At 44.3% G+C, this 243,088-nt stretch overlaps 6 protein-coding genes across 12 annotated transcripts; 2 read left to right on the top strand and 4 right to left on the bottom strand.

Moving 5' to 3' along the window:
- The first annotated feature begins 290 nt into the window (after positions 1 to 290).
- LRIT1 (leucine rich repeat, Ig-like and transmembrane domains 1) lies at positions 291 to 53,881 on the top strand. Of its 2 annotated transcripts, XM_086680163.1 has the most exons (5): positions 291 to 389; positions 32,715 to 32,855; positions 43,643 to 44,109; positions 48,667 to 48,972; positions 50,188 to 53,881. In XM_086680163.1, the coding sequence occupies exons 3-5, from the start codon at positions 43,668 to 43,670 to the stop codon at positions 51,150 to 51,152; spliced, it is 1,713 nt and encodes a 570-aa protein (XP_086536289.1). In that variant the 5' UTR covers positions 291 to 389; positions 32,715 to 32,855; positions 43,643 to 43,667; the 3' UTR covers positions 51,153 to 53,881. The 2 variants fall into 2 exon arrangements, with proteins under 2 accessions (XP_086536289.1, XP_025774080.1); XM_025918295.2 differs by lacking the exons at positions 291 to 389; positions 32,715 to 32,855 and adding an exon at positions 39,975 to 40,171.
- RGR (retinal G protein coupled receptor) lies at positions 26,416 to 37,555 on the bottom strand. Of its 2 annotated transcripts, none has more exons than XM_086680167.1 (7): positions 37,449 to 37,555; positions 35,705 to 35,859; positions 34,468 to 34,591; positions 31,609 to 31,762; positions 30,080 to 30,197; positions 28,023 to 28,136; positions 26,416 to 26,616 (listed from the first exon to the last, which is right to left on the bottom strand). In XM_086680167.1, exons 1-7 carry the CDS (start codon positions 37,525 to 37,527, stop codon positions 26,479 to 26,481), a joined length of 882 nt encoding a protein of 293 aa, XP_086536293.1. In that variant the 5' UTR covers positions 37,528 to 37,555; the 3' UTR covers positions 26,416 to 26,478. The 2 variants fall into 2 exon arrangements, with proteins under 2 accessions (XP_086536293.1, XP_086536294.1); XM_086680168.1 differs by lacking the exon at positions 26,416 to 26,616 and adding an exon at positions 26,954 to 27,601.
- On the top strand, positions 52,924 to 60,973 carry LRIT2 (leucine rich repeat, Ig-like and transmembrane domains 2). Of its 4 annotated transcripts, none has more exons than XM_086680164.1 (3): positions 52,924 to 53,028; positions 57,432 to 58,213; positions 59,945 to 60,973. In XM_086680164.1, the coding sequence occupies exons 1-3, from the start codon at positions 53,012 to 53,014 to the stop codon at positions 60,703 to 60,705; spliced, it is 1,560 nt and encodes a 519-aa protein (XP_086536290.1). In that variant the 5' UTR covers positions 52,924 to 53,011; the 3' UTR covers positions 60,706 to 60,973. The 4 variants fall into 4 exon arrangements, with proteins under 4 accessions (XP_086536290.1, XP_086536291.1, XP_025774162.1 ...); XM_086680165.1 differs by lacking the exon at positions 52,924 to 53,028 and adding an exon at positions 53,072 to 53,185; XM_025918377.2 differs by lacking the exon at positions 52,924 to 53,028 and adding an exon at positions 57,007 to 57,154.
- Positions 60,974 to 65,808: 4,835 nt separating this feature from the next.
- Positions 65,809 to 88,225, bottom strand: CDHR1 (cadherin related family member 1). Its single transcript, XM_025918165.2, has 17 exons — positions 87,980 to 88,225; positions 87,283 to 87,378; positions 86,180 to 86,325; positions 85,132 to 85,182; positions 83,853 to 83,942; positions 82,561 to 82,647; positions 81,201 to 81,317; positions 80,036 to 80,179; positions 78,118 to 78,196; positions 76,691 to 76,791; positions 73,907 to 74,110; positions 73,261 to 73,413; positions 71,579 to 71,743; positions 71,018 to 71,085; positions 70,321 to 70,549; positions 68,912 to 69,169; positions 65,809 to 68,226 (listed from the first exon to the last, which is right to left on the bottom strand). The coding sequence occupies exons 1-17, from the start codon at positions 88,032 to 88,034 to the stop codon at positions 67,690 to 67,692; spliced, it is 2,580 nt and encodes an 859-aa protein (XP_025773950.1). The 5' UTR covers positions 88,035 to 88,225; the 3' UTR covers positions 65,809 to 67,689.
- Positions 88,226 to 96,010: 7,785 nt separating this feature from the next.
- Positions 96,011 to 105,349, bottom strand: GPR15LG (G protein-coupled receptor 15 ligand). Its single transcript, XM_025918415.2, has 3 exons — positions 104,140 to 105,349; positions 102,214 to 102,303; positions 96,011 to 96,963 (listed from the first exon to the last, which is right to left on the bottom strand). Exons 1-3 carry the CDS (start codon positions 104,207 to 104,209, stop codon positions 96,878 to 96,880), a joined length of 246 nt encoding a protein of 81 aa, XP_025774200.1. The 5' UTR covers positions 104,210 to 105,349; the 3' UTR covers positions 96,011 to 96,877.
- Positions 105,350 to 113,313: 7,964 nt separating this feature from the next.
- On the bottom strand, positions 113,314 to 132,795 carry GHITM (growth hormone inducible transmembrane protein). Of its 2 annotated transcripts, none has more exons than XM_025918422.2 (9): positions 132,639 to 132,795; positions 131,057 to 131,221; positions 129,711 to 129,810; positions 128,127 to 128,238; positions 127,345 to 127,486; positions 124,073 to 124,181; positions 117,074 to 117,262; positions 116,028 to 116,199; positions 113,314 to 114,754 (listed from the first exon to the last, which is right to left on the bottom strand). In XM_025918422.2, the coding sequence occupies exons 2-9, from the start codon at positions 131,183 to 131,185 to the stop codon at positions 114,670 to 114,672; spliced, it is 1,038 nt and encodes a 345-aa protein (XP_025774207.1). In that variant the 5' UTR covers positions 131,186 to 131,221; positions 132,639 to 132,795; the 3' UTR covers positions 113,314 to 114,669. The 2 variants fall into 2 exon arrangements, with proteins under 2 accessions (XP_025774207.1, XP_025774208.1); XM_025918423.2 differs by lacking the exon at positions 132,639 to 132,795 and adding an exon at positions 131,901 to 132,498.
- Positions 132,796 to 243,088: the final 110,293 nt, after the last annotated feature.

The raw sequence follows: 243,088 nt of genomic DNA, 5'->3' as shown, positions 1-243,088 counted from the left end.
TCTCTCTCTCTCTCTCTCTCTCTCAAAAGTAAATAAACATTAAAAAAAAAAAAAAAAAGAATGAGCACTCCAGGATGGCAGATAGTGTGGTTACTGTAGAACCCCCAGCACCTAACGCAGTGCCTGGTGCATAATGGGAACTCAAAATATGTTTTCAAAATGCACTGGTGAGTGAATGAGAGGGGAGGGATTCCCACAGGTGGAGGCTGATCCAATCAGGAACTTGGTCATCAGGGAGGAGGCCAAACTGGGCATCTCTCAGCTTTGTCTCTCAGCCTAGTTTTTCATGCCCAAGTGCCAGGAGAACAGGATGTTGTAAGTAAAACTAAGAGACTTCTAGAGACAAACACCTTGCCTTAAGACTCCAGCAAGAGAATGCATTACAGAAGGTAGGAAAAGGATATCCCTCCCCTGCTTCTCCAAAGACCACATACAATCTCTGGCAAGAGGGAGTTCCCTGTGAAACCCAGGCAAAGCCCTTGCCAGTGGAGCTGGGTGCTTGGTGAAGCAGCCAGTGGTATGAATGATTCTGAGCTGCATAGCTTTCACTGCATGGGATACTGTTACTCACATTCAGCAGAATAGCAGGATGCTCTCTTAAAATTTCCTATGTGGGGGCAGGATAGTGGCAGTTTTTATCTGTGTTTTCTCCACCTTGCTGAGTCTAATAGTGCATTCTTGAGGGTCAGAAGACACAAACATAATGATAAGTGGAATTTCCCACTTCAGGCATCCCTGATTATTAGGTATGTGGCCTAATTTGTCCTTGTTCTTACCTCCAAATAGCTTCGTGATACCTCTACAGGTATTCCTACCATTTTTGCCAAACATCATTTCTCAATAGTCAGTGTGATGGCTGCAGATGTTCCTGGACCAGTGGGTCTCTGGATATAAGATGTTCATTTGAGGTCAAGAAGAAAATACTTTCTACCTCATTTTTATCTCTAGGTTATAACAAGAGGTGCTATAGAGGGAAGGAGTCCTCTGAATTATTTTCTCTTAAAAATGGGATCAGGAGGGGGCACCTGGGTGGCTCGGTCAGTAAAGTGTCTGACTTCAGCTCAGGTCATGATCTCCCACTTCTTGAGTTCAAGCCCCACGTCGGGCTCTGTGATGACAGCTCAGAACCTGGAGCCTGCTTTGGGTTCTGTGTCTCCCTTTCTCTCTGTCCCTCCCCCGTTCATACTCTGTCTCTCTCTCAAAAATAAACATTAAACATTTTTTTTTAAATAGGATCAGGAGACTGGTGAGCACCCCTCAGAAGTCAAAGTGGACTGAACATGTCAGCTGGGCTTCCACATACTTTCTTGGGGCCCTGTGATGGTTAATTTTATGTCAACATGGCTAAGCAATGGTTCCAGTTGTCTGGTTGAATGTTAGTCTAGATGTGAAGGTATTTGGTCGGTGTGATTGACATTTACAGACAGTTGACTTCAAGTAAAGTAGATTACCCTCCAAAATGTGAGTAGGCCTCATCCCATCCATTGAAGGCCTTAAGATATCAAATATCTGAGGTTTCCAGAGAAGACATTCTGCCTTGGGACTGTAACATAGAAATTCAGCCTGGGTTTCCAGCCAGCTGGTCTGCCCTATGGATTTCTGACTGGCCAGACTTCACAACTAAATGAGTTGATTCCTTAAAATAAATCTTTCTCTCTCTTTCTTTCCTTCTTCCTTCCCACCTTTCCTTTCTCTTCCTACCCCCTCCACACCCATCCTCCTTTCTCTCTCTCCACATACATACATCCTATTGGTCTGTTTCTCTGGAGAGTTCTGATACTGGCAAAGACTCCCTCCTTAACCAACTGTAGTCAGGCTTCTTTAGGTCCTCTCCTTGACTAGCTCTCATCCGTCACCTGCTGAGCCCAGTTTTGCCAAAGAATCCACCCACCACCCCCATATCCAATTACATTCTTCTTCCTCCACCCTTGATATCTGATCAACCTCCTCTTCCTCCACTCTTGATACCTAACCAAGTTTCTCTTAGTAAATTTCTTAGTAAATCCTCACTTGTTCCTGTTTGTATTTGGAATTGAGTTTAGTCTCTCGTATTGCAATGGTCTCTCTCCTGTTCCCATAGTCTTGAATAAACTCTGTCTTTCATTAAAATTTTATTTATTTATTTATTTATTGAGAGAGAGAGAGAGAGACAGAGAGAGACAGAGAGACAGAGAGAACAAGTGGGGAAAAGGCAGAGACAGAAAGGGAGAGAGAGAATCTCAAGCAGGTTCTGTTGTTGCCAGTGCAGAGCTCAAGGCAGGACTTAAACTCACAAACTGTGAGATCATGACCTGAGCCAAAACTAAGAGTCAGGCACTTAACCAGCTGAGCCACCCAGGCTCTCCTCTGCATGGTCATTTTTTTTTTAATTTTTTTTTTTTTAACGTTTATTTACTTTTGAGACACAGAGAGACAGAGCATGAACGGGGGAGGGTCAGAGAGAGGGAGACACAGAATCGGAAGCAGGCTCCAGGCTCCAAGCTGTCAGCACAGAGCCCGACGCGGGGCTCGAACCCACGGACCGTGAGATCGTGACCTGAGCTGAAGTCGGCCGCTTAACCGACTGAGCCACCCAGGCGCCCTGCATGGTCATTTTTAACAAGCATCCACTGAGTAATTTCTCTGTAATAGTACAGACCCCCAAATCTAATGCTGGTTATAGAAATTTTATAATATTGGAAAATCAAACTTAGTTTCTCATATGGCTGCTATTTCCTGTGTTCTACAGCAATCAGAAGTGCTAAAATCAAGAACAGCACATAGGCTTGCCTGAGGTGCAGCAAGCAGGGGGAGGGGAGAGACTACGTTTTACTGCCTCCACTCCGGTGTGGTACAGAATGGAAGGTGGTAGCTCTAACAGATGGGAACACTTCTGAATCCTTCTGGCTTATGTGGGTAAATCAGACAGCTGGCTGTGATCTGGTGTGAGGTAGGGCCCAGGAACTGAAGAGCAGTACTGTCTACTTACAACAAGCTTCTTTTGTGTCTAGATGTCCTTTGTGAGGACATATACAAGACCCACAGGGACTTCAGCAATATCGAATTGTGAGGAAGATTAGGATGCCAGATTAGGTTATCACAAGACTGGAGAGCCTCTCTAGAAAGCAGCTGCTGATCCACAGTGGTGGGTAGCAAGTGCTCATCTGGCTGAGAGAGGCACAGTGACAGCTGACACATTAAACAGATAATGCCATCCTTCTGACAGTCAGTACCCACATAGGAGTGAGCTCAGCTGTCATCTCAGGGTATAAGAGCCTCTTCCCCTAACCGATAGACAAAGACCACAAGATCCAGGTGGGGATCCAGCCCCAGACAAGTGCCAGCAGAAAAAGTGAGTTGGGAACCAGGTCAGATAGACAAGGACAAGAGGAGGGGTGGCCTGGGATTCAGTGGGCACCTGACAAGAGGCTCAACTGTGGCACAGCTGGTGGTTGAGGACATGATGTCCTTCTGTGCTAGCTGGAAATATTTCAGGATGTGGGTGGGGCTGCCTCTGCAGAGGAGTGTCACTGACACTTCAACGGGGAGGATGTGGGGCAGGGAAGCCCAATCCATCCTGTCTTTCCAGCTCTACTTTGGGGAATATGGAGACATGCTAGGGAGTGTCTCCTTTTTATTATCAAAACTTTGCAACTTTGCCTTCAGTGACCTGCATCACTGCACAGTAATGATAATAATAATGCTACTAATAGCCAGATTTTATTGAATACTTTCCATAGGCCAAGCATATAACATTCATGATTGTATACAATCAGCCCTATTATTCCCATTTTACAGATGGGAAAGGTGAGGCTTACAAAATTAAGTAAATGCCCCCAAATTACACAGCTAGTGGAAACAATATGAATGCAAACAATCTAAGCTGACACTTAACCACCATACTATTATCTTATCACAAAAGGATCTTCTCTAAGTCTGTGTATTGCTGAACGACCGTATCTCAGGCTTCAAGGTGAGCTCCTATTCTTAGTTTGTGAAGCCCATTCTATTCACTAGGGACCTAACCACATGCCAGAAGATCGATGGATTGCTGTTAAGCACTGGCACTCTTAAGTCACTGTCCTTGGGGTGCCTACGTCGGTTATGCGTTCAACTTGGCTCAGATCATGATCTCATGGGTCACGGGTTCGAGCCCCGCTTTGGGCTCTGTGCTGACAGCTCAGAGCCTGGAGCCTGCTTCCAATTCTGTGTCTCCCTCTCTCTCTACTCCTCCCCCCCCCTCTATCTCTCTCTCAAAAAATAATAAACATTTAAAAAAAAAGATGTTTAGGTCACTGTCCTAGGACATTGTCAATCCACATCTTCAGGGATGACGTTTCTCCCACTGAATAGGCATGTAGCTACTTGCTGGCTCCCTCTAGCATGAAGAGGAGCTCCCCTGAAGGCTGAGGAAGTGCGTATGGGGGGACCAGCATCCCCTGGCTTCAATCAGAGCACTATAATAATAAATAATCAAAACTATGACCTAATCAAATACTCTTTAGTTCTTCACAGGTAGACCAAGGGTCTGCAGTACTATTGAATTTTTGGAATAGCAGCATCCAGACCATAAGGAGCTGGAGCTTTGGACTGAAAGAGACCTGGAAATAAATTCTTTCTCTACTGCTGGAGCTGACTCACAGGGGCTTGAGAGAGCCAACTGTCTACAACCGTTCCCAACTGTGGTGGTAGCATGAGCTTAACCATGATGGGAATATTTACCCCATAGAACTAGGTAAATACTAAAAATCAGGGCTTTCAAAATTGTTCTAGAAATAAGGCTTATGAGCACACCACCTGCCCAGGCTGTCAGAACAAGACATAGGCAATGTCAAAGGCTCTCATTTCCGTGTCTGGTTTTTAGTCTGTGGTTCTCTGGCTACCTCTATACCATCCAGGGGAAATGGGAATTAACATGATTGGTATGTCAGTGATCTATGACTGCATAACCAATTGCCCTGAAATTTATGGGCTTAATGCAATAGTATCTCTCATAGTTTCTTTGGGCCAACAATTTGGGAGAGGCTTGGCTGCATGGTGCTGGCTTGGGGTCTCTAACAAAAGTGCAGGCAAGACGTCAGCTGGACTTCCAGCTGTCTGCAGCCAGAGCTGGAGGATCTGGGCAAAGTTTATTCACTCACATGGCCAGTAATTTCATTCTGGCTATTGGCGGGAGGACTCAGTTCCTGGTCCCATGGACTTTATCATAGGATTGCTTGAATGTTTTCACTGTATGAGAGCTGGATTCCTTCTGAATGAATCCAAGAAGGCAAGATAAAAGCTACAATGTGTTTTAATAACTTAGTTTTGAAAGATTCAAATTCTGCACTTCCACAATATCCCGTTGGTCACACCGCAGCCTTATTCAGTGCAAAAGAGGACTATGCTCTTTTGGGTGTAAATATCAGTAGGCAAGAATCATTTAAGGATCTTGAAGGCTGCCTCCCAAAATTTGTATAGAGAAATTGCAATTTTCTCATGCAGGAGGACTGATAGCACATAATGTTCTCCTAAATCTCACAGGCACCTGATATCTGCAGCAAATAGGGTTTTATTCTGCACAATAAAAAAGGGCGAGGGCCGTTGGATGGGCAAACAAATGACAGTGTCTGCCACACTATACACTCTCCAGACAAGAAACCCTTCTTGTGCCCACCATACAATTGGCCTCTGCATGTTTTCTCTCAGCTTATTAACCAGAATAAATTGCTCTTCTGTCTTTTACACTTGGTTTGCACAAGCCAACTTTGTGTCTCTCTGATCAAATAGACAGCCTTTTCATGGGGTGGGGCTGGATCTCTGAACAGAGAGCAAAGGAAAAAAAAAAAGGCTGATGTGCAAAACAGAGTTTCTTTGCCTCTGAGGAGACAAGGGTAAATGCTTCTGCCACATTTGGCCTGATCACAGGTGTATAACTCGGTTAATATCCAGGTTGAAGGAAAATGTTCTGTGACTGATCCCTAGACAGTTGTCTTTGGAAGTATTGGAAACATTTTCAGGGCAGTGTACAAGGAAGGCAGGAGAGGTATTTTCTATAGCAAAGTATCTGTGATTATTAACATTTGATTCCTTTATAGTATAAATGGCATAAATGAGTTCCAAGGTAAGAAGGTATTGTACCCTTCACATCACATCTGTGCTTTTCACTCAAAACTTTAATATGAAGAGCTCAAAACAATATGTGTTTAATAAATCTTCACCTTGTAGAAAGATTTGGATAAAGCAGGTGCCACGATTCCTCTCCTTATTCCCTCCAACGCCCAAATTGAAGACTTAGATCCCAAGATTCTCAAATAGAAAATGTGATGTGTTTTCCTCCTAACAGAGATATAGCTGGGTCTGGGACAGAATGCGTTGAAAGTAGCTGTCTTTGTTAATTAGATCATTTGTCCTATCCACCTATAATGAGTGTACTGTGTAGAAAATCACACCATCCACAAGATGTGCCAGACTCCATTGAGCCATTTGTGATGGGATCACTAGATAGGCAGATTAAAGGACTGCTTTGTCTGGACTTCAGCAAGGCATGAGGTGAGTACCTCCTAATTACCACGAAGACAGAAGTGAGGGATGGGGGTCGGATGGCAATGTCATAGAGATAGTCATAATTGGTTGTTTTGAAAGGGTCCCAAATGACAATCTCTATTGACTTGAAAGTGAAGCTCCCTGGGGCGCCTGGGTGGCTCAGTCGGTTAAGCGGCCGACTTCGGCTCAGGTCATGATCTCGCAGTCCGTGAGTTCGAGCCCCGCGTCGGGCTCTGTGCTGACAGCTCAGAGCCTGGAGCCTGTTTCAGATTCTGTGTCTCCCTCTCTCTGACCCTCCCCCGTTCATGCTCTGTCTCTCTCTGTCTCAAAAATAAATAAATGTTAAAAAATAAAAAAAATAAAAAAAAATAAAAAAGAAAGTGAAGCTCCCTTTCTCTTCGTAGAAACTGTTAAATATGTTCTTGTCAAAATCCCTTTTAACAGGGGCTTTTGCAGAGCAAATGCTTTTATTTTGATGTAGTCAAACTTATAAGATTTTCCTTTTATAAATTGCCCTTTTTATGTCGAGTCTAAGAACATTTTGCCTGGCTCTACATCCTATAGACTTTTTCCTAAGTTTTTTTTTTTTTTTTTTTTTCCCTAAGATATTTACAGTTTTACATTTTATCTTCATGTCCATGATCCATTTTAGGCTAATTTTTGTATGAAAGTGACACTTAGGTTAAGCGTTATTTTTATTTATTGTTTGTTTGTGCCTAGGGCGTCTGATTGCACCATTAATTTATGCTTCTGCATCCTCATCAAAAATCAGCTGGGCAGGGGCGCCTGGGTGGCTCAGTGGGTTAGCATCCGACTTTGGCTCAGGTCATGCTCTCACGGTTCTTGAGTTCAAGCTTTCTGCTGTCAGCGCCTAGCCTGCTTCAGATCCTCCGTCCCCCTCTCTGTCTGCCTCTCCGCTTTCTTTCTCACTCTCTCTCAAAAATAAATAAACATTTAAAATAAAAGTCAGTTGGGCATATCAGCGTGGGTATTTTCTTGGGTTCTCTGTTCCGTTCCACTGATCTATGTGACTATACTTCGGCCAATACTACACAGACTTGATTTCCGTAGCTCTATAATAAGCCTTGAAATTGGGTAAATGGATTTCTTCCAGTTTATTCTTTCCTTTCAAAAATGTTAAGGCCTTTCCACATAAAATTTTTAAAAATCTATATCTAGAAGCCATTTTGCTAGGATTTTAATAAGAATTGCATTATACCTATGTATCAGTTTGGGGAGAATGAACATCTTTACTGTGTTGAGTCTTCCAACTCATGAACAAGATGTGTTTTTCCTTTTAGATCTTTTTTTTTTTCCATTTCTTTCATCATCATTGCACAATTTTCAGCATGTAAGTCCTATATATGTTTTGTTAGATTTACACCTAGGTATTTCATTGTCTTTGAGCAATTGTAAATGGTATTGTATTTAATTTCACATGCTAGTTGTTGATGTATAGAAATAAAATTTATTTTTGTATGTTTTCCTTTTATCCTCTAGTCTTGCTTGAACTTACTTGTTAGTTCTAAGAGTATATTCGTACATTTGCTGGAATTTTCTATGTAGAAAATTTATCATCTGCAAATAGAGGCCGTTTTACTTCTTCCTTTCCAAACTGTATGCTGTTTATTTCCTTCTCTTGCCCTTATTATACTGGCTAGAACTTCTTTTTTTTTTCTGGCTAGAACTTCTAGCATTATATTGAATAAGGGTTATGAAAGCAGACATCCTTGCTTTGCTCATGATCTTGAGGAGAAAGCATTTGTGTTTTTGCCTTTAAGTATGTTAGTTGTAAGTTTTTTTCGATGCTCTTTATCAAGTTAAGGAAGATCTCCTTTATTCTTATTTTTCTGAGAGTTTTTATTATGAATGGGGGCTGAATTTTATCAAATGTTTTTTGTCTACATCTGCTGATAAGATTGCATGATATTTATCCTTTAATAGTCTAATCTGGTGGATTACAATGACAGATTTCCCCATATTGAACAAGCCTTGTATCTCTGGATCCCTCTTGGATCATGATGTAAAATTGTTTTCATGTATAGTTGATTTCTATTTGCTGATATTCTAAGGGCTTTCACATCTGTATTAATGAGATACATTGGTCTACAGTTTTCTTGTTTTTTCTTTGTCTGGTTTTGGTATCACGGTAATGATAGTTTCATAAAATGAACAGAGAAGTCTTCCCTTCTCTTCTATTGTCTAAAAGAGATTGCATAGAATTGGTGTTAATTCTTCTTTAAACATTTGGTAGAATTCTCTGGGTCTGAAGATGTTGTTTCTGGGAGATTTTAAATTCTAAATTCAATTCCCTTAATAGTTGTAGGGCTATTATCTGTCTCATATTTGATGAGTTGTGGTAGTTGGTGTGCTTTTTAAGGAATTAGTCCATTCCATCTATGTTGTGAAATTTATGTTTATATAGAGTTGTGTGTAGTGTTCACATATTACTGCTGCTATCTGCAGTCTGTAGTGATATCCTTGTTTCATCCCTGATATTGATAATTTGTGCCTTATTTTTTTTATTCTTGTCACTCTTATTAGAGTTTTGTTAATTTTATTGATATAAAAAATCTGTTTTAGGGGCACCTGGGTGGCACAGTCGGTTAAGCGACTGACTTCGGCTCAGGTCATGATCTCACTGTTCATGAGTTTGAGCCTTGTGTTGGGCTCTGTGCTGACTGCTCAGAGTCTGGAGCCTGCTTCAGATTCTGTGTCTCCCTCTCTCTCTGCCCCTCCCACACTCATGCTCTATCTGTCTCTCTCTCAAAATTAAACATTAAAATTTTTTAAAACTGTTCTATTGATTTTTTATATTATTTTTCTGTTTCAGTTCATTGATTTGGTTCTAATCTTTTTATTTCCTTCCTTCTGCTTATTTGGGGATTATTTTGCTCTTCTATTTGTAGATTCTTGAAGTGAGAGCTTAGATAAGTGAGCTAATACCTTTCCTCTCTCTTTAAATTGAGATATAATTGACATGTAATATTACACTCATTTCAGATATACAACGTAATGACTTGATATATGTATATACAATGAAATGATCACCACAATAAATCTAGTTAACATCCATCACCACACACAATTACAGACCTTTTTCTTCTGCCTAGAACTTTTAAAATCTATTCTCTTAGCAACTTTCAAATATACAATACTTTTAACTATAGTCACCATGCTGTACATTAATTTCCTGTAACTTACTCATTTTATAACTGGAAGTTTGTACCTTTTGACCACCTTCACTCATTTTGCCCACCCCTCTCCCCTGCCTCTGGTACACCCCAGTCTGTTTTCAGTATCTGCAAGCTTGGTTTGTTTTCTTTTAGAATTTGTTTTTTAAGATTCCACATATAAGGGGAGGCATCTGAGTGGCTCAGTTAGTTGAGCATTTGTCTCTTGATTTTGGCTCAGGTCATGATCCCAGGGTTGTGGGATAGAGCCCTGCATGGGACTCTACACTGAGCTTGGAGCCTCTTTAAGATTCTCTATCTCTCCCTCTGCTCCCCTCCTCCAATGGTATGCTCTCTCGCTCACACGCTCTCTCTCTCTCTAAAAAAAAAAAAAAAAAAAAAAAGTTAAGATTCCACATATAAATGAGATTGAGATTGGTACTTGTCTTTATGTCTGACTTGTTTTGCTTAGCATAATACCCTCAAGATTTCTCCATGGAGTTGCAAATGGCGAGATTTCCTTCTTTTTGTGGTTAGGTAATATTCCATTGTACATACACCACATTTTCTTCATGCATCCATGTTGGACACTTAGATTGTTTCCATGCTTTGGTTATTGTAAATAATGCTACAATGAACATAGGGGTGCAGATATGTTTTTGAGTTAGTGTTTTAGTGTCCTTTAAATAAATACCCAGAAGTAGAATTTCTGGATGATATGCTAGTTCTATTTTTAATTTTTTGAGGAATCTCCATACTTCTTCTTTTCTAATAAATGCATTTAATATTCTCAATTCCATTCTCAGCACTGCTTTAGCTGTGTCTCACACATTTTCATATGTTGTATTGGGTTACTTGCCTTTTTAAAATTTCCTGTAAGACTGGGTGTTGTATGGAAACCAATTTGACAATAAATTTCATATTTAAAAAAATAAATAATTAATTAATTAAAAATTAAAAAATTAAAAAAGACTTCCTTTTTGGTTCATGGATCATTTAGAAGTGTTCTGTTTAGTTTCGAAGTGTTTGGAGATTTTCCTGTTATCTTTCTGTTACTGATTTTTAATTTGATTCCATTGTAGTCAGAGGACATACTGTATATGATTTTAATTACTTTAAATTTGTTAAGGCTTCCTTTATGGCCCAAGATATGGTCTACTTTGGTATATGTTCTGTGGACACTTGAATAGAATATGTATTCTGCCATTGGTGGATGGGATATTCTATATGTGTTGACCAGATACGTTGTTTGACGGTGGTGTTGAGTTCTTCTATATCTTGGCTAATACTCTATTTCATTGTTTTCTCAATTATTGACAGGGAGGCATTGATGTTTCCAGCTGTAATTGTGTATTTTTTTAGCTTTCTTGTCAGTTTAATCAGTTTTTGCTTGCCATATTTTATAGCTCTGTTGTTTGGTGCACAAGTGTAGGAATGCTGTGTCTTCTTGGGGAATTTATACTTTTCTTATGAAATAAAATTCTTTTAACTGGTAATTTTCTTTGCTCTGAAATCTATATTATCTGACATTAATGTAGCCACTCCTGAACTCCTTTGATTAATTTTTCCTCTGTTCCCTCCACTCTGCTGTTGAGCCGATCCACTGAACTTTTCATTTTAGTTATTGTATTTTTCAGTTCTAAAATTTCCATTTGGTTTTTCTTTATATCTTCTGTTCCTTTGATGAAGTTTCCTAATTTTTTATTGTTTCAAGCATGTTCGTCATTGCTTCTTGAAACATTTTTATCATTGGTGCTTTAAAATCTTTGTCTAATAATCCCAACTTCCTTCTCATCTTGGTATCAGCATCTATTGATTATCTTTTTAAATTCAATTTGAGATCTTCCCAGTTCTTTGTATGATGAGAAATTTTCAACTGAAACTTGGACGTTTTTATATTATGTTAGGAGTCTCTGGATCTTACTTAAATCTGTTTTATCTGGCTTTCTTTAGCAGAGGATGGTGACACCTCCTCATTATTTATAGGTGGGAGTACAGGTTTTCTTTCTGGCCTCTGTTGATGTCCAAAGTGAGGAGAAGGCTCTACATTGCTGCTGTGTAGAGACCGGCGTTTAGTCTCCTAACATGTTCTCCACTGATACTCTGGGGTTGATTTATTTGAGGAAGAAAGTCCTCGTTCCCTACCCGATCTTCCCTGACACCATCTTGGCGGGGGGTAATAAAGTACATTGTTACAGCCTCACAAGAGTGAAAGTATAGACTCACTTCTCAGTTTTTCCTGGTGTGGGTGGGGAAGGGGCCCATAATTTTTTCCATGGCGTTTGACTGAAGGGGTGCAGTTTGTCTAAAGGTTTTCTGTTTTGCTAGGCTATGCCTTTCCTATAAATTTGGCTAGAAAGTATTGCAATAATTTTGGCAACTAGTCTTATAATGGTGATCATTCATAACGTATGTAAATGTCAAATCACTGTGTTGTACACCTGAAACCAACATAATATTGTATGTCAACTATACTTCAACTAAAAAAAAAGACACTGAAAGGTCAAAAAATAAAAATGACTGTGAAAAAAATGTGTTCACTTGTAGAACAAACTTGCACTGAAAAATGGATGGACGAATGGGGCTTGGATTGTGTGAACATGATGTGAAGCCTTTGTAGAGGAAAGGAAGACACTAGGAAGGAGTATAAGAGTATAAAGTGGCACGTCCCTGCTCTGGAGAGGCATTGCTTTGGGACATGATTGTGAACCAGTTATGTTCAGGGACTGGAGAGCTAGGAAAAGGACAACTTGTGTCCCTTCCCCAGGGAAGCCTTCCTGGATCCCCCCTTTAACTTGTAACTCTCCTCTAAGCTCCCAACCACTTTGAATTCACATACCATAAAACTAGGATGTATGGTAAGATATATATTGAGATACAATTCACACACCATAAAATTCACCCTTTTAAAGTGTAGGAGTCAGTGGGTTTTAGCATATTCACACAGCTGTGCAATCAATAACACTATCTAATTCCAGAGCAGTTACAATATCCCCAGAAGAGCCCTGTATCCATTAGCAGTCACCCACCATTCCATGCTTCCCCCCAGGTCAGGCAACCACTAATCTACTTTCTGTATCTCTGTGTTCGTCTATTCGGGACATTTCCTATATGTGAAGTAATACATAACATGGTCTTTTGTGTCTGGCTTTTTCTACTTAGCATAATATTCTCAAGATTCATCCATGTTGTAGCATATATCAGTACTTCATTCCTTTTTATGGCTGAAGCATATTTCATTGTATGAATACACTACATTATTCATTCATCAATTGATTGACATTTGGGTTGTTTTCACATTTTGGCTATTATGAATAATGTTGCTGTGAACATTAATGTACAAGATTTTATGTAGAAATATGTTTAAATTCTCTTGGGTATATACTTAGGAGTAGAATTGCTGGGTCACATGATAACTATATGTTTAATATTTTAAGGAACTTCTAAACTATTTGTCAACATGCTGCACCATTTAGCATTCTCACCAGGAATGTATGAAAGTTCCAATTTCTGCACATCTCTGTCAACACTTGCTATAGTCAATCTTTTTTATTATAGTCATCCTAGTAGGTGTGGAATGATATTTCATTATGGTTTTGGTTTTAATTTATCTAATAACTAAAGAGGTTGAGCATTTTTCATGGAATAATTTGCCACTTGTATATCTTCTTTGGAGAAATGTCTATAAAAATTCTTTGCTGTTTTAAAAAATTGGGTTTTTCTGTCCTTCTATTGTTGAATTCTGAGAGTTCTTTATATATTCTGGATACCAATCTCTTATAAGATATATGGTTTGCAGATGTTTATCCTAGTCTGCAAGATGACTTTACTTTCTTGAGAGTATACTTTGAAGCACAAAAGTTCTTAATTATGAAGTCCAATTTGTCAATTTTTTGTCGTTTTTGCTTATGCTTTTGGTATCCTATCTAAAAAAACAGTAGTTAATCCAAGGTCACAAAGATTTATGTCTATGTTTTCTTCTAGGATTTTAATAGTTTTAGCTATTACATTAGGTCAATGGCCTCTTTTGAGTTGATTTTTGTACATGGAGTATGGTAGAAGTCCATCTTCATTCTTTTGCACATCCTGTTGTCCCAGCACCATTTATTGACTATTCTTTCCTTTTTGAATTACTCTGACATCATTATTGAAAATTAGTTGATCATAAATGTAGATTCAAATGGCCACTTGACACTGACAGCAGAATTCATGACCTTTGCAGAAGTCATTAGGGGCACCAACCTTTGCCCAAGGGCCCATGACCATGCTCACTTGGCTTCAGACTCAGTGCCCAGGACTACCTGTGGTGGCCGCATGACCAAACGAACACCTTAATCTGCTCAGGTTTTTCAACCTAGAGGTTTTCTAAGCTGAGGTCGACCTATCACTAAACAGGACAGCATACTTCAATCACATGACCTAAGTTCGACACTTCCCAGATGTAAAAATATAAGTAAATAAAAGCTAGTTGATCATACATAAATGTAAAAATCTCTTTCTGGACTTGATCGTATTTATTGATCTATATGTCTGCCCTTATGATAGTAGCACACTGTTTTGATTGCTGTCACTTTAGGGTAAGTTTTTTTTTCAATGTTTTATTTATTTTTGAGAGAGAGAGAGCTTGAGTGGGAGAGGGGCAGAGGGGGGAAGGGGGACAGGGGATCCAAATGGGGACTTAGTGCTCACAGAAGCAAGCCTGATGAGGGGCTCAAATTCATGAGCCATGAGATCATGACCTGAGTCACCTAGGCACCCTAGAGTAAGTTTTGAAGTCAGGTAATGTGAGTCCTCCAACATTGTTTTTTGTTTGTTTGTTTTTTAAGTTTATTTATTTACTTTGAAAGACAGAGAGAGTGGCAGAGGGGCAGAAAGGGGGAAAGAGAGAATCCCAAGCAGGCTCTGTGCTGTCAGAGCAGAGCTTGATGCAGGGCTCAGTCTCACAAACCCTGAGATCATGACCTGAGACCAAAACAAGAGTCAGTCATTTAATCGAATGAGCCACCCCGGTGCTCCGAACATTGTTCTTTTTAAAGATCATTTTGGTTGTTCTGGGTCCTTTGCATTTACATATGAATTTTAGGATCAGATTATAAGTTTCTGCAAAAAAAAGTCAGCCAGGATTTTGATAAGGATTGCAGCAAATCTGTAGACTAATTTGGAAAGTATTGACACTTCAACAATGTTAAGTTTTCTAATCCATGATTATTGCCTGTCTTTCCATCTACTTGGGTCCTCTTTAATTTCTTTCTAAAGTTATTTATTTATTTATTTGTTTGTTTATTTATTTATTTATTTATTTATTTATTTATTTGAGAGAGAATTAGTGGGGAGAGGCAGAGAGAGAAGGGGACCTCTGTAATTTCTTTCAATAATATTTTATAGTTTTCAGTGTATACATTTCATACTTCCTTTAATGAATTTATTCTTAAGCATTTGTTTTAAATTTCTGATACTATTATAACTGGAGTTATTTTCCTAAGTTAATTTTCGTATTATTTTCTGTTAGTATATAGAAAATCAACTGCTAATTTTATTTTCATCTTGTATTCTGCAAACTTTCTGTATTTGTTTATTACCTCTGATAGTTTTTATTTGTGTGTATGTGTGTATGTGTATGTGTGTGACATCCTTAGAACTTTTATATATGAGATCAGGTCATTTGCAAATAGGATAGTTTTACTTTTGCCTTTCTAATCTGGATGCATTTTACTTCTTTTAAACTGCCTAATTGCCTTCCAGTACAATGTTGAAGAGAAGTTGGGAGAGTGAACATCCTTGCTTTTTCCTGATCCTAGGTGGAAAGATTTCATCCTTTCACCACCAACTAAGATGTTAACTGTGGGTTTTCATAGATATACTTTATCAGTTTGAGGAAGTTTCCTTCTATTACTAGTTCATTGAGTGTTTTTATCATAAGAAGATCTTGGCTTTTTGTTAAATGTTTATTCTATGTCTATTAAGATGATGGTATGGGGGCTCCTGGGTGGCTCAGATGGCTGAGTGTCTGACTTTGGTTCAGGTTATGATCTCACTGTTAGTGAGATCGAGCCCCATGTTGGGCTTTGCACTGATAGCATGGAGCCTGGTTTGGATTCTCTGTCTCTCTCTCTGCCTCTCTCCCACTCACACTCTTCTTCTCTGTCTCTCTAAAAATAAACATTAAAAATTTTTTAAAGATTATCATATGTAGATTAATGTTTTTCATCAAAGTTGTGAAAATTTTGGCCATCATTTCTTCAAATATTCTTCCTGCCCCTGCTGTCTCTCTCTCTCTTTCTGGAACTCCCATTATGAACATGTTGATATTCTTGATGGTGTTCCATAGGTCTCTAAAGCTCTGTTCATTTTCTTAATTCTTTTGTCTTTCTATTGTTTACAGTACAAAATCTCCAGTGGTCTATCTTCAAGTTCACTGATTTTTTTTTTTTTTTGCCTGCTCAAATTTGTTGTTGAGCCCCTCTAGTAACATGTCAGTTACTGTATTTTTCAACATTAGAATTTTTTATTTAACTTTTTAAATAATTTTTTCTTTTTTTTTCTTTTTTTTTTTTTTAACGTTTATTTATTTTTGAGACAGAGAGAGACAGAGCATGAACAGGGGAGGGGCAGAGAGAGAGGGAGACACAGAATCTGAAACAGGCTCCAGGCTCTGAGCAGTCAGCACAGAGCCCGACGTGGGGCTCGAACTCATGGACCGTGAGATCATGACCTGAGCCAAAGTCGGACGCTTAACCAACCGAGCCACCCAGGCGCCCCAATAAATTTTTCTTTATTGATATTCTATACATGGCAAGACATTAATCTCATAGTTTCCTTTAGTTCTTTGAACATGTTTGAAATATATGATTTAAAGTTTTTGTCTAATGGGGTGCCTGGGTGGCTCAGTCGGTTGAGCATCTGACTTTGGCTGGGGTCATGATCTCGCAGTTCATGAGTTCAAGCCCGGCGTCAGGCTCTATGCTGACAGCTCAGAGCCTGGAGCCTGCTTCGGATTCTGTGTGTCCCTCTCTCTTTGCCCCTCCCCTGCTCCCCTGCTCCCCTGCTCCCCTGCTCCCCTGCTCGTGCTCTGTTTCTCTCTCTCTCAAAAAAATAAAACTAAAAAAAATTAAAAAAAAATAAAGTCTGTCTAGTAAGTCCAACATGCGAACTTTCTCAGTTTCTATTGATCACTTGCTTGCCTAGGTATGGGACATACTTTCTTGTTTCTTTGCATGCCTTATAATTTCCCATTGAAAATGAGATTCAGGGAAGTTTCCTTAATAAACACTTCGTGGATTGTTGGACGATTTTAATTAATCCAGGGTTATGAAAACACTGATTTTCTAATTTTTTGCCAGTGTTCTCATTGCTTTTGTGGAGGAGAAGATTTTCAGTGGCCCTTAATTCCATCATTCCTGCTGACACACCATGGCATTTTGAATTAACCTCTATTGTAGCACTTGTAACAAGTGGTATGTATGAACTACTTTGTTTCCCTGCTAGGCTGTGAGCATCTAGAGGGAAAGGACTGTGTCTTATTCACCTCCTTATCTTTCCCTTCCAGAGTAAATCTGGATGCTTGATAAATAGCAGGCTATTGTTGAAGGACGAGTGACTGAACCCCCAAAGAAGGTAACCACTGAGAAAAACTTTATGTTGACTTGCGATGCTATGGCTTTATTTCTTAATCCTAGAGTATCCTGGAAAAACCATTTTGCGTTTGTATTTAGACAGTTCTGGGAATTTCTATCCAAATTGTGTCACATTTTAATAGTGCCCTGAAGCAGTTTTCATAATCATTTAGAGCCTTAGTTTTCATATATGCAATGAGGATAATAATACTTAAGATCATAACATTGTGATCCTAGTATGGTTCAGGGGATTAGATGGGATGACACACGTAAAGCCCATAGTATAGTATAGTATCGTATAGTATTAGGCAGTGCTGCTCATGATTATGAGTGTTTATGATTCTTGCCTGTCCAAACTCCAGGAAACTTTAATCATTTCCTGTTTAACTTGAGCAAGGGTTTGGCAAATCCACCTGCTATCAACAACTGATGAACAATGCTTTCTTCAGCTCCCTCATGCCAGAGCTTCCACAAAAGCCTCTTTTGAAACACAGGCAGGCAGAACAACCAGGGCACTTCTTCCATGGAGCTCAAGCACTAACAGAGCTATGAACAGAAAACATCTGCTGCTTATAGTGCTGGCCAGTTGTGGAGACAGACTGTGACGCAGCTTTCTTGGAGGACTGGAGGCTTTAAAGCTGGGGAAGGTAGGAAAACCCAGGACTTACCTAGAAAGGGAGGCAACCCACAGATTCCTGAAAACCAAAACAGAGCGGTCGCTAGAACTTTTAGGATGATGGTCCTGGGGGAAGCGGTTAGGGGACAAGTTATGCTAGGATCTCTCTAATTTACTTACACTTCCTAGTATGGCTTTTCTTTAAAAAGAATAAAAAAGACACTATTTTTAAAGTTTGAAAACAACTAACCTAACTCACACCAGTTATTAGACAGATAAAAATGCAGACCAGTAAAATTCAATGACTCAGCCAAGGTCAGACAAGAGGGAGCAGCAGAGCTCCAAGGTGAATGTTGGTCTGAATGGGAGCCCAGGGTTCTTTCCATCTTATCTGCTGTGACCCTGTTAAGTCACCTTACAGAGAACTCCTTGAAAAAGACACCTAAGCATGTGCTGTCTGAAGTCATGTACATCTCTTATCTCCAAGAATAATTTATCTGATCATAGATACTTGGATCTATAGAGTTTAGAGGCTAAATTTAGAATCAGGAGGGTGGGATTCAAACATAAGATCTGGTGTCATCAGTTAACCTGTGTGAATGTCATTGTTTTCATCTAAAAATTGGGTCCAATCCCCTTCCTATCTCCCTCCTCTGGCTGTTTGAAGTATTACAGAAATAAAAGATGTGAAAAAGATTTTTCATTCTAAATTTTTTCATTCACCTGTTCACTGAGGTCCTCCATCTATCCCCTTAGTAGCAGAATACTGGTGTTCCATGGCTTTATTTGGTTTGGAGAATCACTAGCCCTAAACCTCTCATCAGAATCGTAGGCCACCCATCTCTTCATGCTAATCTTTGGGCTAGGAGTTAGGGAGAGACTATAACACTGACTTGAAGTTTGTCACTCTGTCCACACCTAGGGGATGTCATGTGATGTGAGTGACTCCACCCAGGACAACTCCCTTTAGTTCCTGCTCATGTTTACAAATGTTCACCGGACTCAGATACTTGAGTATCTAAGAGGCATCTGGTTTTTTTTTCCCCTCCAAGTCTGTTGGTTTTCCCCATCTTAGCATGACACCTCCAAAAACTTGGGTGTCATCTGCATGTTCTTCCATGCCTTCAAACCCAATATGGTTTACAATAACAGAAGTTATAAATTGCTCCTCAAAATCCATGTGGTTCTTCCTTACTATGTAGCACCTACGCCATTTGGGTAGGATTGATCACACCCATACCTTCATTGGTCCAAGACAACTAAGATAATTTCATCCCTTATCCATGCTGATTGTTTCCAGTAACTCCCATCTAAGCTAATCAGTCCACTGGCAGTGGAGGTACAGTGGGGGTATTAAGCCGACACTCTGATCTCCCAATCAGTCAATCCCAAGATCAAGATTTTTGTTTTACAGTTGTTGGAAATGATGCCTGCCCCTGCTCCATGCAAATAAAACCATCTTACAACCATGTATGTGTCTTGCTCTTGCAAACATGTATGGAGTCAGCATAAAGATAAATGGACACACAAAGGGTGGGGGACAGATGAAACAGGACTGAGAATCCGAAAAATAAGGCTAGAGGCCTGATCAAAGCTTGCCTTAAGCCCACCTGCATCATAGTTTTCATTTTTATAAGTCTGTAAATTGGTCCTATTTTCTGAAGAAAATTAAGATTGGGTTTGATTGTTACCTAAAATCAAAAGAATTCAAACTAATAGACTTATTCAAGCCACTAGCCAATTGTTATATTTGCTTCCAAAACCATACATCGTATCTGTTCACTTCTTAACATTACCACCATCACTTTCCTACTTTTAAGGATTAAAACCTTTCAAAGACTTTTCTTTTTTTTAAATTTTTTTTTCAACGTTTATTTATTTTTGGGACAGAGAGAGACAGAGCATGAACGGGGGAGGGGCAGAGAGAGAGGGAGACACAGAATCGGAAACAGGCTCCAGACTCCGAGCCATCAGCCCAGAGCCTGACGCGGGGCTCGAACTCCCGGACCGCGAGATCGTGACCTGGCTGAAGTCGGACGCTTAACCGACTGCGCCACCCAGGCGCCCCAAAACCTTTCAAAGACTTTAAATTGTTCTTAAACAAAACCCTAAGCCATCCTTTCTATCAACCACCTTCCACCCATCCTACCTTGGGCCCCTCCCTGCATTCCTATGCATGGTCCCTGCATTCCTATTGCTTCTCCTTGATTCCATCTGCTTTAGCCTCACAAATCTTTCTGTTTCTTGAACAGCCAAGCCCTATCCCACTTGCTGTTCCCTTTGCCTGGAATGCTCCCCCCCCACCCCCTCCACCTGAGTGCCTTATTCTCATCCTTTAAGTCTTTGTTCAAATATCCCTCCTCAGAGGTGTCTTTCCTGATCACTCTCCCAGTACCTTCCTATCTTATCCCTTGTTTATTTCCTACAGAGTGACTATCACAATTTGTAATGATCTTACACACTTAGTTGTTTATTGTTGCTAGAATGTAAGCTGCTCATGAGGACCCTGTCTTGTTTAAACTGTGTCCCGGCTTATAATTAGGCTCAATAAACATTTGTTCAATCAACACCCAAGAGCTGCTCAGCAACCTGAAACCCTTAGGGAGGTATTGCCAGAGCGCCACCCAGTGGTGGGCTGAGGTCTGGCATGGAGGTCAGTGGATCGCCACAGTCACTGGCATGCCTTTCAACATGGGTCTCAATCATCCACCCCAGTCAGCTGCTGGGAAGGGAAGGCCAGGCAGTTGGGATCATGTTATCGTGCTCTGCTCTGGCCGAACACAGCATAGCTTCAGTAGCAACAGCTTGACTTGAGAGCTTGTTAGAAACGCAGAATCTTGGCCCCACCCCAGACCTCCTCAACCAGTCTTCACTTAACAAGATCCCAGGTGGTGGTTTGCACCTTATGGTTTCAGAAACCAGGCTCTCTACCACCTTGACATGCACTGCCAGCACTGAAATCTGAAAGTCTCTGATCCAGGAAGCTTCCTCATGCACTGTATGAATTTAAGCAGTTTGTTTAACCTTTTTATGCCTTAGTTTCTCAATTACTTATAAGACCTGACCCTATTATCGTATAAACGATATCATGGTAATAAAACAAAAAGCCTTGGGCTGAGGATCTCCTGCTGAGGTCTATGATCGTTGGCATTTGGGGAATTAGTAACAGAAAGATGAGAGCAAGCTATAGAACAAGATGGAGGTGAAGGAAAAAAATGTGTGTGAATGTGTGTATATATTAATATACATATGTGCACATATATCAATATGCATGTGTATATATTACATATGCACAAGTGTGGTAATATGCATATGTCATGTACATGTGTGTATATATTATATGCATATTTATATATATTACGTGTGTATATATATTAATATGCCTGTGTGTGTAGTATGTTATATGTGCACATAAAACAGGAGAGAATGGCCTCAGAGATGACTCAGAGTAAATCTCAGCTAAATCACTCTTTGTAAAATGGGATATCCATAACACCCTCCCCCCATCAGTGGTTCTTAATCCTGGTTGCACATTAGGATCACCTGGGAGCTTTTAAAAGTCTCAAGACCAGCCAGTTCTTCAGACCGATTACATCATTGTCTCTGTGGGAGAGACCCAGACATCCGCAGTCTGTAAAGCTCCATCATGCTTCCCAAGCTCTAAGTGCACACCAATTACACTTGGTGGGGGGGTTGTTGAAAAGCATATTTGGATTCAGGAGGTCTGGGGTGGGGCCTGAGAGTCTACATTTCTAACAAGCACTTGGGTAAAACTGATGTCTCTGTTCCAGGGACCACACTTTGATGAATCACCAAGCCCCAGATGATTCAAATGTGCAGACAAGTGTGAGACCTATGTTTCTGAGGATGTGTGGGAAATTAAATGAGGTAGTAGGTTTGATTCATGTTGCATATAATCGTCACACAGTCATCATAATTTTCCTGAGTGTACCCCTTTGTTGAGTGACTAATAAGAAAAATCAGGGGATAGCAGGGAATAGCTGAAAGGTCCCTGACAGAGGGAATCTAATATTTGTTGACCATCCACTGCGTGCCATGTGCTTTAAATTATGCCACCCTGGTGAGTCCATTTTGGTGGAAGTGGAACAATTTAGCGATAAGAACCTTGCTCCAACTTGGTCACACACTGAATAAAAGGCAAATCCTGGATTCATGCCTAGGTCTCTCCAATACTCAAACTTTACTGCTTTTCAAGCTGCCTTGCTGCCTCACACCTAGAAGAGCAAAGGACTTGCATGCGTTTCAACAGCTGCAGAGGGAAGGGCAGCTGGGCTGAGGAGCCCTTGCAGGGAGACAATGGAGGCCATTGTAGGAGCAGCTGGATGGATGGAGGAAAGAACAGGTGGACAGTGTCGGGGCCAGGGAACAGCTTAAGGGGGAAACAGCAAATTACCTCAACCCAGAGGAGAGAGAACATTTAGGGATTGTGGTTTTGGCCTTCACGCAAGGCTTTTCCAGCACTCGTTACCTTAGAAACATTACCATCACCAATTGCCATTTATAGCACATTTGCTGAGGCTTGAGCTGCTTCTCTGGGCATAGAAATTGTGAGTTATTGTGAGAAATTATGATAAGACAGAGGCAAAACCTCGAGCCAGACCTCTTAACCAAATCCTATGTGCAGGAAGACTTTGGAGGTCTACATTTGCTAGACTCCCAGTCACTGCTCTGTAAGCAAAGAAAAGGGGAATTCTGCTAGGGCCATCTGGGCGCGCGCGCTCTGGCCAACGGGCATGAAATTTCTTTTCCTTCAAGGAGAGATGTGGAATCATATCATCATTTGAGGTAGAAAACAGCTACACATTAGGCTTCTGTACCAAGAGCAGAAAAGGAAGCTTGCCTGAGATCCTGCAGGAATCAAGAATTCACCCACGTGGCCTCACCAGGAAACTCCCAGGCTCTTCAGAAAGGCACCTCCAGGGCTGCCGCGCAGGATCAATTTATCATTGAGTTAGCACTGCCACCTTGTGGTAGAACCTAAGCACTGCGCTGTCCTAACCTGCCCAGGATTTATGCATATTAGATCTTTGCTTTTTTCCTGCCCTCCTTTTCCTTTCATTTAGCTTATATGACAGGACAGATAGTAATGATATTTACAGAGATAGGGAAAATAATACTGGAGGCAGTTTGGTGGGAGGGAGAGTAAGCTTGTATTTGAGCAAATTGAACCAGGAGTGTCTCTAACAGGGAAAACAACAGAAATCCTATCGATTCCATGGCAAGGAGAAAGATATACATAAATTAGGCCTGTTACCTTGTTATTGAATTTATTTCTCTTTGTAGAAAATTTGCAAAAATCCCCTTACTTTTGAGCAAAAATATAGACCATAGTTTAGGCTATAGTCATATTTCCTTTTTTGCTAATCAAATCGGGCACACAGTCCCTCTCCTCCCCAGAAAAAAAAAATGGTCCCAGTGGGGACTTTGAGGGAGGAGACCAGAGACTGTACATTCCTATACCTCAGAGATAACTGGCTATTTTGTTTGTGACTTTAATGTAAGTCCATTTGTCAGGAGGCAGAGCCATCTTTCCCAGATGGGGTGGGTTGGGGGATATTATTCTACTGTACTTATATTCCTTTGCAAAAATCAACTCTGAAATAAATGGATCTGAGAATGGTAGATGGTCTTAGAAAACAAATTTTGTGCCTTATAAATTGAGTTTCATACAATTCCAGGTTCTGCAGAAGTGAGACTGGGTGAGTACTCTGGGTGTTGGGGAGCAGTGGCACCAGCCAGGCACTCCATCCCCTCTGCTGTCATCTGTTTCCAACAATGAGCTTTGGTGCAACATTGTATTAGTCTGCTATGGCTGCTGTAACAAAATACCACTGGCCGAGAGGCTTAAGCAACAGCAATTTATTGTCTCATAGTTCTGGAGGTAGAGGTCCAAGGTCAAAGTGTCATCAGGGCTGGTGTCTGGTGAGAGCTCCCCCCTAGCCATGCGGACATCCATCTTCTCACTGTGTCCTCACACGGCCTCTCCTTGATGCATATGCTCAGGGGAGAGAGGAGAGAGAAAAATCTCTGGTATCTCTTCTTACAAAGACACTAGTCCTGTTAGATCAGGGCCCCACCCTTATGACCTCAGTTAATCATGTCTGTGAAGACTATCTCCAGATATAGTCATGTTGGGGGCTAGGGGGGGCTTCAACATATGAATTTTAGGGAGGACCAAAAACATAGGATCCATAACACGATCTTGTTTGAAAAAGAGACTTTGGATAGTGTCTGAAAATCTTCTGCCCTTGTCAGAGCCTGCTCAAATTGAGAAGATTGGAACGGATAGGCCCGAGAGGGCTCGTGATTGACCCAGGGCCACCCAGGGAGGGGATGGCAGGGCTGGAGCCTCGTCACCACACACGAGGGCACGCATGTGGCTCTCCTCCCCTGTAGGTTACATTTTAAAAATAATGGTGGCACGTGGGTTACCAAGTCAAGCCACAGAAACTTGGAAAATACGGAATGGGGCTGAACTGCTCCCCGTTTCAATTCTGTTGAAACACATGATTAAACCACGTGTACAGTGACACTCAGAGGACATGTTTGATTTGTCTAGAATGAGGGAAAAGAGTTTAGTTTTGACATAGAGACTTGCAGAGATTCTGAGAAAAACTTCTGGGTGATGTTGGGAATGCTTATTACTGTGTCTGATTCCACTTACTTGGACACAGCGGGGCCCTAATCTCTGCTTTTGACATCTTAGCCACATTAGCACAGGTTTTACTCACAAAGGCCAGGAAGAGATATGAGGGCTGAGGTGACTGGAAAGGATCTCAGGCCCAAATCAGTCCATCAGCACAGTGACTCAGACACAATGTCTCCTTGCCCTTGGTTCCCTGCCACCATGGGGTCCGGTTCCCCTGGCATGCAGGAACTTGGGGACAGCATGATGGCACCAGTGGTGGATGGTGTGGGTTGGGGGACCAGGCTGGCATGTCCCGCAAAGCCCATGGTGTCTCTGTGGGGGGAGCAGGGCACTGTCCCTACTAGTGGCAACCGGGGCCACATAAGTGAACAGAGGAAAGAGACCTGGGGCCGACACTGCTCAACGGGAGCCTGAGGGGGCAGGAGAGCGAAGGGGTGGGGAAGGACTCTCACCAAAATCAACGACCAGAAGGGGCCAGGAAACAAACACTTCAAGGAGACAAAAGTAACTGCTTTCTTCGTATGTTTTCCTGATAGTAAAAGTGACACATGGTCACCCTAGAAAATCAGCAGACAGTCTGGGGGCTGTGAATGGGCCTGGGTGGGGGCCAGGCAGAGTGAAAGGAGCCTCGGGAGGTTCCAGGGCGTTAGGGACTGTGCTCTAACATTTTTAAGGTGCTGACCACCTTCTGGGCCTGGCTCTGATTCCTCTCCCAGTGACAGTGCCACGGGCTTGCAGGGAAATGGGTGTGAGGCAGGACTCACCTCCCTTGTCCTTCTGGTCCCTGAGGGCAGGATGATGGAGGGTGGTGGCAAGGAGGGCAGAGGACAGGCTCTGCACACAGGGTCCACCAGGACTCGAGACCCTGAAAGTGCTCTGGGACATGGGCAAAAAAGCTCAAAGGTGACAAAGCTTCCTAAACCCATTCCGTGAGTGAGAGGCTGGGGTGTGGGTGGACTTGGGGCTTTGGTCATTCCCCATGGGGTGCTGCTTCAGCCCTGCCATCTCCCACCAGCCCAGTGCAGGGTGGAAAGGCCCTGAGCCCACCTTCCCCCCTCTACACAGGCTCGGGATGCAGGGTTTGAGCTACAGGTGTCCTTGACTGTGCCCATCCAACCTGCATTCCTCCCCTGCTCTTTGACCACAGGTGGGACAGGATCTGTTTGGCGACACTGGCCAGTCTTGCTGGGCACCCTCAGCCTCTTTGTCTTCCTTCTCTCTCTGAGTCTGGGAGTCACCTCCCTTCTCTTCTGTGCTCCCTTGTCCCACCTTACAAGGTTAGAGTCTATAATTGTGGAGTGAAGAGGGGGTCCCCAGTAAAGACAATTTAAGGATCCATGGGCTGTGGGGGCAGGGTCAGAATCTCTGGGCTCTGGACACGATCACTTTTGCGGCCACCCGCTCAGGCTGTGTGTGAGCACAGCTCAGGCCCCAGGATTTCCCGTCAGTCCCCACTCCGGGGCCCATGACAGGGACCCCGACTGGTCGCTGGAATGAGGCTGAGTGGCATCTTGTCTCTACAGCACTGGGCACAGGGCGTGGTCTAGGAAACAGTGCTGTGGGCGGGCTGCTTCCCTCCCCACTCCACCTGGTTTCACAACAGACCGAACTGGCCTCCGTTTGGAGCAGACTTCTTGTGAGTTATGTTTATGTGGTCTGATCTCCTGCATCTGCAGAGCTGAGAGGCACGTCCTGGTGCACAGGGACCCCAGATGTTGTTCTCATGACCACTCTATCTCCCACCCCTCCACCCCCACCCCGGGAACCTGTCCCTTCCCTGCTCAGCATCAGGAGGTGGAGCTTTCGTCCTTCCTGCATCTGAGGCGCCTGGGGCAGCTGGCTCTCCATCATCAGACCTTCTGTAGAGCCCACCGTCTCCCTGCCAACCTTCTCCACTTCCCTCTAAGACAACGGGTTCCACCCGGGTCTGCGCACCTGCCACACCTTGTTCCTGAAATGCTGACTCTGCTGGAGGTGCAGATGTACATCCACAGAGGGGGGCCCCGGCATCACTGTCACAGGCCCAGATGCCTGCAGGCTCTGCAGGGAATATAAAGCTACAGTTGGTGGAAGGGAACGAACCCTGGGCACCGGGACAGAGCTGCCCTGAGCTCTACAAACTGTCACCATGGAGCCTCCTCCAGGTTGGTGGGGCCTCATCTTCGGACATCTGGACTTTTAAATGGATTGTCTTGAATTGTAATGTTGGCAACTAAGTAACCTGCAGCTAGCTGTCTCTGACTGGCAGGTGCTGGTGGCTAACTCTCAGCGAGCCCTGAATGTGCCAGGTAACGTTCCGGTGCTTTCTGCATGGTGAAGTCACCATTTCTGTCATCACATCTTACAAGTTGGGAAGCAGATGCACAGACAGACTCAGTCACTGGCACCAGATCTCAATTTAATAAGCGGCATTTGAACGCGGACAGCCTGGGTTGCCCTCCCACAAGCGACTTGGCGCTCTCACCCCTTTCTATGTAAGACTCTGAGCCCCGACAGCTGTTTCGATGAGCTTCTGTGTGCATGGTGCGTATACATTATCTTGCTTAAGCCTCACAGCAGCCCCATGGAGGCCTAATGTTCTAGGTCAGGAAGCTCGGTTCAGAGTGAGTGACTTTCCCAAGGTCTCTCGGCCTCTGTCTCAAGGGCTGTGACGGAAACTCGGGTCTGGCTGGCTCTGAAGTCCCAGCTCCTCCCACGAGGCCTGGTTGCTCTCTGAATCCCTCGTGTCCGACCTAGGGCCAGGCCCAACAGAGCCGTCGGGGCAGTCAGCGGGCAAGTGTGTGGAGCTTAGCTTCTGAGGCTGCCGGGCAGGATCCCAGGGCAGCCTCGTCACACTGGGCTCGGTCCGGGGTGTCAGGGGTGGGCCTGGGTCTGAGCGGCTCCACGGAGAACCTCACCGGGCTCGGTCCAGCCCGCTTCCCTGAGGTGAGATGCACTGCCAAATCCCCCTGTGGACCATCTCGCCGCCCAGGGCATAGTTGATAGCATTGATCGTGGGCACCGTTTTGGCAACAAGGGCCGGCACCTGCGTGACAGAAAAATTCAGGGAAGAAGCTTCACAGCCTCGGCTCCTCTCCCTGGTCCCACGTGGCGACCCTGGCCCTGCCCAGCCCTTCCCCCCACCCCCACTCCACTGCAGCCACCGGTCCTCTGTCCATGGCTTGATTCTGCAACTCCTAAGGCTTCCTTGACCAGAGGGCGGGTGGTGCATGCAAACGCCCTCCTTCCCGAGCACCAGTCTCAGCCTTGGTACCAGAGTCCTAAGCAATGTCAAGCAGCAGCCCCGTGTGACCCAGGAGACAAACAAATTCCCGATGCGTTATGAGTGTTCAAAGGAAGAGAGAAAGAGACTAGCAGAAGGCCATAAAGTAGGAGGGAGAGATGGAGCATGACAGAGACACAGACATGGAGAGAGTTCTAACTTGGGGTGCGGGAGGTGTCTGTACCATTTGCAGCTTGGGGGAGACGGAGCTCACATCCGCGATGGTGGCATATAGGTACAGGAGGGCATAGGGGCCCCAACCGAACAGCAGTGTCCTGGCCGGCAGAGTGGTGTTCACCTGGGGAGAGAGTGTCATGGGAGGGAGGCATTGACTTGCTTCAGGCGACTGCAGCCCCACACGCCTAGGGACCAGGCGGGCACTCAGCAGGGCGGGGCTGTGTGATCAGGCTGTGGGGCCACAAAGACCTCTCTGGCGTGCAAGCTGTGGGACCCTAAGCCTGTCCTCTAAGCTTACTTGACCTCATTTGCCTTGTCTGTAAAATGGCTTGATCATGCTTGACTTACCTGGAGGCAGGGGACTAGGGGACAGATAATGAGTTTCCTTTCTGGTCTGCACTCCTTCTGAGGAACCCCGGGCTCTGGGAGTGTGGATGTGTGAAGGAGGCTCCCCATATGAGCTGCCCCCATACCTCAGTCCCAGAACCAGCTCCCATCAGCCATCAGCAGCTGCAGCCACCTGGTGTGCCAACCTGTCCTGGGTTCAAAGCGGCTTTCCAAGGTGTGAGACACAACCGGGGAGCAGGGCCTGTGTTGCCACCTCTGGCCACAGGGAGGCTGCACGACTTGCGATCGAACTTCAGGAGGAAAGTTGCCTGCTTCCCACACACACTCAGATGTTAAAAAGCTGAAGCTCAATATCAGTGCCTATTTTCTTTTTGACCGCGTCTCCCTTTAAGAAAGGAGGTGACTTAAGTTGAAAGAGGACACTTTTTTTCATGGAATAAAAATATGTTAGTTGGGAGACATTTTTTCTCTTGAATTGCCCCCCATTAAAAAAAGGGGGGGGGAAGGGAAGGAAAGGAAACGAAAGGAAAGGAAAGGAACGAAAGGAAAGGAAAAAAGAAAAGAGAAACAGTCCTCCTGGGGCGGGGCCGAGGCGGAGACAGTGTCACTTGGAAACTGCTCTGCTCTTGGCTGAAGTCCCTGGGCCCATGCACAGAGACTTCTGCTGATGCTTCCTGAACTGATGGTTTCAAGTCAAGCCAGAAAAAAGAAAATCAGTGTGGCAGCCCTGTCTCTTGGCCCATTGAACCTCGGATAAACGTGGCAACTTTGAGCACCCAGGCAGGGCTTGGGCGGGCAGTGTGAAGGACAGCCTGGAGGAGGTGAGGGCAGGGGAGCAACAGCCCAGAGCCAGAATCCTGGTCCGCCCTCAGTCCTCCTCCTCCTCCTGCTGACTGGGGGCAACTTAGATCTCTGGCTAAAATCGATTTGTACAGTCCTTTTCCAATTCACAGGGGGAAAAAAAAATCAGGGCAGATTGAGTGTCTCAACAAAGATTGAGTGTTTCTTGTGCACTCTATGACCACTTGGGTCATGGAGTCCCAGACCCGGGTTTGATCCAACTCTGTTATTACTAGTTATGGAGCTTGTGGCTACTTACTTAACAGACTCTCACAGCCTCAATTTTCCACCCTGTGACATAGTGATAACAAAACCTTCCTTTGAGAGGAATCAGATTTTTTTTCTGAAATTTCAGTGCTTGTTAAGGCTCATCTCTAGAGGTTGTCCAGGTGACAAAAGAAAATTGTGGAAAGGGAATATTAATGCAGAGATTCAGAAATGGCCAGGAGAGCTTATTTTGAAGAATTATTTTTCTTGGAAAAATGTGCTTGCGGGTGTGATTTTATGTTGTGGGTAAATTAGACATCTTGGGAGCAATTTAAAAGAAGCTTTTGAAAAACATGTAACTTTGTGCCAACCCTCAAATCCTTGGAAAGAACAAAAGGTGACAGCATGGATGGTGTCCAACAGGGTGACCCGGTTCAAGGTTATGGGGTCTGGTGAGTCCAAGCAGTCCTGACCCTTCCTCCCAGGTTTTGACGATGCCCAGCAATGGGGAGGGTGCATTCCTGCTCTAACCCCCGCAAAGCTCTGAGAAAGCTGAATTTTCTCCTGATCACTGAAAACACAGAAAACCCCTCACTACTGTCTCTCACATCACTCATGTTCCCTGAGAGAGACAAAGAGATTTCTTTTGCTCTGGGAATTGGTCCTTACCTGGAGGTGGCCAGTCTTCCTGAGTTTCTGTTCCATGAGCCGATAGGATATGAATGTGATGAAGAGAGGCACGAAGAAGTTGAAAAAGGCCATGGTAAAGAGGAAGCTGGTGAAGTTTCTGCAGGCAGAGTAGGTAGAGGAGTCAGGACCATCTCTCAGGGAAGGCTCATCAGTGGTTGTGCTAGACAGTCACAGGTAGGGAACTGCTCTCATCAGACAAGTGCTCAGAGTATGGTTGTTCCCGGGTCCCAGGTTGAGTCCGCTTAGAGACAGGGAGCCACTGGGCCCTCCTTGAACTTGCCTCTAGGAGCCAGAGAGCTGAAATGAGGGAGAGTCCTCCTTCAACTTGCTGTTGGGCAGTTCAAGTGCTCAGTCTTGTTCACATTATGTGCCCCAAGCATGGAAAATGGAAAATGTGTTTACCAAATGGAAGATACATCAATGGACCAAGAGGAAGGATCATTCAAAGAGTGTTCCTGGCAGAGGGATTTGAAAGGGGTCTACAAATAAGAAAGAGACTGGATGCTGTGTCATTGAAGAAAACATTGAAGGATTTCCAGGAGAGCCTGGTGTCCTAGGTAGGGTCATGGGGAGGTGGGAGGGCTGACCAGGAACAGGTGGGAGTCACAAGGAGGTAGATTCTCATTCTGTGAAGGGGAGAAATGTTACCCATTCTGGGTGCTGCCCACTAAGGAGGGGTAGGAGGAAAGGCTGCCAGAGGACTGGACCCTGGCTGGGGAGATACCTGTAGGGAGCACCCTGGAGAGACACTTGGGCCAGACCTAGGGTCCTCAAGTACATTTCACCTGGAAAGACTGTCATCAGGGGCAGATGCTTCATGAGTAAACATAGTCAACATGGAAAGCAGATGAATGCGACATGACCCTAGTAGAAGCAAGAGGGGGGCTGGAGCCCATTGGACCCTTCCCCAAGGTGTCCCCTAAAGGGTGTAAGCCCTGGTGTCCCCAGAGCCTTGTGGATGGGGCAGTACTAGACATATGCTCCATAATGGTGGAGGCCATCGTGCATCAATTTTGTCGCCCAGGACTAGGTCCAAGGGTTGGTTCACAGTAGATGCTCAGGAAATTCCAAGAACTGAACTCTATGCCAAGGAGGTCCCTCCCAGTGCAAAGACATTTTTGAATCTATTGAACAAAGGACATGGCTCACCCTAGAAACTGATCAGGTCAGAGCTGGGACAACTAACCATGAAGAAGATGGCAAAGGGGTCACGGGCTCAGTTGCTGTTGTAACTGACACAGGTCAACAGCTCACTGGGTAATGCCCCTTCTTGGGACAACTCTACACCCCAGCTTGTATAACATGCCCATCACTTGGTCAGTCTTCAGAATGCACTTTCCCCAGTCCCATTGTCCACTTGCAAGTGGATGTCATAACTAAGGAGTTGAGATTGACTGGCAAATGTTGACATTTCCCCACTTGGATTTTCAGCTGTGACACTGTTGTTGAAAGGACTCACAGAAAGGTTCCCAAGGAAGGGAGATTTGTAGCTGCTCCTCCCACCTCACCTGTCCCCCCTGGAGTAGTCCAGGGTGCAGCACGTCCCCAGCGGCTCATAGTCATAGTGGCCCCAGCCCAGGAGGGGCAGTGCTGCCCAGAAGGCAGAAGACAGCCACACACAGATCACCAAGGAGATGGCCGTATTCCAGGCCAGTTGGCTGCCTGAATGGGAGAGAGGAAGAGGGTTGAGAGGAGGTAATAGCTAGGCAAAATGAAAAACAATGGACTTCATGATCACACAGAATATTCCTAAATCCTGGCTCTGAAGGTCGATAGCTTAGTGCCTCGGGCAAGTTAAAAGTTTCTCTGAGCCTCCATTTGCTCCTCCACAAAATGGGAATGATAATCCCTACCTCAGAGGATTGTTATGGAGAATAAAAGAGATAATGGGTGGTGAAGATCTCCTGGCAGACTCTCTTTTCCATCTTTTTTGGGGACAGAAAAGGAGGGAGTAGCAAAGAAGTAGGTGTGTTTTCCAAAACCAACTTAGTAAAGAAGCATAGGTAGTGGTTCAGATGAGGGTTATGAGGGAGGGAGGCAGAAGGCTGGATGTATCACCGTTCTTAGCTGTTACTCAGAAGCAGACCACTGTCTCTGCTTCCAAGATACCCTAAGAGGGCTCTTGACCTGGGGCTTAGGGTCCTATCTCAGTGCCAATAACTACACTTGGTCCTGGCAGCATATTTTGCCATGACCAGTCCCACTGACCTGACCTCCTCCATGTCCCTTCTCTGTGGCAGCCTGATCCAGCCCTTCCCGTCCAGTGCTTCCTCCTGGACCTAGCTTCAGAATGCCTTCCCCAGGTGCCTCCTTATACGGCTTATTTGTCATGTTTTTTTGTAGACAAGACCCCAGAGCAGAAGGCAGTACTCCAGGTGGGGTTTGATCAGCAGAGAACAGATCTACAACCACCCTCATCTTGACACTTTACTTCCATTGATACAGTCCCAGATGCAATTTGCTTGAGTGTCATCCCCTGCTGTGGACTGAATGTTCCCACCAAACTCATATGGGGAAGCCCTCATCCCCGGGAGATGGTATTTGGAGGTGGAGCCTTTGGAAGGTAATTAGGTCATGAGGGTGGAGCCCCCATGATGGGATTATTTCCCTTAAGAGAGAAGAAAAAGAGAGATGATCTCTCTTCTCCATGTGATGACTCAGCAAGAAGGCAACTGTCTGCAAGCCGGGAAGATGGCTCTCACTGGAACCCAACTGTGCTGGTGCCCTGATCTCCGACTCCCAGCATCCAGAAATGGTGAGAAATATACTTCTGTTGTTTAAGCATCCAGTATATGGTATTTTGTCATGGCAGCCTGAGCTAAGACACCCCTCCCCCTAACTGTGGACATAATAATTAATACCTACCATGTCCCATGTGTCGCTTTTTTGGCTTTGGAAACATGACCAAGGTGACCTGCCCAGGGTCACCCAGTATGGAGTAGGTAAGTTCCAACACCCTCCTTTCGCCTTCCCTGTTTCCATAGTGCTCCAGGGTGCTTTCCAGCACAGGAAAGGCTTTGCTCTAGGGATCCCTGGATAGGGACTAACTGCTCTATGTTGAGGTGGAGAAGCCTGTTGCTGTCTGAGAAGGTATGCATTGTGTATGTGCACATGTGTGAGTGCATGTATGTGTATGCATGTGCACACACGATGGCCCGAGGGAGCTTTGGGGGCTGGGCTGGGATAGGAGTGGCCCAGGAGGAGCTCCATGGTCAGCTGGGGCAGGTGGGGCTAACCTGCCACTAGAAATGATAAGAACAAAGGCAATTTTTTGGCCTGGAGAGAGGTGTGTGACTTTGCCAAGGGCAGGGGGCTATGTGTGTGTGGCAAGAGCAGATCTGCAGATTCCAAAGGGGCCATGCCCGATGCTTCGGGCCATGCTGGCCATGGACACCACAGTAGCCCCCATGCCAGGCAGAGCTACAGCTCAGAACTTGGGGCCCAGGAGACAAAGGGAGTGACCCCCCCCCCCCCCCCCCGGGAGGCATCCAGGCCATACCCAATCCCAGCTCGGCCTCTACTAGCTGTGTGACTTTGGGAAAGCTACTTAACTTCCCTGAGCCTCCGCTTCCCAGTCTGCAAGTTGGGGGTTTACAATGAGGGTTAGCTGAGTCACAGCTCCCCAAAGTATGTTCACATATCCCTGGATGTGAGTGGGATTCTAGATGGACTGTGGGTGAACATGTTTTTTGTGTGCTAAAATTATAAGAACATCAAAGTTGTCATTTCACAGATATTGTTGAGGATGAAACTAAAGCAGGTGTTTAAATTTTTCAAAGTGAATCACTTTTAAGAAAAAAAAATTGAGTAAATAACAGAGCAGGTGGTACATGGATGTGGCCAATTACGAAGGTGATATTTGACAATACAGTTTGGGAAATCCAGAGTCAGACTAGGCTTCATGACGCCCTGGCATGGCAGAGGCCCTAGGGAAGTGTGAGGTGCAGGGACACATGCCCAGCTACACACACACACACACACACACACACACACACACACACACACTGCCTTTCTGCCCCCCAACAGGGCCTGTCTGCAAGAGCATTTTCTGTATCCATGATCTCATCTGATGTCCAAAAACTGGGAGGTTGGTTACAAAAATCTGCTCTTAGTGGAGACTAAGGTTCAGAGAGGACTCCTGACTTGCCTGAGGCTGCATTGAGGGCACAGGCAGCTTTTCAGGCAGGTGCCTCAGCTCCTTTCAAGTCCACTCTCCCAGCCTCCCTCCTTTCCTGAATGCCCACACCACACACTCACAGACAGACACCCACCCACACTCCCCTGGACTGGGTAACACAGTGTAGACCTTTGTCCTGACCACCCTCACTGTGTAGATGTCCCTTCAGTCCAGGAACCCAAAGACGTACGCGAGCAGTAGTGATGATAGCGCCCCCAGGCGATGGCTGCGCTGCTGCAGATGCTGGCCAACGCCGTCACGAAGCCCTGGAAGCCATGAGCCTGGCAGCCGTTGGAGCCATAGGGCCAGCGCCTGTGGGAGACATTGGGACCAGTGACCCATTCCCTCTGTCCCTGCCCTTCTCCCACACCTGCCCCTCCGAAGCTTGGAGGGCACCTTCCTGAATGTTGGCTCAGCTCCCCAGAAGAGGGCTTTATGATCTGTTTTTCCTAGAGGAAACAGCAGCCTCAGAGGTCAAGTCCCCAAGGTGAATGGGTGGAGCCCAGTGCAAATACCCTGGGCTCAGTGTCTTTTTCTGCACCTCGGTAGGACCCAAGGGTCTCTCTGTGTGGCCAGAAGCCTCCAGCATGGGAAATGGAACATCGTAGTCAGGAGGAAAGCCCATGCCTTTATTCTATAGATAGGAAAACTGAGGCTCAGACAGGAAAAGGTACTGAACCAAGGTCAGACAGCAGATGAAGACTAAGCCAGAGGGTAGAGCTGAGGGCTCCAGCTCTTAGCTCCATGGGCCAACCAACCAAAACAGCTTCTGTTGCTCTCCTCCCTAAGCCTGGGAAGGAGCAGGCGGAGATCAGGATAAGGAATTGTCACTGATTCAGACCCCACAGACTGGTCAGCCCTGAGCGTCACACTCGGGTGTGTTCCAGCCTCTATTTGAATGCCTGAAACCAGAGCAGGAATGTTCAGTTCGCTTAAGAAAACAATCTTGGAAACACCTGACACCATACTGAAAGATCATGGTTTGCACATAAGGTTTTAGACACTTGTCAAAATCCTGTTTGCTTTTACGAACACTTAGGTAGGGCTTCCTAGGTGCCATGCATCATTTAAGTTACTTCCACATAATAACAAGTTAATACTTCCAGCTGCTGTACGAGTTAGGCAATAATATTCAACTTCTAGAAGAAGCCAAGAGATAGAAATACCGAAGCCAGGACTCAAATCTGGGCAGCCTGGTTATAGGGTCCATGCTCTTAATCCCTACAGTCATCCAGCTCTGTTGGTGGGGTTTGAGCAACTCTAGAAATCAGCCCTAGTTCTTCAGGGATAGTCTGGAACTCGGATTTAGCCTTATGCTGCCTGCCCACCCTTTCCCCTGCAGTGTTCTATAGGTGGGAAGAATGCCTCTGTCCTGGCTGTCCGACACCCAGCTCAGGCTGGGCCCCCGAGCTCAGGGACTGGGGCAGGAGGAGGCTGGATGTGGCTGCCACGAGAGCATTCAGGCTGATCCCACTGTCCGCCAGAGCCAGGCTCAGCACCAGCAGGTGGGTGGGGGTCCGCAGCTCCGGGGTCTTGCAGAAAGAGAGGATGGTGAGGCTATTGAGGCAGAGGCCGGTGAGAGCTGAAAAGAAGGGATGGCTGACGTCAGGGCTGGAGAGGCTGCCTGGGGTCAGAACAGGGGGCCTGGGGTGGATGGAGCCTCAGCAACCTTACTGGTGCAGCTCGTCAGACATCGCTGGCTCTCGGACCCTAAAGGCCATAAGATGTACATCCTGCCCCACCCCAACTCAAAGATAAGGAAGAAACCAATAAGGTACAGCATGATTCATGCTGGAACAGTCACAGTTACCAACAGCTGCTGACACTTGTAGGCTGGGCATGAGGCCGAGCACTTTCTGTGGATCCTCCCATTCAGTCTTCACCTGGATGCTGTCCTCCCCGTGTACAGCTGGGAAGCAGGCTTAGGGACACTAACTAACCTGCCCTAAGCACACAGCTGGTGAGTGGCAGAGCCGGATTCAGACTCAGGTCTGTTTAATTCCAAAATGCCACTCTGAGGCTGTTCAAACAGCAATGTCAGGGAGAGCCTGGGAGAGGTGGGTTGAGGGGAGATCTGGGAGCTTCCTGGAGGAGCAGGCAATGAGGTGAGTCTGAGAGGGTGACCTCAGGCAGACCAGATCTCTAGTTTTAGCCTGGTCACCCACTTGCTGCTCTCTGAACCCTGCCTCCCCATTGAAAGGGAGGAGTTGGGAGAATCCTGTCTTCAAATTTGCGAGTGTTTACTAGGAGAGCAGGGTGTGGAAGAACATTCTAGAAAAAGGGAACAGCATGTGCAAAGATTTAATGTGGTAAAATTTCCAGGTCCATTTAAGGACTGAGAGGGATGCTAGATTGTAGGGTTCCCAGAAGAGAGGAAAAGGGGCAGGGTCCCCAGCCAATGGTGTCCCAAACTTCCAGGACCAGCCTGGTGGCTGCCCCTCCCTCTCCATCATCAGCTCTCAGAGGAAATGGGCTGATTATTTCTCTGGATCTGCTGTGAAAAGGGCCGCATTCCCTAATAACTTAGTCGTGGACTGACCCAGCACCATGATCTCCAGCCCTAACTCTGGCCTCAGGGAGCATCTCAGGGATTCTGGGCTGAGGCAGGCACCTTGTGGCCCCTGGAATGGAAATGCGTAGGGCTGGGAACAGAGATGGCGGGAGTAATGTGGAGCTGGAGAGGATGGGGGCAAATGAACTTAAATCCTGAGTGTCTATCTAGGCCAGCGCTTCACACCCATGACCCCATCTAACCTTCACCACCACCCACTTGGGGTCAGAGAACCCAGCTGAACTGGGTTATAGTCACACAAAGAGGAGGTGACAGAGCTGTCTGTCTCCAGAGCCTACCAGAGGCCTGAGCTTATATGAGATTCTTAGCAGGATTTCTGGGGAGTGGATTAAAATTTTTCCCGGCCGGTGGGACATGAAAAGGCCTGAATTCTGGTTCTTGGTCATGTTCTGGGCAGATGTCCTTCACTCCCTGGGCCTTGCTCTCTCTCGTCTCCCAGACCGCGGCCTGCATCCTACAGGTGCACCCATCAGAAGCCCCATGGGTGGAGGCACAGAGGAGCAGGGTTTGGGGACCTCTCCTTGTCAGCTCCATGGCTGTGACCTGAGTTCTGGGAGCCCACTGGGTGCCCGCTCCACCCCAGGTCCTTCCTGGCTCACCTTCTACCAGCAGCACCATCCCCACAGCCAGCACCTCCAGCTCCCCGAAGCCGGTGGGCAAGGACCCAGATTCTGCCATGCTCGGCCCTTCTCCCTGCCAGCCTGGCTCTTCTCTGGCGCACCAAAACCAAGCTCCACCTTTTAAAGGGCCATTTCACGTGCTGGCACAAGCAGGTGATTATGCTAGACCTCGGGCTCCTTCTTGCTGCCCCCTGCCCTAAACTGTGCTTTTGGCCCCAAAAGAAGGAACCCATTCACCAGTTGAACAGTGCAGCCTTTGTGAAGCGGGAATGGAAGCCTGTCTCATTCATTTCAGCCCAATCAGGCAGGATTAAAGTCCCGGAATCCAAATGGTGTGTGGCTGAGAGCCAAATTAGAAAAGAGTTGCATAACCAAGGGAAGGGTGGGGAGCAGAAAAAGGGATTTGAGTGCCAGCTGTGCTTGAGACTGGGTCAGGAGCCAGGTCCTTCCATGCGTGTGCTCACAAGCGACTGGGAAAAGGATGATGCTTGGCAGGTCAGCCGTTGTCACAGAAAGAATCCCAACTGGGACTAGAGACTGAGGTCGTGTTTCAGAACCTGACATTAACCAGCTATCAGGACTGGGGTGGGACCATTGGGGTCTTCTCAGTTTCCTTCTTTGCAATGGAAATATCCTTTCTAAGTCTCAGAAAAATACATCATGGATATGGCCTCCAGGCTGCACTGCCCAACTCCCACAGGGCATTTAACCTATAGGAGCATAAAAATCTCCCAAAGGCATTAGCTTGGGACAGAGGGACTGCTGTCTTAGTGGCCCAGGACCCCGCTAAGAGCTTTGGCTTCTACAATGAGGTCCTGTTATCAAGTTACACTGGCCAATGGTGTAACATTTGGAAACACTAGTCTAGAGTGATTTAACTCCTTTTCTGATAAAGAAACCAAGGCCCAGAGCTCTATCAGCAATATAGTTAATGTTGAGACCCCACTAAGAGCCAGGCACTATGCTAACTGACCTTATGATGACTCCTACAGCAATTCCATGAACTAGATACCATCATCCTTTGCATTTCATGTGAGGGAACAGGCTCAAAGCAGTTTAGAATTGACCTGAGGTCATGTAGTAATTTGTGAGTTCAGCTGAAACAGAAGCCTGGTCTCCTGTCCCCTGGGATCCGGGTCAAATGGCTCATCCTATTCCCATGCCTTTCCTCCGTTGGACCCCACCCCCATCTAACCAAGCCTAACCACCTCACAGTGCTTGCCCACATCCTCTTGGAAAACTTTCTTGATAAACGGTTACCCCTTTTCCTAATTACCTTGCATTACTGGTTCATACATGTGTCAAGTTTTTTTTCATGCCTGCAAGACTGCAGAAGACTTCAAGGGAGACGGGAAAGCAGGATCGGGCCAGGAATCAAGACCAGAGCTCGGTTAGGCCAAACAGAGATGAGAAGGCATCTCCAACAGAAGGAGGAAAAGGCAGAGATGTGGGAATGGTCCCCCTTTTTGGCTTGGGGAGGAGGAGGGACAGGTGGCAAGCATTGAGAAAACCAATGGATTGGAAGAGAGGAAGAGATGGGAACCAACATTTCCTAGAAGCCAAGATTGTCAAAACTGGCCTGGCACAGAGCTAGGCATTTCATGTGTGCGCTGGGGTCCTAGGTATCTGCCTTGGTCACACCTCACTGGTCTAGGTCTGCCTACGTCTATAGGCACCAGGCACTAGGGAACCTTCTGGAAAAGCTGAAGGAGCTAGGTAGGGCATGCTGGACCAGAGAGCAGAGCCTGGGGATCAAACGTATCAAGTATCCGAATCTTTCCAATTCCTTTAAGAGCATGTGACTTTAAGTGCCAGTGAAATTGTGGGCTTACTACTTAGGAGGGAGCTTCTATTACCACAGGCCATCAAAATCTGGGAAACTTGGGTGGTTTAATTTTCATAAACACCCTGATTAGAGTAACATTACTTCCCTTTTTCAAATGAGGAGGATACACAGTCCAAGAGAGACCGTGTAATTTATCCAGGGTCACAGCCTATAAATGGAAGAGCTGGGATTTGAACCCAGGCTGGCCTGGTCCTTGAGCTTGGTCTCTTTCTAGTGTCTTTATCACCTTCATCTCATTGCTTTTCCCCTATAAAACAGTGTCACAGGAGACAATTTCCAATGGCCTTCATCAGAGGCCAGGTCTGTCTTCATCCTCTCTGAGCCCAGGCACCCCGGCAGGGTCCATGTAGCCCACAGCCTAGCTGGCATGAGGCGACTTCGAAGGTGGACAGCCAAGCTGGCCAGTGCAGGAGCCACTTGCCCCTGGGTGGCTGCCCACTTGCCTCACCTTGCCACACCCTGGCCTCTCTGGGTCTGGGGCTGTTGCCACGGAAGAGGATCCTCCACCCTCTCCCTTAGGACTGGTGATTCCAGGAGTAATAAGCGGCTGAGTGCTGTGGCCAGGGCTCCCCTCCCTAATCCCCAGTCTGTCTGTGTTTATCCCATGGCCTCAGGCGGGGGCGGGGGCGGGGGGTAGCTGATGAGCCAGTGGGCAGCTGCTGGGCTTCCTGGGCTGGGACGACAGAGCAGTCCAGGGACAGGCCCCTGCCTGGGCTACAGAGGAGCCAGGAGCCATGAGGGTGGCAGTGGGCATGCTCTGGCTCCTGGCCCTCTGGGGGCACCCCCCAGCCCACGGCTCCTGCCCCTCTCAATGCAGCTGCAGCCTCCACATCCTGGGTGATGGCAGCAAGGCCAGGTATGTCACCAGGTGTGTGGGATGGGTAGCCCGCCGCTTCCCTCTAGCAGCTTGGCTGGGTTGGGAGGGCTGTATGCAGGGTCCTCAGAACATGGCTGGGTGAGACCTCTATCTTCCAGGCCCTTGAGGCCCAAGTGTCCTAGGGGGCTGGTCTGCTTTGCATTGTCTTCCAGCCAGCAGGGCATGGAAAGTACCAAGTCCCTTTCTTTACACGTGGGGGCAGGGGTGGGACACAGTGTGCCCACTCCAGGAGATCCATCCTGAGTCCTCCTCCAGGATCCTGGTGGAGGGAAACCCTCCAAAGGGCATGAGAAGTCTCTCTGTTACCTCTTTCTTTTCCTTTCCTTCCTTCCTTCCTTCCTTCCTTCCTTCCTTCCTTCCTTCCTTCCATTCTATTCCACCATTCTCTCTATATCTCCCTAGCCCCTTTTCTCCCAGGCCTCTTCCATTCTCTTGCCTCAGCTTCTGGGGTTACCCAGTACAGCCCAGGTATTTCTTACCACCCCACCCAGAATGTGACCACCTGCCTCCTCATGTTTTTCCCACTTTGGGGCACCTCTGGCCCATCCCCCAGGAGCCTCGGCCTCAACATATTTCTACGGGCTTTCCAAAAGCCCAGGAGTGCCCATTCCATTGCAAGCAAGCACCCCTATATCTTCAGCCTTTTCTTTGACTTTCCCCAAGCCCTACCTGAGCTCTGAGAGCACCTCCATCCTCTCCTCCTCCCTTCCATGGGGTGTTCCAAAGCCACTGTGATTTGTGGACCCTTGCTCTCCCACCATGGCCCCCTCTCCTTTTCTCTTTGGCAGTCTTTAGACTATCTTTTCTCTGACATCTTCAACTTATCCACTAATGACCATTGCATTTCCCAACTTGCTTAGGAATTTCAGTCCTTGGCTCAGGGCCTTTCCTACCATCTTTTTAACATTTTAGAATTCCATTCTCCCTTTCTCCCTTGTCTTAGATGGGTGCTGGGAGCCACTGATGATTTCTGATCAGGGCAGCAGTGTTATCAGTGTGACACTTACAATGATCCTGGCAATGGGTGTTGGGTTGATCAGGTGTGAGGGGATGGAAAGAATGGAGAGTCATCCCCCCACCAAAGGATACCCTGTGTGGTCTGAAAAACAAGAACTCCGTTTTTGACCCAAGTCTCTGATGGTCCAATTCATATGGATCATCAGAGGTAAGGATTCTCTCCTCAAGAAAAGCCAGGGCTAAGCCCTGAGCCAGCCAGGAAATAGCCTCTGGCCAAGGACAGTGTGACTAGGGTGATGAGGAGCCTCTCCTGCTACTTACAGAAAGCACAGGGCTGAGAGTCACACAGCATCAGTGACAGACCTGGTCCTAGAACCCACGGCTTTAGTTCTATTTCCAGATCTCTTCTCAACTGGTAATTCTGTCATGGGCAGGGACCAGGGGAGGGCTTGTGATACCAGGTTAGCCTTAAGATAGAAAATAAAATTCCAAGGTCAGTTTCCAGGGCTCTAATGTCAGCCAGTAGCCATCTTTCCTCTGAAGCCAGGGCTCTTACCATCAGTTCCACCTGCCTGACAGTCCCATGACTGATAGGCACCAGCCCATCTGTATGGAGCGTCCTATGAGGGCAACGATGCCAGGAAAGGCTATAGGAGGCCCTGAGGTCCCCAATGGCCACAAGCACAGATAGCAAAGTCAGACGGAGGCTTCCTCCTCATCCCAGATGACTTCCTCAGCCCACCTCCAACCAGGGACTGTCAGAGGGTTCCATCCTTACATCGGGATAGCCTGGGTGACCTGCCTATGCTCCACGCTCCCACGATCATGAACTTGTGGGTACTTGTGGATACTGGGGTTTCCTTGGGGGGCCCAGTCTGGGCACCTGGACAGAAGTGTTCCCACGTTCTTTATGCCCAGTTTGCCCCACCAGATGTGCTGTTGGCTCCTGCTGGCTTCTTAGTGGTTTCTTTGATCCCTCCCTTGATAAATTTCAGGGCATGTTTCCGGTCAACTGCCGTCCTCCCTCCTACATCCAGACCTTCCTCTTTGCAACAGTCAAACTTCCATTATCATTGAAAATATCACTGCCCCCAGTGATATCTTCCTTAGCTGGATTGTAAGCTATTGTATAGGGACAGGGGCTATGAGTCTGATATTCTTCTGAATCTCCACAGCACCCATCCCTCAGTAGGGGCGTCCATGTATACCTGAAGAATGTGAGTGGGTGGGAGCCCCTGTGCCACTGACAAGGAAAAGCAAGTCAAGTTCAGCCAGTCAACTCCGAATAGAGTATTCAGGCTGAACTGATGGATGCTGGCAGAGTGTGTGTTACATCAGGAAGGCCTGATGTGAGCAGTACAAAAAGAACAAGGTCCCCTAGCAAAGCAAAACGTGACCACTGCCCCCACCTGCTCCAGTGTGAATGGAGAAGCCCTCTAGATGAAATAGGCTGCACAAGGGCTGGGTCCCTCTGGTCTAGCCTCCAAGTTTTATCTCCTTGAGAATCTTTCCCTTTTTACCTTATGTGAGTGTGCTGCTCTCTCCGAGATGGCACGTAACACAGCCTTGAACTGTAGGTTCTTGGACAGCAAGGCCTGCTTCTTTTTATCTCTCTATCCTCTGTTTTAGTGCCAAACTTAATAGAACAAAGTTTAGGAGGTCACTGTCTGGGCAGAGGGATCACTGCAAGGAGCTTTGCAGTGCTGGGATGCAGGAATTTTTGATAGTGGTCAATAAATAGCATTGCACGCCTCCAGATGACAGGTCTGCAGAACTGGTACACAGCAGGACCTCACTTAAGCCCTGAAACCACCCCGGGGAGGTGGAGTCTGTTGTGGGAAACTGAGGAAAATAGAAGTTATATAATATACTCAAGGACACACAGCCAGCAAGCAGAGAGCCCAGATATGAATCCAACTTCAGGGGCCAAGTCCTAGCTCTTAAACACCTTAATCACCTCGTGGTCCCTCCGGATCAGGGGAGGCTTGAGGCACCCAGTGAGTGTATGGCTTCGTTTCTGATGCCCAAGTTATATATATAATTGTATGATATGATATTACATATATTATATGTCATATAAATAATATCACAAAAACTGAGGTATAATTTAACAAAGGAACACTTTTAATACATATATGCAGTGCTGCAGTGCTCAAAATGATCTCAAGATTTATGAATACCATTCATTCTTAATGCACTGTAGGTGGTGTGAGTTGTAAGTGGACACAGAGGTCCTTCAGCCAGGGACAGGACCAAATGGCCCTCTGGGACCCCTGCGAAAGGCTCTCAAAGCAAGAACCCCTCAAAGGGGAATCCGGGGTCTGCTCGTCCGCGGCGCCACTCCAGGACACACCTCAGCCTGGAGCCTGGGTTTGGCGGTCCCGGTTCCCGTGCAGACCCGGAGGCCTCCTGAAGGAAGGTCCGGGAGGGAGCAGGGTAGGATCGCGGACCCGGCAAGACCCTCGCTCAAATGTCCCCCATTTCTGTGACCAGGACTGTGGTGTGCAGCGACCCCGACATGACCCTGCCCCCCGCGTCCGTCCCTCCGGACACCTCCAGACTGCGCCTGGAGCGGACGGCCATTCGCAAGGTGCCCGGAGAGGCCTTCAGGCCGCTGGGCCGCCTGGAGCAGCTGTGGCTGCCCTACAACGCCCTCAGCGAGCTGAGCGGCCTCATGCTGAGGGGCCTGCGCCGCCTTCGCGAGCTGCGCCTGCCCGGGAACCGCTTGGCCGCCTTCCCCTGGGCGGCGCTCAGGGACGCCCCCCAGCTGCGGCTGCTGGACCTGCAGGCCAACCGCCTTTCGGCCGTGCCGCCCGAGGCCGCGCGCTTCCTGGGGAACCTCACCTTCCTCGACCTCTCCAGCAACCAGCTGCTGAGGCTCCCGCAGGAGCTGCTGGCCACCTGGGCTCACCTGCAGAACGGGCCCTTCCTTCCCGGCCACCACACCAGGCTGGTGCTAGGTAAGGGGCGGTATCCTTCACTTGGAGCCAGCTTGGGGAGCCTGGGGGTCTTAGGCAAGTTATTACGCCTCTGTGAGTCTTGATTCTTTACCCGAAAAATAGAAATCACGCCTGCCTTCTGGATCTGAGTGAAGACTGAGTGAGAGGCACACACTGGCTGGTTTGTGCAGCTGCCAGTTCAAATCCCAGCGCTGCTTCTTACTAGCTGTGTGTCCCTGGGGTAAATTGCTTAGCTTCTCTGTGCCTTGGTTCCCCTTCTGTAAAGAGAGAATGGCAATAACATCTATCTCAAAAGGTTGGAGTTGCAAGTAAAAGAGTGTTCTTAGCACACAGTAGGTACATGTGGCAGGCACAGTGGTGTGCCACCTGGGTCCCTGTCAAGGTAGAGCTGGCTGCCCAGGTTTTGAGGGCACTGTCAGCAGTGGCCTTCAGCTGCCAGCCCTGTCAGGGACAGCCTTAGCTGCAGAGCAGCCTTGCCCAAAGCCACCCATCCTTTCCGGACACAGCCCCTATCCAAAGACCTGTCAGGTGGGAGTCTAAGGACCCAGCCGCTTGGCATGACTCTGATGGGTTATTTCAGCTCCCGAGTCCCCCAGGGATTCACCAGGTCCACTTCTCAGCTCCGTGTCTCCCTCTTCCTTCCTTCCTTCCTTCCTTCCTTCCTTCCTTCCTTAATGAACATGCTGCACATGTTCATCTCAGAGTCTGCTTCCAGGAAACCCAACTTCCAACAATCTTCAAAACATGTGAACACCCCCACCCCCTTGACAGTCTCCTCTAAGCACTAGGTACACATACATGGATGGAAGGTGGTCCTAACTCTTTGCTAACTGGTCAGTCCTTACTGACCATCTGCATTAGTGTGGCACTGAAGCTTCCCTAAATTTCTTGCTCCCTCACAGAACTTGACCCTCACCATATCCCAGGGGGTAGATAGTGCAAGTATAATGTCCTTTGTTTTACAGATGAACAAACACAACCTGAGGTTTAGTAAGTAGCGGTTTGGGCCCAAGGCTCATGTCAGATAGACTGATTCTCTTTCCTCTGTCCTGTGAGGGGATGGGGAGTTGTGGCAGAGGGTGGGTGGTGGGGAGTGGGTGGATAGTATCAGAAGAGAGCCCTCCTAGCAGCATGTGCCTGGAACATACCTTGGCTCATATAGGGTCCAGCACCAGGGGCTGGAGCAGTCTCAGAATGGTTTGGGGCAGCTCCTGCCCCAAGGCCCAGGAGAGTCTCTCAACGAGGGAATATTTAGAAGCCTCACTGCCTGCAAACAGGGCAGGGAACAGCAAGCCCCATTCCAGCTCTCTGCAGACTTTCTCATCTGATAAAGGATAATATATAGGATAGTACTCACAGGAAAAAATTGTTTATTTGAAAATAACACTTAACTGAATGCCCTTTTCAATATATGTATGCTATATAAATTTCATATATATATATATATATATATATATATATATATATATATATATGAAATATCTGATAACTTTACTGCAATGACCATGTCAGGCAGCCAGGGCAAGGGGTATTCACCCAGTATTACAAATAAGGAAAATGAAGTACAAGCGATCTTCCAGGTCATGCAGCCAGGAAAAGGCCCCCTGCGACTCAGTTTCCCAAAGCAGAGTTGAATGGTTATACTAGCTGACCCCCTCTCTTTGATTTCTTCTTGTTTGTAATGAACCAATGTCTTAATAGGTGAACCATCTCTTTTCCTGCCTAAAGCTCATACCTAGCCATGAGGGTGACAGGTGGCATAATTCATTACAGAAAATTAATATTAATTTTAATTACATAACTCACACATGGTTATATGTAAACATTTAAAATATTACAGAAAAAGCTGGAGTGCAGTCGGTTAAGCGTCAAACTTCAGCTCAGGTCATGATCTCACAGTCCTGGAGCCTCAGAGCTTGTAGCCTGCATCGGATTCTGTGTCTCCCTCTCTCTCTGCCCCTCCTCTGCTCATGCTCTGTCTCTTTCTGTCTCAAAAATAAATAAAAACATTACAAAAAATTAAAATATTATAGAAAAAGCTAAAGACCCTTTGTTCCCTCTTCTGATCCCGAATCCTTCTCCCCCTTCTAACAGGTAGCCACTGTTACGTTCATTTGCATGTTCTCTTTTTTAATGCATTTGCAGGGGTGCCTGTGTGGCTCAGTCAGTTACGCGTCCAACTCTTGATCTCAACTCAGGTCTTGATCTCAGGGTTGTGAGTTCAAGCCCTGCGCCGGGCTCTGCACTGGGTGTGAAGCCTCCTTAAAAATAATACATTTATGGGGCTCCTGGGTGGCTCAGTCTGTTGAGCATCCGACTTCGGCTCAGGTCATGATCTCGCGGTTCGTGAGTTCAAGCCCCACGTTGGGCCCTGGTGCTGACAGCTCAGAGCCTGGAGCCTGCTTTGGATTCTGTGTCCCCCTTTCTCACCACCCCACCCCTGCTTGTGCTCTGTCTCTCTCTGTCTTTCAAAAATGAATAAACATTAAAAAAATTTTTTAATAAAAAAATTAAAAATAAAATAAAAAAATAATGCATTTAAATACACATACATATATAAACGTACATACACATAGAAATTTTATCTGTGTTTTACATAAAGTTTCAGATTGTATATGTCATATTGTTTATATCAACCAGCACTAACTTCTTCACTCAACAATAGGTCTTGGAAATCTTTGTAAGTTGCTACAAATGGATCAGCTTCATTATTTATAAACTACTGCATAATTTTTAATAGTATAGTTATACTACAGTTAATTTAGCCATTCTCCCTTTATTGGCCCCTTAGATCGTTTCCATTATTTTATTAACAGCTATGATGATACAGAGAACATTCTTGACAATGCATCCTTGTGCACGTAGACAAATGTTTCTCTAGGATAGGAACTGAAAAATGGAATAGGTCATGGAGTGTGCACATTAGACAGTTTAATATCAGTCTAATAGTCTCCAAGTGGCTGGGCCAATTCTCACCCCACCTGTGCTGTGCGAGACCACAAATGCAGGTGTTCACTCTGCAAGTTTACTTGAGTGCCTATCAGTGTGGGAGCTTGGTTCTAGGTGCTGGGGACATAGCAGGGAAGAAGATAGATGAAAATCTATTCCCTCATGAGGCTAATAATTTAAATGGTTGGAAGATTTAACTTCTGCCAGTCTTAGGGGTAAAAGTTTCCCTGTCACTTAACTTTGCTATTTGCATTCATTCTTTGGGGGCTCAATTGTAAGAGGTGAAAGCCAGGTAGCTCACCACCAGAGCTGGGTGCTCATGATTCTTGGGGTGCAGGTGTATCATTAAATGCATTTAACCAGTGACACAGGGTAGCGGTTACGAGAGGGATGGAGTGAGGATGGATGGAAGAAGGAACTGGTATCCTCCCAACTGGTGTTCAGAAGGACCTAAGAGTCATGCGTGTACAAGCAGATGTATATGCAACCTCCTCAAACCTTACATTTCCCCTTCTAAATATATCAAATATATGCATGCAAATAAATAATCAAATATATGCATGCAAATAAATAATATGCCATTGATGGGGCGCCTGGGTGGCGCAGTCGGTTAAGCGTCCGACTTCAGCCAGGTCACGATCTCACGGTCCGTGAGTTCGAGCCCCGTGTCGGGCTCTGGGCTGATGGCTCAGAGCCTGGAGCCTGTTTCCGATTCTGTGTCTCCCTCTCTCTCTGCCCCTCCCCCGTTCATGCTCTGTCTCTCTCTGTCCCAAAAATAAATAAACGTTGAAAAACAAAAATTTAAAAAAAAATAATAATAATAATATGCCATTGATTATTAGACATACTATCAAATTTAATTACAATCTTTGGGGGTAAAAAGACACCACATGAAATGAATTCATTCCATATTTCAGAAATGCAAACATGTAAAAAGGAATCGTGCTTTAGGTATGAGGACACATGATACGCCTGTATCTGTAGAAGGCTCTTGGATGTAGAAGGGTGGGTGCAGTGACCTACTGTCATCTTTATAAATAAGTCCAATTTTAAAGTAAAGAGGGCTGGGGATATGACATAGGATTTGATTTCCTGGCCTCCTCACTCCTCCCCTTTTGAGCTTGTATCAAAGGGACCAATGTCAGAGCCACCCTCCTTACTGGGGTGATGCTGAGAGTTCCACACTGAACTGAGAGGACAGGGATCAAGGGTCAGGGGTCACAAAGAATTTTGAGAAATTTATTTTGGCATATTGCAGGTATTGCTGAAATCCTCGCTGCCTGACCAGTAGCCTGAAAGGGTCAGTCCAGGAATGGCAGCAGTAATTGCCAATTTTGTCAGTATGCTGTATGGCTTACCCAAATGCTTAACAGGATTTGTTTTTATTTATGCCTATAGCAACCCTGAAAGGGAAGTACTGCTATCATTCAAGTTGAAGAACCAGCCTTAAGGTTGCACAGCTAGAGAGGCAAGGAGCTGGACCTGGAGGCCAGGTCTGCTGACTCTGAGCTCAGGATATGCCTTGTCCTCCCTGACGGGGCAGGGGGGCTGGGCATGGGGATATGAATATCGAGGGCTCACCTTTTACTTGCCCTCTCATCCCTGCAGGGCTGCAGGACAACGCCTGGGTATGTGACTGCCGCCTCTATGACCTAGCCCGTTTCCTGGAAGGCTGGGCCCCAAACCTGGCTTTCATAGAGGCCAGGCTGAAGTGTGCCAGCCCGCGCAGCCTGGCCGGAGTGGCCCTCAGCCAGCTGGAACTGAGGAAGTGCCAGAGTCCGGAGATCCGTCCAGGGGTAGCCAGCCTCAGGTCCCCTCTGGGCAGTGCAGTATTGCTACGTTGTGGGGCCACCGGGGTCCCTGGGCCAGAGATGAGCTGGAGGAGAGCCAACGGGTATCCGCTCAACGGCACAGGTTTGTGAGCTACAGGGACTGTGGTGCTGAGATTGCAGACTGAGTGTGGAGGCGGGGGGGTGGTGCAGGGGAGGGTGGGGATGTCAGCATCTTTGGTGGGAGGTCAGGTCTGCCAAGGAGAGGGAGGTCAGCTGAGCGAGGCTGTTTACTCCTGTTGTGGCTGAGTGGAGGTAGACAGGCTCTGCCCAGACAGAACATGGGACAGTGGCTTCCATGATGACAATAGCTGTCAACCTGCCCTACATATTCTAGAAGACACTGATCAGGGCCCACCCTGGGAGGAACAAAATGCTGCCATTTTGGTGGAAGATACTCTTAGTGTATTTGATATTTATGGTAAGTTTCCAAGTTGTGAATGTTAAGCCAGTTTCACTAAGAGTGATTAATAATATGAGTTACCATCTACTGAGCTCCTTAGGTGTTGAGTACATTATGTGCATAATGTCACTGAACTTTAAAGAACAACCTGGTTATCCTTTTTGTTTTGTAAGTCAACAGACTCTGAGACGCTAAAAGCTTGGCCTACAGCACACAGCCTCCCATGTTATTTTTGCTGTGTAGACAGAGATGGTTCATCTCTGGTACAGGATGGTGGGGTTTACCAGAGTCACAGCCTACCTGCGTGCAGGCAAGGGGTTGAGGAGGGATCGTTTCTTAGTGCATGACCAGAAAACCGCATGTCCTCGCAGCTCCCTTCGGGGTCTCCTTCAACTAGGCTGGCGAGTGTTGCTCTGGGATTGTGGGTTTGAAATCAATTGACAAACAAACATTGTATAAGGAGCTTCATTATGTAAAACACAAAGTCGAAGACACTCTGATGGAGGTGGCAGTGTGTCTGGGCAGGGTGGCAATGTGCTTCCGGCTAGGGCTCTGTCTCGTGTTCACCCTGACCCACCTTCCCCCACAGAGCACAGCCTGCTTCCCTAAGGAGTCCATTCTATAGGATTCCAGGGCCCTGAAGAATACAGATTTAGAAGGCAGATCATCCTGAGACTCAGCCTGAGCCTAGGTCTCCCCAGATTTGAGCCCAGGTGATCTTGATCCCCTTGGCTAGTCTAAGAAAAGTTGAGTAACTCCCAGTGGTTTCTCAGGATGACAAGGTCTCCTATGTATACAAGAGCATGCACAGTCCAGGGGCCGTGAACTTGACCCTAGGAGGAAGCTTGGGGCAGATGGGCCCACTCATTTTCCTGCTTTATGCTTCTTTCCCCTCAGTGCACCAGGAAGTTGCCAGCGATGGCACGAGTTGGACGCTGCTGGGCCTGCCTGCTGTGTCCCACCTTGACTCAGGAGACTACATCTGCCAGGCCAAGAACTTCCTGGGAGTCTATGAGACTGTCATCTCCCTGGCCGTCACTGAGCCCCAGGCTTCCACAGAACACGGTGGGAGCCCAGGGTCACTGTGGGCAAGGACAGGTGAGGGGGTGGAAGCTGCCGCGTACAACAAGATGCTGGCCAGGCATGTCCCTGACATTCCTGGACCTGCTGTCCTGGCCACTGGGCCCCCTGTGTCCAACATGAAGGAGGAGCTGACCCTCCAGCACTTCCAGATGGGGATCCCAGGAGAACGCTCGAACGGGCAGGCAGGACGCCAGGAGACCCAGATGGTGAGGTCTCTCAAGGTGGTGGGAGACACTTACCAGAGTGTGACCTTGGTGTGGAAGGCCCCCCAGGCTGGGAGCATAACTACCTTCAGTGTCCTCTATGCTGTCTTTGGGCAGCGCAGCATGCGGAGGGTGGTTGTGCCGCCTGGAAAGACCAGCATCACCATCCGTGGGCTGGTGCCCAAGACCAAGTACGTGGCGTGTGTCTGTGTGCGGGACCTGGTGCCCCAGAAGGAGCAGTGTGTCATCTTCTCCACGGACGAGGTGGTAGACGCCGAGGCCACCCAGCGGCTCATCAATGTGGTGGTGATCAGCGTGGCTGTTGTCATCGCCCTGCCCCTCACCCTGCTTGTCTGCTGTGGTGCTCTGCGAAGGCGCTGCCGGAAGTGCCGTTCTGGGGGCTCCGCCGAGGCCTACGTCAACCTGGAGAGGCTGGGCCACAGCGAGGATGGCTCTGAGGAGCTGTCCCAGCACAGCCTCAGTGAGGCCGACAGGCTCCTCTCGGCCCGTTCCAGCCTGGACTCTCAGGTCTTGGTGGGCAGGGGGAGCAGACGGATCAATGAGTACTTCTGCTGAGGGGGGTGCTCCCCTCCAGGTGCCCACACACCTGCCACGTCCACTTTCTGTCTTCCACTCTCACCTGCTCACTCTGACACCTGAGCTCACACTCACCCACTCTTGCCCACTTGGGTTCCTGCTTACTCATACGTGTGCACACAGTGACAGCAGCTAACACTTATTAAGCACTTACTATGTGCCAGGAAGTGTTCTAAGTGCTTTACATACACTGACTTGTTTAATTCTTATAACAACCCTTTGCAGAAGGCCCTCCCATTTTCCTGGAGAAGAAACGGGGATTAACCGACTTGCTTCTATCAGTCAGTTTTTCCCATGTAACAAATAAAAGCAAAATCTCAGGGGTATGTAGCAACAGGCACTATTTTCACCCAACCTACAGGTCTGTGGGTTGACAAGGGTGTCTCTGCTTCATGAGTTCTATTTGGGGCCCAGGATGAAGGGTCAATGGTTACTTGGGGCAGTCTTTCTCAGAGAGGTCAGATGATATCAGAGGAATGAACAAAAATAGGCAATGTCTCTTAAGTGCTTGGCTTTAGAGCTGGCACATTGCCATTTCTGCCCATATTCTCTCTGCCAAAGCCAAGTCCCATGGCCAAACCCAACTTTCATGTGGCATCAAAGGACAGCTCTGCCAGGGAGGTGATGGGGGGCAGGAAATAGTTTGCCGAGCAGTGATCTAATCCACTATATTGCCCACAATGTACACACAACTAGAAGGTGGCAGTTCTGGAGTCAAGATCAGGCAGTTGGTTCCAGGGTTGACAGTCCTTACCATGCCCCTCTTCTGCATCTTGATTACATTTATGCTAACTCATAGGCACTCACACACGCAGTCCCTTGATGCATTAGCCAAATTTGTATAGTCACACACACACACAGACCCACGCTGTACCCTCACTGTGTACACTTAGGGATTCTAACATTTTTTTTCTGGGTGCCATTCTGCCTAGAGATAATCATTCGATTTCAATAAATTCAGTGAATTGCAATAAATTTGATTTGGATGATGCCCAAGAGACCACTGCTCATTTATTCTCAGATGTCAGGCTGGAGGAATCTGAGAGACCCTCCATGGTGGGCGACACAGTACACCCAATGCTGTCTGGCACACAGCTCACCTCTGTTCCCATGTAGCAGTCTTTGTTAGGATTACTGACATTACCTGCATTCCTGAGGGTGTCTCAGGGCTTTCCCAGTTACTCAGTAGGCCACTTCAAGGTGGGATTCCTGTTCAGTTTGCTTCAAGTTGGGAAGCCTCTGAGACACCTCTGTGAACAGGTGAAGATGAATGTTTCCAGCAGAAGGGTCAATGTTGTGTCTTGTCTAAAAGTCCAGGCTTTCATAAGGGGAGCATTCAGGGTGTTTGGTGCCAAGGCCGTTAGACAACAACGGAGAAAATTTGGGTACAGCAAGCAATCCCAGGGAACTATCCTGCTGGTATCGCCTGAAGTTACTGTACTCCCTCTCACATTTACAAAAGACCTTACAACATCTGACCTTACAACATATTTCCTTGCCTTCTCTTATTTGATTTTTACAACAACCCATTATGGAGGATGAGCTGCTTGATTTTAAAGATGAAAAAACTGAAGCCCAAAGAGTTGACTGATTTGTAGGGGGTAGTGATCAATTTTCTTGGAGGATCTAAGTCTTTGATAACTTTCTGGCCAAGCTGAAGGTCACTATTCAGGGTTGATCTCTACAACATGATCTACAGCAAGTTCATTACGGGAATGGATTTTTTCAAGTCATTGAAAACTGTAGGAACCATAAGACCACCAGTACACATGAGTATGGAATTTCCATATGTGGATATTTTCTGCCCATCACTCGGAGGGTACATCTGACTATAACTTATGGGCCATAGCCATTGGTAAGAGAAATTATTTGGTTGGAAGATGACAAAACCATTGTCTACAGCATGGGTCAACAAACATATTCTGTAAAGAAAGCCAGATAGTAAATATTTTAGGCTCTGTCACTACTACTCAGCTCTTCTGATGGAGTGTGAAAGCAGCCACAGACAATATGTAAGTTATGGGCATGGATGTGTTCCAATAAAATGTTATTTACAAAAACAAGTGGCAGGCTGGATTTGGCTCTCAGGCAGTAGCTTTCCAAACCCCAACGTAGATTCATTAAGACATTTCTGCTATTGAGACCCAAGACTCAATTCTGATTGTTTGATATATGAGATTGATAGGCACTCCCCAAATCAGAACAAATTAAGTGGATGAAAGCAGCCATCTATTGAAATGATTAAGATGTTTTCTCTAAATGATTGGCTGAGCCAATTAAGATTGAAAAATTAATGGCCCAAAGACAATAAACATCCAGTCAGTTTTATTAAACCTTGCTTGAAGAAAATTCAGGAACTTGAAAGCAAGAATTTGTTAGTATTTATTCAACATCATGTGAGTGTGTGTGTGTGTGTGTGTGTGTGTGTGTGTGTGTGTGAGAGAGAGAGAGAGAGAGAGAGAGAGAGAGAGAATTCAAACTTTTCAATAATTCATTAAGACCTGCTTTAGTGGGTCTGGATGGAATGACTCCAAAGATAGTCAGCCTCCCAATTTCCATCTTGTCAGTCTTCCTTTGTGTGTTCTGTCTCCCCTGGTTTGTTCTTGTAGAGGAGAACTATCCTGGATTATGCTCATAAATATTCACGTAACTGGAAAAAAATTAATTCCTGCTCTAAAAAATAAAATGATGTCTGGTTTATATATTGATCTTTTGGTATATGAGTCTGATTAGTATAAGTTGGTCCCTGAAAACCTTTTAGAGGGCAGGGAAAATAATTTCTTGTCTCCCAGTGATGAAGACCAACCTACACCAGGGTGGTCCCACAGCATGATGTCCTTGGAAGCCTTGTTTGGAGGTTGAATGAGATTGTGGCATCTCCATCATGTCTTTTTCTAACTACAACATAATTATATTTCTTTTAACCTAAGCAGGGCGTATGTCCAATGCCACTTATCTCAAGTAGCATGTGTAAGTTGCAAGGTATAAAAGGCAAGTAACAGAAATTGTATCCTAGAAAGTTGATGTAGGGTATTGAAATTACTCAGTGACCGGTGCCTTTAAAGATCCTAGAGCTGGAAATGTTTGCTTTAACTATCATATAGTCCAGTGGAGACAAAAACAAACTTAAGAGTACTTGAACATGTTATTTGATTGCAAAGGTATTGTAGTCAGGATAGGTTAGGCTTATGCTATGCTAACAATTCCCAAATTTCAGTGGCTTAATATAGAAAGGTTTATCCCTGCCTTTACAGAGTCTCCTCAGTCGTGGTAAATGTGGATGGAGGGTAGGCTCTGCTCCATTTATTCACTCAGGGGCCCAGGCTAATGAAGACTCCACCACCTGGAATGTTAACACTTGCTGTAACAAGGGAGAAAAGAAGCTGGAGAATCATGTAGGGGCTTTTAAAACATTATTTCCTCTAAAATGCCATTAACCAGAATTTTAGTTGGAAAGCCCACCTATTCAAGGGAGCTTGGGAATGTAGTCATTTGTATGTCCATCACAGACATGCCATTAGCATGGGTAGCCAGGAAGACATCTCAGATGGGGTTGGCAGCAGATGGAAGACTGAGAGAGAGCACTAGCTTGAAAAGAGGGAAAACAGCATGTCTGCTTCTGGATATGTCACCTAGTTCTCTGTCTGAGCCATCCCAAAGTTCTACTAACATCAGGGTGCCATTTTCCAAATGAATAGATAGAAAACTCTCTTATTAAGGTTCTATTAAGACTAGCCAGGGAGCCACCACACAGAGGCTATTTATATCTAATTATTTCATAAACGGAATGTCTCTTCTCTCATGACTATCTCTACTAATAATTCTAACAGCCAAGTTCCTGAACACATCCTACTGGAAGGGAGCTGAGGGTGTCATATTCTCAAACTCCTTCCCCTTGTGGTTAATTCTCTTGAGTTTTAGGAACACCACTTAACCACTAGTTATTTAAGGTAAATGACATAACCCAGCTTTAATTGCCCCAGTCTCTTGCCTTAACTGAAAACATAGGTGTTCCCTGTGCCCATATGCCAAATAAGGAAACCAGGAGATGAAGGGGTCAGGAGAGGAGAAGGAGCAGTGCAGAAGTGGCCTGCATGAGTCCAGAAATGACATGCCAGGGGATACTCTTCTCAAGCTTTCATCAAACCACTGGAAAGTTAGGTTCAGCTGGATTCATTTGAAGAGGATAGCATGGGATGAACAGGGAAGAAATTGTGGGGGATGAAGATTTCTTTAGGCCCTTACATTTTGAGGTGAGAAAAGAATTCACTAGTGGGTTGTGATGCAGTGAATTGAATCACATTTTTTTTTTTTTTTTCAAAAAGCAAGCTTGAAAAAATCTTGGCCAACCTGGTACAAGTTCTCTGGAGTGAGAATCAGAATTGTCTGCCATCAGGCCAAACTGGCCGGGCCCTTGGGCACCCCACCCTCAGTTGCTATATGTGGTTTGCTTTGGGAAGGGCATGACCTCATGCAAGCAATCCTTGCAGCTGAGCATCGACTTATTCCTTGAAGGGGCTCTAGGCAGCACATCTCCATGTCTAGCACAAGTTTTGCACCCATTTCACTCTCTTTGTTTTGATTTCTACCTTGAGAGGAACTTCAGAGATCTATCCAGATTGTAGAGCTAGACAAAAAACTCAAGCAAATATATCTGGCTTGGATAGAAAGCCTGGAGGGTAATCAGCTTAGTTGGTGACCCATTTCCCCCCTCACTGGTTAACTGCTAAGCGGATTTTCTTCCTTGAGGCCTTTTGTAGGGTATGATGTATATCATGAGTCTTAAGGGAACTCATGGAATTTCAATATTCACCAGGAAATACCCCAAGTAATAGGGAAGTAGACTTTTCTGCTTTTCAAGAGTCTGTTGGTGTGGGAAGGGAATCAGTATATCTACTGTATGTTAGGTACTTTATTCTATATAACCTCAAATTTTCCTAGAAATGTTATGACGTGTTTATTAATTTCCCTATTTTTCAGAGGAGAAACTGAGATTCATGGAGCTTAGTGACTTTCCAAAGATCTCAAGACAAGGAAGCATAAGCTAGAGAGAAGACCCCACAGGGTCTATGAAGTTTTGTCCACCAGTGAATTCCTGACACCTAGAAATTGTGTGGTTTAGAGCACATGGCCAATATTTGTTGAATGATTACAGAGTGACGAAGTACCCCAAATCACATATATCTCACCTTAAAATGTAAGCCTTTATCATGTGACATACACAGCATTCAGGATCCAGGATAAGAAACACACTTTGGTTTAATCAGAAAACACAATCTTGTGGTTTAACCTCTGCATCATGATGCTTCTCTGACTCTGGTCATCCAAGTGGCAAGAACAGCTGCCTTAATACAGTAGAGGAATGAATCCATCACTCCAGGTGTGGAGAGAAGCCAGAGATGGAGTGGTCACATCTTTGTTACCCACCATGCATTCACTTCTAGAGAGTTGTTGAAAATTCTAGCTTTCAGGAGCCAATTGTGATGAAGTATTGGATGGATTCTGGCCAAATAACTTGAACCATAGTGCTCAAGATAGTATTACTTGCTGGTTTCTTGGATCCTTTTTTTGTAAGAAACTGAGGGAAGACAGTATCAGTGCTGAATAGGACAACTGGCTTAGAGTTTGCTTTCTAGACTTGAGAACTAGAAAAAGGATAAATTTTGTGACCTTAGTTAAGACACATAGCCCTCTCTTCATGAGTTCTTATTGAGCTTGTGATCTGGGCCATAACAGACCTCAGAGCATCCAGGGACTTTGCCACTGCTGTGCTGACCTACATCACCATGGATTACCAATAATAGGATTTGCCACTCGGAAGCTTGGACTATACTTACTCAAAACTTGCAAGGTAGTTTCTTACAGAGGAATATGGCTTCAGTTTCTCACTATTGCCTGCTAGTTCTGGTCTTTCTGGATTCACATGCAGCTCAGCCATCCTGTCTACCAGGATGTACCTGCTCAGAGGACAGTTTCGGCAGGTGCGCTGTGCTAACAAGATGCCAGAAGGTTGTAAGGGATGGGTTTTATTTGGGGGAAGTTGTGGAGTGGGAACAGGCCTAGATTTGGCAGGAAATCAGCAAATGTCTAGTTGGTGCTGAACTTTGGAGAATTGTGCACTTTTACCAAAATGGGTCTCTTTTATTTCAAGTGAATAGCATATATATTTTTTCTTCTAATTCATACATCTAACGCCAGAATAAACCTGATCTCACTTCCCTGATGTTCATCTTAAAGATTTTGTGGTTTCTTGTACAGGGCTCTGCAGTGCATGTCTACCTCTTTGGGAATGATCCCAAGGAAACTTCCTGAAGAGTTAAAGCGGTTGAGAATTGAAAATTCACCCTTATTCGAACTGCCCCAAGGGTCCTTCATCAACATGAGCACGTTGGAATACCTTTGGCTTAATTTTAACAACATCACTGTGATACACCTAGGAGCCCTGGAGCACCTGTCAGAACTGAAAGAGCTGAGACTGGAGGGGAACAAACTTCGTTCAGTGCCATGGACAGCATTCCAAGCCACCCCTCTTCTGAGGGTCTTGGATCTCAAACACAACAGGATTGACGTGCTCCCTGAGCTGGCTCTTCAGTTCTTGGTCAGTCTGACCTACCTTGACCTATCCTCCAATAGGCTTACAGTTGTATCCAAGGGCGTCTTCTCGAACTGGCTGGCCTACCAGAAACCCCATCAGCCTGGCTGCGGAGCCAGGATTCACTCCAGTTTGGTGCTGGCACTGCACGACAACCCTTGGCTATGTGACTGTCGCCTGAGGGGACTTGTTCAATTTGTAAAGTCCAACAGCATCCCGGTCATCCTGGTGAATTCCTACCTGGTGTGCCAACACCCTCTCTCCAAAGCAGGGCAGCTTTTTCATGAAACTGAGCTCAGTGTTTGCATGAAACCACAGATCTCAACCTCCAATGTCAGTGTCACCATCCAGATGGGACAGAATGTGACCCTGAGATGCCTGGCACGGGCCAGTCCCTCACCAACCATTGTATGGACTTATCCTCTGAGCATGTGGAGAGAATTTGATGGTAAGCCACATGGACCCTCTCAATGTGTCTTGGGGAAGACTGAGGTCTACAGCAACCCTATCCTCAGTAGAGAGGTTCTAAACTGGGTCAATCATGAAATAAAGGTGTGGGGAAGATTGGGATAGCCTTAAATTATACTCACCACAACAGGAAAGTTTCCAAGATATAGTTCCACTATTGGCATGATTTTAAGTGATTGCATACAGATCCCTATAGGATATACATGTATATATGTAAATATAATGTATTGGAGCTGGCTTAACATAGTATATAAATATTATAAAATTATACATGAACAAATATATTCTCTGAGAGTCTTCTAGATGCAAAATACGATACTATGTATTTTTAAATCATAGAAGTTCTGACTAGGACTCATTTTAGAGACCATTACTTATTTCTTAAATTTGCTGGAGCAGACTTATCTGGGGTATTTGTTTGAAATAAGATTTCCAGGCTCCTTCCCTGGAGATTCAGATTTACTGTGTCCAGGGGAGGACCTAAGAATAATGTAAATTAACAAGAGTTCCCTCTTCTCCCCTCTTTCTTTCCCCAACTAATTCTTACCATTGGGCAAGGTTGGAAATTCCTACATATAGACTGAATTTTACATTTCCCACCACTGTGTTGTTCAGACCTTATCGGCTTAAAGTTGTACTACTGGGACCCTGGATGAGGAAGTGACCTCCATGGGCCTCACAACTGGGATTCAAACATGCCTCTCATTTTCTGAAATTCTATGGTCTGCTTTCATACATTAGATGGAATCACCTTTAATGCTACCCTGCAGCACTGGGACATATCACAGGCCAGAGGTGGCTTCCGTAGGGATATCCTGAAGTCTAGAAGACAACTAGAAATATCTGAGTAAAACTTGAGAAATATAGTCAGTTATCCAGATATTTGTTGTGCATAGTGAAAAACCACTGGAAGATTAAAAAATACCTAACTAACTGAACTGTTGATTTTTTCCCATCATTTTGATCACATCTTATTGGCTTGAGGTTAAATACCAATGAAGGAGAAATGTAGGATTTATTGTTGTAGCCTTTTTAAGAGCCGTGAGATGCATGCATGTCTTTTTTAATGCTTTGAAGTCAGTTTCTTTGGTACCATATTATATGTATCCTCTCAGTAATAACAACAGCTAGCACTAAGCACTTAGTATCAAACCTACATAAAGGATACTATTATCATCCCATTTTACTGATGAGAAAATTGAAGCCAAGAGAATCTTAGCAACTTGTCCAGGACCATATACTTATTAAGGGATAGAACCCAGGCATTTGGCTCCAGACTCTGAGCCTCTCTATACCTGGCAGGCAAAAAAGACCCTTCTTGAAGCTCACAGTATCACACGGTGGCGAGAGATCTCCCAGAAACCATGATGTTGGCTCAGTGAGGCTTCTGGTAGTTTGGTGGGAGCAGCTAGTGAAGTTGACAATGTGGTCTCCGTAGGCAGAAGAGCAAGGTTCCAGATCAGTCACTGCCTCTGATCATTTCTCACAAGGGGCAAGTTGCTTAATCACTCCAATCCTCAACTTGTTATGTGTAAAAATGGGGTTCTTACCTTACAGGGGTGCTGAGAGGCAAACACCTGGCACCAAACATATGCTTAATAAATCGTCACCTTCAGCTCAGAAAAATAATAATAATTAGCATTGCTGAACGCTGTCCAGCTTTCTGTCAGAGAAATATCTATTGGAACTGTTTTGCTCTCTCCCCACCCAGTGTTGACCTCATCTACTGCAGAAGATACTGCTCTGTCGGAGCTGGTCATACCTGCTGCCCACCTGGTGGACAGGGGTAATTACACCTGTGTGGCCTCCAACTCCATCGGCAGGAGCACCCTTGTCATCTCCCTCCAAGTCCAGCCTGCCCAGACCCTGTCTGTGCCCCATTCTGCCTTTTTCCCCTCGGATGGCAATGCCTATGTTGACCTGAGGGTCGTCAAGCAGACAGTGCATGGGATTCTGCTGGAGTGGTTTGCGGTGGTTGACACCCCTGAGGAGAAATGGTTCACCCTCTACATTGCATCAGATGAAACACTCAAGAAGGAGGTGGTCCACATCGGCCCCGGGATCAACACGTACGCCGTGGATGACCTCCTTCCCAGCACAAAGTATGAGGCATGCCTCAGCCTGGGGGGCCAGCCCCCACGTAGGGGCCGGTGTGTGGTCTTTGTGACGGGCAGAGACCATGGCGAGCTGGAGGGACGGGAGCGCCTCCTGCACATCACAGTGGTCCTGTGCGCTGTGTTGCTGGCGGTGCCTGTGGGCGCCTACGTCTGGGCAGCCCAGGCCCCCTGCAGCTGCAGGGAGTGGGGGCTGCACTGCTGTCCTCACCGCAGGAAGGCTCCCAGGTGCCCCCGTGCTGTGCCACAGCACAGGGACTGCTCCTATAGAGAGCACATAGCTGTCTGTGAGGACCGCCTGGGGCACAGAGACGATGAAGGGGATGAAGAGAAAGATGGAGAGGAAGACAGGGGCTGAACAGCTCAGGCTGGGGGCAGGGGGTGGGGGGAAGCATGGTCCTTTAATCCCTAAACCCACCCTCTGTGGCAACTCTACTTGGCTTGACCCATTCATTCAATAGTATTTATTGAGCACCTACTCTGTTCCAGGCACCGAACTTGACACAATGATCAGGTAGACACAATTCTTCACAGAAGGGATGGCGATGGAGCTTTGTCCTGTCCAAACAGTTATCTTATTATACATGGTGACTGGAAATCAATAAATGTTACTCTTTCCATGTATATAGCTCTGTAACATTTACACATAACATTTCACATGTGTTATCCTACTGGAGAAAGGTAGAATTCTACCCCTCCTTTTTTTTACAGGTGAAGAAGCTGAAGCCCAGAAAGTTACTTGTGTACCATCACCCATCTAGCTGCTGGTGGAGGCACCCCCTGACGGGAGCTCGAATGCCATTGTTTCCTCTAAATGTCTGTTTTGCAATATTCTTGTGTCTTCCATTGTTCAGAAAGTATTATTCTTCCTCTTACTGGAAAACTCCCAATGAGATCACATAGGTTTGATATTCCAAAGATCTGCCCTTTGGGGCAGTGAGAGCCCGGTGGGTGATGTGACTCTCTATTTGCGGGTGCCTGTGCTCCTGTGACCAGTCCTTTGGTGTTCGTGAGAGCCTGGGGCCATCAGCACTGAGGAACAGGAAACTGGCTGTAGCCCAGGGCTCATGTTCCAGTGATTGTTAGAAAGTAGAGTTGTATTCCCAGAAGGAATAGAACCTATGTAAAAATCATATGACTATATATTATTATTATTGTCATCATTTACAAAGGAGGCTACAGAATCCCGATTTGTACCTAGTCTGTGACATCCTGAGTTTCAGGCTTGTTTTTTTAGCCCCGTGTCCCTAGCATCTCAGCGCTAAGCACAAAAATGTTTGCTACATGAGTGATGACATAACCCCCACTCCCTTCCCCTGTTGTTTCAAGCTCTCCTGTTAAAGCCCTGAGAGCTGATTGTCTCCTCTTATCTGGGTGTACGTGGGCTAGAGGGTTCCCCGTGAACCCCAGAGATAGCTCATTGTCCCTCCGGGCAGCCCTGCTGTTGCTAATCTTTCCCAGGGTTTGAACCCACATCTGTCTTTTGCAGCTTTTCCACTAGCCACAGGAAAATCCCCTGGAGCCTGTTGAGTATAAACTGGCCTCCCTGTGACATCCCTAGAAATATTTCCTCCCTCCTTCCCACCTTCCCCACCAATTCTTACTCTTTCTTCCAGGTCCATTTCAAGTATCACTTCCTCCAAGCCTTCAAAAAACATAACTACAAAGACATTATCACACCTAAGAACATATATTTAAAAAAATTTTTTTAACGTTTTTTTATTTATTTTTGAGACAGAGAGAGACAGAGCATGAATGGGGGAGGGGCAGAGAGAGAAGGAGACACAGAATCAGAAGCAGGCTCCAGGCTCTGAGCCATCAGCCCAGAGCCCGACGCGGGGCTCGAACTCACGGACTGTGAGATTGTGACCTGAGCCGAAGTCGGATGCCCAACCGCCTGAACCACCCAGGCGCCCCTAAGAACATATATTTTATTTTTATTTTTTTTAAAAAAAATTTTTTTTTCAACGTTTATTTATTTTTGGGACAGAGAGAGACAGAGCATGAACGGGGGAGGGGCAGAGAGAGAGGGAGACACAGAATCGGAAACAGGCTCCAGGCTCCGAGCCATCAGCCCAGAGCCCGACGCGGGGCTCGAACTCACGGACCGCGAGATCGTGACCTGGCTGAAGTCGGACGCTTAACCGACTGCGCCACCCAGGCGCCCCTATATTTTAAAATTATATATGTGCATATATAGTTATATATACATATGTATATAAACAACACATTCATACATGTAATGCAGAAGAGAATTTGTTCATGAGAAATTTCCCGTGATAAATTTTGAAGAAAAGTGGTCAGAGCAAAAGGCAAGAGCTTGTACTTCTGTTGGCCTTTGTGTGTTTTCTTCCAATAGCATCAGAGGCTGTCCACAGGTCTTGGAGGGTACAGCAATTATGAAGGAGCCTGGGGCTACCATGAAGGCAGCAGTAGGTGTTCTGGCCTCCCCTCCTAGCAAAGAAAGCTTCATGGCAGGCACGGGACAGAAGGGACAGGAAGGGGGAAGGGGCCATGGAGGACAAGTATAATACAGCAGTGAGAATCAGGAGTACCTCAGTGAGCAGGGCCAGTGTTCATTCAGCCACTCCTATGAACATGGAAATTTAGGCAGAGGGAACAAGGTCTAGAGAGGATTTCTGGGAATCTGATTAGTTTAACACCCTTAGCGAGACCTTTTAAAAATTCCTAGGGTAAAGATGCATATTATTCAGATCGATCAGGCGATGTGACAGTGGAAGGGGGACACGTTAAGGCACAGACCATGGAACTCAGTTTCCTGGGCTTAAATTCTTACCGGCTTTGTGATGTTACGCAAGTTACTCTCTTTTTCTGTGCGTTACTGTCCTCATTTGTAAAATGGGAATAATAATACTACCTACCTCATAGGGGTAGTATTTCCCAATGATTAATGACTTTTCACATGGAAAGCTCTCAGAACAATGTCTGGCACACAATAAATGTCATCACAATAAACATTAACACCATTGAAAGCATCCATGTCCGTCTGTGTTCTCTTTCAACGTGACTCAATATACAGACTGGGCCATTTGGAACATCAGATCTTACTAGGATTATGTGTGTGTGTGTATGTATAAATATATATGTAATAATACGATATCTATGCTAATACCCTTCACATTCTGTTCAATTAATGTTAACTAGTGTTCTTTTCTGTTTAATGTTTAAAAGATGCTATCGTTTCAGATTCATTTGTTATGCTCTTGGGAATATTATCTATTTCGAGCTTAGGCCAAGTAATTTTAAGGTGAGTGCCTTTGGATCAGAAGTCATTTGTAAGCAGGGTGACTTACTTTTAGAATGAAGCCTTTGCTGGCCCCAGGCATCTGCTATTGTCAATCTGAGGAAGGGATTTTGTCCTTTTTCTTTTTTCTTCCTTTCTTCTGGTATGTTGGAGCCTGTACACCTAATACCCGGCCTGGCACCGACAGGATGCTCAGAACATGTGTTATTAAAAGAATGATTGAGTAAATTATTGATAAATAAATAAATGGCTGGACCTCGTTCAGCTAAAAACATGCATTTGCACAATTTCATAATGTCACACAGATGACCCCAACATCACCAGCCTGTTGCTACAAAATAAAGTCGCTTACTTTATTAATCAATGTATGGTTGGTGAAGTCATAACCACTTTATTCTGGAAACTAGGCCCTTCACAGCACCACCCCCCACCCCACCCAGTTATTTCTGTGACTCTCCTAAGGGACCCTCCCTGTGTCCACATGGCAGCCTGGCAGCTTTACTCCTCGATGGCATCTTCCCCATGCTCCCCATCCATCCTCCCATGGCCAGGGCCCTTGAAGACTATCAGAGAAGCATTACCATTGCCAACAGATGCCAACATCCGTGCTAGGTGGGCTGACCCCGGCTTCTTTCAAAGCTTCCAGGCTTCAGAGTAGCAGAATTGCAGAAATCCTTATAGAAGCAGGAGACTCTGGCTGTGCCCCAGCTCTTGCCACATTTTACCAGCTGGGTTCTGAGGGACAGCTGCTCAGTACAGAGTCCCCCGGGTTCTCTTAGGGACAGTCTTATCAGTTCCTAACTCCTTCAGAACGCAGATGCTCAGCTGCACAGGTCACAGAGCTATTGCGTCTGCCCTGCCATCCTCCACTTCTCTCCCAGTCCACTCTCCTCTCCTCTCCTAGTGTGGAGGAAAGGCTCCCACGCCTAGCAGTGGGCAGAAGCAACCTGGGGGTAAGCATGCGCAGGAGTCCTCGCCTCCAGGATATGGTGTTCTAGCATGTGGACATCCTCCAACGTCCTCTAGTACCTCTAGGACAGAGTCTATCTTCTGAGCTCGTATCAGCGCATACAAAGCTGGTGCGAGGTGCTTTACATAGATTAGGCCTTGTCAACTTCATAGCAATCACTTTTCACACCATGTATTGATGAGGGAAGTGAGGCCCAGGGAGGCTTGGTCTCTTGCCCAAAGTCACACTTAAGCGGCAGAGCCAGGATTCAGACTCAGGGCTGTCAGATTGTAAAGCGCCATGTTATTTCATACAATTAAAAAGTCTGACCTCAACCATAGGAAAAACACACGCTGTTCTGAAGATTCCTTGGAGACACATCTGCTGAACGTCCACTCAGTTTTTTAGGACCCAGAAGTGGGAAGGCCTGCTTAATCTGTCACCCCTTGCCTCCCAGTTCATTAGCTGGAGGCTTAAAATTGTGCCGGCTTGTAGTCCAGGTCTGTCCCCTGTGGCTGGACAGGCAATCCCTCGGCCCCCATCACTCCCTAATGCAGTAGAACTTGGCCCAGCTCACTCTCACTGGCTGGGGGTCACTTCCAGTATCTCCACATTTGCTGGAACCTTAGGTTTAGCCACACCTTCCTATTCATTCTCAGTATGGCTCTTGCCAGCAACTAGGTACTTTCCCCATACTTCCCAGTGCAGGAGGTTGCCCACAGGTGCAGTTTCCAAGACTGTCTCTACCTTGGTTCAAGCTTTGGATTTGTCCAGGAGCCCATGGCCTCCCAGAGCCTGAATGCTGGCCTGACTTTCTAGCCCAGAGGCTTTCCTGACTGCTGTCCCAGAGACTACACTTCTTCCCAGGCCTTCACGTCCACACCAGGCCCAATCCCTGCCTTCTCTGGGCTGGAATGAGGGATAAATTAGTTCTAGCTCCAGAGCCCATTCCTTTCCATGCAGCCTTGCTGGAGCTTTTGCTGCTCAGGACAAAAGCCCATTCCAGGCCCACGATGGGGCATGATTAGATAGACAAACCCTGTAAATGTATTACCACTAGAGGTATATGCATGGCCATTTGGACAAACTTTTGCAGCCCCCCCAGAGAGTCAGATCTGAGGGTTAGAGGCTGGATGGATTCACCCACTGAAGGAGCCAGGAGGCAGGCCGAGCTTGGCTGCCAGGGAGACTGGTCTCTATGAGTCAGCTAATGTCTATGTAAGCAGGGAACAGGAGGTCAGCTGGGCCCTTGCTTAACAGACTTTATTCACCATTTACAAAAGAGGTTGATTGCATGCAAAATGTAAAGATGGTGTATTCCCTGTGGAGAGAAAACATAAGCCAGCACAGCCCTCTCCTGAAATACAGGCTGCAAAATGCCTATTGGTTCAGTCTGGGCTCCCAGCTTGTTAGAAATCACCTCTTAATACACTCTGGGTTGGGGACTGCAGAAAGCCCAGCAAGGAGCTTACACACCAGCGTAACTGAGTAACACCTCAAAACACAGACTCAGAAATCAGGAAAACCACATGTGCATATAGTCTGTTTAAATAAAATCACTGACGATACTCTAGAGCGGTTGTTAGTGAGGGGAGCAAGATGCAAAGAATCGCTCTACTTCCCTCTCCCTGCACACGTCTAGATTCCTCATAGAGCAGCTTTCCTTAAAGTTGGGCGGAACTTCTCTGCATTAAACATAGAGGCTTGCATGTCTTCTCTCCTGGGGGAGGTTGTCACAAGTTGACAAGGTGTGCCCGGCCAAAGGAAAATGTCAAGGAGTCAGGAGCCCTCAGACCAGGTCTCTGCTACCAACCAGCTGTGTGGCCTCCAGCACTGCTCCTGTCGTGGAAGCTCATTTTTGTCATTTTGGCAAAATGGATGTACCGCCCGGCTTTGGTCCTTTCTGACTGGCTGGCCAGGGCTGCATGGGGTGTGGTGGGGCATAACTGGACGGGAGGAGCCTGAGTCAAGGGCAATGACATCATCCAGGTCTGGCTGCCACAGGTCAGGGGCTGTACTCAAACCCTGCACAGGACCTCCTGGGGGTGCTTGGCAGAATGGCGTGAAGGGCTCCTAATACTTTCTGGAGGAGCTGCAGCCCAGAGAACTGGCCTGCAGAAAAATACTCTGCATTTGTGCTGCTTTGCACTTGGTTAAAGCCCTTGTCACCACATATTTATTTCAGTCCTCACCTTGGACCTGTGAGTGAGTCAGCCAGGACTTAATTTCTTCATTTTACAAATGAGGAAAGGAAGTGATCAGGGAATTTAAACAGCTTTTCCCAAGGTTATACCACATGAGCAAAAGAGCTGGATAAAAACAAAAGTCTCTCCAGATCTCAGCTCTGCACTGTCTTTTCAAGGGCTCCTGGGTGGTGGGGGGCAGGGGCAGCACCCTGGGGAGGGGTCTTGAGGCTCTTCCAGATGCCTCTAGGACTACCACCGTGGTGCTAGCTTGGACATTTCTGGGCCTGCCTGGGACAGCTCTGGCTGGGGCCATCCCATACCTTTGTGTCTCTGGTCCCACACATGCATAGCAGGGGCCCACGGTCTTTACTCAGACACCATCCTACATCTTTCCAATGACTTTGAGGAATAGCCCCACAGTCAGCATCAGTTTTCAGTGCATCACCACCCTGCCCTGATGCATTTGCTCTCCTACAGCCTGCAAGGGTCAACTGATCAACAACCTTAGCCAGAACTGAACCTCCTTTTCCTGCTCCTGTTCTTAGCTGGAGGCTTCAGGATCCAGATTCTGGTTGGCCTTGTCACATGTGGCCAGGGCCCTCTTCCTCAACTGAGGATGCTAATGCCCCAGGAGGACCTGAGGGACTGTGAGGTCTGAGGTTGGTGAGTAGTAGACACCTAAGAGTTGGCTCTTTGTCTATTCCCAGTCTCTGTGGAATGGGGAGCATCACAGCTGTGCCAACAATCTGGGTGATGAGGAAGTATTTGCCAGTTGCATCCCATAAACAGAGAAATCCCTTGTCCAAAGCATGTCCAGAGCCGTGGATATGGGGCTTACATCATTGTACAAAACACAGGTGACCCTAGGGAGCAGATAGTGGGGAGCATGGCCCAAGTAGTGGGATAGTTGGGGTTGGGAAATTAGGGCCCACAAGACACATGCTAGAAGTAAGCCTTATTACCCACACTCTTCTTCTCAAACTTTTGCCTGAGCTCAGAGACCAGAGCTGATTGGATGGGGCTTCCCACCTTGGGTTTTGGTGACTGTTGGGGTTGCTGAGGGGTGAGTGAGCCAGAGACTGTAGGCACAGTCCAGTGGGCTGTGCTCATGTTGGGCACCATTGTGGGTGGTGGAGGGGGAGCTGGGGCTTTGGGGGGCAGTGTGTTTCCTAGGCTGTTGTTGTTGCAGTTCTCATTGGGAGGATCCTCTTTGAGCACAAACTTGGCAGCAGCCTTGGTCCTTCTGAACTTGAGCCATTCGATGCGGACGGCACGGGGTGCTGGGCTGGGCCGCTTACGGAGCACGCGCCGCACTGGCAGGACCTTGTTAGACTTCTTATTGCGCCAGAAGGTGGCAGTGGAGATGAGAACGGTTATGGCCACAATGATGGCCATGATGCCAGCCAGGACACCCACAGCCTTCATGGGGTTGTCTTTGGTCTGCATCAGGAAGGCGGCCATGGGGCTCCGAGACAGCATCTGGAAGAGAGAAGCCCCCCTAACTGCATTCTGCTGTTCCTTCCTGGTCCCTGGAGGACAGAGCAAGGGTCATGAGCTCCCTTAAGCCTGATGGTGTGTAAACTTTCTGGGGTCAAGCATCCCTTGAGAATCTGATGAACACCAGGGGTTTCATTCCAGAAAAAATGCACCCAGAGAAAATGTGATGCATACAGCTCTCCAGAAAAATGCACAGAGAGAGAGCATGACGCAAACAACCTCTTTCAGATTTAAAACTCCTACATTAGCTGGACTCTCTACTTGAGAGATTAGGGTATGGCTTACCTTTAGTTATGGAGGGCTTCATCTGCCCAAATATATCAGGAACCCCTTAATGATGACTTTCTGCCAGATACTGAGCTGAGAACTACACATAATGATTTTACTTATGCCTTTTAACCCCTATGTGAAGGAACTATCACTCTTCCCATTTTGTAGGAAAGGAAGTGGAGGCTTGGCAAAGCCCAAAGTCACACTGTTAATAAGTGTTGAAACTAGGCTTTCAACTTGATTCCAAAGCTTATGTGTCTGATGGCACAGGCAGCCTTTGCTAGCGTTGAGTGCCTTTTGGAGGAAGGCTGCAGATGGTCCCTTCTTCCTCTAACCGTGTTTCAGCAAGGCCTGAGCTGGTCTTCTGACCCTCTTCTGACCCAGACTTGGTACTCACCTCTGTGTCTGTGATGTCAATCTTGAGTAAGGCCGTGGTGCTGAAGGATGGGGAGCCACGGTCCTTGGCCTGCACCTCTAGGGACCACGTGAAGTCCCCACCAGGTGTAATGTTGTGCAGGGCATCAAGGGAGCGGATGGAGTTCTTGAGACGGATCTCCCCTGTGTGCGTGTCAATGTCGAACACGTTGGTTGGCTCCGCGTGGGTGATGGAATAGTCCACCAGGTTGTTGGGCTCGTCTGCATCCTGGTCCGTGGCCTGCATGTGAGGAGGGACAGACAGAGTTGGGACTCGAGAATGATACTTGTGCGCCATGGTTAACCCAGTGTGTCTTATTTGGCTTGCTGGGTTGACGGGAAATGGTCCTAACCCTACTGTGAGTGGACTGGAGTTGGGGGAAGTACTGAATGACCCAGGGTCTGTGCCGGGCCCTCTACATGCATTAGTACATTCCACTCTCAGATCAAGCCTGGGCAGTAGGTATTGTTAAAAAACAAAAGCTTGAATGATAGGTGACCTGTCTAAGGATGGATACATCAAAGGAGGGGAAGCTCAAAGTCAAGTAGTATGTTGGGTTTTAGAGTTCAAGTTTTTTCCATACTGGGAAGACAGTACAGCATAGCACTGCTTTGAAAGCAGGCTGACCAGCTGTGTGAACAAAGGCAAGCCAAACAGTTAAGCTGCCTGAGCCTTGGGGCACCTGGGTGGCTCAGTTAGTTAAGTGCCTGACTCTGGATTTTGGCTCAGGTCATGATCTTACTGTATATGAATGCAAGCCCCGTGTCTGGCTCTGAGCTGACAGTATGGAGCCTGTTTGGGATTCTCTCTCTCTCTCTCTCTCTCTCTCTCTCTCTCTCTCTCTCTGCCTCTCCCCTGATCATGCTCACATGCTCTCTCTCTTTCAAAATAAATAAATAAACTTAAAAAAAAACCTGCCTGAGCCTCAATTCTTTTGTAAAGTGGCAATAATATCTTTTTTCTTAGAGGTTATTTCTGGATTGAGGTGGGGATGGGGATATATAAGGTACCTTAATATCCCCTGCTCACAGGGGGAAGCCAATAAAGTTTATTTTACTTTTTAAACTTTACTCTTGAGACAGTGAGAGAGAGAGAGAGAGAGAGAGAGAGAGAGAGAGAGAGCAAGGGAGGGGCAGAGACAGAGGGAGACACAGAATCCGAAGCAGGTTCCAGACTCTCAGCTGTCAGTGCAGAGCCCAATGCAGAGCTTGAACTCATGAACCATGAGATCATGACATGAGCCAAAGTTGGACACTTAACCAACTGAGCTACCCAGGTGCCCCTGAAGTTTATTTAAATTAAATAAATTAAAATAAATTCTTACACCACAGTGTCTCTTGCAACAGCTAAAACAAGGCTTTTAGGGAAGCTTAGTTGCCTTCAAAGCTCACCTCAATTTTCACTGGGGTCCCCAGCACCATGGTCTTCTCCTGGAAACTCTTTCCAAACTGAGGGTAGTGGTCATTGACATCCAGCAGAGTGACGAACACCTCGGCCAGACTGTATTTGCCCTCCATGTCCTCTGCCTTCACATAAAAGTTGTACCTGGCAGTGGCCTCAGCATCCAGGCTGGCCCAGGGCTGGGTGTAGATGATCCCGGTGGATGGGTGGATCAGGAAGCTGCCAGGCATAGGGAGTTCGGCGTGAGTGTGCATAAGCGCACACACACACACACACACACACACACACACACACACACACACAGAGTGGACTGCAGGAATGAGCTGCCTTCGATGCACTATGCAGCTTCTCCAAGGTGGCCCACCTGCTCCTCTCCTCCACCTTGCCGTCTGACTGAGGGTGCTGACCCACCCATCTACTCATCCACCTATTAACCCTGAACTTAACCCTTCCCTCTCCTCCCAGGGCCTGCCCTCCCTAGCTCCAGGCCATCATGATGACCCTTTTTCTCTTAGATCCCAGAACTTCTGCCCCAGGCTCTCCACTGCTTCCCTTCACCCATGGCCCTCCTGCTCATTTCTCCAACTCAGGTCCTGTCCTTTCCTGCCTTCCGCACAGATCCCCTCTGCCCCCCTGCCTCCCAAATCCCTTGCCCGAGGCCCTGTTCAGCATTCTGGATGTACTTACGGGTCTGCCCCAGACCCATAGATGGAGTATTTGACTTCACCCCACGGACCTGTGTCTGGATCTACAGCCTGGAAGAGAGAGAGCTCCAAGTGGCACCTGCTCTTTGTCAGGGCGTATTGGCAGCTAATATACCTGAGGGTTGCTTTCAATGGCAACACAAGGGAACTGGGGTTTATCCAACTGGGGAGAAACTGATCTGGAGGTCTTCTCTGGAGCCCTAGTTATCTTCCCAGGAAACCAACTATTGAAGGAAACAAAAGGTTTAGATCTGGAAGACATGTATCCCTTCTTTGTAAATGAGGATAGAGAAGGAGATGAATCCTGTGCCCTGAGCTGAGGGTTTATGCCTATGTCCTCCTTATAATCCTGGGTATTGTTGTCCCCATTGTACAGGAGTGGAAACTGAGCCTCAGAGAGTTCAGGGAGCTTGTCCAAGGACACAGTTAATGAATTTGGGCTTTGCCATTCAAACTGGAACCCCGGTTTGTCTGATTTCATCAGGCCCCCTTCAGTAGGGACTCCCCACCCCAGACCCAATCCCTGGGCCAGTCCCCAACCCACTGTGACAGCCACCACGTTGGAGCCCCCTGGGGCATTCTCAGGGATCCTGGCAATGTAGTAGTGGGAGGTAAACTTGGGGACATTGTCGTTGGTGTCCAGGAGCTGGATCACAACATCTGCTGTAGAGCTGAATTTCTCCGGAGTGTTCACTTCAATGGCCAGGAGCTGGGAAAGGAAGGAAAACAAGGACCTGTCTGGGTGGCAGTCAGTGGGCAGAAAGCCTTCCCCTTTCCTGTCTCAGCACTGGTCCTGCACCCACCTGCCTGGCCCTGCCTTACTCTCAGCCGCCAGCCTGCGATGCCTGACATCACCTGTAGGGGCGCCTCTAAGGACCACTGTCTTGAAAGCCTGCTTTCTTGAAGTTCTTATAGTTGTATTTGGGCCAATTTCTTTTGTCCCATTGATTTGCATATTCCTTTTTAGTTTCAAGTGCAAAAATTACTTTGTTTTATAATATAATTTAATATTTGTTAGGGAAGTTCCTGCCTCATATTCTTTCCTTCTGTTTTCCTGACTATTCTTAGAAATTTATTCCTCCAGATAAAAACCCATGTAATTATATCAAACCTTCTCGCCACCTGAAAGGAAATTCCAGGTAAGACTTAGTTGGAACGACATTGGATTCTTTATTCACTTGATGAGAATTTGCATTTTTTAAACAGGGTGCACCTTTATATATCTTGCCTTCTTTATATCCCTTTGTTTAATTCTTGTGTTCATTATCATTTAGGTGCTGTGTATTTCCTGTTTGCCTAATTCCTAGGAATTTTATCTTTTAGTTGTTATTATAAAGGAGAAACTTTTATTCCATTATTCTCTTTGCTATTATTCATATGTAGGAACACTCTTCAATTTTGTGTATTAAGTTTGTAATCAATCACATTAGCAGCCTTGATGTGTTTCTGTTTTTCAAACATTTCTTAGATTTGTTTAAGCAAACAATAACACTACCTACAAATATGATAATTTTGTCCCTTCCTTTCTAATACTCATACCTTTTATTTCCTTTCTTTATTCAGGAATAATGTTACTCCAGGAATAGTACTAAATAATGGTGGTGATAGCAGGCATCCATGTTTTGTTTCTGACTTCACACACTGGTTTTAGAACACAAAGCATGATGTTGGCTATAGAGTTATGTGTGTATAATTATAAATAATTATAACAGTTTAGATATCAAAGAGGTATCTGTTTTTCATTTTTATTAATATATATTATTTATATAGTTATATATAATATGCATTAGTTATATATGTGTATAATTTTAAATAATCACAGATACAAAGGAGTCTTTTTTTCATCTTCTGCTAAAATTTTTATCAGAGTTGGTGACAGATGTTAAATGCATATGAGGAATATGTTTATCTTGATAATCAAATAGTTTTTCTCTCTCAATCTATGAACAGGGCACATTGAACACCTTTGCATTCCTGGGGACAGTTGTAATTTAGAACCAGGAACACGGTGAGTCTGTGTGAGCAGTGGAGAGGTCTCTTGCACCTTCTTCTTCCCCCACACTCCTGCTCCCCCAGTCAGCAAGAAGGGCAGAGGGGCTGAGGGAAACTGGAGGGCCAGGAAGGGCAGAGGGTGACAAGGACCCCTCAGGAATGAATCCGGGAGCTGCTATGAGCTCCTAGGACCACCCCCTACCCCCATTCAGGACAGTACAAAGTATCACCTACCTTGAAGGTTAGCACTTTGAACTTTTCATAGTCAATGGCAGCTGAGTTCTCCACAATGATAGTGACTTGGGCTTCATTCAGGACTGTCAGTGGGACCACTCGGAAGATGCCCCCAGGTCCCACCAGCCGCAGGTTGAATTTGGCATTGGCTCCCTGGGCAATAGTGTTTGGAGAGAGGAAACAGGGAAGATGAATGAGAATAGAAACTCATTAGATAGTCATGCTAAGCAAGAAACCTTCATTTGCCCTTAGCCCTGGAAGGTATTATTATTTCTTTCTATAGGTCAGGCAATTAAGGATCAGAAGGATTTAGCAGACTATGATAACTAAGCAAGGTCCCAAACACTGACAGCGTGGCCCTCTGCTGGGCATAGGAGGTGACAGGATGCATTCACAAATGCCTTTCTACAAGATCAGATATAGAGGGGCTTTTATTTGACTGGTTTTACTTTTTAATTGATTGTAAATGTCTTTAGGCTAACCTAAAGGTCTTTGGTTAGCTACTCTCCCACGTCTCTCTCTTAGTTACACCATCATTTCATTCATTTTAACACCTGCAAGGCCCCTGGGACATAAGCGGTGAAGACTGGTGCACTCTCTCAGCTTTGGCTTCTTGGAAGACAGGGTGGAGGGCAGGACCACACACCTGGTCTGAGTCGTTGACAGTGATCTTAAGGCCCCGCAGGATCTCTCCCTGAGGTGGGTGTTCATACATAGACAGCTCAAATCTGTTCTGGGGTCCACTCTCTCCATAGAACGTAGGCGGATGGTTGTTGAGGTCCACGATCCTGATGGTGACTGGGACCATGGCCTGGGCAGCTGGGATCCCTGCAGAGCTGACCTCAGTCACCTGGGATAGGGACAGGTGGCTATTGCTGTGTGGCAGGCAACTCCAAATGGCCTCATGGATTCGCAGCTTGAGGTATTCATGCCTTTGTGTAATTCCCTCTCATTAAGTATGGCCTGCCCTAGCAACTTGCTTCTGATATCACATGGCAAAGGTGATGAGATATACTTGGTGATTAGACCACAAAGACTGTAACTTCTGTTTTCTAGCAGACTCTCTCCCTTGCTGGCTCTGATTAAACAAGCAGCTATATTGTAGAGGCTCATGTTTCAAGGAGCTAATCGTCACCTCTAGCCAACAGCCCACTAGGAACTCCATCCTGCCAATAACCATGTAAGCCTGGAAGACAATCCTACCCCAGTCAAGCCTTCAGATGAGAATCCAGTCCCAGCTGACAGTTTGATGGCAGCTACAACAAGAGACCTTGAATCTGAGGACCCAACTACGCCGAGCCTGGAATCCTGACCCACAGCAATTGTGAGATATGAATGTGTGTTGTTTTAAGACACTAAGCTTGTGGTAATGTTACAACAGCCATAGGCAACAATATAGTGCTGTTACTAATCCTATTTCGCAGATGAGGCACAGAGGGGTGAAGCAGTCACCTGGGGCCACACACTAGTGAGTGGCAGAACTGGACTAGGAAGAACTCAGGTGTGTCTGATTTCTTAATCAGCAGTCTCTCCATCTCACCATAGTGGCCCTTCTTTATAGCCAGACAGATCTGGGTTCAAACCCCAGTTCTGCCACATTCTGTCCTGGTGTCCATTTGGCCAGGGGTGGAGGCTGCAGAGAGGGGAGGTTTGGAGATGTAGCAACAGATAACTAATACAGGCTGCAAAGCCAGGGCTGAGAATCCACAGGCTCTGTGTGAACCACTCCATGTGACAGAGACAATCAAGAACCTCCCTTCCCTTGTTCTAGAAGCATGCTCTGGTCTCACTATGCTCCCCGGACACCACTCATCACACCCCAGCTGCAACCATGACTCCCTTCTCAGAAGCCTACACCTGCTGTCTCCATTTCCTAATTCCCACTCAGCTCTCAGCCCATCCCCAACTGAGACACTTCACACTAATTTCCATGCTGCGTGTAGCACTGCCACTTTCTTTTGCCTTCCTGAGGGTTCTAGCCCTCTGCTAATGGGACTCTGCTTTCTGCAGGCTCCCCTCCACCTCTCTGATCTCTCCTAGGTTTCTTTCACCTTCTCCTGCCTCACTCAGCCTCTGATGCTCCCAGAGCTATGTTCTTGGCCAGTGATTCCTCTGTCCCCACAGCCATCCTCTAGGTGATTCCATTCCCCAAACCCATTCTTCCACAGCCACCTGTATGCAGACACTGTCTCCCCAGGTTCCACACCTGTATACACAAGTTTGTGTGTTTCAATCTGAGCATCCCAGAGACAGCAGAATGCCCCATGTCTGTCCTACCCAACTTGCCTCCTTTCCTGCACCCCTGATAGCACGGTACCACCCAGATCCCTCATCCTTCTCCTTTCCCGACAGTCACTACAGTCGCTCCTTTTCCTTACAGTCACATTCTGTGGAGTCTGCCTCCTCCATATGTTGCACTTTGTCTCCTTATGCCACTCCACCTCCCCTCATCTGCACAGGTCCCCCCCATTTATCACCTTGACGAATGGCTCTGCCTCCCTGCCTCTCACCCAGTTCCCTCCAAACTCAAGTTGGGACCAGTGTTCTCAAACCCTCTCCTGGGACTGGACCAGAATCACCTGGGGGCTCACAACATGCAGAGTCTTGCATTTCTCAAGGACACACCACTTTCCCGTTGCCAGGACTAGGTCCTGGAAATCTTTGTTTGCCAGACTCTCTAAATCTGAGAATCATCCTGGTCTAAAGAAGCCAGAGTGAGCTTTTCTCTGATACTGCTCAAATACCTTCAATGGCTCTTTACTGTTCTTGGGCAGGACCAGCTACATAATGTGCAGTGAAAAATGAAAATATGGGGCCCCTTGTTAAAAAATTATTAAGAATTTCAAGACAGCAAGAGCAGAGCCTTACACCCAGCATGGGACTCTTCTAACAGTGGTCCCTGTGTAACTGCACAGGCCACATGCCCACAAAGCTGGCTCTGTTCTGGGGAGAAACCTATATTTCGTATCTGGGGCCTTTGCTCCTCCAGTTCCAGCCTGGGATCCAACCTTTTTCTCTGTCTACATGTGGTCTAAACACTTTGCTGCCGTCCCATGACTCCTTGCTGCTTCCCCAGTACATCATGTGCACATCACCTCCAGCCTCATCTCATGGGGCTTCCTAGTCCACAGTGCCTGCACTCCACCCCCATTCCCACCAGCGATGCCCTCCACCAGTGTCCACCTGCTGGGTCTTACCCATACTCAAGGCATTGCTGCTTCAGTCCTACTTCCTTGTGAATTCATGTCTCCCCTTTCCAGAGACTTTGTGTGTGTCTGCTGCAGCCTTCACGCAGGCTATGTGACGTGGGTGCTCTTTGGAGCAACATCTAGCTCCCTCCCTGGGTGGAGGGTGGGCTGGTGGTGGGGATACTGGTTCGCATCACCACGGCCGGAGGGCAGGAGGAAAGGCCAAGCTAGAGGGAGGGTACCTGTACATGCAGCTCATACACCTCCCTCCTGAGCTGGGCAGGACTCTGCATGACGGAGATGACTCCAGACGTCTCATTAATTTCAAAGGCTCCGTCACTCCCTGTCAAGGAGGAAAGATGTGTCCTGCAGTTCCACACATGGCCAGGGAAGGCGCAGGGGAGCCATGCCAGGCAGCCGGCCCTGTGATCCTCGGGCATTACCTCACTGAAGTCTCTATAGGACGTAATTCTATCATCTGTATTTTGCCAATGAGGAAACTGAATCTCAGAAGGGCTAAGTAACTTGTCTAAGATTACACAGCGAGTGTAGAGCTGGGACTTAAACTCACTTCTGAGTCTGGTTTCAGGTTCCATAGAACTTTCCTTCTCTTCTGTGCTGTGTGTATGCACGTGTGTGTATGTGATAGAAAGAGAAAGGGAGAAACGGATACAGAGTAAGGGAAATAAGGAAGGGGAGAAAGAGGAGAGAAAGGGAGGGATGGAAGAAAGAGGCCAGAGGCTACAGGAGGTAGAGCAGAAGACGGAGAGAAGAGATGGGGGTGGGGGTGGGGTGCTTGGTAATTGTGTAAAGGCTGCAGAAGTGGAGGGGAGGGGACGAGAGGCAGTCAAGGGTCCACGTGCCTGGGGAAAGGAGCCTGTGTGTGACGGTGGCATGTTCAGGCATGCTGGAAGGAGTGTGTGCACCAGGCATATCCTAAGGGAAAGGGTTGGGAAGGCAATCGTGTCTGAGTGAGAACAGAGAGACATATGCATGTCTGCAATCAGGCACCAGGCATGATGATCCCACCAAGGGGCCTGGTGCTGCAGGGACCAGCTACCAGGGGCTATAGAGCCCACCTGGGCCGGCTTGACCTGCTCTGTTGCTGCCCAGTTGTGCAAAGAGCACAGACTTGGAGCCAGAAGACTTAGGTTCAAGTCCAGTGGGAATGTGGCATGGTCCTTTAGCTTCTCTGAGCCTCAGTCTGCTCATCCATATACAGAGCTAGTAGTAGGAAATACCATATCATCGTTGCATTTAGTTCTTTTAATTCAACTATATGCTCTAGGCCAGAAGTTTTAAAGTATGACAATAAAAAACACAGTAACTTAAAAGTGTAAGAAATGTTGCCACTCCCTCTTGTTAATCAGCATGTGCTTAGGGTGAAGGGACATGAGTTGGTGCCTCACAGTGTTGCTCTCAGTCCCCCAATCCAACCCCATGTTTCTCCTTGTTGCTGGACAGAGTGATAAGGCAGGGTCTGGAGCACATGCCCAAGGAGACTCATCACCTCCTAGATGGACCCAGCCCGTCTCATGCATCTTGTACTTCTGGTTCTATAGATGAGGAAACAGGGACCAGAGAGGTCTGGAAAGCTCACTCTAGTCGCCCAGGAAGTAGAAGCCACAGCCCAGTGATGGGCCTGTCCCCAAAGCTTCCCCAGACTCACCATTCAAGAGGCTGTAAAGAATTTGGTTGGGTTTGCCCCGATCTCCATCCATGGCAACCACCATCAGTACCTCTGAGCCCTTGAGGGAACAGAAGCAGCTGCCTGAGGTCGCTGGGTGATGATAGGGCTCCCCCCTCCCCAGATACTTGCCCCCATAACCCACTTGCCCACTGCCCAACATACTTGCCCACTGCCACCCAAGAAAAGGGCCAGGCCTCTGTGTGGCCCCACACCTGCTCTGCAGAGAGATCATAGCACCCACTGACCTCCCCAGGCTGGAGGGAGAGACAGCCCAAGCCCTGTTTCTCCCCTCCACATAGGTTAGCACACGGCTGCCCAGGGACACTCAGGCCTCCTGAGTGGGCCTCCTCATACCCTTTCTTTCCTACATGCCACATTCAAGTCTGGCTTCTACTGTCCTACCCTCGAGCCTCACGCTCCCTGCCTCCTTCACCTTTTGCCTGCAGAGGTACATGGTGGGGAGAGGTCAGAGACAGGTGAGAGAGGAGCCAGGCACAGAGGGGTCCAATGCAAAGCCAAGAAACCAGGATGCTCTCCTGTGGCCCTGGCTGGGGTGCCATTTGACAGATTTGGGCAGCGATGCCACAGCCAGCAAGCCTGTTCCATCTCAGCCAGCCGCCCCCTTCTAAGCCTCCTCCTCAGGCACTTCTCCTCGGCCTGTCCACACTCATGGCTGCTTCCTGACTGCCACATGCCGCCTGCTCTCCCTGAGCAATGCTGTCCGCCCTTAGATTCCAGCAGGACAGCTGGCCTCCCCCTGGCCTGTCTTCAGCGCCCCACTAGAGGAGCCCGGCATTTCTCCCTCCACTCTGTGCTCATCTCTACTACTCGGCTGCCAGCTTCGGGAGCAGCGGTATCTTAGCTTGGGCCCAGCACGTGAGGGGTCCTCAGTGAGCATGTGCATTGTCTCATAGATCCTAGAATACTCAGAGCCTGGGGAAGAAAAATTCAGACTGCAATTCAGTTCCAGAGTCCTTGAGCTGCGGTTGTATGGGGTTTGGCCCCAACCTGGTCTCCGCCTACAGGTAGCTCATGGTCTGGCTGAGCCGAGGGGGCATGTAAATACATGCAGGTACCCCAAGGAGGGGTGTGCATCCCCAGAGAAGGGGAGCTCCCATCTCGACCAAAGATGTCAGGGAAAGCAGCGCCTGGGCTGACCTGAGAAAGGTGGGGTGTATTAGGTCTGCAGGCACATTTCAGGCAGAGGGCTAAGGGCACAGTGGGGAGATGGGCTGGGTGCTGGGGGGCTGGTGAGGGCTCAGGGATGGAGGGGATGCCGGGAATCAGGTGCCAGGCCCAGGGGGAGTGCCATTCCTAAGAGACCCAAAGACAAGCATAGTAGCCCAAACACCAGGGACAAAGACTGCACTGAGGGGGAGGAAGCTGAGGCCGGCCTTGGAGCCTGGCTTGCGGGACAAGCCATACCTGTGGATGACATTTGACAAGGGTTGTGGGAACTCGGCATCAAACTGTGGGAGAACTACTGGTCTGAGGGACCCAAAACTATGGGCTTTGAGTTGGGGAGGCACAAAGGAATCTCACCACCCCCACTGCCCCCACAAGGTGTAGAAAGGGCTCCACCCAAAAAACAGCCATGGGCCACCTGTCAGCCTCTCTTCTCAGCCTTTTTGAGGGGCTGAACCTTTGCAGCTGGGTTTGAGTAAGTTTGAATGAGTGAAGAAATGGCGTGTCAGTCTTGGCTCCTGGCAGGTGCTCTACACACTGCCCCTGCTTCTTCCCCCCCTACACTCCCACAGGCAAAAGGACATGTTCATGGCCTGAGCTTGAGTCAGTCCAGAGCCATCCATGTGAAGAGGGTGACCCAGGGCCAAGCCACAGGGGATCCAGGGGTAGTGGCATCTGGAGGGGACACTGGGATGAGGGGACAGCCACCCACCGGAAGGGTGTCCTCATACACATAGCCGTAGTAGGGTGTGCCCACGAAGACAGGGGCCATGTCCTGCACGTCCTCCACATTGACTGTGACCGTGGTGGTGGCTGAGAACACCACATCAGCCCCTCGAAGCCTCCCTCCACCATCCTGGGGAAGAAGCAGAGAGTGAAGAGAGGTTGGATTTCTGTTTGCTCCTGTATCACCTGGAGATAATTCCCCCTCATAAGGGTCATTTAAATCAGATGATGCATGGAGGTCTTTAGTCAGTGCCTGGTATGCACTAGGCACTCAAAAGTGTTCCTTTGGAAAAGAGAGTTCTTTCTCCAGGGAAATCATGTCCGACAAATGGCAGAAGAGGAGGGGGGTCAGAGCCAAATTCCCCCTCCCACCAGGAACCAAGCCTCCAACACCTAAGGATCTACTAAGACACGATTTGGGGCTGTGCCTGAGTCTATATGATGAAGGTGTGTGCCCAGCGAGCCAAGCCCTTGGTGGAGTATTGGGCAGGTGGTGCAGGCTGCAGTGGGATGGCCTGTGGCCAATATGTGACCAGCAGGGGCCTTTCCTTTCCTGGAAAAGAAAATGCTGGGTCTAGAGGGACAGCTAGGGTTTCCTGCCCTCAGGGGACAGAGCAGCCACTTTGGCTGAGCACCTGCCGACTTGCAGGTCCCACACCATGCACTTTAGAAGTATGAGAAACTCAGTTAAGCCTCATGGGTGGGCAGATGAGGAAACCAAGGCTCATGAAGGGTCACTGATCACACAAAGAGGAACAGGTGAGGTGAGCAAGCCCAGACAGAGAGAGGGAAGTGCCTAGAGGCCAGGTCATGGGAGATGTGAGGGAACATGGGTGTCCAGGCCATGGCCACCCAGTCCTCCAGAGGGGACCCTGGCTCGTCAGTCCTGATGGGGCATACACCCTCTTCCAGGAGGGAATATGCCCTCTGCAACCCAAAGACTCCAGCCTCCCTGGAGACTATGTCCCTGTCTGGGCAGAGTCCACTCAACAGAGGCTTTGAGCAGCCGCACTCCTACCCCATCCCCATCCTACCTTCAGCCCTCCAAACCTCCCCCACTCCCTCATAGGACCCAACTCTTCCAATCCAAGGGCAGCTTCCTCTGACAAAGGTTGAAGAAAAACCAGATGCTCCCTAGTCCGCCCTGTTACCTTGGCAACCACGGTGACAAAATGGGCTTGGGCCTTCTCGTAGTCCAGGGTGGCCCCAGCCCGGAGGCGCAGCACACCGCTGTGGCGGTCCATGGCAAATTTGGTGGCGTGCATATTCTGTAAGAGTGAAGGGAAGGCTGGTCCTCGGAGAGGGACCCAGGCCGCCCCAGAAGTGCCTGTTTTGCTTTACCGAAAGGGTGTCTTCACTGGCCTTCTTCACAGGAACTCTGGCCTTAGGGCTGAGGTTAACCTCAGGGTACTCAGCCTTTCTGGCCCCTAGGGTCCCCCTCCTGCCCCTCAGCATGCTTCCAGCAGCGCCTTAGCACTTCTTGCTGCTCAGCTTCCAGCTAGGCTCTGGCCTGGAGGTTCCAGCAGGTAGAAATGGCCAGCAGAGCGCTGTAACCTAGAGGAAGTGGGGCTCAGAAGCCACCGTGACGGAGAGGGCCTTCAGGATCTTTCAACCCCAGCAAATAAGTGACAATGGGCCAGTTCCAGGAAGCTTGGGGTGGGGGTGGGGGTGGGGGTTGAAGGTGGGTGGGGACAGGAGATGATCCTCAATCTGGAAAAGGGTTACTGTGTGTCACAGGCTATTTATCAGAGCTGTGCACGTATTTAGTCCTCACAAGAATCCACGAAGATGTGCTTTCGTCTTTCGAATTCTACACGTGAGGAAAGTGAGCTCAGAGGGTTAGATAACAGGCTGAAGGGCCCATGAGGAGGCAGTGGGATCTCTCTAGTACATGTGGAGCCCAGGGGATTTCTCAAGTACCCGTGTTGTTAGCCACCAAGGTGTACTGCCTTGACAATTGTGAGAGCAAGTGACTAAATGTGGAAAGAAGAGGAACAGTTACAGAAGCAGCGGCTGTGTGGAGGGCAGCTGGTTCCTGTGGAACCCAGGGAGAAGGAGGAGGTTCAGGAAGGGGTCTCTGCCTTTGGTGGGGTGGAGGGGTGATGGATAGAGGTGGGATGGGGGGGGTCACAGCTCTGCTCCTCCTTAGACAGATCTCCACAGTTCTAGGCCCAGGCAGGTTTCTTCCACCCCATGTGGGTGCAGTGTGCTCAGTGCCTCTCCTGGGGAAGAGGTTGAGGGTGGAGAGCTGAGGGTCCCGGAGGTCCAGGGACAGGGTGCCAGGGGAACTCAGAGGGAGTTCCAGTGGGAGTTCCCAGCGTGGGCCAGTCAGGGGAAGATGGCTCCCACTCAGGCCCCTCTCATGTCCCTGTGAGTCTGATGTGACTTCTCTGACAATCTTTGGGGAATAGTGGAGACCGGACCTAAGTGCTTTGGTGAGGGAGGCGGTGGCCATCCAGGTGTCCCTCTCTAGTCCAGGCCTCTGGTTATGACCAGTGTGCCCCTCCTTACCTGCAAGAAGTAGGTGACACTCCCTCCAGAACCCGTGTCCTTGTCTACCGCATGGACCTTAATGATACTGCTCCCAGTAGGTATGTCCTGAGGGGTCACAGTGACGGGGGGGGGGGGGGGGGGAGGATCAGTTCCGAGGCAGTGACAGAATGCTCAGGGGACTGAGGGTAAAGGAGCCATGGAAAGGTGCAATTAGGGCATGAAGGGCTAAAAAGAGGTGAAAAGGTGATGATTAACCAGGGAGCACCCATGGAGAAGACAGGCCAAAGTCCAAGTGAGCGCAGGAAAGAAGGAAGGGGAGAAGAGAAGCAAACAAACATCGTCCAAAACTAAGACTCCAAACAGACAAAGGGCTTAAATACGAAATGGGGAAATGGTTAATAAATAGAGACATTCAGCATTACCAGGGATCATATATATATCATTTAGAGCCAAAATGAAATATCTTCCTCCTACTGAATTAGCAAACATTAAAAAAATTGGAGAATCCCCAGTGTTGGTGAGGGATGGGGAGACAAACCCTCTCCCACAGCCTAGGGGAGAGAGAGCAAATACATGCCATTCTGGAAAGGCAATCTGGCAGCCAGAACTACCCAGGTTCTCCTGCTTTCAACCTAGGCATTTCAAATCTTGGGCCATGTCTTAAGGAAATCATTCTAATTATCTATATGGACGTTTTATGTTCAGAATTTGATGTTTCTTATGACAACAAAACTTTAAAGCATCTTAAATATCCAAACATAAAGGAATACTTTGGTACACGATGGAATGTGCAGTAAATGGAAACTATTAAAATGATAGTTACCTACACTTTACAATTACTGAGGAAAAGCTTATGTTGTAAATTAAGTGAGAAACAGTATACAGAAAGCGTATGTTTAAGAGTCACAGCGATGTAAATAAAACAAACAAAATAAATCCAATAAGCACAAAATGACTAGGAAGAACTACACCAAAATTTAACAATGTTGTCTAAGCTAGAGGGATTGAGGGTGATTTCTGAGACTTTGTTTTCTACCTTTCTACATATTTCACATTCCGACAATAAATGTACATTATGATTATAATGGAAAATGGTTAATGGACATTCCTTGGGATAAAAATAAATGTGGGAGGGATGGCAACAGAGGTGGGGGGACATGTAGAGGAAGGGTTCTCCAGAAGGTAGGGAGCAATGGGTGCTCTTCACTCGGGGGCCGGATCCCCCTGGTCAGGTCACAGGGCAGCCCAAAGGGCAGGCCACGGATCTGGGGTGGGAGTGCATTGGCCTTGCCTTGGGGCCCCTTGCTTACCTCAGGAACCTGGACAATGTAGGGCTCCTGGATGAAACTGGGGGCCTCGTCATTGGCATCAGTCACCAGGATGGTGACTTTTTCTGCCACCTGAGAAGAGACAAAAGGGACAGGAACTGGGGCAGTTGAGACTTTCTGGGCAATAAAGGGACAGTGGCCTCTAATGCCCCAGGTGTATGTCTCTGCCCGTTGTCTCTCCTTCTTCACCTCCCCCTCTCTCCCTTCCTCCCCTTCTTCCTCCCCTCCTTCCTTCCTGCTTTTATTCATTCTTGTAACAAATATTATTAAGCAACCACGTGGTCCCAAGCACTGTGTTCCATCCCAGAGGGAGAAGACACAGTCTGATGGTGTGTGTTTTGCAGGATGCGATGGCAGGGCAAAATTCATATGTAAAAGAAAGGTGGTGATCTTGTTCAGGGTGATAACAGTGGCATGCCAGGTACTGTAGGCAGGGCCCATGCATTATGTGATTCTGGAGGCAACATGTACACCACGGCCTAGGTAAATGCCCCCCCCCTTTTTGTGGGGTTGTGGGTGCATGGTATAGGAGGGTGTCCCCAGAGGCCCTGAAAAGAGGGCATCTAGCTCAGCCTGTGGTAGGGGACAGCAGGGAGGCTTCACTTCACTTCAGCAGGAGTGAGATTTAAACTCTGCAACAGTTTGTCAGGTGAGAGGGAAAGAGGTGGAAAAGTATGTCAGGAAGAAGGAACAACACATACAAAGGCAAAGAGTTCAGAGAATATAAGCAGATTTATGGCTAGATGGTTGGGAGGGTGAATGTGGTAGAGAAGGTGGGCGAGGCAGACAGTGCCTGATGGAGAGACCCTGCATGCGAGACTGGGGCTTGGATTTCATCCTGAGGGTAGTGGCCTACTGTTAGTGCTTCCCGAGTGGGGCTGTGGCCAGGTCTAACATTTCACAGTGATAGCTCTGGCTGAAATTCAGACATGGACTGGGGTCAGGTAGCCTGGAAGCTGAGAAACCCCTGAGATCATCTTGGCAGGCACTGGTGAGGGCTGGGCGAAAGTGACGGCTGAGGGGAAGGAGGTGAGTGAGAAGCTAGAGTCTGGGTATCCAGGTGTTAATCCTGGGTGAATGGGCAGGAGCTGGTTGGAAGAGGCAGATGGGAAAGCCTCCTCACTGGCCTCACTTGGTGAAGCCCTGTCTTGTGGGCTTGGGATTGCCAGAGAGCCCCTAGGAGACTGGAGGGGGAACTGTGGTCAAGCCCAGGGTGCTAGTGCTGATGGGGGTGGGGGGGGGGCAGCTCGGGGGCACCTACCAGATTCAGGCCGTCAGAAATGCTGATGATGGCTTCAATCTCATCCTCTCTCTGTAAAGCATAAAGATTAAGTAAGTGTATGGGAATCTGATGTATCTGGGGACCCTGAGGCTGGGGGGAGCTCTCCCTGCCCCCACTGAGCCACCCAGAGCAGACCTGGGCATTTCAAGGGAGTCCTGGTGCAAGGCAGGGTGGCCAAAAGCTGCCTCTGGCCATGCTTGAGACCTTGTTTCAGGTCTTGGCACATCAGGGGTTCTCCTAAACCCTCAGTATTATTGAGGCACCAAGAGAGAATGCTCCCCTGCTAGACTGAGGACAGATGCTAACCTAGTGTGGTGGAAGTTCCAGGGAGCTGATGTTTCCCTTTTCTTCTCTTTCTTCCCCTTATCTTCCTACACCTCTCCATATTCTACAGCCCAGGTCTGCAGTGTCTCAAGCACTCCTGAGTCCATGGTGGGACCTGAGTGAGGAAGAATGTTGAGGTCACTAGGTCCCCAGGGATGCAAGGGAGGGGTGCACTGTCATACCTCCACCTCTGTGTCCCTGCAGAAGGCTCTGAGACCAACCTTTCTGTTCTCTACCCTGGCCTGTGGCTGGTGGAGTCTGCCATTGGACCGCAGCTGGCAGTAACCCCACGGTGGAGGTCCAGTTATGTGGTCAGCTAGGGCCACCAGCCAGGTGAGGGGTCTCAAAAGAGAAAGGGAACCCATGCCCTGGCACCTTTAGGTTCAGAAAGATGCAGAGGGGTGGAGGGGTAGAGTTTTACCCAACTCAGACCCACTCTCTAAACCACTCTTTCCAGGCTGGCTCAGTCAGTAGTGCACGCGACTCTTGGTTTCAGGGTCATGCCCACGTTGGGCATAAAGTTTACACTAAAAACCAAACCAAACCAAACCAAACCAAACCAAAACACTCTTTCCAGTCCTGATCTGCTGTCAGTTTTCTGCGGCTTACAAGACCGCTCCAGGAATGAGCTCAAGGGAACCTTCTAGCCCACCGAGGTTTGTCTGCACACCTGGCAGGCATCACTTCTCACACCTCCCCATACCTCTCTGTCCAGCTCTTCAACCAAGGTGATATTTCCAAAATTGGGGTCAACAGAAAAGACGCTTCTAGCGCTGGGGTCAAAGCTGATGTGGTAGGAGATGGGGTCTCCCTCAGGGTCTGTCCCGTTTAGGGTGTATACATGAGAACCTGGAAAGAGACGCAGAAGAGGAGACTAGAATCTGGGACCCAACTCTTCCTAAAAGCGGCATCTATTCAGGACCAAGGATTCAACTGTTTATAAAGTGGATATTCAATTCAGTGCCAAAGGTACTGCCCTGAAGTGAGCATTTGCTGCAGGCCTCACCCCTGCTGGCTGCTTCCCACTCTTTATGATAATTCTTCATAACTGTCGGTGAGTATCAGCCACTGTGCAGGTTGTAATCTATAATACAGATGACACAGGAGCTTCAGGTCTGCTGTGCCTAACTCCAGGGCCTCTGCCTGGTAGTGATGACTGGGCCAGCAGCCAAGATTGGGGTTCCCTGGGTATGGCGAATGGGAGAAAAGGGAGAAGCCATTAAGGCAGGACTGTGCAGCACTGTGCCCCCACGCCTGGATTAGCTCCTCGGGGATTTCTGAATAGGTGCCTCTTTCACACTGCTATCCTTTCGCTCAGAGTTCTCGGCCCTGACAGAGAGAGAGAGAGAAGGGAGAATCTCCTCTTTCCGCTTTTCCCCCTTTCCCATGAGTATCCCAGCAAGTTGGATGTTATTAGGCCTCTTTAAAGCCTAAAGATCTGAGGCTCGGGGAGGTAAGTATATTTGCTCAAGGTCACGCAGTGCGTCAGGGGCAGTGCTGTGGCCAACCCCAGGGGTTATCATCACGCTACCAACTACTGCCTGCTGTCTGGGGCAGCCCTGTCTCTGGACCTGCAGCCGGGCCTCTAGGACTGGACTGGCTTAGGTCTCCATGACAGCCGTGACCTCCTTTCTTGCAACTGCCCTGGGGAGTTCGGAGCACAAACAGGGTGCCCCAGGAGGGCCCACAGCCTGGCACTGGGTGTCTCCATAGGCACAGAGGAATCACGGGTTCAGTCCTTGTGTCCAGGGGAACGCGGGCCACCCTCCGGGGGACCAACAGGGGGCTGGTGCCAGGGCTCCTCACCTACAGGGGTGTCCTCCGGGAGGCTGAACAGGGCCATGTTTCCGTTGGTGCTGCCCACCCCGTTGTCGAAGAAGTGCGGGGCAAAATTGGCCTGGGCTAGGAAGACAACAGACAGGAGAACAGACACACGGAAGGGCCGGTTCGCACCAGTGTGGTCACACGTCTGGTCCCAGTCTGGGCAGGCTGGTAGTCTCTTCCCCAATGGCAGCACGCCTACAGACTGGGGCTGGGGAGCTCCGGAGAGCGCCACCGCCACCTCCCTCACGCCCAGGGTTTGCTCTGGCTTGTCAGGGACGCGCACCATCGCGGGCACTTAGAACGCAGGCAGCGGCCAATCTCAACCCATCAAGGGACAGACGGGGAACCCGCGCCCAGAGAGGAACGGTGCCCCGGCCAAGGTCACACTGGGAGCTGGGACACCTTCCCCTGCCCCAGCAGCCTTCAGGGAAGCCGCCAAACCTCCCACCCTGCTCTGAAAAAGCCGAGGGCAGCGGGGGTCCTGGCCCCAAGTCTGCGTTCTCCAGAGGACCTGCCGAGCCCGGGCAGCTGGAAGGATCACCCCACCCCGCCGGGTCCCCCAGCCCGAGTCCCACTGTGGAAGTGAGCTGCCCGGAGCTCGGTCTCGGCGCCCACCCGGGCAGTGCCAGTACCCACGCCTCGCCCCCCACCCCGGGCGCGGGGCCCCGCGCCCACTCACCCAGCCAGAGGCGCAGCAGCCCCAGCGCCAGGGCGGCCCGCGGGCCGCGCCTCATGTCTCCGCGGGCAGAGAGTGTCGCGAGCCGCAGCCGGGCCGGGCGCGGGAGCGCGGAGCATTCCCCGGGCCGCGCGGAGTGCAGAGACGACGGTGGGGGCGGCGGCGGGAGGGGCGCGGGGCGGGCGCGCTGGGTGGCGCGAGGGCGCTAAGCGGATGACACCGCTCGGCCCCGCGCAGCTGGAGCGCTCCCGCCGCCGCCAGAAGAGACCAATTAGTGCGCGCTAAGCTCAGGGTACCGGTTTCCAGCCGCCGGCGGGCCGGGAGGGGTCACTGCCAACTCCTCTTCCTACCACGCCCCCCTCGCCCAGGTCTGGAGCGCAGGCGCCAAGGGGTCCCCAGCTCTGTAGCTGGGGAAGGGGCCAGGTCTTTGCCCTGAGCACGGCACTGGAAGCTGGGGCTTCTCGCGGTCCCCAAGTTCTGGAGGGCCTGGGCTCTGTTGGAGTTATCCCTTTTCCTGAACTTGCACTGTGACTTTGAGGGGGTTTGCCACTCTCTGAACCTGAGCGTTCCAGGCTGTAGAACAGCGGCGGGCAAGGAACAGCCCAGCCTGAGACCAGAGGGTTCCCTCCCAAGAGGAGGAAGGAGCAGGGAAGAAAAGGTGGTGTATCGACTAGGGGGCGGGTTTGCCCTCCAGGGGCAAACGGATTCCTAGGATGGTGCCCCTGAAGACTTGGGGTGGGGGTGAGATGAAAAACAAAGAGGAGGGTTGTGGTAGGGAGGGGAGGCAGATGCGGAGGGGTTATCAGCCCTACCTCTCTGGGATCTCAAATCTTTCCTGCCCTCTCCCCCAGGCCAGGCCAGGCCAGCTGTCCCAGCGGGTGGGGTCACTAGTGTGAACACTAGTGGGGGTCCATATATGTGGTAAGCAGCACGGAGGGCATACAAGTCTCCACTAAGGTGGGAGGCAGAAGTTACCAGATAGCAGGCTGGACTCACTCCCTGTCCCCATGGGTGACCATGGAGAAACAGCAGACCCATTCAAGCCTTGTAAGGAAGGGTGAACAGCTTGAAGACAGAATCAAGCTCCAACCTGGACAGACTTGCTAACACAGCTGGCCAACACAGGTATGGACGGCCCCAGGAGTAGCGAGCCCCGTATCCCTGAAAGACATTTAGGCAAAGCAGGGCACTGCTATGAGGGCCCTGGATGCTGATAAGTAGGAAAAGCAGGGAAACTCAGGAGCCTTCTTGTTGTTGGGAGATTTCCCTAGGCTGGACCCTCATTCTCTTGCTCTGACATTGGACTTCAGTTAGAGAAGCCGCCTGTGCCCCTTCTATTCATGGGGGGTACAGGGAGGTCACGTTAGGCCCAAGCTTCGTCACTCCCCAGGATGGCCTTGGAGGGGTATATCTACAGAAATAGGAGACCCCTTTGTGTGCTTCCTGGAGAGGCCTCCATGGCTGGGGTCTCAATATTTCTCCCCAGGGGCCTTCACAGGAGCAGAACATCCCCCACCCCCAAGGCCAGACCTCCTTGATCCACAGGTAGCAAGAGTTAGGGATTCAGGACAAGAAGATAAATCAGTAGTCCCAGAGTATTGGGCTATTTTCAGGCCCAGTTAACCAGAACTCCTCTTGTTGAATCCCCTCAGGCTTGGCCCTTGGCTGGAAAATGCACTTTAAATTGCACAGGTATTTCTGCATCTTTCTGTCTCAAAATGCTGGGACAAGGCCAAGGTGGGCCATTCCACAAGTCCTACATACAGATGAGGGGACTGGGGCTTTTTGTAGATCACCCAGTGTGCTGGAGGCAGAGCCAGGGTTTCCTGGGGCAAACATCTTGCCAGTGTGCTGAGAAAAACCAGCTTTCCATGTCCTGTCTGCCTATCTCCTCATCACGCAGTTCTGGTGCCTTGACTTCTTTCTCCTCAGTTCACTCAGTCAACAGACTTGCACCGGAGAGGGATAGTGAAGGAATCCCCTCCTATGCTGTGGCTGTGTGTGTGTGTGTGTGTGTGTGTGGTCACCCATATTATCTTGTGTAACCAACACAACTTCTGGTGTGATTGTCCCTGCTTTAGAAAGGAAGAAGTAAAGCACAGAGAGGGCAAGTCACTTGCCCAACCTCACACAGCCAGGAAAGGACAGGGCCTAGGGTCACATCCAGTTTCGGCTGGCTCCAAAAAAAGTTGAAACATTCTGTAACAGAGGAAGATGACCTTGAAGCTACTGATGCTTCAGCTCCAGGCCCCTTGCTCACATGTCCCTTCCATAGCCTTAATTTTGTGTTTGTAGTTTACATATATATTTTTTTCCTTAAAGAGGCCACCCCCCTCTTCAGTTATACAGGCTCAGATCTGCTAGAATGACTAGCTGTCCTGGTTTGCCTGGGCCTGAGGGGGTTTCCAGGGATGTGGGACATTCAGTGGTAAAACTAAGAAGGTCTGGGATGAACTGGGACAAGCTGGTCACATTAGATCTGCCCTTGTCCTCAAAGCATTTGAGAACTTGGGAAAAGAACAGTTCCTCATGGAGGTTCTCACCATGGACCCTGATCTTGACCTTTAGTACGGAGGAATGGGAGGCTATGTGAAAGGCTCAGTTTATCAGAGCTGGGAAGGGCTCACCTGCTGTGAGACAGAGGGGTTGACCCTCACCTGCAGACACTGGGCAGCCCCGGACACACGTCACCTTGTCTTCCATATGTCTATCACCCCTGCAGGGTGACAAGCTCCCTCTCTTCTACAGCCTCCTCACCATGGCACCTACCGTGAAATACCAAATCCGTTTCATCTCAAGGTCAAGTCCTGACAGCGTTTCCTCAGGTAGATGTACAGCAGCTGGTCCAGCTGTCAGTAAATGTGGATTCAGGTGTTAGCTGCCTGCCTGGGCATGCAAGTATGTTCTAGCTCTCTGCCAGCACACCAACCCAGGCTTTTGTAACCTCTTTGCCCCCATCTGATTTACCTGAATGGGCTAACCCATGGTGCCTTGTTTCCATGCACACGTGTTTACACGGATGCCCCACCCACCAAGTTCTGTTCCCATTTGCATATACATGCATGTATACCCTGTATGTGTGAATCCTTTCCCATCTCCTTGTATAAACACACATGCCCAGCACATGCACACCTACACCGAGAGAGGTTGGCAAGCAGCTCTCCAGGCTCCTCCCAGGGCTGAGGGTGTGGTGAAGAGCAGTTGTCTGCTATTCGGGCTCACCTTCCTAAGGACCCTGAAGTAGGAGGGGCAAAGGACTGGTCCTAGCACTCTGCTTCTGCCCTAGCTCTCTGTGATAAGACCATCTTGCAGACTGACCTCTGCCCACCTACTGGGCATCCTGAGCTGTTGGGTCCTATTGCTGAATTCCAGAACAATGACTGTTCATGACAGGGAAGCCCTTGTCCAGGGTGGAATTTGGTACTGAGCATGAAGGCATAGGGCCCAGGGATCCTAGTAGGCCTGAATGTACTCTCTCTGGACATGACTGTGAGGCCCTATTTATCCCAGCCCAGGGGAGGTCCTGATGACTGTCCTCTGTGGTTGTGGGCCAGGGTGGACCCACCTGGCTGGAAGTCGGGAGTCCGTTCCCACAGCAGGGGGCTCTGGGGTTAGCAGGCTTGGGGAGCCCGGGACACCACCTACTCTGAAATGTGTCCCCTTCACTTGTCCCCTTGCTGTGTCCAGGCCATGTGTAAGGTGGCTGTCTCTGTCTCCTCTGACATGGAGCTGGGATTCCTCCCCTGTCTGTCTAAGGCCCTGCCTGTCCCCCTAACTGAGGTACTATGCAGGAGTCTGGGGCTGTCACCTGTTCCCCAGTACCCATCTAGTTGGTACTAGTTCCCACTGAATCAACCTCCTCGGTTGCAATGCTGCTTCTTGGTCACTGCGGCACCCACACAGGTGGGCGGAAGCTCTAACCCTGATGTTGCCTGTTTTTCACCCTGCAGTGCTCTCCCTTGCTATCCAGCCTGCCTCATGGTTGAGTCTAGGTAGGTGACACAGCAATAATATCTTCTCCTCCGGAATGTTTTCCTTTTTTTTTCTGGCATCTCCTGCCCCCAGGCAGAATTGGTCCCTACTTGAGACCTTGACAGGATCCTTAAAAGACTTTAGTACTATAATCTGTCTGCTTTGGTGTCTCCCCCAGAGTGCTGTGAACCACTTAAGGAAGAGACCATTTCATGCATAGGTTTCTTCAGTATTTACACAGGACCAGTCACATAGAAGGTCCTCAATGGGTAGTTGTTGACCAGCTGAATGAATGAATGAATGAATGAAGAGGTACCTGATGATGACATAAGTCTTGGTTCCTGGTCATGGTCAACAACTAATCCTCTTCATGCCTTCACATGTGCTTCCCCACTCCATCCATCCTTAAGTTGATAGACTGGAGTAGCCCGGGGGTATAAGCTGAAATGCCCGCTGAGCCAGGCAGCAGGCTGAAATGTGTGAAGTGGCTGAGTGAAAGACAACAGCGAGCGGTGGAGACCGCTGCACATGTATACGTGTTCACATCCACAATATATTTAAACCTTGATTTGAGCAAACAAAATGGCTGCATTTTGATGTGGAAGAGAACTTTTTTTTCTGTTTCGATATCTTGTAACTTGACACTTCCCACCTTTTGGTTCACACTTTGCAAATCCTGAGGGGCAGTGCAGTTTGACAGATTAAACAGCAGATGAGTCAAAGACTATTTCCAGAGATGGGGCTGTTGATAACAAGTCTGCTGGTTGCCTCTGGACCTGTCCGCCTGTTACAAGGCTGCTAGTAAACAGACAAGGTGCAGCCACTGCTTGGGAGACCAGGTCAGAGCCCTGGACACATTCACACCCTAGAAGTTTTACGATGCATCCAAGGCAGGGAAAATGGCTGCGGAGCCAGTCAGGGGAGTCATGTGTGGGATCCTGTGTGAACTAACCAGTTAGGGCATGGCCCTGTAAGGCTCCAGAAAGTGGTCTACTCTGGACAGTTTACCCAAAAATAAGCTCAGAGACGAATCAGCAGAATGGGTGAGTCCACGAGGCTGTAAAGTGCTTGTGGTGCCCAACTGGAGGTTCGATGATAGCTGGAGATGAAATGGGTCCAGGGGGACCTAATCTTGAGTGGGGTTGGGGAGCGGGGAGACACCTGGATCCGTCTAATGTGTTGGAAACAGACCTGTGACCGCCACTTGGCTTCTATTTCAGAGCCAGGCGCTTCTCATTGTCTCATTTAGTCTCCCTAACAGCCCTCTGTGACAGCCTCATTTTACAGGTGGGGAATCTGGGGCTCTGAGAGGTCACCTGACCTCCCTAATGTCACACAACAGGCATATGACAGAACCCTCATTTGAACCCAAATCTGGGAAGCTTGTGCACTGTCAACGATACCACATGTCCCACCTAGTCAGAGTGTGAGCCCCTTTAGTTGCCATGGGGACCGCACACTTTCTCTAATGACACTAGTGTAAACTGTCAATCAGTCTAGGTTCTTAAGGAGTCAAGTAAGGGCAAAATAAGAATTAAAGTTTTATAAATTAAAGTCCCTTGTGGATGTTTGGAATCCTCATGGGATCCCCAGTAGCCTTGAATCACCTTATTTGTCAGACTTTCCCTGAAGGCTCAGTCTACCCTTTGAGAGTGAAGTTCTTCCACCAAATTTAAAATCTCATGTTGCAACTTCTGGAGGTGACATCCCACAGGTGAGTGGGAAGGAAAGAGTTTGGCCTTTGGCCAGCCTCTAGCTCTGCACAGGAATCTCTGGGAACCAGTCTCAGGCTTTCCCTTACTTCCCCTTACTTTCCAGAGTCAGGGAGAGTGGGAACAGAGTCCTCAGCTCCCTTTTGTGCCTCCCACCTTTGGTCTGGGCTGCTCTGAGGGGCTGGCATCCCTGGAAGGTCCCATGGGGTCACTGCCCTTCCTACCCAAGGCTGGTCTCCTGCACGCCAGTGTCTCAGAGCCATGGGCACTGCATTCCTGCCCCACAGAGACAGCCTCCTCTTTCCCCCAACATTCTGCTGTGTCCTTTTAATTGTGTACATTAAGTGACTGGTCTTTCCTACCTGAAAAAGAAGCTGAGGCTCCTGGGGTTTGTGCTTTCCTGAGCAGAAGGCTAGACTTGGTTCAGTGGCCAGACACATGGCCTCTGAATTGTTTTTCCTGTTGACTTTCAAGTACATGTGTTTAGTTATATGTCAGTGTTTTCTTTACATTGTGTGTGTGTGTGTGTGTGTGTGTGTGTGTGTGTGTGTGTGTGTGTGTGTTAGGGGGCAGGAGTTTGGTGGTGATGGAGAGAGGAAGGATTGGGAACAAGGATGTTGAACAGTCAGCTGTCACAGTGTTAGTAGCTGAGTGGTTCACCTCGCCAAGGGTGTTCCCGGTGAGGGTCTGACACAGCACAGGAATGTTCACCGTGGACTTGTCTCCATAGCCCCAGCTACCGAGTCTATAAGGCCACACCACTGCTGCTCAGAAACCCCTCAAATTCCTCTTCTGTGCCTTCGTCGGCCCTGCCTTAGTTCCGGCTCATTCCACCTCCTCCTAATAGCCCTTCTTCCCTGCATTCCCTGCAGTTGCTGTGAATTCTCCTCAAACCCTCAAGTCTTCTGCCTGGCCTTTGCTGCTCCTCTTCTTCATCCCAGACACACACACATACACGCACGCACGCACACATATGCTTGCACGCTCACACACATATCCCTTCTCCAGCTGGAATGCTCCCATAATTCAGCCCAAGCATCAGCTCATCTTTTTCCTCCTGTGCCCGGACCTCTGTTTATGCCCCGGGGCTCACACCCTGGTGCTTCTCAGCCCTCGAGGACTGCATTTGTTCATGTCTGAGCCTCAGAAGCTGGCATGATGGGACAACTGCCTACCCTGGGAACGGGTGAGTGAGTGAAGGGACCAGCCCATGAATGCAGCCTCTGTATGGAATTGAAAGGTCTGGCCTATGACAAGGTAAGGACTCTGGCTTGCCCTGGGACCATTGTCCCCAGAGCCCTGTGCCAGAGAACTTCCACCCATCGATCCTCAAAGCTGTGGGCCTGGCGCTTTCAGACACAGACTGTGGGGTGGCATGGGGAGGGCTTCTCACCTTCCTGGGAGAATCAGATTAGAAGGGAGCTTTACCAGAGAGATGAGCCTCTTAGACCTGGCCATCTGTTCCTTCTGAGTCACAACCCCGGCTCATTGTGGGTAGAAGCAGAGCCCCCAGCGAGGGCAGGGAAGGCAGGGACTTCCCTGAACCATTTTCCTCTGTGTGCCATGCCCTCTGTGGGTACTTTCCATCACCCACTGTGCCCTTTCAGTCCTCTGGATGGGTGCTGGGGTCTCCATTTTACAGAAAAGGGAACCGACTTGCCCAGGTCACACAATTCTGGGTGGGCCTGGGATTTGAGTCCTGGTGTGTCAGACCAAGAACGTTGTTATTGTCAGTAGTCCTCACTCCCCTTCTCTAGTTAGATTTTCTCATGATGAAGGAGTGGCCTTCAGGAGAGGCTTTGGGGCATGGGTTTCCTCTAGCAGAAGGCTCAGGCCCAATCACTGACTTCTTTTTTTTTTTCTTTAACGTTTATTTATTTATTTTGAGAAAGAGAGTGCATGTGAGCAGGGGAGGGGCAGAGAGAGAGAGAGAGAGGGAGAGAGAGAATCCCAAGCAGGCTGCACACTGACAGAGCAGAGCCTGATTCTGGGCTCAATCTCATGAACCGTGAGATCATGATACGAGCTGAAACCAAGAGTCGGATGCTTAACCAACTGAGCCACCCGGGGACACCAATCACTGACTTTCCTTTTTGTCATTTTTGCTGCTTTAAATGTTTATTTATTTTTGAGAGAGAGAAAGAGAGAGAGGGATAGGGGCAGAAGAGAGGGAGACAGAAGATCCGAAGCAGGCCCCGGTGCTGATAGCAGAGAGCTCAATGCGGGGCTCCAGCTCACAAACATTGAGACCCTGACCTGAGCCCAAGTCAGACGCTTAACCGACTGAGCCACCCAGGTGCCTCCCAATCACTGACTTTCTTAAACATGGATGTTGCATGTGCATTTTGTGTATTTATTTATTTATTTATTTATTTATTTATTTATTATTTGGCGTTTTTTGTTTGTTTTGTTTCAGTGTTCTTTCCAGCAGATTCACATCAGGAAGTTAGGAAGGGGTTCCTTTAGAGGCCATCGGATGTGGGACAGTTAAGGGCTGTGTGTACCTCAGGATGCAGTCTTGGTCACTGCTCTTGGGGACCTGTTACCTGCTCCCTAGCAGGATCAGAATTGTCTGAGTTTGTAGCTGTCAAAAGTCACAGTGGAATCTTGACTGTCAACACTGTAGAGGCCAGGAGGGGACTGAGACCAGGTGGGCTGAGCCTGAATAACTCGGAAAGTGGGGGGCATGAGTGGGACTAGCATCTAGAATTCCGGAACTTTCTCAGGGCCCTTGCTGACCAAGGTGAAGCCCCACAACATCCCAGCTCACTGCCGGGAAGGTTGAAAAGCATAGTGAAACCCATTGGTGCCAGTGACTGATGGTCTTCCTTAGAGGGTTTTTCGGTCTCTGAACTTTACATCTCTGAAGCCAACATGCACCCAGAGAGGCTAAGTTTCTTGTCCAAGGCCACACAGCAAGACAGGCATTCCAGCGTTTTGACCTTTGTATCCAGGTTGTGGTTTTCAGAAAATTCTGGTTCAGGCTTTTCTAAAAGGCAGCGTGAGCACATTCCAACATAGCAGGGAAGAAATGTTGTGTCTTTAAGAGAAGAGGCTTATGGTTCATGGGCAGAAGCTTCCATGGGCCAAGGCTCTTGGCATCTCTGCCCTCAGCCCCAGCTTCAAGAGGAGCATCCTGAGAGAACCTGAGACTTCTGGGTGCCTCAGGCACTGGGCATGAGGGTCTCAACCTGTGTGCAGACTTGTTTGGGCAGCATTACACTTGCGGGAGAGCCCCAGGTACTACCCAAGTGCGGGACCCCGGCTTGACTTTGCACTGTCTGCAGATCCTCACATGGCGCCCTGGGAAGGAGCAATGGGCAGGTAAGACAAGACAAGAGCCAGGCAGAGTGGGGGAGGAGAAAGGGGAGAACACAATTAACGTTCATTTCCAGGCTCAAAGTGTTTTTAAAAATCAAGGCAAGAATCAGATCTTATCTCCTTCCTGGAGACCCAGAAGGAAGGGCTTTCATGGCAAACATGACCAGCTCAGGTTATTTCAGTCCTGTCAGGGAGGAATCTGATTTACTGGCATCAGATGGAGAGAAGGAGGCTTATGTGCCAAACTGGCTTTGTCAACAAGAGTCCACTAAAGTTGAAGGGTCTGGTTTCTGATGGCCACAGTAGGAGGGTCTGCCCACGTCACTTGCAGGCCCTCAGACTCCTCGGGCTATTTCCTTCTGGACTGCGAGTTGCAGGCAATATGTGTCTCAAAGCTATGTTTGCATCTTGACAAACCAGTCCCACTTATGGGAGGAATAATCCACAAGAAAAAAGAACTGGCATGCATTAAACTGTTCTTCATAGTTTTGTTTTGAATACCAGAAAAACAATTTCTGGAAACAATCTGAATATTCTATGGTAGAGAAATGGTAAGTTAGGTATGTTATGTTATGGTATCTCATCATGATGGAAATGTTTAACGTGAGAAAATTCTGTGATTATGAAGACTGTAGCAAGAGGAAAAAAAAATACTCACAATGTAACATTAATTTTAAAAGTAAGAAAATGAGGTACAATAAAAATAAAACTGGATGAACATGGTTGCTTGAAAAAAAAATAAAAGAAACACAAATGAATGTGAAGATTACTAAATTGTTGTGATGAGACTATTCTTTTTTCTCCCCCCTTCTGTTTCCAGATTATTACTATATGCAATGTGGTATGATAGTTAAGAACATAGAATCTGGGGGCGCCTGGCTGGCTCAGTTGGATAAGTGTCCAACTGGCTCAGGTCACGATCTCACGGTTCGTGGGTTCAAGTCCCGCTCTGTGCTGTCAGCACTGGATCCCCTGGATCCTGCTTCCGATTCTGTGTATCCCTCTCTCTCTCTCTCTCTCTCTCTGCCCCTCTCCCACTCGTACTCTGTCTTTCTCTCTCAGAAATAAATAAGCATTAAAAAAATAAAATGAAATAAAAAAAGAACATAGAATCTGGAGCCAGAGTATTTGGATTCGAAGCCCCAGCTCTACCACTTACTTACTAACTGTGTGCCTTTCAACAAGTTACTTAACCTCTCTGTGCTTTGGCTCCTCATCTGTAAAAATGGGGGTAGTAATGTTATCCAACTCTTAAGATTGTGAGGATTAAATGAGTTAGCAGATGTAAGTGTTAGACAATAATTGCTATATAACCACCGGCTATAAAAATAAATTTAATTATAATTTATCCATAGCCTCATGTCTCAATCATAAATAAGTGCTAACATTGGTATAGTTGTCTTTGTATTTTGTCTTCCTATTTGAAAGTGCTTTCATCTTCCAACAGTGATAGTCATGGTACTATCATGGTACAGCGTAAAGTACTTTTTTCTGTTAATATAATGTCATGAGAATTTTCCACTAGAATTTCTGATGGGGGACCATGGTTTCCTGAACACTGCTTGCAACTTCTGTCCACCCTCCTCAGATCCCCAGGACTCTCTTCTCTGGCTCCTACAATAAATACTGTGGTTGACTTATTGCACACATAGTCACAATTCTCCACCCTGTTTTTGCAATGTGACTTTGTAGCTCCTCCCACCAAAATATGGGGTCTGCTTCTCCTTTCCTTCAATCTGAGCTGCCCCGGTGACTTCCTTTGGCCAGCTGAATGCAGCGGAGGTAAAGGTGGGCCAGTTCTGAGGTGCTTAGGTGCTTTCACTCACATAGGTGGAAACCTGCAGCTTCTGTGGAGAAGTTTGGGCTGGCCTGTTGGAGGATGAGAGACCATGTGGAAGAAGGTCCAGTTGCCTAACTGAGACCCTCCAAGACTTACAGACCACTGGCCCCCAAACATGTGAGAGAGCCCAGCCAAGGTCAGCAGAATGGTGTATCCAACCCTTGGAAGAATAAATGAGCCTGTTCAGCTGACCTGCAGATTCATGGAAAATGAGAATACATGTAGTTTGGGCCACTGAAGTTGGGAGTGTTTAGTTACGCAGCTACGGCTAATGGATATAACCCCCGGAGGAGAAAGGCTACAGATATGAGACCCTCTGATTGGTCCACTGGATAGGATGGGTGGGGCACCCTCTTCACCTCTTCCCTTCCAGGGTCCATTGTACTGGCTCTTGTGTCAACCCAGGTGTCATGCAAAGTTGCCAAAACCCTCAAGTAATCACGCTGGTGGTCCTCAATGGGTAGTCTGTTCCCCTTTCTGAAGACAAGGATAACCCCCTGGTGGGGGAGGAATCTCTCTGGGCCCCTTCTCCCCCATCTCCCACTGTGGGTCAAGTAATTTTGCTTGTCTTCAAAACAGGGAGGGTGGAACAGAGCTCTCAGGTCCCAGGCAGTCTGTGGGAGGGGCAGGCACACTCTCAGGCTCCAGGGGTCTTCAAACAAGACCTCCCCAGTCTTGCCCAGGAGCTTCCTCACCAACAACCTCAGGACACCTGGAAGGAGGATGGCCTGACAGAGGTCCTAGGTGGGGTCTGTCATTCTGCCCCCCGCCTAAGCTTGATGCCTGTCCAGCACTAAGAGTTAACAAACTGAACACTCCACGAAAACAATGTTGCTATGACACGCTGCTACACAGATTGACACAAACTTTTCAAATACTTTGGAGAAAGCTTTGTTTAGCAAATCGGTAAACGTGGTAAATTCAGCCCACTGACTTTTGGAGATGGTTTTGTCGAACCGACCCAAGATCCTGTGCCTGCCACGTCCTGTCATCCCCACGGGCCTGGCACTGCACTTATGTGTGAACCAAGGCTCAGGAAAGACACTTTACATTGAAGAGTCCCACGCTGGCATGTGTATGTCTAACTGGTATTGTCAGCCCAGGGACATCCTCCAGGCACCCTTGGTTATTTTCTCTTTGGACAGGTAGGCAGACACTCTTATACACCAGGGGGCCAGAGGACAGAGGCCACATTCCCAGAGTTTGGCATGCTCAGCAGCTCTGTTGTTGATGACCCGGCCCCAGGATCAGGCCCAGAAAATGGTGGGTGGAACCACCAAGCCCGGGCAAGAAGGCACGGGCCTTGGTTTTCAGTGTTGAAATTTCTGGCCTCCCGCTTCAGGCGCCCTGGCAGGGCTCTGACTTCCCCAGCAGGCATGTTTATGGAGGTAATGCCTGGCTATAGTCATGACTTCACTGTCTTCTTACCGTAGCCTGGCAAGGTAGAGTCTGGGATTGTACCCCTTCACAGGTGAGGAGATTGAGGCTTAGCAGAGCTGGGCGACCTGCTCAAGGGCACACAGCTAGCAGGTGGTGGAGCTGGGATTCCAACCCAGATGGCGCTTTGCTTTGGGGAAGTCTGAGGTCTTGGGAATGCGAGTGTCTTCACAAGCATGCTGCGGGACCTGCTCTCTATGGAGGAGCCAGTTTGTTGTAGTGGAAAGAGGTAGACACATCCGGCTCCTGGCTCTGCCTCAGATTCTTTCTGAGCCTCGGTTTCCCAAACTGTAAAATGGTGACAATGCTTCCCTGATGTGGTTCCAAAGATTTAAATGAGATTGTACAATAAGGACCCGATAAAAAGGTTTGTTTTTCTCTTTTTGTTCTAAGTTGTTTGCAATTTTCTGCAATGGAATTAAAAATATGTACATACACTGAAAGAAATCCAGAGTCAACATGGAATCCGTGCACCTCGATTATTCTAAAGTGTTGAGTGAGTAACAAAACAGCTGCCCTGTACTGGGCACAAGGAGTTAACTGGCTGTGTTTCCTAGGATCTGTGTGTGCGTGTGTGCATGTGTGTGTATGTGCATGCACATCCCTAACGTTGTTTTACTTCCTGTGAGTGCATCCATCCTGGGGAAGGGTTTGGGGATGGACTCACTCAGTAGGGAGGGACTCTTACCTCTCCCTTCCCTCGGCTTTGCCTTATTTCTTTCATGGAAACACTCCTCCTCCTTCACCAGGCTGGGGCCTCAGAGGAGAGCAGAGCTGCAGTCAGCCTGTCAGTGCACTTCCTCTCACCTTTCCTGGGCGGGTGCTTCACACTTGGGTGCAGGGTGTGAGAATGGGTTATTTTTACCGCAGCTGGATGTGATGCCAGTCTGGAGGGAGGGGCTGTCAGCCTCTCTGGAGAGGTGGCCAGAGGCTAAGGAGTGCTGTCTCTCTCTCTCTCCCTGTCCTTCATACCCAAGCTCCTGCTTTGTGCACAGGACTCTTGGTAGTTGGTGGGATTGGGGGATGGGTGGGAGGACCTGGCTCTGGTCATGGGCTCCCTGGGCCATGGTCCCAGAGGTGCCAGCAGGACTGGGGCCTTCTCAGACCTTAGCTGTGGAGAATCGGGGGCAGGAGCCTTGGATTAGTGTCAGGCCTGGCTGGCTCTAGGCTCTGCAGCTTTCCCTGGGGGGCTGCATGCACCAGGCTGTGGGGCCCTCCTACCCAAGGCCAGCAGAAGTCTTCTAGTGCTAACTTCACACCCAGGCCACTACCATGCACCAGCTGGCCCTCAGCCTGGGCCGGTGCTGGGAGCTGGGTACCTGCAGCCTCCTTCGGGGCTGTCTCCCTCACCAGGAAGGGCCCCCGGGGGCCTCGTGGGAGAGGGCAGTCTTGCTCCTCCAGGCCTCACCCTGGCTCTGCACCTCCAGCCTGGTTCCTGGGACGCATGCTGCCTGCCCTCATCTCTGGGACGTTCTGAGCCTGGGAGTCCCATCCACCCACTGGTCACCTTTCCTCATGTGGCAGCTCACGAGGCCAGCCCTACCTTGGGTAGTAGCTTCCATGAACACCTTGCAATTCACCAGCCTCTCTGTCTTCCGTGGCTCCCTCCTGCCCATCTCAGGCCTCCATGCCTGCTGCTTCCCCTGCCTGAACCCTCCCCTCTGTCTCCCTGCCGTTCTTCAGGTCTCAAATGCGGCCTCCTCTGATGCCTCCCACCCAGGCCGGGGGTGTTCCCAGTACCGTTTTCTAATTGCATGTTGTTCTTCTCTTGACAGAACGTATTCAGTTCAAAATGATTAATTTTTCATTTTTCCACACTAGAGCGGAAGCTCCATGAGGCCAAGATCACATCTGCTGTGGCCCCTCTGTGCCAGGCACAGGTGAGGGCTGATCCACATATATGGCCTGTCCCATGGCCTCCCCAGAGCCTCTTACCATCTGGACAGGGTGCTTACCTTTCTGGGCCGTCGGGACAGGACTAGGAACTCGGGAACAGCAAAGCTTGCCTTTCCGGGGCTTGGCAAGATGCCTAGAATGCCTTCTCCCTGAGGGTAGACACAGAGGGGCAGAGGCCCTTCCTTAGTGTGTTGGGGACACCATGAGGTTGGATCTGTGTACAAATGACTTGAGTCAGCCTCCGCTCCCAAGGTACAAAGGTCAGGGATATTTATTGAAGGAAACTCAGGAAGAGCCAGGCTGTGGGAGGGCCTGGGGAAAGGGGGGGGCCTGGAGGTGATTTATTTTTCAGAAATAACAAAGTCATTGTGGGCAGATACTCTCTTCCTCATGTCCCTGTCCAAAACACAGCATCCTCACTCAAAGTATCTATGCCCTTTGACCTGATATTCTCCCTTTGGCAATCTAGCCTAAGAAAATAATCTTAAATACAAGGAATGTTTTACATACACATATGCTCTTACCACATACTTAAAATAGTGCAAAATTATGAACCATCTACATGTCGAAGCATGAAATTCATCATAGCACACTTGATGGCAAGTTATACCTAAAAATATTACTTAAATAATACTATTTGGAGAATATGCCAGAAATACTCCTAAATGTTTTAGAAACTTTATGGGGAAAGGTATTCATATTCATTGAATTGTCATTAAGGTAACAGTGGCAACGTCTAGCATGCCCCCAAATAAAGGTCTGATAAACTGCGTTGCTTTGGACTGTGTTTATGAGGAATTCTAATCACTGTTTTCTGTATTACATATGCAGCAATGTTCACTGCAGAAAGTTCAGAAAACAAATACTTCCTATCATCCTACCGCTCAGAGATGATGACTGTTGACATTTTGGTGTAAATGCTTCCAGAATAATTTTAATAGTAAGTATTTTTGGTGATTATATAATAATATAGTGATTTTAAAAAGATACAATGTTTAACATATAGAGATATATCAATTACCAAAAATGCTTGTCTGCAATATTGAAAAGAAATAAAATGTTAAACATGGCTATATTCCTGAGTCACGAAGATATGGGGGTTTTTCAACCCTATCTATTTATTTGTCTATGCTCCCAAATCCAATAAATGTTAAAATAACCATAATTGCTTTTTTTTATAGGGATGGTACTTTTTTATTTTTTTTAACATATAATTTATTGTCAAATTGGTTTCCATACAACACCCCGTGCTCATCCCAAGGGGTGCCCTCCTCAATTCCCATCACCCACCCTCCCCTCTTCCCCACCCCCCCATCAACCCTCAGTTTGTTCTCAGTATTTAAGAGTCTCTTAACCATAATTGCCTTAAAAAATAATAAAAGTAGGCAGTGTCTAGAGAGTTAGGCAAGAGAAAAAGCTCAAAATAGCTAACCTGAATGAAACAAAGGCAGGAGTGCTAAATATTCATATCCACCAAGGTACAGGGAACATCTCTCCCACTTCTAAACACATACAAACAAGCCTTCACCCCCCCCCCCCAACCACCACCACACCGTACTCATCTCATCTGTTGCGGCTGTTTGCTGGGATGCTCAGACTCACACAGTCTCCACAAAATTCACCGTACTACCGGCATGATACGAGTACAAGAGAGTGGCTCTAGAATTTCTAGCTAGGTAGGATTTAGGTGCAAGAATCTTGCCAGGAGGTTGCATGTTTGCATGGTAAACATCACCTTCACATAGCTGGTGTGTGGGTGTGGGGGAACTGGAGCTACGGATGGAGATCGTGGGGTCTAAAGTTCCCAGGCCACCCCTTGGTGCCGCCACTGTATACAGAGGTGCTACAGATTCAGGAGTGAGAGCCTGTCTTCCCAGGCCCAGGACTGCCTGCTGGGGACCTGCCCTCCAATATTTTCTGATTCCAACCTTCCCAGGCCCTGCATTCCCTGCTTGGGAACCAGCACTTTGGGGGGACAGCCCTACCTTCCACGGAGAAGATGGAGAAGCAGAGGAGCAAGATGCAGAGCAATCTGGAGAGGGCTAGAAACCTCATGGTGGGGTGGTGGGAACTTCACGTCCTGGGGAGACAGCGGTGCCGCACAAGTCCTCCCTTGGGGCCACCTCAGACATTTATAGAGTGACAGAGTGAGGTGTTTCCCAATGGGCAGGGCACCAGCAGGCTTGCAATTCTCATAAAGGGTAGAGTCAGCCGCTCCCAAGAGGAAAAAACCAGCTTTTCAAGAAGTTGAGAGTATTTAGTGAACTGTAACACACAGAGCTATAAATGCCCGGCCACGGGAGCTCCCAGAGCTGGCTTCAGTGGTCAGAGTGGCAAACCCCTGCCAGGGAAGGGCCACTTCCCAGTGTTGAACGTTAACTTTTAGTGTCAGTAATAATTCCATCACACACAGATCTTCCTGTTCATTCCTAAGATGGGGAAGGAGGACCATAAAACTCTTTGCAAACCTCAGGGAGGACTTCTAAGCAATTGGTGAAATGTAGGGAGCAGAGAGCCTGGAATCAGATGACGTGGGTTTGAGCTCTTGCTTTGCACAGGATTTATCAGCAGTGTGACCCTGGAACTTGCCACTGAATGCTTCTGAGTCTGCTTCCCATCTGTGAAATGGGTACAAGCATGAACGAGGGCATGTGTGAGAGGCCATGTGCAACGTGGTGGATATCGATATAGCTGTTAAGGGGGTGGGGCTGCAGCTGGACCCTGATGGATGTTTATGATGAAGTGAAAGGGCACTTCAGGTAGAATATCAGCCTGAGCAAATGTGTGGAGAAGCAAACATCTTACAAGGGTGGCCATAGGGAAGAGTCTGCCAGTGGGTGCAGAAGGCTGCTTGTCACCTATTCACCGAATGTATTCTGTGGGCTAGGCCATGCACTTGGCCCGGGAGACATGGAAGACGCTGGGCCTGACCTCAGGGAGCTTCTGTTGGTGGAGGCAAGCCATGCAGATACTCAGAATTTGTGTTTGCCCTTGTGGTATCATGGCCATCTGTCCTTTGCCTTAATGAGTGTGCCCTTCTAGCCAACTGGCTATCTGGTTTCCAGCTTTGAAGGGCACATGGGAAGATGCCAGTGTCTGGTTCAGCTCCCCCAGGATCTTGCTGGTTCCTGGCAGCCAATCGAGACATTCCCTGCTGCCCGAGACTGGCTAACAGTTGCGCTCCACTGGCCCTCCTCTCTTGCTAGAGATTAGAGATACAATTTAGACCATGTGTTGGGACAGTTTGGTGAGCAAATCTGTAGTTGGGGATATCTTTTTAAAGTCAGCTTTTATGCATTCACATCCACACAAAGAAACTGGTTGGGCTGCTGGGCTTAAGAACCACATGTCATATCATGTTAGGCACCTGCCCAGCCCCTGCCTGATTCCCTTTCCAAGCTGTGCTCTGAATCCTGAAGGCTGTGCTGAGCATGCAGTGGCCATAGCAGAGGGTATGGTCAGGGAGACCCCGGGGAGCCTACCAGGGACAACTCCAGGTGCCTTAGGAGAGCCTTTGGAGCAGCCACTTTTGGAAAGGGCCAGGAAGAGGGTGGGACTTGTCCTCAGCCTGCATTTGACAGCCAGCACACTGTTCTCAAAGGGCATGGTACAGGTCCATAAAGTCAGCGGTTTCCCAACAATGCTTCCTGTAATTAGGATTGTATCCATGGTCTACATCAAGGACTAATGCCACTGTTTTATTTTTATGTGAGGTCATTTGGGGGGTCACCACCAAGTTGGTCAACAGCTTACGTTTGGCTACCACTCACCTGTTACCTGTTGTAATAGGTAGTTTTTGCATTGGCATGGTTCCTGTTTGCTTTTGGCAAAGTGTCATCAGAGGAGCAAAGAGCAACCTATCTGCCAAAGGGGACAGGGATTGGGCCAAATCTGAACTCTAACTGCTTAGCAGTGGTGCAGAAATTAGACTCTCAGGTTAGTGAAGAGGGAGGTTTGTTTGGATTTCTCAGGACCCTCTGCCACTCGGCCGCGGAGTCAGAGAAAGACGTTAGGTTCTCAACACAGCTTTTTTCTCACCACAGATCAGAGCTGTAAGGGTACCTACCACACAGCTAAGGGCCAGCAAAACTGGCTGTCTCCAGGGCTCTGTTCCTTAGCCACTCACACATAGGATTCAGAGATTTGCAGCTATTCCTGGGAACATTTGTTTAAACGGGAAGAATAGATTCAGATGTCAGAATTCCACCCTGATTTTTGAATGCTTATGAAAAATTGCCGAAGCAATCTATGCCCGCACTAGTTTAGATAACACCGGGTATAAAGTATCAGTTTCCCCCAAAACCCCACTCCCCAGAGACCATCACTGTACGCAAATTTTCAGCTGCTTTTTTTTTTTTTTTTTTTTAACATTTCAAGGATAGTTGTCAACTTCTTACTTTAAAAAAGGAAGAAACACCTCTGGCTCTTTAGAATATTTGAAATCTCATGTTGGGTTGTGAGAAGTGAAAATGAGAAGCATTTTAACAGGAACACCTGTTAGTTTTAAGCATATGCAGTTTGGGTACAAAAAATTATATTTGAGGCTTTGAATAAATTATCTAAAGATGATTTTGAAACACTTGGAAGCCTTCCTGAGAAGTCTCCAGAGACACATCCGACACTCAGGGAAATTTACAAGGAAGAAAAAATTTTGAAGTCAAATTCGTGATTTCTAAGGTCAATTAGGAAAATGCCTGAAGCGTCCCCACCCTTTACAGGTAGAACATTTTTGGCCTGTGTCCCACACTTTACTCTTGGTTGCCACACTTTTTTTCCAAACGTGTTTTATGAATCCTGTAATTGATCAGAAATGACTCTCCCTCCTTTATTTGCTTAGCAAATTGCAGATCAGTTTACAATAGAGGAAAGAGCCAGACACTGTTGTGATCCTCAGCTGTCTTATTTAATCCTCCCACCCACCAACCCCAGGGAGGCAGGCACTGAATTTTCATCTTGCAACAAGGGAAAGTGAGGTTTTCTTTCCCCTCACAAAAACACTCATGGCAACTTCTCATCTGGAACCAGCTCGGCCTGACTCCAAAGCTGAGGTTTTTTTCCTAATGTTGGTTCCGTGAGAGCTCACAAGTAGTCGAAAATAACCCACGTTGCTATTTAGCTTACCTGCCGCCCCCAAATTGTACAAGAAACCAATAGCTCCCTCTATTTTTTACAATTAACCCGAACTTCCTCATAAGCCTCCAGCTCACTGCCTCTTGCTACTGGAATAAGACTGGTAAATGCAGGCAGTGTTCCTTCTACCTCTGCCCTCACTGGTCCCCTGGGTTCTCACCAATGCTGTGCATCCTCCCACTGTCCTTTCTCTGGGGGTGGGCTATCTCCCTGTAGCCAGGACTGTGGGCTACCCTACCTTACCACAGTGGCTGTCAGCAGGCCTCGGGCTCTTCCGTGGGAGTCATGCTGGAATGTCACCTTTTCCACACCACAAAGGCACCTTGGGGAGACTAGAAGGCAAGGTCTTTTTTATCCTGTGGCCACTCATGTGGGTACAGGAATAACTGTGAGGCCACTACCTGATAGGAATAATCCCTTGGCTGCTTTCCTGTCTCTGTCTCTGTGTGTCTGGAGTTCTGGGCCCTTTGCCCCCATCACCTCACACCTGCCCCGTGGTTTCAGCCTGGAGCCGGGACTCAGAACCCCTGTCCACAATTTCTGTCTTCCTAACTCCCCTATACTCTAGAGCCTTGGGGTCCAAGCTCTAACCAGAGCTCTGCCATGTCTTAGCCTGTGCGAACCTGGACAAATTGCTCAACTTCTCTGTTTCTCAGTAAAAGAGTAGCTGAAGCTGGAGAGAAACAGATTCTTTGGATGAGAGGGTAATGCTAAAGTGTCACGCTACATGAAAATAATTGTTAGATTAGGTGGACCATTACCAGAAGACAGGTACATAGCTTTCCTTCCCTTTGTCAACAGCATCTGGTCTCCAAAACAATACCAGCCTCCCACTTGTGTTCAAGGATGTATGACGCTTTTTTAACGCGGAACAATGGTTGTCTTTTCTTGCCTCGATTCAGGTAAAATTAAAAAAAAAAGAAAAAGACACTGAAATTCAGGTCTAAATGACTGAGAGCAGGCCCATTACAAACGTGAAGTTTGACCAAGAGGGTGAGGACCGGGAAAACAATTGTGAGAGAATCGGGTGGCGGGAGGAAGGGCAATGTCAAGGTTGTCCACTTTTGCCAGTGCTTAAAGCCGAGAGAACCGCAGAGTTGGGATGAATCCTGTTTGTCAGCGTCTGTTCTGCGCCTTGCAGGTTTGGCAGCAGGCTTCCCAGAAGAGAGGTGTCACCTTTCTGTATTCTCACCCCCCCATCTAGCATCACCGGGACAGGGCGGGTGTTCGAGGTGCAGCCGGAGCTGTCATCCTGGCGTCAGCTTCAAGCCTGTTGTTGTGGACGCAGCGTGTCAGGGCTACAGGGACCTCGAAGGCTCTGGGTCCAGCTCGTCTGAAAGGAGACGTGCCAAAGGCCGCAGTGTGGAGACACGTTCTGCTTTCTGGGTCTTTCCACTAAGTTCCTAAAATCTGAGAAGCTTCTTTTAGGGTTTTCCAATGTACTTTCTTTCCAGAAGTACTTTCCTTTTGAAAAAAAATTGCTTAGGGGCAGCTATAATATATTGGCAAAGATACACAACACCCCGTTTTCCTACCAAATGCCATTTTTTTCCTACTCAGAATTAACACCTGTGAAAATCTTGTCATGATTTCCCCATCTTCTTTGTACATGACTCTTCTACTTCAATGAAGTAGGTGACAATACTCCCTCCCATCTTTCCTGAGGCACCCAGTATGGTAAGGGTGACAATTTGTGAGCACACCAGCAGAATCACAAGCACGTTTGGTTTGCAAGCAGAGAAGGCTGGGCTCCCAGCAAGTAGGGCAGGATACCTCCCATGATGCTGCATGTCAGGGCTGCCCAAACATCCCCCTTCCCTCAAGCAAGGAGCCTCCTCCAGGCACCAAGCTCTGTGCTGGTGTGTGTGGACACCTACATTCCTGTGGGCACGCACCCAACTGCCCCCTTTCTCCGAACTCCTGTAGCAATTAGTCTGGATAATGTTTTTGTAGTTTCTAGATGACTTTACAATTACCTTGGGTTATTTGTCGCTATTTCTCACTTTTGACCTACATGGTACCTAATAGAGGGCTCTGTTGACTTAAGCTCCTAGAAGAGTGACTTGTGTTTGGGCCCTAAATTTCCCACTGGAGACCTTCTGTCTCCAACATTCACTGCTCAAAGGTCAGCAGGGCCAGCGGCCTTCTTTCACTCGCAGATTTCTCCTGGCTACTACCCATTGCTTCTGCCCATCAGATGCTGTTTTACAGATTTTTCAAGCCCGGCTAGGACGCCAGGGCAGAAAGTTTCTCATTCATCTTTGTTCCCCCCCCCCCCCCACACTTGGTAGAGTTAATTCCTTCAGAATACCAAACTGAACCTATCAAATCCCTCACTCTCCTTTATGAAGTTAGATCACATCAAACCACTAACGCTTTCTCAACTCCCACTAGTCCTGCTTTGGAAGCATTTTTGCATTGCTGGGAAATCAGTCCATTCAACCTGCATGACTTACGTAACTGGGTGTGGGGCTAATTTGTATCCTCTTGTGGAAGATTTCCTCTAAATCATCAGTAAAAGTCGCTACAATTATGGAAAGATAATCCTTCAGTTCCCCGTTCTTATAGGACAATGAATTATTAGAAATGGGAAGATAACTACTGGAATGTTTTTTAATTCTAAAATGCCACTGATTTTAAGATCGTTTAGTTTTGCAAAAAATCCATATTAATTCAGAAATGAAGTATAAAAAACAAAGCTCTTGGTATTGAGGCAACATGACTAATGAGTAAATAAAAATTAAGACCTAGAACAAACACCCTTCCTATGAAATCATCACGTAAGTCTTTGTTTCACGAAGCTCGGTGATGCTATGTAAAACCACTCTGGGGCATACAGGTGAGCAGCCCAGGTGGTTCACACACAAGGAAAGACGTATGATGGTGGCTAGCTGACATATCCAGGTGATTAGGCAACTTTTACAAAGTACTCAGTGGAAAGCACTTGTCTTAAATTTTCAAAAATTGTTCCTAAACTTGTGTGCTCATGTGTGAGCATGAATGGCAATTTGGTCCTGCTAGAAAATATCAATTCTCTATTTCTAGATCCAGTGAGGCTGCAGTACCCCCACCACCTATGAGACTCGGTGGCTCCTTAGAACACCCCACCAGTGAGGAAGCAATACAAATACAAGCCATGAGTGAGGCAGAATGAAATGCTGAGGCAGAGGGAGACAGACTGCACACCTGCCCTCAGGCTAACTGGCTAGAACGGCCCATATAATCCCTCTTCCCTAATTGATTTCATCTTTGCTTCTGGCACAATATGCTCCTTTTGCAATTTTCAAGTGTTATACTGGGGGAACTTTCTCCAGTTTCCTGAACTCCTTTACAAAAGGCCAAGTCTTCAAGGTGATAGCTTTCATCTTTTCCTGAAAAATGGCTTCCATTCTGACTGCTAGCTAAATTGAGTGTATTTAGGGAGAACTCCATCTTACTGATTACATTGACCTTAAAAAAATCGTTTGACCAAGCAATTGAGTAAAGGAGTTTATGGTACTAGATATAACAAATAGGATTTGGGGAAGTAAAACATGATTACCATTTATTCTTCAGATACTGGAACCAATCCCTTGTGATAAACAATAACTTTTTTTTCATTTTTTTAAAATGTTTATTTTTGAGACAGAGATAGAGCATGAACGGGGGAGAGTCAGAGAGAGGGGGAGACACAGAATCTGAAACAGGCTCCAGGCTCTGAGCTGTCAGCACAGAGCCCACAAACTGTGAGATCATGACCTGAGCCGAAGTCGGACGCTTAACCGACTGAGCCACCCAGGTGCCCCCCCTTTTTTTTTTTATAAACACTAACATTCTAACACTAAGCATTTTTAGCAAAATCTCAACTATTTAATTTGTACAGTGCTTTTGATTCTCAAACAGGATTTCAGCCCTGTGGCATCCATCGAACTTCCCAGCTTGATTGACTAAGATGTTTGACTCTACCCCTTCTTGCCAGCCATATGACCTTGTGCAAATATCAAACTTTTGTGGGCTTCAGCTTACTCCTTGGAAAATGGGGATATCAAGTATCTAGCCCAAAGTAATCTTATGATTTATGCAAAGGACTTAGCATACAATAAGCAAATAATACAATTGAATCATTGGCAATTAACAGCGTTATCTGCACCCTCCTGCCATACTGTAATGATACAAATCTTGGGTATCACTCAGTTTTAAGAACTTTAACATGGACACACACCCTCTGTCCAGATGAACAATTTTAAAGGAAACATGCCTGCCTTTCTTCCCACGTTCTAATATTTTCAAGTACGTAGAAAACATTCAAGGGTTCGAGGTCCTGACACAGAACACACACACCTGTTGTGAGCAGGAAATCAGGCTTCCAGGGAACTGCCATTTCTTGCCATCCTTCCCTGCTTTCCTACTCTTCCTCCAACATACTCAGGCTGTGTCAAACACCCTCCCTTTACTATGTGCTGAAACAATTGTCTTCTCTTGGAAGACCTCCTCCTGGCACACTTTAGAAACACAAAGCTTTGTTCACTAATGGACCATGTTTCCCCTGGGTTCAGGCACCATGGTACCTGACACACATGATTTTTCTTTTTTTTTTTTTTAAGTTTTTATTTAAAATTTATTTTGAAAGAGAGTGAGTGTACGCGCAAGTGGGAGAGAGGCAGACAGAGAATTCCAAGCAGGCTCCATGCTGTCAGTAGAAAGCCCATGAACCGTGAGATCGTGACCTGAGCTGAAATCAAGTCGGATGCTCAACCGAGCTAACCAGGTACCCCACCACACTCCTGTTTTCTGACTGAATGTTTAGGATACCATTCTAAAAAACCAAAAGGGCCTTTATTTTTTTATTTTTGAGAAAGGGCGCAAGTGACAACGGACAGAGAGAGACAGAGAGACACAGAAGTGGGGCTCATCCGAAGCAGGGCTCAAGTCCACCTGATGCGGGACTCAAACTCACAAACTGTGAGATCATGACCAGAGCTGAAGTCAGATGCCTAACATACTTGAGTCACCCAAGTGCCTTGTGATTATTATTTTTAATATTTATTTATTTGGAGCAGGGAGGGGCAGAGAGAATCCCTGGCAGGCTCCATGCTATCTCCCGCACTGTGAAATCATCATCTAAGTCAAAATCAAGAGTCAGATGCTTAACTGAGACACCCAGGTGCTACCTGTGTGATTATTTTTAAATATATATCTCGGTTATCCTGTAACGCTTCAGGGGATGTTTTAGAACATAAAGAACAGATATTTTTCTTTTTTGCCTAAAGCCTATCCATGTGCAGGTCTTCACTCTTCCCTGTTAGGAATGTGAAGTAAAGACCTTGATGGCATGTTAATGGAGTCTAGGAACTAGTGATTTTTTTTTTTTAAATCACTTTAGATCTATTATAATATTTTATTTTGTAAGTATTCACATTTTATATAACTCACTTCTTATACTGCAGTCTTCCTTGTCTTAGCAAAGTCAGAAAAAGTGCTGTGATAAACTAAACCGAAAAATAAACTAAAAACAAAAAAAAAGACATACCTTATTTTTCTAAATAAACTTCTGCCTGATACCCATTGTTGAAATTATAGCATTTTGTTTTATGTGATACCACCGTAACATAGGGATATAAACTTTGGACTCTAAAATGTGACTGAAGACAAGACCTTTAAGACCACACTGACATTGTATAGGAACTAAAGTAGAGAAGGGAAAAAACAGAATTTGGCACTTAAGATTTTTCTCAAGACAACACCCACCCTGACCCCCTAACCCGCAGCTGAAGCATTTATAGAGCTAAATGCCCACACATTTCAGAACCTCAATCCTAGGAGGGAGGCTCTGTTACCATCTTCAAAAATGGGCACAGAGAGAATAAGTAATTTGCCCAAGTCACATAAGAAATAAGTGGAAGAAGTGGGGTTCAATTAAAGGCAGTCTGGCTATAAGTGTTGTGGTCATAATCACCCTGTACTCTACATACTAGGGTAAGACAGCACATGAAACAAATCCTCTATCCAAATAGTATGCGTGTGGTTCAGCTGGAAAAATTACAGACCAATCACCACCTGGCTGGAACATTTATTAATTCAGAAATAAGCATTCTATGTAATTTGAGGTGGTTAGAATAGTTACTTCTGGATTACTGTAATAAATATTTGTCAAAAACACCAATCATCTCAATAATCATACACACTTATTTCATTCATTAAGAACTTCCAAAAATAACTCTTCTGTATCAAAAAAACTTGCCAATATCACAACAGTCAAGTAATCACCCATGCAGAAGAGAAGGAAAAGTCTGCTGGGGGAAACTCTAACAAAACACTTTGCCCATTATAGTTTTGATTGATATAGTTCATGAAGAAAGACTAGCTATGCTCTCCTGTGTTTTTAGTGCTTAGTCTGAGAGGAATGCAAGAAACCAAGTCCTGAGAGAAAAACTGCTTTCATAATCTTAAGTGTAAGCCACAAACAGGCTTTTCTAATAAAAGCTTCAAAGCCTGAAGAGATGAAGAAAGGCAAGCATATATTCTCTTAAACATTTCAATAAATATGCAAAAAAAATTCAGCAATTAGGAATACTGTGTTTGTATATTTGAAAATGCAACAGATTTCATGCTTTGAATGTTTCATCCTGAGAAGAGTTTTAAGGATATTTTGCTCCATAAGGTTTAAAAGTAAAACTTAAACATATTTAACTACATGTCAGGAATTCTCCAGATGATTAACATTCTCAACTGTCCTAACAATGTCAAACAATGAAAAGCCAAACACGATCACTTCTACATTGCAAAGATAGCACTGAGAAAGAAAGGAACATTGGGAGAATGAATCACCTAGATCTTTGTTTATGCTCAATGCTTTTGATTAAGTTCAACAGATGAATGTGAAAACAGCAATGATTAATTTGTCTCCAAAGAGCCAGACCCCTCTCACTGGCTCACCACCGACACAAGTGCTAAGTATTCAAAGAAAGACTGAAGGTGATCCTTTGCTTCTCTCTGGTCCCTTTACCAAACTTCTACGTCACTTATGACATTACTTAATACTTCTGCATTTCAAAAAATATGCAGCAAAACAAAATTCGCTAATTTTCACTTAAATAAATTTTAAAACAGAAGTTAAATCCTCACAACACAAACCTTAGTTTTCACATTCATTAAAACGTTTTAGAATTACTCACACTTGAGAAACTGGAAATGTGTGTGCTTATTTGGAAGAGAACAACTGAATTTATTCTTTAGAAGAGAAAGCAGACCTGAAGCATCAAATCACCAAACATCTGAAACCTGCTGACAAGTCTTATCTTCTACACATCAGTGAAAGTTGCTTATACAAACTATTCCGTGAACACCTGCCCCTATTAAACAAACAAGATATCCGAGGTACTGGAGAGGTCAGAAGCTGAGTTGCTTCACTTCTTTCTGTTGCTTCCAGTTGCTAGAATACTGGCAACTCGCATAAATATATTTAACGTATCCATGTAGATTCCCAGCATCCTGGAAAAGAAAATTACGGCCTATTATAGATGATGTAATTCTAATAACTCTAAAAGAACTATTTCTTAATCTAGAATAGAAAAGCAATACTATTTGTCATAGGTACAGCATATGAAATGGAAATCAGAAAAAGAAAAGATGCCAACTAAGGAAGGCTCTGAAAACAGTCAAGATTTTCCTTGGCAGATTAATCTTTGAAATGTTAAAGGGCAGTTTTAAAAATCATTATTCTACCCTCTGACCCTCTCTTATGAGTGTAGTATCTTGCAGAAACACCCTGTAAGATAGGCCAAGAAATAATTAAAACAAAACTAAAGTAGCACCTTCATAAAAATGTGTTAGACACAAGTCTGGCATTTTTAAATATAATATCCCCTCAAGGAAACCCCCCACCACCAACCAAAACCTGTTATATATCTGTGTTACAGCAGCATTTTTTAAAAAAAAACATTAAATTTTAGCTTCAAAGAAACAAAAAACAAATTACTTGTAAAAATGTGATAGAAAACATGAAACCCAACAAAATTGTTTAAATAAAATAACCTACTTTGGTGGAGAGGCCAAGAAAAGAGAAAAAAAGTGTTGTTATATACCAACTGCACCACAAAGCTAATTAACAAAGTAGGTAAATATTTGGACTTAACTGAGTATCTAAATTAAACTTAGTTACAATATAATCAAATGTTCTGTGGATACATAGCTTACTAAAAAGATACAATAGATCAAACAACAACAGAGATCGTAAAATTTGACAAACCCATTACTGTGGGTTGAATTCAAGATATGTTGACATCCTAATCCCTGTACCTGTAAATGTGGCCTTATTTGGGAAGAGGGTCTTTGCAAATATAATCAAGATAGGAGGGAAGATGAGGTTAATACTGGAATGGGGTGGGCCTCCACCCAAAATGACTGGTGTCCTTATAAGAGGTGACAGAGAGAGACATATGGGAAAAATGCCATGTGAAGACAGAGGGAGAGATTGGAGTGATGTACCTATAAGACAAGGAATGTCAAGGATTGCTGGCCAAAACAAGAAGCTAGAAGAGAGGCAGGGAGGATTCTCCTAGAGCCCTCAGAAGGTATCAACCCTGATGACATCTTGATTTCAGATTTCTAGCCTCTAGAACTGCAAGAGTGTAAATGGTTTGAACCATTTGGTTTGTAATATTTGTTATGGTAGCCCTAGGAAATTAATACGACCATAAAACAAAACAGACCATAATAACACAAACGTCCTGTGTAACAGAGACAAGACATGAAGACTACTTACGAATTGATGGGATCATATTTTTGGACTCCATATGGTGGCACTATTTCTGCACGCTTGATTACTTTCTGTGTATCATACAGAAGAAACATGCTGAAAAGAACTAATCCACCATAAATTGCCACTGAGTACAGAGTGGCACCAGCCACGGTGGTGGGTGGAAGAAACATAGATCCTGGGAGGAAAAAAAGAAAAAAGGACTCTTCTCTAACTGGATTTATGATTAACATTTCTTTAAAAAAACCTTTTAGTGTACTGCACAGATAGGAAAAAGACTGACTATATGCACCGTGTAATTTTATGCATATTCAGTCCAAACCCATGATACTTATGCCTGTAATGGGTCACTTGCCCACATTACAGAAAGGCTCTTGCATGTTCTCCAGACGAACTTTCCCATTTTAGATGTATTGTGTGAAACCCAAAATAGTTTACCATGATGCCAAATAAGAAAATGCAGTCTAGGGGCGCCTGGGTGGCACTAGTTAAGCGTCCGACTTCAGCCAGGTCACGATCTCGCGGTCCGTGAGTTCGAGCCCTGCGTCGGGCTCTGGGCTGATGGCTCAGAGCCTGGAGCCTGTTTCCGATTCTGTGTCTCCCTCTCTCTCTGCCCCTCCCCTGTTGATGCTCTGTCTCTCTCTGTCCCAAAAATAAATAAACGTTGAAAAAAAAAAAATTAAAAAAAAAAAAAGAAAATGCAGTCTAATTAGTGTTTGTCGTTTAAACTTTTTAAAATAACTCTTGGGGCACCTGTGTGGCTCAGTCAGTTGAGCATCTGACTTTGGCTCAGGTCATGATCTCACAGTTGACAAGTTCGAGCCCCATGTCAGGTTCTGTGATGATAGCTCACAGCCTGGAGCCTGCTTCAGATACTGTGTTTCCCTCTCTCTCTCTGCCCCTCCCCTGTTCATGCTCTCTCTCTCTCAAAAATAAATAAACATTAAAAAAAAATTTTTAATAACTCTTAATAAGTTCCCTCCATTAGGATAGCTGAGTACATCAATGGTTTTCAGATACCAAGAAGTGAATGTCAAAGCGCAGTAGCTCACCCAGTGATGACACAAAGACGACACCCAGGCCCACTCCCAGGGGCGCTCCCATGTTCAGAAACTTCTCACTAGGTGCGCACATGGCCACAGTGGAGAGGCCTCCCACGATGCCTGCCGTGTACCATGCAGCTCTGATGAGAAGAGGCCCCCCTAATATTGTCAGTGGAGCCACCACTGCACCCATTACACCTGGAGAAAGAGCAAGTAGTTAAGTATTGACTAAGTAAGAACCAGAAAGAAAACACCACTTGTAACTAACACACCATCTGAACATCACGTACCTTATGGTTAAACAACAGGACTACAACATCTCTCCCTTATTTAGGTGATACTACCCCCAAATTCCATACCCCAAACTTGTGGCTATCCAAATTCAAAATCACAACACTATACCTAGTTAAACAGTCTCAACTCAAAAACACAAGCATTAATTTGGCGTTTTAATAACTTTATCAAATTCTACATGGTTCATTATCTGTGTGTGAGCCTACTGGTATTCTTCATAAAATTCATATATATGTAAGAATTGAGACAAAAAGGCTTAAAATGACTAACTCAAGGTCAAACCTGCTGCTGCCAAAAGGGAACAAAGTAAAATGAGAGAACGCATATATGATGCTAATCTTAAGATGCAGGAACTTCAAGGACAGACACCGTTGTTTCCTTGGGTAGAAGGGAATGTCAGCTCAGTTTGTAAACAGTAATTTTAGTTGTCAGATATTTATCAACAAGTTCAGGAAAATTAGTGAAAGGCACCAATAATTTAATCAGCAAAGGTTAAAAGAACACCTTAATTAAAAAAAATAAATCTCAGATAAGGCATTATTTCAGTGCTCAGTAGAACAAGTTGCCCTCTTCTTACACATTAAATGTGCAGAGTTTAACTCAGAATAGGAGCTATCTTCATCCTATAATTTTAACAGTGTCTCTCTTTTGTGAAAGTAACATTTCTAGATCAAGTAATAAGATATTATCACATGATAATGAACAACTAAAAATAGCTTTTGCTGTAAGAAAAATACTGAATAAAAATTCCTCTATGACATTTCTATTAGGATTCCCATCAGTTTTGCAACTGACAGCAAAATTTTTAGCAAATTTTGTGCAGAATCCACAAAAAAACCTTTATTCTCCATCATGCTCCCCACTTTACTTGCCCCAGGTAACTAACTCCCTGTCCCAAAATTTGCATTAAGCCACAGGCAGAGGATGAAAAAGCATCCTTCCCCCCGCCCCCCTCCCTATACTGGTGCCAGCTCTCTGCTCCAGGTTCTCTTGACCCCATTAGCCACCAATGGCCAGGAATAGGAGGGGGCCAGGAGCAGGAGGTAGAGCTGGTACCAGGGAGCAAGAATGAGGCCCTGCCTCCCTCATCACGCTTTCACAGCACCCCCTTGTGGAGCCCAATCCTCCCTTGGCTCCCCAGGGTCTAGCCTGGTGGTCCTGTTTTCCATGGCCTGACCCTCAAATGGTCCTCTCCTGTGTGGGCTGACCCTGTCAAAGACAGTTTCTCGAGTGGCCTCAACGGCAATGATACACTTCTTTGGTTTTGTCATTCTGCATGGTTAGGTTCATTGGAGGTTCTTTTCTTTTCTTTTTTTTTTTTAATATGAAATTTACTGTCAAATTGGTTTCCATACAATACCCAGTGCTCATCCCAAAAGGTGCCCTCCTCAATACCCATCACCCACCCTCCCCTCCCTCCCACCCCCCATCAACCCTCAGTGTGTTCTCAGTTTTTTGTTTTTTTTTTTTTTTTTTTTTTTTTTTAAATTTTTTTTTTCGACGTTTATTTATTTTTGGGACAGAGAGAGACAGAGCATGAACGGGCGAGGGGCAGAGAGAGAGGGAGACACAGAATCGGAAACAGGCTCCAGGCTCTGAGCCATCAGCCCAGAGCCCGACGCGGGGCTCGAACTCACAGACCGCAAGATCGTGACCTGGCTGAAGTCGGACGCTTAACCGACTGCGCCACCCAGGCGCCCCTGTTCTCAGTTTTTAAGAGTCTCTTATGCTTTGGCTCTCTCCCACTCTAACCTCTTTTTTTTTTTTTTGCCTTCCCCTCCGCCATGGGTTTCTGTTCAGTTTCTCAGGATCCACATAAGAGTGAAAACATATGGTATCTGTCTTTCTCTGTATGGCTTATTTCACTCAGCATCACACTCTCCAGTTCCATCCACGTTGCTACCAAGGGCCGTATTTCATTCTTTCTCATTGCCACGTAGTATTCCATTGTGTATATAAACCACAATTTCTTTACCCATTTGTCAGCTGATGGACATTTAGGCTCTTTCCATAATTTGGCTATTGTTGAAAGTGCTGCTATAAACATTGGGGTACAAGTGCCCCTATGCATCAGCACTCCTGTATCCCTTGGGTAAATTCCTAGCAGTGCTATTGCTGGGTCATAGGGTAGATCTATTTTTAATTTTTTGAAGAACCTCCACACTGTTTTCTAGAGCGGCTGCACCAGTTTGCATTCCCACAAGTTCATTGGAGGTTCTATCTCTGGAGCTTTTATCCCTGGGGGGTCTGGCCCTTGGCGGCTTGGTCTTCCAGAGATCCTGGCCACCATGCCGTGCCAAGGTCTCATCCCAGATGCCACAGTCCTCTGAGAGATACAACTCTCGTGGCCTAGCTCTTTGGCAATCAGGCTCTTTGTGTTCTAGCCCTCTGGGAGACTTATCCTCAGTATCTGGGTCCTCAAAGAGTGTGGGCACCTGATTCTTGGCCTTTTCAGAATAGTAGCCCCTAAGTTTGAGGCCTTTGGGGGTCTGGTCCTCCAGGACTTTTTGTCAGCTTTAGGGAGGTCCCTCCAAAGGTCTGTTCCCCACGGTCTGGCTCTTTGGTGAGCCTGTTCTCTAAGGGCTGGTTATCTGATGGTGTGGGGAGCTGTGGCCCAGCCTCCCTGTAGCTTTAACAAAACTTTTAAGTTTATTCAGAGATTTTTCAATGATACTTTCTCATAAAAATCTTAAATGGTAATAGATGTCTGCTGCTTAAGGACATTATTAATTACAAAACTAACAAAGATAGCTCACCATTATTATTGTGAACAAAAACTAACATTCACCAAACTGGTACAGCCAGTTGTATGGAGGTTCCTTAAAAAATTAAAACGATAATTACCATATGATTTAGCAATCCCACTTCGGGGTTTATAACCAAAAGATAGGAAACCAGGATCTTATACAGATATCTGTACTCCCATGTTCACTGCAGCATTACTTATAATCTCCAAGATACAAAAACCAAATTGTCCTTTGATGGGTGAATGGATAAAGATGACATGGTGTATATACACAATGGAGTAGTATTCAGCCATAAAAAAAAATGAGATCTTGCCATTTTTGACAACATGAATGGACCCTGAGGGCATGATACTAAGTGAACTAAGAGAAGAACAAATACTATATGATCTCACTTCTATGTGCAATCTAAAAAAGTCAAACTCCGAGAAACAGAGCATAGAGTGGTGGTTACCAGGGGTAATGGGGTAGGGGAAATGGGGTGATATTGGTAAAAGGGTACAAACTTCCAGTTGTAAGATTAACAAATCTGAGGACCTAATATACACATGGTGATTACAGCTATCACTGTATCATCTACTTGAATGTTGCTAAGAGACCAGATCTTAAATGTACTCTCACCACAAAAAAGAAATGGTAAATACGGAATGGAGGTGTTAGCTAATGCTATGGTGGTAGTCATTACGTAATATATAAATGTATAAATCAACCAGTTGTACATCTGAAAACTTACAGTATCACGTGGTAATTACATCCTGATAAAGCTGGGGGAAAAACACAATTAGAATAGTTTTCCAATGATCATTTCAGTAATTCCTGCAGAGTATCACTTAGTCCTGATGAAGACCACAGCTGTATCTGCATAGTGCTAAACATCTGGATGAAAAATGAAAATGGAATGCACTGGGATGTTAATATTGGTCAAAAGCCAACTCTGATGTCCCTTTAATACTGTGAGGGGGTGCCCTTGGGTCACCTAAGCTTCCTTCAGTTCTCAGCTCAATCATTCCAGTGAATGAAAGAGTGGACATGGGTGCCTGAGTGGCTCAGTTGGTTAAGCATCTGACTTCAGCTCAGGTCAACATCTCATGGTTCATGAGTTCGAGCCCCACATTGGGCTCTCTGCTATCAGCACTGAGCCCGCTTCAGATCCTTTCTCTCTCCCCCTCTCTCTAGCCTTCCTCAGCTCATGCTCTCTCTTGCAAAAGAAATACACTTAAAAAAAAAAAAAAGTGGATACAGGGCTAGACTTGAAGAAATAATACAGCACTTCCTGGCATACTGACCTCACATAACTTAGCTTCCTCATCCACAAAACAGGAATACTAATGCCTGCCTGCATAGCTTAAAATAGGTAGGTACATATGAAGCATAAAGCAAAAATTGGCATTCATGCTGTGCAGGGAAGGTTTAGCATAGCAGGCCTAAGGTTATCTTTACAAAGACTTGCTTACAGGGCTGGTCCTTGGCTGGAATTTAAGAACTTGGCACTTAAATCATTCTCTGGCAGGGTTAGACTACTTGTGCAAACAGTTAAGAGTTATGCTGAAAGTCTGTTTTCCTTCTGGAATCTGTATTTTGGTAGTTGTTAGGAGGGTGCCTACATGATTCGCCCTTATTAAAGCCCGTGGGTACCAAGTCTCTAACGGGCTTCCCTGGGCAGAAACACTGTATGTTACTGCACTTTACACATCCTTACTAGGTCCCCTCAAAGGAAGGAGGGAGCACACTGAAAGCCTGTGGATGGATTTCTCCAGATTCTGTCATGTGTCCTTTTGATGTCCTTAGCTCTGAGTACAACTATATGCTGAGTCCTATGACTCCTTCTAAAAAAATACTGAACAAATGGGTAGTGTTGGGGGTCCCCTCCAATACATTAAATACCTCAAGTAATTTATACACTACAGTATCAGATTAAAAGGAGTTTTCTTTTTTTTTATTTTTTAAAGAATTTTTTTTCAACGTTTATTTATTTTTGGGACAGAGAGAGACAGAGCATGAACGGGGGAGGGGCAGAGAGAGAGACACAGAATCGGAAACAGGCTCCAGGCTCTGAGCCATCAGCCCAGAGCCCGACGCGGGGCTCGAACTCACGGACCGCGAGATCGTGACCTGGCTGAAGTCGGACGCTTAACTGACTGCGCCACCCAGGCGCCCCTAAAAGGAGTTTTCTAAGCAACCCAGATAGAAAGCCCTTAATTCTAAGCTCAAATTGAAACAACATGACTATTTTAATTCAATAAGTCACTAAATATTTACTACTTATCAGAGGTAAAAACACTGAACCAGTTTTCTCAAGGAACTCAAGTGTCTAAAATGGAAACAGGTGCAAAAGTCCATTCACTGGACAAGATACTATAATCCAGAGAATTGTAACTGTAACATAAATGCTAAACTCAGATGGTGAGGATTTTGGTGTTTTAATGAAAGGATATACACTTCATACTTAAAAACAAAAAGCTCTGTATACTACTGTGATATGCAGTTGTCCCGAAGCTGAGTAATCCTTAAATATTTACAGATAGCACTCAAGAGATATTACATTTTTAGAAGTACACATATTATATTTTGGATAAAAATTTTTTTAAAGCAGGTTATTGGTACTAGAAAATACTGGACCACCTCCCTCCATCACAAGGACTTTGTCCTGTAAAACTTCATAGACAAAATCTATGGTTGAATAACCTCAGGCCTAAGGGAAGAGAGTTGAAAACTGAGATTGTGAAGTCATGTGAAGTCTCATGTTTACCAAAACAAAAACAGCACATAATAATATGAATGACATAGTTCGCACTGGAAATCTGGCTCACTGGGTGCCAAAAACCTAATTTCCATTTACTAACCCACGTAAGAAACATTTCAGAGCCTGCTTCCAAGAAAGTTTCAAGGAAATGCTCATAAAACTTGTCTTAAGTGAATAAAAAAATAAAAAGGAGAAACAGATCCATAAAAACAGAGAACGGATTGTTGCCAGAGGGGAGGTGGGAGGATGGGCAAGATGGGTGAAAGGAGTGGGAGATACAGGTTTCCTGTTACAGAGTAAATCACAGGAGTAAAAGGCACAGCATAGGGAATATAGTCAGTGACACTGTAATAGTGCTATAAAGTGACAGATGGTAGCTGCACTGTGAGGTGTATAGCATAACGTATACAGAACTGGAAACACTATGTTGTACACTTGCCGCTGTAACATTGTTTATCACCTATACTCAAAAAAATATATAGAAAAAAATCTGTCTTGTTTTGAGGTAGAGAACATGTATCTAAGACACACTTTTGCTTCTAGGTCTAGTTGGTTCTTTATTCAACCCACAGATAATGGCAACACTTTATGTAAACTTTAAAATATTTGTGTCTCCATAATTAAGGGAGATATCACAACATATACCTAAAAGGATATTAAAACTGTCCTGCAATACCAGGGAGTGGACAGCCTTTGCCCTGTCCATGGTAACTTTGCGCTAAGACCCATCTAAATAATGACCCAGTTAACTGTATCAGAGACAAAGTACACTTCCAAAGGTCTTTCTTATTGTTTTCTTTCTTCCAATGCTCCATTGCAAGATCCTGTACTCCTATTCTTTCTTGTGACTTACCTCCTCCTTTCCTTCTCCACCCTCATTTTAAAATTTTTCTAAAGATACACAAGAATAATTCTCAAGTAATGTGTATCAGGTTTGAAATGCTTCTAGTATTAGGCAAAATACATAAAGGAAATCTCTACGTGTATTAGACTGTCACAGGAGGCCAAGTATAATACTGGGATGTCCATGGTCTTAGTATCTGAATAATTATTTTTTCAGAGTAGAGATCTGGCTATAATACAACCACTATTAAGTACAAAAAACTGTAAGTGTTTTCTAAACATGAGTCTTTATTAAATTATGCACAAGTCATTCACAATTGTAAAGAACCACCAAAGAAGACAGTAATGAAGGTTATTTAATAAAAATTTAAAGTTAGAACATACCAGAATGTAGTAACCAAGCAAGATGCTTTGGGCCTGGGTTCTGGTCATATGGTATTGACTGTACCAGCATTCCAGCTCCAATCATGGCTGCAAAGGTTGCACCAATTGTCTGAAACACATGTTACTGAGAAAAATCAATCCTTATATACAACAACAAAGGAAAAACCCTCAAGTTCCAAGCTAGTCCCTCCAATAAATTTTGTTTAAGAAGATTAAGGATAAGGGCGCCTGAGTGGCTCAGTCGGCTAACCATCCAACTTGGTCATGATCTTGCAGCTCAGGTCATGATCTTGCAGTTCGTGTGTTCGAGCCCCATGTCAGGCTCTGTGCTGACAGCTTAGAGCCTAGAGCCTGCTTCAGATTCTGTGTCTCCCTTGCTCTCTGCCCCTCCCCCACTTGTGCTCTCTCTCACTCTCTCTCAAAAATAAATGAACATTAAAAAATTAAAAAAAAAAATTAAGGATAATGAAAACTGATCTAGGAGGGGACAAGAGTGTCCCCTACTGTCACACAAAGTTTTGCAGACTCTTCAAGTGAGTATGTTGAGCTCTGATTGATAACATGACCTTTTAAAAATTGTATTCTTCCTAGACAGAGACCTAACAAAACCTCTTTAAGAATCCCAAAATAATTATTAATTGTATTTATTTTTGCATAGCAAACTACATTAAAAAAAACTTATCATGATACACCAATTAGAATATATACATAGCACACTGTCTTGAACTCCATCATTTGCTTAACAAAAACCTAAAAAACAGAAGCACATGGAAAAGAGAATAAGATTCTACTTCTCTATCCTCTTAGTTTTCTAGCTGACTTGGTCCTCCGTCCCTTTTATCTTACATTTCCATTGTTATGACACTTAAATACTTCTTGTGCATATAGAAAGAAATGTACATAATAGAGAAAGACTGTAATGAACCTTTAGGAAACCTGAAACAAATTTGCTACTCTTGGACAGAAAACATCAGATATCTGGTAGCCCAACTATTCAAAAAACAACAGATTGTGAATGCTTTTGGTTAGATGTCACTAATCCCTTGTGCGACCTAAGGCCTGCCTCCCTCCTCTGCATTATCCATCTGAACACAGGCATGCCTCAGATGTAAAGTACAGATAAAAACAAAACAGCTGTTTTTGCTGAGAATGAGAAAGCCTTTACTCATTAACAGAAAAAAACACAGAGTTCTACTAAATCACTTTCCAATGAAGAAATAATTACTAAAATCCACTTCATGCATTTCTTCATACAAATGCAAGGCACTTTCAGGGTATTTATCACAACTGTATTTTTTTCTTTTAAGGTCCTTCATGTTCATGACCCAGTTCCATTCTTTGCCTTTCACCGTTCCATACTCTACACTCCAGCTACAATGAAATAGTAGGGATGCGAATATGACCCCATTTCGTGCCTCTTTAATTCCGTTTATTTTGCCTAATTCATTTGAGTTATTCAAGGATTATCTCGTCCCCTGGAAAGTTATTCTGGGAGGTACCCTGACTGCCATGAGCAGTGTCAGAAGCCTCTCCTCTGTTCCGAAATCACTTGGTGTCAACTTTGACATTATTTGTGTGTATGTCTGTCCCCCCCCCAAAAATCTTAATCTTCCTCTCTGTAGCACCTGCCTGGCTTTCCAAATTTTTTAATTTAAGTAGTTCTAACATCAGGTAAGAGTAATCTTATGCCGAAAGTAAGTTGAGAATATGGCCCAAGCACAAACACTTCTTTGAAGTCTTATTTTAGGGGCTAAACTCTTTGTATACTTAAATTTTTCTCTTATAACCACGTTGCTTTGTTAAAAATCATTGTTTTAAATTATTTGCCTGATTAAAATGTACATTCCTGGTGAGAATGCACCATGCTTATTCTGTGCCTTCATGAAGTTCTAGGCTAGGAGATTCAGGACACCCATCTGAGAAGTAAGATTCTAAGAATACTGAAGTGTCCAAATGGCCACACTGCCCTAAATGGTTCTTCTTTGGAAAGTACAGATTTGGAAATCTGTATGATATAAACGGTCCCATCTCCCATTCCCTTCCAGTCTCAAACTCATAGCTCACATTCTTATAATCCTCCACTTCAGATCTTGAAAAGCCCCAGCTGGTATACTTGCTTCTTGTCTCTTCCATTTGACTTCTTAGAACTCAAAGACAAATCGTATTTTCTGCTGTTCCAGTATCTGCAACCGCTTCTCACTGATTAGACCCGCTCCTCAGTGTGGCAACCAGACACTGTCTGATTGTGTCTTCTTTACACTCTAGACCTCAGATACTCGAACTCCACTGATGTTTTCTTCTAATGTTATTTGGAGGAGAGCGAGCGAGCACGCGCGGGAGCGTGCGAGTGCACGAGGGTGAGGGGCAGAGAAAGAATTCCAAGAAGGGATTCTGACACGGGGGCTCAATCCCAAGATCAGGAGATCACGAGCTCAGCCAATACCAAGAGTCAGACACTTAACCGACTGAGCCATCCAGGCGTTGCCCTCCACCCCAATGTTTGTTTATTTGAGAGAGAGAGTGAGTGAGCACTCTGCGGGTTTTAATGACTACCTCTTCTCCTTTGCTCAAGCTGCTCTGCAAACCTAGACTACCTTTGTTCTCTCCTAAAATAAAAAATGATAGCCTCCAACAGTTCTGGTGAAAAAAACGTCTCTTTCATGGAACTTCCCTACTAGTCCAAGATAAAAACAGTCTTTCAACTGATTTTACACTTTCTACTTCTCCTTGCACATCCTTTACCACTTACTCAAGTTCATCTCTTCAACCAGACAGTAGAAAAATAGCTACCACTTTTGAAATCACTATTTTTTTTATCCAGAAAAATTAACAAATGCTCAAGAAACACTCACTGAATGTAAAACCCTACACAGGGTCAGGAAAGTTCAGATTGTTAGCAATACATATTTTCCACTGATTTCTAAGATGGCTTTGCATTTGCCCTGTCTTTTTTTATTTTTTTTTAATAAAATTGCTATAAAATACAAGCTATTTGATAGCTGCTTCTAGGTAAGTACGATATTCCTGTATGTTTGGTTTTCAACCCCTTTACCAGTATTTAAATATACACTCAACTAAGAATGATAGCTGATTTATCTCAGAATGTACTTCCTACTTTGTCTCAGCTGCACTATTAATTCAGATTTGAACAACCTGTCAATATAGTAAGGGATTCTTTCCATTTAATCTACTCCCCCCCACCCCCGGCCAATATTTTTTGCCTAATCTTTTGGTATTTAGTGGAAAAGGAAAACAAAAACAAGCTGACTTACCACCCAAGAGCCTCTCATCATGAAGTTCATAAGCACAGGAGTTCTGCTCACTGCCAGGGCGGACAAAGCTGTTAAACCAATACTTCCTGCTAAGTACATATAGGTAGAATGAATTCTATCCTTCACATACTGAGGCCAAATTCTGTAAGAAACACAACATGGTTCATTTATGAAAGCATGGATATAAATTTTGGTTCAATTATTTATTTGCTGGGAAACTTTAGGAAATATCAATTTACTGCTATCGTATTCACGTCATTTATCATGGAAATAATGATGCATGCATTGGAGCTATCATAAAAATTAAATGATATAAAACATAAGAACTTTGGGGCACTGGGGTGGCTCAGTCAGTTAAAAGCATCTGACTTTTGATTTCGGCTCAGGTCATGATCTCATGGTTTGTGAGATAGAGCCCAGTACTGGGCTCTGTGATGACAGCGTAGAGCCTGGCTGGAATTCTCTGTCCCTCTCTTTCTGCCCTTTTCCAGCTTGTACTCTCTCCCTCTCTCAAAATAAAGTTTAAAAAATAAAAACATAAAACATAAGCACTTGGCACATCTACAAAAAAAACACATTTTCTCCTTGCCTAAACACATATAACCTTGGTAAAAGATTTTTACTTAAGTTTGAACAGATGCCAAAAGATTTCATTTTTATTCATATGTATTTCTATACAGTTGGAAGACTAGATATAAAATATTCCAAAAGTGGCAAAAGGGAAGGATGAAAACCAAACTGGAATATTTAAGATTAGAAATGTTTGGGAACAATTTACTTACACAGCCTTTTCAATAGCTCCAATCTCATTAGACATTCCCAAGCCATAGTAGCACAATGCTCCAAGACCAACAGCAGCCCCTCCAGCAATAAACCATCTTCCCATCTGATCAACTGCAGAGCACAGAAGGAAATGCGCATTAATACAGTCATATCTTCACTAAATTGAAAAGGGATGGTAAGCTCTAATATTTATATGAGGAAAATCAAACTATATACCATACTCCTTTGTAAAACCATAGTTAGAATATAAATTTTTTTTTTCAACGTTTATTTATTTTGGGGACAGAGAGAGACAGAGCATGAACGGGGGAGGGGCAGAGAGAGAGGGAGACACAGAATCGGAAACAGGCTCCAGGCTCTGAGCCATCAGCCCAGAGCCCGGCGCGGGGCTCGAACTCACGGACCGCGAGATCGTGACCTGGCTGAAGTCGGACGCTTAACCGACTGCGCCACCCAGGCGCCCCTATAGTTAGAATATATAGGGGTATAGCAATGGTCTTAAAATTAGGGCACCAGTAAAAAAGGACAATGTTAAACTAAGTGTAATAATACAGAAAGGATCAGACTTGACTGCCCTTTAATTTCACTCCAATGAACTTTAAGGAGGCAGTATATCTGTGGACATGGGAATACTTCTGTAATAGTGTTTTATTCCTAAGAATCGGGGGTACGTTCTCAAGATATTCTTAGAAAGATGAAAAAGAAATGTTAATAATCATATCACGCTGTGTCTAAAGTGCTATTAACAAAGATGATGCTTTACAAAGAGAAAGAAAAAGGAACCAAAAGTGTAATCAATATTTATGCAGCGGAATCAAGGGAGAGGATGCTCTAAAACAAGAGCAAGAGAAACAGCTTATCAACTCTAATTGGCTGGAAGTATTCATAAACAGCGTCTTACCCCTTTTAGTATAAATTTGCTAAGATTATTACTGTGCTGTAGCTGTAGGATTCATACAATTTGGTTTTCAGGGCAAACTTACTTATCAGAAAGAAATGCCCTGAAGGACACTGATTACAACTCTTTCTCATTATAATATATTGACATTCTGTAAAGTTGTTAACAAGCAATAGTGTTGAGTATATGTGGCTAGATGAACAATCTGGTTAAACTTGCAAAGCTGAAATCCAAACTGACTTTGTTAGGTCTGGTTTCCAGGGAGGCCTTATATGAACAACCAGTTAAGAGGACTCTTCTTGAACATTTAGGTTTTTATTAGTATCTGTTTTAGTGATTTTCTCTTGACTTGAAACATACACAAACATGATATGCTTGAAGATTCTATGCAACTTCAAATGAACTTCCTTAACAGATTATATGTTTTTATATCATGTCATACTACTAATCCTTTTTAAAAAATGGTAAAAATAACATTTTCTCTGGAAGAAATATGAATGGAAACCAATGGACCCAGTGTGAAATATTAATCTTTTCTGGGCCACAAGATCCTGAAGAATGATGGATTGCCTTTCTTCCAAGGAAATGCTCATATACGTAAGTTTGTACGTATGTTTAGGAAGCTGTTCATGCATGTAAAATGTATTCACATTTTCCAGCTCAAAAACTAAAGACTACTGCCTACTTTTGAATATTTTTTCCATTGATGGTTCCACTGCTGCCTCCTTAAGTTCTTGGACAGTTTTCCCACGCCGGATCCCAACTCTCGTCTTGGTGGCATATTCCTGATATACACGAAAACAAAGACACACAGCACACACACCAAAACAGAATGTTATCAGTAAAATAAAATTAAATCTCATTGCATTAGAAAACTCTATACTAATTTGGTCGTTTCTATGTATGTACTTTCACTACAAAGGTATGTTAGCCAATCTAAAAAATTCAATGTAGACCCTACCTATGGTCTATCTTTGAAGTGATTCACTTAACTCCTTAGTTCACAACTTTATTTCTTAAAGTTTCGGAATAATTGTTTATTTAAAAAACCACAGATTTATATCTCTAGAATTATATTTCAAGGACTAACTGCTAAAAAATCTGCATTCAATATGTATTAGCTGCATTTTTTTTAAATCTGGGGAATGGGGCTCAAGAAAGTTATCTTTGCTGAACACAAAGCCAAAGAAAGGGAGGGATGACTACTACCTCTATTTTAGCTGTTTTCAACAGGGAACAGTTAACTCAAGAGGAAAACAGCTGTCTCTTTTAGCCTGTATATATTTCCTTATCTACCTCATATTTCAAAACTTATACTTCTAATGTGAACAATGAACGATAAATCTATTATAAAAGAAAACGGGTTTCTCTCTAACCTAACGGATTTTTTAAAATGTTTATTTATTATTGATAAACAGAGAGAGACAGAGCATGAGCAGGGGAGGGGCAGAGAGAGAGAGAGAGAGAGAGAGAGAGAGAGAGAGAGAGACAGAATCTGAAGAGGCTCCAGGTTCTGAGCTGTCAGCACAGAGCTGGATGCAGGGCTCAAACTCACAAACCAGGAGATCATGACCTGAGCCGAAGTCAGACGCTTAACCCATGGAGCCACCCAGGCATCCCTAACCTAATGGATTTTACCACTCTCTAATCAAAAGCTGAAATGACATTTTTAGTAACATTTCTAGCTACTGGCCAACTGGTAATATTCCTGGGTTCTTCAGCTTTTTACGACAGGCTCCACAATCTCTTGAGCCGTAAGAGCTCTCAATCTCTCACAAATCACTGTAAATTCTCTGAATGAAATTCCAAAAGCTGTAAGAGAAAGTTATAAGAGCTCTTTCATACATGGTAAGGAGGAACAAAATGATACAAAACTAATGGGAAGAAAGAACTGATTTGGGGCATTATCAGGGCTGTTTCAGCGCATCACTAATGGTAAAATAAGGAACTTCATACTCTGTCCAAAAAAAAGAAAAAAAAAAGGTCCTAGTGCACAGAGACACAACATGAAAACATTCAGATTATCTTTACCCTGCTGGGTGTTAAGAGCCATTGATGCTTCGTGATGGAACTCTTCACAACAGGCGAGGCCTTGGTGAAAGCTGGTTGGAAAACCCTGGAAGGTAGTGTCCGGAGACACACAAGTCTTGCGGCCAGCATGGTGGTGCACCAGGTTTACCAGGCAGATCTGAAATGCTAGTTAGACACAGACAAAAAATAACCCACTAACTAATGAGGGAATTAACATAGAAGATACAGAGATACGAAAGGACCAATCCTGTTTTAGGAGAAAAATGGAAGTGACCTTTTTAAATGATAAAGATGAATTCTCTGTTTATTCCCCGTTATTTCAAGAAATCTATTCCAGAATCCAGTATGGGATGGTTCACCAAAACAGAATTAAATCCCAGGTTGAACAATAAGGTGTATAACTCTGTAGAAGTTATGTATGTAATACAAAGTGAATGCTAATTTCTTAAGACAATTACAGGGTGTGTAATGGCTTTTATAGATATGGTTTTAAGATTTACACCAGAATTCGATGGGAAAATTTAAAACAAGACTCTGTACAACTTTTGAGCAGAACAAAAACGTCATCCAAGGAAGAGATGAATAACTCTTCAAGGTCAGACTGCACTGTAAGGCTTCAAGACCTCAACAGTAATGACGCATTACGAATTTTTTGCTAAACACGCCAAATAGTACTTTCAAAATGTGATAAAAATACCCAAGGTGCTGAAACCACCTAGGATGTGTCTTAAAACGTAGATCCTGGGTCTTAACTCTGGTCCTAATAATTCAATCTCTAGGAATGGGACCCAGGAATAGGTTTTACCTAGCACACCAATAGTTAAGAATCTTTACTAAAACTTACTTAACCGAGTGTACTTCCAGGTCCACCACTGAAATCTATAAGAGGGTGTACAACACTGGGAAAATACCGAGTCCTTCTAATACTTTCACGTCGTTACATCATCTCAGTAAGTTGCTGCTGTTTATCTCCTCAGTCATCGACACATGGACTGGGAAAGAGGCCCAACCGAGTGGCCACCACGTCGCGTAACAGAACAACGTAGAAATCTTGCTTCTGCCACATGCTAGAAATGGCCTCGAAACACTGTTTGCCCTCTGAGACGCCTGTGAGTTAGCTATAAAATGGGTAAGGTATCACCGACTCCAAACCCCAAACGCTCCCGTAAGCATTGATGCAATCAAGCGCCTGGTCCCCTGAGAAAGTTCAACCAGCTCTCTAGACTAGACTCGGCAGCAAGCCTCCAGTCTCCCAGAGTCAATGCACAATCCTTATCAAGCACCCCCTTATCTGAGAGAGCGGTGGCTGTGCGGCCCGGCCGCAGGGTGATTCAGCACCTCGCTGCCCCTGCAGAAGAGGGCAGCGGGGGGTGAGCCCCTGCCAGCCTATCTCAGGCCCTGCAGCCGTCGCCCCCATTCACCCGGTCACCCACAGGACGGTGACTCTAACGCGCCGCCAGGGTGTGACGCAGCCAGCAGTGCCGCCGCCTTCAGCTCTCCTCGGATGCACCCAGCGGCCCCGCGAAGCTAGCCATCATGACAGTGAATCTGCGGTGCCACAATCGGCCCGGAGTGGCCATACCTCAGTCCCCGGTCACCTCAACCGCGCAGTTACCCTTCCGGGCCGGCGATACGCAAACGCGCACACCTCCCTGGCCCTCCGCCCGCTCTTTACTGTCTGTGCGCGCGCAGTCTCCCCTACTCCCTGCGTGACGCAACATCCGGAGAATCGCCAAACACTAGGGACACCCAATCATGAGCAGATCTCTGACGGAAGGGCGGGCACGGTAGGGAGGAGGGGTTCCGGGCTAGAGGGGCGGGGCCAGTAGAGAATTGCCAGGAACGTCATAGTCAGCGTCCGTTTTGGGTGTGGGCAGCGAAAGCATTTTGGTCATGTCAGCTGTGGGTAGCGGAGCTAGTCTACGTTTTTGTCTCAACACTTTCACTAGCGGCAGTCACAAGAATTACGTGAAAATTGAAAAAGAATAGTGTGAGGGGAGGGTGGGTGATGGGTATTGAGGAGGGCACCTTTTGGAATGAGCACTGGGTGTTGTATGGAAACCAATTTGGCAATAAACTTCATATATTGAAAAAAAAAATAGTGTGAGAATTAAAAATTATTCCTTTGCCCGTTCTTTCCTCATGTCGCCTTTTCGCCTTCTCAAGAATGTATTTCGAGATAAATAGTGTGCCAAACGTGGTAGTTTCGAAGGGGAGCAAATTGGTTTCTTGGGTCTGACACCTAAAATTGGCTAATGAAATCGAGGGAAGGGTCTAAATCACCCAAGGTCATCGGGCCAGATTTTAGCAGGTTTTGTACCACCACTGCTCTGTGACCTCCACACGGCACATTTTCAAGCTTCACTGTATACATACATGTACATGTAGAGTAGGGTGAATAACGACAACCTCCACCTCTTACCTTGTCCTGAGAACTGTGAAGATGTTTTCATTACTCGTAATTTGTGAAGCGCAAAACCATTTCTCAGCTACACGACAGAGGTTTTGTTTTGTTTTTCGTTTACTTCCTTTTATCCATTACACAAATATTTGCTGAGGCTCACGTTGTACCAAGCACTAAACTAGGGATATTTACAAATGAATGAAACACAACTAATACCGTTGTTTGGGCAAAACAAAATGCCTTTACAGCATTTACTTTCTGGTGGAGACAAAAAAATAGAGAAAATGTTTGGTGGTAAGTACTATGCAGAAAAATAAAGCTGACTGAAGCCCTGGATGGGTGCTGTTTTAGATAAAATGATTAACAACATGTAAAAGTCATGAGCCTTATCTCCTATGCTGTTGTTAATTGTGATTTATGATAATCCGCTAAGCATGTAAATCTTGACAAACATAAAGGTTTACATTTTATGTGGGTAATAAAACGGTTTGGCCGCACACAATCAATCTGTCTTTACTCTGGAAATGGCAGGAAAATAACTAGAGAAATGTGTCACTGATGACAGTGAACAGGTCAGGCAAGATCAATTTAATCTTTAGATCTTCACCCAATTCGATTAGCTAGCAAATGGATTCTTTGTTTAGCTCCCTTAGTATGTATTTTTTCTCCCTACAGCTTCTGTTATCAGCAAAGAGAAGGGATTCACAGCATAGTACCTAAATAAACAACATGCCTTTTTTAAAGTGATTGATAAGATTCTTATTAATTAAAGCTTATGATCTTCATAAAGGAAAATAAATTTCTGATTGCATATTTTCTTCTCTCCAGTATGGGACTTGGATTGTTTCCACAGATGTCAAATGTTTTCAAAAAGGAGAGTTACTTTGTCACATCATTGGGAAGATATGCTCAGTGTAGGGTGGGGAGAGATTTCATTGACTGGAAACTAATTAGGAATTTATTGCAATTGTTTAAGCAAAAGGTGTTGAAGGCTGGAATTAAGGTAGTAGAGGGACAGAGAAGGGGTTTATGACAGAGATATATGACTAAGGAGGAATTTAGAGGATTTAATGACTGATTGAATATAACTGATAAGAATGAGGGAGGCACCCAGGTTAATCCCAGTGTTCTGAATTGAGTGAAATTGGGTGGATAATTACACCATTAATTTAGAGATAGGATACAGAAAGAGATACAGATGTGGAGGAAGTAGGTAAATAAAAGTCAGTATTGAGACAGGGACACTGAAAGACTCCATGAAAATCTGTTTTTGCTCCTTTTTCTGCTTTTATTCTTGCTAGGACCTGCACCCTCACCCCACTTTACACATGCCTCATAATGTTCTTCTTGTAAGGGGCAAGGGGCAATGGTTTCTTTAGATAATATCTAAGGAAGGACCAGGTGAGAAAGACTGGAGAAAGCTATCGTATGCATATTCCAGACCGTTGGCACTAGACATCCAGACACCAAGGCTCCCTGGCTCCAAGTAATAACACCTGGGCCCTTTTCTTTGTTTTAACCGGTTTCTGGATGCCTGAGGGGACATGTATACCAGACCATCATCCCCAAGACCTGGAACAAAGATGAGACTCATATTCCTTTCCTTTCGGAGTCTCTTAGACACTCTGTCTATATCTGCTCTCTATATCTTCCATAAACACTGCTCTCACTTCCTGCTGGTTCACATTTGATTTCCATCCTATGAAAAGCCAAGGATCTTCTTGGCTGGTTCTGCAGGACCCCTCTCCCTCTAGGTCCCTGCACATGGCCTGCTGGCATCAGTATGAGGTGTTAAATTGTAAGTTCTCTGCTTCTAAGGCCTCGGAGCATAGGACAGAAAACAGAAAAAGACATGAATCATGACTCCTAATGCTGAATGTCGACCACAATGTTTATTAAAGTCTGCTGACTCATTCCTTATCCTCCACCTGCTGGCTAAGTGGAAAGTGCTGGGTTATAGATGAGCAAAATCAGCACCAAGGACTAAAGAAAATTATTTTATTTCTCTTTAGTTAAAATAAATTCCCTTACCTTGCCCCACTAAGCTTTTCCATCCGGAGATATGGGATTGATGAAAGAGAGTTGAAAGGGGAGTTTGTGAGGGCTTTCCTTCTGTCCTCCCCAATGGGGTCTTATGTCCTCACTGTTTCTCCCAACAAATGGAAGGTGCTCCTCCCCTCCTTGTTTTTCCTTGCATTTAAAATTTGCCATGTCAGAGATTCCTGGAATCTCTGAGACCTGGATAAACCCAAGAATATAGCTGTGAGTGTCAGTTAGCTCGTTTGCACCCTTCAAGACATTGCCAGGTAGTGAGGGCGTCACCAGAAATATGCATGAGCAAGATACTCAGATGGGCACCAACAGACCATGGTGTGTGCTACACAACAGAGACAGCATCTGACTCTGTCTGAGTGAGAGACCAAACAGTGCCAACCTCAACTGAAGAAAAATTAAGTTATAGCCAAGAAGAAACTGCTCCCTCCTCTGGGTCTTGCTGAAGGCACTACCTGGGAGCTGGTACATTGACCAGAGTAGAGTGGAAGAATAGAAAGCAGGCCACACCTGTTTCCTCTTGTTTTACATGTTTCTAAGCCAGGTGGGGCCCGGAAGAGGAGAAAGGGCTTTAAACTACAAGGCAACTGATTGTGAGAAGTCCTAAATCTGACTGATGAATTGTCAGACTGTCCTGAGTTTGCCAGAATGGGATAAACAAAGCTATGCACTTTAGGCTGACTGGGGGCTCACAGGCAACATTGATACTAGAATAAGGAAAAAGTGTAGTTCATTTTTGTACTTATTTTACTGGGAATTTTTCAATGTATACCGCTAACAGAGATGCAACCAAATGCTGTATGTGGATGTCAAAAGAGCAAGTTCATTAATGGATAGTATCTGTTAAGGGGTGGAACATTGGAAGACTCTTGAGAATAATCTCACACTTTCTGGTCAGATTGCAAAGAAGACACTAAGACTCAAATGAGAGTGGCTTAAGAAAACATAGGAAGGTAACAAGCATACTCAATGGGGACATGTCACAGAATCCAAGGGTAGACGTATAGCTGTGTCACAGTGACTCAAGTCAAACACTGGAAAGTCACAAAACATGTAAACTGGTGGTTCCCATAACCTCCTCCTCAGGTTTGATTAATTTGCTAGAGTGGCTTATGGAACTCAGGAAAACAGTTTACTTACTGTATTACTGACTTATTGTAAAAGGATGTAATCAGGGACAGCTAGACTGAAGAGATGCATAGGGCAAGGAATGAGAGTAGGAGCATGGAACTTCCATGCTTTCTCTGGATGTACTTCCCTTTCGGCACGTCCACGTGTTCACCAGCTGGGAAGCTTCCTAAACTCTGTCCTTTTGGTTTTTATGCAAGCTTCATTACATAGCACAATTGATTAAATCATTGGCCATAGCTGGTGGGTTCAACCTCCAGCCCCTGTACCCTCCCCTGGAGGACAGGGGTGGGAGGGTTAGGCTGAAAATTTTAACCCTTTCTTAAAACCAACATGATTCTCCTGGCAACCAGTCCACATGCTTAGTTATCTAGGGGCTTTCCAAAAACCACCTCATTAACATGAACTCAGGTGTAGTTGGAAGGGGCTTGTTATGAACAACAAAAGTCACCCCTTCACCTTTATTGTTTTTATCACTTAGGAAATTCCAAGGGTTTTAGGAACTGTGTGCCACCAAATATATATTTCTTGTTACAAATCACAATTCACAACAATCCTAACGTAAAGGGGTTGTATCAAGAAATCTATAATGTGGCAAGTCTTCTTAATTTTGCTTGAGGTGGTAAATATTAAGTTTGAGTCAACTGTGAAAGTTCGGTATGTATATATTGTAAACCCTAGAGCAACCACACCAAAACAAAAATAAAAATAAAACCAAAACAATACCAACAAATCATACAAGGATATATAACGGAAGAAACAAGAAATAAATTAATATGGAATGCCAAAATAGAGTCAAATATTTCAAATGAAGTCAAGGAAGGGGTAACAGGAAAAAAAAAAAAAAAAAACAGAGGGACAAACAGCGAATAAAAAAAAATGATAGATCTAAATACAACCATATCAATTATTAACCTGGATATAAATGGTCTAAATATAGTAATTGAATATACAGATTTTTATATTGGATTTTAAAGAAATAACTACATGCCATGTAGAAGGAACCTATTTTAAATAAAATAATGTAGATTAGACATAAAATGATGGGAAAAGAAATACCTTGCAAACGTTAAGCAAAAGAAAGCTGAAGTAACTTTTAATTTTAGACAAAGTAGACTTCAGAATAAAGAAAATTACCAGGGATAAAGAAAGAGATTACATAATGATGAAAGGTTAAATTCATCAAAAAGGCATAAGCGTTCTCAATGTGTGTGCCCCTATTACAAAACAGAGATTCAAAAACACATGCAGCAAAAAGTGATATGAAAAGACAAATCCTGTTATACGTAGAAACATCAAGTCTTCCCCTTCAGTAAATGATAGAAGACACAGACAGAGAATCAAGAGAAGTTATAGGAGACCCGCACAACTCTAAAATCAATTTAATCTAATTGATACTGATAGAACACTCCACCCAAGAATAGCAGAATACACATTCTTCTCAAGCGTACAAGGAAGATTCACCAAGATATGAACCATGTTCTAAGCCATAAAACAAACCCTAACAAAGTTAGATGAGTTAAAATCATATAAAGTATATTCTGTGACCATAATGGACTTCAGTGAGGAACCAGGAACAGAAGTGTATATGGAAAATATTCAAGTATTTGAAAATTAAATAATACATCTCTAAATAACTCAGGAATCAAAGAATAGTTCTCAAAGAACTATAAAAAATATTTTTTAACTGAATTAAAATAAAAATACAACATAGAAAATTTGTGTGATGCAGGGGTGCCCAGCTGGCTCAGTCAGAAGAACATGCGACTCTTGATGTTGGGGTTCTCAGTTTGAGCCCCAAGTTGGGTGTGGAGATTACTTTAAAATAAATAAATAGATACATAGATAAATAGATAAATAAATAGATAAATAAAATCTTTAAAAAAAAGAAAATTTGTGTGATGCAGCTAAAGCAATACTTCAGAGAGTTTTATAGCACTGAGTACTTATATTAGAAGAGAAGAAATGTCTCAAATTCATAATCAAAGCTCCCACTTTAAGAAATTAGTAAGAGGGGCGCCTGGGTGGCGCAGTCGGTTAAGCGTCCGACTTCAGCCAGGTCACGATCTCGCGGTCCGGGAGTTCGAGCCCCGCGTCAGGCTCTGGGCTGATGGCTCAGAGCCTGGAGCCTGTTTCCGATTCTGTGTCTCCCTCACTCTCTGTCCCTCCCCCGTTCATGCTCTGTCTCTCTCTCTCCCAAAAATAAATAAACGTTGAAAAAAAAAAATTAAAAAAAAAAAAAAAAAGAAATTAGTAAGAGATGATTAATTAAACTCCCCCCAAAACAGAGAGAAGGCAACTGTAAAGAGCAGAAATCAGTGACATTGAAACCAGAAAGGAATAGAGAAAATTGATAAAATAAGAAGTTGATTTTTAAAAAAGATCATTAAAAATTGATAAAGCATTATCCAGACTGTCCAAGAAACAAGAAAAAAGAGTAGTCCCAAATTATCAATATCATAAATAAAAATGGGGATTTTGAAGATGTTAAAGAGATAATAAGGGAAAACTACAGACAACATACGCCTAAACATTTTCATGAGCAACATACCCAAATATGATATGTTGCCTCCAAATTTCAGAGGCCCACCAAGTGTTGTGCTTCTTTGTGATGAGTAGTAGAAGGTGCAGTAACTTGTCTTTCATTCTAGAGTGGATATCTGACAAGTCCTAGTCAACCTCTGAGACTCGTAGAAATGATCAATATGGCAGCCACTGTACTTTGGCAGGTTTTATTTCTTATTCTCTGACATCCACATATCTTACTAAGGCATCTTGGGTACTTGCTCCTCTCTGTTCACCAGGTTCAATGACCTAGTGCTGCCCAACAGGAATATACTGTGTTTTTTAAAATTCTTTTTTTATTTGAGACAGAGAGGGAGAGAGAGAGAGAGAGTGAGCCAGGGAAAGGGGCAGGAGGAGAGAGAGAATCCTAAGCAAGCTTCACACTCAGCATGGAGCCTGACATGGGGCTTGATCCCATGACCCCGGGATCATGACCTGAGCCCAAATCAAGAGTCAGATGTTCAACCAACTAAGCCACCCAGGCACCCCTAGAAATATACTATGAACCACATATGTTATTGTAGTTTTTCTAGTAGCCACATTAAAAAAGTAAAAAAAGACAGGTAAAATCAATTTTTATAACCTTATTTAACCAAACATATCCAAAATATCATTTCAACATACAGAATGCAAAATTATTAATGAGATATTTTACATTTTTTTGTACTAAGTCTTTGAAATCTAGTGTGTATTTTATACTTATAGCACATCTCCATTCAGAATAGCACATTTCAAGTGCTCAACCACAAGTGGCTAATAGTTACCATATTGGACAGTGCAGCTCTGGAGTATATTACACCCAAGCAGTCAAGTTGTCATAGTACTGAGTTAAGTCAGAGATGGACTAATCACTCTACCATGAAAGGCAAATTTTGTTTGATGATCTTTATTGATGGGAATAGAAAAGGAAACATTTCCTACAGTAACTGTAACATACCAGATACCAGCGTGTTTGGTGTTTGCTCTAGTAAAGATACCATATTTGGTGGAGCTAGACAGTATAATAAAAAGAAATAAATCAGAGAAAGACAAATACCATATGATTTCACTCGTGTGTGGAATTTAAGAAACAACAAATAAGCAAAGGGGAAAAAAGGGAGATGCAAACCAAGAAACAGACTCTTAACTACAGAAAACAAACTAATGGTTACCAGAGGGGAGATGGATGGGGGTTAAGGGAAACAGGTGATGGGGATTAAAGAGTGCACTTGTCATGGTGAACCCTGGGTGATATATAGAATTGTTGAATCACTATATTGTACTCATGAAACTAATATAACATTGTATGTTGGCTATATAGGGATTAAAATTTTTTGAAAAGATACTATATTTGGAACTTCAGTTGCACTTGACATCACCACCTGATTAAATTTATGATAATTAACAGTCATCTCCAAGACCCAGAATACTGTTACACCAGCCATCTTGGCAGGTTAAATAGAAATGTGAAGAAATTACCACATTTCCATCTTTCTATTTTATTTACTTTTTAAGCTTTATTTTTTAATTTATTTTGAGAGAGAGAGATAGAGAGCAACCAGGGGAGGGCAGAGAGAGAGGGAGACAGAATCCCAAGCAGGCTCCACACTGTCAGCACAGAGCCTGATGTAGGGCTCAAACTCACGAACTCTGGGATCATGACCTGAGCTGAAGTCAAGAGTTGGACACTTAACCAACTGAGCCACCCAGGCTCCCCAACCACACTTCCATGTTTCAAGTCTTTGAAAGTGACATTAATCTTTGCAGTTCTGTGGGAATGCATATTGCTTTGTATTTACTATTTTGGCAAGGAGTATTCCAGAGGTTTCCACTTGACCCTTCCTTCCATAATTTGCATGATCAGAAAAGCAATGTGGAGATTCTTCTAGTTATAAGTAATCTCTTCACTGTATGTTCTGGCTCTTGGAAAATAACCATAGAATGTATCTATAGATGCATTGGACTCACAGAGAGACAGACTCCTGACCTCCATAAGTCTTCATGCTTAACAGTGGATGACAACAATGTTGTGATTCTTCAAGGATTAGTGACACTTCGGGGCATTATAATAACCCTCAGAAGGGCTGGGCATTTTTGTTTCTATACTAAATGGTCATAGATATTTCCAAAGAAGACTTGGAAGGAGAGTCATAGTCCATGCTTATGGCTATATTTCAAGATGCTTCTTTAGAGGGACCCAGCCTCCATCTCAAACAAAGATTTTGAATCTGTTTACTGGTTTTAGTTTGGAAACTACATAAGAAGCCATGAATCTTCACTATGGCAACTTAAATCTGCTGTCGGCTTATCAGACCAAGAAATGTTCTATTTATATATTATGGAACAGCACTTCATTAGGCTACTTATTTATCTCATTTCTAAGGACTGGGTGGTCCATTTAGTTAGTCATATTTGCCCATGGGCAAAATACTCTGAGTACTACTCTGTCTTTGGGATTTATTATAGTAATCATTCCCATCTTTACCTATTCATTTATTGTTAAGGATCAAAATCTGCCCTCTAGTGCACTGGGATCTCATTATTCCCATTGAGACCAGGGAGCGCAATTCCATGTTGGCATCTTGAAATTGTCATCTTCAACCTGCAGAGGTCAGCCACCACGGAAACTGTAAGGATGTTGGTTATCTTGTTACCAATACATGCTCAGTGAGTATAGCTAAAGGGTGGTCCAGCAGTTGCACATAATGGATATACTCCAGTGTTCTTTTTCCCCTGAGTCTTCAGAGTAGTGTTTATAGTAGTCTTTATAGTAGTGTTTCTCAAAGTGTAGTCTCAGGTCCCAGGGCTGGTAGCAGTGGCATCAACCATGAGTTCATTAAAAATGCAAATTCAAGGCCACTCTCAACCTACTGTATCAGAATTTCCAGGTCTCAGGTTCAGGAAACTGTTTAACCAGATATCCATGGGATATTGATGTATGTTAAAATTTAAAAATCACTGTTCTACAGTACGCCAGAGAAATTTTGGCATCTCATACTTATAGACTATGTTGTTGAGTCTAAGCTTCAGTCAACCAACTAGAAGCCTATACAGCCACTTTCATAAGCTTACACTAACACATTTAAACCCCAAATTCCAGGTAAGTGCATCCATATTGAAAATCAAATAATGTATTTTATTTTCAATAGTGTAATACCTGTGATGACTACTTCCATGCATGCTAACTGGACTCCTGATGATACCATTGGTGAGATCCCATCATTCCTTTGGTATGTAATATGTCTCTCTAGGAGCAGGATTTATACTGCTCTGTCTGGACTAACTCTAACTCTTAGGACCAGAGCCAACGAGGGATGGCATGGTTGATGAGGTTCTGTATCTCTAGTGAGTCAAGTGCTTTCGGTATAGTTGTTGAATCTCATTTTTTTTTAAGTGGTGCAAAGGCTGGTTTTAGATGAGAGCCAGGTATTTGTGTGTGTGTGTGGGGGGGGGCTACCGCTACCAGTGAAAAAGATTAAGGGGCGCTTGGGGTTCAAAATTCTCAGTCTCATTAGTATCTGGCCCAATGTTGCCACACCATTCTGTCTGCACCAATGCCCTTACTTGGCAGATTTTTTCAACTAATACATGCTGCTACTTCATAATCCTTCCAATCAGTCCCTGGGTTTGATCCTCAACTACATCTGTTCTGTGGTTATAGGAGATTGGAGATTCCTTTCATAGTGGTATTTTGATTTTACATCTATTACTTGAGTTTGGATTTCAAAGTTTCAGTGTCCCCTTTTCTGTGTAGGATGGTCAGAAATAACCAGCTGCCCCCACAATATTTATAATGACCTCACTTACCTTAACAAATAAATGCCAAATTTTTGTCTTAACAACTAAATGCCATAACTATCTCTCAACTCCTGTCCCTGGACTCATACTCCATCCCTTGCCACTACCAGTGATAATTTGAACAATTGTGATGTCACCTTATGACTGAAAAGGAGGTTATCTGTGCTTTCATCAAATATGTGAGCCATTTCAGAATCATGTTTTGAGAGTCTGTCTCCTGGGTACCACTTATTGTGTTAGCATCCAGTAGGAAACAGATGGCACATTAAAGAGACAATTGAAGAGAGTCTAATGAAGTCACTATTTGCAAATGTGTGAACTGGGATAACATACACATGGGGATAGTAAAGCACGCTGGAATTAGCAGCATGGGAAGCTGTTATCACCTTGGGTCTGGAGAGATAAGGGGGAGGAAATGGCCATAGTGGATGGGGCAAGAATTGCTGGTATAGGAGAGGGATCACCAAACAGGAGGTGTGACTACCATTAAACCCATAGCGTGGTGGGGCAGGAGCCAGGGGGATAAATTCTCCAACCTCCCACCCTCTGATCACCTGCTGGTGCCTCCCAATGGCTGAACCCAGCTCTAAGCCAGAGGGAGCTGGGACAATGCAGTCCCAGATGTTAGCCTTCCAGGGCTCATGGTGGGGTGGAAAAGTGTGGAGAATGGGTCTTGACTTTCTCATTTGTTACAGGCTGACTTGTGTCCCCCCAAAATCATATGTTGAAGCTCTAACCCCTGAATGTGACTGTATTTAGAGATAGAGACTTTATGGAGGTTAAGTTAAATGAGGTCATATGTGTGTGGCCTTAACCTGATAGCACTAATGTCCTTAAAAGAAGAGGAATAGACACTTTTATTCATTCTCATCTGAAGACAAGGTGGGAAGGCAGCTGTCTATAAGCCAGGAAGAGAGGTCTCACCTAACACCAGCCCTACTGGCTCCTTATCTTGGACTTCCAGCCTCCAGAACTGTAAAGAAAGTCAATGTCTGTTGTTTATGCCCTCCACTCTGTGGTAGTTTGTAATTGTAGCCCGATCAGCCAAACACATCACCTACAAGATGCAGATTGCAACGTGTCTCATGGGGTTCCTGTGAGGACTGAGTGATGTAACATGAAATTTCTGAGCTGAATGGATGCATGATGGCTCTTTATTATTTTTATTATTGGTATTAAGAGTTAAACACTGAGAGTCTCACTTTACGATTTTTAGATACCACTCTGTATGGTTTTCATTGAGCTTAAGTTATCTTTCTTGAGGTGAACCAAATAGGTCTTCATACATTACATATACTATGTGGTTTAGGATACCTTTTTACATTCTATTTACAATCTGCTTTTTAAAATGTATTGCTCTCTTTTTTTTTCGGAGAGGGAAGATGGCGGCGTAGGAGGACGCTGGGCTCACCGCGCGTCCTGCTGATCACTTAGATTCCACCTACACCTGCCTAAATAACCCAGAAAACCACCAGAGGATTAGCAGAACGGAGTCGCCGGAGCCAAGCGCAGACCAGAGGCCCACGGAAGAGGGTAGGAAGGGCGGCGAGGCAGTGCGCGCTCCACGGACTGGCGGGAGGGAGCCGGGGGGGAGGGGCGGCTCGCCGGCCAAGCAGAGCCCCCGAGTCTGGCTTGCAAAAAGCGGAGGGGCCTGACGGACTGTGTTCCGACAGCAAGCGCGACTTAGCGTCTGGGAGGTCATAAGTTAACAGCTCTGCTCAGAAAGCGGGAAGGCTGGAGGACAAAGGGAAGGAGAGCTGCTGAGCCCCCGGAAGACAGAGCTCAGTTTGGTGGGGAACAAAGGTCCTTGCCAGCGCCATCTCCCCCAGCCAAAATCCCAAAGAGAACCAGTTCCTGCCAGGGAACTTGCTCGCTCCGCGCTTCTGCGGAGCCAAACCTCCGGCAGCGGATCTGACTCCCTCCTGCTGCCACAGGGCCCCTCCTGAAGTGGATCACCTAAGGAGAAGCAAGCTAAGCCTGCCCCTCCTGCCCCTGTGCACCTTGCCTACCCACCCCAGCTAAGACGCCAGATCCCCAGCATCACAAGCCTGGCAGTGTGCAAGTAGCCCAGACAGGCCACCCCACCCCACAGTGAATCCCGCCCCTAGGAGAGGGGAAGAGAAGGCACGCACCAGTCTGACTGTGGCCCCAGCGGTGGGCTGGGGGCAGACATCAGGTCCGACTGCGGCTCCGCCCACCAACTCCAGTTATACACCACAGCACAGGGGAAGTGCCCTGCAGGTCCTCACCACGCCAGGGACTATCCAAAATGACCAAGCGGAAGAATTCCCCTCAGAAGAATCTCCAGGAAATAACAACAGCTAATGAGCTGATCAAAAAGGATTTAAATAATATAACAGAAAGTGAATTTAGAATAATAGTCATAAAATTAATCGCTGGGCTTGAAAACATTATAGCTGACAGCAGAGAATCTCTTGCTACAGAGATCAAGGGACTAAGGAACAGTCACGAGGAGCTGAAAAACGCTTTAAACGAAATGCATAACAAAATGGAAACCACCACGGCTCGGATTGAAGAGGCAGAGGAGAGAATAGGTGAACTAGAAGATAAAGTTATGGAAAAAGAGGAAGCTGAGAAAAAGAGAGATAAAAAAATCCAGGAATATGAGGGGAAAATTAGAGAACTAAGTGATACACTAAAAAGAAATAATATACGCATAATTGGTATCCCAGAGGAGGAAGAGAGAGGGAAAGGTGCTGAAGGGGTACTTGAAGAAATTATAGCTGAGAACTTCCCTGAAGTGGGGAAGGAAAAAGGCATTGAAATCCAAGAGGCACAGAGAACTCCCTTCAGACGGAACTTGAATCGATCTTCTGCACGACATATCATAGTGAAACTGGCAAAATACAAGGATAAAGAGAAAATTCTGAAAGCAGCAAGGGGTAAACGTGCCCTCACATATAAAGGGAGACCTATAAGACTCGTGACTGATCTCTCTTTTGAAACTTGGCAGGCCAGAAAGAATTGGCACGAGATTTTCAGTGTGCTAGACAGAAAAAATATGCAGCCGAGAATCCTTTATCCAGCAAGTCTGTCATTTAGAATAGAAGGAGAGATAAAGGTCTTCCCAAACAAACAAAAACTGAAGGAATTTGTCACCACTAAACCAGCCCTCCAAGAGATCCTAAGGGGGACCCTGTGAGACAAAGTACCAGAGACATCACTACAAGCATAAAACATACAGACATCACAATGACTCTAAACCCATATCTTTCTATAATAACACTGAATGTAAATGGATTAAATGCGCCAACCAAAAGACATAGGGTATCAGAATGGATAAAAAAACAAGACCCATCTATTTGCTGTCTACAAGAGACTCATTTTAGACCTGAGGACACCTTTAGATTGAGAGTGAGGGGATGGAGAACTATTTATCATGCTACTGGAAGCCAAAAGAAAGCTGGAGTAGCCATCCTTATATCAGACAAACTAGACTTTAAATTAAAGGCTGTAACAAGAGATGAAGAAGGACATTATATAATAGTGACAGGGTCTATCCATCAGGAAGAGCTAACAATTATAAATGTCTATGCGCCAAATACCGGAGCGCCCAAATATATAAAACAATTACTCATAAACATAAGCAACCTTATTGAGAAGAATGTGGTCATTGCAGGGGACTTTAACACCCCACTTACAGAAATGGATAGATCATCTAGACACACGGTCAATAAAGAAACAAGGGCCCTGAATGAGACATTGGATTAGATGGACTTGACAGATATATTTAGAACTCTGCATCCCAAAGCAGCAGAATATACTTTCTTCTCGAGTGCACATGGAACATTCTCCAAGATAGATCATATACTGGGTCACAAAACAGCCCTTCATAAGTTTACAAGAATTGAAATCATACCATGCATACTTTCAGACCACAATGCTATGAAGCTTGAAATCAACCACAGAAAAAAGTCTGGAAAACCTCCAAAAGCGTGGAGGTTAAAGAACACCCTACTAACGAATGAGTGGGTCAACCAGGCAATTAGAGAAGAAATTAAAAAATATATGGAAACAAACAAAAATGAAAATACAACAATCCAAACGCTTTGGGACGCAGCAAAGGCAGTCCTGAGAGGAAAATACATTGCAATCCAGGCCTATCTCAAGAAACAAGAAAAATCCCAAATACAAAATCTAACAGCACACCTAAAGGAACTAGAAGCAGAACAGCAAAGGCAGCCTAAACCCAGCAGAAGAAGAGAAATAATAAAGATCAGAGCAGAAATAAACAATATAGAATCTAAAAAAACTGTAGAGCAGATCAATGAAACCAAGAGTTGGTTTTTTGAAAAAATAAACAAAATTGACAAACCTCTAGCCAGGCTTCTCAAAAAGAAAAGGGAGATGACCCAAATAGATAAAATCATGAATGAAAATGGAATTATTACAACCAATCCCTCAGAGATACAAACAATTATCAGGGAATACTATGAAAAATTATATGCCAACAAATTGGACAACCTGGAAGAAATGGACAAATTCCTGAACACCCACACTCTTCCAAAACTCAATCAGGAGGAAATAGAAAGCTTGAACAGACCCATCACCAGCGAAGAAATTGAATCGGTTATCAAAAATCTCCCAACAAATAAGAGTCCAGGACCAGATGGCTTCCCAGGGGAGTTCTACCAGATGTTTAAAGCAGAGATAATACCTATCCTTCTCAAGCTATTCCAAGAAATAGAAAGGGAAGGAAAACTTCCAGACTCATTCTATGAAGCCAGTATCACTTTGATTCCTAAACCAGACAGAGACCCAGTAAAAAAAGAGAACTACAGGCCAATATCCCTGATGAATATGGATGCAAAAATTCTCAATAAGATACTAGCAAATCGAATTCAACGGCATATAAAAAGAAGTATTCACCATGATCAAGTGGGATTCCTTCCTGGGATGCAGGGCTGGTTCAACATTCGCAAATCAATCAACGTGATACATCACATTAACAAAAAAAAAGAGAAAAACCATATGATCCTGTCAATCGATGCAGAAAAGGCCTTTGATAAAATCCAGCACCCTTTCTTAATAAAAACTCTTGAGAAAGTCGGGATAGAAGGAACATACTTAAAGATCATAAAAGCCATTTATGAAAAGCCCGCAGCTAACATCATCCTCAACGGGGAAAAACTGAGAGCTTTTTCCCTGAGATCAGGAACACGACAGGGATGCCCACTCTCACCGCTGTTGTTTAACATAGTGCTGGAAGTTCTAGCATCAGCAATCAGACAACAAAAGGAAATCAAAGGCGTCAAAATTGGCAAAGATGAAGTCAAGCTTTCGCTCTTTGCAGATGACATGATATTATACATGGAAAATCCGATAGACTCCACCAAAAGTCTGCTAGAACTGATACATGAATTCAGCAAAGTTGCAGGATACAAAATCAATGTACAGAAATCAGTTGCATTCTTATACACTAACAATGAAGCAACAGAAAGACAAATAAAGAAACTGATCCCATTCACAATTGCACCAAGAAGCATAAAATACCTAGGAATAAATCTAACCAAAGATGTAAAGGATCTGTATGCTGAAAACTATAGAAAGCTTATGAAGGTAATTGAAGAAGATTTAAAGAAATGGAAAGACATTCCCTGCTCATGGATTGGAAGAATAAATATTATCAAAATGTCAATACTACCCAAAGCTATCTACATATTCAATGCAATCCCAATCAAAATTGCACCAGCATTCTTCTCGAAACTAGAACAAGCAATCCTAAAATTCATATGGAACCACAAAAGGCCCCGAATAGCCAAAGTAATTTTGAAGAAGAAGACCAAAGCAGGAGGCATCACAATCCCAGACTTTAGCCTCTACTACAAAGCTGTCATCATCAAGACAGCATGGTATTGGCAGAAAAACAGACACATAGACCAATGGAATAGAATAGAAACCCCAGAACTAGACCCACAAATGTATGGCCAACTCATCTTTGACAAAGCAGGAAAGAACATCCAATGGAAAAAAGACAGTCTCTTTAACAAATGGTGCTGGGAGAACTGGACAGCAACATGCAGAAGGTTGAAACTAGACCACTTTCTCACACCATTCACAAAAATAAACTCAAAATGGATAAAGGACCTGAATGTAAGACAGGAAACCATCAAAACCTTAGAGGAGAAAGCAGGAAAAGACCTCTCTGACCTCAGCCGTAGCAATCTCTTACTCGACACGTCCCCAAAGGCAAGGGAATTAAAAGCAAAAGTGAATTACTGGGACCTTATGAAGATAAAAAGCTTCTGCACAGCAAAGGAAACAACCAACAAAACTAAAAGGCAACCAACGGAATGGGAAAAGATATTTGCAAATGACATATCGGACAAAGGGCTAGTATCCAAAATCTATAAAGAGCTCACCAAACTCCACACCCGAAAAGCAAATAACCCAGTGAAGAAATGGGCAGAAAACATGAATAGACACTTCTCTAAAGAAGACATCCGGATGGCCAACAGGCACATGAAAAGATGTTCAGCGTCGCTCCTTATCAGGGAAATACAAATCAAAACCACACTCAGGTATCACCTCACGCCAGTCAGAGTGGCCAAAATGAACAAATCAGGAGACTATAGATGCTGGAGAGGATGTGGAGAAACGGGAACCCTCTTGCACTGTTGGTGGGAATGCAAATTGGTGCAGCCGCTCTGGAAAGCAGTGTGGAGGTTCCTCAGAAAATTAAAAATAGACCTACCCTATGATCCAGCAATAGCACTGCTAGGAATTTATCCAAGGGACACAGGAGTACTGATGCATAGGGGCACTTGTACCCCAATGTTCATAGCAGCACTCTCAACAATAGCCAAATTATGGAAAGAGCCTAAATGTCCATCAACTGATGAATGGATAAAGAAATTGTGGTTTATATACACAATGGAGTACTATGTGGCAATGAGAAAAAATGAAATATGGCCTTTTGTAGCAACGTGGATGGAACTGGAGAGTGTGATGCTAAGTGAAATAAGCCATACAGAGAAAGACAGATACCATATGGTTTCACTCTTATGTGGATCCTGAGAAACTTAAGAAAAACCCATGGGGGAGGGGAACAAAAAAAAAAAAAAAAAAAGAGGTTAGAGTGGGAGAGAGCCAAAGCATAAGAGACTGTTGAGAACTGAGAACAAACTAAGGGTTGATGGGGGGTGGGAGGGAGGAGAGGGTGGGTGATGGGTACTGAGGAGGGCACGTTTTGGGATGAGCACTGGGTGTTGTATGGAAACCAATTTGACAATAAATTTCATATATTAAAAAAAAAATAAGAAAAAATAATAAAATAAAATAAAATAAAGCATTATAAAAAAAAAAAAAAAGTAAAATGTATTGCTCTCTTCCTCCCACGTCTGTAGCATGTTGGATTAGCGTCTCATTTTAGTAGTTTATAATGTCTTTTTTACTGGTTTATAACAGATGGTTCTGAGCTCATTACTCTATAAATATAGATTATATATATATTTTTTTCTGTGTGAATTACTTTGTATTAGTCCCTGATGAAGCTCACCTGCCATGTCTGAAACTGTTCTTGTCAAATAGCAGACCCAACAATATTTTAATTTTTACCTTCTGTGTTTTACATTTTGCCTTGCTTGTCTTTTTAGTGCATAAATGCTTGTGGGCAGAAAGTACTCATTTTATATGTCAGTTTCAAGCATCAAACACACTGATAGTTTTGAAAAAACAATGAAAAGACTTTCAGGTAAAAAAAATCCTATTTTAGGACTTATTTAGGTTTACTGAAATGGTGGAATACTTGTTATAAAGCACTATAATCCAAATATTTCAGTACTGGGTTATATGATCAGAAACCCACATGTGTGATGCCCACATAGATATTTTACAAAAGGATAACTATGGTGAGATAGTTTGTTAGCTTAAGATTATATATATATATATATGTATATGTATGTATATATGTATATATGTATATATGTATGTATATGTATATATATGTATTATATATGTATAATATATATTATATGTATTATACATGTATAATATATATTATAATATATGTATAATACATGTATATATATTAAAGTTTTTTAAATGTTTATACATTTAATACATATGTATAATACATATGTATAATACATATGTATAATACATATGTATAATACATATGTATAATACATATATATATTAAAGTTTTTTAAATGTTTATACATTTAATACATATGTATAATACATATGTATAATACATATGTATAATACATATGTATAATACATATGTATAATACATATATATATTAAAGTTTTTTAAATGTTTATACATTTATATATACATATATATATATTAAAGTTTTTAAATGTTTATGTATTTATTTTGAGAGACAGCAAGTGTGTAGAGGAGTGAGGGAGGGGCAGAGAGACAGGGAGAGAGAGAATCCCACCCTACACGGGGCTCAATCTCACATTTGTGAGATCATGACCTGAGCCAAAATCAAGAGTTGGACCCTTAACTGACTGAGTCACCCAGGTGCCCCAAGATTATACTCTTTTAGCAATAATACAGAAAGTAGGCCAAAAGAATAGTTTAAAAATTTTTTTAATGTTTTTATTTATTTTTGAGACAGAGCATGAGCAGGGGAGGGGCAGAGAGAGAAGGAGACACAGAATCTGAAGCAGGCTTCAGCCTCTGAGCTGTCAGCACAGAACCCATCGTGGGGCTCGAACTCACAGACTCTGAGATCATGACCTGAGCTGAAGTCGGATACTTAACTGACTGAGCCACCCAGGCGTCCCAAGAATAGTTTAATAACAGCTATGGCTTATTGAATTCTACTGTGGGCAGACATTACTAGTTGCTGGTCCTTTTATATATTTTTTTTTTTTAATTTTTTTTTCAACGTTTATTTATTTTTGGGACAGAGAGAGACAGAGCATGAACGGGGGAGAGGCAGAGAGAGAGGGAGACACAGAATTGGAAACAGGCTCCAGGCTCTGAGCCATCAGCCCAGAGCCCGACGCGGGGCTCGAACTCCCGGACCGCGAGATGGTGACCTGGCTGAAGTCGGGCGCTTAACCGACTGCGCCACCCAGGCGCCCCTATATATTTATTTTATTGTGTACTCTTGTAAGATGCTATCAGAGGCTTGCCCCTGCCCTTTCCCCTGTTATCCTACCTCTATAAGAATTTAAATCATTTGATTCGATTTAACCAGGGGATGAAGTTTTTCAGATGAGTGTGTAGGAGTGAAAATGGCAAACAGGGGAGTTTAGGGTGAAAATGGCAAACAAATTAAGAGTTTTCAAGTGAGAGATTGTAATCATGGACCACGGGATCTAGGCTGGGTCAGAACAGATATGAGAGAAAAATGAGAGACACTAAGAAACTGGTATGGTTAATGGCTTGGAAGTTTTTGAATTTGAATAATGGTTAGAGTTGGCAATTTCACTGAAATGAGATTGTAGTAAAAAAGATTAGAAACTCAGATTTTGGAGGAAAGTGGGTTATTGGTAATGGCAAGTTCATGAGTATGAGCATGGGACAGGTGACTGAGGTGTGGTAGAAAAAAAGATGATTAAAGTGATAAGGAGCTGAGAGGTTCAGATGTTGGATGGATCTTCCAATGGATGAAGATGCCCCAAGAATGGTGATAGGACTAGGGGTGGAAGGGAAGGTGGTGTGGTAAGCACAATAATGGCTCCCTGAAACACCCATGCTCTAATCTCTGGAATTGTGAGCACATGTGCCACAATATGTGCCAAAAGAGACTTTGCATATATGAGTAAGTGAAAGATCTTCAGATGGGGATCTTGGATTACAGAGTGAGGGACAATTTAATCACAAGCGTCCTTATAAGAGTCAGGCAATAGGATCAGGAGATGTGATGATGGAGGCAGGGTTTCAAGTGATGTGAGGTCATGGGCCAAGGATGTGGGTAGCTTCTAGAAGCTAGAAAAAGGCATGGAAACAAATTTTCCCCTCTAGAAGGTAGTACCTCTAGAAGTAACATAGTCCTGCTGAAATTATTTTAGACTTCAGAACTGTAAGATAAGAAATTTCTGATGTTTTAAGCCAATGGATTTGTGGTAATTTGTTATAACAGCAATAAGAAATTAAAACACTAAAAAAACTCTATTAGAGTCATTAACAAATTAAGGAGAGTGGTGGTAGTGTGTAAGAGGTAGGGTGGTAAATGAAAGAACTAAGGATGCAATGCCTGATGCCCACATTCAAATGTTGCTGGGGTTTCAGAAGGAGGAAGGAATTTTACAGGCTATGCGTCATGAATTCCAGTGGTCATAGTAGAAGGTTTGGGAATGGTAGGAAATAGGATCATTTTTGGGTGGGCCCAGGTGATTACAGGGATATGCTGATGGAGAACCTGGGGAGTTTCAGTTTCTGGTGGCACTTGGATAAACAAGGAAGAGAAGTGAGATTCCTGAGGGTCTCTTATTTCCAGAGAGTTTAATTTATTTATTGAACACCTATGAGGGAGCTCTGACATGGTCACAAGTGGTTTAGTGGAGTAGGGGCAAGTGAATGCATCCTCCTGGGGAATCCCAGGGACTAATGCCAGGAATTTGAGTTGTTCCCAAAGCTCTCTTTCTTTGTTCTGGAGGCAAAGTAGTATGGCATGCTGGAAGGTTGAGGGGAGATGAGAAGGAAAAAATGTTGATGGGAGGATCTTACTTTGAATAGGAAGCTTGAGACTTCTTTCTCTGGAGGCTTGATGGGAAGGAGAGAAGACAAGCCACATAGAATGGAAGAACCAGACTTCTTTTTTTTTTTTTTTTTTTTAAATTTTTTTTTTCAACATTTATTTATTTTTGGGACAGAGAGAGACAGAGCATGAATGGGGGAGGGGCAGAGAGAGAGGGAGACACAGAATCGGAAACAGGCTCCAGGCTCTGAGCCATCAGCCCAGAGCCTGACGCGGGGCTGGGGCTGGAACTCACGGACCGCGAGATCGTGACCTGACTGAAGTCGGACGCTTAACCGACTGCGCCACCCAGGCGCCCCGAACCAGACTTCTTATCCACAACACTGGATGCTGGATGGCAGTGGAGTAATGTTTTCAAAAACTCTGAAGGAATAGGACTGAGGACCTAGAATTTTATACCAAGGAAGAAAACAAATCAAGTGTGAGTGAGGGAGTTTGTTCTGGGATGGATTCCTGGCCTTTGCTCTGCTCTGCTCTATATTGCAAGGCACTGGCTCTGTGGGCTGGATTTCTCAAGCTCCTATTTCGTTGGCTGCTGGTGGGTTCAAGTAGTGAGAGCACAGAAGGAATCAAGAAACCAGTGTATAATTCCTACTGCCCTTATGCCTCTAGTGAAATCTGACCTTTGCTGTGTCTTCTCTGTGGCTCCAGTTTCTTCTGGATGACCAGGCTGAGGTCTGAGATCTGCTAACACCACTTCTTGCTTTGTCCCTCCAGCCTAAGGATGGTTGTGAATGTCTACTATCTGTAATATCTGGGTTGCCTTTTCCCTTGTTTGGTTTCTCAGTTCTTCCCTTATTTATGTAACCAATTTTCTCCATTAAGTTCCCTCTGTTTAAATGCTTATAGTAGTTTCATTTTTCCTGTTAGGAATCTGAGTAATATATATAATAAGATAAAGACATTTTTGGAGTTCATGGAATCAGAAAGCTTATCACCTTCCTTCTGATGTAGGCAGGCCGGGTCCCAGGACCCAGAGGAGGATCCTGAAGGACTAGTCAAGAGGGTCCTTGGCTTCCATAGGATAGAAATCAAACTTGAGCTGGGAGGAAGTGGAAGCAGAGTTTATTGAAAGTATAAAAAGAGTGCAGGTACAGATAGATCATCTGGGAGGCTTGGAAAGGAAAGTAGAATGAGTCTTGTCTTTGCTTGGGGTTTGGGGTTTTTAATGAGAATTATGGCCTGATGTATGTGTATGTATGCTCTCAGGCATCCAGGAATTGGTCAGAACAAGGGCAAGGGTCTAGGTGTCATCCATAAGTCACTTATTCCTTAAAGCCAGGGGGTCTTGGCGTTGAGATGTCTAGGGTTGGCAGTTTGGAATACTCATGGGATTGCTTCACCTGTCATTTTTGCCTGGGCATGTCTTAGTTGTTATCTATTGTGCTAGAAGACTCCAAAGAAATCATTAAGTCTTTGTCCCTTACAAGGAGGACATACATTATTTGTATATATAAAGTGGAGGTACTTGTTCTAGCAAAAATAGAATCAGTAAAAGAAGCAAAAAAGCATATTTTTGTGGTATCCTTCAGTTTTCCTATCTCATTTCTTAGGAAGTTTCACGATAATACACTTTAGAAAAACAAGGGAGGAACTCAAGAGAAAGGCTGGATCTACCTCGAGAGGGCAAGAGGGAGCAGTGGTTCCAATCCAAGAAGGGAGTGAAGGCAAATCCAGGATAAGAGCTATGCCTCAGGCCTGGAGATAAACATTTCAGCTGAAAAGAGGCTATGAAATGCTCCAAAAAAAAAGGCAGTTTAAGACCCTCCTCCCGCCTCCCCCCAAAAAAACCCAAATCACAATAAGGTCACAAGCTGTGGTGGTCCTAATTTACATACAATATGCAAGGATTGATTTTAAATACAATTGATAGAGTGTAAAAGAACCCATTTCACCTTGATGCAAGGATCTTTCTCCTCTCCATGGCCCCAGGTGTTGTGACATTGGGCTTGTAAAAAAGAAAACACAATCTTAGCGTTACACTTGGCCTTGCAGTAAAAAATATTTAGAGTCATATTAATGTAAATGCTGTTTATTGTTTTGTTTTGTTTTGTTTTTTTAGCTCTTAAAGCCAACTTAAATACAAAGAATAAAAGACTTGACTGTGGTTGCGGCAGAGAATATAAATGTTAACAGCCTTGTACTGGAAAGTGCAGTTGCCGAAGGTCAAGGGAGGCAAGTTGAAGGGATGAATGAGGCATTAATATTCTCATTTTGCAAAGAATGAACCAGCTCAAGCTGATAGAATAAGCAGAGGACTACTATATTATTAAAAATGAAATGATTAAGATAACTAATAGTAGATGTAAAAGCAATATGGTAATTTTCAAACATTAGGAGAAGAGGAGTAGCATATCTGAATTCCATAGATATTGCTTTCAATTGTTATATCTAGAAAAAGGCTGTCTAAGGGGGTGGGGGCTGGGGAGCAGGGATGGTGGGGTAGTCTGTTTCTTTTCAGCCTAAACTCTCTTATTTTTTAAATTTGTTATCAGGAGGTTTTAAAACACATGGGAATAAAATAGAATAAAATGTTAACAGTGTTTGTCTCTGGGAAGTAAAACTGTATCCCCGCCCCCCCTTCTTTTTTCTTTGCCTTTTGAGTTCTCTATAGTGGACATTTATTTCCTTTTTTCATGAAAGCATTTATTTACTTAAAAAAAAAACAAGAACAAGAACACTGTTTCCTTTTTCTTCATTTTGCACAGAATTGAGTCCAAAGTCCTTATTAGCAAGAGATAGTAGTGGGTTACGAACGTGGGTCAAACCTTACTTGCTAGCTATGTGATCTCTGTCAAGTTAGGTAGCGTCGCTGTATTTCAGTTTCTTATCTGTAAAACTGAGATATGAAATATGGTACTGATCTGTTTATGACTGTTCTGAGGATGACATGAGTTAATCTGTAGAGAGCTTCTGGACTGGTACCCAGCACATTGTAGATACTATGCAAGTGCTTACGATTTTATTACTTTGCTATTCAAGATTCTTTATGATCTGGCTCCATGGTACCCTTCCAAATGTGTCTCTCCCGCTTTCTTTCATACACAAATTGTGTCTTCCCACCTTTCCCTTCTGTCCCAATCAAACTCCTTCAAAGTCCAGCTCAGGCACCACTTCCCAGGCTGCTTTCTCTGATCTTCCAGTTGAAAGTAGTTCTGCCATACACTACAACTTTTATATGAGCCATCTTATGACACTTAAAACTTCCTATCCTGTATTCCATTATCGATGTACATATGCATATATTTTTCTAGTTAGGTGTTGGAAGCACCTTGAGGACAGAGTATTTTATTTTCAAGAGCTTGGCAGAAAGTAGATGTCCCCCCAGTACTTTTTAGTGTACATTAATGAGTCTGAAAAGAAAAGGACAAGCCATGTGGTATCTTAATTGCAATAAAAGGCTCAATATGCTTTCCCTCTCCAGTAGAATTGTTATGCTCTTTTCACTTTTGTTTTTCTCCTATAACAGGCTTAGAGGCAGTAAGACTTAGAGGCAGTCTTGGTAATACACCACGTTTTACATTTCCAATAAATCTTTAGTAGCTCAGTGCTGAGGCTCATTAGAGAAGTGCTCTTTGTTTACGGAACAAAGACCACAGTTTTTCACTAAAATGCTGACTCATTCCTTGCTGATGTTTGATCCAGTTCAATTGTTGCAGAAACAGGCTAGTTGCTGTTGGCACGGATTTTCATTGTTGTTTCTATAGGTGGCGCTAGCTGTGCGTGTTAAAGCCACAAATTGGGCTACAAATTAACCTTGCTCAAACATAATTGAATGTCCATTTGTTTTTCATTCTTTCTCTCAGGCATTTTGCTTCTTTGTATTTTATTTACTCTTAGAGAATTTCCTTAAGCAATATTATGGAGATACTCCTCATTAAAACCAGGTCCAGTAAACATGGGATCATTGTCAACATCTTTGAATAACTTAGGTTTTAAAGAAAATATCAATAATAAAAAAAACCTACATTATTTATAGTGATTATGAATCTATTATGCTGAAGCATTAATTAAAAAAATGCTATTACTAATAACACCTGGTTAAATGCAGAATGCTAATTATTAATATTAATGAAAGTATTCATAGCGTTTCATATTTTATAATATTTCATGCCTAACCTCCCTGTATTTTTATTATACCTCTCAGTAAAAATGCTGACATTTCTCCTTTCAATATTGTTTTTGTATTATCAGTGTGAATATTTGATATTATTATGCTTAAGGCCATATTTTACGTTTGAAAAATAATTTACCACAAGGACTTAAAGGTGAGCATCTTGTACTTTGGCTTAGGAGTCCAAGGCCTAAAGAAATCTAGCAGTGAGCTGAACGAGACTGAGTAAGTGAGAGTCAGTGTTTTCTGCTTCTTTTTTCAAAACGCTTTTCCTGGGGTTCTTGACACGCACACAAACATATACACACATGTGTGAACACATTTGTCTGTATGTAGGAGAAGTTGAGAGGGGAGTAAAATCAGAGAAATCACAATGGATTCTTGGACAGAAGTATAGCCAGTAACTGGCACTGATTGCAGGAGAAGGCAGAGATATTTTCATGAGCGTGTGATGTAAGCTGTCACATAGGGCCCTCTGCTTAGAAGAATCCAGTGCTTGGTTTAATGCTCTGCTTTTGCTGTTAAAAAAATGTTCAAAAGAGGGGCCCCTGGGTGGCTCAGTCAGTTAAGCCTCCGACTTCAGCTCAGGTCATCATCTTGCAGCTTGTGGGTTCGAGCCTGGCCTCAGGCTCTGTGCTGACAGCTCAGAGCCTGGAGCTGGCTAAGGATTCTGTGTCTCCCTCTCTCTCTGCCCCTCCCTTGCTCATGCTCTGTTTCTGTCTCTCTGTCTCTCTCTCTTTCAAAAATAAATAAACATTTAAAAAAAGTTTAAAAATAAAAAATGTTCAAAAGTTATTTAGAATTTCATTTTGCATTGGACCTGGCCAATCATGTATGCCGTCCTGCCTGTAGGCTTAATATGTTTAAAACCCATCGCAGGGCTAACGTACAGAAATTTGCTAATAAATGCCATACCCTATATGACTATCTTGAAAGCTTTGAGATTGAATGAAATGGAGAATCAATAAGAAATCCCTGAAAATGGTCCCAGCCCGGGGTCATTGCCAACGGGCCACGGAAGAACCTTCTGTGTAGAGCCTCAGTAGGTGCCTGCCAGTGTTCACTCACCCAGATTTCAAAACACACACTCAGCATCCTCATGCTGAGAACTGTTAACGATTTTTGTTGAGTTTGTTAAGGATTTTTGATACTTCTCCAGAAATTCTCATATCACCTCACATTGCATTCGGTTCCCGAATGGACCTATGAAACATTTTTTTTCTGGTAGGCGGAGCACGTTTTCTTGCCATTCCTGCTAAGTAAGACAAAAAAAGATAGAACTAAGACACTTATATATTTAGCCTAGTGCAATGGCAACAGACCTACAATTGGATTAGCAAACAGGGTGGTTTTCAACTTTGGAGCTGAAACTCATAACTATATTGCGGGCACCCTTTTGCAGGGAGAGATGGCTTTATCAGCTGTTCACATGGCTGTGCTCATCAGCAGAAAATAAGAGTCTGTGCTTAATACAATTTCTCCCTGGAGTGAATTTGCACTGGAAGTTTTAAAACTTAGATCTGGGATAAAAACCTGAGCATGCCATGGCTTTGCCTCCTGCTGTGTATTCCAGATAACTGTCCTGGTACAGTTTATAGGGTTTGGGGCTTACTTAGTACAGCTATTTGTGTTTACATTATTGTATCTATTTAAGAAGAGAAAGTTCTCTGTTTCAGTCTTTACAATAAATTCTTAACAGGGACATATGGAGACAGAATCCATATCACCATGGACTTGGGAGCACAGTTCCTGGGAATACTCTTGGATATTTAGCATGCTGGGGTTCCTGAGCCTTGTTCTCAGGAGAAACCAGAGGATATTTAGATACAAACCCTTCTTAGATAGAAGCACTTATGTTTGTCATTCATTCATACATTTATCGCTATTTACTATTTTATTTTTGTGTTTTGCTTTAGAATTGAATAGGAATTTGTCACTTCCGGTTTACACTGGGCAAAGACTCTAATGTTGGGGTCCCCGAGCTCAAGAGACCTTTAATATTCTGTTATGTGACCGTTCCAGAAACAGGAAGGGATTTCTTCAAAGCTGTCAGTTTGTTAGTATCCACTTGAAATATGTAACCTCCTTTGAGGCTAATTTCAAGGAAATAAGTCATCATAGATATCAGTTCCTTATATATAAGTTCCTTCTAGCAGATGGGAGCCAAACCGTTAGCACATTTGCCACAAAATTTGAATTCTTAAGATCGTGGGAATGTAGCCTTCATTTCCCATTGCCAGGTTATGGGTACTCATGAGCCTTTGCCTCTGGGTGGTAGAGATGGGCTTTTTGTTCAGAATCTCAAGTGACACGTACTATTTGTGAGGAATGACACACACTGTTTGTGAGGAATCGGATCTCTAAATAAATTGACCATAAAGCAATTCTTTATCTTACCTTTTCTACAAGAGATCATAGTACTTAATTATACGTTTTTTAGAGTTTGAGGTTAGTAAAGGTAATTTGTAACAACAGTTGGTTTCACTTTATTTCAGATGTAAGTTCACAAATATCTCTAAAATAAAACTAGGGTTAATATCTTATTCCTTATTTAGAGTTCCATTAATATAAGGTATAACACTGTTCTTACAATAAAGCAATTCATTTGTAATTTTTATAGTCTCATTTAAAAGAGTGATTAAAATAATAAAGGAAGTCCATATGTAAATATTTGGAAGGTAATTGTCAAATAAAATTAGTATTTCTATAGAAATACATGCTCAAAGCTTATTCTTCTTTTCAATAAAAGTACTTCACAAGGTACCCAGATCCCTGTTTGATTTTCTTTGTTCCCTCTTTAGTTCTCTGTAACAAAATCCTAGATGCAGGAGAAACATTTCATCATGTGGTATCATCTTTTTCCTAGAAAAGATGCTTCCAAGAGTTTCCAATGACTGGCCAATGTTATCTGAGAGACATGTAAAAAATGCTTGACAGAATAAAAAATAATTAAAACAAAGCAACCTGTAATTCCAGTGGTCAGAGATGAGCACTGTTAATACAATAGTTATAGAAGTCTAGAACCTTCCTATGAATGAGATTAGTTGGTCTTTCCATCTGTCGCCTTTTGTCCCCTTATGTTTTATTTATTTATTTTTGAGAAAGGGAGAGAGAGAAAGAGAGCACACATAGAGAGCAGGGGAGGGGCCAGAGAGAGAGGGAGAGAAAGAGAGAATCCTAAGCAGGCTCCTCTCTGTCAGTGCAGAGCCCAGATGAGGGGCTCGATCTCAGAAATTGTGAGATCATGACTTGAGCCCCAAATCAAGAGTTGGACACTTAATCAACTGAGCCACCAGCTGCCCACATCTATCTCTTTCAGTGATTTATCTTCATGTTCCCCCAATATGTGTGTGTCCATAATCTCACTTTACTACTTTTAGGACAGTTGCTGTTTTCATGTACTCTTGCTGTCCTCTCCATCAGAGAGGGGATTTGTTGGGGGTGGGGCTTCCTTAAATCTTCCCCTCACACCAACTCCACTATCTCTGATGTTTTTGTCCATGAATGTGAGCCTGCCTGGGAACTGCCAGCCCCTTGCATCCAGATCTACACATCGACTTCAGACCTTGGGGAGACAGAAAAGTAGCTCTACTTCAAAAGGCTGGAATCCTCAGACATGGGACTCTCAAGGAAAAGGCTGTTTACCTGATTGTGAGCAAATTCTAGAAAAGAGTCCATCACAAGCCTTGTGTGTAGTTGCTGTGATTCTTTCTGGCCAGGCAATGCTGCATCTGGTTTTGCCTGTGAATTGCAGAGCACTCCATGCCTCTCTCCAGCACCCCATGAAGAAAAGCTTTTGACATAACTGTGGTCCTTTTTTGTCCTGCTATGATTGCCTGTCTATTCCTGTGGCTTCTAGTAGCTTTTTTCCTCACTTGAGTAAGAAATTTCCCCTTCTGCTACATCAAGTTGCTATTCTTAAAAAAAAAAAAAAAAAAGATGTTGGTCAGTCTTTATCTCCATAACCAAGAGAGAAAGGAAAAAAAGAGAGAGATTGGCAACCCAGAGTTTTATTTAGCGTCTTCATTTTTTTTATTTCAGAATCCTTCAGTTTCCTCAAGCCCATCTGCCTGTACTTTCTGCTCTTTCTATTAAAGCATCAGCTTTGAAAGATTTCAGGAAAGGATTTGGGGACCCAAAAAGTTAATACACACTTATGTACCAATCTAACCAATCTCAATCAACCTTAGATGAGCAGGGCTAACAATTGTCTATAAAGGAAGAGCTATTTCAACTGTTTGCCTAAGCATAGATCTACGAGCCATTTTATTTGCCATCTTTATAGACACTGTGTTATTAAAGTCATTCACCTACGGGGAATATTTTCAAAAAAATTCATTCTCCCATGGGAAATTATGAAAAATTTAGAATGGCACATTTTAACTACTGAATATTAATGCAACCTTTCCTAACTACTAATAAAAGAACGAAATCCCTGTTTATGAATATATTAAAAAGTTAGATCAGGCTGTTTTATATGCACCGGTAATTTTTTCACTGCGACGTTTATTTTTACTTTAGGGTTTAGACAGGACTGTGATGGGATTGATAAAAGCAGAACTACGCACTTTGTAAATGTGTGTAATTGTGCCCATTTTTGTTTGCATGGAATTGATTGCAGTGTTTGCATTTGAGATGAATGAGTTAAAAGTCCTTAATTCCATGCATGACATACATGGAATTACTCCCCATCAAAGGGTTCAATTAAACTGATAGAAAAATTAAGTTGACTATCTTGACTGAGCTATGACATGTCCTATGTCATAACTTGGGTGTCCCAGTGAGCGGACTAGAATTATATTGATTTAATAAAGACTAGCAGTTTAGGAATCAGGGAACCTGAATTTTAGCCCTGTGTCCATTAATGACAAAATTGGACAATTGCCTGTGGGCTTCATGTGTGCTGAGAGAGTATATATGAGTATGTGTGTATGTGTGTGTGCTTATTAAAAGTGGTACAAGGTAAGAAGTGTAGTAGAGCTGAAACCTTGGGTGTGTTATGAACAGTGGTGGGAAATAGAGGTGACAAGTAGGTCAGACCATGAGGGACATTAAATGTCATGCTAAAGAAATTAAAGTTTATTATAAGAGTACTTGGGAAACACTCTTCTAACTTTCTAATTATAATTCATTTAAGACTTATATAAGAGCTGCAAAAATAGTGTGAAGTCCAACATGCTATTTACCAAGCTTCCTCTAATGTCAACAATTTGTATATTTATCAAAACTAAGAAATTTACATCGGTACAATCCCAATAATTACAGACTTTATTCAGATTTTTACCAGTTTTCCCACTAAATGAAAAAAAAAATCTCTTCCAAGATCCCAAAGATTCTATCTACACTGCATGCGCCTAGCTGTCATGTCTCCAGTATTTTATAATCTGTGATAGTTTCAGCCTTTGTCTTTCCTGACCTTCACATGTTTCAAAAGTACAGGTCAGTTATTTTGTAGAATATCTCTCGATTTGGGTTTGTCTGAAGTTTCCTCACGATTAGATTGAGGTTATGGTGTTTTGGCAAGAACACTACAGAAGTGATTTGACCTTCTCAGTGTATTATATCAGGTGGTACTTGGTGCTGACATGCTTATTATTGGTGATGTTAACCTCTTTCATGTGGCTAAGGGGGGATATGCCAGGCTTATCCACTGGGAAGTTATTATTTTCCCTTTGTGATTATTAAGTATTTTGGAGGGACATTCTTTGACACTATACAAATGTCTTTTTCTCCTTAATTTTCTGCCCACTAATTTTAGCATATACCCATGGATTTGCCTGGATCCATTACTACGGTGGTGTTCAAATGGTGATTTTTTAATTTCCATCACTTCTTATACTCTTATTAATTTGAGTTCTTTTGTAAGGAAGAGTCACTGAATTATTTTCAGGAATGACAGGATTACCATGGTATTAATATATGGATAAGAGATGGGAAGAAAGCAAGACTGGAGGAAGGGAGACTAGAAACTAGGTGACTGTTGAAATAATTTAGGAGCAATGACCAGGGCCTGAACTTAGGCAAGGACAAAGCAGATAAGCAATTGATATGAGGGATATTTAAGAGGCAGAATGGAGAGAGCATGGTGAGTTCTTAGATGTGAACCAGCAAGGAAGGCATCAAGCATTGTACCAGGCGTCTGTCTTGGAGATCAGGAATATTGGAGGGATAAATGGTTTTGGAAGAAGAGAGCCAAGACAAATTCAGGGATGGACATGCAGAGTTGAGGTATCCCCAGGGAACATCCATGGAGCATTGTCTAAGAAGTTAGTCATACAAAAGCCAGGAGCTTAGAAGAGAGGTCTGCCATAGAAGCATAGATCTCTAAATCCTCAGTAAGTAGGTCAGAGTTGCATTCCTGGACGTTGCAGCCTGAAGCTGCCTAGGAGAAGTAAGTGAAGACAGAGAAGTCATGGTGAGCTAAGGAACACCAACATAAAGGCAGGAAGGGGAAAAGGAACTCGTACATAGAGAATGAAAATGTATACCTGGAACAGTAGGAGGAAAATCCACACAGTGGGAAAACTTAGGTAAAGTGAGAAAAGGTCTCATGGAGGAGGGAATGTTCACTGGCTTACAGGTTATAGAAAAGTTAAGTAAGGAAAAGGCTGAAACCGTATGACAGCTACAAGTTAATTTGTAACCTTAATCAGAGCAATTTCCCCATAGTGATGAGGGCAGGCCCTCCAGATTCCTATGGGAAGTGGAGAAGGAGAGACTGTGTGTATAGACTATCCTATCCGTGGGTTTGAAGGAGCTGGGAAAGAGACAGGATGGTAGGAGGAGAGGGGGAACTAATTTAGATTATTATTAGATATGCCCCCCTTCTCATAATCATAGACTATGGTTTTAAGTATAATATTTATTCTTTGTACATTATCATGAGCAATTCCCCTTATTTCTCTAGTGCTTTATATTAACACACACACACACACACACACACACACACACACACACACACACAGAAAATGTTATCTGGTGGTATCCAAGACAATGCATCAATCCATTGTCAAAGAATGTGCTTCACCTGGCTAGAACAGAATCACCTAAAAACATTTCATTATTATATCTCAGTTCAGCTCATTTGGATTGAGTATCTGGCCAAGGTCTCAGTGTGCTCAGTGGACATGTCAATTTGCTTTGCTTGGCCAGGTTCCCGAGTGTCCCCAGTCCCCAGCCTTACAAATGCTTCATCATCAGCTGAATGGAAAGCAAGGTGAAAGGAGACAGAATGGTTCAGCTCAAATCTATCCCCATGAGGGAAAAACAATTGAAAACACATGCCCTACTCACAGAGGAGCAACAGCGTTATCTTTGTATAACATTAATTCAACATAGAGGTCAAATTTTCCTCAGTAAACCAAATTACTTCCTTTATTCTGTCTGGAAAGAATAATATTTGCCTCTAGAATATCCTTTGAGCATGAGAAATTAAGCCTGGAATATGAGTCATTTGAGCTAAAAGTACAAGATATTCTGGAAGCTGAGTTTGGCCTTGTCACTATTTATATTTTATAAGGAACTTCTTTTCATTTTAAAAACAATGTAATAATATTACAGAAGGGGAAAAAACAGAAAAGAGAACCATTACTAATCTCATTAACATAGTTACTCTGCTTTTTGAGTATTTCCTCATTTCTTTCTATATGCACCCAAAGTTTTTACATAATTGCAATCATACAGAATATATAGTTTTATGCCTGGCTTTTTCACTTGACTCATAGCGTTACTCTGAGTTGCTTTTTACTCTTTCTAATTATTCTTTTTTTAATGATCATATAATATTCTGTGGAGTGTTTGTGCCATAAGTTAATTAAGCATTCCTCTTCTGCAGGACATTTTGTTTCTAATTTATCACTTTAATACATAAGGCTGTATTGAAAAATGTTGTGCACCATGGTTTATCCCTATGTTTTGTATTATTTTCTTGGGATAGATTTTCTAAACCAAGATTACTAAGCCTGAGGGATGAATATTTAAGCTCTCCATATGTACTTTCATATTGTTTTTTAAAAGAACTTACAGATTACACGTCACCAACTGAGGTTTGCCACGTGGGTGGGAGATCCAAAGGCCAGAGCCAGGTCAGGTGGACTGGGTTTCCTGTTGGGAAAGACGTGGAAGGCCAACACACATTCTGTCTAGGGATCTGCTGATAATAAACATTAGGGAAGCTGACATTCTTTTGTCAAGTTCCAACTGGAGGTGGAATTCTAATATCTGCTTTTGGTAGAGAGAGAGAGAGAGAGAGAGAGAGAGAGAGAGGGCACATGAGTAGGGGAGGGGCAGAGAGAGAGGGAGACACAGAACTGGAAGTAGGCTTCAGGCTCCACACTGTCAGCACAGAGCCTGATGTGGGGCTCGAATTCATGAACTGTGAGATCATGACCTGCGCCAAAGTCAGAGGCCCAACCAACTGAGCCACCCAGGTGCCCCAGGAGGTGGAATTCTAAGTAGGAGAAACAAAACAGGAATTAAAAAAAAAAGGGTCAAAATCTGGTAGACAGTTCAAGGACTGAAGAAGTTGTGGGGTGGGAAAAGCCAAAAGGGGCATAAAGTACAAGGCAATTTGAGAACTTAGGTTTGGAGCCTGTATTAGAGGCTGTACGTGTGCAGAACTGACGCATTAGGAGTGTGTCAGACATGCACAATGACACGGGACTTGGCAATAATGAAAACTGATTTAGTTTTCACTGTCTGTTGGATACTCTCTTACATTTTTCACGGACTCCTTGATTCAGTCTCCATTACAACAGGTGAATCTGCATTAACAGGTACTATATTATTGCTCCCAATTTCAGGCAAGGATGCTAAAACTTTGAGAAGAGCAGATGAGGGACTTTCCTAAGATGACACAGTGGCAGCTGTGTCAGGTGACCAGATGCCTGGGCTCTGCCTTGCCATGCTCTCCACTCCACTGGCTTCTAATTTTGTGAACACAGTGTGAGCACAAATATGCCATACTCTTTATTCAATTTCCGCTTCTAGTTTCTAATCATGTTTAGTATTTGATTAAGACACTTAATATAAGAACAGGGAAGTGGACAACAGGATCATTTACAGATTTGAAAAATGTGCCCATAGACAAGGAGGTGAGCATATTCCATATTAGTACTGAGTCAGCACAAAACTAAGTGAAGGCATTCAATTAAAAATTTTTTTTTAACATTTATTTATTTTTGAGACAGAGAGAGACAGAGCATGAACGGGGGAGGGTCAGAGAGAGAGGGAGAGACAGAATCCGAAACAGGCTCCAGGCTCTGAGCTGTCAGCACAGAGCCCGACGCGGGGCTCAAACCCACGGACCGCGAGATCATGACCTGAGCCAAAGTCGGCCGCTCAACCGACTGAGCCACCCAGGCGCCCCCAATTAAAATTGTTTTTAATGTTCACCTATTTATTTATTTATTTTTTTGAGACAGAGAGAGACAGAGTGTGAGTTGGGGGCGGGGGTGGGGGGGTGGGGTGGACAGACAGAGAAGGAGACACAGAATCTGAAGCAGGCTCCAGGCTCTGAGATGTCAGCACAGAGCCCGGCACAGGGCTCAAACTCATGACCTGTGAGATCATGATGTGAGCCAAAGTCAGATGCTTAACTGACTGAGCCACCCAGGTGCCCCTCAATTTTTAAATTTAAGAATGTTTGTCTAACATTAAATCTCTTTAGATGTGGCTATTATTTATTGTAGATATTCCTTCCTTACAAATTAAAGGGAACATGGCGATGACTTATTATTGCAGTGTGCTGGCCACATTGGGCTAAAGTCAAGAAGGGAGACAACAATAAGGATGTGAGAGGAATTTGAGGCCTCTGGCACTTATAGCTACAGCAACCATTAAACATAACCTGACTCCTACGCAGTGACCATAAATCTTCACACTAACAGCCTACTTACCTCTGTTCTTAGGATCTGATACAGCAAGTCTAGCTTTCAACAGAAAATTACAAGGCTTACTGAAAGTCAAAACAAAACACATACACTGAAGAGAAAATGCCATTCTCAGAACCAGACTCAAATATGATACAAATTTTGGAGTTACAGACATGGGATTTTTAAAAAAAATTTTTTTTAACGTTTATTTATTTTTGAGATAGAGAGAAGCAGAGCATGAACGGGGGAGGGTCAGAGAGAGGGAGACACAGAATCTGAGACAGGCTCCAGGCTCTGAGCTGTCAGCACAGAGCCCGATGCGGGGCTCGAACTCACGGACCGCGAGATCATGACCTGCGCCGAAGTCGGATGCTTAACTGACTGAGCCACCCAGGCGCCCCAAGACATGTAATTTAAAGTAGTTATGATTACTATGCTAAGCGCTCCAATATAAAAAGTGGACAACATTCAAGAACAGAGAAGTAATGTAAGCAGAGGGTTGGAAACTCTAAGAAAGAATTAAAAGGAAATGCTAGAAAACCAAAAGCACTGTAATAGAGAGGAGGAATGCCTCTGACAGGCTCATTGGCAGGCTAGAAATAGCCAAAGGAAGAATCAATGGGCTTAAACATGGGTCAATAGCAACTTCCCCAACTGAAATGCAGAGAAAAAGTATGAAAACAAAACACAACAAAACAAAAAACCCAAACAGAACGGAACACTGAAGAACTAAGGGACAATTTCAAAAGGTTGAATGCAGGCAAAATTGGAATATCAGAAGGAAAGAAAGAGAATGGAACAGAATAAATATTTGAGGTACTAATGGCTGATAACATTCCATTTAATGTTCCAAAATAAAAGACTCCAAACCACAGATCCAGGAACAGAGAACATCAAGCAGGTAAATGAGCAACTTCCTCCTGACCCCAAACAAAAAAAAAAACCTTCCCCAAACAACAACAACAACAACAACAACAACAAAAAACAAAACAACTTTCATCTAGGCATATCTTAAGTTCTAGACAAAAAAAAAAAAAAAAAGACAATAAGAAAATCTTGAAAGAAACTAGTGAGTGGGCAGTGATTGTGGGAAATCATAAACCTCCAGAGAGATAAGGATAAGAATTTTGCTACATTCCTAATCAGAAACTATTCAAGTAAGAAAAGGATGGAATGAAATACTTAAAGTGTTGATCAAAACACCCTCCCACTAAGAATTCTATATCCAGTAAAATGTTACTTCATAAGTGAAGAAGAAATTCTTTTCCAGGATAGCAAAAATTGAGGAAACTCGTCACTACCATGCCTGTCCTTCAAGAAATGTTAAAATGTGTTCATTAGGCAGAAGAAAAATGATATAGTTCAAAATCTTGGAGCCCATAAAGAAAGGAAGAGCATTGGCAAAAGAATAAAAAATATGAAAGAAAATAATTTATTTTCTTATTCTTGATCGATCTAAAAGATATCTGAGGCAATAATAATGATCAGGTGATTATTTGCATATGGATAATTGAAATGAATGACAGCAATGTCTCAAGGGACAGAAGAGAAAAACTGTGAACACTGTGTTATCAGGTGCCTGTGCTACGCATGAAGAGGTATGGTGTTGTTTCAGCATAGATTTAGATTAGTTAAATATATGTATTGTGTATTCTTGGGCAATCACTAAATGCTTTTCTTAAAGCATATAACTGATACACTGAGAAGATAAAATTGAGTAACCTGAAACACCAATTAGAACCAGAGAAGGAAGGAAAAGAGGGACCAAAAAAGAAACAAAGAACAAATGCAACAATAGATAACAGTTACAAACATGGTGGAAATTAATCCAAATATACCAATGGTCACTTGAAAATTAGTTGGTCTCGCCTCATGAAGATAAAAAGCTTCTGCACAGCAAAGGAAACAATCAACAAAACTAAAAGGCAACCAACGGAATGGGAAAAGATATTTGCAAATGACATATCAGATAAAGGGCTAGTATCCAAAATCTATAAAGAGCTCACCAAACTCCACAACCGAAAAACAAATAATCCAGTGAAGAAATGGGCAGAAAACATGAATAAACACTTCTCTAAAGAAGACATTCAGATGGCCAACAGGCACATGAAAAGATGCTCACTGTCGCTCCTCATCAGGGAAATACAAATCAAAACCACACTCAGATATCACCTTACGCCAGTCAGAGTGGCTAAAATGAACAAATCAGGAGACTATAGATGCTGGAGAGGATGTGGAGAAACAAGAACCCTCTTGCACTGTTGGGAATGCAAACTGGTGCAGCCACTCTGGAAATCAGTGTGGAGGTTCCTCAAAAAATTAAAAATAGACCTACCGTATAACCCAGCAATAGCACTGCTAGGAATTTACCCAAGGGATACAGGAGTACTGATGCGTAGGGGCACTTGTACCCCAATGTTTATAGCAGCATTCTCAACAATAGCCAAATTATGGAAAGAGCCTAAATGTCCATCAACTGACAAATGGATAAAGAAATTGTGGTTTATATACACAATGGAATACTACCTGGCAATGAGAAAGAATGAAATATGGCCATTTGCAGCAATGTGGATGGAACTGGAGAGTGTTATGCTAAGTGAAATAAGTCATACAGAGAAGGACAGATTCCATATGTTTTCACTCCTATGTGGATCCTGAGAAACTTAACAGAAGACCATGGGGGAGGGGAAGGAAAAAAAAAATGGTTAGAGAGGGAGGGAGCCAAAACGTTAGAGACTTCTAAAAACTGAGAACAAGCTGAGGGTTGATGGGGGGTGGGAGGGAAGGGAGGGTGGGCGATGGGTATTGAGGAGGGCACATTTTGGGATGAGCACTGGGTGTTGTATGGAAACCAACTTGACAATAAATTTCATAATAATAAAAAAATAAATTTATTTGGTCTCAGTACACCAATCAAAAGACAGAGGTTGTTGGAGTGGAGTGTATTAGAAAACAAAAGATCTAACAGTATGTTGTCTATAAGTGATCCACACACACAAAAATCTGTAAACACAAAGCTCCACTTAAAAGATTGGAGGAGTGCCTTGGTGGCTCAGTTGGTTAAGCGTCAACTTCAGCTCATGTCATGATTTCACAGTTCAGGCTTTGTGCTGACAGCTCAGAGCCTGGAGCCTGCTTCAGATTCTGTGTCTCCCTCTCTCTCTGCCCCTCCCCTGTTCGTGCTCTGTCTCTCTCTGTCTGTCTCTCAAAAATGAATAAATATTTAAAAAAATTTAAAAAAGATAAAAGGATGGAGATTAATATTGAAAGGCTCTTGTGAATATGTTTGCAGGGAAGCATGTGTAGGGAGGTCTGAACTGTATTTAAAAGTTTTTTCGGGGTTGGGGGTGGGCAGGGATACAGGGGTAATTTATCCTCACACTGATGATTGAAAGGCATCTTTTCCCTTCAGCAGGAGGCTTTTTGGTCCTGGGGTTTCTAGGGTAGATGCTTTCAAGGTGTGGGACCTGAGCCAGCAGCATCACCATCACCTAGGAACCTGTTAGAGATGCAGAGTCTTGAGCTCCAACCCAGATCTGCTAAAACAGAGCTCTGGGGGTGGGGCCCAGTAATCTGTGTTCAACAAGCCCTCCAGGGTTTTTTGATGTCCATTCAAGTTTGAGAACCTCTGCTGTGGCACCTGTTTATATGAGTTTGGTCATGGATCACTATCTGGGCATCATCAAGAACAGGTACTCATTCTCAGACATATGCTTTCTTGTACTGATGACTATATAGGGATAAATTTATTTTTCTAGCCAAGCTGTAACCTCCTGAAGGCCAGGGTGTGTCACATTTATCTGTAAATACTTTATGCCTTGCTCCTGAAGGGTTGGTCCAAGACCAGATGCATAAGCATCACCTGGAAGCTTGTTAACAGGGTAGACTCTTGAGCCCTATCCTAGATCTACTGAATCTGTATTTAAAAGCAAACACACAAACAAACAAACTTTTTTTTTTAATGTTTACTTGTTTTTTGAGAGAGAGTGGTGGTGGGGGCGGTGCAGAGAGAGAGGGAGACACAACCCGAAGCAGGCGCTAGGCTCTGAGATTTCAGCACAGAGCCCGACATGGGGCTCGGACCCTGAATCGTGAGATCATGACCTGAGGTGCCCTGAATCTGCAATTTAACACCATCCCCTGAGAATGTTAAGTGAAAATTCATTGAGCAATTGCATAGAGAAAGTGCTTATTAAGGAAAACATGTATTACAAATTGAGTAAAGAAAATAAAAACCACCATTTTTGTATTTTTATCAAGGGGGTCCTAGACTGAGATTTAGGACTACCTGGTTATATCTGGTGGGAATATGGTGCCTCCTGGAAAGAAAGATACCTAAAGGAAGAAGCGACCACGAAGATGTCCTGAACCATCCAGAGCCATGGGGATGTGGTTGGATGTGGACTTAGAAGCATTTGCTATTTCAGTTCTTGTCCTTGTCCTTACTCCTTTAGGTTTCACAGAAGAGGGAAGGCCCTTGGAAAACAGCTGTGCCTTACATAAAACCTGACAAGGCTTGCTTTTTTTTAATTTTTATTTTTTATTTTTTAAAATTTACATCCAAATTAGTTAGCATATAGTGCAACGCTGATTTCAGGAGTGACAAGGCTTGTTTCTCTAAGATTTAGGGCATGAGCTACACAGCTTGGACACTCCTGCAACAGGGCATATAATAAAGGGAGAGGGACCACTGTGCAGCATTGAATTCCTGGGGTTCCAGGAGTTCAGCTGTAATGGGAAAGGGGACATCTGGCAGGAGACAGAGGGACAGCAGCAGCACTCACACGGGGTGGACATGTCCATAAATACACCTGAGATATACCTGGGAACTCGAAGAAATACTTAAAGCACCCTGTAGGGCTATGGCCCACAGAAAAATGAGTTATTTCTGCTGATGTCACCCCATTGGCTCCCACAGGCTGTGCAGGGCTGGCTAAAGTCGCACTAACTCTCAAGAACAGTTTTCTGTTTTCTCACATTCAGATCGTTCCTTCAAGAAACGATGGTTCCTTGCCTGCAGAAACATCCAGAACTCCTGTAAGAAAAAGCCTAGGGAGCAATATTATGTGCAATAGTTCCTTTGCTCTGTGCGGGATTTTCTTTATTTTGGGAAATATAAATTTCATTAATATCTCCTTGCAATGGATGATGTGGGCCAGCATATTTGTGAAATTCTTTGTACCATTTAGGACTTATCCTCTTTGAATAATAGAGTCTGAAATTGGTTGAGCTGCAAACTACCCATGTTTCTCAGCTTTTATCTCACACTTTACGAGTTTCCCCCTAAGAACACTGTATTTGCTTTCTAGGACTTTGGTTGTGTGCTTTATTTCCTCCACGGAAAGACCCAGGTAAAGTTTAAATTACAGTTAATTGATAGAGGCCAAGAAGGAAGATAGAAAAATTTAATTAGTTTCCCTGCAAAGTAATGTGTATTAATCTGACTTTCCACACTAGAGACTAACATATCTTAACTTAAGGTGCACATGAAGTGTTCTGTTTAAATATACAGGGTCTGAGTCATTCTCCCAGCTTATTTTCTGTCTAGACAGAGAAGAGACTCAAATCCCTTTTAAATTATAAAATTGTTCTGTGATTAGATATCATGGTTGTCTCCTGAGGCATTCATGGAACATCATAAATAGTTAACACCTGTTAACACTTGATTATTTAGGAGGCTTGAAGCAGATGCTGTCGGTGTTTCATGCGCCATGCCCTCAGCTTACCTCTGCGTTCAGCTGCCGTGTGTTGGGAGCTCTCGGGTGACCACCTCCCACCTCCAGCACCCAAGATTTTCGGCTTTCTGTTTTAGGTGCTTCTCCAAAGTGCAAGGAGCTTGCTCAGTACACAGGCTCAGGCCTGGAAGTGGGAGGGAGTTAGTGTCCCCAATAACCAACAACCACTCGGGCGAGAGTTAGTTGATGGATAGATCGCCCAACCCAACACGGGGTGTGGAGCTTCTAGGGGTGAGTGAGGGGGTCGGGAAGCTGGGGTTCCTTCTTGAACTTTTGAGGAAAAGTGATTTTTTTTTATTTAAACAAATTAGACTTTTAGCTCAAATAGAAAAAGAAATGAGAAATTTTCTGTTCACGGGGGCTTCCTTGAATTTCATGGCCTGGGTGGGTTAGCCTTGATCCTGTTTACCCGTTTCTGTCTCTAGTGGAGGAAAATTCCAGAAGCCAGAATTAGTAGTATTCAATTTAGCACATCCCCTGGTGCTGGGAAATGCCAGATCTTGTGCCCTTCTGTTCTTTAGAGGGCTTAAAAAGCCCTACTATGAAACGTGCATGAGGGTGTGTGTGTGTGTGTGTGTGTGTGTGTGTGTGTGTGTGTGTGTGTGGAAGGGTTTGTGGTTGTGGCAAATAACTAGAAAATACTGTTGCAAGAGGAGGTCACGGAGAGGACATGACCCTGGGTTTACCTGCCAGCTGCCTGGGGCAATCAGACCCCCTCAGGGGCTTCCCACCCCCTCCCCTGTGCTTGGCACGTGCTTTCCGCTCGCCTTCCCCAGCTGCAACCTGTTTCAAGCGCACAGCCTTGAGACCACCTGGATGGGACAAGTGACTGAACCCACGCGAGACTTCTATAAAGACGTAAGGTTGGGGTCGGTAGATGTGGAGGTCTGTTTCGCTCATGGGCGGAGGGATAGATCTTGGTCGTGTAAATTTACCTTGCTGTTAAACCTGCCATTTATTCATCTGGAGTGGTCTCTTTCTTGGATCTTTCCTCGTTCTCCGCGTCCCTGGGCCAGTTTCAGGTTTCTGCAAGTCTGGTTGGTAAGTTATCCTTGCTGTTAAACCTGTCACTTACCTACCTGGAGTGGCTTTTTTTTTTTTTTTTTCGGATCTCTCCTCGCTTTCTTTGTCCTCGCGCCAGTTTCAGGTTTCCCTAGGGGAGCTCCCAGAGCTGTGACCTGGCAATTGGTGACCTACCCGGAGACTAAAAAAACCGGCATTGGCAGAGAGGCAGCCATGGGGAGAATCCCAGGTAGGTGCCGCGTCTCTCTGGGGGGAGGGGTGGCTTGTACCCCCAGTGCTTGCGGACCGTTGTGTGAACAGAGGGATGCTCTGTAAACGTCGACTTAAGGCGCTCTGTTGAGCTGGGTAAAGTACCCGGTGGAGAAAGGAAGCACGTGGTGCACGGAGGGCTAGCGTCTCCTGTGGGTAGCTTAGCCGCCGATGGCCAACTAGGGGTTGAAGCTTGAGTTAGAAAGTTGGAAGAAAAGCAGAGGTTTAAAGAAGGACGGGTAGGTGTTCACTATGTGGCTGGCATCAAGACTGGCAGGCTAGGTAGGAGAGCAGGATGAGTTGGGAAGCTTAGCATAAGGGCCTACAGAACTAGGAGGGTGCAGGCTTTCTGGGTTAAGGTCTGGAGCAGTTTGTGGCAAAGTTGCTTTCTTTGGCCTCTTGGCTTTGTGGGTTTGGAACCAGTTTCAAATTTCACCTGAGGAAGTCCCGGAGTTACCTGTGAATCAATAGGTGCGGAGAGGAGATTGAACAAAAAGGATTATGGAGCTCTTCAGGTGTAGGGATCTTGCCTTATGGTTTCCTTTTGAATTTGATGTTTAGACTAAGTGTTTGTCATCTATACTTTTGCAGCCTCGAAAGGGAAGGTGGAGAAGGGAAGGCAGAGTCCATAATCTGATGCTCATTTGTAATCAACTTAAAATCTCTTTCGGGAAGAGAATAGTTTACTGTTCTACTTTGGTTGGTAATGTCAAATAACGAACGCCTTACCTATGTTATGCAGGGGCTGCTGGGAGGTCTGTGATGAGGAGTCTGAGGTCATAAGCAGGTGTAACGGGAAGGTAATTAGTGTGACCCTATCAAACTAGTCGTGGGTTTAGGAGGGGAGAACAGCTGTGGTTGTAAAACCTCTTTGCCATCCTTGAGCGGATTTCATGTTAACTAGCCGTACTCCTCAGCTGAGAGGACTCCACGAAGTCTTGTGGAGTTCTAAATTTATCAGATCTCACTGTTCAGGTTTTTGGTTGCAAACCAAGGGAATTAAGCAGAAAACAAAAATATTGTAGGATATCAGGTAGTTGACCGAGTCTCTAGGAAGACTGGAGAACCCAGCTCAGAAAATGAGCAGTAACCAAGATAAGTTGGGCATGGCCCTAGGCAGGGGATCCCTGGTGTCGCTGGTTGTTGTACGGACCCCCCAACTGCTTCGGGACTTTCCCTGCAACACTCTCAGACTTGTGGAAAGTTTAACTTGTTAAAAATCTCAAGCCTACACAATAAAGCATGACGAATCTCCATGAATCAATTCCCACATTCCCTATTATAGTTCTGCTAACTTTATTTAATCTGTCTTCCATTTAACTTTTTTTTTTTTTTTTGGAGTATTTTGAAGCAATTTTAGACCTCACAATAAGTCACTTACAAACACTTCCTATCTTTTTTCTACCAGATGACTTTTTAAAAAAAAAAAAAAAACTTACCCACGATACTACCCTAACTTGAGATGCTGTCTTTCCTATAAATTCGTGTAGGATTCTGCTCCCTGGTAAATCTTTTCTATTTTTCATCCTCCTATGCCTACACCTTTGCAGCCTCATAGCTGGGGAGGGAATGTTCATCCTTTTAGTATCCATGATAGAAAATTAAGCCATTCCTCACAGCCACTCCCTCCTTCCCCCAGGCCCCAACTGTCCTGGAATTACTTTTTAACAAGAAGGGTGTATACATTCTGGGCAGACAAAATGGTAGATAAAGCATACTAGAGATCAGAACATGCTCACACGGCCATCAGATGAGTAGCCACTTGTCAAAATTGCAATTTAAATTTCCCAATTGTCTTTGACTTCCAGCCTAGCGTTCTTCTATAACTCTATAAAAACACTTTGATTGTCATTAAGCTTTGATTTAAAGCGATATGGTTTCCACCTGGATGGAAGGCTATTTTCTTCTTGGGAGGTTTATTAGCAGTAACATATGTAAATCTATGCAACTTTCTTTTGATATGTTCTCTTGGGAAAAATTACACCAAGAAATTACTAATGTACATGAAAACAACAGTTAAAATTCCCAGAGGATAATCGAAGCATTGAATATCTTTACATATTTTAAGGCATTGGCCAATATTACTGGAGGGTGGCAAGGTTGGAAAGAATGTTAAAATTTCCCTGTTGATAAACTTGGTCAGTGAATGTTCTTATGCCAGGAGAATTAAGGCTGTTTCTGGTAGTAAGATGTAGGCTCTTGGCTTGATCTGGTAGGATCCTTAATGCAAATCTTAGTCTTCGAGAAATAAGATGCATAACTTGTCATAAATCAAATGTTCACCTTTATTTGTGCTTCCTATGGTCTCACTGTTTTTAATCCTCCTCACCAGAGATCATGAGTGCTCAATCATATTTTTTTAAATTTGAGAGCATGTGAGCAAGCGAGGGAGGGGCAGAGAAAGAGCTTGGGAGAGTGAGGATCCCATGTAGGCTCCACATTGTTAGTGTGGAGCCTGATGAGGGCCTCTAACTCCACCCAGGTGTTCTCTACAATCTAACTTCTAACCTTTGCCATCACTGGGGATCAGAGTTTGTAAAACTCAACAAGTATCTATTGATCTACTCATCACAGAGGTGGAGTGCATAGTAAGGTACTTGGCCCTCCAAGGGATCAGGGGAGATTAGAAGAACACTTTTATAAGATGAAGGTATCAGAAAGGAGATGAAATCTAAAAAGCCCTCTGTGTTTAGAGAGGGGAAAGAATCTTGCTTGGAGAGATCTAGGAAGCCTTTCTGGTGTATGTGGCATCTGAGCCGGAGTTTTAATACTAGTTCAAGGGCATTTCACATGGAAACTGAAGAAAGTACAGGCAGGCACTAGAAGTTGCCCAGCTTAATCGGTTTGTGTGTGTATGTATGTGTATGTAAGCAAGTGTAAAAAAACATTGTCCTGCAATTAGATTGACTGAAAACCAGGCCTTTCAGAGTTCATTAGCAAAGGCTAGAAGCAGAAGTTTCAAAACTTAGTGACAAAAACTACCTGGGGGAAATAAGTACTGTCACGAGATCTAGTGCAAGGGCACTGCCCTAGCTGGCCCCAGTCCCAAGGACTGGGCAGACACAATGGACCCACAGCCTAGGGGGAGGTGCCCCTGGGGACAACTGCTCCCTGGCTCTCTGAGCAGGCCTCTGACACGCTTCTCCTGGTCTTCCATAGATACCTTTCTGGTGGTGTTTTGGCCTGCTGCTCACCAGCCGAGGAAGGCTTTAAACCAGAACGGAGTTCCAGTCCTTTGCATTTGGATCTTGCTTGTGGATTTGTGCTAAAATCTGCAGGAGCAGGGTCCAGCACTCCATGTGTGAAATGCTTTCCACGCTGTGTGAAGGAGCTGGCCATATCCCTGGGTTTTGATATTGGCTTCAGTGTGTAGAAATCTGATCTCTGGTGAGTTACTATTTCCCCACCTGTAAAATGGTGGTAGCTGCCCTGTTCTTACAGGGTTGTGTGAAATTAAGTTACTAGGTATAAAGAGCTTGTAGTGGTGTTATGGAGTGCTAACTACCACTGCCGTGCCAGGGTGTGTGTGTGTGGGGGGGGGGGGGCGGCGGGGGGTTGAGTTGGGGAGGGGTGCTGGGATGCTTTATGTGCAGCCTTGAGAGTGAGGCCAGGAGTCTACAGCAAGAGCCCTGCATGCTGGCACACCTGGGCTTGCCTTGGATAAGAGTCTTCCTTTCTGAGCTTGAAATTATTTCAAGGGGCCAGGGGCTAACTTCACTCCCCTTCTAGCTGCTGCTGGGGGAACTGGGTCCTCCTGTAGTTCCTGAAGGCCAGCCTAGAAGAGGTCTTGGTGTGGCCCCGATGTGACTGTAGCTGCACTAGCCTGTTGTACAATGAAATGACATGTGACCATCAGTGAGCAGCTCCTGTAGATTGCAGGTGGGACATATAAAGGCGACCAAGGATTCCTTCCTGTGCCGGGAAGCTTCCATTCTAAGGCAATTCACACAACAGGATTACAGGGTACAAACGCATGCAAAGGGAGATACAGTTGTCAAGCTTAAAAGGCCAAGACCGTGGCTAAAGGAGTAGGAAGTGAAAATTCAGGCAACTATAAATATTTGAGTCATTTCTCTGCATTTTGAATGCATTGCCTTAGTCCATACAAAGCCTTACATTGCTGTTTTGAACAAGTTTTTCAGAGCAGAAAACCTAAAAGGAAGATTACTTCCGAGAAAACCAGTGCCCTGGAACATAAGGGCTGCAGCTCACTGGGCCAGACCATGCTTGACTGGAGGCATTGACCTCCACCGTGCCTCTGGGCTGAATCTGCGTGTCCCTAGAGGAAGCCAGCCCCAGGATTCAGGGGACACGTGAGAATGGGAGCAAGGGTGTGGGACCGTGTCTGAGGGGAGCCTTTAGTGCCCTTACACTCAAGGGCGGATTTCCCCTCCCAGGGCAGGGGGAAGGGCCTTATCACTTCTGTCTTGGGTGAGCTCAAGGCTTTGCTCCTGGTTCTTCCTCTCTTCCCTGCGGATGGCTTCAGAGGGGCATCTCTATATGGAAGGTGGACTCCCAACAGTGGAAGGAATGTCGGCTTCTGAATATGCCTTAGAGACCACACTGTCCAGTGGTTGCTGGTTATTCTCCAGGAAAAAAAAAAAAAAACAAATTTAGAAAGGTGCTACTCCTTATTCTACCTTCTTGTAAGGGTATTCGTAGGTAAGGCCTATCCATTGCTAGCCTAAGAGGCTCTGGTTTGACCCAGCCCTTTTCTAGAAGAAAAATGGAGTTGTGGAGATGGGGAGCCATTTACCTGCAGGACCTCAGCTCTACCTGTAAGTGTCAGGGATGAGACGGGGACCCAGGTGCTCCTGGGTCTCTATTTTGGTGTCCTTTCCACTAAACACAGCAATGTGCTCAGATTCTGTAAGTTGTTTACATACTGTAGTTGCCTTAATCTCTTCCTTTCTCTTTAGATAGCCCCAAAGATGATGGGTCTTCTGTACAAGCTGACCTCCCTTGGGATGTGGATATCCTACAAGGGAAGTGGAAGCCTCTAGCAGTCTGTTCTTGAGATTTCTGAATGTCTCCAGTGATCTTCTTTTTTTTTTTTTTTTTTTTTTATTTGAAGAGAGAAGCTTAACAGGGCGGATCTTTCTCTTCATCAGGAAAATGCCAACAGCTCACAGAATCCTCCTTAGCCTTTCTGACGTTTCCCAGAGAACTTCCAAGTCCTTCACCGTGATTTGGAAATAATGAAGGACCTTACACCTTTTGTAGTAATACGATTTCCCAAATGTGTTATACTTGTCAATGGTATAGGAGATGATTTTTAAGTAGTAGAAAGATCAGACCTTTTTTAATAGGTATAAATAGGTATTTAATATATGCAATAACATGAGCATGAAAAAACATTACTTAATGGACCTAAATATAAAAGCAAGGTGACTTGAAGAGAAATGTTAATATAAGTAACCAGATTTGTCAAAAACTGGAACAGTGATTCCCCAATGTTACACAAGTGCAGTTCGGGGGCCCACCCTTTATCAAGGCCACATGTAATGGGTATAAATTGAACCATTAAGACTGTCCTCAAAACCTGAGCACAACCACAGAGCCCACCGTTCATAACTGAAGGAGTTTTTTGTTTCCATGAATAGGGGAGAATTTGGTCCTTGGTCTTTCACAAACAGTAAACATGATCCAGGGGCTTTTCCCAGGTAGATTCAAGATTCTTCATCCCCCTATGGTACTCAGCTGTGGCTCTCCCCCTGCTAGCCATCTGCCCGCCCCCCCACTCCCAGGAGGCCCCTTTGGTGTTTGCTTATGAGTGAGCAAGTTTCTTCTGGACCTCCAATATTTCCCTGCTAGGGCCTTATCTACACCGCTCACTCCGGTGGGTGACTTCACTTGGTCTGGCCTGTGATGCAGGTAGGAGGTGCAACTTGGCAGCATAGACTGTGTGCACGGTTTCCCTCTCCCCCCCCCCCCCCCCCCCCCGCGTGTACTCCACGCCCCCCACCCCATGCCACGGGTATTCACATGCAGAATAAGTACAGGTTCTTTGCTTTTCCAGGATCCTTAGAACATTATGGAGCTCTTCTAAGCCAATGAAATCTGTTGGACCCCAGGGGGTCTGGGCTTGGCTGTGCCTCTCCGCTGTTCTGTCTCTTCTACGTTGTTGTTGCTAGATGCACTTGTGGGGGTTGTCGCTCAGCGAAGCCCCTTCTAGTCTCACAACGCCAGTCTCTGCTAATGGATGGGAGGTGGATGCAGAGGCGCCTTTTCACCCTCCCTTGTGTTTTCTCTCCATTCCTGTTTTTTTTTTTTTTCTTTCTCTTCCCATTTAGATCTAGCCTGGATCCCTAGGTTATCTCCTCCAGCCTCATGGTGGTGAGGGTTGTGGGGAGATCAGCAATGAACAGGATTGAAATGGTACTGTTCTTCAGTTTATATCCCATTTGGGATTAGAAATTCAAAAGGCAAAAGAATAGACCATAGTAATACAAATTATAAGTTTGTAAAAGGGAGGGTGGTTGAGCTAGAAATACTGCAACAAACATTGCTTAAAGTTTTGCTCAATCTTCAGAGGATCCTGGATTCTGAAAAGTGGAATTGTTAGGGAAAGAGTTCTTGTTTTCAAGCTTTTGGAAACTTATTCAGGTGTCTCAGGTGAGGGTGGTTATTCAGAAGTTTGGGATGCATGGGGGCGTGTTTCTAATATTTTGAGCTAGGAATTAAAGGAAATCGTCACTGAAATAACACTCTGGGTCCAATTAGACAAACCATACTGTGACTTGAATGGGAATAATTTTAATGAATTAACTATGCCAGGGTATTACCTACTAATGTGTAAGCACCATAAAGAACACAGGAAGGTAGAGGGAGTGGTCCCGGTGTCTAGGGCTGTGGCAGAGCACCAGGGAAGGAAGGACTCTTGAAGGTGTTCTCCCTCTCCCCACTTAGGGAAAAAATCTAGCTCTAATTAGGGTATGGCTGGGGCCAACAGGTTCCTCAAGTATGCTGAGGTGTTTCACCTCTGGTTCTCCCTGGGCACTAGGGTGCCAGCAGAAGTAGCCCCCAAGAATATGCCCTGCTGCAAAACTCATTGGGAGCAACTTGTGAGCTTGGTGTAGCTGAAGCCCCCTGGGGTGGTAGGTGGAGGTGGTGGTGAGTTTGAGTTCAGATGGTGTCCTTTACACCATCTGCCGTGCTGGAGGAGTGAGCAGAGAAGATTACACCAGAACCAGGAGAAGCCCCTTCCTTCTTCAGCATCTCTCCAGCACCTTCTACCAGTGAAGCTTAACTTCATGCCAGTTGGCAAGGGGAGAATGTTGTGGTATCCCGGGAAGCCAGCGGAAGACCTACCTGGAACTGAGGGGCAACCCCTGTTCCTTTATGGTTGAGGGTTCCTTCTGGGGTATTAATTCACCAGCACTTTTGGCTTTGTTCTAAAAATGCGAGTCCAACTCTTGTGGCTAGAGCAGGCTCCTAATTCGTTGGCCTGTGATGAGAAGCCCTCTACTGAGTGGTGAGTGCTCTGTGGATCTGGGTGCAGCAAAGTATTTGCAGCAGCCACTACTTCTACACTGTAGCTACTCCTGTTTCCCGTATTGCCTGCCTTTCTATGTTAGAAGGTAGGCTTTATGAGGGCAGGGGGGGTTTTGTCTGGTTTATAGACTGCAGCCAGAAAAATGCTCGATTCATTTTTGGCAAATCAATGGATTTCCCATGGGTCTTAGGGAAAGTGTGTGCATCAATGGCCTTGGTGCACCTGGTGTTACTACTTCTTGGGCTCCAGAGGTCTCCCTCCCTAATCTTGAGCTGGTGAGCATTGAGACCTTCAGAGCAGGCCACATAGTCTCTTTTAAATTAGCTGTATGTGCCAGCTTTGAAAGGGTATGACAGGACACAGTTTTTAATACTCCTGGACAAACATAAGGTTTGAGATTGCTCATTTCTCAAGGATCGGAGCAACCCATAGCAGCTGTCCTGGCCCAGGCTCTCTGGGCCTAGTTAACTACAAGTGGGGGATGTCTATGACCAGGGAAGGCAAACCCAGGGTGGATAGCCTTCCTTGAAGGAATGCAGCTCTTGTCTCACCAGTGTCTCCTAACCCTCAGCTGTTCAGGAATTTTTACTCCTTAACCACTTACGACGCCATCAGTGTATTCCATCTGTACTTTGGTTTCCACGTAAGAACCATTTCTGCTTGGATGTCTTATTTACTGGTACTGTTTTGAGAGCGGTCCTGTATTTCAGGAGAATCTGTTACTTTAGGATGAAAGTCTATACACACTTCTAAATTTCACTGAACATCAAATCCTCTTAGACTGTGATGTAAAGGGCCAAATGTTTACCTTACTTGATAGTTTTATGCATCCAGAATTTTTTTTTTTTTAACGGGATTCAAGGAGCAGAACCTGAATCAGAGTCTGGACTTTGGCACCTGAGTAGAGGTCCAGGTAACTCAAGAGGAGACGAGTATAAATTCCGAATTCAGTTGGTGGTAAGTTTTCTGCTATCCTCTAAATTTATGCTGGAGTCTGCAGTCAGGTCTTTTAAAATGATTGAGGGCATGAATGCATGCTTCAAAACCAATCTTAGGAGCCAACACAAAGTTGAAGCTTTATCAATGCTAGATAGATAATAGGGTTTGAAATGAAATCCCATAAATCAAGAGTAAGCAGATGTTAATCCAAATCCTGTTGCTATATTGATTGGGAGGTTAGATTTAAGTTGGATGATGGTGTAAAAGGTCACCACGAGAAAAGAGTTTGTGTTGCCTATTGTGTTCAGGAATCCTGTCTATGGAGGAGCATCTCTACATAGTGTTGAAAGGTTTTTTTTTTTTTTTTTTTCCTTCCCCCCCTTAACCCTCAGATTTAGATGTGAGAATGTGGGGGAAGCAGGGACCTAAGCTCTCCGGTCCTGTCTGAATCCATTAACATGGTGTTTTGGGAAGGCAGATGGTGACCTGGCTGAGAGCCTTGGTTTTTTTCATTTGTAGTATAGGAAGGATGACCATAGGTACTCACAAGTTGGTTGGAAAGGTTAAATGTGATCCTCTAGGTCCAGTGTCTAGTGCTCTGCCCATAGTAAACACTGAAACCTGTAGATGGGATTACTTCCATTGAATATGATGTGGCTTGAAGTGGCAAGTTCTCCAAAGCTGTGCCTTTCACTTAGAATTTAACTTTTCAGTCCAGAAGCCACTGGGATTCCTAGATGATTGTAAAGAGTCTTGAGTACCATGGATTCTGCTGACAAGCATGCTAGATTGGGGTCAACAATGTTGTTGCTTAAAGATAAACATTTTAGGCAACAGGAGAGACTCCATTTTTAAGGAATCCAGAATAAGCATTCTTGGAAAACCTCTTCTTGAGTGTGCATTAACCGCAGATTTACCACAAATCATGTTAAGTTCTAGTACTGATAAAGTTCAAGTTGAGTTGTGGGCAATAGACAAAATAGTGATAGAAAGGTTGTTTCCCCCTTACTAAAGGAACCTGGCATGTTTGACAAGTCAATAAGCCTTTGATTTCTTTGTTGCTCTGTCACCCTTAGGACTCTGCCCCCATGGTTCAAGATGGCTGCTTAGGCTTCAGTCTCCACATCTATATTACAGTGGACAGAAGTGAGGAAAGAACTAACGGGGGCAGGCCTCCTTCAAGGAGTCTCTCTGAGAGTCCTACCTAATACTACATTCCAGTGTTCAGAGCTTTGTCATTAAGCCATACCTAGCAGCAATGGTGGCCACATTTCATGTACTCAAATATAATGGATTCTTTCCCTAGGAAGAAGGGAGAATGGATACTTGGGGGCAATTAGTAGTCTGTCACCTATCCCTTCCCTTTGTTCTCTAGCAAATCTGGTTAGCTACACTGGACCACTATACCCAAAGTGTGTTTATGTGCTTCTTTGGTAGACCATGACAAAGGTTGGGCTCCCTCTTTTTAAAATTTTTTTTTTTCAACATTTATTTTTGGGACAGAGAGAGACAGCATGAACGGGGGAGGGGCAGAGAGAGAGGGAGACACAGAATCGGAAACAGGCTCCAGGCTCCGAGCCATCAGCCCAGAGCCTGACACGGGGCTCGAACTCCCGGACCGCGAGATCGTGACCTGGCTGAAGTCGGACGCTTAACCGACTGCGCCACCCAGGCGCCCCAGGGCTCCCTCTTTTAAAACCACACTTAGAGGTGTTTTGCAGATGAGAAAATTAAGAGATGCTAAGTACCTGGTCCAAGATGACACAATAAGTGATAGAGCTAGGATTTAAGTCCAGGTCAGTTTGACAGCAAAGCTGCCTTCTCTCTTCTCCACCAGCAAGCTGCTGCCTGGAGCGGACAGGAAGGCTCCCTGTTGTGTGTCTGTGAGGCCATATAAAAGCACACGTGTGCATCAGGTAAATTGCTGTGGAAATGTCCTCTGCTAGTCTAGTGGCAGGTCAGGTCCATATTGGCCAAATGAACCAGACTCTAGGACTTGGGGCTTTTGCTCCAGAAGATTCTCTTGGGGTGCTGTAAGTCAAAACCAGAAGGACTTTACCAAGTGTTGAAGAAACGACTTGACTTCCATCTTGAAAGAGGCAGTGGTTCATCTTCCAGAATCTAGTTTTTTTTCCTCTGTCCCTCTTCTTCCCGTATCCCCACCGCCCAGGTAAATTTGTTGTAAAATTTCTATCCCCTTAAGTTTCAGTACAAAACAATGGGGAAAAGATCTTAATTTTGCTGGACTTTACACTGCTTAAAACCTAGGGTGTGCTCCATTAAAATGAAACCAAGAAATCGGAAAATCAAAACCTGCTCACATTGTAATAGCTAGTGAAAGATCAGCCTTATGTATATAAATGCATGCTTGCAATGGCTTCTTTTTTTTTTTTTAATTTTTTTTTCAACGTTTATTTATTTTTGGGACAGAGAGAGACAGCATGAATGGGGGAGGGGCAGAGAGAGAGGGAGACACAGAATCGGAAACAGGCTCCAGGCTCTGAGCCATCAGCCCAGAGCCCGACGCGGGGCTCGAACTCACGGACCGCGAGATCGTGACCTGGCTGAAGTTGGACGCCAACCGACTGCGCCACCCAGGCGCCCCATTGGGTTCTTCTATTTAACGTTTATTTTTGAGAGCAAGAGCGATGGAGCAGGAGTGGGGGAGGGGCAGAGAGAGGGGGAGACACAGAATCCAAAGCAGGCTCCAGGCTGAGCTGTCAGCACAGATGCTTAACCTGACCGAGCCACATGGGAGACCCTGATGGGTTCTTTTAATTTTCAATTTTTATTTATTTTTTTTGAGAGAACAAGCCAGTAGGGGAGGGACACGGGGGAGAGGGAGAATCCCAAGCAGATTCTGCACCATCAGAGCCTGACACAAGGCCTTGATCTCCTGAACTATGAGAACCATGAGATCTAACCAAAATCAAGAGTTAGAGGCTTAGCTGACTGAATCACTCAGGTGCCTCACTATTCTTGATGGAAGCACTACTCAGGGCATTGCAATGTGCTCTGCAGCAAGAAAGCAAAGGACCCTGGTGAGGGCATCCCTATGGATTTTGCGAAACATTTACTTAACAAATTCTTTTGTTTGGCATTCATTACTTCATATCTTTAGAAATGTTGCCAGGCTGCTGGGTACCAGAAGAATCCTAGGACAATTAAGGAATAACATGCTGTCTCAGAAGACATAAAGGCTTTGGAATCAGGTCTGGGTTCAGTAGTTATATTTTTAGACCTGTGACCCTAGGTTAGTCTTTATTTTCTTTTTTAGTTTGAGGGCCTTTCAAAGGCAGCCTGGAATCTTTTTTTTTTTTTCTCTCGTAAATATAATTGTCAAGTTGGCTTACGTACAACACCCAGTGCTCATCTCAAGTGCCCTCCTCACTCCCCATCACCCACTTTCCCCTCTAGCCCCTCCCACCCCCCCATCAACCCTCCGTTTGTTCTCTGTATTTAAGAGTCTCTTATGGTTTGCCTCCCTACCTCTCTGTTAACTATTTTTCCCCCTTTCCTTCCCCCATGGTCTTTTAAGTTTCTCAGGATCCACCTATGAGTGAAAACCTAGGATATCTGGCTTATTTCACTTAGCATAATACCCTCCAGTTCCATCCACATTGCTGCAAATGGCAGGACTTAATACTTATTGCTAAGTAGTATTTCATTGCATATATAACACCTCTTTATCCATTTATTTTTTTTTTTATTTTTTTTTTTTTAATTTTTTTTTTTTATTTTTCAACGTTTATTTATTTTTGGGACAGAGAGAGACAGAGCATGAACAGGGGAGGGTCAGAGAGAGAAGGAGACACAGAATCGGAAACAGGCTCCAGGCTCTGAGCCATCAGCCCAGAGCCCGACGCGGGGCTCGAACTCACGGACCACGAGATCGTGACCTGGCTGAAGTCGGCCGGTTAACCGACTGCGCCACCCAGGCGCCCCCCACCTCTTTATCCATTTAGCCATTGATGGACCTTTAGGCTCTTTCCATAACTTGGCTATTGTTGAAAGTGCTGCTATATACATTGGGGTATGTGTGCCCCTATGCATCAGCACTCCTGTATCCCTTGGGTAAATTCCTAGTAGTGCTATTGCTGAGTTGTAGGGTAGTTCTATTTTTTTTTTTTTTTTTTTTTTTTTTGAGGAACTTCCACACTGTTTTCCAGAGTGGCTGTACCAGTTTGCATTCCCACCAACAGTGCAAGAGGGTTCCTGTTTCTCCACGTCATGGCCGGTGTTGATGGTTTCTGGAGTTGTTCATTTTAGTCACTCTGACTGGTGTGAGGTGGTATCTAAGTGTGGCTTTGACTTTTTTTTTTAATTTTTTTTTCAACGTTTATTTATTTTTGGGACAGAGAGAGACAGAGCATGAACGGGGGAGGGGTTAGAGAGGGAGACACAGAATCGGAAACAGGCTCCAGGTTCTGAGCCATCAGCCCAGAGCCTGACGCGGGGATCGAACTCACGGACCGCGAGATTGTGACCTGGCTGAAGTCGGACGCTTAACCGACTGCGCCACCCAGGCGCCCCAGTGTGGCTTTGATTTGTATCTCCCTCATGAGGGACGCTGAGTATCGTTTCGTGTGTCTGTTGGCCATCTGAATGTCTTCTTTGGAAAAGTGTCTATTCGTGTCATTTGCCCATTTCTTCACTGGATTTTTTTTTTCCAGGTGTGGATTTTGGTGAGTAGGTTAGTCTTTAAACGTCAGTTTCTTCAGCTATCAAATAGGGATAATTGCACCTGATTTGGGGATATTTTGGAAGACCTACATTTATCTCCTAAAACACTTATAAGTGGCTTAAGATCTAAGGTGTCACCATATTGTGTCACATAGACCAGAGGTCAGTGTGCACCTTGATCCTTTGTTGGGGACTCCCTTTAGTCCCAGTAAGCATTTTGTTTCTGCTCTGTTGATGTGTGACTAAACAGCCCAAAACTTAGTTCCTTAAAACACAGAATTCTATAACCTGGACGGGGCTCCGTAGGGGTAGCTCGTTGCTGTTCCAGGTGGTGGGGACAGGAGTCCCTTGTGTGGCTGCATGTACTTGGAGCTTGGCTGGAGCAGACGCTGAATGGCTTTACTTGCATATCTGGCACCTCTTTTGCAAAGACTGGAATACCTGGTGGCTGGCTAGGTGCCTTTCTCTTTCCATGTGATCTCTCCAGCTAAGTAGACCACCTTACATGGTGGTGGAGAGCTCTAGGAGAGCAGAAGAAGCTACCAGGCTCCTTAGGGCCTAGGTCTGGAGCTGGTGTAGTGTTACATAGGCTATGTTCTTCTGCATCAAGAGAAAGGCTCTGGTCTAGATTCAAGGGAAAAGGGACCTAGACTCCAAGTTTTGATGGGAGAAGGTAGAATTTGTGGTCTTCACTTATATCCATGTCAATCATGACATAAAATTACCTTTTCTCCAGCTCTGTCTTGACCAGCAGCAGTGAAATGTTGGCAAATCCTAAATTAGGAAGGTCTAATTGCTGCCATCTGCCAGAACAAACTGGTGCTATAAACAGGCCCAGAAATCTGGGGCTCCAGGAGTGAAGTAGGGGAGCAAATGATCTCTCCAGAACCTTTTTTCCCCCCCAAAGTGTCACCTTTACAAAAATTAACGTAATCTATTAACATAATGGTTAAGGCTGTGGTGAAGTCAGGAAGCCATTTAAAGCAGCACCTTGAAATCACATACTGTAAAAGATCTCTTCTGTATTTTCCTCCCTATGAACAGCGATGCTCTCCACCCTCCCCTCTCCCCGGGGCTAACTTGATATTAATTAGAACCTATGCCTATCAGGATCAGAGCATCCTAGAAGCAGCCTATTCTAGATGTTGCTTGTTGGTGTGTGCATTGGCATGTGAAGGTGAATGTGTCTGGGACTATGTGTGGATGTGCACGTGGGTGTGAATATATGTGTGTGGGAGTGGGGAGACTGCATGGTGGTTGGGAGCGAACTCCAAACTGGGCAAAGGAAGGGGACCACGTGGAATCTTGATTCAAAGTGATTAGGACCTGCCAGCAGCTTGGACTATTGCTGGGCTCCAAAGCCTGTGGCTCCTTCTGCTCCTCACTGGTGATGCCACATTCATCTTCTTAAGTGATTGAAATAAATGATGCAATCCCTGCCAGTCTGAGAGTCTGAGGCCAGACACTGAAGGTGCAGGGATCAGGATGCCAGGCAGCTGAGCAGAGGGCTCCATGGGGTAAGCCAGTCACCAGTTCCAGAACCCAGACTACTCCCCCTTCATCCTGGTGATGGGTGCCCCTGAAGGGACTGCAGTGCAGTGTGAATAGTCCCTTCCCTTCTGCTTTTGAAGGGTGGTCCCCACCAGTCTGCACACACCCCTGTGGTGTTCACTTCAGGCTTACATACCTACCATATCCTCCCATGTTCTGTAAACCACTGAACTCTCATGGAGCTGGGAGGAGCAGAAGAGACCAGCATCTTTTATGTACCAGTCTTTCTACTTTTAAGAACTTAAAACTTCTGACAGCAGGATATGATTTTGTTTCTTCAGCCTGAGAAAAATTTCCTTTTACTCATTTTCACTTTTAAACTGTATTTATCTGTGGGTTTGTTTTAAGTTTGGAATGATTGATGGGTTTGCAGGAAGGAAATAACAACTGAGTAAAAAAAAAACAAATGAATGGTGCCTTACCCCAATACGATTTGTTGGAAGGTTCCTAGAGCAGAGTGCCCCGAGCCTGATGCCAAGCAGCATTCAGGCCCCAGCAGCCCGGAGAAGACCATGTCCCTTCAGAGTTTCCATCACATTGGGCCTTGAGATGGACCGGTTTAGTAGCCTGAGTAAGATTTGTCTTGCAGAAAAACCAGCATGAATAATTGAAGATACCTGCCTTGCTGACTGCCCAGTAGCACAGGAAGACTGGTCAGCTTTAGTATTGTATGGAATGACTCTTAGGTGATGGATGGTCCCTGGAGGCCCATACTGGCGGAAAATGCCATTCAACAATATTATGAAAAAAATCTGCCAGTGGGCTAGCGAGTGGGACAATGTTTTATTCACGGTCTACTTTCCAAGACCTTTTGCAACTCCCATGTAAAACCTGGATTGTGATAGTTTTTGTATTTTCTCTCAAACCAAGAAGTTGGTGGTTTTAATATAAAAAACAAAGTTGCTTTTCAACTGGCCTTCCACGGATTGTAGCTTAGCTCCCTAGCTTTGAGCTAATCAGATACCCTAATTTGTCCAGAAAAGACTCAAGATCTGGGGAAGGGATGCATTTCACCCAATGTCACCTGAGTAAAGACTTGCAAAGGTCTAGCAGTTAGGATCCAGTCGGGAGCCAGAAACCAAACCGTGATTTGAACATGGAAGCTTCATGTAAAGAGTCATTAACTATTTACTGGAACTTTACTGTGGCCGGGGGATAGGAGAGAACTCTAAGGGCTCAGAATACTCAAGAAGTAACTGGGAAGGGGGACCTTATGCCTGGAACTCAGACCATCTTAGAAGGGGGTATGGTGACAGAAGGCAGACCAATTCACCAGGTTGCTGGTGGGGGCAGAGCTGGTCTATGGTTAGCTCTGGCACTGGGAAGCTGGCAGTCCTAGACCAGAAACTGCCTGTTGTGGGGCTGATGAAATTTCCCGGGAAGCTACCTGTGGAGGAGTGCTGCCCAATTCATCACCAGGAAACCTGTGTTTGGGTTGGGGCACCTGTGGAGCTCATTGGGGTTCTGTCTGCACAAGTGCCACTTCAGTTTGCTAGCAGGGAGCTTCATTTGTTGTCCTGCACACCAGCTCAGCACCACAGGAGCAAGAAGGCAACAAAACCTGCAGGAACCCAGAGCAGGGGCGGAACCAAAACAACAAAACCAGTCCTCTTGCCAGTGTCTCTCCAGCGCCCCTACTGACACAGGTTAATATTGTGCGGGTAGGCAAGGGAGAAATATTCTAGCATCCTAGGCTGGGTGATGAAGGGGGTTGGATTTAGAGCTCAGTGACAGTAAATGCTAGGCGGCACAGGGAACATTGGAACTTAATTCTTCTACCTTCTAGTGCGCTCATCCTTTTTCCATGTTATGTGGCATGCCCTTAATGATCATTTTCTCCTTAACTGTACACCGAGACCGTAACTATGGTAGAATTTAGATATTGACAAAATATGATCTAGAACAAAGTATGATCTAGAACTTATTCTAAGTTTTCACACCTCCTCAGATCTGAATACTCAGGGCAATGATTAAAACTGAGCATGATACACTTGGGGCCACTGCATCACCAGAGAAATACCAGAATTGAGATAAAAAATTTAACACCTAGATTTTGAGCGTTTAATAATCTGGCTAGTGCAGGCAAGGAAATATGTTTCTAGAGCCTGGAGCCTGCTTCAGATTCTGGGTCTCCCTCTCTTTGCCCCTCCCCTGCTCACACTTTCTCTCAAACATTAAAAAAATTTTCTAAACTTAAAATGTAAGAATACTTAAAGTATTAAAATACTTTGTTTAGAACTTGGAGGATTACATGGGAGGTTTTATGGGCCAGTCCAGGAGGGGCGCACTTCTCCCAGTCTATTGTCTGGAGCTCAGTTGCTTGGTCACCAGGGAGCTATGCCTCTGGGTGAAAAAACCTTTTGGTGGACAACTAGCCGGAGCCTGTCTGAGGAGACTTATGTAGGATTGAACCCACCCAGGGTGTCAGCAGAAGGCCCAGTGTGGTTTTGATCCGTCAGTTTCTCTCCTTTCTTTGAACATCACGGTTAACTCCGAGCTGGGGAAATAAGCTAAGCTGATTTGACTGGAGCAAACCTCAGGACTTTTAAGGAGAATGCTAGGACAGACTGGGTCCACTGAGGTAATGACACAAGGTATAGAGTGGCCCTTCCCATGGGGAGGGAGCCTGCATTATGGGAAACTGTGGTCAGGATCCTGTGTGCAGAGCCAATTCAGAGGAAGCAAAGCCAAGAGATTAGTCCTGGTGCTATCATTTGAGATAAGGATCCAGAAGGCACCTTGTGTCTAGTTATGTGGCCCAGTACATTCCCTTTTAACCTCATCTGGCTTAGGTGGAGTTCTCTGTTGCTTGTAAAAATAATTCTCCATGTGGTGTGCTACTGTAATTGGGGTCTGTTAATGCAAGACCTAGTGAAGGTATCTCATGAACGTGGAAGTGAATTATAAAGATTTGCTTGGAGTGAAAGTAGAATCCAGCAAGGAACAACTCTAGCTGTCTGTTACTCTCAACCCTCTCCATGTTCTCATGGTCTCACACATTCTTCTGTTTCTACTGCACTGCTGATGTCTGTGTGAGTCAGAACTTTGTCTTGTACCCAACAATTATATTGGGGTCCTTGTGTGTTACCTGTTTATGGGACTGGTCCATTTGATAGCTCTTGTCCTGGCATCCCTTCTGGCTTAGCCTTTGTCCTGCAGTTTTCATTTTTTTAAACTTATTTTTTAGGGGCGCCTGGGTGGCGCAGTCGGTTAAGCGTCTGACTTCAGCCAGGTCACGATCTCGGCGTCCGTGAGTTCGAGCCCCGCGTCGGGCTCTGGGCTGATGGCTCAGAGCCTGGAGCCTGTTTCCGATTCTGTGTCTCCCTCTCTCTCTGCCCCTCCCCTGTTCATGCTCTGTCTCTCTCTGTCCCAAAAATAAATAAAAAACGTTGAAGAAAAAATTTTTAAACTTATTTTTTAAACACATCCAAGTTAGCATACTGCAACAATGGTTTGAGGGGTAGATTCCTTAATGCCCCTTACCCATTTAGTCCATTCCCCCCTCCCACAACCCTTCCAGTTATCCTCTCTTCATATTTGTCTCTTATGTTTTGTCCCCCTCCTTGTCTTTATCTTTGCTTTTCTTCCCTTATGTTCATCTGTCGTGTATCTTAAAGTCCTCCTATGACTGAAGTCACATATTTGTCCTTCTCTAACTTGGCTTAGCATAATACCTTCTAGTTCCATCCATGTAGTTGCAGATAGCAAGATTTCATTCTTTTTGATTGCTGAGTAATACTCCATTGTGTGTATATATACACCATATCTTCTTTATCTGTTCATCCATTGATGGACATATGGGCTCTTCTGGAGTTCTCCTTTTTAATGGAATGTTGATAGAATTAAAGTAAGCCAGAGCAGGCTTGGTAGACCTTTACTTTGTGCTTTGAGCTTTTACCATGGTTTTGTCTAGGGGAATGTGAGATGCCAGTGCAGTGAATGTGGTATTGTTTTAACACATGGTTAAATCTGAAAGATGAGCATGATCATCTGTTTCTCTTTTCTGGACCCCTTTTAGATGCAATAGAGCTAATACCCCCCACTTCAAGGATAATACGTGGGGTGCTCACTGGTAAAGTATGCACTTCAGTGACGGTTGGAGCTAACCTGTTGGCCTGGTTGGCTGTGGGAGAACTATCCCAGTACTGCCTCTGCTGGCCACTTGGTCTACCAGCTGTCTGTGCTGTGTCCTGAGCCTGAGATGTACAAAGTTGTCACGAATTCATTAAGAAACTTCTGAAATCTTGTGGGTGAAGTATGTGAATGGAATGCAGGGAACAGAGGCTGGGCAATCCTGGCATAATGCCCATCAGTGATGTTCTGAATGTTCTTACTGCGGTGGTTTTGTAATTTATAGTGTGGCGTTAATCTATAACTCGCTATTTTTTGTAACACTTCCGTAATGGTCGGTAATTATAACTGTAAAACTATAATTGTAAAACTTAAAAGCATTTTAACTTAAACTTCTGGTATGCTCTCACTATTGAAAGTATCAAAAAGTTCAGATGAAAAATGTGGCCATCCTTACTGTAAGTCCTTTTTACATCTGTTGCAGTTCTTTTTGCTAACTGCCTTGTTCTATTTTTCCTTCAGCTAAGATTTCTAAGACCATCTTTTTAGCCCAACTGTGACCATGCCACGTCCTTTGTTATTGGTTAGCCAATGAATTTGCGGCTCTTGAACCAGTGTTTGCACATGGTCCAATCAGCTGTGGTGGAATTGTTAGGTTTTCTGTCACATGACACCCCCACCTATCTGTTTACAGAGCTGGCAGTTTTCACTCAAAAGTGGATATGGGTGTGATAATTTGAATTTCTATGTAAAAGTACTTAAAAATAACTGCTAAGTTCTCCATAGGGTGAGGAATTGCTATTTGAAAGCTAATGCACTGATTACTAACATAACTTAATAGAATTTAAGCCTTGAGGTCAGGACTTTAGTGGTTGTGTACCCAGAATATGTAAAGGTGCTGGATCTGCAGAATAGCTATTCCAAAAAGGTATATCAAGTAAATGAATAAACAGTAAATGGACTCCAGGTGATGGACTCAAAGTGTTATCTACTACTGAGGAGCTTAGAACAGTTTTTCATCCTGTGCTCGAATGAATGCGGGCTCGAGGGCTCAATGGAATATGGCAGGAGACTGAGAGACCTGATGGAACCAGGGTAGCTGTGATCCATACATAGCTTGTCTTCTGTCTTCAGTCCCAGAAATAGAACACAGCACAAGTCTGGTAAGAGCCCCCTATAACCTAATAAGCCTAAACTCCCCTTCTGGAAAAAGAGACTTGTCATGATCTTGTCCATGCCTCTTGGTGCCCACTGTCCCCCACTCTTTGATTTTCCTGTAGGCTGACTACACCCAAACACTGAGTATTTTCTCAGCCAGAATTTTCTATGCCGCTGTGTTCTTTCCTCTGCCTGGGACACTTTTCTCACTTGGTGAGCTCGGATTTAGTCCTTGCCACTTGCCTCTTGTATGGGCTTCCCAGTGCTGCCTAATAAGTTAGTACAAACTTCCTAGCTTAAAAGAACACACCCTTATTCCACAGGTTTCATCAGACAGTAGGGTTGTCATGGCTTAGTGGAGTCCTCTGATCTGGATCTCCAAGGCTTTAATCAAAGTGTTGGCTGGGCTGCATTCCTTTCCAGAGCTCAGGGTTCTCTTCCAGACTCATGAGGTTGTTTGCACAACTCTGCTCTTTGTGGTTATGGCATGGAGGTTTTGGTCTTGCTGGCTGTCAGCCAGGCCACGCTCAGATCTGTGAGGCCCCTGCGGTTTCCTGCCATGTGGCTTCCTCACAGCATGGCAGCTTACATCTTTAAGGCCAGCTGAAGATGTTCTCCCTCAAGGCTGCTAGGATGGAGTCTTGGATAATAGAACACAATCACGGGGGTGGCTATCCTACCACCTTTACCAAGTTCAGTTGCATAGAAACAAGGCAGATTCTACACATAAAGGGTAGGGGTTACACTTGGATGTGACTCATTGGGAGTTACTGTAGGGGATGTGTGGCTGTTAATGATTCATAATCTCCCACAAGCAAAATACGCTCCTTTCATCCCAAAGTTTCTAAAAGCCTCCTTCCATTACATCTCCTTTCTGAATTGTTCCCTATTCCCTTCCAACAGAGTTGGATTTCCCTGCATCTGTGTTTCTGCCTTCTTCTATCCATGTTGCTGTTACAAAAGAGCCTGCAAGGGCCTAGGTCTTCTTGAGTGATCGGTGGGGCCAGTTGAGGTCTGTTGTCAATTCCTCTCTAAATACAGTCCTATACTGAGATATACTTGATGCCTCCTAAAGGAGGGCTTTATGCAGAAAGGCTTATTACACCCTAAACAGCAAAAAATTAATTTCTAATTCTTTAATGTCCTGGGTGCTTTCCAAATGTCTTACTCCTGGGAAGCTATCCTGTTTTCCTGCTCTCCCTTCTCTGGCCTCCACCCCTGCCCTGCCAGCCCTTCTCTTGGTTACATGTATTCCAATATCTTGACCCTCCTGTCTATATTTCTTAATCATTTTTCTTACGTTTGGTTTAGCCTTTTCCTCTTTTACAGTTGGCATCCCTACTTTTTAACCCTGGCTCAACAAAATCCAAGATCCTTATCCACACCACTGGCCTTAGAATCAGGGCTTATGAATAACTACTTAATAATTTTTCTATCATAATTGTACTCAGGCTTACCTCACTGGCATTTAGTAATTCATTCATTGTTGGGTGAATTACTAAGCATAAGGATCATTTCTCTGGATAATTCAGGGCGCTAAAATCTCTACTTTGGTTTTACTTGCGTTATCATAGCCTGAATGGACCAACTGCCATGATTGGGTGGTTTAGTTCTATATTGAATGCTTCAGTCTTTTCTGCTGCATCCTCATTTGGTAGTCCTCTGCTGTGGACCAGCCCTTTCCCTCCCAAAGCTCACACTGGTGGTTTTCAGCTTTGAGGGGTGCCTGTTGAAGATCATATTCACTAAAGGCACTTCGGGCAGGGCATGTGAAAACATGGGGAGGGTCCCTGTGGTTGAAAATAATACGGTTCACTAATCTCCCAGCTCTTTCTTTGGGCACATGGTAGGATGGTGTTCTTTGCCTCATTCCAAGTTAGGTGTGGCTGTGTGAAGAGGAGTGATGTGCTACTTCCTGCAGAAGCTTGAGCAGCCAGCCCAATGACCTACCACACTCTGTTCTTCCTGTTGTGGTGGTCATGCAGTGTATGTGGAGGGGAACTTTCTTTTAGCCAGGGTCCTGGAGTGACTAAAATAATCCTGGTGCCCTCTGCCCCTGACCTGCGGTAGATGTGTGATGTGAGCAAGAAATGTTTGTTGTGTTAACTCCACGGTTTGGGGGTTAGGACTGCAGCTTACCCTGACTGAAACTCACTGAAAATCAAGTTTGCCGGGGTAAATACATTTCTACTCCTCCTCAAAGTAATTTGCTAGAATCCTGTTTTTAAATCTTCTGAGACCTCTATAGAACATGTTGGATGGGGTACTTTGGCTGACCTGAGTGCCTCTGTTGACAAGAAATAGATGTGCTTTTGGGGGTGTGTGTGTGTGTGTGTGTGTGTGTGTGTGTGTGTGTGTGTGTGTGTGTGTGTGTGTGGGGTGTCTCTTCCCAGGATGCAGGGACTCTGAAAGAGCCAGTGGATCCTGGACATAGACGTTTGGAAAGAGAGCAGAGGAGAGTTACGAATGGTTTTCCTTAATGCCAAAGTGATTGGCTTAATTCCTGTCTAGATCCAGTGTCCCTTCAGATACAGTCTCGACTCCCCTTTTCTCATTGCTCTCAACCCTTCCCTGTAAGTCACAAAAGTTGTGTTTGGAGGAACTTCATTAAATGATGTATTCTTTCCCGTAAAGAAAACCATTTGTCAACATTTTTAGTATGCCTGTTTCCGTTTGAGCACTTGGAAGTCTATGATCTTTGGTGTCCATTGAGGGTTCCATTTGAAGGAAAGAAGAGGCAATGCCAAAATTGATGGATGGGATGATGGGGAGATATGTCCCTGAGGCCTGGTTGTTACTCCCTCACGGTATCCAAAGGGCCAGTGGAAGGATGGCAATTATTTTATTTGGCAATCCAATTGTTTGTCTTTGGAAAATGATAGGATGAAGAGTGGAAGTCCCCAATAATACTTTTCCCACTGCTATTTATGACCCCTGCTTTTATTTTTTTTTTTTTCCTCTGTACTAAGGATTAAACCTTAGAGAAGGTTTGTAGAAGAGAAGGAAACTATATTAAAAACATTGGCAGACACCTGTAAGCAACTGTATATCTGTCCTCTTCAAAGGAATCTCCCCTGGAGACTGTATACTTAAATGTGATTGTTGTGTTGCAGACTTCTAGAGCTGCTTTTAAGTTTTTAAAAATATTCTTAAATTTTTTTAACTGGATGAATTATATGTACAGTGCCGAGTAGGGTGCTAGATTTTGAGAAGTAATGATGAATAAGTTGGTCCAGGATTTTTAGCAGCTATGGGGGACCATAAACCAAGTGCTTTCACTATGGATTTAATAAATGTAGTAGATGCTATATACAGGATGCTATGGAAAAGTAAGAGGAGGAACACCCAATCTAGACCAATGCCCCAGGGAATCTTTCCTTAACTGTGTAAGTGGCTCTTCAAGCAGAGTTTGGGGAGAGCAGGTAAGAGTTCTTGAGGAGGAGGAGGAGAAGATGTGTTAAAGATCTGGAGGTAAGTGGTAAAGTAAGATGTAGAGTAAACCTGCATCTTCATTTGGATGCCTAATGCATATATCTGGAATTTAGGGAGAATTGTGGAGATAGTCATACAATCATAGATCTTTAAAACCATGGATCTGGATAAGATAACCTAGGGAATAAATGTAGATAAGAAGCTCAAAGATGGGGAACATTGTACGATTAAGAGGTCAGGGGGTGCCTGAGTGGCTCAGTTGGTTAAGCATCAGACTTTAGCTTAGGTCACGATCACGTGGTTCGTGAGTTCAAGCCACCTGGCGGGCTCTGTGACAGCTGAGAGCCTTTAGCCTGTTTCAGATTCTGTGTCTCCTTGTCTCTCTCTGCCCCCTTCCCTGCTTGTGTCTGTTCTCTCTCTTCCCCCACCCCTGCTCTCCCCCTCTTCCCCCAATCCCCCTTTCTCCCTTCTCTCTCTCTCTCTCTCTCTCTCTCTCTCTCTCTCTCTCTCTCTCTCTCAAAAATAAACATTTACAAAAGTCATGGAGATTTACAGTAAGCTTGGTTTACTCTAATACTTGTACTGAAAACCATCGAAAATACTGGATAAAATAAGGTAACCCCCCTCAATTTTAAGAGCAAGACTAGAAAGATGGTCTAAATTTTGGGAGAATAAACTGAAGTTAGATACATGGGTTAATGGAATCTCCAAATCTGGAGGATATGTGCTGCTATCACATGCTTGGGCTTCAGTTAAATGGCCTAAAGAGCAAAGGGGACTGACCTCCAGGACCTTCCTCAGGTGGGATGTCTTTGAGTCTTCCCACATTAAGCAGAGGCTGCCATGGGTTAAATCTAAGGTGAAGTAGAACTAAATCCAAATGCCTCTCCGCCACCCAACAATAGGGGACTGTGGAGAAGCCTGCCTCTCTACTAAAGAGTGCAGTTAATGAAAATAAAATCCATCATTCCTGAGCTGTGACTGCAGACTGGCCTTGGCCTAGATGTGCCCCCTCCATAAATGTGTACCCTGGGTGTGCCAGGTCACCTCAAGCTGAGACACTGGCTGGAAGTGCTTCTATCCCCAAGATCCCTGGCAAAAGCAAACTAAGAGCATCTCTGGAGGAGAGTGCATTCATCCCTGGTCTTTAGACACTCTTTACAAAATTCTCAAAGGCAGTGTTCAGCACAGGTAAGGTCACAAGGCAATGTAGCGAGAACCAGCCACACACACACACACACACACACACACACACACACACACACACACACACGGAAATAGACCACACAAACTTCAGATAATAGAATTATCAGGGATAGATTCTGAGACCATTACGCTTCCTGGTTTTAAAGAAATGACAACCTTAAATATTAAATCTATAAAAATGACAGATCTGCAAAAAAAAAAAAAAAAACTACATAGAACTTCTAAAAGTGAGAAGTTCAGGAACACTAAAAACTCAGTGGAGTTATTTGGCCAGATTAGACTCCTCGGACAACTAGAGGACTACCATATATATCAGAAATTCTTCAAAATGTAACCTAAAAAGGTGGGCAGGGAGAGGGTGGATGGAAAATGCAGATGAAAAGATCCCTGGGGATGGAGTTAAAGTTTAAAATGTCAAGAGCAGAGAGAATGGGTCAGAATCAATACTTGAAGTCATGACTGATAATTTTTTGGAGTCCATTGAAGGTGCATGATACATGGAAAGTTCAGTAGTTCCTTCTGCCCCACCCCCATCCATTGGGAATATATTTGAAGACCCTCCCCCCACCCCCCCATGCCTGAAACAGTGGATAACACTGAGACCTTTATACTTATACATTACATGCTGATGGCAAAGTTTATAATTTGGGCCCAGTGAGATTAATAATAGAACAATTAGAACAATATACCATAACTAGTCATGTGAATGTAGTGTCTCTCAAAATCCCTTATTGTGGTGTACTCATCACTAGGATGATGGGAGATGGTAAAATGCCTACGTGATGAGATGAAGTGTGAGGTGAAGGACCTTGGCATCATGATGTAGTGTTGGGCTACTCTTGGCCTTCTGACTGCATGTCCGGAGGAGGGTCCTCTGCTTCTGGGCCTTGGTTGATCTGGGTAACTAAAGCCACAGAGAACAAAACTGGATAAGAGGGACTACTATACACCTAAACACAACAGAGGGGAAAATGTAAAAACCAAATCTTCAATCCTAGAGGAAAAGAATCACAGGGTCTTCAAAGGAGTGGCTGATAAACTGGCAATGGACTTCTCAAGAGCAAGGATAAAAGTCAGAAGATGTGTTGAATGTGCTGAAAGAAAACAACTATAATATCTGATGGGCAAAAGCCCATTTCAAGAATGGCAATATAATGCTGTTTTCAAGTACAAAAGAAGTGAGCTTTTTATCAGCAGGTATTACAAGATGTACTTCAAGTGCAAGGAAGGTGATCTCAGGACTGAGGAACAGAAGGAGTGCATGTGAAGAAAGTAAAAAAAAAAAAAAAGGTCAATGTAAATAAATCAGGTGTATGAAACAGTAATATAATGGTAAGATCTCTGTATTCTCAGGTTTTTATATTTGGGAACAATGTAAATGTTAAACTTTAGACATTGATAATTGAGGAGTGCATGTTATAACTTTTAGAATAATTTTATGGATAGAATGTTTGGGCCCCCACTCTGGGTGTTAGAGCTTCAACATTTCAATGTGATAGTGGTAGGAGGTGGGCCTTAGGGAAATCATTAGTTAGGGTGGGACATGAGGGTAGAGCCTGTTAGATGGGCTCAGTAGCCTTTAAAAAGAAAAAGTGTTCTTTGCCCTTGCATGAACATGTACCCAGGAAAGGCCATGTGAAGACACCATGAGAAGCGGTCATCTGCAGCCCAAGGATAGTGCTTGCACCAGACACCAACCCTGTTAACACCTTGATCTTGAATTTTCTGGTTTCTAGAACACAAATTTCTATTAAGTCCCCTCATCTATGGTATCTTTTTTTTAAATGGCAACCTGAGTAGACTAGACTAAGGCAGTCTCTCCAAATGTACGAAGAAATGAAATAAAAATCCTGTCCATCCAAATGCAAGAAAAGGCAGAAAAGAAAGCAAACCCAATATGCAAAATGGGATGGTAGATTTAAACTTGAGTGTTACATCAAATGTAGTGAATGTTGAAGTTAAATGCAAAGATCATCAGACTGGATCTTAAAGCTCTTAGAAACATATGCTATTAAATGGAGATCTATATATTTTTTAAAGTTTGTTTTAAAAGAATGAGGTAGGGAGGGACAAAGAAGAGGGGACAGGATCCGAAGTGGGCTCTGTGCTGACAGAGAGCCCAATGTGGGGCTCAAACTCCAGAACCCGGAGATCGTAACCTGAGCTGAAGTCAAATTGGCTGAACCACTCAAGTGCCCCTGGAAGGCCTCTATTTAAAATATAAGAATTCAGGGGCAGCTGGGTGGCTTAGCTGGTTAAGGGACTCTTGAACTCAGCTCAGGTCTTGATCTCAGGGTGGTGATCTCAAGCACCGTGTTGGGCTCCATGCTGGGTGTAAAGCCAACCAAAAAAAAAAAATCCCAAAAGGAAAAAAAATATATGCAGAGACACACAAAGTTAGTATAACTAAATCATCAAAAAATGGACTTCCATACTAAAGGTATTACTAGAAGTAATGAAAATCCGTTCAAAGTGATACAAGGTTTAGTTCATCAAGAGAACATGAAAATTTGCTGTGGTTCTAAGTCTCAAAACTTATAAAGCGAAATTTGATCTCTGAGAATAGAAAACCTACAACCATAGTGGGAGATTTAAAGGTCTCTTAGGGAAGACTACTATAAGAGTTGGTGGAACCTCTGGGGGAGAGAAGCTTTCATTAGGAAGTAGTATGTAAAGGGCTTCTTGGAGTTACAGAATATTCTATGTCTTTGTCTAGGTAGTGATCACACAGTCCTAGACTTCACAATTTCTTGAACTGAACATCGGTATTACTTTTTCGTGGGTATATTACGTGTTACTATAAAAACAGTAAACAAATGAAAACAAAGATCAGCAACCCAGTTAAGAATTGAGAACCTATGACTGGTGTGGTAGGAGGAAAACCGAATGATGTCTTGGAAGGCAAGTCCAGAAAATAACGTCAAAGATGAACAAATGTTACATGCTGTTAAGTACATTAACACAAAGACTGAATATCTGTCTGGATTCAATTTTGTGGATGCTGTTGGAGATGCAGACCTGAATTGCTTTGGCAAAACCTGATTGGAGTGGGTTGAAAAAAGACCAGAGAAAAATCTGAGGTAGTTACTGTACTCATTTGCCAGGACTGCCTAAATGTAGTACCCCAAACCTGGTGACTTGAACAATGGAAATGTATTGTCTCCTGGTTCTGAGGCCAGAAGTCTGGATCAAGGTGTTGGCAAGTTTCTCTTTTGAAGCCTGTGAGGGAGAATTTGTTTCTTGCCTCTCTCCTAGCTTCTGGTGGTGTGCTACCAATCCTTGACCTTCTTTGGCTTTTCTTGCATCAGCCCACTATCTCTGCCTTTATCTTTGCATTCATTCTCTCCACGTATATGCTTCTGTGTCCAAATTTCTCCTTTTTAAAAAGGACACCAGTCATGTTGGATTAGGGGCCTGCCCTATGCCATCCAGTATGACCTCCTCTTAACTACATTTGCAAAGACCCTATTTGGAAATAAGGAACATTCTGAGGTAGGGTTAAGACTTCAGCATATGGTTTTTGGGAGTAATCACTCAATCCATAATAAGTATAGGCAAGCCTTACGTGGAGCAAAGAGCTGGAGTTGTCTGGAAGATGTAGAGTCAAAATCCACATGTATGTATATTTAAAGGTGGGGTAATGAAGAGTGTGTTGGTATGCTGGTTTGAATGACCCAGTCGAAAAGGGAAGAATTGGTGATTAAAGATAGAGGGGGGTAATTGCTTGAGAGCTGTCCTTTTGCAGGTAAGAGGGTTTATGGTCCATGGCCTAAGCAGAAACATGGGTCTTGAGAGATGAAAGCACCATATCCATGGTAACTGCAGGGAAGGCCGCCATGCTGGTAAACATGGTAGTGGCATGGTGTGGAAGCTCTTGTCTGTTTTTGTCAGGGAATGGAAGGAAGATCATCAGCTGTTAGGAGGGAGAGGAGGGTTAGGAGGGAGAGGAGGTGGTGGATGGTTGCTAAGGGAGGATAGGGTGTGAAATGGTCTTATAAAGTGATAAATGTAGTAAGCTTGCTGGGGCACCCTAGGGCTCATTTTAGATTAGTGGCTGTGAGTTTAAGGCGTGACTAATTCCTATAGTGTGTGCTTGTCTTTAGCCATGGTTAACTGTGTGGGTGCAGGTACAGAGTAGGCAGAGATTTGGACTGGAGATGGTTTTTGTCAGGTGAATATCACAGGGTGAGTGTGGCAAAGGAGTTGATAAAACTACCAAGTGAATGATTATAGGATGGACCATTGAATCGAAGGTGGGTTAAAAGAGGAAGTAAGGATATGGTGGTGTTAGGGACAGTCCTTGTGAGATGAGATCAGAGGATTGGTGGGGTTGAAGGATTCTGGAATTCTGAGGTCTTCTCCCCAGCCTGTTTCCACTTATCCAGCCTTATTTTCTACTGTTCTCTCCATCAGTCCTCTTCAGACACATCCATCTATTCAAGGTTCAAGCACCCCTGATGAACTCCAATCCTGGGTCCTGTGCATTTGTTGTTACCTCTGTGAAGAGCCCTCTTACATAATCTGTATGGCTCAGTCTCCCATTCAGATCTTTGCCTTATCAGAAACTAAACACTGGATGTTTGGTTTAAGGTCTCCTATCAATCCCATGTGAGTTCTATGAATGTAGAGATTTTTCCTCATTTTGTTCTAGGTGGGAAGCATATTGAACAGTGCCTGGGACACAGTACTTATTAAGTAAGGGAATAAATTCAGGGGATGATGAACAGAGTAAGGCTTGAGAGTGAGCTTGGTGGAGAGGAACAGTTGTAGGTGATGGATGACATTGTCCTAGGGTATGATGTTGAAGGTAGGTGGTTAAAAAAAAAAAAAAAAACAAAAAACCAAAGTCGCTGGAGAAGGAGGATGCCGAGGAAGTTGGATTACTCCAAAGAATCTCAAAATCACTAGAAATTACAGTACAATGCTAGAGTGACAAAGAGATAAAATCCGGGAGTGACAGGTCTGTTAATTGCAACAGGAGGGAATGCTGTGTTGTCTCATGGGGTGGGTTTCAAGGGTGGAGTTCTTTTTCTGGGTGCGTGTGCATGTGTGTGTCTGTGTGGCTGTCTTGAGCAAGCACACATGTGGGAGGGGCAGAGAAAGAGGGGGGAGAGAATCCCAAGCAGGCTCTGTACTCCTGAAACTGTGAGATCATGACCTGAGCTGGAACCAAGAGACGCTTAACCAGTTGAGCCACCCAGGCACGCCAAGACTGAAGTTCTTTAGGGAACGGAAGGGAAAATTGGTTGAGAATGTGTAAAGCAAAGAGGATGGGTTACCTCCTTGCTAGGCTCAGTGGTTGGGAAAATAATCTGCACTTGATAGGGTTGCAGAGAAATCCATGCTCTTGGGGGGAAAACCAACTTTGAGTGGAACAGGAGAATAAAGGGAACTTCAAAAAAAGATTGATATGGGGGTTTTACTGATGGTGCGTTGTAATATTCTAGATCCTAGAGGATAAGGTTTAGGAGTTGGGGTGAAATTAGGGATACAGAGCCTTGTGAAGAGAGTCTAGGTGATGAGGGGTCTGTTTGTGCCTTTTTGCAATAACAGATGGCAAAAGGGATCAGCCTTGTTGGAGTCAGGGCAGACTGTATGGTGAGGCTTCAAGTTCTGGAAGGCGAGGGAAGCAAAGGGTGGGATCTTGTCAGGACAATGCTCTGGGGTTTCCTTTTCCCTCTTGCCTGTAATGGTAGCGGGGAAGCTGGAGAGGAGTGGTCTCACTGGGGCATTCAGGACTAGAATATCCTTTTGTATCTGTTTTCTAGGGCTACTATAGCAAAATACTTGCGATGGGTGGTGTAAAAAAGAAAAATGTATTTTCTCACTGGTCTGTCAGCTAGAAGTCCAAGGTTCATCAGGGTTGGTTTCTTCTGAGACCCCCCCCCCCCCTTGTCTTGCAGATGGTTGTCTTCCCTTGGTCTGTGTCAGTGTCCTAATCTTGCCTCCTAAGAATGCCAGTCAGACAGGATTAGGGCCCACCCATGTGACTTCCTTCTATCCTGGTTACCTCATTAAAGGCCCTATCTCCAAATGTGGTCTCTCTCTGTGCTGTTGGAGCTTAGGGCTTCAGAACCTAAGGGGGAACAAATTTAGGGGGAATGCTGTTTAGCCCCAAATACCTTCATATTCTAGAATAAAGACGCAGCATTCTAAAGGGAACTATTTTGAGGTTATTACTGATCTTCATTACTGCACATGAAGAAATGGAGATCTGGAAATGTTTGGTGGCTTGGTCAAGGTGACCCTGCTAGAGCAGATTCTGGAACTCTATAAAACAGGCCATTCTGTCCTACCTAGGCTTATACTAGTTGTTGAAATCTAGTGGAGTTAACCAAAAGAAAAGGATTTGGGGGTGCCTGGGTGGTTCCGTTGAGTGTCTGACTTAGTTTTGGCTCTGGTCATGATCTCCTGTCAATGCTCATGAGTTTGAGCGCTGCATTGGGCTTTGCACTGACAGTGCAGAGCCTGCTTGGGATTCTTGCTCTCTGCCTCCCTCTCCCTGCCCCAACCCCATGTGTATACACGCTCTCAAAATAACATAAGGATTTCGATTCTGAATAATTTCTATTGCCAAGAAAGATCTGGGGGGAAAAGTTCACTGAGGGGGGAGTTATGACTCCTAACATTCATGCTTCTTCATGTTAAAAAAAAAAAAAAATCCACTTCTTGATGTTAGTATTTTTACATACGGGGATATCTAGGTTGAGAGAAATCGAAGTTGGTGAATGTTACAGATACCAATAGATTGGGCTTGTGGTTTAAAATCTGTACAGTGTCCAGTGGACCAGCCAACATTACACATACAGATAGTTTGCTCCAGAATGTCTGTGTTTGGATTTCAGGTAGCATATAGAGGCCCTGTGGATATCCGGACTATTCAAGATGATGATTGGATAATTCCAAAATAGAATCTCTCAACAGACTTGGGAATAAATGCACAGCTTGCCAAGATGATGACCTTGAAGGAAATGGCAGTCATTTGTATCTTGTAACATTCTATCTGCTAAAAGAAAAACCTTTTTGTGGCTTCAGTTCACATACTTCTATTTATGTTACTGTAAGCAGATCACTGTTTTGAAAGGTCAGTCCTTTCAAAAGCCTTCCATTATCACTTAGCAATTAGTTCAGTGCTTTATATATGCAAAATGTTACTTTAAAAAGACTATTTGTTATGAAGTGTTTTCCGTTTTGTTTCCTCTGAAGAAATTCTCAGTCTATTTTATTAGACTCAGAGAACCCTTCTTCTCTCTCCCCTCCCCCCCCCCCCCCCCCCATCCAATTCCAAGCTCTCCAAAGCTGGTAGGCAGGGGAGAAGCTTATCATAGTGGTGAAGCACATAAGGGCAGATTTATTTGCTTTGAGTTTTAAAGACCTCCAAGGGGGGAGAGGAAGTTGAATGTTTGTTATAGTCCTATCCCTAAACGTAGTTTCTGACTTCAGTGTTCTTGTCTCTACTGACTGTACTTTTACCTTTCAGTGCTCCTCCAGTGGAGCTCTTGGGCTCTTGATCTGTCTACCAAAGCAGAAGCCTGTTCCTAGGGGCTAAGCCTGAGCCGAGGCCTGTCCAGGAGATACCTGTATCTAGTCCCTACTAAGGGTGGTTCTCTCATTCCACTATGAACAGCTGCGTCAAGGTACCTTGGACAGCAAAAATACCACTTACCCTTAGCTCCACTGCGCTTGGGTCTGGGGAGCCCAGTCTTTGAGGCTGTGCATCACACTAAATAGAACTGGGCTTCATTGGTGATGCAGGGGCTGCATAGCACAGCACAGGCACTGGATAAACTGGATGGCCATTCAAGTCTTCTCCCACATTTCTAGTTCTCCAGCCCCATTGGAACATTTTATCTGTTGCCTTTTAAAACTCGGCGGTAAAGACCATGTACAATAGAATACATTCATTTAGGGTGTGCATTTTTTTGACTGATGTATATACCCGTGAAACTGTCACTACAATAAACAGAACATTTTCATTGCCCCCCCCTCCCCTCCCCTGTTCCTCTTTGTAGTAAATCACCTTCCCTCTACCTCTAGTCCCACATAACTACTGATCTGTTTGTCACTGTTCTGTATTAGGTGGCATCTTCTAGAAATGTATATAAATGGAATTCTCCAGCAGGTACCCTTTTTTGGCTGACCCTTTCCTCCCCTACTCAGAATGATCTTGAGATATAAGCCTACTATTTTTTTTGTTGATCCCTTTTACTTTCTGTTCCTTTTAGTTTTCCTTTCCTCCTGACTTTGGATTGTCTAACTTTTTTAGAATTTTGTCTGAATTTATCTACTGGCTCTTAAGCTCTCTGCATTTCTTAGTGGCATTTCTAGGGATAAGACTAAAGCTCTGGGTTAGTCATCAATTAATTGCCTCTCAGTTCCAAATCTACCTCTCCCTCCCCGTTTTGACCCTGGAGCTAAAGTCTGCATAGTCCTCTGCCATTGCCAGCTGGTGCAATGGCAAGCTTTGCCAATAGAGGGCACTAGAAGGCTGCAAGTGTATGGCCAAGGAGAGGGTTTCTTCTCTTGGTTCTTGGGTTCTTTTTCCTCCTATGCCCTAACTGCCCACATGTTAGTATGTGGAAGGTCCAGGGCGTGCTCACTCTCCAGAGGTTCTGTCACCGAAAGGGACTTTTCCTGCTGACCAACTCAGGCCTACCAGCATCTCACCAGGTCATGTTCTGTGAGATCAACTCCAGCCTGCTGTGCCCTCGTGTGAGTTTCTGGGGCACCCAGAAAGCTGTTCCTTCAAAGACCAGCTCTGTCTCAGATATGCTGGCAAAGATCTTGGTCTCTGGAAGGCTGTGTGTACCTGTTGTGGCCACAACTTCTCTAGCGAGGTCTTCATCTCAGCCTTCAGATGGAGCTAGGTCTCTTCCAAGTTCTTTGTTCCTGCCTTGTGTTTTCTCTCTCAGCTCTAGGGGTAGTAGCTGTGTTCTAGATTTGCTCTTGCTTAGAGTCCTCACCCCTTTAAGTAGATAATGTTTTCCTAATAATTTTTTTCTATTAAATTTGCTTCATTCACATAATGGGCATGGTTTTTGTCTCCTGACCGGATCCTGATTGATACAAAATCCATAGTTAACTGTAGTAAATGCTACAGTATTCTTCAACGTTTTTTATTTTTTTTTATTTTTATTTTTGGGACAGAGAGAGAGCATGAACGGGGGAGGGGCAGAGAGAGAGGGAGACACAGAATCGGAAACAGGCTCCAGGCTCTGAGCCATCAGCCCAGAGCCCGACGCGGGGCTTGAACTCACGGACTGCGAGATCGTGACCTGGCTGAAGTCGGACGCTTAACCGACTGCGCCACCCAGGCGCCCCTTTTAATTTTTTTTTCAACGTTTTTTTTTTATTTTTTTAATTTTATTTTTGGGACAGAGAATTGCTACAGTATTCTAAGCTAATGTAGAAACTCTGCAACCGGGGGCATCTACTTAACATCTTTTGTACTACAATTGCCATATAATGTTTCTACTTAAAACATTGTCTTGTTGGGTTTAGAACCTATCTGTTCAAGAGAAATCCTGAGGAAAATAAGTTCTTTACACTTACCTAGATATTTACTACTCAGATTTTTTTTTTTTTTTAACATTTAGTCATTTTTGAGATTGAGAGAGGCAGAGCATGAGCAGGGGAGGGGCAGAGAGAGAGACAGAATCTGAAGCAGGCTCCAGGCTCTGAGCTGTCAGCACAGAGCCTGATGCAGGGCTTGAACTCAGACCATGAGATCATGACCTGAGCTGAAGTCAGACGTCCAACCGACTGAGCTACCCAGGTGCCCCCAGATATTTATTTTCACCCAAGTAACTGAATTTTCCCCGTATCCTTTCTCTTAAGCCTAAATAACTTCAGCATTTCTTATAGTGCAGGTGTCCTTGTTGGCCGATTATCTAAGTCCAGTGTTACCTGTGCCTGTCTTCATGTTGCTTTCATTCTTGAGGGCTATTTCTGTTGGATGTAGAACTCCAGGTTGACATGGTCTTCTGTCCTCTATGGATTTGATGAGAAATTTGCAGTTATTCGAATCATGTACCTCTTTACATGTCATATGTTGGTTTTTACCAATGTTCTTATTTTTCAGTTTTTATTTTTAATCTTTGCTTTTTGGTAGTGTTCTTGTGATATGCCTAAATATAGTTATCTTTGTATTTATGCCATTTGGAGTTGGCTCAGCAAGCTTGAAAGTAAGTTTGCATTCCAGTCCTCCCTCCATGTGGAGGTGGGACCAAAAAATGGCAGGAATGCTAGTTGGAAGTGATGTCATCCATTATTCTCTGCACCCCCCCTTCCCTTTTTTTTTTTTTTTCCCCTAGAGGTCTATTCTGTTTGAAACTTTCCCACAGATCACTAGGCTCTTTTCTCATTTTTATTTTTCTTCTCAAATTTTGGGTTTTTCTTCTCTCCATCTCCTCTTTCTCCCCTTCATCATATTTGTTCTGATATTAACCACATGCAGGGGATTTTTAATTTTCATTATTCTGCACTTTTAAGGTTCACTTTTTCCTTTTTCTTTTCTTTCTTTTTTTTTTTTTTTTGGTGTTGTAACTTTTTTTCATTGTATTTTCCTTTATCTTTTTGAGTATAGTTATAAATAGCTGGACTGCACCCAAATGTCAGTTTTACCCCTCTACCCTCACTGCCCTCTTTGAGGTGGAATGTTTGTAGACTGCCCTGCCATTTGTGATTCAGGAGTCAGCCAGAGACTGGGGCAGAGTTTAAAAGCATTGGGTTCCCTTTCTTTGACTCTCTTCTTTCTGGATGCCCCCTCCCCCCTTACTGGTGGCAGCCCTGGGCTCTTCTTCCCTCTAGACTGAGAGATGATGGGTTTCTCTCAGGAGTAACTCCATGCCATGTGACCACAGCCACAAAGATGGGGGACACCTGGTGCCAATTGCTTCTTCCAAGTTTCAGCTCCCCTGCAAATTTTTCCAGCCTTTGTTCACTCCAGAGCAGATTTGGGTAGTGTTTTAGTATTGTGTCCGGGATTTATATTTCTGAGGAAAATAAAAATTTCAAGGGGATTTGTGAGCCAGGAGATTACCTCAACTAACAAATAGGACTCTCTTACCCACTGTTTTTACTGTCCGGGTGGTGAGAATGGATCTCCTTTCACAGACCCAGGTATATAAGAACTAGAGTTTTATAATGTAACTTTATTTCTGTTTAGAGACCTCAAACCTTCTTGGGCTTTACTTTCTTCCTGGCTTGTTTCCCAGTCCCAGGGTCCTATGACCTGGCACAGTCATTGGTCAAATGGGTCACTGTGCAGCGATCTTAGTGTACATATGTGGCTCCGTCAGATCACTTTATTCCCTTCTGCTAACTACACATACGAGGCTACTTCTGTTCCCAGATGCTTAGAAACAAGCCACTGTTGGCTTTCTAGGGTCACCCAGTTCCATGGTGGCACTGTTGGATATGAGCTATGGGCCCTCCTTCTCCAGGGACCCCAGACCCCTTTCTTTCTCTAGTTTTCGTCAGAGCACAAAGGGAATCTTGGTCTAATCTAGGACAAATTCTTCCACTGAGTTACTTCAAGACTTTTTCCTATAATGTCTGAGAATTTTTCTCAGAATTTAGATTTTTGGAATATCAGAACCAGAAACACATAAAAAAATTTTTTTTTTTCCTCACCCTGGCCATTGTTTTCCCTGAGGTTGTGAGCCCAGAGCTCACCACTGTATTGTATGAAGGGCAATGGGAAGGCCAGGGAAGGAGAAAACCTAGGAAGAAATTCCACAGCTTGATAGATCGAAATAATACTCAGGGAAAATGTCTTATTCATCTGATTCCTCTGCTTGTATTTCAATGCCTGGCATATGATTTCTCAATAAATGTTTATTAAGTCAATGAGCTAATTTGCCATGTAATATTGGGCAAGCCTCAATTTCTAACCTTCTGTTCTCTGAACTATAAAATGAGGATAATGATACTGATGTCAGTGTTGTTGTAGGATTAAGTGAGATTATTCACTCTTTGTAAAGAGTTTTCTAATTGTACTTTCTCATCACTGTTATTATAAATGTTCACTGAGCTGAATAGTGCTTGGCATCTTTATCCCAACTCTGGGTGATTCCAGGCAGACCCAGTCAACTGGAAACACTTTTATCTTTCTCCTAGAGAAGCTGTACAACTTCCATGTATTTTTTTTCTGCTCAAATTATTTATCCTCCTGATGACAGTTTTTATGTCCGTTTGCTTGATGATTTCTAGATGAGAATCGATTTTGGATTAGATTCTACCCAGCATGGCGTAACTGGTACAGTCCTGAGAAAATGATAGTAAGATTGTATCTCTTCTTAAAGGTACACTTCGGCTATTTGTTACTTTAGTTCGAAGTTAAACTGCGCTCTAATCACATGACATGTTAAGGTGCACTTTCAATGTGCCTTTTAAGTATTCACACAAATGCTTTCCAGATCTCCTTATGAAGGAAAGATCGAATGATCTCTCTTGTTGAAACCTCAGTAAATGCAGCCAGTGTTTAATGAGAACTTCTAATTTTTGATGTCTGTGTACTCATGTAAAAAGGACCTCACCAGTTCCCAAAGAACAGCAGTAGGAAGGGCTGGCTGGCACTCAATGGCCTGGTGTTTTCCAAGGAGCTCCTAAAACATGGCAGGTTGCACATATGGTGGTTTTCAAAGTCTTAAGGATAGCTGGACCGGCAACATGGCAGATACCTGAACCCCAGACAAGTACTGGGGCTCAACTATGAGAGCAAGGCTAAGGTCAAGATTTGGGAGATGGAATGATATGCATATGAATTCTGTGTAAGGTCTCCAGAAAGGGAGACCCAGTATGAGGGCTACTAGCCAAGCTCTATGGTGACCACAATTAATACTACTGTAGTGTATATTTGGGAGTTAAGAGTAGATCTTGGATGGTAACTCTGAGGTCCTGAGGGAGTTAACCTTACTGTAGTTATTTTGCAATATGTGCATTTATCAAATCACCTTGTATACCTTAAAATTCTGTTACATGTGAATATCTCAAATTGTGGAGGGGAAACAAGCCCCAGATCTCAAACATATCTCCATGTGGAGGTGGGGCAAAAGATTGGGAGGCTAGTAGTGATGTCAGTGTCAAAGTCTCCCCTCCAACCTTACGGATCTGAATCCAGAGAACAAGGGTGTTGAGGACCAGGAAGTCCAGTCCCTGAAGGGACTGAGCTGCCGAGGCAGAAACCTTGTCTTTGGGTAAGAAGAGGTTTTTCAATGATTAGTTCAATAAATATTTACATATTTTTGCTTCCTGTATACAAGGCTCTGTTAAATGCTCAGATAAGAGAAAATTTACATTTAATTAGCCCCTTTCAAAGTATTTTTCCTTATGCTGTATCATGTACTATATATGTACACATAATGTACACTATATGTGTACATATGTGTATCATATGTATGTGACACAGCATACAGTGTAACTATGATACAACATCTGTTTACTATGGTACATCGATGTCCTGTATACACACATGCATTCATACACATACTTTTTTGAGGAGGGCTTTTCTGTGTGTTGTAGTGTAGATTCTGGAGCCAGAGTGAGTTTAACAGAGTTGATCTTGGCACCACCGAATGTTTAGTAGCTGTATTTTCTTAGGGAGGTTAACCTCTCGGTGCTTTAGTCACTGTATCTGTACAAATACTTGTACCTATTCATAGGGTTCGTGTGAAGAAAGGTGTCATTTCATGGAGAGTTCTTGAAACAGTGCCTGGTATGTGCTCGGTAATTGCTGTTTGTTTGCTGTCATTTTGTGGGGCTGGGGAGTTGGAAGCCAGGTTCGTGCAGGGCCAATATGGGTGATTACGGGTCATCTGAGCAGCAGTGAGTTCAGTCGGTGATGCAAGAAGCTGAGTAGATGAAGGGAGCAGGATTTCTGGCTACAGACTTTGGAAGGAGGCTCTGAGAGCCTGATAGAAAGGGAGTCAGAAGTCACAATCTGATAGAGATGTGCCTTTGGAAGGCTAGGCAGAAAGCCTGACCCCGGGGGGTGGGGGTGGGGGGCGGAGAGCATGGGTTCTGTTGTGGGTAGCAAGACCATGTCTGCACTGTGGAATTGAGCATGTGAAAACAGGCATCTGGAGTACTAAGGTTGGGGGTGGTGGTGCACAACATTATGGGCTGTGAGCCAGTAGAGGGGACCTCTTTAATTCTTCGTGCCTGTGGACAGGCGTGGCCCAGCCAAGGTTTGCCTGTAAATTGGATTTGTGGTAATAACCATAACACCAGTAACAAGGCTACTATTACTCACAATTGCACTTACTGCATACCATGGATCAGGAACTGTATTAAATCTTCCATTCACAAGAACCTTATGAGGGATACTTATTTTTCAAATGAAAGTACTAAGCACAGGTATTAAATGTCTTGTAAAGACTGCAGATGAATAAGTGGAGGGGTCAGGTTTGAACCTAGGCAGTCAGACCCTTGCTCTTAACCAGTTAGCATACTGCCTCTTAAAACTTGGACAAAGCTGTCAGACATCCAGAGAGAAAGAGGTCAGATATAGTGGAGCTGTACCATCTGTGTATTTATATTGTAGGAATTCACCAACTTGAGCCTGGGAGAGTGAGGGAGGAGGAGAACTATGAATAGAGCAGGCAGTTCAGCCCATCACTCCTTTCAATGAACGTGTGATCCAGACCCAGAATAAGAAATAAAAAATGGGAAATAGCTGTTCTTTCGGTATGATTTTGTGTGTCGTGGGAGAAGGCTCTCACTGAATCATGATCCTAGCATTTAAATACAGTTTCTGTACAACATAGCCCTTACATGCAAGCCATGTGTTTCACCTTCAAATTCAGTGGAAGACCTGCCTGTCTTTTCCAAAGCTGGAGGGTAAGCTGTCCAGGTTAGAATTACTGAGAAATGGCTGGTAGGTCTCCAATGTAGTGTTGCCTAGGGAATTAGAGTGATTTTCATTATAAATGATCTTTCCTTTGTACTGACCAACTCCTTGGGTTCATGTTGCTGCAGTTTTTCTTACCCCTGTGAGGGGAAGGAATGGGCTGTGCTGAAAGTTTATCAAACTCAGAATTATGAGCATACAGTGTGATCCAATGTGTTTTCGGTTTCCTGTGTATTTGAAAGTGGTGATGACTAGATTGTTGCCAGGTTAAGGTCTTGCAGTCCTTTGTTTAGATTGTACATTTCCTGCTTGCCTTTTGCTAAGCCTACCCCAATGCTTATTTAACCTCAATGTATTTTTGTGTAAGTGGGTTTTTCCTACACACAAAGGAAGTAGAAAGTGGGAAATGAAAGCAGAAATGCTTGCAAAACTCTCCCAGCATTGTTCAGTGATTAGATAGGGAGGTACATGGAATTTCCATTTCAATCAGGTTTTCCATTAACCAAGATATTGCCTTGGTTCCCAGTTTAAGTTCTCAAACTGCATCAGGCCACTATGTTATAGGTACCAGTAATGAGGTGGTCCCATGGTGGTAGAGAGGCTTCACTCAGTTTTCATGTGAATATCTTTGCAAAGGCCTGGTGAACTTAAAATAGCACCAGATAGTAATTTGGACTCTAGCTACTGTCTTCAAATTTTTGAGCCATTATATTTTTGTTGGGAATAGTGACATAACCCTGCCCATCATGTGAGGAAACAGCTTCCCTTAAAAAGAGAAACAAGCTTAAAGCACTGCAGTTCTTGCTGGGATTGCTTTGGGGCGAGATTCCAATAGGGTTCGCTGAACTACCTCCTTCTTGACTACCTCCCTTGGCACTAGACTTCCTTGAGAGTTTGTCTACTGCTATTGGGTAATCATTGCCTGGCTGTGTGGAATTGTGTGTGTTGGGGGTAGGAGAGCAGGGAAGTGGGCACGGACTTTAAAAACCTTCAGGAGTGGGGAATAAAATTGTATTCATTGGGTTCAATGGGGGAGAATCGGGGAAGTTCACAAAAACTATATGAAATTCTAATAGGGAAGAGAATGGAACGAAATTTTTTTAGTTGAAAAACATTTTATTTTTTAAATATTTTTTTAAAAATTTGCATCTCAGATAGCATATAGTCCAACAATGACTTCAGGAGTAGATTCTTTTAGTGCCCCTTACCCATGTAGCCCATCCCCCTCCCACAACCCCTCCAGTAACCCTCAGTTTCTTCTCCATATTTGAGTCTCTTCTGTCTTGTCCCCCTCCCTGTTCTTATATTTTTGTTTGCCTTCCCTTATGTTCATCTGTTTTGTCTCTTAAAGTCCTCATATGAGTGAAGTCCTATGGTATTTGTCTTTCTCTAATTTCACTTAGCATAATACCCTCCAGTTCCATCCACATGGTTGCAAAGGGCAAGATTTCATTTTGATTGCTGAGTAATACTCCACTGTGTGTGTGTGTGTGTGTATATATACCGCATCTTCTTTATGCATTCATCCAAGGGACATTTGGGCTCTTTCCATACTTTGGCTATTGTTGATAGTGCTGCTATAAACATGGGGGTGCATGTGTCCCTTTGACACAGCACACCTGTATCCCTTGGATAAATGCCTAGTAGTGCAATTGCTGGGTCATAGGGTAGTTCTATTTTTAGTTTTTTGAGGAACCTCCATACTGTTTTCCAGAGTGGCTGCACCAGCTTGCATTCCCACCAGCAATGCAAAAGAGATCCTCTTTCTCCACATCCTCGCCAAGATCTGTTGTTGCCTGAGTTGTTAATGTTAGCTGTTCTGACAGGTGTTAAGTGGTATCTCATTGTAGTTTTGATTTGTATTTCCCTGATAGGTGATGTTGAGCATTTTTTTTAAGTGTCAGTTGGTCATCTGGATGTCTTTGGAGAAGTGTCTATTCATGTCTTTTGCTCATTTCTTCACTGGATTATTCGGGTGTTGAGTTTGATAAGTTCTTGATAAATTTTGGTTACTACCCCTTTATCTGATATGTCATTTGCAAATATCTTCTCCCATTCTGTCAGGTGCCTTTTAGTTTTGCTTATTGTTTCCTTTGCTGTGCAGAAGCTTTTTATTTTGATGAGGTCCCATTAGTCTGAGGTGCAGCCTGAGAGGTGGCCACAATGGATGGCGAGTGGGAAGAGGGGGCTAATACCTGCAGAGGCCACTGGGTGGCACCTTCCTCACGTCTGTTTAGAGGCTGAGGGGGCTATTCACTGAGTGCCTACTACTCACTAGGGATAGTTAACATTTGCTGTCACCTCTTTTAGTCTTCACAGAAGCCCTGTGAGTTTGCAAGTAAGGTTCAGAGGAGTTTCCAGCCAGTAGGTTGCTGAACAGGTCTTGTACTGATGTGTCTGACACCTGCCACGAGTTTTTCTACTGTCTTATTCTCTATACAAAATGGATGTGAACATGTACTTTAAAGAATGTGTATTGCAGCAAACTTGCACTAAAATGTATAAAGATGATGATGCCACCTATTATCCTATTATCCAGAATTAATACCCATTAATACAATTAATCTTGGTTATGTTTCAGGTTTTCTCTGGTAATGTGTTTAAAACAATTTCTTTCCCCACTTAATATTTAAACTTCTGTGTATCTTTTTTTAAAAAAATTTTTTTTTTAACGTTTATTTATTTTTGGGACAGAGAGACAGAGCATGAACGGGGGAGGGGCAGAGAGAGAGGGAGACACAGAATCGGAAACAGGCTCCAGGCTCTGAGCCATAAGCCCAGAGCCTGACACGGGGCTCGAACTCCCGGACCGCGAGATCGTGACCTGGCTGAAGTCGGACGCTTAACCGACTGTGCCACCCAGGCGCCCCTAAACTTCTGTGTATCTTAAGACCGGGCAACTAGAACCATAAGTTTTAGTGTGATGGGGAACTATGAAACAAATACAATTAGGAAATCAAAATTGTGAATTGTTTGAACTTCTGAACCTGTGTATGTAACACGTCTGAATCCAGATCAAACAAAACTTCAGCTTGTTTGCTGTTTCATAAACTTATACTGGAGTACAAAGATGGTGTAATATTGCCTGAGTGAAGGTAAGAAAGCAACTGAAGTTCTGCCAGATCTGGTTGATAGCCCTTTTCCTTGAGAGAAGGGGCTCATAATTGTTTCAGAGAGGAAGTTGGGAGATTAGGTAGGACTGTATAACAGCTGTGAGGATGTCCAAATCAAGTGATGCAGGAGTACAGTTTCTTGGATTCTCTAAGGAAGTTAAGGAAAAAACTACATGGGGGGAGATGTTCATTCTGCATTGTCTCTAATAGTGATTAATTGGCAACAACCTTTATGTCAGGTAGGAGATTGTTAGATAAAATAATGCAACTGTCCCCTGAATAGAATATTAAGGCTTTCTGATGGCGGAAGATAAGGTGTCAACAGAGTTAAGATTAACTGAACGCCAATAATCATGCTAACTTTGATTTGCTTAGTGCTTCCTGTGTGCTGTATACCTCTCCACAAAGTATTCGATCCTCTCCAAACCTGTGTATCAGATGTTAGCATTTTCCTTAAGTCCAGAAGGCTAAGTGATGTTCCTTGCCCAAGGTTTAAAAGCTGGGAAGTGGAAAAATGTTCTAGTTTTACAAGTAAGGTACAGGAAGGAATGCAGGGCAATGAGGGGTAGGGCAGGCTTCACATGAAGGTGCAGCAGCACGGAGGGCCATCTGAGGAGGTTTTGGTTGGCTCTTCTGCTTTCTTCCTTTCACTCGTGCTCCCATTCCTACTTCCTCTACTTTGAATAAGAAAAGTGTTCAGAAATCTGGAGCCCTTGTGCTAGAAGGCATATATGCTTAGTAACTCCAATTTCCTTAGGTAAGTTAATTTCTTGAGGTGTTGCCCTAGACGAGGGGATGGAAGTTGGATGTAGAAACCCAGTGAAAAATGACTTTGTGGAAAAGAATAACCATGTCCCCTAAGATTTATCTCGCAGCTTATCCCAGAGGCACCTCTCCTCCTGGGGAAAAAAAAAAAAATGCTCTGGGCAATAGTCATAAAATAAAGCTTTTTATCTCCCTGCTTCCAGTCTACTTCTAGAGATACATAAACATTCACGAGAGTATCCACAGGGATTTGCACACACTGGCTCTGTGCAGTGGTGCCCTGGGGAAATATCCGAGGTTGCAATTCAGTTGTTTTTAAAGGAATATTATCTCTAGTAGAGGGACAACATTGGTGAATCTGCTGTGTTGCCTCTTTCCTGATTAAATCAAAATCGCAGAATAAATCAATCTGCTTTTTTCCCCCATTTAAGCCACCACTGATTCAACTTCGATCTTCTTACCGCTCACCTGGATGAACGCAGCCACCTCCTAATAGCTCTCTCTATTCTGGTCTTTCTTCCTCCCTGCGTTCACTTCTCCATGTTGTGCTGCCAAGGGAGCTTCCTAAAATGCAGATATGGTATTGACCATCCCTTGCTTAAATTCATCTAATGGTGCTCCATTTATTCAGTATAGAAATGCCCTTTCAACACATTAGAGAAACCTTCACGATCCCTGCCTACAGTTACAGTACTATTGCTGGTCCCTTCTTATGCTCCAGATAATCTAGCCACGCTTGCCGTCATTCCTGAACAAAGCAGGCTCTGTTGCAAGACCTTCGCAGATGGAGTTTGTTCAGTCTAGAACATACTTCTAGAATGACTCCTCTTCAATGTCATTCCGTCTGCGAAGCCTTGCACCCTAGGTAACCCTGAACATTCTCAGGTGTCAGATAACAGAATCCACTGTAGGTGTAGCATATGCAGGAATGGATGAATTGAGGAAGTTACTAGTGCTTCCTGGGTTGTTGCAGGGGCTGGGAAAATAGGTTCTAGACTCCTTTTCTAGGCATAGCTCCTAGGATGACCTCATGGTCTGGTTCTGGTTAAGTAGGTGTGTCTGCCTCTCAAATCCAGATCTTGTGTAGATGTGTTTGGGGAGAACTGAAGCCACATAGCTACATGGTAGCAGCAATAGAGGCTCAGGGCATTTTCCTTTTTGATTCTACAATGAGAAGGCAGAATTACAAATGTGGATAACTTATAAAAATGTAAAAATAGAAAAGGGGTGGCACGAATGACCAAGTTCCATGAGGTCCGTTTTTTTTTTTTTTTTTTTAATTTCCTGTAATGTTTATTTTTGGGAGCAAGGGAGACTGTGAGCAGGGAAGGGGCAGAGGAAGAGGGAGACACAGAATCTGAAGCAGGCTCTGGGGTCTGAGCTGTTGGCACAGAGCCTGATGATGTGGGACTTGAACTCATGAACCGTGAGGTCATGACCTGAGTTGAAGTTGGACGTTTGACTGAGCCACCCAGGCACCCCTACCATGGAGTCTCTTTTTAAAAAGCCATTCTTATGTTTTACTACCATTACCTTTAATGATAACATGTGTGCTTCCCTTGCTAGATCATAGACTTGGGTTAAGGTGATGTCTTCCTCATTTCTGTATCCACAACCCTCTGGCATGGTTCCCGACATAGCAGTAATTCTTTGTTGATTACTAAAAGAACAGAGCTGTTGGGAATTCCTTGCTTAAAACTTTTTGCATGGTTAATGGTAGGAGATGTTTTAATCTAGTCTTGAAAACTGCATCCTGGTCTTTAAGCCCTGAAAAACAATAAACCAAATCTTAAAAAACTCAAGCTGTAGGAAATAGGACTTTCAATACTCTTTCAAATTTGGCCTGTACAAAAAGGACTGCAGATTGTTCCAGAGGGCTCCTCTCCAGTGCCACCTCCTACATCATGACCACAGTAAGCCCTTCAGCAAATGACAGAAGTTATCTTTACTGCTGTTTGCCTTCCCTCTCAGCTGTCCTCACTTCTCATCTGTATCCTGATTTATTATCTGCAAAGGACTTTCACACCTTTATCCATTTAATGCTCACAGACATCCCGTGTGGTTTTATTATCTTCGTGTAATAGTCTAGGCCAGAGACTGATAAACTACAGCCTCAGGGCCAAAACTGGCGCCAGTTTGTTTTTATCAATAAAGTTTTATTGGGAGTGCAGCCACACAGTCTTAGCTCAGGCTGCTATAACAGAATACTGTGGACTAGGTGGCTAAATTGCAAACGTTGATTTCTCACCCTTCTGGAGGCTGGGAAGTCCACGATGGAAGCACCGGCTGATTCAGTATTTGGTGAGGGCTCTCTTCCAGAGTGTGCTGTAATCTGTTCCTCTTAAGGACAGTGTGCTATAGTCTTTTCCTCTTAAGGCATAATGGGATTATTGTCCTCCTATCTAACCCTCGTGTGTTAACTCCCAAAGATCTTACCTCCTAAATACTATCACATTTGGGGTTAGAGCTTCAACATGTAAATTCTGGAGAAACACTGACGTTCAGTTCATAGTACAGACCCACTCATGTATATGTTGCCTATAGGTGCTTTTGGACTACGATGGAAGAGTTCTGTGTTTGCTAGGACCTTAAAAAAATCCTAAGAAACTGGATTAGCTGGTTCTTCAGAGAAAAGTTTGTTGATCTGATCCTCTAGAGCATAGGGATTTGGTGAAATGATCTGTACAAGTCGGGACTTAAGTAACCTTAAAAACTTAATTTTTTTTTTTTTCTAAATTTTGAGAGTGTGTGAACAGGGGAGGGGTGGAGAAGAGCAAATCTCAAGCAGGTGCATGCTGTGACAGCCTGGAGCTGTACTGGGGCTCGAATTCCTGGAACTATAAGATTATGACCTGAGCCAAAATCCAGTGTATGAGGCTTACCCAACTGAGCCACTCAGGCACCCCTAAAAACAAGTCTTCTGATTGTAGTTTGTTTAGATATTTTTATTAGGAGCCATCTAAAAATGGGCAGAGCTATTTGAAAGTAGATTTCCAGAACTACAGTGTTCCTTTTGACTGAGTTGATGTATGCTACTGCCCACGTGCATTAGAAGTGGAGTTTATGGTGGTACCTGGGTGGCTCAGTTGGTTAAGCATCTGTCTTCGGCTCAGGTTACTTCCCAATTTATGAGTTCAAGCCCCTCATTAGGCTCTCTGTCAGTGCCGAGTCTGCTTTGGATCATCTGTCCCCGTGTCTCTGTCTGCCACTCCTCTGCTAGTGCTCTCTCTCTCTTCCTCTCTCTCTCTCAAAAAACTAAAATTTCTTAGTGTGTTAGTACATGTCTTAAAGCCTTGTTGGCTGTGAAGAGCAGATAACAGCATTAAAGTGGGTTTTGGTAATTCGGGCATTTAACACACACTGGTTATTCACAGGTGGTTCACAAAATTCAGATGCAAATATCTGAATAGCTATGTAATCATAAGCTACAAACTTAGGAGCTTAAACTAATAGTCATTTAATTGTACATCTTGATTTTTGTGGTACAGGAATTTAGGCAGGGCTTTTAGAACATGTTCTTTTCCATGTGGTATCTACAGAAGTCACTGGTTCCAGTGACCATGGGTTGGTGGATTGGCTGGATACACATAGCTGGAAACTTGTTGGGGATTGGTGGAAGGCTGGGCTTACCTAGAGCTGTGTCTGCTTAGAGTACCTACACAGTTTCTCCAGAATGATAGCCTCAGTAGTCCAGACTCCTTATATGGCTTCTTAAACCTTCCATAGACCACAGAGGGTGTTCAAGAGAAAACAGCAGCTACCATTTTTTAAGACTTTTTTTTATTGGGGCACCTGGGTGGTTCAGTCAGGTAAGCATCCGACTCTTGATTTTGGCTCAGGTTATGATCTCCCGGTTTGTGAGATCGAGCCCGCCATCAGACTCTGTGCTGATAACATGGAGCTGCTTGGGATTTTCTTTCTCCCTCTTTTTGCTCTTCCCCAACTTGTGCGTGCATGTGTGTGCATGCGCTCTCCCTCCCACTCCCTCTTTCTCTCAAACACTTTAAAAAAATCTTAAATCTCTTCTACTGATGTATAATTGATAGGCAACATTAAGTTAGCTTCTGGAGTGCAACGTAATGGTTTGATAGTTGTATATATTGCAAAATGATCACCATAATAATTAGTTAATGTCTGCCAACATAGTTTTTTTTATGATGAGCACTTGTAAGATTTACTTCTAGCAACTTTCAAGTGTAGACTATTAATTAGTCTCCATGCTGTACACTACATTCCTGTGACTTAAGTATAACTGGAAGTTTGTACCTTTCAATTTCCTTCATTTTTCTCTCCACTCTTTGCCTCTGGTATTCATCAATCTGTTCTCTGTATCTATGAGCTAGTTTTAAGATTCTATGTGTAAGTGAGATCATAAGGTATGTGTCTTTCTGACTAATTTCACTTAAGATAATGCCCTCAAGATTCATCAATGTTGTCTTAAAAGGTAAGCTTTTTTTTTTTTTTTAATGGTTGCATAATATTGCATTGTGTATACATCGTAATTTCTTCATCTGTTGGAGAGCTAGGTTGTTACCATGTTTTGGCTATTGTAAAGCTGCAACGAACGAAGGGGTGCAGACATCTCTGAGTTAGTGTCTTCATTTTCTCGATAGAGGTCTACAAGTGACATTGGAGGATCATTGTGGTTCTATTCATCTTTCAAAATTCAACTGTAAATGTTACGGCAGTTTCACATATACAATATAGTGATTCAACAATTCTATGCATTATTCAGTGTTCGTCATAAGTATATTCTTAATCCCCTTCACCAATTTCATCCACACCTCTACCAATCTCTCTGGCAACCACCGGTTGGTTCTCTGTATTTGAGTCTGTTTTTTTCTTTTTGTTTTTCTTTGCTTGTTTTAAGTTCTATGTATGAGTGAAATCCTAAGGTATTTGTCTTTCTCTGACTTAATCACTTACTATACCCTCTAGATCCTTCCATGTTGCAAATGGCAAGATTTCATTTTTTTTTTTTTTAATTTTTTTTTTTTTTAACGTTTATTTATTTTTTTTTTTTGGGACAGAGAGAGACAGAGCATGAACGGGGGAGGGGCAGAGAGAGAAGGAGACACAGAATCAGAAACAGGCTCCAGGCTCTGAGCCATCAGCCCAGAGCCCGACGCGGGGCTCGAACTCACGGACCGCGAGATCGTGACCTGGCTGAAGTCGGACGCTTAACCGACTGCGCCACCCAGGCGCCCCAAGATTTCATTTTTTTATGGCTGAGTATTCCATGGTGTATATACACTGCATCTTTTTTATCCATTCATCTATTGATGAATTCATCTATTGATGGACACTTAAGTTGCTTCCATTCCTTGACTATTGTAAATAATGCTGCAGTAAACACAGAGGTCCTTTAAAATTAGTGTTTTCATATTCTTTGGGTAAATACCTGGTAGTACAATTATTTAGTGGTATGGTAATTCTGTTAACTTTTCAAGGAAACTCCATACTGTTTTCTACAGTGGATATACCAGTTTACATTCCCACCGACCATGCACAAGGGTTCTTTTTACTCCACATCCTCACCAACACTTGTTGCTTGTGTTTTTGAGTTTGGTCATTTTGACAGGTGTGAAGTGATACCTCGTTGTGGTTTTGATTTGCATTTCCCTGATTAGTGGTGTTGAGCATCTTTTCATGTGCCTGTTGGCCCTCTGCATACTTTCTTTGGAGAAATGTCTGCTCATGTTTTCTTGTCCATTTATAAATTGGATTATTTTGGGTGTGTGTTCAGCTGTGTAAACATCCATATTTTAGATATTAGCCCCTTATCAGGTACATCATTTGCACATATCTCCCATTCAGGTTGTCTTTTTTTGTTGTTGTTGTTTTCCTTTGTTCAGAAGTCTTTTATTTTTGGATACTGTCAGTAGTTCAATTTTGCTTTTGTTTATCGTGCCAAAGGAGGCCTATCTAGAAAAATGTTTCTGTGGCTGATATTAAAAAGATTGCTATACATGTTTTCTCCTAGGAATCTTCTGTTTTCAGGTGTCACGTTTAGGTCGTTAATCCATGTTGAGTTTATTTTTGTACGTGGTGTAAGAAAGGGGTCTACTTCTATTCTTTTGTGTGTAGCCGTCCAGTTTTTCCAGCATCGTTTGTTGAGACTTTTTCCCATTATATATATCCTTGCCACTTTTGTTTTAGGTGAATTGGCCACAATGTGGCATAACATGGGTTTATTTCTGGACTCTTCTATTGATCTACAGGTCTGTTTTTGTGCCGGTATCATACTGTTATGATTACTTACAGCTGTGTAGTATAGCTTGGAATCTGGGATTGTGATACCTGTTTTTCAAGAGAGCTTTGCCTATTCAGGGTCTTCTGTGGTTCCAAACAAATTTTAAGATTATTCTAGTTGTGTGAAAAATGCTGTTGGTATTTTTATTCTAGTTGTGTGAAAAATGCTGTCTTTCACCTCTTTGATCAAGTTTATTCCTAGGTATTTTATTACTTTTGGTGCAATAGTACATGGATTAATTTCTCCTTCTAGTTAATCATTAAGTGTAGAAAAATGCAATGGATTTGTCTGATTTTTTTTTTTTTTCCTATCCTATGACCTTATTGAACTCACTTATCAGTTCAAGTAGTCTTTTGGTGAAATTCTTAGGGTTTTCCATATATAGTATTCTGTCATCTACAAATAGTGGAAGTTCTTTCTTACCACATTGGATGCCTTTTCTTATCTGATTGTCGTGGCTAGGACTTTCAGTATTATGTTGAATAAAAGTGGTGAGAGTGAACATCTTTGTCTTGTTCCTGACCTTCGTGGAAAAGTTCTGTTTTTCCCCATTGAGTATGTCAGCTGTGGGTTCTTCATATATGGCCTTTATTATATTGAGGTATGTTCCCTTTAAACCTACTTAGGTTGAGGTTTTTTATCGTGAATCGCTGTCCTACTTGGTCAAATGCTTTTCCTACACCTATTGAAATGATCATATGATTCTTCTGTTAATATATCATGTCGGTTTGTAAGTATTGAACCACACTTGCATCTCTGAATAAGTCCTATTTGATTGTGAATGATTTTTTTAAAATGTATTGTTGGATTTGGTCTGTTAATACTTTGAGGATTTTTATGTGTATGTTCATCAGATGTTTTCCTGTAGTTCTTTTTTCCATAGGGTCTTGACCAGGTTTTGGTATCAGGGTAATGCTGAACTCAGAACGCATATGGAATCTTTGCTTCCTCCTCTATTTTTTCTGGGATGGCTTGAGAATAGGTACAGGCTCCTCTTTAAATGTCTAGTAGAATTCATATATGAAGATGTCTGGTCTTGGAATTGTTTGTTGGGAATTTGATTACTGATTCAATTTCATTGCTGGTAATTGGTCTGCTCAAATTTTTGTTTTTTTTCCTGATTAAGTTTGGGAAAGTTAAGTTTCTGGGAATTTATCCATTTCTTCCAGGTTGTCTAATTTGTTGGCATGTAACTTTTCATAATGTTATCTAATAATTCTTTGTATTTATGTGGTCGCTTCTTCCAGTGCAAGGGAATGGGGGTGGAGGTGTAGAGAGAATCTGAAGCAGGCTCCATGTTCAGCATGGAAGGGGATGGGGTTTGTTCCATTGACCCTGGGATCATGACCTGAGCTGATATCGAGAGCTGGATGCTCAACCAACTGAGCTACCCCTCTCCTCTTTGATTTCTGATTTTGAGCCTTCGGTGTGTTGTGTGGTGGTGGTGGTTGCGGGGGGTGGGGGGGGTGTTGGTGGAGGTTTTTTTTTTTTTTTTTTTCTCCTGGCTAAAGGTCTACCAAAATTCTTTTCTATAAAGAATCAGTTCCTGGTTTCATTGGTCTGTTCTATTGTTTTTAGTCTCTATTTCATTTTTGCTCTAATCTTTATCATTTCCTTCTTTGTACTAGCATTTTTTACCACCCCCCCCCCAGCTCCTTTAGGTGTAAGGTTAGGTGGTTTGAGTTTTTTTTTCCCTGTGGTAGGCCTGCATTAAAATTTCCCTCTTGGAACAGCTTTTGCTGCATCCCAAAGATCTTAGATAGTTTTCATTTTCATTGGTTTGTGTAACTTTTGATTTCCTCTTTCATTCCTTTGTTGACCCGTTTATCATTTAGTAGCATGTTATTTAACCTCCATGTATTTGTGTTCTCAACAGACTTGTTTTCTAGTTTCATAGCATTGTAGTTGAAAAGATGTAGGATCTGCTTTTAGTCTCGTTGAATTTGTTGAGAATTATTTTGTGGGCTAATAGGTGATCTGTTTTGGAGACTGCTTCATGTGTTCTTGAAAAGAATGTGTATTCCACTGTTTTTGGATGGAATGTTCTGAATATATCTATTAGATTTATCTGGTCCAGTGTGTCATTCAAAGCCACTGTTCCCTTGTTGATTTTCTGTTTTGGATGATCTGCCCATCAATGTAAGTGGGGGTATTCAAGCCCCCTATTGTATTGATTACTTTTTTTTTTTTAAGGATTAACTGTTTTATGTATTTGGGTGCCTCAATGTTGGGTGCATAAATACTTATAATTGCTAATATATTGGATTGTTCCCTTTAGGATTATAGCGTCCTTCTTTGTCTTTTAGTCTGTTTTGTCTGATACAAGGATTGATACCCCAACTTTTTTTTACTTCCATTCACATGATGAATGTTTTTCCACCCCTTCATTTTAATCTGCATGTGTCCTTAGGTCAGAAGTGTCTTGTAGGCAGCATGTAGATGGGTCTTATTATTATTTTTTTTAATCCAGTCTTTTGGGGCATTGGGTGCATTTACATTATTTTTTACTTTTTTAAATTTTTAAAAATTTACATCCAAAATAGTTAGCATATAAGTGCAACGATGATTTCAGGAGTAGATTCCTTAATGCCCCTTACCCATTTAGCCCACACCCCCTCCAGTAACCCTCAGTTTGTTCTCCATATTTGAGTCTCTTATGCTTTGTCCCCCTCCCTGTTTTTATATTTTTGTTTCCCTTCCCTTATGTTCATTGGTTTTGTCTCTTAAAGTCCTCATATGAGTGAAGTCCTATGGTATTTGTCTTTCTCTGACTAATTTTACTTAGCATAATACTCCAGTTCCATCCACATAGTTGCAAATGGCAAGATTTCATTCTTTTTGATTGCTGAGTAATATTCCATTGTGTATATATATACCACATCTTTATCCATCCGTCGATGGACATTTGGGCTCTTTCCATACTTTGGCTATTATTGATAGTGCTGTTATAAACCTGTGGGTGCATGTGTCCCTTTGAAACAGCACACCTGTATCCTTTGGATAAATGCCTAGTAGTGCAATTGCTGGGTTGTAGGGTAGTTCTATTTTTAATTTTTTGAAGAACCTCCATACTGTCTTCCAGAGTGCCTGCACCAGTTTGCATTCCCACCAGCAGTGCAAAAGAGATCCTTTCTCTGCATCCTCGCCAACATTTGTTGTTGCCTGAGTTGTTAATGTCAGCCATTCTGACAGGTGTGAGGTGGTATCTCATTTTGGTTTTGATTTGTAGTTCCTGGGTGATGAGTGATGTTGAGCATTTTTTCATGTGTCGGTTGGCCATCCGGATGTCTTCTTTGGAGAAGACTATTCATGTATTTTGCCCATTTCTTCACTGGATTGTTTTTTGGATGTTGAGTTTGGTAGGTTCTCTATAGATTTTTGGATACAACCCCTTTTATCTGCTATGTCATTTGCAGATATTTTCTCCCATTCTGTCGGTTGCCTTTTAGTTTTGCTGATTGTTTCCTTCACTGTTCAGAAGGTTTTTATTTTGATGAGGTCCCAGTAGTTCATTTTTGCTTTTGTTTCCCTTGCCTCCAGAGACACGTTAAGAAGTTGCTACGGCCAAGATCAAAGAGGTTTTTGCCTGCTTTCTCCTCAAGGATTTTGATGGCTTCCTGTCTTACATTGAGGTCTTTCATCCATTTTGAATTTATTTTTGTGTATGGTGTAAGAAAGTGGTCCAGGTTGATTCTTCTGCATGTCGCTGTCCAGTTTTCCCAGCCCCACTTGCTGAAGACACTGTCCTTATTCCATTGGATATTCTTTCCTGCTTTGTCAAAGATTAGTTGGCCATACATTTGTGGGTCCATTTCTGGGTTCTGTATTCTGTGCCATTGATCTGAGTGTCTGCTCTTGTGCCAGTACCATACTGTCTTGATTACAGCTTCGTAATATAGCTTGAAGTCTGGGATTGTGATGCCTCCTGCTTTGGTTTTCTTTTTCAAGATTGCTTTGGCTACTTGGGGTCTTTTCTGGTTTCATATACATTTTAGGATTGTTTGTTCTAGCTCTGTGAAGAATGTTGGTGTTATTTTGATAGGGATTGCATTGAATATGTAGATTGCTTTGGATAGTATTGACATCTTAACAATATTCTTCCTATCCAGGAGCATGGAATCTTTTTCCATTTTTTTTGTCATCTTCAATTTCTTTCATAAGCTTTCTATAGTTTTCAGTGTATAGATTTTTCACCTCTTTGGTTAGATTTATTCCTAGGTATTACGGTTTTTTTTTTGTGCAACCGTAAATGGAATGGATTTTTTTTTTTCTGTTGCTTCATTGTTGGTATATAGGAATATGACCCATTTCTGTGTATTGACTTAAATCCTGCCACTTTGCTGAATTCATGAATCCGTTCTAGCAGTTTTTTGGTGTAATCTTTAGGGTTTTCCATATAGAGTATCATCTGCGAAGAGTGAAAGTTTGACCTCCTCCTGGCCAATTTGGATGCCTTTTATTTCTTTGTGTTCTCGGATTGCTGACGCTAAGACTTCCAATACTATGTTGAGTAACAGGGATGTCCACTCTAACCACTGTCTTGTTCCTGACCTTAGGGGGAAAGCTCTCAGTTTTTCCCCATTGAGGGATGATATTAGCCTTGGGTTATTGATAGTATGGCTTTTATGACCTCAGGGTATAATCCTTCTATCCCTACTTTCTTGAGGGTTTTTAATCAAGAAAGGATGCGATGTTTTGTCAAATGCTTTCTCTGCATCTATTGAGAGGATCCTATGATTCTTGTCCTTTTATTGATGTGATGAATCACGTTAATTGTTTTTGCAGATATTGAACCAGCCCTGCATCCCAGGTATAAATCCCACTTGGTTGTGGTGAATAATTTTTTTAATGTATTGTTGGAGCCTGTTGGCGAATATCTTGTTGAGGATTTTTGCATCCATGTTCATCAGGGAAATTTATCTATAGTTCTCCTTTTTAGTGCCATTTCTGTCTGGTTTTGGAATCAAGGTAATGCTGGCTTTACAGAAAGAGTTTGGAAGTTTTCCTTCCCTTTCTATTTTTTGGAACAACTTCAAGAGAATAAGTGTTAACTTTTCTTTAAATGTTTGGTAGAATTCCCCTGGAAAGCCATCTGGCTCTGGACTCTTGTTTTTTGGGAGATTTTTGATTACTAATTTGACTTCCTTACTGGTTATGGATCTGTTCAAATTTTCTATTTCTTTGTTTCAGTTTTGGTAGTGTATATGTTTCTAGGAATTTGTCCATTTCTCCCACAGTGCCCATTTTATTGGCATAAAATTGCTCATAATTTTCTCATTTTTATTTCTGGTGTCTTGGTTGTGATCTCTCCTCTTCCATTCTTAATTTTATTTGGGTCCTTTCCTTTTCCTTTCTGATCAAACTGGCTAGGGGGTTATCAGTTTTAATTCTTTCAAAGAACCAGCTTCTGGTTTCATTGATCTGTTTTTCTTTTTTTTTTTTTTTTTGATTTGTTTTGATAGCATTAATTTCTGCTCTAATCTTATTTCTGGTCTTCTGGTTTGGGGTTTTATTTGCTGTTCTTTTTACAGCTCCTTAAGGTGTAAGGTTAGGTTGTGTATCTGAGTTTCTTCCTTCTTTAGGAAGGCCTGGGTTGCTATATACTTTCCTCTTAGGACTGCCTTTGCTGCGTCCCAGAGGTTTTGGGTTGTGGTGTTATCATTTTCATCGACTTCCATATACTTTTAAATTTTCTCTTTAACTGCTTGGTTAGCCCATTCATTCTTTAGTAGGATGGTCTTCAGTCTCCAAGTATTTACCTTTCCACATTTTTTCTTGTGGTTGATTTTGAGTTTCATAGCATTGTGGTCTGAAAATGTACACGGTATGATCTCAGTCTTTTTGTACTTGCTGAGGGTTGATTTGTGTCCCAGTACGTGGTCTATTCTGGAGAACGTTCCATGTGCACTAGAGAAGAAGGTATATTCCGCTTTGGGATGAAATGTTCCGAATATACTTGTTAAGTCCATCTGGTCCAGTGTGTCACTCAAAGCCATTGTTTCCTTGTTGATTTTTTTTTTTTTTCTTGATTAGATGATCTGTCCATTGCTGTGAGTGGGGTGTTGAAGTCTCCTACTATTATGGTATTACTATCAATGAGGTTTTTTTTTAATTTAACTTTATTTTTTATTTTTTAAAATTTACATCCAAATTAGTATCTAGTGAAGCAATGATTTCAGGAGTAGATTCCTTAATGCCTCTTACCCATTTAGCCCATCCCCCCTCCCACAACCCCTCCAGCAACCCTCCGTTCTCTTCTGTTTTGTCTCCCTCCCTGTTTCTATATTTTTGTTTCCCTTCCCTTATGTTCATCTGTTTTGTCTCTTAAAGTCCTCATGAGTGAAGTCATGATTTTTGTCTTCCTCTAATTTCAGTTAGCATAATACCCTCCAGTTTCATCCACATAGTTGCAAATGGAAAGATTTCATTCTGATTGCAGAGTAATACTCCATTGTGTATATATACCACGTTTTCTTTATGCATTCATCCATCGATGGACATTTGGGCTCTTTCCATACTTTGGCTGTTGTTGACTATCAATGAGTTTCTTTGTGATTTATATATTTGGGTGCTTCCACATTTGGTGCATAAATGTTTACAGTTGTTAGGTCTTCTTGGTGGATAGACCCCTTAGTTATGATATAATGCCCTTCTGAATCTCTTGATACAGTCTTTATTTTAAAGTCTAGATTGTCTGATGTAAGTATGGCTACTCTGGTTTTCTTTTCTTGACCATTAGCATGACAGATGGTTCTCCATCCCCTTACTTTCAATTTGAAGGTGTATTTAGGTCTAGAGTGGGTCTCTTGTAAACAGCATATAGATAGATCTTGTTTTCTTATCCATTCTGTTACCCTATGTCTTTTGATTGGAGCACTGAGTCCGTTGATGTTTAGAGTGAGTACTGAAAGATATGAATTTATTGCCAGTATGTTGCTTGTAGGGTACATTTACATTCAAACTAGTTATTGATAAGTATGTACTTCTGTTTTGTTGCTTGTTTTGTGGTGGTTTTGTAGTTTTTCTGTCCTTTCTTCCATTGTGATTTGATGGCTTTCTTTAGGGATATGCTTGGATTTTGTACTTCAGTTTTTTGTATATCACCAATTTCTGATTTGTGGTTACCATTAGGTTTATATTATAACATCCTATGCATGTAACAGTCTATATTAAGTTGATAAGTATGAACCTGTTCTAAAAGCACTACATTTTTTATCCTCTCTCCCACCCCCAGTCTCCAGCTTGTTTTATGTGTATAATGTCATATTGTTGTTTTGTGAATTCCTTGACTTAATTTTTAAAATTTTACTTATTTTGAGGGGAGAAGGGACAGAGAGCGAGGGGGAGAGAATCCCAAGTAGGCTCTACACTGTTAGTGCAGAGCCGAATGTGGGGCTTGAACTCCCAAACCATGAGATCTAGACCTGAGCCAATATCAAGAGTCAGATGCTTAACCAACTGAGCTACCCAGGCCCCCCTTGACTGATTTTTTTTTTTTCCCAATGTCTAGTTGATTTTAATACTCTCGTTCGTTAACTTCCATACTGTTTTTGTAAGTGCTTAATCTACTTTTTTTGTTTTATCTGTGAAATTTTTTCCTTTCCAAATTTTCCTGATAATGACTTTTTCTTTGCACTCAAAGAATTCCCTTTAATGTTTCCTGTAAGGCTAGTTTAGTGGTGGTGTAGTGGCCTTGTGAAGAAGAGGTCCTATAGTGCCCTGTAATGCCATGTTCCCCTGTTCATCAGAATCCGGTGCTTCAGGGGTGTCTATGTGTTACATGCTCCCTGCTATTGTAGTTGTGCTGCATTCGCTTTCAGTCCAGTCAGCTGCAATGGCCCACTTTGCCCATTGTGGGCAAGGTTTGGTCCCTGTGATGTTAAAGGGCCAGTATAAGGCTGCCTTGGCCTTATAGTTGGGTCAGATCAGATGCCTGTCCTTGGCCTGGTTGCTGGAACCTTGGTCAAATGGAACTGTAGGGCATTCTCCTTGTGTTGCCCCTTGAGAGGCTTTTGTTGGTGCATGGCACTGGCAGATCAGATGTCTGTCCCCAGCCTATGGCTGGGGCTGTGGTCACACTGTGACCACACACACTGTGTGTGGTTATTTTCCTCTCTCTAGGGCAAGTGTCCCTTTGGAGTGGTGCTGGTCACTGTCAAGGCTGCTTGAAGGATGAGATGTGTCAGGCACTGCTTTGGAGGGATTCCTGCTGAGTGGGGCTGGTAGGATGGGGCAGGGAGTACTGCTAGCAAGCTATATTCAGTGTTAGCATTGATTCCACAGGTGTCTGGCTGTTTAGCCTGTGGGTACTGGGGAGAAAAATGCTGCCCAACAGCTCTTTTCTTAGAGAAGTCTCTTAAAGATCCTTGCTCCCCAGCACATATTCTGAGATTAGTGAATAAATCTTTCATATCCAGGTGCTTTCAAACTGCTGTTTCTGTACTGTATCTCAGCAGGGTTATGCTGGCCCTTTAAGGGTGGGGAATCGGTTTTCTTTTACCCTCTGGCTTGCCCAGAGCCACGCCCACTGATCTTAAAATTTTCCTGTGTTAAGCCCCGCTGTTGAAAAACTTGTGAAGTTAAGATCCTCTGATTTTCATGTTATGGGGACTTGTTTTCCCCCTGCAAATCCTCCATGGCTGGGGTCTGTTCCTCTCTGTTCTCTGTGCTTGTGATATTCCTCATGGTTGTGGTCTTGTCAGGAGTTTGGTTCCTGACCAGGTCTCCGTCCCTTCTACCATTTTCCATGTGGCCTTCTCTCAACAATTTAACTGTAGAGAGTCTGTTCTGCTAGTCAGTCTTAGGGTTTTCTGGGTTAGTTGTACTGATGGGACTGTTATCTAGGTGTACCGTGGAAAGAGGCGAGCTTAGGGTTTTCATACTCCACTATCTTCCCAGACCAATCTATTTTTAAGTTTTTGAGAAAACTTCATACTGTTTTCCATAGTGCCTGTACTCCAACAGTGCATAAAGGTTTTCATCACATTCTGGCCAACACTTGCTTGTCTTTTTGATACTAGCCATTCTAACAGGTGAGGTGAACTCTTGTGGTTTTTATTTGCATTTCCCTGATAAGTGATGTTAGCATCTTTTTGTGTATCTGTTGGCTATATGGATGTTGTCTTTGGAAAAATGTCCTGATTCTCTATTTTTTTTTTCCTCTATTCAATTGTAGGAGTTCTTTATATGTTTTGGATATTAACCCCTTATCAGGTACATGCCTTCTCCAATTTAGTAAGTTGTCTTTTAGCTTTGTTGGTTTCCTGAAGCTACTGGCTTATGGCCTGGAGTTACTTCTGTTTTGTTTCATTGTCCAAAGTAGTCACAAGCTCATCTTGATTGAAGGGGGAATTAACCCCTTCCTCTCCTACTCAATAGGTGGAATGTTAAAGCCTTTGTGTTTATTTCTAATTTGCCACAGAAATTGATTATAGAAAGTGCAAAATGTACGTAGGTATAACTATGGACAATGTGCTGTGGAAACCTAGAGAAGGTAGGTATCAATCCAGAGTAATAGTCAATTCCAGAAGGCGGTAAAGGGTTCTCAGACATTTAAGAAGCATTAAGTCATGGTGCTGTGAAAGAGTCTGCCAAGTTTGGAAAATAAGATAATATATTAGAGGGGAGGGGAGCATGAAAAAAGATGAGGGAGGTAATGATGATCATGGTATTGATAAATGATAGTATGGTAAGGGTGATAATATGAATAGAGTTTCCTATACATTGTGCATTTCTTATTTCTCAGACTTTCAACATTAATTCTATATTAAGGCAGTTGGACATTGTCAGGAAAGAGGGAGAACCAACTGAGATGTTTAAGGATGGAAGAAGATTCCAATTTGTTTTCAAAAACCAACTCTAGAAGCAGTGTGGAGGAGATGGAAGAGATATTATGATTGGGAGACCAATTAAAAGACTACTAAGGAAGTTAGTCTGAAAAACTTGGTAGAGCAATGGCATATGACAGAGAAGGAGGGGTTGGATTCACAGAAGGAGGAGTTGGAATTAGTGGGATTTGGTGGCCAATTGGATATGAGGTATATATGGGAGAGAGGGGTTAAACATGAGTTTGAATGTTACAGTATAAACAATGCATAGTATATTTGGAGTCTGGTCATTACTTCTATTTCCTACAATTTTTGGCTTACTCTTGGCATCTTGTGGCTCCTCATGGCTCTTCATCTACCTTGGGACTTACCTATTTTATTCTCTTTATGATCCCTTTTTAAATTTCCCATTATGAGCTGTTTGATTTCTCTAGTTTGCAACTCAGATTCCTGAGTACAAATCTGATTAGCTTAGCTTTTCTTGGTTTTGGCAATTTGGTTTGTACTAGGTCACCTCATTGGTAATCTACTGGGTATTGGACTTAGAATTCATGGACTATGAATTTGTTATTGGTTCAGGAGCCCAACTTCGTACAAAAGACCATGACTGAGGGTTGGGGGAGAGGGACTGTGGCTTTATATGTAGATGCTGTGAGTAGGGCAGTTTCTTTTAGAAAGGCCAAGAATTTAGTTCTCCTTATTACATAGAAGTTCAGTTTGTCCATCCCCACCATATCCAATGTCCATCAGCTGTAGGACTTTGTTGACCTGGAAGGTACATTGGAAGGGGTAGGGAAGAGTAAGAATGAAGATAAAGGGAAGAATTCCACTAAAAATTTGGCCCCATGGTCCAGGGTAAGAGTGAAGTAAGGTGATGGTCAACAGAGAAAGGAGTGGATGTGAGGAAAAGCCTGGAATAGTTCTTGTTTAGGGGGAGAAGGACTAAGCAAGAAGGATATGATCTCTGAATTTAGGAGTCCAAGGTAGCACAATTCTAGATGAAGAAAATCCAAGATGTGGCTATGGGAGGAGATCCCGAAAGTAGGAAGAAAATGAAATCTTACAGGATGGTCAGTTTTCAGTTGGGTTGAGTTGTCCATGTGGATGGTGTGTGTTGAGGAGATTGAAGCATCTATGTGGATGATGAAGTTATCCAGATGATAGCAGATTTGGGATCCGGGAGGATACAGGGAGCCAAACTAATCTTTCTTCAGTGCAACGTTAGAACAACCAGGCTACAATAGCAAGGAGATGGATAATGGGCAGGTTTGATTGGAATGGGGGGCTGAGGGGAGGGCATTTTGATTGAATTAGAAGAGTCAGGATCTGAGAATAGGCAAAGAAGTACAAAGAGAACAATAATTCTCTTCACCTACATCTATAATCCTGCAGCCCTGTAAACAAAGTGTAAAATATACCCTGAAATAAGGAGTAGGGCTGTCAGAAGAGCATCTTGACCTTGAGGGATAGACTCTGGAGAAAGCAGTATTGGTTAGGAATAGCCAAGTAAAGACCGTTTAGGAACCTTTCAGGACCTAGAAGGACCGTGAAGGAATGGTTGGCTTAAAAAAAAATTCTAATGGGCTCTCCAGAAAGGATTAGGATCTGGGCAAGTGAGTGAGGGTCTAAGCTGCCAGGGGGATGAGGGTGGAGTGAGAGACTGGAAATAAATGACACAAGGTCCCGGATCTTTGTTGTCCATATTGTTCTAAAGGTGATGCATACAAGATAAAAGGGTGAGGAGGGCCTGGGAAGCCTGGGTGGCTCAGTCAGTTCAGTGTCTGACTCTTGATTTCGGCTCAGGTCATGGTCTCCATGGTTTGTGGGTTTGAGTTCCACGTTGGGTTCTGTGCTAACGGTGTGGAGCCTGCTTGGGATTCTCTCTCCATCCCTCTCTGCTCCTCCCCTTCACTCTCTCTCTCTCTCAAACATTAAAAAAAAAAAAAAAAGGGCCTACTTTGTCACTTGGCCTCTGGGTCCCTCTCTGAGGAAGTAGGACCAATGGTGAAGATAGATGTGACAGCAGAGAAAAACAAAGGGTTGCTCTCTGGGAGCTTAGCACAGTTTCTAGGGAAAGTAAGGGCAGACTAGTCTTTCTCAGAATCAGATGGAAAAGTGAGTATAAATGAAGTTCTTCCCTTTTTTCTCAAAGTCCTTTCAACTTATCACGAGGGTGATGCTATGAAAAGGAAAACTTGGAAAACCCAAAACAATATATTTTTTTGAGAAGATAAATCCAACTTGTTTCTGTGTGCTTGGAGATCAATCACATTATTGTATTTTATCAGCAGATGGGTGGGCAGTTTAACAGCATAAAACTGGCAGCAAAATGGAAAGAGTTGCTAGTATCTATGAGGAATCCATTTTATGCAGGTTTCTGGACAGTGTAAATCAGGTCTGTGCAGTGAAACAAAGCAATTATGTAAATTGGGACAGCTTGATGGGGAGTGTTTGCAGAGTGTGAGAGGGAGGGATGGTGGTGGTGTAAGCATGGCAGGAGGATTTTTTCCTGTAGGGTAGACACTGCCCTGGATGTAAGTGCTGGTGTGCAGAGGGACACAAGGCCATGAGTGTCAACATGATGCCACTTCTGAGATGTCTGTTTATCATCACCTGGTGGTCAACATTGTAATCAAGAGTGCAGGCTCTGTGGCTGAGCTGCCTGGTTCCCATCTAGTACCTACCACTTGCAACCCTGTCTTTTGTAAAATAGGGCTGCTGACTTGGTTTACCTTGCATGGTTGTTGTGAAGGTAAGATTATGTATGAACAGTACTCAGAGCAGTTTCTGATACATAGCATGCATCTAAGTTACTGTTGTGGTTATCTACATCTCGTGTGTTTTATATCCTGTATGATACAGATGTACAGGTACCCTTATACTAAGGTCTCACTCTGCTTCCTCTCATGAGACAGAATTAAGTCCTGGATTTGTCTGTTACTGAGTCACAGCCATGCAGACACCAACATACCAGTGGAGAACATGCTGCATTCCTAAATGGAGAACCTGGGTCATAAAAATAGCTCTGGGGTTGCCTGGATCTTCACTTTTCATCAAGAAATGAAGGCTTGATACTACTATAAGCAATATCACTGGTGTATAAAGTCCCAACTGGGAATCTTGTAACTGAATTATAGCTTTAGCTCTGCCATAGCCGGGCTGGGTGTCCTTGGCCTAATTAGGAGTACAGTGGACAGAAAGAGTGTGGGCTGGTAAGAGACCCGTTGAGCTCCTGGCTGGGGTTAGGCAGCTTTCTTTGGTATTGCCACCATGTTCTATGCAGTTTCTGATGGTACCCTTCCAAAGATTTCTAGAATTGTTTATGCCTTTGTAGTCCTCACTAGACCATTAGTTCCTCAAATACAAATAACATGTATTCTGTCCCAATTATCTCTGATTATAGTTTTTTTCAGATCCCATAGTATCTGGCTCATGGTTGGTAATTAATGTTCAATGGATGACTAGATACAAGAATAGGTGACATGTTGGAGTTGGACAGTTTCTTAGCTTTAGGACTTTGAGAAAATTTCTTATTCTTTCAGGGTCTTGACTTGCCCATGCCCATAAGTATATTTAACTGAAATGTCCCACTTCACCAGCTTAAGAGTACAAAATTGGTATGATGCGTGATTATTCCCAGATTTCTGTCTCTTGATCCACATTTATATATTGAACTATCTATTCAAGCATTTCTGGTTAGATGTGCAATAGACAATGCAAGACTTATGTTCGAACATGACCTCCTCATGGGTTCCATTTGCTAAACCTTCTCCCAGGCCGGCCTGCCCCTCCCTCCCCCTCTCAGAATGGCACCACCATCCACTTACTTGCTCAAAACAAGAATGTAGGGATCACTGTGGACTCTTCCATATTCCTCCCACCTGACATTCAGCCCATTGTCAACCTTTGTTTCTCAGTCGGATTCTTTCTAGCCATCTCTACTACCTCAACACTGTCCAAGCTCCCCATCATTTATGCACAGGCTGCTGTACTTGTCTCCTGGGGAATCTTGGTGCTGTAAATCTTTCACATCATCCCCTTTTTGGTCTGGATCCCAACACCCCTAGCTCCTTCTGGGAAAATGATGGGTGGGTATGATGGAGTAATGACCTTATTCAGCTGAAAGATGAGGGGAAACAAAAGGCAGCGTGTGTATGTGTGTGTTTGGGGAGCTCAGGGTTCTGGGAGACCAGGAAATTTAAGATGAGAAAGGCTCCATTACAGGGGGAATCTATAAGCAGAGGAGCAGGTGGTCCTTGGAAATAGGGCAACCACATGGGTAGGAGAAAGCAAGAGTCAGCAAGGAGAGCTTGGCCTGGGAGATGTCCATGTGCTTTGAATGGGCTGTGAAGGCTGCTCCGCCAGAACTACCCTGTTCATTCTTGAGCCTCCAGGCATTTCACTGAGCGATGAGTCATTAACATTTCCTGGATGTAGGCTCTACCATCCCACTCTTGATCGATGTCAAGGGCATGATAATAGGTTTGTAATAGAAACCCTGAATCTTGAAAGGGAATGGAGCCTAGGTCTAGACCTTTTCTCTCTCAGGATGCTCTGTGCTCTTGGGCATGTTTACCTGCTGTCTTGCCAGCCAACCCTGAATTTTGGATGTGGAGGTGGGGTAGACTTGTCAAACCTAAACTTTGTACTTTGAGCAATCCCTGCCTCTATCATGAGGATCTAACACAGGGCTGTCCAAGGACAGGCCTCTGGTGAATATCTAGAGAGGTTAAAGAGCATCATACATCACTGGTATTTTAATACCCATCAGTGATCTGCTTTGAGGTCTTAAGCACGGAATTGTTTCTATGTGCGGTCCTATTGTGAGATGGTCCGTACCGAATTTCTGCAGCTTCACGTTGTGGTGTTGTACACATGGATTCCAAAAATCCTTCAAATTGAAGCTAATGTGTCCGTCCTGATCCTCTTACCCTGGAAGTAAAACACAAAAGTTAAATGGGATTCCCTGGCTGTAGACCTCAGCTTAATGTGGGTAAAACCCTGGCCAAACATGAACTTCCAGTTTTCAGAGTATATTTGAGAGCTGTGGTTTATTTTGTTCCCTGAGCTAAATTGGCATCTGTACAAACAAAAAATGTGAAAAACTGTAGCTGCAGGCTTAGGGGAACACTAGTAAGAAGGAAATTGTGTTTATAAAGCCATGGGGTTGAGCCGCCCTTCCCTTGTATGATCTTTCTCTCACTTCTATGTCTCCCTTGGCTGGAGTGATGAGGCCAGTGATATTTGCGAGCCATCTGTACAGAACCAGGGGGCCAGGAGAACATCCTCTCCCACCTTCCTTTCTTGGTAGTGTTACAAGTTCTAAATCACCCTACAAAATTTGTCTAGAGCCATAAGAAAGGAAATCATTCATCCTTTCTCCTTTGGGTGACCATTGTATCCACACACTCTTCCCCTTGGCCTGCTGTCAGAACCTGGGAGCTAAAAGTGTAATACCATTTCAAATTCTGCTTTAGGAACTTGGACAGGCTGTACTGTTCAGGTGAAAAGCTTAAACACCTGAGAATAATCTTAGACATTAGGCAACTATAGTTACCAGAATTTTATGCTTTGAGTTCTGTGTCCAAGGACTATGGTTTTCTAGATTTTCTAGCAAATAGAATTGCTAGGATGCTTGAATCTCAGAATTGGTAGTGACTTGGAGGTCATCTACTCTGAGTTTGTAGGGAAAAAAACCCCAATTGTAGAAAAATTTCTCCCTTTTGCAAACTGGTATCATTTGTCAGCTTTTATACTTGAAAACACAAAAATCTCTGTTAAGACCATTCTTGCTAGATTGTTCTTCCTTTGCCAGAAAATCACAGTACCATGATAGATAACAACAGGTAGTGAGGGACTCTGCCTACTCTCCAGGATGCATAAAATGCCAGGGAAATGTGCTGGATCTATCCCAGCTCCATTGTATTGTCTTTTTTATGCTCCTCAGTTTTTCTGCAGCTCTCAGCCTCAAAGGCCAATAGGGACTCCAGGAAATGAAGCTGAACCATGACTGTCCACTTACAGAGAAGGGAGAACACTTTGATATTCATGTGCTGTGGCCCTTCCTCCTGACAGAGCTTGCTGACAGCCATTCTCAGAAGGGCTCAGGATGTTTGGATGCTTCACGCTTTTATTCTGTAAACAGGGAAGGGGTGTGAGCAAACTGCTTGCCCGGATCTGAATCCAGCCTCCTCTGTAGATCCTACACCCTGCTCTGTGACCTAATTACCCCTTCATTTCTGATGCAAGGCTCCTAGGAAGCAAAAGGAGATCAGCAGAAGGGAGCCTGTGGGACATAGAGAGTTGATCAGGCCCTCCACTCCTTCCTCTCCCTCCTGGCTCTTTGCTCTTTCAGTGGTACATTTGAAAAGACAGTGCAGTGAGAAAATGCCAGAGCCAGGCATCTTTAAAACATGCTTTTTGTGAATCATCACCATCTGTAGTCACAATGCACGGGAGGACATCAGACAGAAGTCGCGGCTTGCTCTGAGAGACTGGTCCCAGGAGGCTTTTGGTGAAGGAGGAAAGAGGCTCTTGCGTGTGTTGGCAAGGGCAGACAAATGGCTGTTGAATTTGTTGAGATGTGGGGCTGATCCCAGCAGCTGTTCAGGCCCTCAGAGGGCTGTTCAGAATGTGCTAGAACCTCCAATCAAGCTGTTCTCCTGCTACTGCTGCTGGCTTTTTATAGCCAGCCTGCCTGCCTTATATTTGTGTGGCATTTTAACAATTATGGAGACCTTTTATATGCATTACTACATTTCATGCTCTTGGAAACCCATGAGAAGTATGTATTATTGTTAACAACTGTTTTATAGGCCAAAAGGAGGAAGCCTCTGGATAAATGCCATGCCCAAGAGTAAGTGGCAGAAAGCCCCATTGCCTGTGATCTGGCCTTCTTGTCACACTCACAGCTTACTATTCTGTCACCTTTCTATTGCACAAAACAGTGGTTCTCAAGCATGCATCAGAACTGCCTGGAAGGCTTATTAAAGCCTGATTGCTGGTAGCTGTCTCCAGACTTTGAGGTTTGGGATGGGCTTGAGGATTTGCGTTTCTAGCAAGTTCCCAGGTAATACGGATACTGGTCCAACGACTACACTTGGAGAACTGCTGGTATGCAGGAAGTCTCCTTTCCAGGGTGTAAAACCATTTAATGGCTCATTTTGAAGACTTATTTCCATGTTCACAAAGCAGTTTAGTGTCCGTGTGTGTTGGCTACGGGTGTGGAGGTATAGAAGTCAGAAAGCACCCGGAAAGCATCCACTGCTCACAGATGCCTTCTCTCTCACCTGCTTGCTCCTTGCTTAATAATTTCCAGAGTCGTCTTTTCTGCTAGGAAGCCATCCTAATTGTCATACTTTGGGTTCACCCAGAGGTGGACTCTGAGGCACAATGATGGCTATATTTAGTTTGAGGAGTTCTAAAAATACTGATAGAGGGCAAGGTCTTTTCACTCCTGGAACAAAGCCCATTTCATTGTTTAATTTATGTACATATGCTATTTGTGAATAAATCTATAAAGGCATACATGCGTGCATATATATTTTCTTACTCTAGTAGCCACTGAAAATAGCTTAAAAGCCTACACATTTACTTTGCAGCTTAGGAAAGGAACACCTTCCAAATCCTGTAAAAAGAAAATGTATCCTCTTTCTTTAGGTGTGAGGATGTGGAGAGTGAGGGGAGTCCGGCTCAGGATGGTGAAATAAGATATATGGGCTGGAAGGGCAAGTCCAAGTCCTGACTGACTCCTTCACTCAGCACCAACTTTCTCCTCTGGGTGCTGAGTTCCTGGGCCTGTGATGTGCGCTGGGGAGGCAAAGATGAACACCAGTCCGTATGACTATGGAGCTCACACACTGGTAGGGGAGGCAGATGAGGTGAGATGATAATTTTACACTAAAAATTTCTGTCCTTGGTCATTTCTTTTCTTCCATGGACCTCTCTCCCATATAAGCAACTTGACCAGTCTGTGCTTATCCACTTAAAGAAGTGGTGTGATAATAGAAAAGAGGAGTTCTTTTTTGGCTTCTCGCTTGAGAAATTTCACTCTTCATGGGGAACAGAAAGGACTCCTCAAGAAAAAATACTGGAGAAGCCAAACCTCCTCCTCTTACCTCCTGCCCCTCCAACTCTTCCAGCTTTTAGAAAAGGAGCACTTTGGCTTAGAGGAGACTGAGTTGGAGAAGTAACACTGATGTTGCTGGATCCTACAGAGTGTTCCAGTAGATCTGGGAATCTTCTGGGACCCTGGAGAAGAAATGGCAGCACATCCATCAGGGGCTCTAGCAGCGGGATGATTTTATGTGTAAAATGAGAGGGAAGTCGTGGAAAGAGGCTCTGAGACTGGGTCAACTCACATGGACCAAAAATGTAGGACCAGGCAGGGTGATGGACAGGTCAACCCCACATGTATAGATAATTTTGAGGACATGATATTCCACTCCTATGGCTGCTTGGGCACTATATAAGCCCCCTGGTAATTCTGCCATTTTGAGCTGAAGTGGAGTAGCATAGAGAAAGCTAGAGAGAGTTGCATTCACTTGATCTCAGTTTGTGGATTGAGATTCAAGCCTAGTATACAGGTAAGTTACACAATATAGCTTGAGGGCCCTACCCTGGTATAGCAGTAACCCAGAGGAAACAGTGATGAATCCTGAGATGATGTCACCTTTCTGGAGGGAGATACGGCATGAGGGTGGGGATTGATAAGTACAGATTTAGGGATACTTCGATTTTTAAAAAAAACCTTGCCGAATGCAATTTAGCTAATTACAATGTTTTCCAGGACCATAATCCCGTGTTTAGGGAGAAATTGCTATGCAGTAACATTCTCCTCTAGCAGTTCTGTGCATCTTTGAAGCCAAGATCTGCTTCTCCTCAAAAACTTAGCAGATCTAGCCCACATTAATCCTTCCCTTCCCATGGCTGTTTAGAAAGGTGGTCACTTCTACAGATTTTAATGCTTTAGATCACATACTGTGCGTCTTTGTTCTCAGGTTCATTTGAGTTATTCACATCTTTCTGGATTGATCGTAGCTCTGGAGGTTTCATTAAGTGGTTTTTCCCTTTGAAGTTGCTCTA

Source organism: Puma concolor, chromosome D2 (assembly GCF_028749965.1).
Source record: "Puma concolor isolate L17-30 chromosome D2, mPumCon1.1.hap2, whole genome shotgun sequence".
NCBI lineage: Eukaryota > Metazoa > Chordata > Mammalia > Carnivora > Felidae > Puma > Puma concolor.
The sequence above is the reverse complement of the archived record's forward strand: the minus strand, read 5'-3'. Positions and strand labels throughout refer to the sequence as shown.

Excerpts from the sequence above, each read along its gene's own strand:
- LRIT1 (XM_025918295.2), top strand. The coding sequence starts at position 40,050 with ATGAGGGTGGCAGTGGGCATGCTCTGGCTCCTGGCCCTCTGGGGGCAC. Across the intron at positions 40,172-43,642 it reads GGTGATGGCAGCAAGGCCAG|GACTGTGGTGTGCAGCGACC; the intron begins GTATGTCACCAG and ends TTCTGTGACCAG. Across the intron at positions 44,110-48,666 it reads CCACACCAGGCTGGTGCTAG|GGCTGCAGGACAACGCCTGG; the intron begins GTAAGGGGCGGT and ends TCATCCCTGCAG.
- LRIT2 (XM_025918377.2), top strand. The coding sequence starts at position 57,045 with ATGGCTTCAGTTTCTCACTATTGCCTGCTAGTTCTGGTCTTTCTGGAT. Across the intron at positions 57,155-57,431 it reads TCAGAGGACAGTTTCGGCAG|GGCTCTGCAGTGCATGTCTA; the intron begins GTGCGCTGTGCT and ends TTTCTTGTACAG. Across the intron at positions 58,214-59,944 it reads CATGTGGAGAGAATTTGATG|TGTTGACCTCATCTACTGCA; the intron begins GTAAGCCACATG and ends CTCCCCACCCAG.
- GHITM (XM_025918422.2), bottom strand. The coding sequence starts at position 131,185 with ATGCTGGCCGCAAGACTTGTGTGTCTCCGGACACTACCTTCCAGGGTT. Across the intron at positions 124,182-127,344 it reads TGATGAGAGGCTCTTGGGTG|ACAATTGGTGCAACCTTTGC; the intron begins GTAAGTCAGCTT and ends CATGTGTTTCAG. Across the intron at positions 117,263-124,072 it reads TGCTTGGTTACTACATTCTG|GTGTAATGGGTGCAGTGGTG; the intron begins GTATGTTCTAAC and ends CTCTTTCTCCAG.
- RGR (XM_086680167.1), bottom strand. The coding sequence starts at position 37,527 with ATGGCAGAATCTGGGTCCTTGCCCACCGGCTTCGGGGAGCTGGAGGTG. Across the intron at positions 28,137-30,079 it reads GGAAGACTGGCCACCTCCAG|GTGAACACCACTCTGCCGGC; the intron begins GTAAGGACCAAT and ends CTCTCTCCCCAG. Across the intron at positions 26,617-28,022 it reads TCTCCCCCAAGCTGCAAATG|AGCCTGCAGGCATCTGGGCC; the intron begins GTACAGACACCT and ends TATTCCCTGCAG.
- GPR15LG (XM_025918415.2), bottom strand. The coding sequence starts at position 104,209 with ATGAGGTTTCTAGCCCTCTCCAGATTGCTCTGCATCTTGCTCCTCTGC. Across the intron at positions 102,304-104,139 it reads CTCCATCTTCTCCGTGGAAG|GGAGAAGGCATTCTAGGCAT; the intron begins GTAGGGCTGTCC and ends GTCTACCCTCAG. Across the intron at positions 96,964-102,213 it reads TGTCCCGACGGCCCAGAAAG|GGCGCCATGTGAGGATCTGC; the intron begins GTAAGCACCCTG and ends GCTCCTTCCCAG.
- CDHR1 (XM_025918165.2), bottom strand. The coding sequence starts at position 88,034 with ATGAGGCGCGGCCCGCGGGCCGCCCTGGCGCTGGGGCTGCTGCGCCTC. Across the intron at positions 71,086-71,578 it reads CCAACGTGGTGGCTGTCACA|GCTGTAGATCCAGACACAGG; the intron begins GTGGGTTGGGGA and ends TCTCTCTTCCAG. Across the intron at positions 69,170-70,320 it reads GGACCCCAGTGAAAATTGAG|GCCACGGACCAGGATGCAGA; the intron begins GTGAGCTTTGAA and ends CCTCACATGCAG.